We start from the raw sequence: 225,725 nt of genomic DNA on the forward strand, positions 1-225,725 counted from the left end.
TCCTTGGACCCGTCATATCCCTCCACCTGGGGAACTTTGAATTTGGGCAGTAGAGGGACGGCCATGACCTCCACATTGTACGGTAAGTCTGTGCTGATGAGTAGCTGATCAATGGAAGACAATGCGCCCATCCACTTGGCCATTTCGGCATACTTGTCCCCAAGCTCCCGGAGCTCGAGGTGCATCTGGAGCCTTTCTCCTCTACAGCGTTGGCCTTTGGGGCGCGTTGTGACTCCGCGTGTTCATTGTGGCTGGGTTTGCTCCTTCTGCCAATTCTTCATTGCAGCACTACATTTTTCTGTCAAAAACCTCCCACTTCTTCCATTAATTTCTTGATCATGTCTCCCATCTCAGTGAACCTCGCCTCCATGGTCCCAGGTTGGTCTTCTTCTCTTCACGTGGTCTGGGAACGTGTCATTGTCAGCATATGAAGGACACGCTTCTATATGAAATATCTCACAGACAGCACCACTGTTGATGTCATGTTTCGCAGATTGAGCAACTCTGCGATGGTCGATTCGTTCCTGCGGGAATGGAGGAAAGAGGGCTCACGGTGGTGAGAAACATCTCCTATACCTAAGTCAGTTTGGGTTTCAGTCTATAATTTGAGAGAGATCAGGCGAGAGTGCTTAGAGAGTTTTCTGCCCCGGCGAGGGGGGTATATATATACCTGGTAGGGGTGGTCTCCTGGTAAGCCGATCGTGGTGATGTCACTCCGTACTCAGGTCGTGCCATCTTCTAATGTTTCGCCACGCAACAGGTCATCCATTTTTTATCATGGCAATCACTGATAGCCTAGGGTTCACGTCTTGGCGTGTCCATCTCCGACATTCATTAAATGCAGTGTGATCTCAACCTGGCACTCCCACCTTCCAGGTTTGTCAAGTCGTCGGTGTTCAGAGACTAGGGTTGTCCCTGATCCTACATATATGGGTTGTCGGCCCGTAGTGGTGTCAGGCTTCTGACTTAGGGTCCACGTCCCACACGTGCTACTTTGCTGCTTCTTTCTGGGCTTCCTGGGCCGACCTCGCTTTTCCTGGTCCGGCACATCATATCCTTTAGTACTGCTTTCCTTCTACCGGGCTACCCTTAAACCCATCGATGCCTTGGAGACCGGGTCCCTTATGGTTTGGCCTAACACTGGGAATTACCTTCTTCACAGAAGTTGTTTTTGTAAATCAATTAGACCATTTCCTCCACTTTTTTCTCTAACATTGGCAATAAAACTAAAGTTACTAACTTCAAATTGACTAGAAATTTTGACATAAACAGTATGTGCAAGATTGGCCTTCCCAATACCACCCATCCCCTAGATACCTAGAAAGCAAACATCATCCGGCCTATTATTTAAATATAAATTCATCAATTTCTCTAAACGAGAGTGTATCCCAACAAGCTTCTTGGAAATAGTCAAGAATGTAGAATTTAATTTAGCAAGTATCTCTCCTATGATATTTTCAATAACTGTTGGCTCATCCCTGCAAAATTAAGACGATTGAAAAATATATTTATTGAAGATCAACAGAGAGAGAGAAATGATATTTCATAAGTGTACAAACTTCGTGCATTCCTTTTAACTAAAAGTGAATAAATATGAGACCTATATAAAAAGAATTAATATGGTGGATCCTACTCTTTTTCGAAATGAGTGTGCGGCACTTGCACAACCCATAACTATATCTAGTATTGTTAAAAAAATATTATAAAGTTTTAGGCTATGTTTGGGTAGTAGAGTATTACTATTTAATATTTTATCATTATTTTTCACTACTTTTTATTACTATTCATTACTATTTAATATTTTATCATTATTTTTTCAACACTTTTATACTATTATTTACAGATCATCTGAAATCACCTCACTACCCAAACATAGCCTTAAACTCTGACTTATTACTCGGTTTTCTCTACATAATTTCTACATCAACAATTCTTTTTGTGACTGCTTATTTCCATTTATTTCATATGTTATACGATATTTATTTTGACTCATGAGTGTAAGTGGTGTACGACCTCACATTATTCGAGAGGAAGAAGTTCTTATTTTTTTTTATAATAATTTTAATAGAGTTTTAATTATAATTGATTAGTCTTTTTAAAGCATACGCCTAGATGTAGTTCGGTCTTTCCCTTGTGACGTTACATGTTATATGTGTTTGAGATATCTGGACAATAGAATTAACTTGGAGAGAAAAATAGTCTTTAAGGACAAAATATGGCTAGCTCAAGCAATGTGCATTGGAGTAGTGTTTCAGTTCAAAGCTCTTTGACAAAAATTATGATTTATAAAGCAAAAAGATGAAGAATTGGTAAAATTCTAAAAATTTTGATACTACTCAGAAGGGGGAAATTCCCCTCGAACCCACGAGTTGGGCCTATGCAAAATACCGGGGCCCGTTCCGGGCCAAGCCCCAAAACTCTCTCTGATTTCGATGATGCTCTAGCCCTTACTGTACACATGAAAAGACTAACTTAGGTATTGAAGGTTTCCCGAACCACCCCGACCCCATTTTCTCTGTTGTCTTCACTGGTGAAGACCCCGACTCAAGTTGCTAGGACCTTGTCCAAGCATACGAAACATGACATTAACAATGGCGCCATTTGTGAGATCTTTCCTATAAGTCTAACGTGTCCTTTGTACGCCAACGACAACCCATTCTTAGACAACTCGAGGACTCGAAGCTTTATCGGAAGACATGGAAGCCAGTTTTGCATAAATGAAGCAGTTGATAAACACCCTGACCACACAAGTGATGAGGAGATGGCCAAGAAGGTGTGAGACTCATCCTCGGTAGATCAGATGCTCACAGCACGAATCTACCTTACACAATAGAATTGATGGTCATGCCACTACCACCAAAGTTTAGGGTTCCTCAAATAGATCTGTATGACGGAACCAATGATCCTTTGAAGCATCTAGACACCTTTAAGGCTCATATGACTCTACACAGATTCTCCAAAGAGATTGCATGCAAGGCCTTCCCGTTGACCCTGAAAGATGCAGTGCGAGAGTGGTTCGCGTCTCTGGCACCAAACTCAATCTACAGCTTTGAAGACCTAGATCACCTCTTTATCACACAGTTTATGGCCATCATAAGGAGAAGACGTCCATTGGCTTACCTCTTGACCATTAATCAACAAGAGGACGAGAGCTTGAAGGCCCACTTGGCCAGATTCAACAAGAAGCGCATGACTACCGATGATCAAGATAAGAAGATCACTCTTGTCGCCCTCCTAGAAGGCGTATCGCCCCAGAACTCATTTATGGTTGAGTTGACCAGGAAGACTCCCACCACCGCTCTACCTTCATCAAGTGTCCAAATTTCAAGGATGAGTCCAGTCTAATGTACTGTTTGACTCCATCACATAGCACTATACAACTCTTTTTATTATAAAATAAATATAACATAATATAATAAGCTACGTTAGAGTCTAAATTTTATTGCATAAGATTTGTATGTATACTTAACATTTTTCTTATTCTTATATATATAAGTAATGCTACAATTACAAAAATATTTTATAAAAATAAATTAATAAATTTATTCAGAGTTATATTAGATTTATATTTTAATAATAATAATTTTATAATTTTATATATCACATCAAATCATTATCTTAGTTTAATTTTATGAATTTGCTTGGCCGCTAAAACATATAAATATAAATATATATATATATATATATATATATATATATATATAATATATACCACCCGTGTTCTTATCTCGCGTCTAACGCAGTCTCTCTCTTTGCCCCTAGGGTTTCTCTCATCTCTGTCTCTCGGTTGCAATGGCCGACGAAGCTCAGTACTCGTCCGGCAGTGACACAACCACCAACAAGCGCAAGTACGAGGACCCAACGGTGCCATCTACTGGTGCTCGCCGGCCCACTGGCTTCTCCGCCCCGATCGTGCCTCAGTCACCCGACTCGGGCCACGCTCCACCGGCCTCGTACAACAGCGTACCGCCGCCCGTAGACGGGTTAACTCTTGCCAAGCAGCGTGCTCAGGAGGTCGCTGCTAGGCTCTTTAACAACTCTGGTGCCGCCGCTGGCGCTGGTGCTCTTGACGCCAAGCGCCCTAAGATTGAGAATGGCGCTTCTGGCTTCGATTCCAACGATTCTGGATTTAGCTCCGCTCCCTCTGGTCTAGTTCATTTCTTTGTCTGTATCAACTTTGTTGCTTGTTTCTAGGCTTTTGGTGTTGTGCTTTCTGGGACGTCTTTTTGCAGCTTTTTAGCGTTTGACTTGGTTTTGGTGGTAGATGGATTGATTTTATTTTTTAGCTCTAATTTAGATTATTTTTTGGTTTAGTTATGATATTATATCAACATATTCTATGGGTTTTGTTTGCATGATGTGCAAGTATTTGATCTAATGCAAGACTCTACTGGCTATCATTTTACAGATGTGAAACCTCATACTCTGCACTCGGCTCCTTCAGCACCCATTCCATATGGCTTCCAGGGTTTGAGCTCGAGCAAAAAGATCGATATTCCGAATGGTAGAGTTGGTGTTATTATTGGGAAAGGAGGAGAGACAATCAAATATCTTCAGCTTCAGTCTGGAGCAAAGATCCAAGTCACTCGAGATCTGGATGCGGACCCCAATTCTCTGACTAGGATGGTGGAGCTCATGGGTACTCAAGAACAGATTATAAAGGCTGAGCAGCTGATAAACGAAGTTCTTGGAGAGGTGGTACTAAATTTACCCCGTCTGTTTTTTTGTGCATTTATTTCTTTAAATGCTAAACAGCTGCATGCCTACCCCAAATTTTGCATGGCCCCCTTTATGGTGGTATGTGGGAGTGCTTTTTCAGATCTCATTTCCAATGTTCTTGTAAGTGTTTACTATCTCTCCCTCTGCCAAATGTTTGGGCCAGGCTGAAGCAGGCGGTTCTGGCGTAGTTTCTCGAAGATTTACTGGACAAACGGGCTCTGATACATTTGTGATGAAAGTTCCAAATAACAAGGTAATGAGGAAGATTTTTATTTGTCAGCGTACTTTATCGGTTTCATTAAGGATGGTAAGCGATTCGTTCCTTGTTTCAGGTTGGTTTAGTAATTGGTAAAGGAGGAGAAACAATTAAAAATATGCAAGCCAGGACTGGAGCTCGTATTCAGGTTTGTGTCCAAATTTTATGTACTACCTATACTTGATCTTATTTTATTTGTGGATTCGATGTTTTCTGATTGTATTCCTAATTTATTCCAGGTGATACCTTTGCATCTTCCCCCTGGTGATCCATCGACAGAAAGGACACTACAGATTGATGGGACCAATGAACAAATTGAGTCTGCTAAACAGTTGGTCAATGAAGTCATTAGTGAGGTATGTTGGTTAATGTTAGATTGCATATTTGACCACGGCTAGAGACTGTTTACTTCTTATATGGTTAGTAAAAGTTTTCTTCGGACATTAAATTATTTTTATGAGAAAACGAAATCTATTGCAGCAATTTTCGCAGGTGTAATAATTGTATGGATCTTATGTAGCTTCTTGAAGAAAAAAAAAGGAATTTTGCCTTCTTGATTGTGTAATTGGATGTATTATTATTTTTTAAAAAAATTTGTTACTTTGGTTTGATAATTATTACTGTGTTGCTTGGATGAGAGTACACTGTTTAGTAATTTGTTTCTGCAGCAACAATTTCAGGCCCTTGGAATCATTTTTTTGCAATTTCTTTTATAAGTTTTTTTTATTGCAACCTTTTATTATCGATTACTTTGAAGTTGGGATCTTCATATGTTGTACTGTTACTGCAAATGTTTTTAGACGGTGAGACGTTTTCTGTTTATTTTGATATAGTGCGGGACATAACTCCCTTCGGCTCTTCATTTTTCATATTTTTCATATCCTCTCTTTGTGCATGCACACATATGTAATGTGCAACCCCTCGATCATATTCTTGAGAATCTTATGGTCAAGTTTCAGCTGCACTCTTCTCTCTGTTAATAGCTTCTCCATTTTTTAGCATTCCTATCATTTCCTGAAAATATCATTTGTAGATGTTCCTTCTCTAACATATAATCTCTGACTTTTGGATGGGTCCTGCATTTTTATTGTCTGATAGTTCTGGAATTCTTGCGAAAGCTACTTGTGTTTATGTTGAAGAAAGGATTGTGATGTTATTTGTTATTAGCTATGTAGTACTCTATCAATTAATCTCCATTTGTTATACCAAAATACTGTTTATGTTCCTCCCTCTCACTCTTTTTTTTTTTTTTATCAAAGAAAGAAATTGGTGATTTTTACATTTTTTCTTCTCGTCCTATTTGTTAATCTAACTCCATCTATTGTGCTGGATATCATCAAGACTTCTGGATTCCCTTTTGGTGGGCATATGGTTAATTTCGAAAGGATTGGATATGTTTATTTTTTATCAATTGCCATTCTTTACTTTATTGGACTTTAAATCCAAAATGTTGCTGGTGCTGCTGTTCTTGTTGGCATGCATGGAGACCTCAATTGTGTTAAAATTATCTGGAAGATGAGTGAGCATCTGCAATACTAACTTCTTGACATATTTCTTCAATTTCGTAGCGTTTCTAGTTTTTTATTTAGGACCTATGTAGCACAATAATTTGCAATGGTCAATATGCAGATGGATCTTATAGATCGATTTCTGAACTTATATAGACTATGAACTTGCAGCGTGTTTTTTCTTGTCTACCAGCTAAATTTATCATATGCTGTAGTTAGATTTTTATGTAAGTGTTGATTTTGTTGGATGGTGGATATATGTGTTTGAGGGATAGATTGAGGTTATAACGGTGAGCTGATTTCAACAAATCAATATACGGGTGCCTGGCTGAAGAAATACATCCTCAGAATGCCCTTTGAACTGCTAGTCTATTATAAGTTCTTATAATTGTCATTTCTAAGTGATGTGCAGATGTATTGGATAATTGGTTTCTGCCTAAGGCAGGCCTTTCGGCCATGCTTTTATGTTTAGGTTATTAAGGTCTCTTAAGAGTGCTTGTTATCGTCATATAGTGCTATGAAGATTTACTGGATATTTAGTTTCTGAGGCAGGCCTTTCGTTCATACTTTTTATTTAGGTTATTAAGGTATCATGAAAATTCCTTAATTCCATTGATTTATATTGGTCCAAGTCTACAATCCTTCTGAGCTCTATGTCCAAGTGAACAATGATTGGGATTATAGCTTGTTCAACCGTCAAATGTGCTTATTGATTCTGTACCTATGACTGATTTTATTATTGGGAACTATTGTAGGGTTAGTGTCTGTTGGACCAGTGGTGACACCAACATGGAATTCTTTGTGTTGGTGTTCCCCCAGCATCACTCTGGTATGGTTCTAAATCCTAATTTCTGATATTAGTAATATATTGTGGAGAGAAGCTGTGAGTCTCTGTTGATGGAAACACAGGGCCATTGGACTGGATTATTTGTCATTGGATGAGGAACCTTAAGGATTATTGCCATTAGTGTCTATTATGAGAAAGTTCCTTCTAATGTTGTTCTTGGTGCATTGCTCGGTGGTTACAACAATTAGAATATCCAGTTCACCTTATTGTAATGCTATATAGAAGTTTTATTTATTCTGTCCTATGTTTACTTCTCATGTCTTTGTCTTGTTTATCTAGTACTCCTCTCAATATAAAACTGAACTGAGATCTTACATAATCCTGATTTTGGTCACTAGTTTGAATAAAAAGTAATCTTTAACATTGTTCATGAGATATTTTGTTCTCTCATATTGTTGGACACTTTGCTTAGGTGTTGCTCTTGTATATCTGCCATGTACTTGGGCTATGCCTATTTATATCTTCAATAAATCCTTGTTTTACTGATTAAAAAAAAATTGTTCTTTCTAATATAGACTATGCCAGTACCTACCAAAATATATGTAATGCATATAGACTCAGTAAAAGCTTTTTTCGTTTTCTACTTCCTCAAATATTGTAAAAAATCATAGCCACTTTTACAAAATTAAAAGTTGAAATCCCACCACTTTCACAAGCACAAAAAGCACATCTTAATAATTTTGTACTTCCTAAACATCTTCTTAAAGAACACCACTCGTACAAAAACACAAAATGCACCTAAAAACTTTTTCTCAGTTTTTTATGAGCAAGCATGCTCATGGTATATTTTAGAGTGTTTCTAGTTTAAAGTGACAGGTGTCGAATGTGTGTCTACCAAAACCTGGCAATTTCTTTTAAGGAGATATCATTTACTTGATCAATGTCTACTTGGCTCAAAATGTTGATATTCTAGGTTACCTTTATTCTTATTCTGATGCTTGTGTTTAGCAATTACAATGCTTTAATGGATTGTATGGAAAGATGCTTTCTGGTTTGCACTTCAGCATAAACTTGTTTCCTCTTCATAGCGATAGGGCTTGTATGTCTCTGTTTGTTTTATGTAAAAGTTTGTATAGTATTGTGGTCCTTTTGGTACCCTTTCACTTCAATAGGGAGAGGTTGGGCTTCTGCTGGAGTAACTCAATATCTCCTCAACCAGTACGGTATGTAGGCATTTATCCCCCCTTTCTAGTATTCTCTGAAATATGATAATGTTTGTGTGGTAAAATTTGCTATAGAGGCTGTTCTGTGTAGGATTTTTGGATATTTTCCCCATTTTATGTTTATTTGAATATATATGTGTGTGTGCATCCTGTGGGTTTATGTATTGGTAGATGTTCCTAGCATTGCAAAAGAGTTTACCATCATTATCTGCGGAAACAATTTTGTGCAGAATCGTGCCAGAAATCCAGCAATGTCTGGTGGATATTCTCAACAAGGTTACCAAGCACGACCTCCTACGGCTTGGGCACACCTGGGGCACCTCCCATGCAACAATCAGGTTATGGCTATGTGCAGCCTGGAGCATATCCGGGCCCATCTCCCCAGTATAACATGTCTCAGCCTTCTTATCCAGGCTACCCTCCCCAACCTGCATCTGGTGGATACCCCTCCAATTGGGACCAGTCAGCTGTCGCATCATCTCAGCAGACCTCTCAGGGTAGTGGTTATGATTATTACAGTCAACAGCCGGCTTCACAGCAACCGCAAACCCCTGGTGGTCCTGCAGCTCCAGCTGATAATTCTGGTTACAATTACACTCAGCCACAGCCTCCGAGTTATAATCAACAGGGACAAGGTTATCCTCAGGATGGCTATGGTGGGTATCATGCACCACAACAATCTGGATATGGTCAGCCACCACCATATGATCAACAGCAAGGTTATCCTTCTGCATCTGGCTACGGGAATGTGACCAACCCAACACAAGATGGGCACACTCCCTCTTATGGGTCCCAAGGGGAATCAGCTCAGGCTCCACCTGTCCAGCCTGCTTCCGTAGGGCAGCAAGCATACACTAGTGCTCAACTGCCTAGCCCAAGTGCTGCAAGTTATCCACCTCAAGGAACAACTCAGCAAGGTTATGGAATGCCCCCAACTTCCCAAACTGGCTATGGAAATCAAGCTCCGGCTCAGTCTGGATATGGGCCTGGCTATGGACCACCTCAGTCTCAGAAACCTCTTGCCAATCCCCCAGTTTATGGACAGGCTAGTCAGTCACCAAGCACTCCTGGAGGCTATGGCCAGCCTGCCCCAGTGCAGCAAGGATATCCCCATTCTCAAGCACCACCGTCTAGTTATGCCCAACTAGAGACTGGTCTGCAACGCCCACCATCCAATTATGGTGCTGCAGCTGGTCAGCCAGGTTATGGACCTCCAACTTATGGTGCGCCGCCTGTCAGTCAGCCAGGTTATGGACAGGCACCACCACCGTACAACTATGGTACTGCCTACTCACAGCCCCCAGTCTATTCTGCTGATGGTAATACAGGTGGGAACAATCGGGGGACTTATGATGCAACACCTGCTGCTCAGACTTCTCAGCAGAGTGTATCCGCCAAGACATCACCCCAGAGCTGATGATATCTGGTGAGTTGGGGTCATTTTGATGCTTTGATGAATGGTTTTTATATTCCTGTGGTTAGGTCTAGTTAGGTTTGTATCGCCGAAGCGATTGATCTAAGGTAAGGAATTTGTATTCCTGTGGTTTCTTTTCCTGTGCTTTGATGTCGACTGGTTCTTTAATATTATAACTCTGCTAGTATAATAATCTTTCAGCTTTTATTTCTGGTCATATACTTCTCAATGCCGTTTTCCGAAGTACATCCAGCTTTTGTTTTTGGTACTGCCATTCTGAATGTTGAGGTTTACTTGGTTTGGTCGTAATTGGTGCTAGTTACACGAGGCAGTGTAGCCTAAATTAGGGTTGTAGAACCAAATCCGGATATCTGGCCATTACCGGATCTGTATTTGGGTTTTAAATTATCCGCCCTGAGAAGCCCGAAAAAAATTCGGGCAATAACCTGATGTAAACCCGGATATCCAGATTTATTACTTTTTTTTTTTTTTTGCTTTTTTATCTTTTTACAAAAGTAGATTTTTCAAACTTTTAAAAAAGTTTTAATAGTATTCTTTTTTAAAAATTCAGATATCATGTTTAATACCCAAATTTTAAAAAAAAATTACTGTGAACACTTTTTAAAAGTTTGTTTTTTAAAAAATCTTTTTAACAATTCAAAAGGCCTTTTTTATAGGCCTTTATGTTTTTTTATTTTCTTTTTATACAAAATAAATAATAATACATCAACACACACAAGACATGCATACTACATATTACATTGTTGTTTACATCATAATGCAAAATATCAATTTGCAAAGAACAAAATAAATAATAATACATTACAATAATATCAAGATGTAACCCTCAATGTTCTGCCTCTAATATAAACTTATTTAAAGTGACTGTTTCAGTTTACTTAGTATGATAGTGCTGTCAGTGGACTTCGGTGAAACCAATACCGAGCCCTGTTCTCATGATCTATGTTTTAAAATAAAATATTTTTAATCATATTAATATGACCACATTTCAAATATGATCTTTAAACTAAAAGCTACATATTTACGATAATAAGTAATATTAGCGTTTTGATTTAATTTACTCCAAAAAATAAAACATTAGTGTTTGATTTTCCTTTTATTCATTTTTTAAAGTTCCAAACAATCATATAGGGCTTTAGTGAGTCTCGATGGTGTCGGGGGTTTTAATGAATTTAGCTTTAAAGATGTGTTAACGAAAGTCTCTTACGTTCACAAAAAAATTATGGGACAACGTAAATTTTGCACTAAATTTATGTTGCGCCGTGAATTTTTATTTAAACATTTCTCTTGGTTTTAGATGTTGAGATGAAATTACTTGGTTTGGATAGTAAAATGAAATTAGATGATTTGTTAATAGTAGTGAAATAATTTATGAATAATAATAAATGATTCGAGTTAATATGTTTTATGAAGTTTTGAGAGATGAGAGATAAAATGTTTAATAAAAATATTATAATATTATAATATTATTTTTATTTTGAGATTTGAAAAAATTATTTTTATTATTATTATTTTTTTAAAACAAGACGCGATTACGGATAATTAGTTATATAACTAGATCTTTAATCGGATTTATACCGGAGCTGGGTTCATCTTATCCTGCCGGGTTCAATCCGGGCGGATAACCATCCGAATTCACCCAAATTTTTGGATTTCGGATCAAATTGGAAAATAAATCCAGCTCAGTTGCACACTCCTAACCTAAATGGGGCTCGTCTCAATTTCTTACCCAAACACCTAATACAAGAACAATTATGGGAGAGATACATACAACCTACGGATTTAAATACTGTGATTGATTTCTCCATTTGTAATATTTTTATAACGTGGAGATTGATGAATGCGCACTCCATTTGTAATACAACCTTTGCCTTTTGGTTGAAACAGATAAGATGATAAATCTCTATACAAAGTTGGAACATATGGGAATCTGAGTTTCAATTGGAGCTCTGGCGCCATTAATTAGCCCATGGATCTATGAATCCTCAGTAATGTTTCGTTTTGTTAAAATAAAGTCCTCGCCATCTCAAGATTCTCATCATTTGATTGAGTTCGGTGTTATTTCACAATCCAGATTTATCTTTTTAGTTGAAAAAAGGGTTTTTACAAAATTAAATTTATAAATAGATTTAATTAAATTTTTTAAGTTATTTTTATTTAATGTATTATATAAAATTAAGTTAATTTATAAATTTACTTTAATAAAATCAGCAGCGGTCAAAATTGAGACTTCTCCTTATCAAATAGGCTGGCCATTCAGCAAGTTTATTTTTTATTAAATAAATACTATCCATTTCCCACTCAGACATAATTAAATAATTATTATTTACAATGTAAAAGTCGTTTGATCTAGTTAAATAGATTTATTTTATTGGGAATTAATTGATATGATCTGTTACCATATAAAGTTGATGAATTTTACTTTTCTAAATTCTAAATTAGGTAAAAATAAATAAATATTATTGAATTGCCATTATAATCATATCAATAAGTTATATGCTTTATCAATTAAGTTATAAAGAAGACTCATGCCTAGTTTGTTTTCATAATTAAAATTAAAATTAAAATTAAAAATTAAATAAAATATTATTAAAATATATTTTTTTAATATTATTTTTATTTTAAAATTTGAAAAAGTTGAATTGTTTATTTTATTTTGTATAGAAATTTATAATGATTAAATGAGATGAGTTGAGAAAAATTATAAAAACAAATGAGGCTTAAGATAGACGTGGCAGAATTTTAGTGGTAACCAGGGAAGCAATGGATGAACTTCACCGGAGAGAACCAACCCAACCCAAGCTTCTGCTCTCAGCGAGTGAAGCATAAAACCCTTCTCTCCATCTCTCTCTCTCTCTCTCTCTGTGTGAAGACCAAGAAAGTTGTAAGGTACATAAGCTTATATATACGATCTGAAAACTTTTGATTAAAACGTTCTTTCTTGCTTCGTTAGTTGATTTTTCTTTGTTTTTTGCTGCCGTTTTTCTGAAATCTAGGATTCTTGAAGCTTGAATCACACACACACACACACACACACACACACACACAACGCCGATTCATATATAGGGTTGCATTGGAGTCCATGATGTCGCAAAATCAATTTTGATTTCATTCACTATAATATATTGTTATACCCAAACACCTAACGGGTTATTGGTATGAATTCTGGATTCCTGTCCATTTCCTGCTGGGTGATATTTCTTAGTTCGATTTCATTATCGGAACGGCTTGTAGTGACTGCAATTTTTTTCCTTTTATTTTTCATCCCGTAATTGTTATAGGGATATCAAGAAAAAAGCACGTAGTGATATCGTGATTACAGAGTGTAGAAGCACTTTTTATTTGAACGACCATATAAAAAATGTAAAATTGGATGCCTCATTCGTAATACAATTTATTCTGTTTGATGAATCAGCTAGGTCCACCTTTGCGGTTCAGGGGGTTCTTATTGTAATTGTTTGAAAACCAAATATACTTCTGTATGCCTACATAGAAAATAATCATTTTTTGGAAATTGTTATATTTATTACAAAATCAACCAGTGAATTTTGGGTCAAGGGAGGACATGCCATTTGAGCCAGAGCTGATTTGCTTATTTCTTGGGATAATATTCTCTTGTAAGGCTTCTTACCATTTTTAAAGTAGCAAGGCTTTGTACATTATCATCATTATGGTCCCCTGAACTTATGGTAAAGACTTGGGGAATTTCCTTTCAGTATTAGCTTCAAAAAAGCTGACGCACTGAAGAAATAAGTGAATTGTGAATACATTTTTGATTGATGAGAGAATAAATTCTTGGCCATTATGTTGGGAGATATATTCTGACGGATGCCTAAATGTATTGTTTTGCATAGTAGTTTTTAGCTTGGAGAGTTGATGGCGTCCAAGCTGGTTCAATTGCAATCCAAGGCTGCTCAGGCTTCACAGTTTGTGGCCAAGCATGGATGTGCCTACTACAGGCAGTTATTGGAGCAAAACAAGCAGTACATTCAAGAGCCGCCCACCGTCGAGAAATGCAATCTTTTGTCAAAACAATTGTTCTATACTCGCCTTGCCAGGTCAGCCACGATTTGCAATTCATTCTAGCTTTCCCTAACGATTTTATGTGTCAATTTGGTTCTTGAAGCATGAATTCTCAGGTCCATTTTATCAATGAATTGGTTCCATTTGTTATTTAGTAATGGTGTGGCTTGGGATATCATACTTTGATACTTTCAACATGGACTTTCTTGTGAAAATTCATAATGTTATGTGTGTAATATGTAGCTCATCCATTTATAATGTTTTATAATATCTGCGACTGGTTTGGAATATTTATGCAAGATTGACTGGTTTCCTGCCTGAACTTGATTCCCTTGCTCTAGAATTTAATCAATCCAAATGTGCAGATTCTTGTTGGTTCTTATGTATATGGAATTTGCTTACCTTGTTAAAACCAACAATTTCTCTTATAGTCTGATCAAAACATATTCTAAATATGTCATATGGGCGTGTCCTTCCAATCCCAATCAAGCTGTAATGACGGTTTGGCCCATTGGAAAAAAAATATTTTTTATATACTTCCATGGTATCTCAGTGGGCATATTTAATTTTAGACAGTCATTGTCTGATCTTCATTGCGCATTGTGCATATATTTGTCTTTGTTGATATATAAGAAATTTCCCTAGGAGTAATTGAGTCCACAAGTTAAGAGTGGCGATAATATCCACCCAATTTTCTTTTTTCGTTTTCCCTTTGGTTGATTTATGAGGAAAGCTTGTTTCAACTTATCAAAAAAAAAATTATGAGTAAAGCTTGTTTCACTTAGTGTGGAGTGAAACTATCGCTGGGTCATGTTAGTTTTAAAAGCATGGAGCACGGTTGGACCCCATTATATCCGTTGATACTTAATAAGATAAATAGGTTCCTTGACAAAATGCATCTGCCGAAGGCTGGCTTGAATATTTTCTAGTGAGTACAACTTAGCCACTGTGACTTTCAAGCTTCATCAATTGCCACGAACTAGGGCTTTAAACAAAATATGATACTTCTTGTGCATTTTCATGCCCTTTTGAGACCCTAAAACATAAGTTCCCACCCTTTCCCCCTCCCCCAGTGGGATATCAGGTCAGCTAAGGTGAGAAAACACCAAGTGACTATTCCCTTTCTTGTTGATGGATGAGAATTGTCTGGTCAGAAAGTAAATATGGGGTGCTACAAATGTCCCTTGCAGGGCCGGACCAAAACTTGTGTGGTTGTTTTAAGCGTGATATGATGTATTACTGCATTGAGGAGAATAACAGTAAAGAAGAAAGTAATGGCTAATGAGACCTATTCTTTAAATCAGCAGTCATCTTTAGCAGGTGGACGTAGAGCATGAAACTGTATATGTGAAAGCCGTTATTCTGTTGCATTGTTCTTTCCACTGATGTGGCTGTTATTGTGTTTTTTTCTTTGTAAATTAGAAAAAAGAAAAACAAAATATGTGTTTGCAAATATATTTTGAATTATCTTAGATAGAAATCATTATTCTTCTCTTCTTAGTTTGGAATGCATAGATGACTATCATTAACTGATAGTCTGAATGTGATGTGTAGTCATCTTGATCACTCCGACTCTCTTCGATGATGGTTTATCGCTACTAACGTATAGTGACAAGACTTCTCTTATCCTCTAAAATGGTTGATTGCATCACCTATAAAACTATAACTTTTATAACAATTTCCAGTTGTATTCACTTTGACAATCCTAAATTTTGCTGCTTCCGACATATTGTTAAGTACTTTGGAATTTTGGTACTTCTTCCCTGTTGAAGCAGGACTACATTTTATTAGTATTTGTTATACACTGTTGTTAAAGTCTGTGTTTTCGTATTTGCAAATTTTGTATGATATTGCTTCATATGAGTTGTGTTCAGATAAAATTTGCTTCCATGTTGAGATACTGTGGACGGTGCATGCCATACATTTCTAAGGTGGTTCCAGTTATATAAAAATAAAATTGGTTTATTCAGTAAAATAGATTTAATTAACTTGTTTGTGATACAGTACTCGTGGGCGCCAGGAAGCATTCTGGAAGGAGCTTGATTATGTCAAGCATCTATGGAAGAACAGGCAGGAACTAAAAGTTGAGGATGCTGGCATTGCTGCCTTGTTTGGGCTAGAATGCTTTGCCTGGTACTGTGCTGGTGAGATCGTAGGTCGAGGATTTACATTCACGGGCTACTATGTTTAAATGCTGCATCAGGAAGACTGCTTTTGAAGTTGATTTGATTGAGCTACTCATCGTTTAATTTTATGTTTGAATTGCTATCAAGGGACAATAACATACATATATGTTAAAATATTATCCTCTGGGATTTATGGCAATTGTGTAGACGAACAAAGTCATTAGCATCAATAATCTCTTCCAATATCATGTTTTCGTCTATCCATTCTGTTTTTCCTTCCAATGAACCCTATTATAAGCTACATCATGGATAATGTTCTTCTACCCTTCTGCTATATGATCTTTTAAAGAGAATTTATTCTGTGGATTGATTCAGTAACGCGTTGGGGAAGTGTCAGGTTGTGTGTGGACACTTTTCTTCAATCAAATGCACATTTTTTTCCTATCAGGTAAATTTTGACTGAGGAATCATGGTTAGTTCTAGTTGTATATAAGATCTAAGATATTTTTGGAAAATGTTATTCTAAGACTTGTACACTACATACCATCCACGTGGCATAATTTGATTTGTAATATTCAAAATTTAAAATTTATCTTTCAAATAAAATTATGTCTGGTGTGGAGTGTAGAGATTTTAGAATAGAGTTGATCTTTTTGGATTTGGTGTTACTAGTTTTCCTCATTCATATCAAGTGATGTCTACGGTTTCTAAAGAGTTGACATAATCATGAAACTGGACATGCTCCAATTTATGGAAATAATGAGCTCGGCTATATCCTATTTTTTTTCCAAAACTTGGCGGAACAAGCACATTGTTTTTTTTTATTTTTTACAAACTTTTAGATATCCAGAAAGTGAAAAATCTTTTTGCTTCAAAGAAAGTCTTATATCTATAATTACGCACCGGAGCCTGTCTTAGCGATTGTATGGAAACTTAGATGAGATGAGATCTTTTCATCTCAAAGCTTCTCTTTATTTTCTTTTCAAAAATAAACTTAAATATAAAATATTTTTCAATTTCAAATTTGATTTTTTCATCTAATCATTACAATTTTTTCAAAGTTCCAAACAAAACAAAAAAAATAATACAATTTTTTTCAAATTCAAAACAAAAATTATACTCAAAACAATTTTTTAATTTTATAAATCATCTTAACTCGAATCATTTTACTACTATTCACAAACTATTTTACTACTATCCACATAATTCTCGTATCATCTTATTACCCAAACATTCACGTGGTGAGGTTTGAAGTGAAGTGCCTCATTGAAAGTCATCCATGGCTGAATGAACTGTTCCAACCAATGGCATTTTGTGGGACAGAAGCAAGTGGCAGATTGCAATGCCCTGCTATATCATCCACCAAAATATGCAGTAATAAATTATAAGTTGACGTGGAGAGGTCAAAAACAGCCAGCAAGAATATTGATGCCTTGATGCTGTGCTCTACAATCAAATGATAACAATGACAGAGCACGGGGGGATAAATCCATCCTTTCCACGAATAAGAATCACTGATCATAACGATTGCTTCCTTACAAAATTTTCAGTTCAAAAAATTGTCTTCTTTGTATAGATTTGTTGAAAAAGCAAAAAAGAGAAAGAGAATGTCTCCATATAATCCACATACAAATTCTGTTACCTTGTTTCAACCTTACTCTCTGTTAAGTGCAGCATCTTCAAAATATAAAGGTAACGAGGCTTTTGATCTTACTTCAAAAGAGGTGATTCCTAAATGCCTGTACCATTTTTGGAGACAGCAACAAGAAAACTGCCAAGATGGAACCAAAGAACATTTTGATAATATATTGCATTGGGTCATGATCAACAACTCTGGAGGCGCTCCTTGAGGTTGAGATGGCTGTTGCTGATGGTAGAGCTTCTATTACAGCATCTGCAAGATCCATGATGAAAGTAGAGGTGCATCCAAGGGCAGGGACGCGGCCCCAGTTCTCAATCCCAGATTCAAGCGCCAAGTGCTTGTACTCCATATCAATCTCTTCAAGAGTCTCTATGTGTTCACTCACAAAGCTGGAATATAAACAGACATTAAAAAAAAGTTAAATTTTTCTGTAGCCTGAAGATTAACATATTTATCAGAGGTAGGAATGAAAGAAATGCACCAACAAGGGTAAATATTCAAAGACAATCTAGAATTCCTGGTCAAAATCAATTCCCAAACAGGCTAAATGGTAATTATCTTCCAGAATCCAAATAACATCTATTATAAAACTAAATGCACTTTTTATTCCATAAACTAGTAAAATAAAAGACATCAGATATTGTGAAAAAGTAACATTTTCAAGTATAGCAAGCAATATGATTCTACTTCAACATGAAGGATATACCTCACTGGAACAGCTAGGAGACTCTTCACACCTTTCTGGCCAAGCTCAACAAGAACTTCATCGGTGTATGGCTTCAGCCATTGAATAGGGCCAACTCGGCTCTGTTTGAAAGCACAAGAGGGGGGAGGAAAAGAATTAGAGAAAAGGAAAAGGCAAGGATATAAGAAATTAAAGATAGGATAGCCTTGATCTAGTAACGAGCAAAAAAGGATCTTGTAGCTAGCTTGGAGGTAAGTAACACAAGATTGTGTCAAGAACCAAGTAAAGAACCTCAAAGCTAAAACATAAGATGACCAACCTGATAACAAAGAGTATGTTCATTGTTAATTCCTCTGGCTTTCAACTCCTGCATGATTAAGTAGATGCACTCCTCCATTTGATCCTTGTATGGATCTCCGGCATCCTCAACATAGCTGACTGGTACTCCATGAGCACTGAAGAGTATCATAACCTAAAATACCACAAAGCAATAAGTAACAGTTCCCGCAATGGAAGAATTCACCATTTGACAAGGACAAAAAAGTTTCCAGACACATTAAAATAGTAGTGTCAAATCAGTTGGTTGTGAGAACTAAACCCACCTCCTCAGGCTTCAAAAAACTCTTAAACTCCTTCTCAATCAAGTCAGCCATTGACTTAATGTAACCTTCTCGTTGATACCAAGAATTTATGATAGAAACAGGCAACTCTGATAGATATGCATCTTCTCTGATATAGGACTCACAGTCAGACTTCAAACAGATTTATAAAGGGGGATAAAAATCTAATTACCCGCTTATAGATGCAGGTCACAAACAGACAAGATTATCACCTGAATATTCTCTGGAGTACACCAATGCTTGACCCAGTTGTGGATATGGAGAACTGGGGATACAGAGGCAGCACAACAAGCCTGGTTATTTTGTCCTTTTTAATCTGCCAACGACAATAAGATAAAGTTCAACCTTTTGACCCAACCAATTGGAGGATATATGGGATGCACAATTGATAAACTTTAACAATGTTAAAGATATCTTCATTATTTTAGTTATCATTTTTACTTATTAAGCTTCTCTTTCTCTCTCTCTCTCAATATCACTAAGATAGTAGACTGCATGAACTTCCCAGTGTCTTAACATCACCCAAAAGTAAAAGTTTTGAACTATAGAAATAAAACTCACTTGCTGAATTGCTTCCTCGGTGAATGGGTACCAATACCGCATTCCAACATAGACATTTACAGGCATGTTCTTGGCTTCCAATGCCCTTTTAAGTGCATGTGCCTGCAACAAGTATAACAAACCATAAATAAACCTACTCAAATTAGATGTATGCAAACCTAAAAGTATTATCAACGTTCAACAAGAATAACACATGCATTTGAACAAGACATGCATTCTACCTGCTCATCAGTTATTTTACGCAAGGGAGAGCCACCACCTATAGCAGCATAGCCTTCCTTGCTTTTGGGAGCCCGAAACACAGATATTAGCTTAGCCAATGGTTGCCGGAGAAATTGAAATAACCTTGGGAGACGAATGATATCCTAATTCGAAGCAAGAAAACTATTGTTAGGGCCCAAAATACCACAACCTTTGAAGCTGGCACAATTAGGCAAGCATAAGCAATTAACGTACTGGATCAGCAAATAGATTGAACAAGAATGGTTGAACATCATCAAGAGTCTCTGGTCCTCCTAGATTCAGAAGTAGCACCCCAATCTTCTCTTCCATGGCATGCGAATCAGAATCTATCTGAGCTCCACCGTACGTGCTCACACCCGCAGAGCAAAATGTTTGCCCCACTGTATTTCTCTTATCAATTGGGCCACAGTGATGTGATCTGCCAACCAGGCTACTTCCTTTATCACTTGAGCTAGAAGATGAAACGACAATTTCTTTAGAGGAAGATTTATTATGATCACGTAATCCCTCGGATAAATGGCACGAGACAGACTTGAGAGATCTGGTATAAGAGCACGACCTGCCAACAAATAATAACCTTTATAAATATCTTAGCTTTAAGGAAATGAACAGCTGAAAAGTTGAGATTGCCGCACTACTGAAAAACGAGCAGGTTCATTTTTCATAAAAAATGTTCAGCTCAACTTCATTATTACAAAAATCAAACTAAAGAGTTTGCTCTTGCATCATTTCAGTTTTCAAAAAAGTTTGGTCTTATATTTCTTCACCTGAGAAAATCATAACACCAAGAGCCCATTGATGTTTGAGAAGAAAGCATATCCCAAAAATGGTGGTATTGTTACGATGATAGTGGTATTTAGCTGATTGTACTTCTTTCTATTCTTTTTCCGCTCTTGCAAATGCTAATACTAACGACTTTCTTTCTCATTCTAACAATGCTAATCTCTAAGGGGCAATTTCCTCCAACGTTTCCAAAAGTAGCTCAGTAATCTTGATATTTCAACAGTACACAGATTAACCCGTTAACCATCCATCTAACAAACCAAGGTAAAATAACAAAATGAGACGAAAGAAGTTTCTTATGGATTCCATTAGAACCAGTGGAAGGTTTTCCTCAATGGTGTCCAAATATTAGCATCAAATCAGCAGCCATTTCCATGTCATACTATAATCAAAACAAAAAAATCAAGTTTTGTGCTCGATCCCGAACCGTCCGATTTCAGGAGGGCGTGAATGTCTATAACACAATTTTCGAAACAGACAGAACTTAAATAAGAATCGATCGTATAAAGCTTACGTTGGAACTCTATGACTCGATTTGCAGAGATTCGAGCCGAAGAGCTTCGTACGGGGAAGAACACCGGCGCATGACGTCGCGGACATGGCGTCGTAATTGCAAAAAGGTACTCTCCTTAAAAAAGAACAAGAAGAACCCCTAGAAACCCGAAACGCTTCGAATCCTCGAGGAAAGAAAATCAAGGAACTCGTTATGAGAAGAAGAAGAAAAAGAAGAAGAGTGCTCAACTTTTCTAGGGCTGGTTGAAGCAGGAAGAATAAATGCGAATTGAAAAAGTCAAAAGCGGAGAGTGAAGAATCATCAAGAGCCTCCACCGACTCTCCCTGCAGACCGTGTTTTGGGACGAGCTCGCTCTCTCTGTGATGGAGTCGGTAAACGTACGCGTGACGCTTAGGTCTTTCGTGGAAGTTGGGCTCTACCCCTTAGGTTGGCTACATGAATAAGTCATACATATTTAATTGGAAAAACCTATTCTTCCGTAGCTACCTCTGCTCCCTGGACGACTTTTTTTTTTTTTTTAGTGATTAAAAAAATATTTTTTAATAATATTATGATTTTTTTTAAAATATTTAAAAGTATTAAAAAAATATACGTGAAAAAAAAAAACTACTATAACTACCCTTCCCGCTCGGCTGTAGAGCCACCCTAGTTAACTATTAGGTAGACTAAGGGTATGTTTGGAACTTAAAATTATTTTAACTCATCTCAATTTATCATTATAATTTTTTTAAATCTTAAAATAATAATAATAATAAAAATAATATTCTAATAATATTTTATCAATTCAACTTAACTTAGTTCAACATCTAAACGTAGTCTAAGTTCATGAAAGAAATTTTATAAAATTAAAAAAAAAATTTAATTTAAAATTAGCATAATTTAATATGACTTATTCTTCTATTTACAAGGTAGTGTAGTGGACATATCATCTATACTGCTTAAATAATAATATTTCTTTTATAAGTGATTTTATTTTTAAATTTATCTTACAAATCAAATCATGCCAAACCAATTATGTGAAAAGTGTATCCTCTACATAGGTTTGTAAATAAAAACTTTTCATATATCATTTCAAATCTACGTTACAATCCAACGTACTATGCTAGGCCATATTAACTTATGAACTTATTTTTATAAAATCTCTTAGTAAACCAAGTATTCCTCTATTTAATAAATATTAAAGCTTATTTTGTTTTTCTATTTATGATTTTTTTTTTCGAAATAAATATAATTATGAATTTTATACATTTTCCATGGGATCGTGACTAATATTAATTACTTGATTATTATCAAACTACAACACTAAAAAAGTATATTGTATTCACAAATTAATAAAAAAATAAAATTATAGCCGATATCATAAATGATTTTATCACAGAATATATGATTTATTTAAAATTTTAGATAGTTTAATTTGGAGTTTATATAATTACTTTATCAACATTACTCATATACAAATATCAATATCAAAATTCATATTTTTGAATATTTTAAATTATGTCTTTCTTTCTTATCTTTCTAAATAGGGAAATACTCTAATTACAAACAAATTATATAAAAATACTCTAACAAATTGATATGGCTTGATATAGTTCGTCAGATTGTAAAATTAATTTTCTTGTAAAATAGATTTAATAAATCAGATAAAATCATATCAATTTATAAGATTATTTTATATAATACTTTTGTAGATGTAGAAATAAAATTTTTAAAAACAAAATTGCATTCATATTATTTTACAAGGTACAACAACATCCACGTCTATAAAGTTATAAACTCATAATCAAGAATCACAACTTCTCTAACAAGCCTACCAGCTACACAACTGACATTGGAGGGATTGCGCATAGCCAAGTGTATAAGAGCGGGCTAACAACCCCACAACTGTCTTTCTTTACCTACTACATTTTCTTCCATTTTCTCAGTTGTACACGTTTCACATTTCATTTTCACCAAACAAGTGGGGGCGTGGGGATTGGGTTCTGTTCCCATAGTGCTAAGGAAAATGCTAATATGTCTTGAGTTTACCATCATTTTTTATTGCTCATATATTTATTATATTTTTACTTAATAATTAAGAAAATGTTTTTAGTGTATTAGTATATTTAAATATATTAAAAAGATATATAAAAAAAATAAAAATAAAATAGCAACTTTGTACTAGTGGGCACACCCAAGAGTCAAAGCTGGACGGCACTAGTGCTGTACAAAAAACTTGCCAACCGATCGGGACCGACTCAGACTGGCCGCCGGAGCTTAGAACTGGCCGAAACCAACAAGGAACCGGTCGGCCATCGATGGTAAATTAACAAAACCGGCGTCGGTAGGTTCGATCCCGATTTAAACCAGCCAAAACCTGATAAACTGGTCGACGTCAGTAGCTTTTTTTTTAATATATATATATCATTATTAAACGACGTCGTTTCACTTAAATAAGTAAAACGGCGTCATTCTGCTTCTTTAGTTTAGAAAAAAATAAAGAGAACAGCGTCATTTGACATAAGCCAAACGACGTCATTTCTACTAGGGCTTATTCAAATCCTCTCCCATCTTCTTCTCTTCTCATTCGAGCCCTCAACACTACTTCACAAACACTCCAGCGTCCACGACTCCACGCCGTCCAGGCTCCGAGCTCTCCAGCTTCAACCTTCCGCAGCTCTCCAACGGCAGCAATGTAGCCTCCACTGCTCCACGTTCTTCCGGCAAACGGCGCAGCCTCCACCACTCCACGTTTATTTAGGTATGATTTTGAAATTTGAATACTCTGATTCTGAGATTGTGTTTTAATTTTAGTGATGACTGTCGACTAATGAGTCTAATTTTATTGTAATTTATTTTTTGATAAGTGGTTGTGCCGTTGTGGTATTTGGGTCTAGGGTTAGGGATTGGGATTTCTAGTTTGGGATGGTGAATCGGTGATGAACATTGAACACCATGTTGATGAGAATTTGGACTAGTGATTTTGTACAATTAGGTTTTTAATTTGATAAATGTTCATAAGACTCAAACACAAGTTTTTTGATTTTGATAAATTTTGATAATTTGTACAATTAGGTTTTTAATTTATAAGACTCAGTAACTCAATAGAGGGGATACAAATCTAATTAATAGAAATTTCAAATTATTAACTTGTGTTGATTGACAATTTTGTTATAAATTTATTTTGATTCTTAAATTAATTTGTGAGGTTTATGAGCGATCTAAAATATAGATTAGAATCTTAGATTTGTGATGTTTGCCACGTTGCAAACTAACTGCTGTGTAATTGACAATTGTGTTGATTTTTTTGTTCTTTCTTTATTTTACATGTTAGATGGATTCTTCTCAAGTCCAATTGATCTTGATTCAAACTCCCAAATACCAAAACCCCAGGCCTCAAGTGCCCCTAATAGCAGTAATTGTCCACTTCTTAAGAAACGGAAGGGAAATGATCCGTCAATTGTTTGGGACCATTTTACAAAAGTTGAGGGTTGTTCTATAGATAATCCTAAGGCCAAGTGTAATTATTGTAGCAAGATATACGTTTGCCACTCGAAGAGGAACAAAACTTCAACCACACAAAATCATCTACCTTTATGTCCCAAAAATCCTCATAAACATGGGCCTTTGAATAAATACCAAATAACATTGGCAGGTAAGGCATCCTCGGAGGCGTTTGGAGAGAGTGATAGTTCGTTAAGAAATCTTGTAACCCACAAATATAGTGAGGAGGCTGTGAGGTTGGCACTTGCGGAGATGATAATCCTCGATAAATTACCATTTAGAATTGTTGAAAGACAAAGATTTAAGAAGATGGTTTGATTGCTTGAATCTAGATTTAAAGTGTCATGTCGAGTGACGATTGCAAGAGATTGTATGAAACTATTGCATGTGAAAATGTCAAACTTAAAAAGTTCTTTAAATATAGGGGAATGGGGATTTCATTAACTACCGATACGTGGACATCGGTACAAAATTTTAATTATATGTGCGTAACTGCCCATTTCATTGATAGTGATTGAAAATTACAAAAAAAATCATTAATTTTTGTTTAATCCCTAATCATCGAGGGGATACTATTGGAATATATGTTGAATTGTGCCTCCTTCGTTGGGGTATTGATAAGATATTTATTGTTGCTATTGATAATGCTAGCTCAAATGATACTGCAATTTCATATTTGAGGTATTTTTTTACAGAGAATATGTTGGGGGAAAGTATATGCACATAAGATGTTGTGCTCATATTCTGAACCTTGCCATGAATGAGGGTCTTAAGGAGTGTGATGATGCCATTACAATGGTTAGAAATGCGATTAGATATATGCGCTCCTCCCCTGTAAGATTAGACAAGTTTAAGAGATGTGCAGAAAATGAGAAAATTGATTGTAAAAAAATGTTGTGTCTTGATGTGCAAACCCGATGAAATTCAACTTACATAATGTTGGAGGCTGCTGAGAAATTTGAGAAGGCTTTTAGGCGGATGGAGAGTGAGGACTACAATTTTCTCTCTTACTTTAAGGATGAAAACATTAAGCCTCCTAGAGCTGACGAGTGGGAGTTGGTGCGAATTTTTGTGAAATTTTTGAAGATGTTTTATTATGTCACTTGTTGATTTTCTGGGTCTTTACATATCACGGCAAATACAAGGTTTTTGGAGATTTGTATGCTCCAAAAAGAGTTAGTTAGGCTGAGTGAGAGTGAGAATACTTGTTTGATGAGCATGACCATAAGCATGAGAATAAAATTTTATAAGTATTGAGGTTCATTGGATAGGATGAATTTGTTGTTGTTGATTGCAGTTGTCCTTGATCCACGTAGTAAATTGAGACTTCTTACTTTCCACTTGAAAAAAAATTTATGATGAGAATTGGGTTGAAGATTTGTTGTCAAGGGTGAGACATTTATTATCAGACATGTATGCTAAGTACAATGCTACGTTCGGTTCTATCTCGACTAGCAGAGAACATGTTCCCCCTCCGGCATCTGCACTTCCAAATGATGCTGAAGACAATCATGAGTCACAATTTTTGTATGAGTGGTTGCTAGCATCGACTGCCTCTGGATCTACAGCTACCAAAACAGAGATAGACTGGTATTTATCAGATGGTTGTGAGGCATTCAACCAATCTTTTGACTTGTAGAATTGGTGGAAAGTGAATGAGCCTAACTATCATATACTTGCAAAGATTGCACGAGACGTGTTAGTCATGTCTATTTCCACGATTGCATTAGAGTCAGCATTTAGTACGAGAGGTCGTGTACTTGATCCTTTTCAGAGTTCCTTGGCTCCGAGAACTGTTAACGAACTTATTTGTACTCAGAATTGGTAGTGACATCCGTCAACGCCAATTGATATTCGAGACTCCATGGATAATGTTTAGAGCTTTGTAGTAAAATCTAGTAATGTGTTTTTCTCATTCAATTTTCATATTCATTATTTTTATAATTTAATTTATTTATTTTTCATTATCTTAATTTATTAATATTGATTATTTGATATTTTTCTATATAGAGTTAGGAGTATCATTCATCACAACTATTGATGACTGAAGAGTCGAAGACTGCATTGGGAATCTATTTGGAATCTTGAAGAATGAAGATTTATGAAATTTTATCCAAGAAGAGTTGTTATTTGTTACTTACTTGCTTAAGATAATTTGGTTTTGTTTGTAATGTGTATTAACATCTAGTGGAGTTTTTATTTATTTATTTTTATTTATCTAGTAATTAGTATATAAGATAATAAGATTATAAACTTTATACTATAAAGCAAATTTAGTATAAAAGAATAAAACAATAATAAACACTAAGAACTAAGAAGCCAAGGCCTAAGAAGCCAAAACGGTGTCGTTTAGTATAAAACAAGACCTAAACGGCGCCGTTTAAGTCCAGGAGGGGGAGAATTTTGAAACTGAGTTGCATGAAACGGCGTCGTTTCACGCAACTCAGTTTTTTTTTTTTAATAAACCATTTGTTGAAACGGCGCCGTTTCAACATCAGTTTTGGATCTTTGGTCCCCCCTCACTTCCCCAGTTCGCCCCCCTCTCTCCCGAAAAGCGATTTTGTGAAGTGGGAAACCCTAGCCCCTCTCCGTTGCATCCCCCCCTCCTCTAGCCCATCGGAAGCCTCCCTTCGTCGCGTATCTTGGTACTCTCTCTCTCTCTCTCTCTCTCTCTCTCTCTCTAGTTTTTATTTTCAATTTTGATAATGTAAATGTAATGTGTTGCTTGAGTGTTGATTTTGGTTTTTATCGCCAATTGTCAGTGACTCAGTTTGTGGTTAGTGGTTACTAACCTACTCGTTTCTGATGTATTTTGGAATTGTGATGTGGCCCAGTGTATTTTGGTTGTATAGTTACGGAGAAAAACAGAGACTTTTTGATTTTGATGGAGATTTGTTGATTTTTTGTTTGAACATGGTAATTGACGTTGAACATGGAGATTTCTTAATTTTTTGTTTGAACATGGTAGTGCACGTGTTATTGTGAATGTGAGTGTGTGTGTGTGCATGCTTTTACATGCACCAAACTAATATTGTTTTCAACCAACAATACTTTTAAAAGTAATGTCTAGCATTATGGTTGGTTGAATATGGTTTTATGACTTGTTTTATGGTTGATATTGTGACTTTGTTGGAGTGGGGTTTGTGACTTTGTTGCATGGTTACTGTTTTTGTTGGTTGAAGACTTGAACTAGTTGTATTTTATTCGAAGCACAATGGAAGTTTGCAATTTTCAATGTGTCATTCATTCCATCTACGAATTTATTAATTAATTTTATAACTATGGGATCCTTTAAATTAATCTAGCTAGGATTCGTGTCCAAATGTTTAAATTAGATAAGCAATTATATATTGTAAATGATTCTATAGTTTATGGTGTAGTACTATACTCACGAATAATCCAAAAACTTAAAATTCGAGAGTCGGACTAATTTGGAAAAAAAAAAACATCCTTTCTTGGTGGAAAAAGTCTTGTAAATATATATATATATATATACACATATATATAATAATAATGTAATATACTTATTTTCTTTTACAAGGCTTTAACACTATATTTTAATATTTATTTTCTAATTCTTTTGTCCATTTGTCTTGTTTGTCCTGACTCCTTTTTATATATGGAGTCTTCTACAAATGATGTGAAAGAGTCAATACCAAACATGCCTCCACCCCCACCCTCACCCCCATCCAATGTAAGTGATCAATCAGTTGGTGGGTCACAAAGAGATAGAGTTAGGTCTTTTGTTTGGAATCACTTTACAAAAATTTCAAAAGGTAATCCAAGTAAACCTAGGGCTGCATGTAATTATTGTAGTGCTTCGTATGCATGTGATACGAAGACCAATGGTACGAAAAACATGAAGTATCACATTGAGTACCAATATAAGAAATGTCCATTTAAGAAGACGGATAAATTTCAGACGACTCTAGGTTTGAAGGTGGAGGGAGGAAGTGGTAGTGGTAGTGGGGGACTTGTGCCTATTGCATTTAGTGTTGAGGCTTGCCGACAAGCCTTAGCAGATATGATTATTCTTGATGAGTTGCCCTTTAGGCATGCTGAAGAGAAGGGTTTCATGAAGTTTATGCTTGTGATTTGCCCTAAGTGGGTAGAGATTTCATCCCGTATGACAATTGCCAAGAATTGCTTTAATTTATTTTTAAAAGAAAAATAAAAGTTGAGAAATGCTCTTCGAGGGCAGCGTGTTTCTCTCACCACGGATACATGGACATCCGTGCAAAACCTAAACTATATGTGTCTCACAGCACATTTTATTGATGATGACTGGAAGTTACACAAGAGGATTCTTTCCTTTTGTTTGGTTGAAAATCACAAGGGTGATACCCTTGGTAAGGGCATAGAGATGTGTTTGCATGATTGGGGGCGACCAAAACTACTTGCACTCATACTTGATAATGCAAGTTCTAATAATGAGGTTGTTTCTTATTTGAAAAAAAAAAACAAAGTATAGGAGAGAGATGATCTTGGAACATAAATTCTTACATGTTCGATGTTGTGCCCACATTTTGAACTTAATCGTTCGTGAGGGGTTAAAAGAATATGATGAGTCTATTACGAAGGTGGGGGTGTTGTGAAGTACGTTAAATCCTCCTCTCAAAGGTGGATTACATTTCATAAATTTGTGGGGTTGGAAGATATTCAATCTAAAAGTCAAGTTTGCCTAGATGTACCGACTAGGTGGAACTCCACCTATCTTATGTTGGAGAGGGTTTCAAAATTTAAAAGAGCTTTTGATCGGTTGGAGGAAGAAGATCCATGCTTCCTTAGTAGTAGTAGAGATGATGATGACGACGATGTCGATGATGAAAATGTAGACCATGTAGTGAATATGAGAAAGTCAAAGAAGTTAGGGCCTCCCAATGCATCCGATTGGGCGAAAGTATAGTTGTTTGTGAGGTTTTTTGCATTATTTCATGATACAACTTTAAAATTCTCGGGAGGTGAATATGTAAGTTGTAATGTTTTTTTCCCAGAATTGGTTATTATTAAAGATGCCATTAACATTGAGTATGAAGAACGAAACCTCGTGGTGGGATTAATGGTCACAAATATGAAGAGAAAGTTTGACAAGTATTAAGAGAACTTGGAAAATCAGAATATGTTGCTCTATGTTGGTGTTCTTCTTGATCCTCGCTACAAGATGCGATATCTTGATTTTGGGTTGAGAAAAATGTATGCACATGATCATGCAAAAGAAATTGATTTCAGTTGGAAGGTGAAAATTGCATTTATCCGCATATATGAGACATACATGGAAAATGAAGAAGGGCATTCTTCTCAGCGCACAAGTTCCTAACATGAATATGTAGTTCCTTCAGCTGACAAGGTGGCTAGTAGAAAGGCAAAAATGATGACTGAATTTAAGCAACAGTTGTAGTCAGAAGATAGTTTGGAAAGTAAGTCAGAGGTTGATAAATATCTAGCTGAAAGATGTGAGGATAAAGATGATAGTTTTGACCTTCTAATTTGGTGGAATGTGAATTCAGTTAGATATCGTGTACTTTCAAAGGTCACGCGATGTTCTTGCAATACCGGTATCTATTGTGGCCTCTGAATCTACATTTAGCACTGCGGGTCGTGTACTTGACCGTTTCCAAAGTAGTTTAAATCCAATGAGTGTTGAGGGTCTCATATGTGCACAAAACTGGCTTCGTTCTTCATTTACTCCAATAAGCCTTAGGACTTTAACGAATGAAGTGGAGGAATTTGAGAAGCAGTTGGATATGGGTATGTAATAAAATTATCTTTGATATCTTTTGTGGTTTATTTTGTTTTATCTTCTATGTTATGTAACTATATTTAATTTGTTTTGTTTTAAATTTTTATGGATAGAACTTGTTGGAGATTCGAACTTTGCTGATTCTGTGGAGGGGTCAAATCCAATGCCTACTGGCCCTACACCCAATGATGATTAAAGACTAAAGAGGTGAGAAGATTATTGGTAAGCTAGGCTCTGAAATTATGTCCTGATCTTCATTTGGTCCCTACGTGATACTTTTTTTTTCTTTTTTTGTCACAGCCCTACTTGATATACTGTAGTGTCTTAATTTCAGACAGAAATATGGGCTAGTCCTGAGTTGAAGATTACTAGAAATTTTCATTGATGCGAACTTTCAACTTTGTTATAATATTTTAGTCTTTCAAAGCTCTGTAAATTACCCGTTATTTGTTAAGTACTTAAGTTGTTAAGTTTTGGATTATAATTTGTAATTTGTAATAACTTTTGTATTATTTTTTTTTTTGGTTTTTTTTTTTTTTTTGTTTTTTATATAGATTAGTTTTTTTTTTATCATTGTATTTTCCAAGATCAAGTTTTTTTAGTAGTTTTAGCTAAAAAATGTACAAAATTTGAAATGGGCCGAAAATAATTGAAATTGGGCAAAAAATCAGATTTAAATGGGTTGAAAGACCCATCTTAGGCATGTCCAGACCGACTGGACCGGACCGGACCGAAATGGACCGGACCGAATCAGTCCTATATGTGACTCGGTCTGGTCCAAGGTGGAGAATTCTTAGACCGAATAGGTCCGGTCCGGTCCACAATATCACCCAAGACCGGACCGGACCGGACCGGACCGAGATCACCCCTACTATAAAGTATAAGTATTATATATGTAGCAGTTATTAGTTGCTAATAGTATATACATGACATTAAAATTAAAAAGAAATTGAATATATAAAATTAATTTTAAAAATTCTGCAAAAAAAGTTCAAAATGTAGATGATCTTGAATAATAAATTGAGCCCCAAAAAATGTTGAATTTGGTTTTAAAATGGCCCAAACCGACCTAAAAAGTGTGCCCCAAACCGTTAAACAGACCATGAACTGGCCGGTAACTGAACCGGCCAGTTTTCCCCTCCTTACACGGTCGGTTTCAACAGATTTGTCCCACCAAATAATCCTATCGGTCGGTTTCGGTATTTGTTCAAAACCGAACCGATAGGCCGGTTTTTCACTCCTAGACGGCATGTTTGCACAACTCTTGAACTAAAGGCCCAGACCAGTCGCATTTAACAGCCTTTTCGGCTTGGTAGTGGGCTGGATTCATTTACATATGACTAACAACATTACTTGAGCTCCTGTCTGTCCGTTTTAGTAATTCCGCTCTCCTTGCACTAGGGTTTCTGAGAACCACTATAAATCAGTGCATTTTAGCCTCCGCACTTCCGCAGCAGGCATCTGTTCTGCATCCCTCGCTCGAGGATACGCTCGAGAATACCCTCTCCTCTTTCTTGTTCTCGTGCTTCAAACGCCTTGCGGGCAATATGATCGTCTTAATACTCTGCTGGAACGGTTCAGAACAATTGCAATGTTTAGTAGATATTGGCTAACACTCGTAGCAAAACAGGTGCTTGAAAATCTTTTCCTCAAATCTGTCGAATATGTTCTTGAGCCACTTTTCTGTGTTGTGTTAATGTCTTGGATTTGCAAAAATGTTGTTTGGTTTGGTTTCCTTGTTATGTGGCTGACCATTTTTAAGATGACGGAAGGTTTGTTTAATTGATGTATTATGAGATCTGATCATGGTAAAGATGATGTGCGATGAGAGATGAATGAGATTTTAAGGCGGGCTCCATTTTTCGAGTCAACAGCGGGGACCCATTGGTGGTGACCTGTCTGCCGCTTGGAGCCCAAATGAACTTTACCGGAGGAAGATCCTTGAAACTCATCGTTGTTTCATGACACAATACTCTGGTCACATTATATAAAACATCAGCGTGTGTACATATATATATGTTTCAGTTTTTGCTAGCTTTGTTTCGTTTACTCGAGTTGGCTGTTTTTGGGTTCACAAGGGTCAGTTATTTGGTCTTTGTTTAGTTTTGTAGCTAATGGCACTCAGTCAGACACGGGTGTTTGTTAGTCAATCTCATAACAATCCACCTTTTGCATGGTGCCTAGAAAGAGCTACTTGTCACGATGGTAGGGAGCCATTACTTTGTGGTTTCCTGCAAATTTAAAGCAGCTAAATTGTTAACAATGTCATGGTCTAGATTCCTAGATGAGTTCGATACGTTTTCGTTGGGTTTGTTGCCAAACCCATATCATTTTTCAAAACTCATCTGAACGAATTTTAAGAACGGCCTTTCAATTTTGTAAAGATTAATTAACACGCTTCTTTAATTGTAGGGAAAAAAAGAGCTTTACAAATTTCATCTATTTCCTTAGTAGTATCTATTAAGCATAAATTAGATCTTAGGTGCTTTATACTTGACATTATTGGTTTATAATTTGACCTTCACCTTGAATTTGTTGTTGTAAGATGGTGTCTGTTTTGCAGTACTCTGTATGGATGTTTTCCCTATTACAGATTTGTTGAGCTTGCTTTTTGTCTTTGATTGCAGGTTGCACGTTACTGCAGCCTGACTGGAGATCTTGAGGCCAGGCGTTCTGCCCTCACATGCTGCTTACCTCTTTGAGGCAGGAAAATGGGAAAAATCTGAGATTTGTGTCAGTTCTAAAGTGCAAAATACTGGGGTCTATTTTGCATCGTCCATTAACATCTTTCTGAGCAAAGGGGAAGAAGATGTAATGACTATGACTGTGATGACAAAATCTAAGACATTAATGGGGGGAAAGGAATGGACCGGGAAAGGGGGGAAGCGGTCCATTCCTTTCCCATCCTCGAAGGCTCTAAAGAATCTCATAGAGCGATTGGAGAAAAGAGAGGACGGACAGTTGGGACAAAGTGAAGGTGGATGCAGAGGTCCTGGGGGTTTCATTAAGAAAAAACAAAAAAAAAAAAAAAATAGAGGAGAGACTTTGCTAAGTTGGAAGGTAAAATTGTAAAACCTGTAAAAGTTTAAGCCTCGATCAATTTGAAGATATGATGATCAGATTAAGGTTCCATCACTTCCATGGTCAAGCAGTCATCTTTTCCTCTCTGGATTCTCCAGTGCTCGTTTCTTCAATAATAGGATCTCCGAACCCATTTATATAGGGCTGTTCTCCGACCTGACCTGTAAGTGGCCATTTCCGACCCGACCCGAAAGCGATCTATTCCATTTAGCCGTTAACCGAATACCCAATCTGAGAAATACTTATGGAAAACGGATATTCTGACCTGACCCGTTTTATTACTATTATTATTATTATTATTATTTAATATATTTATTTATGTTTTTTAGTTTACAGCAATCAAAGCAGGAACAAATATGATGTACATTTTGCAAAATTCCCAATAGAACTTCCCTTGCTGAGAAGCCTCGAAAGCCTTATATACAATTCGTCTAGAGTCAATTTTGTATCAAACCATGGGCCATCTTGCTCGAGAACATCAAGAACCCTCCTGGCATCAATCTTGACATTATCAAAGAAAACCCATTGGTGCTCAGTTTCATCCACATTAGTTCTCGGTTTTTCTTTCAAAATATGAAATCTGAATATCTCTATGCTCTTTTCAACGGTACCTCCATTATTCGAAACCCATTATCAACCTTACCACCATCAAAGCTGCTATCGCATAACTCTCAAGAAATGACTAAATAGATAAATATCCATTATCTTTGGAACTCTACAGTACCCAACAAACTGAAGAAGCTTACCAAAAGATCGAGAAATCTTAGTATATACAGATCCAAAAGGTTTGTACAATCAAATTTCGAGATATCAATTAAAAACGAAAAGGCCCAGATGCATAAAATGGGTTGAGCCGAACAAGAAATGCTCATTGAGCAAGGACCTCACTTGTGAATTATAGACTAGAGTCCGATTGGTGAAAAGGATTGGAGCTAGTGAAAGAAACAAAGATTTACCTACGATTAAGTTGGTTGGTAGGGCGATATCAGCCTTTATGAGCTAGTCCTGTGAGGTTCGGTTGCTGTGAAAGAGGAAGAGGAGGCCGCTATTGGGGAGAGAGAGCAGCTACCCTCCATGCGAGGGTAAATGGGAAGACCATTACGTGAATTGATCTGAATTCAACACTGGCTTTGAGGGATTGGGAGAGAGTGAGATCTGCGAGGATCGAGAGAGTGTGTCCCTTCGGATGCTGTTTTTGGCTAAAAACGGGTATTGGGTATTACCCGGTTAAAAAGCAAACGAGTATCGGTTATAACCGGTTCCCTTTTTACACCTCAAAACTGGTAGGGTTTGCGGTCCGGATCGGTCATGCCCTTTTTTTTAACAGCCCTACATTTATATATCAGTGAGATAACATTAAAAAAAAAGGAGCAATTTAAAAAATGGTATTTAATGCCTCAATAGAAGATTGAAATTACATGGTCTATATTTTAAAATGATTAATTAATAATACAATTGGAGTCTCATTAGAACCTTATAAAGAATAAAAAATTTTTCTTCTCAAGTAATGTTGAATCTTATACACCATTTATCTTTATCTTATCATACGAGGTATCACAATAATGCGATTTCTCTTTAAGGATGATCATTTACTTAATTGAATTTATTCAAATATAGAAATGCATTATGTTATTATGCAAGTACAGTAATGCATTATGTTTTCATTTTCAACTCACTTTGCAAACGTTGTAAATTTATTGAATAATTTTTTTTAGAAAAAAAAATAAAGGTCGATGAGTAATATTTTACTTGCATATTTTACAGTTTAGATTCATGGTCACTTTTTTCACTTTTTTGCTGAATGTTTATATTCATGTTAACATTATTAGGATACAATCCTCAAGTAAAAACACCTTGCAAATTGTGTTATAAATTATAAAAAAAGTTCTTAAGCTTTTTTTTTTTTCCCAAGCAAGCTTGCATATGTTAATAAAGAGCAATATAGACATCTAAGGAGGGTCTTTTCCGCTATCAATATACAAAATAGTACTAGGAATAACTTCTAACGGAATGTTACCAAACAAAGAGTTTGTAGTTGCCCATTGCGCAACTGAATGCGCTAATCGATTTTGGGATCGATCTATTTTGTTAAAGCTCCATCCAACGGGAAGTTTCAAAGAGTTTGCAATGTCGACCGTGATTGATGCTATTTGCCAGATCTGCTCCTCATTGTAGATGGAAGAAATCACCAACTGAGAGTCTCCAGCTAAAGAGATGGATGGATAGTTGAGATGTTCCACCATTCTGAGAGCCAATTTTGCCGCTAGTGCTTCTGCAACCACTGGGGTTGTGGTGACATTTTTTTCCGTCTAGATTTCAATGACTTCCCCCTTGGAGTTTCTGCTCACTGCTGAAGCCAAAGAGAAGGAGTTTCTAACTGCTGCAACAAAGGATATACAGAATTGGTTTGTGAGAGGTTTCCCATTCTTTTGCCACTTTAGTGTTGATCTTTTCTTTCCAAGCCTGTAGATTTACTTGATAAGAGAGATTAAGCTGTTGAGATAAGTTGTGGAGAGAGAGATCCTTGTGATTGTGGACTTGTTCATTTCGGAGCCGCCAGATGAAGTCTAGAATGAGACCTGCAAAAACTTTGAAAGGGTGTTCTTCCTGGGTGTTAAGACCGAGCTTTTGCTTAGGGTATAGGATGAATTGAAACCAATCTTTCATTGAGTTTATGGAGAGGGTAGCGAGATTTAAAGGCCATCTACTTTGAATCCAAAGTATTCTTGTTATAGGGCATTCAATGAAAAGGTGAATGAGGGTCTCTTCTTTTTCATCACAAAGTGGACAGTTTATGGAGGGAATGGTTGTGATAAATCTTTTAATGCGCTCTCTTGTTGGTAGAATATCCCAAAGTATCTTCCATAGGAGGAGCTTATGTCGGTCATGGATTTTTAGATTTCATATTTTCCTCCATGGGATTTCCCATTTTGAGAATTTAATTGAGAATTTCCCATTTTGAGTTTTGGTCCAAATGGGGCAATCCGGAATTTGTGAGGAGCTTGGTAATGGAATTTTTAAAGTCTCATTTATGCTTTCTTGTTGGAAGAGAGAAGTTAACATTGGGATATTCCAAGATCTATCATTTTGGATAATAAGGTTTGAGACCTTAAGGGTAGTCGAGAGATAAGCTGTATGGGTTAGAGGGAATGGCTTGAAATTTCCCAGTGTTGGGATCCATGGGTCTAGCCAAGCTCTTACAGATAAACCATTTGCAATTTTGAAACATGTACCTTTTTTCAGCAATGATCTAGTTTGTAGGATGCCTTTCCAGAGACTCAAGCCAGTCACCTTTTTGGTTGCCAGTTCAAAGCGCTAGCTTTAAGATATTTCTTGGTTAATAGTTTGTGCCAGATGCCATTATTTGGTTGGCTCATTTCCCATCCTGTCTTCGATAGCAAAGCTACATTCATGTTTCCCATTAGTCGCAATCCCAGTCCTCCATCTTTTTTTGGTTGGCAAATGGTTTTCCATGATTTTAGGCAGAGCTTGTGCTTTTGGTCTTTTGATTTTCCCCACCAAAAATTTTTGAAACTAGCATCTAGTTGCTTGCAGATTGATTTTGGAAGCATGTGCGTTGCCATTTGATAGGTGGGGATGGCACTTGCTACGATTCTGATGAGCATAGTTCTACCAGCTTGAGAGAGCATTTTTTATTTCCAACCATCCAGCCTTTTATTTATCTTCTCTAGCATTTCTTTGTAGTCCTCTTTCCTAGATCGACCAAAAGTTGTTAGCATTCCCAAGTATTTTATTTTTGAGGTTGACTCTTTGTATGGCATATTCTCTGAGATTTTCCTTCTTGTTGCTTGACTGGTATTTTGGGTAATGAAGATAGACGATTTGCTTTGATTTATTCGTTGGCCTGACCATGCTTGATATTTCTCTAACGAATGATTGACCGCTTGAATTGATTTTTCCTTTGATTTCGCAAAGATAATTAAATCATCTGCAAAAAGGAGGTGAGAAATTCGGGGACTATCCCTATTGATTTTGATGCCTTCTAGTCTTTGCAGAATAAACAGGAAAGGTGAGATAGGGTTACCTTGCCGGAGTTCCCTTTGTGCTCTGAAGAAGCCTTTTGGAGAGCCATTGATGAGAATAGAGTAAGAGGCCGTCGAGATGCATTCCTTTATGAGATTTATCCAGATGGAGTTGAAACCCAAAACTCTCATGACAACAAATAAGAAGTTCCATTCGATGAAATCAAAAGTTTTTTTTCATGTTTAGCTTTAAAGCCATCTGACCCTTTTTTCCTTTGTGGTGCTTTAGATGATGAAACATCTCATGAGCAATTATGGAATTTTCCTTAATGTTACGACTAGGAACAAAGGTTGTTTGGAAAGGGGAGATTATAGCTGGAAGGGGTTTTTTCAGCTTGTTTGCAAGGATTTTTGTGATGACTTTATAAATGACATTGGTCAGGCTTATGGGTCGGAAGTGTTGAGGGCCTACTGGGCTTACTATTTTTGGAATGAGCGCTATATGGGTATGGTTTATTTGTTTTAGGAGTTTCCCACTTCTAAAAAAATTTTGAACTGTCACGATCACATCCCTTTTGATAATATGCCAGTAATGTTTGTAAAAAAGAGCTGTCATCCCATATGGAGCTGGAGCTTTATGGTTTGGGATTTGTTTGAGTGCTCCATAAATCTTAGTTTCCGAAGGCATAGCTATTAGGGATTGGTTTTCATCCTCTGAGATCTGTCTTTCAAATAGGTTATCGAGGTGCTCCGGAAAAGTAGGATTTGTGGAGGTATAAATGGATTTAAAGTAATATATGAAAGTAGATTCAATAACATCCTGATCCATTGTCCAGTTACCTGGGCTCAGTTTGATTGAGTCAATTCCGTTTCTTCTTCGACAGATTGTCATTGACAAATGGTAAAACTTTGTGTTCAGATCTGTTGTGGTGAGCCAGTTGATTCTTGACTTTTGTCTCCAGAGAGTTTCCTCATTTTTTAGTTGTTCTTGAAGCTTGGAATAAAGGAATTTCTCTCGCTGTAAGCTCCAAGGATTTGATGGGTTGCTTTGTAGACTACTGAGCTCCTCCTCAAGGTTCTGGATATTGGTCTGAATCTTCCCAAAGTGGGTTTTATTCCAGTGTTTGAGAGCTTTTTTGTTTCCTTGATTTTACTGCATAGAATAAAGGCTGGATTCCCATGGACTTGATGACGCCATGCTTCTTGAATTATAACATTGCTGAGTGGTTCTCGGATCTAGAATTCCTCGAATTTAAAAGGAGAAAAATTCTTCTTTATCTTCATAGTATTGAGCATGAGAGGATTATGATCCGAAGTTGAGGAAACAATGTGTTGGATAGTGGCGTCTGGGAAGAGAAGTCGCCATTTTGCATTTGCTATACCACGATCCAGCCGTTCTCTTATCATCGCTCTTCCAATCCGATTATTTGTCCATGTGAAAGTGGGTCCCGAGAAACCAATGTCGATAAGCCCATGAGAGTTCATTAAGCATTTTAGGCCGCCTATGGAGGAGGAGGATACTGATCTACCGCCATGCTTGTCTTGTTGGTTTAATAAGTCGTTGAAATCGCCTATACAGAGCCAGGGACCAGTAAAGGAGTTGTGAGTTGAGTCCATATGAGTTCAGAAATTTGCTTTTTGTTGCCATTGTGCTGGGGCATAGACAAAAGTTACTAGCCAAGGATTATTTGGAGGATCAGAATAAACCAAAATAGAAATAGCATTATCATTAGTATGGACCGGTTCAATATCCACACCTGGTCGCCATAATAACAAATGACCTCCTTTCTTTCCCGAGGTGGGGACATATACAAAATGGTGGAAACCTAGTCTATTTACAATAATAGGGGTGTTATCATTAGACACCAAGGTTTCCGACAAAAAGATAATATCCGGGTTAAACTTATTTATAAAAGCCCTTAAACTTCTGATTGCTTTGGGGCGGGCTAAACCCCTGCAATTCCATACCAAAGACTTCATGGAATGCTCGGAGGCATGGTAGAGCCCGCCTCGTCAGCTTTCTTGGTTTTTCCAGACAAATATGCCTTTGGTGCAGTTCTGCTATATGGTTTGGATCTTACAGCTTCCTTTGTTTTTTTAGCTTTCCCTGAAGACTTTGATTTAATAGATAGTAACATAATTGCCGCTTCTTTCTCCTCATCTCCAATGACTTTCAAAGAGTTCCCTAACTGTGAATTTTCTACCTCAGAAGTTTTCTGCACTTTTGATCTTGATGAGTTAGCTTCCTAGATAGTTAGAGGAGCCGATCTTTTCAGAGGAGATTCCAACTCAGAAGGTGGAGGGAGTGTGATGGAGCCTCCTAAAGTATAGTGAGAAAGGTCGTGGTCTAGGGAACCATCCTGAGCAGAAGTGTTATTATTTACCGTAAGACGTGTGGTAGGCCCTGACTTCTTTGGAGCAGACTTGTCGTATGGGACGACTTGTGGTGCACTCAGCTTAACCGGGAGATAAGTTATTGAAGGCACAAATTTTAAATCCTTTGGTTTAGTACCCAGCGGGCTTTGAGCATTAAAAGGTTGGCCGAATTTCCAAATACTGCTTCTGATCATAACTTCCGAGTGAGTGCCCGACTGATGTTTACTTGGGCTTTGAGTGCTTGTAGATTTTACGTGAGCTTCAGGCCCAGTTGCGACAAGGAGTGCCTGCTGTACCTTCTGTGAGTCAAAAGTATTAGCCAACGAAGGATCCGATCTATTAGTTTGCACAAGAAGATCGGCACTTGTCTTAAGCCAACGAGAAACCCAATCTTCAGTTACTGGGAGAGTGAATCTCTTTGATTCCAGTTCGTCCATGTGGTGATGTTGTGGATCGATTGATTGAGAGGCTTGAGAATCCTGAGTGATTGATGGGGAGATATTCGGAGGAGGGAAATTAACTCTCGGATTAAATGTGGATTTTCTAGTTGGTGGAGGGCCATTAATTTCTATGAAGGTTTTACTGTATTCTATAGTAGAAGGGTTCATCCCCACCATCCAAACCGTGGGTTTGGTACTCACTGAGTCGCCGCTACCATGGGCTGAAAGAATCGGTGGAGATGCCGATAATGGGTCTGCTTTCCTCTGCCTGTCCGATTCTATAAAGGTGAGGGTTTCATTTCTTGGATTTCTTGAACTTCTTGAACCACTGCTTGCATCTGATTGTATCGGTGGGATTGGGCTTGAAAAAAGTTCATATGGCGAGTTCACCCTGATCGGTTGATTCTGGGAATTGAAAATTTTTGGATTTTCTTGATGAAGAAACCAATTAGTTTCCAACTCTCCTCTAACATAATCATTTCCTCTTACGGAGAGACTTTCCTCTTCTATAATTGCTTTTCCTTTCCCATATGATTTTTCCATTTGAGGTTCTACCCTTTTTTCATTCGGAGGGTACATTGGTAGAAAGAGTGCAGACGAACCGAAGCCCCTGCTTTCCATCATTTCCGTGTCTGAGTAAGTGGTTTCTTGGCCTCTCCCTTCTTTTGGAAAATAATCCATAGAGAGTCTAGGGACTCTTGCTTGAGCACTGCGTGTAGGATTAACCGTCATAAAAATAGGAGATTTCGCACGTAGCCAAGGCCCAAAAGGCATCTGTTCTGGGGTGGAATTTAGAAAATTACAGAAAGTTTGGGAGTGATCGATCCTACCACAAGCATAGCAGAAGTCAGATAGGCGCTCGTATTTAAACGAGACCCAAGTGTTGAAATTGTAATCCCTTGGTTCCCAGAGTCCTTGTTTCAGAGGCTTCGTAATGTCAATGTATACTTTAATTCTAACAAATTTCTTACAAGCTAAACCAAATAGGGGATCCACATCCACTCCTAGATAAGTTCCAAGGGCATTCCCTATTTTAGAAACATTTTCCTCCGTTATATGATTTCTGGTGAGTCCATGGATTTGAAAATGGAAAGGTGATGTATTGAGCCGAATTTATTTCCATGCAGATTCTGCAGGACTGTTTTTGAGAATGAGGAGATGCCCTTTGAAGTTCCAAGGGATTTGATCCAGAATTCTCTTTTTGTCCCTAGCATTTTGGAATGTAAATAGAAAAAGATTTGCCTCAAGATCTTCAATGTGGAACTTACTGAGAAAGCTCCAAGTAGCTCTGAAAGAGGCATGTAGGGAAATTCTGTTCAGAGGGCGAGTAGCAACAATTCTTCCTATGAGTGGTAACTCAGGATCACCATTGGATGGTTCTGGAGTGAGATTTAAACCTTCCCAGGCGAGGGCCTCAGTTTTATGTATTAGCTGCTCCATATCCATTGTTGAGATTTGTGAGAAGTTTGTGAGAGGAGAGTTTGAGTTTTATGGAAGTCTTAGCATCTACCAAGAGATGCAGAGTGTTTTGCACTTACGAAAAGCAGAGAGAATTCTAGGAAAGCACAGAGAACTCTAAGAGAGAGCGGGATCCGAACTAATTCAATAATAATAAAAAAAAAATCTTAAGCTATTAAGATAAGAAAAATGATAGAGACACTACTCTTTTTATAATTACATTTTAAATAGAAATATTTTATAAAATTATATTACTAAAGATTTAAGTTTTGCATTTTAACTGTTTACAATGGATAAAAAAAATGTATAGGTACTACAATTTTAACAGTTGGATCTTAATAGATAGAGATGTTGGTTGTGTTAAGCAGGTGATTCTCCTGTTTTTTTAGAATAGGGATCTAATCCTATTGAGGAAAATATAGAGGAAAATCTTGTACCGTTCTTGAATACGCATATTTTTTTTTTTTGGGCAGTTAACATGTGTTTAATGTTGCAAACCTAAAATTTTTTTTTAAACAGTACATTATGTTAGAACAATCATATGAGAAATATCTGGTTTAAAATTTTACTAAGTGTCGTTTGAATTGTGAGTTGAGATAAGATGAGTTGAGAGAAAAGTTGAAAGTTGAATAAAATATTATTAGAATATTATTTTTTTAATATTATTATTTTTTTAATATTTGAAAAAATTGAATTGTTTATTATATTTTGTGTGAAAATTTAAAAAAATTATAAAATAAATTGAGATAAGATAAAATATTTTTATCCAAATGGGATTTAAAACAATTGGCACTCACTTTGTTGAATGGGAAGCGTGGTTCACTTCAACTATCCCCGCACTTTGTTGTCCTCCCTAGGGCTGTGCAAAAAAGGTCTTGGGCCCGATCAGTCCGTCAAAACCGACTTGGTCCACTCGAATAAAAACGGGTTCATCGAATCAAAGTTTAATAATGGGTTTTAAACTATCAACCCGTTGAACCCGTCGAAACCGTAAGTCCTCTCTTCTCCTCAGTCTTCTCTTCTCTTCTCCTCAGTCCTCACAGTCTTCTCTTCTGAAACCCATCGAAACTGAAAATTCTTCAGTCATCTCTTCTGAAACCCATCGAAACCAAAAGGCGAACGGAGAACGGCGAACGGCGAAAAGTCTTCTCCCCACTACGGAAACCCTAGTCATCGTTGCCGTTCTATGTCGCCGTCGCCATCACCGTTCTTCGACTTCGAGCTTCCAGGCCTCCGTTCCACTGCCTTGTTTCAAAGTTATCTCTCTGTCTCTCAGCTCTCTCTCTGTTTCGGTTCTCTCTCTTTTTTTTTAGTCACTCAAGTAGAACAGAAAAGATTTAGAGTTCTATTGGTATTTTTGGTTCAATTAGTCTTCAAGTTTCTGAATTTTGTGGGTTTTTTTCTGAATCTGTTGTGATTTTAGTTGTTTGGCTCATGAGGAAACGAAGAAAAAAATGAATGTTGACGTTGAGTAAATAAAATGAAGTGGGTTCCTGTTGTGGTTTTAATTGTTTGGCCAATGAGAAAACGAAGGAAAAAATTAATTCTGACATTGAGTAAAGAAAAATTCTATTGCTGAGTATGAACTCTTTTGCTGTGCAAGACATATACATGTTGCTGAGTAAAGAAAATACTGTTGTGTTGAAAATAATGTTAGATCTTTAAAGGATCCTTTTCCTGTATTTAGTCCAGATTTAAAGGATCTTCTGGTTTATTTGTTTCTGTTCATCTGGTTTATAGGTCAGGTCAGACCTGAACAATATAGGTCAGGTCAGACCAGTTTGTCATGCAAAGTGATGTTTCTTTTATAAAAGTATCACCTTTTAACAGATGGTTGTACAAAAATTCTAAAAAATATATATATAATTGTATCAATTTCAATATCATATTTGGCGATACTGCTTACTGCGGGCTTTGTGGATCACAGACCTTAATTCAGGGTAGGTAATAGTGAAGATTGCCGTCACAAGGAATTACCCAGGTCTCCAATGGGTTCCAATATCATTCTAGCAGATTGCAAACAGTTCGATTGACTGGATCCCCATCCAAGATGTTAAAGAGGACCTTAGATACCCAACGGTTTAGGTAGGAAGGGAAAATTTATGACGTTGAAAGGAACCACTGCGGTGGGGGACAGTAAAAAAAAAAAAAAAAAAAAGGGTGGCGCTGATATAAAGAAGTAATCAGCAAGTTCCATTCATAGTACAAGAAAATGCAAGAGTTAGGGTAAAGAGAATGCCAAGTGTGGAAAAATGCACAGACCATAGAGACTCGAAATCTTTAGAAGCAATATGAAAATGAAATTAATGTTAAAAAGAGAGAAGAAGGTGAGAAAAGGCAGCAAAACTGAAAATGAAAACAAAAATTACAAGACTACAGGAAAATTTTCAAGCTTCACTGGACCAAAAGAAGTAACATCAGCCAAAACATTTTTCATGTAGGCTCAAAAACAACAAGAACAATCAAAAGGACAAAGCGGGGTACCTCCAGCATCTGCCTTACTGATATTCAACTCCTCCTCTGTGTAGATAGCAAGTCCATCATTTGTCTTCTTTCTAGGTCGAGAAGGTGGATCCATAAACCCACCGTCAGCAGACATTTTAACCTTATTCTTTTTCTTTATCTTAGAATTTCCCGTTGCCTCTTCATTTGGCTTTCCGGACTTCTCAGGTTCAGATTTCTTCCTCTTTTTTCCGGCAAATATTTCATCAATCTCACTAGGAGCCTTTTTCTTCATCTTAGTTGAAGAGGGTTTTTCTTCTTCCACAACATTATTTTGCGGCACTTGAGTAGCTTTCTTCAAAGAACTCTTTTTTGGCATTTCAAGGAACTAAATTGTAGACCTAGCAAGAATTAAAACATTAAGAGGACTTATAAAAAAAAATTAAAACATTAAGAGGTAAATGTTTGCACTGTTCAGTTTATGAAAATAGTTAGTAGAGGGAGAATTTTTGAATTCCATTCCAATGGACGTTCCAGTTTTAGGTACTAGAACAGAATATTTCGGTACCAGTGTGTACTGCCATACTGCTTTGACCTTACGCTATTAAGACATATCTATATATATACACAAAGTTTATACTTAATAATCTATCAAATTCATTGTGGCTCCCCTATATGGACCATAATCTCAACTTAATAATCTAGAACAGAATATTTCGGTACCAGTGTCTCCCCTATATGGACCATCAACACACTTTGGCTCTCTTCGCCACACAACGGATAACAATCGTAAGTGTGACTTCATAACAAGCGATGCCTAGTTCCTCAACTAGCTTGTGCATGGCCAAGCATCCTCTAGTCTCCACCGACAGAGAGACAACAACGACGACCTAAAAGGGTTACCGTCTTGCCCGAGCCCGTTGTTGTCTGGCGACAACCCAAGGGATGTCACTCTGTTTTATGCGCTCCCAAGTAACAAAAAGAGCTCCACCGAGATTAGGGTCGTGAAATGTGCACACCCACAAAAAGCCCTTGATTACAAAAATCCAACAATTTTACAGATTTCAATTTCCATGCATAAGTCCCAATTCAATAGTAAGAAATTCAGCAAACAGTTATAGATATGAAACAAGCCAATGATAAACATTCAACAAATAATTACATGACAAAAACCGTGCACGTGGAGAAATTGTCCAGCAAGCATTCACGAGCTGTAATTTAGTGCAAGGGAGGGGATTTACAGCACACATTCACAAGTTGTAAGCCCGTGCAATAGTGGGAAATTCCAACTCCCCATTGCGACTAAATGACAGTGTGATTGAGGGAAAATTCCCCTCCTTTTGACATAACAACAATGGCATTTAATATATACAAAACACCACAACACTCAAACAACAAAATAAACACTTCACACGACATGTCACAAAATTACATTGCTCATCCCGATACTTCACACGGCCACATCACAACTACACAAATGTCCCATCACTTCACACAGCACACAACCACATCACAAACTACACAATAATCCCATCACTTCACACGGCACACGGCCACATCACAAACTGCACAACATTCCATCACTTTACATGACACACGGCCACATCACAAACTGCACAATAATCCCACCACTTCACACGGCACACAGCACATGGCCGCATTGTTTGTGATGCACAATAATCTGATCACTTCACACATCACACGTCACACACAACACAAATTCACAATTCCATCAACAATCATTTTCAAGGTTAGTCCGAGAGTCACTTACCTCCGTGCGGTGGTTGATTGGATTGGAGAGCAAAATGCCGCTGTCAAGGGATGATCGAGCTGCTCTGTGACAACCAAAAACGAAGTTAGATTTAAGTTGAAATGATGAGGGACACACGGAGGAAAGACCGAACAGAGAGAGAGAGAGAGAGAGAAAGAGAGCGAAAATGAGAGGAACAGAGAGAGTGAGGCAAGGAGACGTCGGGACAGGGGGCTGCGCGCAGGAGGAGAGAACGGAGAGAGAAACAGAGGGCGGTGGAGACAGAGAGGGGTAAAAGGAAGAGAATGTGAGAGGGGGAGAGAGAGAGAGACACCGACGGGAGAAGAGAGAGGGGCTTACCTGCGGCGAATGGTGGCCGGAAAGACAAGGAGCAGCGTGGCGCGGTGGAGCAGAGAGCAACAAGAAGGCAGAGGGCGACAAGGGAGAGGAGGGAAATCAGAGGGAGAGTGAGACGAGATATGAGACTTACTGTGCGATGGTGTGCAACGGCGTGCTCGTGGTGCAGGGCTTGGCCGATCGCAGTGAGGCTGCGATACGGCGGGGAGGTGTGAGTGAGAGAAAGAGAGAGCGAGACAATGACAGAGAGAAAAAGAGACGGAGGAGAGAACTTACCGGTAGCTTCGTGCGATGTCGTGAGCGGCGGTGGCTCAAGGCTTGCGCTGCGGCGGTTAGCGGCAGACGGTAACACAAACAGAGGGAGAGAAGAGAGCCGTTCCCGCGGGGGGGGGGGGGAGATGGTCGCGGGATATGGCGGCCCGTGTGACTGTTGTACTGAAACCCTAGTCTGAAGAGGGGAGGCCTTTGATGGTCGTAGTTTGTCGGGCGTCGTGTGAAGTTTACGTGTTGAAGTCTTTTCTTTTGTTTTTTTAAGTTGTGGGTAATTAAGTCATTTTGCTTGTTATAATTGTTAGGGTTTGACTGAATCTCATTTGGGTTTCATTGATACAGAAATAGTTTCATTTTATCTCATCTCATTATTATAATTTTTTTAAATTCTCACACAAAATATCATAAAAAATTTAATTTTTTCAAATCTCAAAACAATAATAATATTATAAAATAATATTCTAATAATATTTTATTCAACTTTCATTTAAAATTATCTCATATCATCTCATCTCACTATCCAAACGAGACCTTAGTGGGACGATGGTTATTTGGTTCAATTATTTGTTGGGTAGTGTCTAGTATGGTAGTGGGCTATTTGTTAACATGCATGCGTGGGTTGTTTATGTATCTATTTAAATTCCTGCAAGATGATTAATGAAGTACATTAGTTGTTTATACACATTTCTAAATCATTTTCTCTAAATTACAACAGTCTTAACAGTGGTATCAGAGCCGCATTCCTACGACATGGCAAAAGGCACTCGACAGTAAGGGTGGGTAGCAGGGCCCCAGACCCTATTGCCCCTCCCTGTTCGCCTCGCCCCTGCCTAGGCGGGGCGGGTGGCCTTGCCCGCATATGAGGCATCCAAATCCGCCCTACCCGCATCTGGGGCATCCAACGAAGGCGGGGGATGAAGTGGTTCAGTTCCGCTACGATTTTCCCCCGCTCCATATATTATATATTATTAATAATATATATAATTATATAAAAAAAAAATCCCATGTCACAAAGCGACGCCATTTTCAGACGATTTTTTTAAATCACCCTAGACTAAAACGACGTCGTTTTGTCTAGGGTGTAAAGAGGCCCCACCCCCCAGGCGCCCCCGTTCCCCGCGACTCCCCCCTCCTTGGGCCCCTGCTTCCCTAACTCTTCTCACTTCTCTCTCTCTACACGTCGCAGCCGTCCGTCAGTCGTAAGCTTATGTAGTCACCGTCCATCTGCATCTCTGTCACCAAAGGTAAGTCAACGAATCCAAAGCTTTAATTTTTTTTTTTTTTAAGTTATGGAGATTGGAGGAATGTTGAGATTAAATAGAGGAGTTGGAGGATGGGATTGTGTCTTTGTGAACAGTGTGTTGTGGAGATTTGATTGTGCATTATCTACTCAAGCATGACTCAGCTCAGTGGCGTGTTAATTTTGTTAGAAATACGGAGGTGGATCTCTTTACATTGTTTTTTTACTAGCTGTATTCAAGTATTGTGATACATATCAGTGAAGATAAATGGTTTATGCCCATCTAAAGAAACAAGGCCCCCCTAGAGTGAATTTCTTCATCTAGACACTGGCCTTAAATATGTTAACCTGGATAACTTCAGGAAGTGGTAGGTCTCAGCAATAAATAGGTGTTGCATGTGTACAGAGAGAGAGGAAGAAAATGATCACCTAATTGGAACACGAGGTTGCCTACACTTTATAAAACATGGTCTATGGCTTGTCTATAGGATAGATTGGGTTATGTTCAATGGTGAATATTCAAACATACTACAAAAAACAATTTAGTAACCATTAGTGTGCACTCTGCTGTGTTTTATGGTACATTTGGAGGGAAATAAATGAGCATGGCTTTGAGGATATTGAAAATTCAGAAATGGAGCTTAAGTATTCTTTTCTTATAATAAAACTAAGTTTCTTCAAGCCACCTCCCATATTTTCCTTTGTTGTTTCTCTATGTGGATGGATGTACATTTCATATGCATGTACGTTTGTGTCAATCAATTGAAGGAAGAATATATCTACGTTTTTTTATTAAGCATATATTTACTTCTTCTATAAATAAAGCATAAATCTAATTACATATACTAGTGTCAAGAGCAACCTGGAATAACAAAATCAGAATAATAATAACAAGAATAGTAATAGTAACAATAATAAGAGTAACAATATAAATATAGTTATAGAGTTTAGTTTAAACAATAAATCCAAAGATCACTCATTACAAAAACACACATTGGGGATAACAATAAGATTGCTGCCGAGATCCAAATGCGAAAAGAGGATTTGACTATTGTTGTGGTTGCATTAAACATATTCTAAAAGATAGTAATCAAACACGGTAGTTGGGGTTTCTCTCTCTTTTCTACTTTTTTTTTTTTAAATAGACATGTGCATTGAATTGCTTTTTTTTTTTTTTAATGTGAATTCTTGGTGTTTATGTTTTCATTTAAAATTTTTTGCTTGTTTTGGGGAATGTCTACTCTGTCAAATTTTAGTGATAGCTCTCTTAACCCTACCCCAACACCTAACCCTACACCTGAGACTAACCCACGGACCCTAGTCCTAACCCTACGGAGACGGAATCTTGCCCTGCCCCCAAGCTCACACAAATCAAAAAACATGTTTCCATAGTTTGTTCTCACTTTACCAAATTAGAGGGTGGTGACCTTAATAACCCCCAAGTAAAGTGTAACCATTGTGGTAAACTCTATGGATGTCACTATAAGAAATATGGTACATCATAGTTAAAGGTCCACTTAGAAGAATAATGTAAGAAGAGTCTAATATTGAGATCCTTACAAGAGAAGAGTCAATCTAGACTAGAGATTGGACTAAAAAAAATGTCAGATGAGAGTAGTGGGGGTTTAACGTTGAAGGGGTATACAAAATAGGATCCTGATGAGTGTAGAAAAAAGTTAGCTCATGAGGTTATCATGGACGAGCTACCTTTTCAGTTTGTGGAGAGGAGAAGGTTCCAAAAATATCTCGTTGCTTGGAACCTAGATTTAATCTTCTTTCAAACCACACAGTGGCAAAAGATAGTTCAAAAACATTACAAAAAAGAGAATGATTTGTTGAGGGACCAATTGGCGAGTCAAGTAGTTTGTCTCACTACTGATACTTGGACATCAGTCCAAAATTATAATTACATGTTTTTTACTATGAATTTCATTAATTGTGATTGGACACTACACAAACAGATTGTAAAGTTTTATCAAATTTTCGATCACAAGGGCAAGACGGTTGGGAAGGCCTTGGAGGCCACAATAAAGGAGTGAGGGTTGGCACGGGTTTTGATGGTTACAGTTAATAATACCTCGTCTAATGATGTCGCCTTAGGATATCTTATGATCTATCTTAGAGAGGCAAATAAGACAATCTTGGGTGGTGATTGTTTGCATGTTAGATGTACTGCACATATTTTGAATTTAATTGTGACTGATGGCTTGAAAGATGTTGATGACTCAGTTGCACAAGTCAAAATGGCTGTGAGATTTGTGAGATCTTCTCCTACTAGATTGGAGAAATTCAAGATTATTACTAGGAATGCGGGCATAACATCCAAGAATGGACTTTGTACTGATGTTCCTACAAGATGGAACTCAACCTTCTTGATGTTGGAGGTGGCCCAAGAATATAAGACAGTTTTTGAATTATTGGGTGATGAAGACATTCAATATGTCAAATATTTTGATGAGCACGAGGGATTATGAAAGGCTATTGATGATTATTGGGAGGTGGTTACTATTTTTATAGATTTTTTTAGGTTTTTCTACGAGGTCACATTGAGACTATTTGGTTCTTTGTACCCTACATCCAATAATTTCTGTCAACAAATATGTAAGGTAAAAGAAGAATTAGATAAAATATGTATGAGTGACCATATTAGGATGCGAGAGATGACTTTGATGATGAGGGCAAATATGACAAGTATTTGGAAGGATTTGAGTAGGCTAAATATTTTGTTATATATGGTTATTGCTCTTGACCCCCAGATAAAGATTGATGGCATGATATATAGCTTGGGACTTGCGCACGAGGCCGCATGGGTTAAACTTATTAGGACAATGGCTAGAGAAACCATCGGTAAATTGTTTGATAAGTTTACTGTGATCAGGGGTGGTAATGCACCTACACCTACACCTACACCTACCCCCCCCCCCAAGGCTCCTTTAGAAGCCGGGGTGGAAAAAAAACGTAGATTGGTGTAGGGTGAGAGCCTCTCATAGAACCCCCTACTAGTCCGCCAATCTACAGAGGTGAAGTCGAAGGTAGACCGATATTTAGCTAGGGATCTTCTCCCATATACGACAGAATTTGATATATTAGTATGGTGGAAGACGAATGCCGTGAAATATCTCGTCTTTGGAGAGATTGCCTGCAGTATTTTGGCCATATCTATTAGCATTATTGCCTTAGAGTCAGCCTTTAGTATCGGATGACGCATATTGGATCCAGTCCAGAGTTATTTGTCTGCTACAATTGTAGAGGCATTGATTTGCACGCAGAATTAGATCAAAGGGACGGAAATTCATGCTCCAGATATTCTTGACTTTAAGGAGGTCGACGAGGAGGATGATGGTGATCAGCTTGGATCTGGTAATCGTTGATTTCATTTCATTATTTTGATTTATTTTATTTATATTCATTTCATCAGTATTAATTTCAAATTTAATTATTGTAGCAATACATGAGACGACGTCTACCTCCGCTGCAGTATGACTTCACCATATTGGACTCCGACCCACCATTGCCATTTGCCATAAGTTTGTACAATTTGTATTGTCCCTTAATTATTTTTTGTATTTGTATAATTTTTGGTATCTAATTGTTTTTATAATCTTACTGTCAAATGTGCAGCTCAAGCCTCAATCCTAATCCCAATGACCCAAGCCCAAGGACCAAAATTCAAATGATATATTCTCAATGTCTCATCTTGGTTAGTCAGCTTTTAGTTTCTTATTTTTTCATTTCTATTAGTTTTTTGTAATTTTAATTTTTGTTTCTTGTTTATGATTCTAATTTATCTTCCTTTTATAATTAAATTGTTAATATTCCAGATTTTATGATCTCACGACTCCCAGCAGGAAGCACTAAAATCTAATTACGTCTTTTCACCCTTGGCCACCCGCCCCAAATGTCAAACAGCTCACTTAGTAGTTAATAGTTAGTTCAGTTGTATTTAATGATTCAATAATTTGTAATGTTGATACCATGTCCCTTTTATGTTTGTAATTTTGTAATTGTTTTCTCTTAATTTGTATTACTGTAATAAGTTAGTTATTATTATTAATTTATTAGATAGGAGTAGTACTTCATAGTTTATTTTATCTTAATTTGTATATTATTTTTATTATTGTAAATTTATTTTTATTTTTATTTATTATTTATATATATATTGTTAATTTCTGGGCCCAAAATGGCCCAGAATCTGGTTCTAGGTCGTTTTGGGACCATTTGGGCCATTTCTGTTATTCATGGGCTATTTTGAGCCTAGAAACAACTTCTTGGTCATATTGGGCTTATAAACAACTTCTGGACCGATGGCCCTTTTTTTTTAGGGGGGGTGTCCGCCGCCCACACCGGCATCTCCCCGAGTGCGGGGGCGGGAGGTGAAATTCTCACCCCTGACCCATGCGGGGCAGAGGGCGGGGGGTGGGCTACCCCGCACCCTATGGTACGAATAGCACTCCTACTCGGCAGGCCCAGTTATTTGAAGTAGTGGCGTCGTTGAAGGGGGAGAATTTGCACCTGCAAGAAGAACAAGAAAGGAAGAAGAACATGTTAGAAGCAATATTGCAGCAAATTAATAACTTGACATCTAGTTATGAGCAATTAGTAGTGACAGCTAGAAATCAAAAGTTGGGTGAAGGGCCTTTAAATTTGAATGCTAAGGTTAGTAATAATTCTTTGTTTAAGAGAAATGGGGGATACATGCCAGATCACTTAGGTTGGATTTTTCCAAGTTTGATGGGTCAGAACCTATGGAATGGGTTCTTAAGGCCCAGCAATTCTTCGCCTATTATCACATACCTAATGACCAAAGGATACAGATAGCCTTCTTTCACATGGAGGGCAATACTCTCTCTTGGTACTGTTGGCTTATGGATTCAAGCCCAATTCACACTTGGGAGTTTGTAACAATCCTAAAGCTTAGATTTGGGCCCTCAACATATAAGGATCCAGTTGGAGCATTTACTAAACTAAGGCAAACCACTGCTGTGGAGGATTATCAATCACAATTTGAGGCTTTGTCTAATAAAATTAATGGGTTGACAGAAGAATTTCGAATCAGTACCTTCTTAAATGGGCTTCAAGATAATCTTAGAATTATTGTTACTATATTTAAACCCACATCACTGTCTGCAGCATTTGGGTTAGCAAGATTACAGGAGGAAGAGGTGTCTCGGAGGACTCAAGGGTTTTTACCCAAAAACCAACCCCAAAACCCCACTCTCAAATTGCTAGCTCCAAACCCCATACTGAGACTTTCAAACCCACCAAATAGACAAGAATCGAGAAACACACAACTTAATCTACCCAAAAAACCTACCCTAATCATTAGAAGAACTTCCTCCACTTAAATGAAAGAGAAAAGGGAGAGAGGGTTATGTTACTACTGTGATGAGAAGTTCCATCCGGGACATAGGTGTGACAGGCCCAAAATTTTTCTGTTAGAAGGAATGTGGATTCAGGAAGAGGAAGAATCTGAAGAAGTTGATGGAACCTTAGCTGTAATGCAAACAGATGAACCCATAGGAGAAGAAATGGGAGAATTATTGGGAATTTCATTACATGCTATAGCAGGATCGTTGGCACCTAAAACTATAAGGCTACTAGGGGAAATAAATAATCAAAAGGTGTTGATATTGATTGATACAAGTAGTACCCATAGTTTCATTGATCCATATGTGGCAAAGAAAGCTAAACTGCCAATGGGAGATAACCAGTTGACAGTTAAAGTAGCAGATGGAGCTACTCTTTCTTGCCTTGGTTATTGTAAGGCAGTCCCATTCATCTTACAAGATCTTCATTTTCTAGCTAATCTTTATGTGCTAACACTTGGTGGTTGTGATGTGGTATTAGGAGTGGATTGGCTAAGTAATTTGGGTTCTATCTTGTGGAATTTTTCTGACTTGACCATGCAATTTTTTCTTAGTGATGTCAAGGTTAAGTTGTAGGGACTACAGTTACCTACCAGGTGTCTAGAGGAAAAGGATCATATCAACCAACTCAAAAGAGGTTTGGCTAAGGGCTTATGGGTTCAAATTATGGATGGAACCAACTCAAATTCAAAGATTGATATGTTACTAGCTGTGAAGCAAGTGCTGGAGAAATTTCATGGGATTTTTGTTGAACCCATGGAATTACCCCCTTGAAGTTTTGATAACAAAATACAGCTGCAGGAAGGGGCCAAACCTACTTGTGTAAGGCCCTACATGTATCCTTATTACCAAAAAGAGGAGATAGAAATGTTGGTGGCTGAAATGTTGCATAGTGGTATTATTAGAACTAGTCAAAGTTCTTATTCATCACCGATGTTGCTAGTAAGGAAGACAGATGAGAGCTGGAGAATGTGCGTAGATTATCGTGCTCTTAACAAAGACACTATTAAAGATAAGTACCCGATCTCTAATATTGATGAATTGCTTGATGAGGTAGGTGGAGTAGTAATTTTTTCCAAACTTGATTTACATTCGGGATACTACCAAATCAGGATGAATCCTGATGATATCCCTAAGAGTACCTTTAGGACTCATGAGAGTCACTACGAGTTTTTGGTAATGCCTTTTGGATTTACCAACGCTCCCTCAACCTTTCAAGGGTTGATGAATGAGGTTTTCAGACCATATTTAAGGAAATTTGTGCTGATTTTCTTTGATGATATCCTAGTGCTATACATACAAAATTCATTTTGTTAGTCCTATTTTGAAATTAAAACTGAAATTTCATAATTTTTAACATATCAATAGCTGACACGTGGAAAAAAAAAGTTTTTCTTAAGTACAGTTAGTATTTTTCTTAGTTTTTTTAAAGTTATAATAGAGAATTCTGCTACATACAGTCACTTTCGCGTATTGTTTGTGCATTTCACACATGTAATTGGCCAAAACATTTATTTTATATTAAAAAAAGTAATGCAATCAATCACATTAGTAGAATGCGCAAGAAGTACGTAAAAGTGACTACACATAAAATTTTTGTATAATAAATCTCACTTATATATTAATATATTAATAGATTGGCTTATGTACAACAAAACTCAAATTGAAGAAAAGCAAAAGGGGAAATATGAATATCGACTTAAGACGACGTTGTCTAATTTTTTAATAAGAAACGCCTTTCGACCAATGAATATTGCTTCCATCCCCTTCGTCCATTCTCTTCCCCTCGTTTCCCCTCTCTATCTCTAACGTCTCTCTTGCCGGTGGCCCAAACAGCCATTCGTCGGCTCATCTGCTGCCGTTTCTATTCTCCAGAGCCTCTGATAAACTCACTTTTTTGAGTTCTGTTATGAACCTCGTATGGAACCCTAGTTATGCGGATGCCTGTCTATGGGCTTACGTGGGCTGGGTCGTGTTATGCGCCTTTGTGGCCATTTGATATTTGTTATTCATTTGCTTAAGTCCCAGTTTAGATTGGAAACTCATCTCATCTCATCATTACAATTTTTTCAAATTTCCACACAAAATATAATAAACAATTCAACTTTTTCAAATGCCAAAACAATAATAATATTAAAAAATAATATTCTAATAATATTTTATTTAAGTCATCTAAAATCATGTTAACTCATCTCTGAATTCGAACGGGATAGTCTTTTACGATAGGTAGTTAAGTATGTAATGGGCTTAGTGGGTTCTGCCACGGGCTCAACCATTTCCGTCGGTTAAGTTGCAGTTAGTATCGTGGGTCCATCAGTGTAGTGGCCAGTTATTCAATTGACCGAGTTTATTTCCCCCGTTTATAAATATGTAATTCATCTGTTAATGAAACTATGAGTGTTTCCACAATTGATTGAGTATTGGAGGTGAGGCACCTCGAAAGGCCTTCACAGCTTACTAAATTTCTCAAACACACAGACCATAACAAGTTCTTATGTAAGCACCGATTGTCTCCGACTTTTGTTGAGTGTATCACTATTGGATCATGTATGGTTGCTTCTTATTTGTCCTCTTTATTTGAACTTTGGTTTTGGTTTGTCATCTTTGAATCGGCGTTTATGTCTTGACTACGAGCCTTCTCAGTTTTTTTTTTTTTCCTTAATTCTGAATAAATCTGTTTGTTTGAACTTTGGTTTCATTTTGTCATCAATTACACGAATTGAGTACAGATCAATCTTCATCCTCATACCCTTTACTTTCCTTCCAATTCCCAACGCATTCTTCTCTTGGCTGCTTATATAGCGATCAAATTATACCCATTCCCACGTGTGATTTGCTCGCGAAGCTCCACATATAGCTTCTTTTGAAGTTTGGCCTGGGATGGTATGTAGCTGCTTCATCTCGCAGTGCTCCAGCTCCTCCAGAAGCCGAGGTTATACAAGTATGATTGGGACAATTTAAAAAACTCACGTATTTTGGTGTCTCTTATCTTATTCATCATTATCATCTCTCAGTCTTTCCCGTCCCAGAATCCGGCCTCTGGTAAATTATCTCTTCCATTTCGTCATCTTCTTCTTTCCTTCTCGATTTTTGTCATTCACATTTTTTTCCTATTGAGTTCTACATTATCACAACATCAATTCCCCCAGACCCAACCACCGTTGCGGAGGAAATTTATTGCTAATTACCCTATCCACTTGCCTGTGTTACCAGCGGCTCTCTTTGTACCTCTTCTCCTTACATTATCATCTTGTCTATTCTGGTTTGTTTCTTCGTAATTTCAAATTTTACATGTTGACGATAATTTATTCAACTTTTTGTGTACTTCATTTCTCTATGGGTTTTTGCTTCGGATTTTTTTTTTTTTTTTATAACTGTGGGTGTCCAGGCCAGCTTGCGGTCAACTCGACTAATCCCATGAGGCCCTAAAGTTAACGACCAGGTAAGCCTCCAGTGGCCCTAAGGGGACTTGAACTGGTGACCATTGGGGAGCAAACCCAAGGCCAGACCAGCTGAGCTACCCCTCAGGGTTAACTGCTTCTCGAAGAAACAGTAAGATATGAGCATATCGAGACATGAGCAGCAATGAAATCTCACGATGATGCACACGATGATGCTTTTCCCCCCTTTGGAAGTGATAAGGAAGATGTTAATGGGCCACCACAAATGCTTAGCAGAGGAGGCGATGGGGACGCCGTTGGACTCCCAGTGGGTTACTAGAAAGGGGGTGCCCTTACCCCTGAACTGCAAGTTTTTAGAATTTATAGGTGGTCCTCGTCCTTGGGCAGCATAAGCCACAGTTGTCGTTCCTGAACTGCCATGAGAGTGCTCCAGAATAGCTTGAGTACTAAGACGTTGTTCTTCGCGAAGTAACTCACCAAAGCAAATATCAAGAGAGGGAACAGGAGATCTGTTCAGTAGAGAGGAGCAAACAGATTCATATTTCATGCGTAGTTTCATAAGAAACTGATCACGCTGGCTAGTCTCGTGAAGAGTCTGAATAGTCGAAAGCGCGACAACGGGAACTCTGTAACCAAATCAATATACTCATGCCAAAGAGTCAGAAATGTCGAGTAGTAGTCTTGGATGGAAAGACTACCATGTTGAAACATGGCAATCACATGTTCTAACTGAAAGCGAGGAGCATCATTAGCTTGATGATAAACCTTCTTCAAGTAATTTCACATGGATTGAGTGGAGCGATGAGCCCGCAAGTTGGTAACAATATGTGGCTCCACCGATCCAAGAAGCTAAGACATTATCCGAGCGTCAAGTACAGCCCATGAAGGAGAAGTCCCGAGATCCTTGGATTTGTTAGTAGTGGATGTTTGAGCGACATCCATGCCATCCATATGACCCCAAAGATCTTTTCCCTTGAGGAAAAGTTCAAACTGAAAGGTCCAAGTAGAGTAATTTGTGCCCGTAAACTTGACGAATACATGTGCAAAGTCCATCTCAACAGGGACCAAAAAATACAATGAAAGTTTCGGAAGTCATGAACCACGGTTCAACAAAGAAGCCGAGAGGCACAAAACTCACAGACCAAGCCCCCCAAAAAAAAAAAAAAAAAAAAAAACACCCACGGGGTTGCTGCGACATCAGAGCACCCAGAAGAAGCCAAAAAAATCCCACAAGTCTCTGCTGCGACGTCAGAGACACTAGACCCGAGAAAACCAGACGTGCCGAACCCGAAAGTCTGAGAAAGTGCCAAAAAATGAGATTTTTCACGTCGGGTTCACCAAGAAACAGCACAGACCTCACCGAAACACATGAGAGACTTGTGTTTAAGAATGCTCAAACCAGAAGGTGGCGAAACTACTCAAACTAGAAACAGAGGGTGCCGAAACTGCTCAAACCAGAAATAGAAGGTGTCGACAACACCAACCCAGAAGGAGAAGACCGAAAACAAGGAAGCTTTCACGTCGGCACCGAGAACAGCACACGCCGAAACACGAAACCGAGAAAACAAAAAAAATTTAAGCGAGAGGAGAACCTTAGCAACCAGCTCTTGATACCATGTCAAAATATTGTGTGAATGGCCGAATACCGTGGCCTTGAGGATTCTGTATATTATACAATCTGTACAAAGCAATTCTATACATGGAAATAAATCATTATGCGCCTAATTCTAGCCCTATACATGGAAGTTACAATCTGTCAAATATTAACTAGAGAAATAAGGAAAGAATAATGGGCAGCATCTACATTTTTTGGGAATAGGCATTCCTGACCCCAATTTGTCTTGCTCTCGTGTAAAAGAATCCTAAGTATTCCCCTATTCTGCTATATTGCAAATTTGTTCTCTAATTTCGACCTCATTACCCAACGATTTATTGTTCATGTGTTCTCATGTTATCTTTAGTTTTAGAGGCATTATGTTTAACAATGTTGCTTCCATATTGTGTAATTTTAGCAAACTTTTGTTTTGTTTGCATCTTTCTTGTCTGAAAGTTACAAGCAATTTATAAATTGCTATCATCAAACAAGTTGATTATGATGAATTATTGAATTACATCTTCTCTCTAGTTCCTGACTTGTAACTAGGTTTCTGCATTTTTATACTTCCTATGTACTTGGGCTATGCCTATTTACTTGTCTTAATAAAACTTTCTTATCTATAAAAAAAAAAAAAAAAATTATTGAATTACATTATGATTCAAGCCTCTTCCACCTTTATTTAATAGATGTGGTCAATAATCTGTCTCAAAAAGTTTCTTCAAGTATATGTACAAGTTACTTATAAAAAAAAAATAATTCTTCAAGCATGATCCACTTTTGATAATCTCTACCCATGCTCTTTTGAATAGGTAAAAATTGTACATATTTGTGAGGTAACGCTAACAAAACGATTGATGGAATTTGAGAATACAGATTCAGGGAGCTTAACGGTAAGTCTCACTCCTATTAGAACATGATGCATCACGCTTTATTGAACACATTTTAAAAATTATTTTATTTGTTACTTTCTTTAGTGATTACTTTTGAGACATGCTATAGCGTGTCATGATATGCAAAGTTCTAAGAAGATTTTGTCAATTCTAACCTCAAGTTAGTGTGTATTTGTAAATCTTAATGGGTTTCAATGGCTTTTATTCTGCTTACCAGAAATGGCTGGAGGAGGAGGAAGTTTGAGCATTGCCTTTATTTGGCCTTTTCTATCTCTTCAATTTCTAGTAAGCAGAATAAAAGCCATTAAGATTCAACCTTCAAGACTAAATAAATCTTTTAAATTCTAAGCCTGACCCTTCACATTTTCTCTAACCTTCAGCCCCTGAAACCTTTCAAGAAATGTCATAGAAGCTCTCTGGTGCTGCTTTCCTACATCAAAACATTGGCCTTTCATTTTTTTTTATCGATAAACAAAATTTTTATTGATCATGTAATAGACTAAATTCTGAGGATATGGGACATATACAAAAGCGTCGCCTATGCGTACTAGTTTAGCGATGCAAGGAAGTCATGAAAAGACATGCCATTAACATTGGCCTGTCATTGACCATAACAGAGAATTATTAGTTACATTTTTTAACATGTGAACTTAATTCAGAGAAGTTTGTCTCTACCAGTCGTAAATGTTGCGTACTTGTTACAGTTGCCGGAGCGTATTCTTGATGATAATGCACCATTGTTCGGCTTGTTAGTTTTTCCAAGAAGTTGGGTCTAACCAACATCATTGTTTAGATAAAATGTTGTGCTTGCAGGAACTTGATTCTGTTATAGTAAGAGGTTGAAGGTTTTATTTGTATATTGCTTTCTAATAGGTTGAGGAGTTGATTAAGAATGCTTCAGAGGTTAAGGCATGCGGGCTATCAGAGGATAGGTCTCTCAAGTCTGGGGAAGTGCTGTGTGAACATAAAAATAGTGGGAAACCTCATTTTGCTCATGGACTTTGCAGAAGTTGTTACCAAGACGTAACTCCTCTCTCTTTTTTCATCTGTCCATGCTCTTCATCAAGCTTTGCTTCTTCATGTTCATGCTTGTTTGTTGATGTAGTTTGTTGAACTTTCTGGGGGACTGCATGGTGGGTCAGAACCTCCTGCATTTCAGCGGGCTGAAAGGGAGAGAATAGCCATGGAATCTGCTAATAACCGGGGGGACGAATCGAATGTTTTCTTAAAGCCTTCACTAGGGTCAGAAAACATTGAACAGGTAACTGAAATGGTTGGTCCTATCTTGCCATTTCTAACTTCTTTATTGTTTGTATTTGTTTTTTTATGTTTATGTTAACAAGTTCGAAGTAAATAGGTAATTTATGTATTAGAAAGAAATGGAGGGTGAAGGCTCATGTCTTCTATTCCCATCTAGACTGAAAATGAACAATTTGGAGTCTTAGTTTGGATCTATTCCATGTCTGTCTTCTAGCATATTACTGATTCTCAGAATTTATCAACATGTATGCCTAATTCCAATTAATTATTAATAACTTAATTTTTGCTTCTTTTATCCGATTTATTATTTTCTAGCTTGAAAGAAGCCAAAAGGCAACCAAGAATGAACGATTGGATCTGAGAGAGAATGATAGTAATTGTAAGTGTTACATGAAAATACTTTTAACTTCTGTTAAAAGTAGATCTAGTCCTGTACTTTTGTACAACAACACATCTGCATGCAATTTATATTGAGTAATATTCAATCTTAGCTGCTGCCATTGGAGATCAGATTGAAATAGATGGTGTTTCTGATGCATGCCAGAAATCCATGGATACAAGTTTGGTCAGTGATGATGAATCAGATGGCCTTTCTGATATTGATGATGTTGAGGTATGTAGCTTATTGCATTTACCATATAGATTTGTACCTCATTGTAGATTATGTTTGTCTCATGAGTGGCGTGCACATGCCGCACAAAGATTTTCAACTAGGTGCAGGAGTGGAACAATATATGCCCTTTATGTACTTTCAGTTGTTGTCATATGAGTATCTTTATGAGGAAGCTTTGGGTCGACAATATCATCACAAAGGGGTGCAACCCAAGAACACAAGGTGATACAAGAGGAGTACCTATATAGAGTGGTGAAAGAAAACATGACATAAAATCTAATAAGAATTACAACGAGAATTATTATGAATTCTGAATTTTATAGCTATAAATTATGTATATACTATTAAATATAAGAATGTCCAAGATATGGTATAAATACAAAAACTCATCCCATCAATAATAATATCACTTGTCAGGAATTTTAATTTTTTTGAGTTTGAACCTTAAGGGATTAACTCTCAAGGTTTGAAAATCCTTTAGATGAGCACCAGTAAAAAAAAAAAAAAAAAATCTTTTGATGAGTAACCAAAGTCGTCGTGTCAGTTAGATGTTACATTTTCTTTGTCCCAAACAATTATGCATAGTAATATTTATTAACACAATTATGCAGAGTAATATTTACTTATGTTAGGAATGTGTTAATGTATGTATTGCTAGGTGAGTGGCTATCTCAACAATGAGGAGGAGATGCATTTCAAGAAGATTATCTGGGAGGAAATGAACAAAGAGTATCTTCAGGTTAAAGATTCATTGCCACTTTGAATATGCTTTTTTATGAAAACAAAGCATAAATATTCTGATGCTATATGTTGATCTTTCTTGATAATAAAATTTACTTTAGTCTCTATGGTTTCCAGGAACAAGCAGCAGCCGCTGCTGCTAAGATGGAAAGTCAGGCCAGCTTTCAGAACTCTTCTGATGAATTGCGAGCCGCACATGAACTAGCTGCAGCAGCTGCGGCAGCTGTTGCAAAGTCAAGAAAGGTGCTCTTTTACATGTCATATGTTGCACCAAATTTTCGATTCATAGAACTCCTCAATTTTGATTGCCCATATCAGTGAAAAGACATCTTGAAGTGTGGTTGATTTTGTTAGAATGTGAATTTCATACATTATGTGACTGAAGTTATGGTGAAGTTTTCATTTCAAACACAATGTTTGAGATCAAATAATGTCTGTTACAAGTTTTGGCTAATTTGTAGCCAATATTCTGGACTAAATACTTGTCAAGTTTAGATAGGGCACTACCTTGTGTTGATCCTGCAGGCAGGGCCCTGGCATATGTGATCCGCTGATTCTAAACACTGCACTTTTTTTTCCAACTAAAAAATGAAAAGGAAAAGGCTTGACCCTGTGCAGTTTCTCTTGACAGTTGCTTATACCGTTGTTAAGATTCCTTCAAATATCTGCTTGTCAGTTAAACACAAAATGAATGTTTCTGCCTAAATAGTCTTTTAGCATGATGTAATCTCCTATCAACTGCCGGCACTTCATTTGTGTATCCTCTCTATTTATTTATGATTGTGTTGAAGTAATAGTTTTGCTTGTCTTGTAATTCTTATTACAAATTCTTTATCTTCTAATGATACCTTGACATGTTTGGTTTCCTATAAATTAGGAGCGGAAACGAAAACAAGATGTGAATGCCAATCCTGCTCAAACTGCTGCAGAAGCAGCTCATCAAATGCTGATCAAGAAGGTAAGCCATGTAGAGATCATTGCTGGAAGCAACTGAGTACTCAATATGTAAAATAGCTATGGAGCCTGTGGTATTTTGATCACATGGTAATCAACTCAACCGAATTAATCAGAGTTCTATCTTTACTGGTTCATCTATGTCTATTGTTTCCACTTAGCTTGGTTTGGCGCTAGGGGTAAAAAAATTTCCAGTCCAGACCAGAAAAATCGACCAGACCGGACCAAATTTTTTTTTGGTCGGTTTCGGTCCTTTGTCTGTGACTATGAGGAATTCGGTTTTCGGTCCAGTCCCGGGGTGTGGATTTTTTGGACCAGACCGGACCGAAACCAACCGAATTAGATTGTTATAAATTTTTTAAATATTTTATATATATAATATTTTATTTTATATAGTATTTGTATAAGTTAATTATGTAATTTTCATCTAATCTACTATCATTGACCGTATAAAATGTTAAAATAATATATGTTATCAATTAACTAATATATCATATGATAAATCATATTATTATTAAAGTAATTAGGTAATTTTTTAAGATACCTAAGTTGTAAGTAAGCATAAATAATCTTTGGATAATTAAATTATTTCATATTCATTAACCACATATTAAATGTTAGAATTTTAATATTGGCTATTGTAAATACTAAAGTACTAAGTTAATAACTATTAACATCATAGATATAATTATAATTAATTATTTTTTTAATGAGTTAGTTACATAACCCACATTAAAGAGTTCACTTAAATTTAATTTTATTAATTTAATTAATTTTTTGTATTAATTAATTTTTTTGAAAAAGAAAAGAGGAAAAAAAATGTACCTAACTCGTATAGACCGCATTGGACCGACCGGACCGATAGCTAACAGTTTGGTCCGGTCCTTAGGGGTAATCAGTCCTGTCCCGTCCGGTCTAGAAAAATCATGGACCGGACCGATTACACCCCCTATTTGGCACAGTATTTTCTTCTTTAATATTCATTTCAGTGGTGGTCTTGTTTTCGGACATAAACTCCTTTATGGTTATTACTTTAGTTGGTTATTTTTTTTTAATTGCTCGTGGTAATGCCTCTGTTCTGATTGCACACATTGTTCATGTTAATAGAGACTCAGTTCGAAAATCAACTACGATGTATTGGAGACACTCTTTGCGGAAAAGGTATGCTTATTTTCTTTTGTTTTTATGGTTAAAGTCTAAATTGTGATGGGATATATATATATATATATATATATCTAATATAGTATATCCTCATGCACACATAATTCCTTCTTGAACCTGGCTGTAGCAATAAAACAAGCTTTGAGAGGGTATGATATACATTACCACTTCTTACTCTTACAATTCATGTATTTTATCCACCAGTTCACAATAACTGAATAATCCAAAAACAAAATCTGAATATCAGTCGTCGGTAGAGTTACAAACAAATCACAAATATATATTTTGTAGTTGTCGTGTGTGCATGCAGGTGCATGGATACATTCCATTCTTAATGGTATTCTTCTTAAGTTTATAACATAGGAAAACTGTAAGAGCACAAGGATTTCTCTCCATTTTAATTTTTTACAAACAAAAGATACAGTTTGCAAGAGAGAACCAATCCCAGCTACTGGAATCATAAGGCCCCATTTGGATACAGAAACGGTTTCATCTCATTTCATCATTACAACTTTCTCAAATTCTCACACAAGATATAATAAACAATTCAACTTTTTCGAATCTCAAAACAATAATAATATTATAAAATAATATTCTAATAATATTTTATTCAACTTTCAACTTTCATCTAAAACCATCTCATCTCATCTCACTATCCAAATGGGACCTAAGTGTTGGGTGCGAGGACAACCTAACGAAGTCCTCATTGGGATGCTGTTTCCATTTCATAGGGAAGGGGGATCATTTAAGATTTGAATTTGAAGATTTTTTGTTTCATTCTTAAATTTTCCCACTGTTTGTACTATTATATCTTTATTGATTTCTGGCAGCCATCTTCTGATTCGAATAAAAAACTCAAAGCATCAAATGATGATGGCTATGCCAAAGGGCAAAGTAATGGTGAGAAAGAGCATGACGGGGATATCACAGACAATTATGATGAACTGGGACAAGGGTATGAAAACTTGGAACAGGAAGATGTCAACGGAACATATGGCAATGAATTGCATGCGGACTTTGAAAATGAAGAGGATGTTTATGGTTATAACTATGATAATGGTGAAGAGGAATATTGATGCAATCCGATCAGATGCAACTCTCCGAAGGCTGATTCGATTTCACTGAAGCTTCGAAATGACAAAATCAGTGGGTATGGAGATAGGAAGGAAACACAAATTGAATTAAAGCTTCTTCTATTTTTCCCCTTCTAAGGCATGTGCCACTATGTTGAGGGTATTTTAGTAAAATCATATATACACAATATATCTGTTACTGTATATGTTGCCAAAGTTGGATACATAATTAAGCTCCTCAAATGTGTATGTTTAGATTATCCCAAGGATCGAATAAGAGCTGAATGACCTGTCACCCCAAAGTAATATTATCAGCAGTGTAAACTGAGACAAAAAAGAGTTTTAAAACAGAAATCAAGTTACAAGGTGGGATTGTTGTTCTGTACCATTATAGAGTTATAACGCTTCCTTCATTTTCTTTCAAATAGGTCTAGACAGTAAACGTCAAATGTCAAAAAGGATGATTGTGCCTTCTTAATATCAGTTGCTTTTAGGTGGATTGGCCGCTCATAGTCCTAAAAGTGGTATGATAGTAAAAAAGAAAGTGCTTATAATTTTTATTTACGTGTTGACGTGTCAACCATTAATATGTTGAAGATTGTAAAATTTGATAAAATTTGAATTTAAAAAGAAAACTGATAAAATGGACATTGCACGTAAAATTATAAGTACATGTAACACTACTCTAATCAAAAGTTACCAATTTCTAGAGCATCTTGGTGAGGGAGAGATTGCAGAAATATGTTCACAATACTTCTTAACGTGACCATTTTAAAAACCGGCATGCGGTGCGCAATTTCAAATGATATAAACGGCTCAAGTGTCTTTCTTAACATCAATTTTGTTCTAAGATGGACTGTACAGCTCAAAGTTCGAACACATTTGTAATATTTGGAATTTCATATCTACAAAGCAAGTAATATAAATTGAATGTTCCCTGGAATAAAATTTGAGTTTTATTAAACTGGATTCGACATAATTGAATAAGAGTCTAGTTTGTGACTCAATTGTTCCTCAACTGGTGCAGGTCCCTTAACTGCAGGAGTAATTGACATGTAAGTGATCTGAGTTTTCTAAGCAATCAATTAAAACTTAAACTCCAAATTATATATATATATATATATAAAATATTCGGTAATATATTTAAATATATATACTTTCCTGAAAATGATTGGAATATAAATCATCCAAGGGATCGAGATCAGATGCATTGTGGGGCCAACTCATTAGGTGAAGTATTGCTTTTAAAGAGGCTTTGTTACATATAAAACTTGAAGTACAGCCTTTAATCAAATACTGATTTGAGGCATTATATAAAGAGTATTAACATAATCAGGAAAGCTCAACTAGAAGGATTAATGAGTGCACTCCGAGAAGGATTAATGATATGCATATAAAAGAGTTTTCTAAATGTTAAGGTAGAATCAGACTCTATGATTGTGGTACGATGGATGCAAGGGCAAGGGTGCTGTCCATGGTTTCACGGGGAGTTGTGGGATAAGATCACAGAGGTTAAAAGAAATCTGATTACTTCATGCCACCATGTATTCCGCGAGATGAACCAAGTTGCAGACCATTTGGCCAAGTTGGGAGCTACAAGGGAGAGAAATATTTATAGTTGTTGGTCGGATATCCCACAGAAAGCGCAAGGGATAATAAAACTAGATAAAATAGGCGTACCATATCTTCGTTGTAAAAGATCAATGAGTGGATAGTAAGTTTTTATATTTTTGATCGAGATGTAACCCTTAAGTGATATTTATTACCATAGTTTTCCTCCGCCACAAGTGAGGTAGTTTTATATATATTAAAAAAAAATTAGCTTTAAAAAAAAGTTTGGAAAATAAAAAAAAGAAAGCTTCAACTATCTTTCAACAACACACATTGCCCTTTCACGTAAGGCTAAAGTTTTTCTACTACTAAAAGGAATTAATTTACTAATTATAAAAAAGAATTAATTGACTAGTTCTTTTTTCCCCTTATAGAATGCTGTCTTTATCAACTTATATCAAACTTTTGATTATCCCCTTATTTTCCCATGTTTTTTTATTCTAGAATCATGCTTCCATCATGACAACAAGCACACTTGCTTTGGCTCTGATTCTTTGCGTTATTATTTCCGTTGATGTGGAACATTTTAAGTGGCTTCATATGCCAACCATTTAAATGGAAACCATTTGGAATGTGTCATATCAAATGAGTGTAATTCGAAATAACAAAATTTAAGATGAAGAGCAACATTTATATATATAAATATATATATGTATGTATGTATGTATGTATATATGTATTTATGTATATGTTCTTATGCAGGCAAATTTGAGAAAGTCAACTAAGACAAATGATACGATGATTGTCCATATGATGAGCCTTATCGGCTTAAAAGAGATCTACCGGCATTACGCATCAAAGGTCAGTCCCTATCCAATTGTAGATGCAAGCACACAATAATGTAGGATGATTATAATAATACTATGACTCTGAATATAAAAACTAAGCGGTCACTGTGTATTGTTTTTAGAGTTTGACCATCTGCATCTTTTCATGAATTTGTCCAAACTTCTGTAGCTGATTCCAACTGCCATAGTTCTCAAAAAACACAGAGAGAGAGAGAGAGAGATTCTAATTGGTATGGATCCAATCCCTCTTTCCTGTAATGTGGAAAGAGAGATTCTATAGTTCTCAATGGTCAGCTGCTATCTTTTTCATCTATTGGTAGAGGTGATCCATTTTTTATTTGTAGCTGAAGCCACAAGTGGGTATAGTCTCACAAAATCATGCTATCTTTTGCTCGAAAATTGAACCTCCCTATTAAACTAGTGTCAAGGTGAGGCATGGCAACATTTAATTGGTTGGTCATATGTTTATGTTTTCTCATAGCAAGGGAAAAAAAAAAAAGACGCTTTTACTCTTTCATGGCATGTCCACCCCCACCTTTACAATGGGTAATTTTGTAAAACTAGAAATTCTAATAAATAAAAAATCCTAGTATTTTTTATGAAATGCACTATCATATTGGTTGATTGTAAAATAGGATGTACAACTGATATCACTATTCATACTGAGGAGGAACCAGCCAATTAAAAATACACCTGACATCACATGCCCCTTCAAGTGAATCTTGGGGCAAGCTAAAATAATACCCAACATTAAAAAAAAAAGTGAGTTATTGGACCCCAAAAGCATGCTTTCAGACTCCTGGGAGCCACTTCTACAGTTCTAATTCTTTCTATATGTATTTTGCTATAACATGCGGGTCCTTAAACTCATGATTAAGGAAACTGCATCATTAATATTGGACTATAAAAGTAAGTGCAAAACAGAACAAAATCATTTTTAGTTGCAATGGGAATCTGCAGATCAGTTGAATCTCGGGAGATTCATGATGCTGAGGATTGCAATGAAAATGTGATATTCTTCCAAGGAAATAAAGTTTCTAATGAAGCTCTGGTCCTTTGTTCTCTTTACTCTAAGCAAGGGAGCAAAGGACTAAACCAAGATTCTGCCATTCTTCACCAGGTTTGTTAATAGTTCACTCTCAAATTGTATCTATGATCCTTTAACTTTACAGGTTGTTATTAGATTAGAATCAAGCTGGTTTTCATTCCCATGAGAAAAGTTTCACTTCTCAATTTAGTATCTTCTACTGAATTTATTAGTTAAAAGATCCTTTATTGAAACTGCATGTGTTTTTCTGTGGTAAGGGCTATGGAGTGGAAGACGGAGCTTTATGTGGAGTTTTTGATGGGCATGGGAAGAATGGTCATGTAGTGAGCAAGCTAGTATGTAACCACCTGCCTTCACTCTTATTAACCCAAAAGAGCTCTCTCTCAAAGATTAATGCAGCAGTAGCAGATGATGATAGTTTGCAAAATCATATGGAGGGAATAGATGATGAATCAATACCAAGCAAGAGTTTCCATATATGGAAAAAGGCTTGTATTAGTGCCTTCAAGGTCATGGACAAGGAGATAAAGCTGCAAGAGAATTTGGACTGCTCTTGTAGTGGAACCACTGCAGTAGTTGCTATAAGACAGGTAACAAGACCAAAGAATTCTTCCATTTTGTTTCTGAATCTATTTGGAGAAGTTAACTGAATCTTTCTTTTGATTTTCTTTTCTTTTTTGTATGAATGGAAAACTAAGCAGGGTGAAGATCTTGTCATAGCTAATCTTGGGGATTCAAGGGCAATCTTAGGAATGATGACCGAGAATGGAGTCACGGCCTTTCAGTTAACCACAGACTTAAAGCCAGGCATACCTTGTAAGACCTCATTTCCTTCTCTACTGCATTGAGAAACTGAGGAAAAAAATCCATATGCAAGTCTAGTTATTGAGACACCCAACACATCATTGATGTGGAAGGCGCATTAGATAGCATATAAATATACTGGTGTTTTTTAAATCAACTTGCATGGATTCTAAAACAAATAGTGTGTTTACAAACCGGTTTGTGAGTAGCAGAGTTCTCATGAAATTATAGAACCATGGGGTTCTATTTTTCCAGGGTACTTTTCACCAAGGCTGTTATATATATATTATTTTTATTCACCTTGTCTCTACCGAGTTCCATACTTTCAGATAAATTGCCACATTAGTGATAGATCAATTTCCAATTGACATAGGTGAAGCAGAAAGAATAAAGAACTGCCATGGCCGGGTGGCCGCACTGAAACAAGAACCACACATCCAACGAGTGTGGCTACCCCATGAAGACACTCCGGGCCTAGCCATGTCACGAGCCTTTGGAGACTTCGTACTCAAAGACCATGGCATCATTGTCATCCCTAATGTCTACTATCACCGCCTAACTTCTAATGACCAATTCATTATCCTTGCAACTGATGGGGTAAGGGGTTATTTGAATGTAGAACAACCAGTTTTTACATGTTCAAGTGTTCATTCTCCTTTCAGTGAACTTCTAGGATCAAGAACCCCTAGAATAACATGTTTTTTTCCCTTTTAATGTATTGAAAATGTTGGTCTGAGATGTTCTCAGTAATGACTAAGTTGCAGCCATTGTGTGGGCTGCAGAGAGTGAATAGGCAGCAGCAAGAGTTGTGGTGGAGGCAGCTACCACTGCATGGAGGAAGAAGTACCATACTGCAAAAGTAAATGACTGCAATGTGGTTTGCTTGCCTCTTTTTGCAAAAGAAGTAACACTTGTGCCAGTGGACAAACCATAAAAACCTTTCATCCTCTGTAATGGCCCTTCCTGTATCTGCAATGACCTTTTGGCAAAATTTTGAGTTATTTTAATATTGACAGTGTACTTTTTCAAGATTTCGAAGCCGCCAATATGTGCAATCACTTGTTAAGAAAACAATATGTATTGAAAAGAAATACCCATAACAATTGCTTTCGACAATAAAACTGTTGGTGCATCATCCGCTTATCGGTTAAGCACCAAAAAGTTATTGAATAATGCAAAATTTTTTTTATAAGTAAGAAATTTTATTGATTGAATGAAACTAGGCACAGCCCATGTACACAAGAAGTATACAAAAGAGACACCTAATTATATTCTAGAAAGCTGAAAAGAAAGCAAGAACTCATGGACATTCCCTTCCTTTAATACAATAGCAACAAACCATTGAATTAAAGAAAATACAAAAAAGTTCCATAATTCCCCCACAGTTCTCTCCTTGATGTTGAAACACCTCTCATTGTGTTCCATCCATATACACCACAATAAGCACAAAGGAACCATCCTCCACGACGCTGCTAGTTGGGAGCAATGATGATGCCTATTCCAACATGCTAAAAGATCCACCACACTCTTGGGCATGACCCACCCAGCTTGACTGAAAATACCCACCCATAATTCCCTTGCCACTTCACAATGCAAAAAAAGATGCTCAATCGATTCGCCATTGTTTTTACACATGTAACACCACTCCATCACAATCACACCATGTTTCCTTAAATTATCAGCCATCAAAATCTTTCCTAAAGCTACAGCCCAAGTAAAAAATGCAACTTTCGGGGGTACGGGGACTCTCCAAAAACCCTTCCAAGGGAACCAAATGGGTTGATGTGCTGCCAGGACTTTGTAGAAAGATTTAACTGAGAATTTTCTGCTCCCCAAGTGTTTCCACAACATTCTATCTCTCACATTTCCTCCTATCTTCTTGGAATAAAGAAAGCTGTAAAAACCTGCTATTTCATCCACTTCCCAATCCTGCGCGTTTCTAAATAAGATCATATTACAATGTACATTACCAGTGGCTCAACATATTACACTGAAATAGCGACCTACTGATTTGCCGCCAATTTGAAAACACCTGGAAAAAAAGAAAATAAGGCTCTCTCACCACACCATACATCAAACCAAAAGCTGATTCTTGTACCTCTCCCACCTTAAAATTAGTGTGTTTTACAAACATCTTCCACCCCTTTCTAATAAATTTCCAGAGGCTTACCCCATAAGTACCCCTACCCTCCTTGGAACACCAACCCTCCCGATCACAACGATACTTCCGACCAATAACCAATCTCCACAATGAGTCCCCTTCCAATTGGAATCTCCACAGCCACTTCCTAAGGAAAGCTTTATTAAAAAAGAACAAATTGCGCACCCTCAAGCCCAACTCCTTTGGACAGCACACTTTTTGCCAACTCACTAGGTGAAATCTATGCTCTTCACCCGTGCCACCCCACAAGAAGCCCTGAACAGTTTTTCAATCCAATTGGCCACTTCCACCGATAAAGGGAATAATGAGAGAAAGTATGTAGGAACATTGGAGAGTGTACTTTTGATGAGAGTTAGTCTCCCCCCTTTTGATAAGTAGAGCCGTTTCCACCCCGCCAATATTTTTTCTACATTTTTTATCACACCATCCCAAATATTTTTTACTTTGAAAGAGACTCTCAAAGGAAGTCCGAGGTATTTCATAGGAAGAGATACCACTTTATACCCCCAACAACTCTGTTAGATGGTTGATATTTTCCACCTCCCCTACCAGGACCAATTTCGACTTTTCCAAATTCACCTTGAGCCCCGAAACAACTTCAAAACACAAAAGAACAACCCTTAAAGCTTAAAGCTGTCCACTGTCAGCATCACAAAAAATTAAGGTGTTATCCGCATACAATAAGTGGGAAATGGAAAACGCACCAATGTTAGTATTATCCACTGAAAAATCAGCAATAAAATCTCCCCTTACCGCCGCCTCCACCATGCGACTCAGAGCCTTCATCACTAAAACAAAGAGAAAATGAGATAACGAATCCTCTTGTCTCAATCCCCTCGAACTCTAAAAAAATCCACAAGGTTGGCCATTAACTAAAACAAAACACCAAACGGATGATACACAATGTTTCACCCAACCACACCACCTATCACCGAAGCCACACCTCCTCAGCATATAAATCAGAAAATCCCAGCACACATAATCATAGGCCTTTTCCATATCCAACTTGCGAAAAACTCCCGGAATACCATCTCTCAACTGGCTGTCCAAGCACTCATTCGCTACCAAAACTGAATCCAAAATTTGTCGGCCATGTACAAAGGCATTTTGAGGCTTGGAAATGATTTTTTCCATCACCAAACTCATTCGATTAGTTAATACCTTCGAAATGATTTTATAGATCTCACCTATCAAACTAATAGGGTGGAAATCTTTCAGCTCAATGGCACCCGCTATCTTCGAAATGAGTGCAATAAAAGTAGCATTGAGGGACTTCTCAAACTTGTGACAACAATGAAACTCATGGAAGATCCTCATCACATCATCCTTCATTATGCCCCAACACTCTTGAAAAAAAGCCATAGAGAAACCGTCCAGCCTTAGGGCTTTATCTTTGCACATACCTCTCACCACCTGCTACACTTCGGACTCCTCAAATGGTCTCTCCAACAAACTCGCTGCACTAACATCCAGCTGTTCAAAGAGTAACCCATCCAGTTTAGGCTGCCACACCTCCTTCTCTTTGAGAAGATCTTCATAATAATTCTCTATGTGGTCTTGAATATCCGCTGGAGATTGATGCACCGTATTGCCAAATTGGATCACATCAATCACATTATTACGCCTGTGGGAGTATGCCATCTTGTGAAAGAACTTAATACATTTGTCACCCTCCTTCAACCGCGTCATCCTAGATTTCTGACGCCAAGAGATTTCTTCCAGCAACAAAACTCTTTCTATTTCGGACGCCACCTCAATTTTTCTCAACAAAGACTCCTCACTAACCTCCCCCGCTTCTAGAGAATTCAACTCGTTCCACAGAAGACTCTTTTACTCATCGGTATGTCTAAAAGTCTCAATATTCCACTTCTTTAAATCCAGCTTGAGAGCTTTAAGTTTACCTGCCACAATAAAACTAGGGGTGCCATGGAAAGAGTAGGAGGCCTACCAATTCCTCACCTTCTCCTCAAAACCGACTGTATGGAGCCATATATTTTCAAATTTGAAATATAGCATTCCCCCATGAATACCGCCACAGTCTAGCAAAATGGAAAAATGATCCAAACATACCCGAGGCAAGCGCTTTTGGCTTAGGTCCGGACAATGTGTCTCCCAAGAAGAAGAGACAAGAAACCTGTCCAATCTTGACCCCCTCTACTATTCGACCAAGTGTAAAACCCCTTACCAGGGGAATATCAATCAAATTGAGATAAAAAAATCAGCTCTGAGAAATCTTCCATTGCCCGTGACAAAGAAGTAGTTCCCGCCCTCTCACAAGGAAAACGTACCACATTAAAATCCCCGCACACAACCCAAGGTAATTCCCAAATATAATACACTCCCGCCAGCTACTCCCATAGCAATCGTCTATTTCTATCCCTATTAGGCCCGTACACTCTCGCAAGAGCCCACCTCCACCCATCCACAATATTCTTGAAAGAGATGACCACTAAATAATTCTCAATGCAATCCTCTACTAATTCCACCACTCTCATATCTCACATCAACAATACTCCTCCAGAAGCACCCAATGATACTAAGAAACTCCATCCCACAAAAGAACAACCCCATAAATGCCAGATAATATTTCTGTCAACATGACTCAACTTCGTCTCTTGGAGGCATACAATATCAACTTTCCAACTACGAATGAGGGAACGAATGCGAATTCGCTTATTAGCATCGTTAACCCCCTAACATTCCAAGATAAGATTTTAGGCTTCATAAGAAAAATTGTTCCCCCTCTCCTTCAATCTTTCCCTCCCCACATTGCCCTCCTTATTATCATAATTAATAGAGCACAACAATCTTTTCAACTCTTTATCTTTTTGAGCAGCAGACTTTACTGCCGTTAAACAACCATTTTCAATAGCAACTAAAAGAGCATTAAATTGCTCTTCATAACCTACACAAGAAATCCTCACAGACTCCTGCAGCTCTGCCACCTTTTTCAGCACCCAATCCACTAAGTCAGGAGCTAGATAAGATGGGATAGCACATAGCGCGGTAGGACTGCCCACCTCATTCAGATGCCTAGAAGAGCAACCCACCTGCAACTCACCCAACAATACCTCACGACTGCTTTTCTCACTGCAACCATCATCCTCGAGCTGCTCCGTCGACAAAGGTAGTTTCCCCATCCTTGGGACAAGCTCCCCAGATGAGAACTTCAGTGGAAGCCTGCTGATCTCCCCATCAGAAAATTTCCACCCCAATGCAGACTGCTCTAAACTCCCCTTCCTCGAAATTCTCAACTTCCTCCCTGCGATGAGTCATTACCGACCCACCAGGGTGGTCGACGACGACCGGCAACCCTTTCTGTGCCTAGACTAGGTCGGCCTGACCACCTATGGGCGGTGTGGGGAGGGGACAACACCCCTGAGCCAAAATTTCGGGCGAGGGCCAAAATTTCTTTTTCCAAACCTTCTTTGGGCCTGGGCCTTGGCCTAGCCCATCTACACCAGCCTGCCCAACCTACAGAGGCCCCAGTAAGCTTTGGCCCAAGCCTAAGCCCACGTGCTACATCTTTCTGCTTACGCACTGTTTCAGCCATCTGATATTATTAGCAACAGCCCCACTTGCTTTTCCATTTCAACCAACATGAGAATGGTGTTTTCCTCATTCAAACCCACCATAGCCTTGCCACCCTCCTCACGACTTTGTGCAATCACCGAAATGGAAGAACCTCTTGTTCTTAGCAGGCCTGCCCTATCTGCTGGTTTCATTGCTCGAGGCATCTTGAGAGCCGTACGATCATGTGGAAGACTTGAGCGACGTCGTCGAAGGTGGAGGCAACCATGAAATCACTCCACCTTTGCCTTTATCTTTCTCACCTAAAACAGAGGATGAAGCAAGAGCTCTTTCAAATTCTCTCCAAAATTCCTCCATCCTTCGCCCTACCTCCCTACCGGTACCACTATCAGATCGTGCCTCTTCTCGGGTCCAAACTCCAATAAGGAGAAGAACCTACCATAATAGTTGAGATATCTCTGCATCAGTACTTGATTCCCCCTTCTGCAAGTTCTAAGAAACTCAAAGGATCCTCCAAAGGCTATACATTCCTTCACCTTTACAACCAACCATACAAAAACTTTTTTATCAAGGGAGATATACTTCACAATCTGACAGCTGATCTACGTGATTCTCCACCACCTTTCATTTTTCCTTCTAAATTCAAACAACTTAAAATCAATAATAACATTTCTATATGATCCCATTGCAACCAACAACCACTCCAAAAATAGAAAACAAAGCACTAGAAACCACGATACTCTAAATGTCATTAATGCCAACAGCGATGTAGCACCATTGTCATGGTTTTTCACATATGCATGGAGAAATTAGTGTTTATGAGAGAGAATTATCAACAATTAGGCGGCCTGGTTTTCTTTAGGGGGGGGAGATTTGAGATTCTTTTTCCAATTTCTAATTCAACAAACTTACCATGCAACTTTCACAAGATTTGACATTTAAAAAGATAACAAATGCTAATGTAAGTAACGAATACATTAAGAGCTAATGATTAGGAAATGAATTCTTAAATTGAGATTCTATTACACATTTTGTAAAAAAAAAAAATTCAAAACGCATCAATTCTCTGGCGACCTCCGTTAAACGGGAAAATTAATTGTTGCCTCCAAGGAACACGGCCCATCCCCACCCAAATGCATTGAACATTTTGTTCCAACAATCAAGCTGTTGCATCATCCTTGGTATCTTGTCCTAGAAGGTTGTCATCATATGAGACAGGTATCCTTAACCTATCATGAACAGGTACTCGTTTAATTCCAGTATTCAACTGCTCTTGTTGATTCTGCACATTAGATGTGAGCTGCGAACCATCGGACAAACTGACTGCATTCCCATTCATAAATGCATTGGCAGTTCCTTCTGAACCACCCTCTTTCTTTTGCTTTGTTCCTTGCCTAATATTTGGTTGTTTGAATTGTTTCTGCACAACAATAAGGTAACATTAGCTAGCACTTTCTATTCTCTAAAATTATCATGAATGATGCAACAATACCGATAATTTTAGGTCCGCAACAATGCAATGCTGCAGTGCAAGGAAAAGATTCTTTACCACACTAGTCAGTAAACATTATAATAAATATTTAAATAATGAGATGTAGACAACCATCACCAAAAGTGAAGGAGAGCTAGAAAGAGAGAATGCACCAAAGTGGCAACTAAAAGCATGATTGAATGGGAAAGGCACTTCAATTTAAATTTTCAGATTGACTAACATTATATTGTTCGAGGTTCTCACTTTTTTTATTATGCCTATTGGAATTGAGGAATTTGCTTACTTCAAGAAACAATCTCCCATCCCTCCATATGATAGCAGGGATTATCAGTAAGTCTTTCCAAGGTCCATTTACTTAATTAAACACAGCCTAGAGATAGACGCAAACATGAACATGATACCTATGTGCAGGTAAATAGGAAAGGGAAAAGATACAGTTAAGCTAAAGCATGGCAATTCATGTTACATAAAAATAAAAATAAATGAACTATAGTTGCAAACCTCAAACTCCTTTGCCTTATTCATTATCACTTTATAGGCTTTTGGTTCTCGTGCTTTAATGATGCGCCATAATATGCCACCACCAGTTCGAGAGCGGCTGCCATCTGCAGTCATCTGACCTCCACAAATTTGAATTGCATCCACCTGAAACTCTCACAATAATTACAGATATCCCAACAGCAGAAAGTACCTACTGAGGGGAAGTAAAAGGGAACTGAAACAATATTAAGAATCAAAAGGCACTCTTTCCAGGTATTAAATACGTCTCCCCTATGAGCAATCAGAATTTCAACTCCTGAACGCATAGAAAACACATACAATATTAAAGATTTAGTGAAAAAGATACTTCAATTGAGATATGTACTCTTCCTACAATGTAAACAAAGCCAAAGAAAATTTCCTGTCAGTTGTCCCCACGTAGAGCTCAACCATGGTTGCCCAAATAGGCCATGTGCAACTAGGCAATTATTCTAAAAGGCGCACATGTTCACCTAAGCTTAGGCAACAGCCTAAGCAGAGAGCAAGGTATAATGTGCATAATGTGTATTATACTCCTATTTAATTTATATGCACTGCTAACCTTGAAAAAAGCACACAAGCCCCTGAATCTATAGGTTCTTAAATAACTTTTTGTCTAAGTTAATGGTCTGTTTTAGACCTCAAGTCTTCTAACAGCATAGTAGAAGAAAACCCACTCAACTGGTCCCATAAATTACCAGCAGAAAGCCCACTAGCGGAGAAAATATTTTAAAAAGAAAAGGCCATAGAATAGGGTACTTAAAAGTCCAAAATAAAAAAACCTTTGGCTACACTTACAAAATTTCTTATTTATGCCTAATTTTTTTCCGGATCTAAAATAGCAAACATGATTGACACATTTTGAGATTAAAAAAAAAAGATTGGAGTGTGTTAAGTAGTAATAGGTGATGCATGTTTTCAACTCTAATGTAATTGCTTTTTACATGCATACTGACTGATAAAACTAGAAGAAACATACAAATGATATCAACATACACAAATAGCAAATCACGAGGTAGTTTAGCCAGAGGACATCATAGCTCAGAGCACATGATTGAAAGGAGCAAAATGGCTTCTGTAAGAGAAATCTGCAAGGGTAGGTAAACAATACTGAGCGTCAGAAACTAAGAAAGGACATATGGCCCTAAATAGAGTGGATTAGCATTTTTAGCCCTAGGCCGGTCCAAATTCCAGCACAACCAAAATTCTCACCTTTCCTCATATGAGCACGTACATTATGTTCAATGACTCCAAACCATAGGATCACTTTTCCTCTTAATATTACAATTTAAAGGGAGATTGAAAGAAGAGGTAGATAGTTCAAGAAGCACATTGAACTTTAGGGTATACATAAAGTAACTCTAAGTCCACAGCCCATTCACCCAATAACAATCACTTGGTCCAAAATACTGAGGCCACAAGCCCAGTGGTATTCAAAGAGGTAGAGTAGAAGGATATAAAAAACCAAATAAATATTTTAGAAGGTTACTGATTAAAAAAAAACAATTAACCACAGCAAAGGCATATAAGTAGTGCAAATAATCTGAAAGGTGACTCATATTTCAAATTTGCTGAAGATAAAGAAAGCAGCAGAAAATAATTATATAGTGAATGGGAAAATTATTACTTCCAGGGTTATATTATATAACATAGCTTCTCTCCATGAGTAGTTAACATTTAAGACAAATGTTTTCTTTACTCAGAACCAACTTTGCTGGTTAGCTAATTGATCTAGCATGCATTTCCTATGAATCCAACACAAGATTAAACAAAAGGGTATAATACCTCCTTGACGAGATCACTGAGTGCAGAAATTCCCAGACAACCAACAGCCGCATATACCATATATGATTTCTTCTCTTTCAGAAACCTACATGTATCTAACACAAACCTAAAAAGAAGAGAAACTAGAAAATTTCAGTACAAAAGCATGAGTGCCTAAATTCTTATAGTTGCAATGGAAAAAGAATTAGATGACTATTTGTCAAAAAATAAAAAATAATTAGACAACTGATGAATTTGTCACCTGATGTTTGAAGTTCATTGCCTAAAATGAAACCTAGGGTAACAAATTGAAACTGAGATAGAATAAATATGATGTTTTCTTCCATGATATGAGAGAAAAGAAAACGAATTGCAGATCTATTGGCACTTAACACTTGACAACATTGACCAAATTAAACAGAGGTACCCAAGATTATTTGGTCATCACGTACTTATTAAAGACAACACACTAAACAAGTGATCTGAATAAGTTGAAACAACAGTATAATTATTCACATTATCAATACAGAAAGAATTATGCATTGAACCAAGAAGCCATGTCCAATAAGTAATAAATTGTAGAAAGGAGCCTTGTCAAAACAGAGCACAAGCATGTTTCTTCCCAGTTCTGCAGAAAGTTACCTGTTTATATCTGTAACATTCGACCCTGTGCCACCCTTCTTTTTCTTATTCTTCTTCTTACTTGCCCTGCGCTTGTGGTTTTTATTTTGAGATCCTTGACTTACTAAATTCACATCTCCACCACTATCTAGTACCTTCTCATTTTGGGAATTAGGCTCCAGCAATTCTCCTTCTTCCACATCATGCATCTCAACATCGTCGATGTCTTCTAGGTTATCCTCTTCGTAGATGGCTTCCAATATGTTGTCTCCTGCCTCCATCAGACTAGGGTTTTTGCGAAACTGAAGAGTGAAGTGTGAGGGTGAGGTCAAGCTCTATAAAACTTTCCAAAGTCAAAACGGCACCGTTTTCCTTGAGTATGGATAGAGGTGTAACCAGTCCGGTCCAGTCCAGTTTTAGACAAAATTTAGGACCGAACCGGTATGTACCGGTTTTGCATTTTCAAAAACCGATTATACACCGGTTACCCCCCTAAACCAGTACTTCACACGGCACACGACCACATCACAAACTACACAATAATCCCATCACTACACACGGCACACAGCCACATCACAAACTGCACAATAATCCCACCACTTCACACGGCACACGACCGCATTGTTTGTGATGCACAATAATCCGATCACTTCACACATCACATGTCACACACAACACAAATTCACAATTCCATCAACAACCATTTTCAAGGTTAGTCGGAGAGTCACTTACCTCCGTGCGGTGGTTGATAGGATTGGAGAGCAAAATGCCACTGTCAAGGGATGATCGAGGTGCTCTGTGACAACGAAAAACGAAGTTAGATCCAAGTTGAAATGACGAGGGACACACGGAGGAAAGACCGAACAGAGAGATAGAGAGAAAATGAGAGGAACAGAGAGAGTGAGGCAAGGAGGCGTCGGGACAGGGGGCTGCGCGCAGGAGGAGAGAACGGAGAGAGAGACAGAGAGGGGTAAAAGGAAGAGAATGTGAGAGGGGGAGAGAGAGAGAGAGACACCGACGGGAAAAGAGAGAGGGGCTTACCTGCGGCAAATGGTGGCCGGAAAGACAAGGAGCAGCGTGGCGCGGTGGAGCAGAGAGCAACAAGAAGGCAGAGGGCGACAAGGGAGAGGAGGGAAATCAGAGGGAGAGTGAGACCGAGATATGAGACTTACTGTGCGACAGCGTGCTCGTGGTGCAGGGCTTGGCCGACCGCAGCACCCAGTGAGGCTGCGATACAGCGGGGAGGTGTGAGTGAGAGAAAGAGAGAGCGAGACAATGACAGAGAGAAAAAGAGACGGAGGAGAGGACTTACCGGTAGACGGTAACAAACAGAGGGAGAGAAGAGAGCCGTTCCGCCGGGGGGTGGGGGGGGGGGGGGGGGTGGGGCTGTTCTACGCAACGCTGTCGGGGGCTGGACGAACGTCGCGGGATATGGCGGCCCGTGCGACTGATATGTACTGAAACCCTAGTCTGGAGGGGAGGCCTTTGATGGTCGTAGTTTGTCGGGCATCGTGTGAAGTTTACGTGTTCAAGTCTTTTGTTTTTAAGTTGTGGGTATTTAAGTCATTTTGCTTGTTATAATTGTTAGGATTTGACTGAATCTCATTTGGGTACGATTGGATATAGAAATGGTTTCATTTTATCTCATCTCATCATTATAATTTTTTTAAATTCTCATACAAAATATAATAAATAATTCAACTCTTTCAAATACCAAAATAATAATAATATTAAAAAATAATATTCTAATAATATTTTATTCAACTTTCATCTAAAACTATCTTATTTCATCTCACTATACAAACGAGACTTTAGTGGGCCGGTGGTTATTTGGTTCAGTTATCTGTTGGGTAATGTCTAGTATGGTAGTGGGCTATTTGTTAACATGCGTGCATGGGTTGTTTATGTATCTATTTAAATTCCTGCAAGATTATTAATGAAGTACATCAGTTGTTTATACAAATTTATAAATTATTTTTCCTAAATTACAACAATCTTAACAGTGGTATTAGAGTCGCATTCCTACGACATAGCAGAAGGCACTCGGCAGTAGGGGTGGGTAGTGGGGCCCCACACCCTGCTGCCCCTCCCAGTTCGCCCGCCCCCACCTAGGTGGGGCGAGTGGCCTTGCTCGCATATGAGGCGTCCAGCGAAGGCTGGGGACAAAGGGGTCCTGCCTCGCTCTGGTTTCTCCCACCCCGCATATTATATATTATTAATAATATATATAATTATAAAAAAAAAAAAAAAAAAAACTCCCAAAACGATGTCGTTGTTGTGACATGGGTTTTTCTAAAACTACTCCAGACTAAAACGATGTGGTTTTGTCTAGGGTGTTAAGAGCCCCGGCCCCCATGCCCGGCGACTTCCCCCTCCATTGGACCCTTGCTTCTCTCTCTCTCTCTCTCTCTCTCCATCCGTCCATCGTACGCTTATGTCGTCACCATCCATCTGCATCTCCATCGTCGAAGTTAAGTCAACGAATCCGAAGCTTTAATTTTTTTTTTTTTTAAAGTTATGGAGATTTGAGGAAGGTTGAGATTAAATGGAAGAGTTGGAGGATGTGATTGTGTCTTTGTGAACTGTGTGCTATGGAGATTTGATTGTGCATGTGTTTTGAATCTTTGATGTTGTGATTTTGTGTTTCGGATTGGAACCCTAAAGGGTTCAGATCATTATCTACTCATGCATGCCTCTACTCAGTGGCATGTTAATTTTGCTAGAAATACCAATGACTGGAAGGTGGATCTCTTTACAATGTTCTTTGACTGGTTGTATTCAAGTATTGTATTGTGATACGTATCAGTGAAGATAAATGGGAGTGAATTTCTTCATCTAGACACTAGCCTTAAATATGTTAACCTGGATAACTTAAGGAAGTGGGAGGTCTTAGCAATAAATAGGTGTTGCATGTGTAAGAAGATAAATAATAATAATAAAAAAAAAGGATCACCTAATTGGGACACGAGGTTGCCTACACTTTATAAAACATGGTCTATGGCTTGTCTATAGGATAGAATGGGTTATGCCTCCTTCAATGCTGAATATTCAAACATACTAGAAAAAACAATTTAGTAACCATCAGTGTGCACTCTGCTATGTTTTATGGTACATTTGGAGGGAAATAAATGAGCATGGCTTTGAGGATATTGAAAATTCAAAAATGGAGCTTAGTATTTATTTCTTATAATAAAACTAAGTTTCCTCAAGCTACCTCCCATATTTTCCTTTGTTGTTTCTCTGTGTGGATGGATGTACATTTCATATGCATGTACGTTTGTGTCAATCGATTGAAGGAAGAATATATCTACGTTTTTTTATCAAGCATATATCTACTTCTTCTATAAATAAAGCATAAATCTAATTACATACACTAGTGTCAAGAGCAACCTGGAATAACAAAATCAGAATAATAATAACAAGAATAGTAATAGTAACAATAATAAGAGTAACAATATAAATATAGTTATAGAGTTTAGTTTAAACAATAAATCCAAAAATCACTCATTACAAAAACACACATTGGGGATAACAATAAGATTGCTATCGAGATCCAAATATGAAAAAAGGATTTGACTATTGTTGTGGTTGCATTAAACATATTCTAAAAGATAGTAATCAAACACGGTAGTTGGGGGTTCTCTCTCTTTTCTACGTTCCTTTTTAAATAGACATGTGCATTGAATTGCTTTTTTTTTTTCTTTTTTAATGTGAATTCTTTGTGTTTATATTTTCATTTAAGATTTTTTGCTTGTTTTGGGGAATGTCTTCTCCGTCAGATTTTAGTGATAGCTTTCATACCCCTACCCCAACACCTAACTCTACACCTGGACTAACTCCACGAACCCTAGTCCTAACCCTACGGAGACGGAACCTTGCCCTGCCCCCAAGCCCACACAAACCAAGAAACTTGTTTCCATATTTTGTTCTTACTTTACCAAATTAGAGGGTAGTGACCCCAATAACCCCTAAGCAAAGTGTAACCACTGTGGTAAACTCTATGGATGTCACTATAGGAAACATAATACATGATACATCACAATTAAAGGTCCCCTTAGAAGAACAATGCAAGAAGAGTCCAATATTGAGATCCTTACAAGAGAAGAGTTAATCTAGACTGGAGATTGGAATAAAAAATATGTCAGATGTGAGTAGTGGAGGTTTAACGTTGAAGGGGTATACAAAATATGATCTCGATAAATGGAGAAAAAAGTTAGATCGTATGGTTATCATGAACAAGTTACCTTTTTAGTTTGTGGAGAGGAGAAGATTCCAAGAATATTCTCATTGCTTGGAACTTAGATTTAATCTTCCTTCAAACTACATAATGGCAAATGATATTTAAAAAATATTACAAGAAAGAGAAGGATTTGTTGAGGGACCAATTGGCGAGTCAAGTAGTTTGCCTCACTACTGATATTTGGATATTAGTCCAAAATTATAATTACATGTCTTTGACTGTGAATTTCATTAATTGTGATTGGACACTACACAAAAATATTGTGAAGTTTTGTCAAATTTTCGATCACAAGAGCGAGACGGTTGGAAAGGCCTTGGATGCCGCAATAAAGGAGTGAGGGTTGGCACGGGTTTTGGTGGTTATAGTTGATAATGTCTCGTCTAACGATGTCACCATGTGATATCTTAATACTTATCTTAGAGAGACAAATAAGACAATCTTAGGTGGTGATTGTTTGCATGTTAGATGTGCTGCACATATTTTGAATTTAATTGTGACTGATGACTTGAAAGATGTTGATGACTCGGTTGGACGAGTCAAAATGGCTGTGAGATTTGTGAGATATTCTCCTGCTAGATTGGAGAAATTCATAGTTGCTACAAGGAATGCGGGCATAACATCCAAGAAGAGACTTTGTACTAATTTCTTACAAGATGAAACTCAACCTTCTTGATGTTGAAGGCGATCCAAGAATATAAGGCAGCTTTTGAATTATTGGTTGATAAAGACATTCAATATGTCAAATATTTTGATAAGCACGGGGATTAGGAAAGCCTATTGATGATGATTGGGAGGTGGTTGCTATTTTTGTAGATTTTTTTAGGCTTTTATGAGGTCACATTAAGACTATTTGGTTTTTTGTATCCTACATCCAATGATTTTGTCAACAAATATGTAAGGTGAAAGAAAAATTGGATAAAATATGTATGAGTGACAATATTAGGATGCGAGAGATGAATTTGATGATGAGGGTCAAATATGACAAGTATTTGGGGGGATTTGAGTAGGCTAAATATTTTGTTATATATGGTTGTTACTTTTGACCCCCAAATCAAGATTGATGGCATGATATATAGTTTTGGACTTGCGCACGGGGCCGCATGGGTTGAACTTATTGGGACAATGGTTAGAGAAACCCTCAGTAAATTGTTTGATGAATTTATTGTGATCAGGGATAGTAATGCACCTACACCTACACCTCCCCCCCTCCTGAAGCCGGGGCGGGAAAAAAGGGTAGGTTGGCATGGGGTGAGAGCCTCTCATAGAATCCCCTACTAGTTCGTCAATCTACAGAGGTAAAGTTGGAAGTAGACTGATATTTGGTAGGAGATCTTCTCCCATATACGGCAGAATTTAATATTTTAGAATGGCGGAAGATCAATGCCGTGAAATATACTGTCCTTTGAGAGATAACTCGCAGTATTTTGGCCATCTCTATTAGCATTGTTGCCTCAGAGTCGGCCTTTAGTATCGGAGGGCGCATATTGGATCCAATCCAAAGTTCTTTGTCTGCTACCACTGTGGAGGTATTGATTTGCACGCAGAATTGGATCAAAACGACGAAAATTCACGTTCCAAATGTTCTTAACTTTAAGGAGGCCGACGAGGAGGAGGGTGCTGATCAGCTTGGATGTGGTAATCGTTGATTTCATTTCATTATTTTGATTTATTTTATTTATATTCATTTCATCGGTATTAATTTCAAATTTAATTGTTGTAGCAATACATAAGACGACGTCTACCTTCACTGCAGTATGACTTCACCATATTGGACTCCGACCCACCGTTGCCATTTGCCATAAGTTTGTACAATTTGTTTTGTCCCTTAATTATTTTTTGTATTTATATAATTTTTGGTATCTAATTATTTTTATAATCTTATTGTCATATGCACAGCTCAAGCGTCAATCCTAATCCCAATGACCCAAGCCCAAGGACCAAAATTCAAATGATATATTCTCAATATCTATCTTGATCCACATCTCATATTGGTTAGTCAGATTTTAATTTCTGATTTTTTTCATTTCTATTGGTTTTTTGTAATTTTAATTTCAATTTCTTGTTTATAATTATAATTTATCTTCCTTATCTCACGACTCCCAGCAGACAGTACTAAATTCTAATTACGTTTTTCCATCTTTGGCCACCCGCCCCAAATGTCAAACAGCTCACTTAGTAATTACTAGTTAGTTCAGTTGTATTTAGTGATTCAATAATTTGTAATGTTAATACAATGTCTCTTTTATGTTTGTAATTTTGTAATTGTTTTCTCTTAATTTATATTATTGTAATAGGTTAGTTATTATTATTAATTTATTAGGTAGGAGTAGTACTTCATAGTTCATTTTCTCTTAATTTGTATATCATTTCTATTATTGTAAATTCATTTTTATTTGTTATATATATATATATATATTGTTAATTTATGGGCCCAAAATGGTTCTAGGCCGTTTTGGGACCATTTGGGTCATTTCTGTTGTTCCTAGGCTATTTTGAGCCTAGAAACAGCTTCTAGGTCATATTGGGTCCAAAAATAACTTCTGGACCAATGGCCCATTTGGGGGGCACCGGGGAGGAGGGTGTCCGCCCCCGCACACCAAGGGTGGGTGTGGGGGTGAAAATCTCACCCCCGGCCTATGTGGGGTAGGGGCGGGGAGGTGCTACCCCACATCGTATGGTGCGGATAGCACCCCTACTCGGCAGGCCCAGTTATCTGAAGTAGTGGCATCGTTGAAGGGGAGAATTTGCACCTGCGGGAAGAACAAGAAAGGCAAAAGAACATGTTAGGAGCAATGTTGCAGCAAATTAATAACTTGGCATCTAGTTATGAGCAGTTAGCAGTGATAGATAGAAATCACCAATCGAGTGAAGGATCCTTAAATTTGAATGCTAAGGTTAGTAATAATCTTTTATTTGAGGGAAATGGGGGGATACATGCCAAATCACTTAGGTTGGATTTTCCCAAGTTTGATGGGTCAGAACCTATGGAGTGGGTTCTAAGGCCCAACAATTCTTCGCCTATTATCACACACCTGATGACCAAAGGCTACAGATAGCCTTCTTACACATAGAGGGCAAGGCCCTCTATTGGTACTATTGGTTTATGGATTCAAGCCCAATTCACACTTGGGGATGAGTTTGTAACAATCCTAAAGGATAGATTGGGGCCCTCAGCATATGAGGATCCAGTTGAAGCATTTACTAAACTAAGGCAAACCACTACTATGGAGGATTATCAATCACAGTTTGAGGCTTTGTCTAATAAAATTAGTGGGTTGACAGAAGAACTTTGAATCAATACCTCCTTAAGTGGGCTTCAAGATGATCTTAGAATTATTGTTACTATGTTTAAACCCACAACACTGTCTGCAACATTTGGGTTAGCAACATTACAAAATGAAGAGGTGTCTCGGAGGACTCAAGGGTTTTTACCCAAAAACCAGCCCCAAAACACTACTACACATAACCCCACTCTCAAATTGCTAGCTCCAAACCCCATACTGAGACTTCCAGCCCCACCAAATAGACAAGAATCGAGAAACATACAACTTAATCCACCTAGAAAACCTACCCTATCCATTAGAGGAATTTCATTCACTCAAATGCAAGAGAAAAGGGAGAGAGGGTTATGTTACTACTGTGATAAGAAGTTTCACTCGGGACATTGGTGTAACAGGCCCAAAATTTTTTTGTTAGAAGAAATGTGGATTGAGGAAGAGGAAGAATCTGAGAAGGTTGATGGAACCTTAGCTGTAATGCAGATAGATGAGCCCACAGGAGAAGAAAAGGGAGAATTATTGGGGATTTCATTACATGTTATAGCAGTATCATTGGCACCTAAAACTATGAGGCTACTAGGGGAAATAAATAATCAAAATGTGTTGATATTGATTGATACAGGTAGTACCCATAGTTTCATTGATCCATATGTGGCAAAGAAGGCTAAACTGCCAATGGGAGATAGCCAGTTGACAGTTAAAGTAGTAGATGTAGCTATTCTTTCTTATCTTGGTTATTGTAAGGCAGTCCCATTCATCTTACAAGATATTCATTTTCTAGCTAATCTTTATATGCTAACACTTGGTGGTTGTGAGGTGGTATTAGGAGTCGATTGTCTAAGTAGTTTGGGCTCTATCTTGTGGAATGTTTCTGACTTGACCATGCAATTTCTTCTTGGTGATGTCAAGGTTAAGTTGTAGGGACTACAGTTACCTACCAAGAGTCTAGAGGAAGAGGATCATATCAACCAACTCAAAAGAGGTTCGGCTAAGGCTTATGGGTTCAAGTTTTGGATGGAACCAAGTTGGATTCAAAGATTGCTATGTTACTAGCTGTGAAGCAAGTGCTGGAGAAATTTCATGGGATTTTTGTTGAACCCATGAAATTACCCCCTTAAAGTTTTGATCACAAAATACAACTGTAGGAAGTGGCCAAACTTACTTGTGTAAGGCCTTACAGGTACCCTTATTACCAAAAAGAGGAGATAGAAATATTGGTGGCTGAAATGTTGCATAGTGGTATTATTAGAACTAGTCAAAGTCCTTACTCATCACTGATGTTGTAAGTAAGGAAGGCGGATGAGAGCTGGAGAATGTGCGTAAATTATCGTGCTCTTAACAAAGACACTATTAAAGATAAGTACCCAATCTTTAATATTGATGAATTACTTGATGAGTTAGGTGGAGTAGTAATTTTTTCCAAACTTGATTTATGTTCGGGATACTACCAAATCAGGATGAATCCTGATGATATCCCTAAGAGTGCCTTTAGGACTCATGAGGGTCACTACGAGTTTCTGATAATGCCTTTTGGATTTACAATAAGTCTTTACGGGAGCATTTACAACATCTTACTATGGTACTGGAAAATTTACAATCCCAAAAATTATTTGCAAAATAATCAAAGTATATTTTGGCAGCAACGAGGTGGAGTATTTGGGGGATCTAATTTCCATAAGAGTAAGAGTCGATCCTCAGAAAATCACAGAAATGCAAAACTGGCTAGGTCCAAGGAATCTCAAGGCCTTAAAAGGCTTTCTAGGCCTCAAGGGATATTATAGAAAGTTTTTCAAAGGATATGGAGCTATCGCAACCCCTCTTACATCTCTCTTGAAGAAAAACTCTTGCTTGGGATGACAATGCACAAGTAGCTTTTAACAAACTTAAGGAAACTGGGATGTATCCTCCTATTTTAAGGTTACCTAATTTTACTAAAACATTTATTATGGAGTGTGATGCATCAAGAGAAGCTCTAGGAGTTGTTCTAATGCAGGAGGGGTAGCCAATTGCATATCTCAGTCAAGCACTCAAAAGGAAAAAATTTGAACTTGTCCATTTATGAGAAATAATTACTAGCTCTAGTGATGGCTATAAGGAAGTGGAGACACTATCTGTTGGGGCAAACTTTCAAGGTTCGCACTAACCAACAAGACTTGAAATATTTACTTGAGCAGAAAGTGGAAACCCAGCTCAGCAAAAGTGGGTGTCAAAGCTCTTAGGGTACAACTTCTCAATGGAGTTTAGATGAGCCAGAAGGGAAGGGGAAATACAAAGATGAAGCACGGGGAGATGAGCTAGAAGGGAGATGAACCTGGTTCACACTTAGGGTGTGGGGTGTGGGGTTTGACACAGTGGCTGATGAGAAAATTTATTTATAGATATATAGAGAGAGACTCAAAGACTGTTTATCTGGACTGAATTTTGTTTCCGGCCCGGTCCAGAATTTGCAATCGAATCGGGTTTAAAACTCGGGTACCGAATTTATAAAAAAAAAATGCCATTGAATCGACGTCGCCAAAACGACGTTGTTTTTCCTTCATAATAAGCCCTGTAGCCCCGAAAGTTCTCTCTCTCTCTCTCTCTCTCTCTCTCTCTCTCTCTCTCTTCGAAACCTTAGCCACTGCAGTATCGCCAGACAACCGATGTTGCTCTCTCGCCAGACGTTTATCACCACCTTCGACAAAAACTGCCGCTAGCCTTTTGGATCTGTTTTCTTCTCTCTCTATTGAATCTGTTTTGTTCTATCTATTGATTTAGGTCTGTATTGATGAGAATGTTTGAATGAAATAATCTTTGAGGAGTATTTTTATGGATCAGATTTAGATTTGTGAATCCCTAGCCTGGCTTTCGAATCATTTTGCTAGTTTTTGAATCCTTTTGTTGGTTGTAGGGTCATGGTACTGTCTCTTTCCACTGTCTCCTTTCAACTTGTACTATAAGCTTTTAAGTTTAAAGCCAACTTTTTAGCTTTTACAGAGATAGGCTCTTTTCCTTTGCTCCATTGTCTATTCTCTTCTATTAATTTATATACCTTCTGCTTTGTTACTCAGTGCTTTATGCTTTCTTTTCTGATAGTGACATTTATGGCTTTTTTGGGGTTTCTTGTTGCCATTGCATTGTTCTTTTGTACTAAAGAAATCTATTAGCTAGTTGCGCTAATAGATTTTGGATAAAGCTATTATTTTTATTAGATTTTTTAGATTTTTTTCCATTTTCTTTAAATGAAAATGACCTTTTATTAATGTTTGTCAAATATGGTTGGAAAAAAAATTAAAAAAAAAAATTATGATACAACTTTGTGCCGGAAAAAAAAAAAAAAAAAGAAGTATTAGCTAAGACAACTATTCTCTTTAAGGGTTACTTGTAAGAAACTTTAAAATGTACAATTACATGCCATGTGTTTGGTATTTCAAAAGTATCATATATATGACAGTCCTTGTAATATATCCAATTTTAGATGGATTGCTTTGCTTTGCTATACTATTTGTTTTGAGATCGCCACTTTTGATATGTTTCTCAAATGTTTTGGCTTTGTCCAGAATGATCAGGTTTCACCTTTATATATAAAGCTTATATTATGGTTCATAATCACAACTTTTAACTATGATGAAAAACCGAGTAGGATATAATGATGACCTAAAGAGTTAAGATATTAAGTGCGAGTTGACAGAGAAAAGGGACCTAAAAGAAAAAATATGATTAGTTTGATAAAAAAAAAATGATTAGTGTGAAGAGGTAAAATACACCAGGCCCAAAATAGTTTCTAAGGTTTAGCCCATAAAGAGGGCTATCACTAGAAGACAAAATATGAGAGAATGAGAGGGGACAAGAAGGGACTAAGGGGTGAGGGTGTCAGAAGAGAGGGAGTGTCAGGAGAAAGTAGGAAAGGAAGAGAGGGTTAGATACGCAAAGCAGACATCCCTCACTACTACCGAGCTGCATGCATGAAGAGGGTCAGATAAAAGGGACAGAGAGCCAACGGTTTCAGAGTCTTCTTTTCGGTTCTTCTTCGACTTCTTCTTCAACCTGAGAGCTCCATAGAGAACTTCTTCTCCAGAAAATAGATCTACAACTTCCATTATATAGTGAAAAATGAGAGGTTATGAGAGACTGTAAACAAGCTTATTATAATGAAATCGCCCCTCCCCAAACCTCTGTGGACGTAGGCCTAGTGCCGAACCACGTAAATATATGTATTCATCTCTTCTTATTTTCTCTGCACTTAAATACTGTTCATTGCCATGAATGTACGCACTGACACTGTACAGCCGCACTGGACCATCGCCGGGGGACTCTGTACCTCATCGATGAGACCCAGTTCGAAATACCTAAGTTGCTGGAATCTGGCTCAAAGGTGTGCAAAACATGACGTTAACAATTAGTATTCATGTTTCAAGATTGTGGAATCATAACAAGGTTTGTTTAATATTGAAATGTATGTGTGTTTTTGAAGTGAACTAATTAGGAGATAGTATATAAAGAAAATCTCTTTGGTTTTGTTAGTTAGAGTAAGGGGGAATTATATGCATATATAGCTGTAAAAATTGAGTACTAGTTGAGATAACAAGGCCACTTCATCACCTAGTTTTTTTTAAAAATTAGATCAGGATGTAACATCTCACCCACCACTCAGCGGCCAGCTTCTCCAACACTGCAACCACATACACAGTTAGGCCTCTCTCTTTCTCTCTCTCTCTCTCATTGTTGAGGAGCGGTTATAAGTTGGGTTTTGTGAGCATAAATTGAAGGAGAAAATCTATTTATAAGTTTTATTTTTTATAAACTTAACACGATTGATTGGAAGCTTTTCACATCAATTATGCTAATATAGTGATTGGTGTTTTAATTTTTGAGCAATGCTATACGTACAAAATTCCTTTTGTTAGTCCTATTTTGAAATTAAAATTGAAATTTCATAATTTTTAACATATCAATAGCTGACACGCGAAAAAAAAAAATTTCTTAAGTACAATTAGTATTTTTCTTAGTTTTTTAAAGTTATAATTGAGAATTCTGTTATATACAGTCAATTTTGAGTATTTTTTGCGCATTTCACTCACGTGATTGGCCAAACCATTTATTTTATATTAAAAAAATCACGTAGCCAATCACATTAGTAGAGTGCGCAAAAATTACACAAAAGTGACTATACATAAAAATTTTTAATAATATTTTTCACTTATATAATGATGTATTAATAGATCGGCTTATGTACAACAAAACTCAAATTGAAGAAAAGCAAAAAGGGAAATATGAATATCGATTTAAAACGACGTTATCTAATGTTTTAATAAGAAATGCCTCTTGGCCAATGAATATTGCTTCCATCCCCTTTGTCCATTCTCTTCTCCTCGTTTTCTCTCTGTCTCTAACCTCTCTCGTGCCGGTGGCCCAAACCGCCATTCGTCAACGGATCTGCCGCCGTTTCTATTCTCCGGAGCCTCCGATAAACTCACTTTTTTGAATTTTGTTATGAACCCCGTATGGAACCCTAGTTATGCATATCCCTGTCTGTAGGCTAGGTCGTGTTATGGGCCTTTGTGGCCATTTGATATTTGTTATTCATTTGCTCAAGTTTGTTAGTGGCAGTAGGTAGTCAAGTATGTAATGGGCTTAGTGGCACGGGCTCCAACCATTTCTGTTTGTTAAGTTGCAGTTAGTGTCGTGACTCCATTAGTGTAGTGGCCAGTTAGGACAGTTATTCAATTGACCAAGTTTATTTTCCTTGTTTATAAATATGTAATTCATCTGTCAATGAAACTATGAGTATTTCCACAATTGATTGAGTATTAGAGGTGAGGCCCCTCGAAGAGCCTTTACAGTTTACTAAATTTTTCAAACACAGACCCTAACAAGCTCTTATGTATTATCTCCAACTTTTGTTGAGGGTATGATTTGGTTGTATTGGATCGTGTATGTTTGCTTGTTATTTGTCCTCTTTATTTGAACTTTGGTTTTGTTTCAGGGTAATGTTAGGGATCCCGCCGTTACCTTTTTTTTTTTTATTTAAGGTTTTTTATGTAGTGATTTATAATATTTTATTTTTTTAAAATATTTAAAAATATTAAAAAAATGGTGTAAAAAAATAAAAAAAAATTAAATATTTTTTTCACATAATTTTTTTAACACTTTTTAATTTTTTTTTTACATTTATAATATTATTAAATAACATTTTTTAATCATTATGTGAAAAAAACACTATAAAATAAAAAAGTAATACTAGAGAAAAGTCATTGTAGCAGTGCACACTTTGCACTCACTGTATGACTACTTCTAGTTGATTGTTCCTAATACTCACTTAAGAAAATGTGTGGTCTAGATAATGTCACATTATGTGTACAAAATAAATGCTCTCAATAGTAACTTCTATCTATATTTATTTAAAAATAAAATAAAATTTTGGAACGGGACAAATGAACGGGATCCCGCTATCATTTTCCTTTGTTTTATCATCTTTGAATCGGCATTTATGTCCTGACTACGAGCTTTCTCAGTTTTTTTTTTTCCTTAATTCTGAATAAATCTATTTGTTAGAACTATGGTTTCATTTTGTCATCAATTACACGAATTGAGTACAGATCAATCTTCATCCTCAAACCCTTTACTTTCCTTCTAATTCCCTACTCATTCTCTCTTGGCTGCTTATATAGCGATCAAATTATAACCATTCCCACGTGTGATTTGGTCGCGAAGCTCCACATATAGCTTCTTTTGAAGTTTGGCCTGGGATGGTATGTAGCTGCTTCATCTCGCAGTGCTCCAGCTCTTCAAGAAGCCGAGGTTATACAAGTATGATTGGGACAATTTAAAAAAACTCACGTATTTTGGTGTCTCTTATCTTGTTCATCATTATCATCTCTCAGTCTCTCCCGTCCCAGAATCCGGCCTCTGGTAAATTATCTCTTCCATTTCTTCACCTTCTTCTTTCCTTCTCGATTTTTGTCATTCACATTTTTTTCCTATTGAGTTCGACATTATCACATCATCAATTCCCCCAGACCCAACCAGCGGCTCTCTTTGTACCTCTTCTCCTTGCATTATCTGCTTGTCTATTCTGGTTTGTTTCTTCGTAATTTCAAATTTTACATGATGACGATAATTTATTCAACTTTTTGTGTACTTCATTTCTCTATGGGTTTTTGCTTCTGATTTATTGAGATAATGAATTCTTTAGTTTTGAAATTCTAGGCGGTTAGAGCTACCCTAGGTTATGCCTGCTATAGTGGTTGACCTTTTGGCCAGTTGGACAAATGTAGGCGGTATTCCACAAATTACAGTTATGTGGAAGATGGCACCTACTTGTATTCTGTGGTGTGTATGGCAAGAGCGACGTTTGAACAAGGAGCACTCATTAGGGGAGCTTAGATTATTTTTTGTTAGAACTTTGTTTTTATGGGCCAAAGCTGTTGAATGGCCTTGATTTTCATATTTTTTTGTTTCCATTTCTTCCTCCTAGATGGGTGTTACCTCTTATAGACCATCTTGTGTATTTGGGCTATGTTTATTCTTATTATTACAATCATTTACTTATAAAAAAAAAAAAGTTCCTAAATTCTAAAGTGAAAATCTGTCATCGCCTTTGATGCTTCTATATATTCTTATCACTCATTTTTTGTGTTTTTTTGACGTCTGAACTCTTATTTTCAATCAGATTGGCTACAGTTGGTACTTAGTACTTGCATGAATTATGGTGTTTATTACTAGCTGTGCTAGGCACAAGCCTACTGTACATTACGACAATGGCTGTGTGTAAGTAATTTTTCTCACTATTCTCCACTTTCCTTATTCATTGCTTTAATTTTAATGTGCTTTTGTTACATTACGACAATGGCTGTGTTTACTTATAAAAAAAAAATTACGACAATGGCTGTGTGTGTTATTGCTACATGCGTCTTTTTTTTTCCCTCCCTAGATGTTGTGAGGTCTGTGGAAAAGTTCTCCATCAAGATGTGTTCACCGAAGAACCTACTTTTGTCAAGGGTGCAGGAGGAGAGGTATGCCACTGTTTTCTTGTTAATGTTCTTATTCAAACTCAATTAGTTGATGAGATGAGGTGTCACATTTCAAGGAGTTAGCAATATAGATACATAGTTTGTATAGAGTCTGATATTGTTTCTATATTTTTTTTTTTTTTATATTTTTGTGCGCTTGCTTTTGGGAAGGTTTTGTTTGCTAGGATAATTTATATTTTTTTATGAGTAGCTGCACAGTTTAGTTCATATTATTTCAGCACTACCATAGCATTTTGGAAATATCACCTATTGGCATATATTTGGACCAACTAATTGAGTTGCTGGTGCTTTAAAATCATGGGTAATTTGTTGCATAAATTTAATATTTGGGAATAGTAAGGTGGATGGACCCTGAATAAGGCTCTTCTGCACCAGATTCTCTCATGTAACATTTTTTTTAATAAAATGTTGAGAGCTTTGAATTTTCACTGATTGGGATAGCCATGTTTTGTTTGAGTTGAACCCTTCATAATCAACATGATTTTGTAGTTTCTTCATGGACCTAACCTCATTGGAGCATGGATTTGGGACATTTTGGGCTGTTTTTGTTAGAAAACAGTTGATGCTCATTTTCCATTGTCACGTATATTTGCATTTAACATTTTTAATTATATTTCTATTGTTTCAATTTTGTCTAACCTCCTTTCCGATGAACTATTAAGTTCTCATATTGATTTTGTGTGCTGAAAATGTGCATAAATTACAATACCATCAAATTATAGAGGAATTGATTTCCCTATCGAAAAAAAAGAGGAATTGCTTTCAATAAATTTATTATCTATTCATTTATATATATGTTTTTATATTCATTTTTATATATATTTAAAACTAGACATGAGTAACTCGAGGAATCGTAATGTATATTCTGCTTGACTTTTGATTTTTATACCATATTTGTTTGTTTATAATAGTGTATTTAATAGAGCAATTGTTGTGAAGGGAATTGCTCTAGCAATTGCTCTCATCACCATGTGATGGCATGATTGAGAGGATTGGCTAGTTGGAAGATGATGTCTTTATCTAAAGGTGGCATGATCACCTTGGTTAAAAGTACTCTTTCCAATTTACCTACATAGTTCTTGTCACTGTCTCCCCTCCCCACAAGGGTGGCTAATCATGTAGAGAAGCTTCAACGAGACTTTTTATGGAATGGGGTGGATGAAGAGTACAAATTTCACTTAGTAGATAGGATATGGCACGCTCTCCAGTTTTTTAGGGAAGGCTGGGGATTTGAAATTTGCTTGTGTTTAACTGTGCTTAGGGCTATAAAGAATTCGGTCCGGGCTGGCAAAACCGACCGGACTGGATCGGACCAAATTCTGGACTGGTTGGTCTCGGTCCCAAAATATGTGGACCAATGAAATTCGGTCCAATCCCAGGGTCTACAAATTTTGGACCAAACCGGACCAATGACCGAACCCCAATATATATTTTTTAAAAATTTAATATATTATTTTTATATAGTAAGTATATAAGTTAATGATGTAATTTTCATCTGATTTATTATCATTGACCATATAAAATATAAAATAATATGATACGGTTTGGATAGTGAGATGAGATGAGATGGTTTTAAATGAAAATTAAAAGTTGAATAAAATATTGTTAAAAGATTATTTTTTAATGTTATTATTGTTTTAGGATTTGAAAAAATTAAATTGTTTATTATATTTTGTGTGAGAATTTGAAAAATTTGTAATGATGACATGAGATGAGGTAAAACACTTTCACTATCCAAACATGACCTATTTGCTATCAATTAATAATAAATCATAAATCATGTAATAATTTATGTCATTATATGTAAATGGTTAATACATCATACATACTATACTATTTACACTTAATTAAAATAGTTACATAATTTTTTTTAAATACCTAAGTTGTAAGCAAGTATAAATAATCTATGTACAATGAAATTATTTGATATTCATTAACATTGGCTTGAGCAAGATGTCGAGTATGGCTTGAGCGAACACTAGGGTTTGTGTTTGCTATGTCACGTGAGACTTGAGCGAACTCACGGGTTGAGATTTGCTTGAGCCCACTGTCGAGCGTGTCAAAACATTGAGAAACCAAGAAAAACCGAGAGCTTTTTTTTGGAAAACTTGTCTGCTATGTAGCAGCTTCTTCTCATTGAGTAGGCCAAAAATGCCATTCTTTACAAGGTAAGAACTATACATGGTAATAACTAACGTATAGCTCCTAACTATTAGCATCTATACATCGTAAGAATAACTATTGAGTATATACGGTAAGAATAACTATAAGCATCTATACATGGTCAGAATAATATCAAATAACTACATTAACAGAGCGCACCTCGAGCAAACTCACGGGTTGAGTTTTGCTCGAGCTCTAGTTCGAGTGATAATCGAGGGAACTCACTATTGCTCAAATTTTCAACTCCAAAACCAGTCTCCACCCCAACAATTAATAATTATACATACTAAAGAGTAAAATCTAAGTTAGTAAGTAGTAACTATCAACATCATAAATATAATTATAGTAAAATATTTTTTTAATGATTTAGTTACATAATCCACATTAATAATTCACTTAATTTTAATTTAGTAATTTAAATAATTTTTTTTATTAATTTATTTGAAAAAAAAAGATGAAAAAATAATAAAATAATTAGGTCGGACGAACGGACCCGATAGCTACAGTCCAGTCCGGTCCTTAAGGATGTTCAGTCCGGTCAAAATATGGTGGATTGTGTGGTAGTAGACTCAAAATATGGCACGCTTGAGGTTAATGGTGCTTCAATGAAGTCTATTCCGCATGGCCATGAGATGACATTACCTTAAAAAAAATGAAGTTGGGAAAGGTTGGAGGACAAAGGCACCTCCTAAAGTAGTTTATTTCACCTGGACAACTTGCCACCATGAATAACTTAAGGAAATTCATACCATTGTAGTTGATTGGTGTTGAATGTGAAAAAAGAATAGAAAAATTGTTGATCACCTTTAACTTCATTGTGAAGTTGCCAGAGCCATGTGGAATGACTTCTTTAATTAAGTTGGCATAGCGTGGGTTATGCCAAGAAGGCTTGAGAATTAACCTTTCAACATCTGAATTAGTGCCAGTGGGGGCTGTCCATTAAGTGGAGAATTTAGCTTCACTCTTGGGTTGCAAGGTATCATCTCTGCCTCTTAAGTATATTGGCTTACCATTGGGTGCTTCCTTTAAATTTGAAAGGATTTGGAATGGTGTGGTCGAAATGGTGGAGCGTAGATTGGCTTCTTGGAAAAGGTTATATTTGTCGAAAGGTGGTAGGTTGACTTTGATTAAAAGCACTCTTTCAAACTTACCCACCTACTTTTTGTCCTTGTTCCCGCTTCCCACAAAGGTAGCTAACCACATTGAGAAGTTACAAAGGGATTTCTTGTGGAGTGGATTGGGGGAAGAGTTCAAATTTCATCTGGTTAATTGGTCAAATTTTCGTACTCCAATATCTGGGGGAGGATTGGGGATTTTCCACTTGATAAAATTCAATCAAACCCTATTGGGTAAATGGTTGTGGAGGTACCAACACGAAAGGGGGCCCTATGGAAGTCTGTTATAGATTCCTAGTTTGAAGAGGCTTGGGGAGAATGGTGCTCGAATGAGGTATGAGGCACACATGGGGTGGGATTGTGGAAATATATTAGGAGACATTGGGAAACCTTTCGAGGATGTGGAAATATATTAGGAGACATTGGGAAACCTTTCGAGGACAAGAACATATTGTGCTGGGTGATGGTTCTCGTGTTAGATTTTGGTATGACAAATGGTGTGGTAACCATAGCCTTAAAGACAACTTCCCTGCTATCTTTGAGCTCGCAAGAGAAAAGGATGCAGCATTTGCCGACCTTTTGGTCTTTTCCAATGGCTCCCCTCAATGGAATATTGATTTCATCAGGGCAGCCCAAGATTGGGAGTTGGAGACTATTACAGAGTTCTTTACGGCATTGTATTCAGTAAGTATGCCAGGGGCACTGACGATAAGATGCACTGGAGTCATTCCAAGAAAGGTAATTTCACTGTTAGATCATTTTACCAAGTTTTAACGAGTCCTGGAATGACCATGTTCCCCGTGGAAGAGTATATGGTAGACGAAAACTCCTTCAAAAGCGACTTTTTTTGTTTGGACAAGATCCTAACTACTGATAATCTGAGGAAATGCCGGGTAATTGTGTTGGATTGGTGTTGTATGTGTAAGAAGCATGAGGAATCAATAGATCATTTGCTTTTACACTGTGAGGTGGCCAGGATCATGTGGGATATTTTTTTACAAGAATTGGATTGTCATGGGTCATGCCTCTTAGATTGGTGGATTTCCTCGCAAGTTAGAGAGGCCTTCACGGTAACTCACAGGTGGTGGCCATTTGGCAAATGATTCCTATTTGTATGTGTTGGTGTATTTGGAGGGAGAGAAATGCTAGAAGCTTTGAAGATCGCGAGAGAACAACGGATGAGCTAAAAATTTTCTTTTTGAAGTCATTGTTCTTATGGGCGGGGGCCATAGTTTGTAACGTACTAAGTGTCCATGGCCTTCTACTTTCGATTGTAACCTCTAGTTAGGTGCTTCTCATGTATACTACTTGCGTACCTAGACTTTGCCTATTTCTATGAATAAAATTTATTGATTACCTATCAAAAAAAGCTTGGGTTATGCCTAGAAGGATAGTATACCATCTTGCACATTAGAGACGATTATACTGCAGTACAAAAATTGCAGCAGCTTGAAAGGTGGCCCCTTTCTGATTACTGGCGCATTTGGAGGGAAATAAGTGATAGAAATTTTGAAGACCTCAGGTGGACAATGGACAAACTATCATTTTCTTCTTCAAAACTATCTTTCTTTGGGCAATTGCCTTAGATTTTAATGGACTAAGCTTCTGTGATTTCCTTGTATCATCTCCTACTTCTAATTAGGTGGCTCTCTTGTCTATGTCTCTTGTGCATTTGCGTTCTGTGAATATCAAGAAAATCTTTTATTGCTCATATATAATAATCTCAAAACATGAGCAGAATTATATCTTTTAGTGAAATATAGATTACTTGTGCGTTGGAGTAATAAAGTTTCTTATTAATTATAAAAATAAAAAAGAGTTGCATTATTTTTTAAATGCTTATGATCAGTTGAAAGTATGTTATACTTGCATTTTGCTTTTTATTCCATATTTATTTTTTTGTCCTGGAAATCTTTATCTACAGAGTCGAGTGGCAGGTTCTTATGTAAAATCCATTCAAAGTGGTTATTCAGAATCATTTAGGAGGACCATAGATAAAGGTATCGTATTATGACTTGTAAATGTTTACTTCTACATCTTTCTTGTTTTAGTTTATCATATTGTGAGCTTCAGTTTCAATTTCAGAGTGTAACATCGTTGTAAAAGAAATATTGTTGTGTGCATAAACTTACAGTGTGTTTTGTAAAATATCCTAGATAAAATTCAAAGCTTGAGGCAACTGAGTTTGGACTAGTAAGCCATGTGTGACCGTAGTATCAAGCTATTTTCTGGAAGTAAATACTATAGTATTCATAACCTTTGCACTTCTGGTTTATGATTTTTTTTTTGTGTAAAAAATACATTTTTCACTCTCAAACTCTGGGAATTTGGCTCTCGAAGTTTTATCTAAGCAATGTTTAGATTATACTTGCAATGGCCCATGTTTAGTATATGAGAGTGGTAAATAGACATTACTTGGGAAAGATAAGTTCTTGCCCTAATGATTTCAAGGAGCTCCAATCGTAATCTTGATTAGTACTTTTGGAGAATAGGCCCATATGTGGTTTGGTTTTTCCTTGGATTGTTACAATACTTTGCTCAAAGTTTCAATTAAGACGCATGCTAATATTCTTTTGGTATACATCAACTTAAGTTTAGTGGATATAATGATTTCTATAGAGAGAGAGCCTTTGAGGAAATATTGTCTGGGTTTACCATGCATGATATTCCTAGGGATTTTTGTAATATGGTGACGCATGTGTTATATGCATATAAATCTCATTTATTTTGATATTTCAGTTACTGTCCAGGAAGGCCTATATTTTCTGGCTCACGAGATAGTTCATCTCTAATCAAACATATATATTTTTTTTATTATATGGCAGGGAGAGATGAGATAGATCGTATGGTTGCAGCCTTTAATATAAGTGGTGGTGACTCTATAATTAATCCCGCCTGTTCATTTTATCAGGTATATAACGTTTTTGGTTGCTATGGTATCCTCAATGGAATATTATTTGTCAAACATTTAATTTGGGTGTAACTTTTTGCAGATAGCAGTTGAACGGAATTTTACTAGGGGGCGTAGAACAGAGCAAGTTGCTGCTGCCTGCCTTTATATTGCATGTCGGTAAGCAACTCTTATGTGGGATTCCTTAAATTGTGAAATTATAGTTAGGCCATGCAAAACTAGTTCTACATTATTTTGTATTTATATATTTAAAATTAGAGGGCCCCGACATTATAGTCATGAAAGACTCAAAGGGTCTTATACAACAATGTGGAAAGAGGACTGACACATGCCCATTGAAAGACTCTACTGAGACAAAGGTGGGCTGTCAAGAATCTTGAAACATTTAATTGACATTTAAGAACTTGGAGTTGAAGGAATGAATTAATAAATGGACTATTGAATGTAAATAATCCTACGAAACAAAGTATACTGCTTGAGTTCTATTTATCTGGTCAATGAGGGTTTTTTACTTTTACTTTTGGATGAGAGGCCCTAAGGGCAGAAGGGAGAGGGGAAAGGAGGAGATTCAAAGCAGTGACCTCTATTTTATGAGCTGAATCGTTTGAAGGATTCAATGTATACTTTTGAATTTACCTATCAATTGTTTCATAGCTTTTATTTGTTTTGGATGACAGTAGTTGGTGTTTTGATTTGCTTGTAAAAATGATTGTATCATGTGTTAGATTTCATGAATGGGACTCAGTAAATAAGGCTATCTTTTTATGTTTTTTGCAGTGTAGCTAGAGATCCAAAGCCATTTCTTCTTATTGATTTTTCAGAGTTTCTAGGGATAAATGTGTAAGAGAGAACCTACTTTAGTATCAACTTTTTGATTTTCTATGTGCAGTCAATATTAAGATTAAATAGTTTATTGATTATACAATATTGAATTCATGTCATTTGACTTGCATTATTTACCTCAGCTTTTGTTTTTTCAAAACAATTCGGCAGTTATGTGCTAGGCGCTGTATTTTTGCAGCTTTGCCAACTTCTAAGCCTTGGAGAGCATCCTACTATTGTAAAACCTGTTGATCCTTCACTTTATATTCCTCGGTTTGCAGAAAGTAAGAATCTACTATTCCCTGTTGATAGTCACATTCCAAGAAATTGTATTTCCAGCTCTTGTTTCCTTTATATTTATTTTTCCCCTCTTCTCTGATTGGGAAATTTTCCAGTGTTTGTGGCCTACGTCCTTTTAACTTGCTTAATTTTTTGGCATTAGATTAGTAGACCAAGTGTGGTTCTAGAGAATATAGGATAAAAAAGAGGAACTGCAGAGTCTTTGACTCTTGGTCCAGTAAAAAATGAGGATATAGTATACTTGGTAACTTCAATCCCGTATTTGATTATTTTATGCTTTAAAAACTACTTCCTGAAGAAAGCCTGTTGCACCTTTTGGGTTCATCTGTTTTTTGCTTTTATCCTTGGAATAAACTCAATCCTTAAAATTTATAGTTCTGTATGTCAAAAGATCCTGAGAATGTAGAAGCAGTGTAAGACTACGTGTTCCCGTAATGAGCTAAGATAAAGAAGAAAATAATTGAGGACAAAAAAGAAGAGAGAAATATTTATAATGGGTACATCTGAAAACTTTGGAAGAAGACATTACTTTTGTTTATTAGGCGATAGACATGGCATGTTAGAAAGGAGTTTTATGATACGACACATTATAGTTCATTAGATATACTATTAGGGATTAGAGCTAGCAGATTCATTGAAAGCGGTATGACCCATTATATTTGTTTCAAATGTAAACAAAACCTATTTGCCAACTATTTTGAAGAAGCAATTTTTCTTTTTTGTAGAACTATTGAAGGAAAGGAACATGAAGGTCTGTGGAACTGCATTACACATTATAGCAAGCATGAAAAGAGATTGGATTCAGGTAAAAGCACTCATATATGGCAGCTGATTTTTTCTATGTTTGATGACCGCGAAACTTACTTGGATCTTATATCATTCACAGACAGGCAGAAAACCTAGTGGGCTGTGTGGTGCAGCATTATATATATCTGCCCTTTCACATGGATACAGATTTTCAAAGTCTGACATTGTAAGTCCAGCTTACCGCATAGATGTTTGCAATCCACTTCAGTATATTTTGGGTAAAGTTTCTAGTGGAAATTTCTGTTGTGTGCAAATTGATGCATTGTACGTTAGGCATCTAGGATTGCTTACATAAAAAGTTGATGCATTGATCCATTAGTTAGTGGACCTTTTACTCTAAACTTTTTCCAATACCAAGCAGATTGTTGAGAAGAAAAAAGTATATAGGGAGTGAATGAAAGAATGATTTCTTGGAAATTCCAACATAAATCTGAAATCATGTTCTACAATCCTAGAAGCCTAAAAGAGTCCAAATCAATGCATAGATGTTTTAGATCTAAATCGTGGGAGTTTGATCCTTTTGTAGCCGACAGTTATGTTTTGTAGGGTCTTAATATGGGTATTTTTTACCTGCATAATATTTCATGGTATTCGTGGTTATATTTTATTTTATTTTTTCTTGTTGAATGGGAAATTGTTTAAGATGAGTATGTTGGAATTCAGGAATGGAGTCATATGTTTAAATGTGAGATGATTCCTATTAAAGAAAAGATGAGGGGGGCGTCGCTTAAACAGGGTTTGGACATGTGTAAAGGATAATAATTAACATGCCAGTAAGAATGATTTAATTCAAGTTAGAATGCAAAGATGGAATGGGTAGGCCTAAAATGACATTGGTAGATGTAGAAATATATGATTCTAGAGTCTAGAGAAGTGATAGTGGGTTTAGAAGAGACTAGCGGGATGGAAGAGAATGTACTTATCGAAAGGTGGCAAGATTACCTTGATCAAGAGTACACTTTCTAACCTACCAACTTATTTTTTTATCACTTTTCCTATACCTGCAAGTGTGGCATGCATAATTGAGAAACTCCAACGTGACTTCTCGTGGGGCGGTTTAGGGGAGGAGTTCAAATTCCATCTAGTGAAGTGGGAAACGGTATGTCGTCCTATCTCCAATAATGATTTGGGTATTAGAAATATGAGGACTTTTAATCGAGCGCTACTCAGAAAATGGTTGTAGAGATATAATAAGGAACCAGAAGCCTTGTGGAAGTTGGTGATTAAGCGCAAATATGGAGGTCTTAGGGGGGGATGGAGTACTAAAGAAGTTAGAGGAGCCTATGGTGGAGTGGGGTTGTGGAAACACATTAGAAGAGGATGGGGGGGGGGGGGGGTCTTTACTCGACATACTCGATTCCAGTTGGGTGAGGGCTCTAGGATTAAATTCTGGAAAGATATATGGTGTGGTGATATTGCCCTACAAGATTTATTTCCTTCACTATTCCAAATTGCTAGTGCTAAAGACGTTTCAGTGGCGGATGTCATGGGGTTATTGGGTGGGTAGATCCATTGGAATATCAGTTTTAGTAGGGCAGCACAAGATTGGGAGATGAGAGCAATTTTGCTGACTTTTACAGCCTTTTGTACTCCGTGAAACCGAGCAATCAACAAGAAGATGGGTTGTGGTGATCAACCTCTGGGAAAGGTGTATTTTCGGTTCACTCTTTTATATAAGGCTCTCACTCAAGAGCCCAACATTCAGTTTCCTTGGAGAAGGCTTTAGAGACATAAGGCGCCCCCCAAAGCTGCATTCTTCGTGTGGACAACATCTTTGGGCAAGATCCTCACAATTGATAACTTGAGGAAAATGAGGGTTATCATAGCAGATTGGTGTTGCATGTGTAGGGGAGGGGGCGAGTTGGTGGACCATCTCCTACTACATTGTGAGATAGCAAGGGTTTTGTGGTATGAGGTGTTCGGTAGAGTAGAGCTGGCTTGGGTTATGCCGGAGACTGTGGTGGCAGTGCTGGACAAATATAGGAGGCATGCAGCAGATTAAAGCGGTTTAGAAGATGATCCCTATATGCATCATGTGGTGTTTGAGGCAGGAGCGCAATGCGCAGACATTTGAAGACAATGAGAGATCGCTAGAGGAACTTATAGCTTTATTTTACAGCACTCTATGTACTTGGGCCATTGCTGTTGATTTCAACGACATGGACCTACATGACTTTCTTGTCTCTCTCGCTCCTTAATTAGGGCATATAGTTGTTCATGTGTTTGTATCGGGCTATGCCTAATTCTTTGATCAATAAAATATGTTTACTTACAAAAAAAAAAAAAAAAGTGATAAAGGGAGGATAAGAGATTTAATAATTAATAAGATAACGTTGCACAAAAGGCTACATGTAGGCGATTCCACTGGTGGTTTAGAAAAGGATAAGTAAAGCTAATTTAACTAGAATCAAAGGTTACTTGAGTCGAGTTGAGGGTCTTATAAAATTTTAATTCTTTTATAATCTATGGTTGGCGTTTTATTAGCCAAAAGAGAAAGGATGTGAGGGCCATGGGTACATGAGGGTGAGGCAGCCGTTTTTTGCTTTGTGCTTTTCATCTTACTGAGATTTTATTATTGTTAATAATCATTACTTGTAATAATTATGATGAGGATGATAATAATGTAGGAATAAAAATAAAATGGCATTCTCATTATCATTGTTATTGTCATTTTATGTGTGAGCCAAAGGTTGAATCATGTAAAGTTGTTCTCAGTGTTATGTGTAATCATTTTGCATTTTTCAAAATCTAGTCTCTAGATTTCTAGCTTGGGTCTTTTTCCATATGCCCACTCCCCATTGATTTGTCTAACACATTTCCTATATAGTAATCTGCTTATCGTTTGCTTGAGGACATTCACTGTTTCCTAAACTTCTTTTAGGTACTTATAACAATATTTTTCTCTCATTTAGGTGTGTATACTTAAGGAAGCACTATGCAGTGAAGGAATGTTGAAGGAGAACTAAAAAAAGTTGTGATAGAGATTATTGTGTATGTTGTATATTTGGGAGTGAAAACGTCTTAAATGATGACAAACATATCTGACACACCAAAAATGAGACTTGAAAACTCTCTCTCTCTCTCGGTATGACCTTTCATCTTCCATTCCTAGCGCTTCTCACTAGGGATAGTCCTTAATATTTCTTTGCTTCCCTGATTCGTGTTCCCCCTGTCTTTTTTCTTCTTTTAGTTTTATCTTTAGTTTGTTGAAGATGGTTCTTAGTTTTTGGATTGAAGCTAAGAGGTTTGTGTTTAGTAGGAAAGGTGGTAACTTTTTCTATATTATTGAGTGGAGTAGGAAGATGTCTAAGTCCCTTAATGTTAGTGGAGGAATGGTTATTTGGATGGCAAAGGTGGTGGAGGACTGTCTGAGGTTATCGGGCAATAAAGTTTCTTTTCAGACAAAAGGGGAAGGTAATGGAGTTTTTATGGTCCAAAAGTGTCAAAACGCATTTGACAGATTTATGAAGCTGCTTGAGTTTGGCACTGGTATGGGGAATGGAATCATAGTGATTCCAGAAGGGAGGATAGGGGGTGGTTGGGTAGGTTTTGTGAAATTAATGAGAGAGATGGTTAATTTTAGGAACTTAGTTTCAGTTTTTGAAAACAGAGTTGTTCTTATGAATGGTGGTGGTGAACGGGATTCCAGAAATAAGAAGGTGATTTCTGATTCATCTTCGAAAGGTGTTAACCATCATCGTGAAGTTTCTTACCTGTCGATCTTAACGAATCCAAGGCAAGAGGGTTCTGGTCCTCAACAGATTTATGGCATTGGTAAATTTAGGAAGGATGAATTGGTGTTGGATGGTGTCAAAAGGAATGATGTTTTGTGGCGGAAGTAGATGGATGGATGGAAGGAAGAATGGTTGGCCTGCTAAGGTGTTGCAGAAAGTTGGAGAAGTCGAAGGGTCTCTGTGGCACGTAAGGGCGGTGTTACTGCTGGAAGGAGAGGTTGGAGTCATTGTTGAAGAAGGTAGATGAAGGGTTGGGTTTGTAGCTAAATTTAGTGGATAAGGAAGAAGGAAAAAGGATGGGGGAGCTGCGGAGTGGGCCTGAGGGTCTTAAAGTTAGGACAGCAGACGGGCCGGATTGAGGCCTAGCAAACAGGCCTCGTCTCTAAAGGGCAAAGCCCTTACTCGAAATACAAGGCTCCAAAAGCCCAAGGGGAATGGAGGCCCAACCCAAGGGCTCGGTGACTCCGACAGGCACTTCGACGTCACAAACAGGGTTGATGGCGGAAGGCGAGTCTTCGAGAGGCTCTTCGATAGGGGATTATCCTACGATGACTCTTCATTTACTTAGATCTGAGAATCGGAACCCTGAGGAGGCCCAATTCTTCATCTGATTGGGTGATGAGGAAAGTGGATGAAATCAAGGATTGTATGGGAATCTCTTCTGTCAAATTTGAGGAACAATTTAGAGCACTTCTAATAGCTATAGAGGCTGGTCAACCTTCATTGGCTAGATCCGCTCTAAAGAAGGATTCATTGGCTAGATCTGCTCTAAAGAAGGAGAGGGAATTGAAGAGGTTATCGTGTTCCGTTAATTATAATACAAAGGGAGGAAGTGCCTTTAGAGATAAAGGCAAGGAGAGGATTGTTCATAGTCATCAATGAAACCAGCAATCATCTCTTGGAATGTGAGGGGGCTAAACGACTATAGAAAACGTCTTCGGGTAAAGAATATGATTCGAAAGTGGAGTGCTGATGTTATTTGTTTCCAAGAAACCAAGCTGAAGTTAGTTAATCAAACAATTGTGAACAGTTTATGGAGCTGTCAATGTGTGGGATGGGTTGAATTAGTTTCGAAAGGGGCTTCAGGTGGTATCATTGTTATGTGGGATAGGAGGTTAATGGAGTTGGTATATCATTATGTGGGAGAGTTTATGGTTGCTTGCCGTTTCAAAAGTGTGGATGATGGATTTGATGGGCTTTTGCGGGGATTTATGGTCCTAACGTGGATAATAGTAGGACTATTTTATGGGATGAAATGGCAGGTGTTTGCTGCTGTTGGGATGTTCCTTGGTATTTTGGAGGGGATTTCAACATTACACAGTTCCCTAGCAAGCGAGTGGGGATAATTATTTCTCGCATGCCATGAATGCCTTGTCAGATCTGATTTTTGAGCTTGGTTTGATCGATCTAATGATGGTTGGTGGGGATTTTACGTGGTCCAATGGAAGGGCATGGTCTAGGCTGGACAGATTTCTGGTTTCAGCTTCTTGGGAGGTTCGTTTTCCTGATTTGAGGCAGAAAAGGTTACCGAGAATGTGTTCAGACCATTATCCTATTATGCTGGAGAATGGGGGCACTTTTAGAGGGCTAATGTATTTTAAATTTGAAAATATGTGGTTGGAGGCTGAGGGTTTTGTGGATAGGGTGAGGTCGTGGTGGTCTTCATACTCTTTTTCTGGTACTCCAAGCTTTGTACTGGATGGTAAACTTAAAGCATTAAAAACAGATTTGAAGTGGAATGTCAAGGAGTTTGGGAACACAGAAAATAAAAGGAAACTTTTGTTGCAGCAGTTGCAGAGTTTGGAGGAAAGGGAGCTGCTAGGGAAATATCCGGAGAGGAATTGGACAGAAAAAAAGTGGTGGTGGATGAATTAGAGAAAGGTGACAAGTGCACGAAAGTTTTTCACCGTATGGCAAACTTTCTTCGAAGAAATAATGCTTTTGAGGTTCTTCATGTTGTTGAAAACATCATTTCATATTAAGAGGTAATTAAAGATGACATTGTCAATTTCTATGAGAAGTTGTTTAGCGAAGGATACTCGTGGCGACCAAAGCTTGATGGACTATTTTTTTACTCTATTGATCAGGCAAGTTCAGAATGGTTATAGAGGGCTTTTGAAGAGGATGAACTTCTTGATATGGTTAGAGGAATGGCAAGGGATAAGGCTCCGAGTCCGAATGGTTTCTCAATGGTTTTCCTTCAATCTTGTTGGGATATAGTGCGGGATGATATTATAAAGGTTTTTCTTGAATTTTATACGTTTATGAAATTTGAGAAAAGTTTTAATGCTACATTTATTGCACTTTCACAAAAAGGTAGGGGCTGTGGAGATGCGGGATTTTCGGCCTATTAGTTTGGTGAATGGGGTATACAAGATAATCTCTAAGATGTTAGCTAGTCGCATGAGTGTGGTGTTGGGGAATATTATATTGAAATCTCAAAATGCCTTTGTAAAAGGGAGACGAATTCTTGACTCGGTTTTAGTTGCTAACAAGTATGTGGACAGCAGAACTAAATCTAATGAATCTGGAATTCTGATTAAATTGGACATGGAAAAAGCATATGACGATGTTAGTTGGGATTTTCTCTTGTATTTGCTTGGGAGATATGGTTTTGGAGAGAAATGGTGTATGTGGATCAAACATTGTATTTTGACGTCGAGATTTTCCATTTTGGTGAATGGCACCCCGGTTGGGTTTTTTAATAGTTAACGTGATTTGAGACGAGGAGATCCGCTATCTCCTTTTCTTTTTGTCCTTGTCATGGATGCGTTGAGTAGAATGTTGGAAGCTGCGGTAGAAGGAAGGTACTTGTCAGGTTTTGAGGTGGGAAATGAGGAACGGAATAGCATAAATTAGCTCATCTTCTTTTTGTCGATGACACTTTGATTTTCAGTGAGTCCAACCAAGAACATATTCAAACTTTGAGAGCCTTCTTGTTATGTTTTGAAGCTGTCTCAGGTCTCGAGATTAACCTAAACAAGTATGAAATTGTACCTGAGTGCCATAGGCAATATTTCAGATTTGGCTAATATTTTGAAGTGTAAGATTTCTTCACTACCTCTGAAGTATCTTGGTCTTCCCTTGGGTGCTTCAAATATGTTTTGATATGGGATGGGGTGATTGAGAAGATTGAGAGAAGGTTGGCTGGCTGGAAAAAGTTATATTTGTTTAAAGGGGAAAGAATTATTTTGATAAAGAGTACGTTGACTAATCTTTCTACGTATTTTCTTTCACTTTTCCCTTTCCTGGCTGGGGTTGCTAGAAGAATTCAGAAAATTTATTGCAGTTTCTTATGGGGAGGAATAGGAGAGGAAAAGAAGTTTCATTTGGCTAGTTAGAACAAGGTTTGTCAACCGGTTTCTTGTGGAGGATTGGGGGTGAGAAATTTGAGGTTGTTTAATAAAGCACTCATTGGAAAATGGCTTTGGAGATATCATGAAGAGAGAGAGAGAGGCTTTATGGAAGAATGATGTTGTTGTTAAATATGGGAGTGGGTGGGGGATTGGTGTTCTAATGAAATTAGAGAAGCGTATGGGTTGAGTTTATGGAAGTTTATTAGGAAAGGTTGGGGGAGTGTGAAAACATGTTGTACGGAGGTTGAATACTCATTTGGTAAAAACAATTCTCCGTACAGCCAAAATTAGACGATGGAAAACAACCATTTTTCTCTCCAATGAGGTTGGGTGGTCTATGATGGCAAGTTTACGACTGAGTTTTGAGGTGTTGGTGTGATTAGGATGGGATTCTCTAAAGATTTAGTGATAGAATCGAAAGTTTTTTCACTTGAGAAAGATGGAGGTTTCTTCCTTATCACAGAGAGAAGCTGGAAGGTGATGACTAAGTTGACACTAGGGTTCTCTATGGTGCAATGGTTGGCCAAGGCATTGGAAGATTGCTGAAGGGAGAAAATAAGGATTTTTACACCACGGTCAGGGAAGGCAACTGCAACTTCATAGTGCAACAGTGCACCAATGTTTTCAGGCTGTTACATGGCGGTGGTGGCAAGCGAAACTTTATCTTCATACCTAAAGAAAAGGGTAGTGGATGGAGAAGGATAGGGGAGGCCTTGGGAGTTTACAAAGGGAGAAGCACCTATAGAAGACCATCGGCGCTGGTGATTCAGCCGCAAAAACACTCATACAAGGAGGCGTTGATGCTGTTGCAAGAAAGGGCAACAGACATGGTGCTAGCAAAGTTCCTTGTACCACATAGTGGTAGGGTGGTGGTGGCAAGCCTGTTGTCGGCATGGCATTGGAGGATGTACATAGTACGTTGATGGACGTGAAGGCACAGTTGGCAGGCGTTTAGTTTTAAGTAGATTGGCTAATACGGTGCATAGAGGATAAAGGAGAATCAGGGGTGGGCCTGGAAAGACATGGGCTTAGTGTGGGCCTAGGAGAGGAGAAAGCTGGTTTATTGAAACGTTAGATGGGCAGCGAAAAAGGGCTTAGGCTCAGAAGTCGTTGGACCCAGCAAGGCTTCAGTAGCCAGTGTGGTGGGATAGAGCAGCTCATGTGGGCCTAGCAAGGTGGGTCAATCGTCTGGGCCTTGGCCCGTGGGGCACAACGCAAGAAAGGAAAAACTTGGGGCCCAGCCTGTGTAGAGAATCTGAAAGGGGGGTGACCCACGACCCCTATCGACAAGAGGCTTGCATCCTCGCCGGAAGAGTTGGCAGGAGCCCAGCAACCAGCCAAAGAACTAGGGGTGGGCAAAATTTTCGAACTCTGAACTTCGTCTGAGTTCCGACAAGGCTTCGACTCCAATGGAGCCGGAATTTGCGGAATTCGGAGTCGGAGTTACTCTGATTCCAATAGTCGGAGTCGGAGCCCACATGGGCTCTAAACTCCGACTCTTTTGTAAATATCGGGTTTTTTTTGTTCCAATCTCGAGCAAACATCACACATATTGTTCGCTCGAGCCCATTTTCTACTCCGATTGGAGCTCCAACTTCGAGCTCCGAACTCCGACTCCAATCGAAGTCAGAGTTGGAGGGGGCTTTGACCTCCGACCCCGGTCGGAGTCGGAGCTCGGAGGTCAGAGTTGGAGCCCACCCCTACGAGGAACCCTTGACGGAGGCCCAAAGGGTACCGGCAACAGTCAAGGAGCTGACGACAGTAGTTCTTGAAAGAGAGCTGGAATTTTCTCTACCACCTTGTGTCGGGACTCTGGCATATTGTGGCCAGACGCTGCCAACGAACAGCAAGGAAGCTCTTTCCCTTTCGGCGGAGGCTCTACAGTAGCTTGAGTAGCATATCGAGACATGAGCAGCAAGGAAATCTCACGATGATGCACACAATGATGCTTTTCCCCTCTTTGGAAATGATGAGGAAGATGTTAATGGGCGGCCACAAATGCTTAGCAGAGGAGGCGATGGGGACGCCATTGGACCCGTAATGGGTTACTAGAGAGGGGGTGCCCTTACCCCTGAACTGCATGTTACCAAACGAGTCTAGTGTGTCTGATTGGGTTCTACTTAAGGTGAAGGAAATTCAACATCGTGTGGGGATGGAGTGTGAGGGATTTGAGAAACAGTTTATGGCTTTACTTACTGCCATAGAGGTGGGTCACACTCAACTTGAGAAATCTAGGTCTAAGAAATAGAGGGAGCTAAAAAGACTTACGTGGTCATTGAATTATGAGGGCAGCTCAAGCCAAGATAGATCCAAAGGTAAGGGGATAGTATCTTCTATATGAAGCCCAAAATTGTGTCTTGGAATGTCCGCTGGCTTAACGAGGCCAACAAGCATCTTCATATCAGAAATTTGCTTTGTGAATGGAAGGCGGACATAGTATGCTTACAAGAAACCAAGTTGCGTGTGAGGAAGCGCAGGGTGATTATACTAGATTGGTGCTGCATGTGTAAGAAATCCGGCGAGACTGTAGATCATCTCTTACTACATTGCGAGGTTGCTAGAGCACTGTGGAATGAAGTGTTCGGCCAAGTAGAGTTTAGCTTGGGCATTATACAATGGTTGAGTTTTTGGCCAGCTGGACACATACAGAAGGTATTCTACAAATCAAAGTCATGTGGAAGATGGTACCTATCTGTATTATGTGGTGCCTGTGGCAGGAGCGAAACGACCGGACGTTTGAAGATAAGGAGCGTTCACTAGCAGAACTAAGATCTTTATTTTTTAGAATTGTATTCCTATGGGCCATAGCTGTAGACTTTAATGGCCTTGATTTTCATGGCTTTCTTGTTTCTATTGCTACGACCTAGATAGGTCTTACCTCTTGAATACCATCTCGTGTACTTGGGCTATGTCTATCATTATTATACAATCGTTTACTTATAAAAAAAAAAAAAAGGTTGAGGATATTAAATTTAAAGTGGGGGAAGGGAAGATGATTCTCTTTTGGCATGACATTTGGTGTGAGGAATCAACTCTTAAAATCAGATTTTCCATCTCTTTACAGGATTGCAAGGGATAATGTTGCAGATTATCTTCGATGTACGGATAATAATATTCTATGGAATGTTGACTTTATTAGAGATGCAAATGACTGGGAAGTGAATGTTGCTTTAGACTTTTTGGGAAGAATTTATAATTCAAAAGTGATGCAAGGAAGAGAGGACAGGCTACTGTGGGACCAAGCTGGAAATTTCAGGTTTTCAGTTAGTTCTTTTTGTAAGGTGCTTAATTGTCATTCTAGCTGTGTATTCCCCTGGAAAAGCATTTGGAGGGTGAAGGTACCTGCTAAGGTGGTGTTCTTCAGTTGGGTGGTTGCTCTGGGGAAAGTATTGACCACGGATGACCTTAGAAAACATGGTTTGTGTATTGCTGATTGGTGTGTCATGTGCAAGAAAGATGGTGAATCTGTAAATTATCTTTTTTTACATTGTGAGGTGTCAAAGTCTTTGTGGAATGAGGTTATTGGTCGGACAGGTTTATTTTGGGTGATGCCTAAGGAGGTTATGGATCTTCTTGCATATTGGTGTGGCTTTGAGGCAAGGAAATGTGTAACTGGCAGATGGAGAGTGATTCCTTTGTATTTAATGTCGTGTCTATGGCTGTAAAGGAATGAGAGATGTTTTGAAGACAGAGCATTCTTTTGAAGATCTTCAGAATTTTTTCTTTTCTACTTTGAGTTTGTGGGCTAAGATCTTTGTAAGGAATGATGATAATGTACTGAATCTGTTTCTGTTTTAGTTTTCCTGCTTTCTAGAGTGTAGTAGGTATTTCCTTTGTATACATCCTGTGTACTTGGGCTGTGCCTATTCTTGGTAATAAAATTTCTTATTAATAATAAAAAAATGAGATTTTATTTATTTATTTCACAAACATGGCCTAAATCTTCCGTGTGCAAGGACGTACAATAAGTCAACTAAGATTCAACCTTGTCCCTACATCTACATTTTTTGGGGATAGGCATTTCTGACCCCAATTTGTCGTGCTCTCGTGTCAAAGAATTCTAAGTATTCCCCGATGCTGTTATATTGCAAATTTGTTCTCTAACTTTGGCCACATTACCCAACGATTTATTGTTCACGTGTTCTCATGTTATCTTTAGTTTTAGAGGCATTATGTTTAACAATGTTGCTTCCATATTTTGTAATTTTAGCAAACTGTTGTTTTGTTTGCATCTTTCTTGTCTGAAAGTTACAAGCAATTTATAAATTGCTATCATCAAACAAGTTGATTATGATGGATTATTGAATTACATCATCTCTCTAGTTCCTGACTTGTAACTAGGTTTCTGCATTTTTACTTCCTATGTACTTGGGCTATGCATATTTACTTGTCTTAATAAAACTTTCTTATCTATCAAAAAAAATTTATTGAATTACATCATGATTCAAGCCTCTTCCACCTTTCTTTAATAGATGTGGTCAATAATCTGTCTCAAAAAGTTTCTTCAAGTATATGTGCAAGTTACTTATAAAAAAAAAATTCTTCAAGCATGATCCACTTTTGATTATCTCTACCCATGCTCTTTTGAATAGGTAAAAATTGTACATATTTGTGAGGTAACGCTAACAAAACGATTGATGGAATTTGAGAATACAGATTCAGGGAGCTTAACGGTAAGTCTCACTCCTATTAGAACATGATGCACCACGCTTTATTGAACACATTTTAAAAATTTTGATATTTGTTACTTTCTTTAGTGATTACTTTTGAGGCATGCTATAACGTCTCATGATATGAAAAGTTCTAAGAAGATTTTGTCAATTCTAACTTCAAGTTAGTGTGTATTTGTCAATCTTAATGGGTTTCAATGGCTTTTATTCTGCTTACCAGAAATGGCTGGAGGAGGAGGAAGTTTGGGCATTGCCTTTATTTGGCCTTTTCTATCTCTTCAATTTCTAGTAAGCAGAATAAAAGCCATTAAGATTCAACCTTCAAGACTAAATAAATCTTTTAAATTCTAAGCCTGACCCTTCACATTTTCTCTAACCTTCAGCCCCTGAAACCTTTCAAGAAACGTCATAGAAGCTCTCTGGTGCTGCTTTCCTACATCAAAACATTGGCCTTTCATTAAACAAAATTTTTATTGATCATGTGATAGACTAAAGCCTTAGTATATGGGACATATACAAGAGCATTGCCTATGCGTGCTAGTTTAGCGATGCAAGGAAGTCATGAAAAGACATGCCAGTAACATTGGCCTTTCATTGACCATAACAGCGAATTATTAGTTACATTTTTTAACATGTAAACTTAATTCATAGAAGTTTGTCTCTACCAGTCGTAAATGTTGCGTACTTGTTACAGTTGCCGGAGTGTATTCTTGATGATAATGCACCATTGTTCAGCTTGTTAGTTTTTACAAGAAGTTTGGTTTAACCAACATCATTGTTTAGATAAAATGTTGTGCTTGCAGGAACTTGATTCTGTTATAGTAAGAGGTTGAAGGTTTTATTTGTATATTGCTTTCTAATAGGTTGAGGAGTTGATTAAGAATGCTTCAGAGGTTAAGGCATGCGAGCTATCAGAGGATAGGTCTCTCAAGTCTGGGGAAGTGCTGTGTGAACATAAAAATAGTGGGAAACATCATTTTGCTCATGGACTTTGCAGAAGTTGTTACGAAGACGTAACTCCTCTATCTTTTTTCATCTGTCCATGCTCTTCATCAAGCTTTGCTTCTTCATGTTCATGCTTGTTTGTTGATGTAGTTTGTTGAACTTTCTGGGGGACTGCATGGTGGGTCAGAACCTCCTGCATTTCAGCGGGCTGAAAGGGAGAGAATAGCCATGGAATCTGCTAATAACCAGGGGGACAAATCGAATGTTTTCTTAAAGCCTTCGCTAGGGTCAGAAAACATTGAACAGGTAACTGAAATGGTTGGTCCTATCTTGCCATTTCTAACTTCTTTATTGTTTGTATTTGTTTTTTTATGTTTATGTTAATAAGTTTGAAGTAAATAGGTAATTTATGTATTAGAGAGAAATGGAGGGTGAAGGCTCATGTCTTCTATTCCCATCTAGACTGAAAATAAACAATTTGGAGTATTAGTTTGGATCTATTCCATGTCTGTCTTCTAGCATATTACTGATTCTCAGAAGTTATCAACATGTATGCCTAAATTCCAATTTATTATTAATAACTTAATTTTTGCTTCTTTTATCTGATTTATTTTCTAGCTTGAAAGAAGCCAAAGGGCAACCAAGAATGAACGATTGGATCTGAAAGAGAATGATAGTAATTGTAAGTGTTACATGAAAATACTTTTAACAGAAGTTAAAAGTAGATCCTAGTCCTGTACTTTTGTACAACAACACATCTGCAAGCAATTTATATTGAGTAATATTCAATCTCAGCTGCTGCCATTGGAGATCAGATTGAAATAGATGGTGTTTCTGATGCATGCCAGAAATCCATGGGTACAAGTTTGGTCAGTGATGATGAATCAGATGGCCTTTCTGATATTGATGATGTTGAGGTATGTAGCTTATTGCATTTACCATATAGATTTGTACCTCATTGTAGATTATGTTTGTCTCATGAGTGGTGTGCACATGCCGCACAAAGATTTTCAACTAGGTGCAGGAGTGGAACAATATATGCCCTTTATGTACTTTCAGTTGTTGTCATATGAGTATCTTTATGAGGAAGCTTTGGGTCGACAATATCATCACAAAGGGGTGCAACCCAAGAACACAAGGTGATACAAGAGGAGCACCTATACAGAGTGGTGAAAGAAAACATGACATAAAATCTAATAAGAACCACGACTAGAAGTATTATGAATTCTGAATTTTATAGCTAAAAAATATGTATATACTATTAAATATAAGAATGTCCAAGATATGGTATAAATACAAAAACTCATCCCATCAATAATAATATCCCTTGTCAGGAATTCTATTTTTTTGTGAGTTCGAATCTTAAGGGATTAATTCTCATGGTTTGAAAATCCTTTAGATGAGCACCATTAAAAAAAGAAAAAAAAAAAAAAATCTTTTGATGAGCAACCAAAGTCATTGTGTCAGTTAGATGTTACATTTTCTTTGTCCCAAAAAATTATGCGTAGTAATATTTATAAACACAATTATGCATAGTAATATTTACTTATGTTAGGAATGTGTTAATGTATGTATTGCTAGGTGAGTGGCTATCTCAACAATGAGGAGGAGATGCGTTTCAAGAAGATTATCTGGGAGGAAATGAACAAAGAGTATCTTCAGGTTAAAGATTCATTGCCACTTTGAATATGCTTTTTTATGAAAACAAAGCATAAATATTCTGACACTATATGTTGATCTTTCTTGATAATAAAATTTACTGTAGTCTCTATGGTTTCCAGGAACAAGCAGCAGCTGCTGCTGCTAAGATGGAAAGTCAGGCCAGCTTTCAGAACTCTTCTGATGAATTGCGAGCCGCACATGAACTAGCTGCAGCAGCTGCGGCAGCTGTTGCAAAGTCAAGAAAGGTGCTCTTTTATATGTCATATGTTGCACCACATTTTCGATTCATAGAACTCCTCAATTTTGATTGCCCATATCAGTGAAAAGACATCTTGAAGTGTGGTTGATTTTGTTAGAACGTGAATTTCATGCATTATGTGACTGAAGTTATGGTGAAGTTTTCATATCAAACACAATGTTTGAGATCAAATAATGTCTGTTACAAGTTTTGGCTAATTTGTAGCCAATATTCTGGACTAAATACTTGTCAAGTTTAGATAGGGCACTACCTTGTGTTGATCCTGCAGGCAGGGCCCTGGCATATGTGATCCGCTGATTCTAAACACTGCACTTTTTTTTCCAACTAAAAAATGAAAAGGAAAAGGCTTGACCCTGTGCAGTTTCTCTTGACAGTTGCTTATACTGTTGTTAAGATTCCTTCAAATATCTGCTTGTCAGTTAAACACAAAATGAATGTTTCTGCCTAAATAGTCTTTTAGCATGATGTACTCTCCTATCAACTGCCGGCATTTCATTTGTGTATCCTCTCTATTTATTTATGATTGTGTTGAAGTAATAGTTTTGCTTGTCTTGTAATTCTTATTGCAAATTCTTTATCTTCTAATGATACCTTGACATGTTTGGTTTCCTATAAATTAGGAGCGGAAACGAAAACAAGATGTGAATGCCAATCCTGCTCAAACTGCTGCAGAAGCAGCTCATCAAATGCTGATCAAGAAGGTAAGTCTTGTAGTACTCAATATGTAAAATGGCTATGGAGCCTGTGGTATTTTGATCACATGGTAATCAACTCAACCAAATTAATCAGAGTTCTATCTTTACTGGTTCATCTATGTCTATTGTTTCCACTTAGCTTGGTTTGGCGCTAGGGGTAAAAAAATTTCCGGTCTCGGTCTGGTCTACCAAATTTTTTTTTGGTCGGTTTCGGTCCTTTGTCTATGAGGAATTCGGTTTTCGGTCCGGTCCGGTCCAATGTGGATTTTTTGGACCGGACCGGACCGAAACCAACCAAATTAGATTGTTATAAATTTTTTAAATATTTTATATATATAATATTTTATTTTATATAATAGTTGTATAAGTTAATTATGTAATTTTCATCTAATCTACTATCATTGACCATATAAAATGTTAAAATAATATATGTTATCAATTAACTAATATATCATATGATAATATATGTTATTATATGTACATACATACTCTATTATTATTAAAGTAATTAGGTAATTTTTTAAGATACCTAAGTTGTAAGTAAGCATAAATAATCTATGGACAATTAAATTATTTCATATTCATTAACCACATATTAAATGTTAGAATTTTAATATTGGCCATTGTAAATACTGAAGTACTAAGTGAGTAACTATTAACATCATAGATATAATTATAATTAATTATTTTTTTTAATGAGTTAGTTACATAACCCACATTAAAGAGTTCACTTAATTTTAATTTTACTAATTTAATTAATTTTTTGTATTAACTAATTTTCCTGAAAAAGAAAAGAGGAAAAAAAATGTACCTAACTCATATGGACCGCATTGGACCGACCGGACCGATAGCTAACAGTTTGGTCCGGTCCTTAGGGGTAATCGGTCTGGTCGGGAAAAATCATGGACCGGACCGATTACACCCCTATTTGGCGCCGTATTTTCTTCTTTAATATTCATTTCAGTGGTGGTCTTGTTTTCAGACATAAACACCGTTATGTTTATTACTTTAGTTTTTTTTTTTTTTTTAATTGCCCGTGGTAATGCCTCTGTTCTGACTGCACACATTGTTCATGTTAATAGAGACTCAGTTCGAAAATCAACTACGATGTATTGGAGACACTCTTTGCAGAAAAGGTATGCTTATTTTCTTTTGTTTTTATGGTTAAAGTCTAAATTATGATGGGATATATATATATATATATATATCTAATATAGTATATCCTCATGCACACATAATTCCTTCTTGAACCTGGCTGTAGCAATAAAACAAGCTTTGAGAGGGTATGATATACATTACCACTTCTTACTCTTACAATTCATGTATTTTATCCACCAGTTCACATTCCATTCATAATGGTATTCTTCTTAAGTTTATAACATAGGAAAACTGTAAGAGCTCAAGGATTTCTCTCCATTTTAATTTTTTATAAACAAAAGATACAGTTTGCAAGAGCAGAACCAATCCCAGCTGCCGGAATCATAAGTGTTGGGTGCGAGGACAATCTAACAAAGCCCTCGTTGAGATGCTGTTTCCATTTCATAGGGAGGGGGGGATCATTTCAGATTTGAATTTGAAGATTTTTTGTCTTTCTTAAATTTTATCACTGTTTGTACTTATTATATCTTTATTGATTTCTTGCAGCCATCGTCTGATTCGAATAAAAAACTCAAAGCATCAAATGATGATGGCCATGCCGAAGGGCAAAGTAATGGTGAGAAGGAGCATGACGGGGATATGACAGACAATTATGATGAACTGGGACAAGGGTATGAAAACTTGGAACAAGAAGATGTCAACGGAATGTATGGCAATGAATTGCTTGCGGACTTTGAAAATGAAGAGGATGTTTATGGTTATAACTACAATAATGGTGAAGAGGAATATTGATGCAATCCGATCAGATGCAACTCTCCGAAGGCTGATTTGATTTCAGTGAAGCTTCGAAATAACAAAATCAGTGGATATGGAGATAGGAAGGAAACATAAATTGAATTAAAGCTTCTTCAATTTTTCCCCTTCTAAGGCTTGTGCCATTATGTTGAGGGTATTTTAGTAAAATTATATATACATAATATATCTGTTACTGTGTATGTGTGTGTATATATATATATATATTGCCAAAGTTGGATACATAATTAAGCTCCTCAAATGTGTATGTTTAGATTATCCCATCTCAACAGTTTTTCCATCAATTACCACAAGTTTAAGCACTTCAAACTGAAATGACATATCCATCCTGCTTGTAATAATTCCAAAAGGATCGAATAAGAACTGAATGACTTGTCACCCCCAAAGTAATATATTATCAGCAGTGTAAACTGAGACGAAAAAGAGTTTTAAAACAGAAATCAAGCTACAAGGTGGGATTGTTGTTCTGTACCGTTATAGATTTATAACGCTTCCTTCAATTTCTTTCAAATAGGTCTAGAGAGTACAATGTCAAATGTCAAAAAGGATGATTGTGCCTTCTTAATACCAGTTGCTTTTAGGTGGATTGGCCGTTCATAGTCCTAAAAGTGGTATGATAGCGAAAAAGAAAATGCTTATAATTTTTACCCTCGTAACTATACGTCTTGACGTGTTAGCCATAAATATATTGAAATTTGTGAAATTTGAAATTAAAAAAAAAAAAAAAAATTGATAAAATGGGTATTGTATATAAAATTGTAAGTACAAGTAATATTACTCTGGTCAAAAGTCACATATTCGTAGAGTATCTTCGTGAGGGAGAGATTATAGGAATATGTTCACAATACCGCTTAAAAAAAAAAAAAAAACCTAATAAAATGAATATTATATATAAAATTGTACGTACATGTAATATTATTCTAATCAAAAGTCATTAATTCCTAGAATATCTTCATAAGGGAGAGATTGTAGGAATATGTTCACAATACTGCTTAACATGCGCAATGTCAAATGATATAAATGTCTAAGTGTGTCTTTCTAAACATCAGTTTTGTTTTAAGATGGACTGTGCAGCTCAAAGTTCGAGCACATTTGGAATTTGATATCTACAAAGCAAGTAATATAAATTGAATGTTCCATGAAATAAAATTTGAGTTTTATTAAATTGGATTCGACATTAAAAAAAAAAAAAAAAAAAAAAGGGTGAAACCTCCATAAGACTTGATTACCCCTCACTTTTTACACAGGAAAATCTTCCAACAAATAATTAAAACTATTCCCCCTCAATTGGATTCGACATAATTGAATAAGAGCCTTGTTAACTGGTGCTGGTCCCTTTACTGCAGCAGTAGTGGTTTTTTTTTTTTTTTTTGTTAAAAAAAAAGGAGGTCAGCACCTTCATACTTTATTAAAAAATCCTCGCTAAGGCGGAGGAATCACTATAATTACAATCATAAAAAATACCAAACTCCCAAAAATTCCTAACGCCTAACATAAAGTACGTACATATAAGCCCCTTAAGTGAACTGAGTTTTTTAAGCAATCAATTAAAACTTCAACTCCAAATTAGTGTATATATATATATATATTCAGTAATATATTTATATATATATATATATATATATATTGTTGAAAATGATTGGGATATTAAATCATCCAATGGATCGAGAGATGCATTGTGGGGCCAACTCATTAGGTGAAGTATTGCCTTTAAAGAGGCTTCGTTACATATAAAACTTAAAGTGCAGCCTTTAATCAAATACTGATCTGAGGCATTATATAAAGGGAATTAACACAATCAGGAAAGCTCAACTAGAAGGATTAATGATATGCATATAAAAGAGTTTTCCAAATGTTGAGGTAGAATCAGACTCTATGATTGTGGTACGATGGATGCAAGGGCAAGGGTGCTGTCAATGGTTTCATAGGGAGTTGTGGGATAAGATCACAAAGGTTAAAAGAAATCTGACTATTTCATGCCACCATGTGTTCCACGAGGTGAACCAGGTTGCAGACCATTTGGCCAAGTTGGGAGCTACGTACAGTGGAGACAAAGATTTATAGTTGTTGGTCGAATATCCCACGGAAAGCGTGAGGTCTTCGTTGTAAATTATCAGTGAGTGGGTAGTAAGTTTTTATATTTTTGGCCGAGATGTAACCCTTAAGTGATATTTGTTGTCACGGTTTTCCTCCGCTACAAGTGAGGTAGTTTTATATATATTAAAAAAAATTAGCTTTAAAAAAAAGTTTGGAAAAAAAAATGGAAAGCTTCAATTATCTTTCAACAACACACATTGCCCTTTCACGTAAGGCTAAAGTTTTTCTACTACTAAAATGAATTAATTTACTAATTATAATAAAGAAAAAAGAATTAATTGACTAGTTCTTTTTTCCCCTTATAGAATGCTTTCTTTATCAACTTGCATCAAACTTTTGATTATCCCCTTATTTTTCCATGTTTTTTTATTCTAGAATCATGCTTCAATCATGACAATAAGCACACTTGCTTTGGCTCTGATTCTTTGCGTTATTATTTCCGTTGATGTGGAACATTTTAAGTGGCTTCATATGTCAACCACTTAAATGGAAACCATTTGGAATGTGTCATATCAACGAGTGTAATTCAAAATAACAAAATTTAAGATGAAGAGCAATATATATATATATATATATATGAAAGTCAACTAAGACAAATGATAAGATGATTTGTCCATGTGATGAGCCTTAAACACTTAAAAGAGATCTACCGGCGTGATGCATCAAAGGTCGGTCCCTATCCAATTGTAGATGCAAGCACACAATAATGTAAGATGATAATAATACTACTAACTGTATTTAGTTGTAAGACTCAGTTAAGCTCAGTCTAATTTTAAACTAAGTCTAACATCTAAACATTCACTCTCAAATTACTAAACTCATTTCAATTCAAAATCTCTTTACACGTGGGATCCACAAACAATATTTTTTAACTTAATACATTTTTATACGTGGGACTCATAACCTTTTTAAACTTTCCATAAAAAGTATTGAACTCATCTTAACATCCAAACACACTTTAAACTCAGTTTAGGTGGGCTCCACATAACTCCATCTACTACTTAATTCACTATTATTTATAAAGAACTGAGTTCAACATCTAAATACAGTCTAAGACTCTGAATATAAAAACTAATCGATCACTGTATATTGTTTTTAGAGTTTGACCATCTGCATCTTTTCATGAATTTGTCCAAACTTCTGTAGCTGATTCCAGCTGCCATAGGGCTTAACACGCAGAGAGAGAGACAGAGAGACAGAGAGATCCTAATTGGCATGGATCCAATCCCTCTTTCCTGTAATGTGGATGGAACTGGTCAATGGTCAGCTGCTATCTTTTTCATCTATTGGTAGAGGTGATCCATTTTTTATTTGTAGCTGGAGCCACAAGTGGGTATAGTCTCACATAATCATGCTTTATCTTTTGCTCGAAATTTGAACCTCCCTATTAAACTAGTGTCAAGGTGAGGCATGGCAACATTTAATTGGTTGGTCATATGTTTATGTTTCCTCATAGCAAGGAAAAAAATAAAAAGACGCTTTTACTCTTCCATGGCATGTCCACCCCCACCTTTACAATGGGTAATTTTGTAAAACTTGAAATTCTAATAAAAAAAATCCTAGCATTTTTTTATGAAATGCACTATCATATTGGTTGATTGTAAAATGGGATGTACAACTGATACCACTATTCATACTTTTTAGGTTGCACCTCACATCTGAGGAGGAACCAACCAATAAAAAATACACCTGACATCACATGCCCCTTCAAGTGAATCTTGGGGCAAGCTAAAATAATACCCAACATTAAAAAAAGTGAGTTATTGGACCCCAAAAGCATGCTTTCAGACCCCTGGGAGCCACTTCTACAGTTCTAATTCTTTCTATATGTATTTTGCTATAACATGCGCACTTTGGGGTCCTTAAACTCATCATTAAGGAAACTGCATCATTAATATTGGACTATAAAAGTAAGTGCAAAACAGAACAAAATCATTTTTAGTTGCAATGGGAATCTGCGGATCAGTTGAATCTCGGGAGATTCATGATGCTGAGGATTGCAATGAAAATGTGATATTCTTGCAAGGAAATAAAGTTTCTAATGGAGCTCTGGACTTTTGTTCTCTTTACTCTAAGCAAGGGAGCAAAGGACTAAACCAAGATGCTGCCATTCTTCACCAGGTTTGTTAATGGTTCACTCTCAAATTGTATCTATGATCCTTTAACTTTACAGGTTGTTATTAGATTAGAATCAAGCTGGTTTTCATTCCCATGAGAAAAGTTTCACTTCTCAATTTAGTATCTTCTACTGAATTTATAAGTTAAAAGATCCTTCGTTGAAATTGCATGTGTTTTTTCTGTGGTAAGGGCTATGGAGTGGAAGACGGAGCTTTATGTGGAGTTTTTGATGGGCATGGGAAGAATGGTCATGTAGTGAGCAAGCTAGTCTGTAACCACCTGCCTTCACTCTTATTAACCCAAAAGAGCTCTCTCTCAAGGATTAATGCAGCAGTAGCAGATGATGATAGTTTGCAAAATATGGTGGGAATAGATGATGAATCGATGCCAAGCAAGAGTTGCCATATATGGAAAGAGGCTTGTATCAGTGCCTTCAAGGTCATGGACAAGGAGATAAAGCTGCAAGAGAATTTGGACTGCTCTTGTAGTGGAACCACTGCAGTAGTTGCTATAAGACAGGTAACAAGACCAAAGAATTCTTCCATTTTGTTTCTGAATCTATTTGGAGAAGTTAACTGAATCTTTCTTTTGATTTTCTTTTCTTTTTTGTATGAATGGAAAACTAAGCAGGGTGAAGATCTTATTATAGCTAATCTTGGGGATTCAAGGGCAATCTTAGGAACGATGACAAAGAATGAAGTCACGGCCGTTCAGTTAACCACAGACTTAAAGCCAGGCTTACCTTGTAAGACCTCATTTCCTTCTCTACTGCAGTGAGAAACTGAGGAAAAAAAAATCTATATGCAAGTCTAGTTATTGAGACACCCAACACATCATTGATGTGGAAGGCACATTAGCTAGCATATAAATATATTGGTGTTTTTTAAATTAACTTGAATGGATTCTAAAACAAATAGTGTGTTTACAAACCGGTTTGTGAGTAGCAGAGTCCTCATGAAATTATAGAACCATGGGTTGCTATTTTTCCAGGGTACTTTTCACACCAAGGCTGTTGTATATATTATTTTTATTCACCTTGTCTATGCCGAGTTCCCTACTTTCAGATAAATTGCCACATTAGTGATTGATCAATTTCCAATTGACATAGGTGAAGCAGAAAGAATAAAGAACTGCAATGGCCGGGTGGCCGCACTGAAACAAGAACCACATATCCAACGAGTGTGGCTGCCCCACGAAGACACTCCGGGCCTAGCCATGTCACGAGCCTTTGGAGACTTCGTACTCAAAGACCATGGCATCATTGCCATCCCTAATGTCTACTATCACCGCCTAACTTCTAATGACCAATTCATTATCCTTGCAACTGATGGGGTAAGGGGTCATTTGAATGTAGAACAACTAGTTTTTACATGTTCAAGTGTTCATTCTCCTCTTCATTGAACTTCTAGGATCAAGAACCCCTAGAATAACATGTTTTTTTCCCTTTTAATGTAGGTCTGGGATGTTCTCAGTAATGACCAAGTTGCAGCCATTGTGTGGGCTGCAAAGAGTGAACAGGCAGCAGCAAGAGTTGTGGTGGAGGCAGCTACCACTGCATGGAGGAAGAAGTACCCTACTGCAAAAGTAGATGACTGCAGTGTGGTTTGCCTCTTTTTGCAAAAGAAGTAACACTTGTGTCAATGGACAAACCATAAAAACTTTTCACCCTCTGTAATGGCCCTTCCTGTATCTGCAATGACCTTTTGGCTAAATTTTGAGTTATTTTAACATTGACAATGTACTTTTTCAAGATTTCAAAGCCGCCAATATGTGCAATCACTTGTTAAGAAAACAATATTTGTTGAAAAGAAATACCCATAACAACTGCTTTCGACAATAAAGCTGTTGGTGCATCATCCGCTTATCGGTTAAGCACCAAAAAGTTATTAAATAATGCAAGAATTTTTTTATAAGTAAGAAACTTTATTGATTGAATGAAACTAGGCACAACCCATGTATACAGGAAGTATACAAAAGAGACACCTAATTATATTCTAGAAAGCTGAAAAGAAAGCAAGAACTCATGGGCATTCCCTCCCTTTAATACAATAGCAGCAAACCATTGAACTAAAGAAAATACAAAAAAGTTCCACAATTCCCCCACAGTTCTCTCCTTGATGTTGAAACACCTCTCATTGCGTTCCATCCATATACACTACAATAAGCACAAAGGAACCATCCTCCACGTCGCTGTTAGTTGGGAGCAATGATGATACCTATTCCAACATGCTAAAAGATCCACCACACTCTTGGGCATGACCCAAGACAACCCAGCTTGACTGAAAATACCCGCCCATAATTCCATTGCCACTTCACAATGCAAAAAAAGATCTCAATCAATTCGCCATTGTTTTTACACATGTAACACCACTCCATCATGATCACACCACGTTTCCTTAAATTATCAGCCATCAAAATCTTTCCTAAAATTGCAGTCCAAGTAAAAAATACAACTTTAGGGGGTACGTGGACTCTCCAAATACCCTTCCAATGGAACCAAATGGGCTGATGTGCTGCCAGGACTTTGTAGAAAGATTTAACTGAGAATTTTCTGCTCCCCAAGTGTTTCCACAGCATTCTATCTCTCACATTTTCTCCTATCTTCTTGGAATAAAGAAAGCTGTAAAAACCTGCTATTTCATCCACTTCCCAATCCTACGCGTTTCTAGATAAGATCATATTACAATGTACATTACCAGTGGCTCAACATATTACATCTGAAACAACGACCTGCTGATTCGTCGCCAATTTGAAAACACCTGGAAAAACAAAAAATAAGACTCTCTCACCACACCATACATCAAACCAAAAACTGATTCTTGTACATCTCCCACCTTAAAATTAGTGTGTTTTACAAACATCTTCCACCCCTTTCTAATAAATTTCCAGAGGCTCACCCCATAAGTACCCCTACCCTCCTTGGAACACCAACTCCTCGATCACAACGATACTTCCGATCAATAACCAAGCTCCACAGTGAATTCCTTTCCAAATGGAATCTCCACAGCCACTTTCCAATGAGAGTTTTATTAAAAAAGAACAAATTGCGCAACCCCAAGCCCAACTCCTTTGGACAACACACTTTTTGCCAACTCACTAGGTGAAATTTATGTTCTTCACCCGTGCCACCCCACAAGAAGGCCCTATACAATTTTTCAATCAAATTGGCCACTTCCACCAATAAAGGGAATAATGAGAGAAAGTATGTAGGAACATTGGAGAGTGTACTTTTGATGAGAGTTAGTCTCCCCCCTTTTGATAAGTAGAGCCGTTTCCACCCCGCCAATATTTTTTCTACCTTTTTTACCACACCACCCCAAATATTTTTTACTTTGAAAGAGACTCCCAAAGGAAGTCCGAGGTATTTCATAGGAAGAGATGCCACTTTATACCCCAACAACTCTGTTAGATGGTTGATATTTTCCACCTCCCCTACCAGGACCAATTTCGACTTTTCCAAATTCACCTTGAGCCCTGAAACAACTTCAAAACACAAAAGAACAACCCTTAAAGCTTGAAGCTGTCCACTGTCAGCATCACAAAAAATTAAGGTGTTATCCGCATACAATAAGTGGGAAATGGAAAACGCACCAGTGTTAGTATTATCCACTGAAAAATCAGCAATAAAACCTCCCTTACTGTCGCCTCCACCATGCAACTCAGAGCCTCCATCACTAAAACAAAGAGAAAATGAGATAACGGATCCCCTTGTCTCAATCCCCTCGAACTCTAAAAAAATCCACAAGGTTGGCCATTAACTAAAACAAAACACCAAACGGATGATACACAATGTTTCACCCAACCACACCACCTATCACCAAAGCCACACCTCCTCAGCATATAAATCAGAAAATCCCAGTACACATGATCATAGGCCTTTTCCATATCCAACTTGCAAAGAACTCCTGGAATACCATCCCTCAACTAGCTGTCCAAGCACTCATTCGCTACCAAAACTGAATCCAAAATTTGTCGGCCACATACAAAGGCATTTTAAGGCTTGGAAATGATTTTGTCCATTACCAAACTCATTCCATTAGTTAATACCTTCGAAATGATTTTATAGATCTCGCCTACCAAACTAATAGGGTGGAAATCTTTCAGCTCAATGGCACCCGCAATCTTCGGAATGAGTGCAATAAAAGTAGCATTGAGGGACTTCTCAAACTTGTGACAACAATGAAACTCATGAAAGATCCTCATCACATCATCCTTCACTATGCTCCAACACTCTTGAAAAAAAGTCATAGAGAAACTGTCCAACCTTAGGGCTTTATCTTTACACATACCTCTCACCACCTGCTACACTTCGTACTCCTCAAATGGTCTCTCCAACAAACTCGCTGCACTACCATCCAGCTGTTCAAAAAGTAACTCATCCAGTTTAGGTTGCCACACCTTCGTCTCTTCGAGAAGATCTTCATAATAATTCTCTATGTGGTCTTGAATATCCGCTAGAGTTTGATGCACCGTATTGTCAAATTGAATCACCTCAATCACATTATTACGCCTGTGGGAGTTTGTCATCTTCTGAAAGAACTTAATACATTTGCCACCCTCCTTCAACCACGTCATCCTAGATTTTTGATGCCAAGAGATTTCTTGTAGCAACAAAACTTACTATTTCGGACGCCACCTCAATTTTTCTCAACAAAGACTCCTCACTAACCTCCCCTGCTTCTAGAGAATTCAACTCGTTCCACAGAAGATTCTTTTGCTCATCGGTATGTCTAAAAGTCTCAATATTCCACTTCTTTAAATCTAGCTTGAGAGCTTTAAGTTTACATGCCACAATAAAACTAGGGGTGCCATGGAAAGAGTAGGAGGCCCACCAATTCCTCACCTTCTCATCAAAACCGACCTTATGGAGCCACATATTTTCAAATTTGAAATATAGCATTCCCCCATGAATACCGCCACAGTCTAGCAAAATGGAAAAATGATCCGAACATACCCAAGGCAAGCGCTTTTGGCTTAGGTCCGGATAATGTGTCTCCCAAGAAGAAGAGACTAGAAACCTATCCAATCTTGACCCCCTCTAACATTTGACTAAGTGTAAAACCCCCTACCAGAGGAATATCAATCAAATTGAGGTAAAAAATCAGCTCTGAGAAATCTTCTATTGCCCGTGACAAAGAAGTAGTTCCCGTCCTCTCACAAGGAAAATGTACCACATTAAAATCCACGCACACAACCCAAGGTAATTCCCAAATATAATACACTCCCGCCAGCTCCTCCCATAGTAATCGTCTATCTCTATCCCTATTAGGCCCGTACACTCTCGCAAGAGCCCACCTCCACCCATCCACAATATTCTTGAAAGAGATGGCCACTAAATAATTCTCAATACAATCCTCTACTAATTCCACCACTCACATATCCCACATCAACAATACCCCTCCAGAAGCACCCAATGATGCTAAGATACTTCATCCCACAAAAGAACAACCCCATAAATGCCGGATAATATTTCTGTCAACATGACTCAACTTCGTCTCTTGGAAGTATACAATATCAACTTTCCAACTATGAATGAGGGAACGAATGCGAAGTCACTTATTAGCATCGTTAACCCCCTAACATTCCAAGATAAGATTTTAGGCTTTATAAGAAAAACTGCCCCCCCCCCCCTCCCCTCCCCTCCCCTTCAATCTTTCCCTCCCCACATTGCCCTCCTTATTATCATAATTAATATAGCACAACAATCTTTTCAACTCTCTATCTTTTTTAGCAGCAGACTTTACTTCCGTTAAACGACCATTTTCAATAGCAACTAAAAGAGCATTGAATTGCTCTTCATAGCCTACACAAGAAATCCCTACATACTCCTGCAGCTCCGCCACCTTTTTCAGCACCTAATCCACTAAGTCAGGAGCTAGACAAGATGGGATAGCACATCACCTCATTCAGATGCCTAGAAGAGCAACCCACCTGCGACTCACCCAGCTGTACCTCACGACTGCTTTTCTCACTGCAATCGTCATCCTCAGGTTGCTCCCTCGACAAAAGCAGTTCCCCCATCCTTGAGACAAGCTCCTCCAACAAGAACTTCAGTAGAAGCCTGTTGATCTCCCCATCAGAAAATTCCCCCCCAACGCAGACTGCTCTAAACTCCCCTTCCTCGAAATTCTTGACTTCCTCCCAGCGATGGGTCATTACCGACCCACCAGGGTAGTCGACGGCAACCGGCAACCCTTTCTATGCCGGGACTGGGTCCGCCTGACCACCATCGGCGACGTGGGGAGGAGACAGCACCCCTGAGCTGATATTTCTGGCGAGGGCCCAAATTTCTTTTTCCAAACTTTCTTTGGGCCTGGGCCTTGGCCTAGCCCATCTACACCAGTCTGCCCAACCTGCAGAGGCCCCAGTAAGCTTTGGCCCAAGCCTAAGCCCACATGCGCTAGCTCTTTCCGCTTACGCACCATTTCAACCATCTGATATTATCAGACAACAACCCCACTTGCTTTTCCATTTCAACCAACACGAGAATGATGTTTTCCTCATTCAGACCCACCGTAGCCCTGCCACCTTCCTCACGAATTTGTGCAATCACCAAAATGGAAGAACCTCCTGTTCTTAGCAAGCCTGCCCTATCTGCTGGTTTCACTGCTCGAGGCATCTCGTATGACCATGTGGAAAACTTGAGCGACGTCGTCGAAGGTGGAGACAGCCATGAAATCACTCCACCTTTGCCTCTGTCTTTCTCACCCGAAACAAAGGATGAGGCAAGAGCTCCTTCAAATTCTCTCCAAAATTCCTCCATCCTTCGCCCTACCTCCCTGCCGATACCACTATCAGATCGTGCCTTTTCTCGTGTCCAAACTCCAATAAAGAGAAGAATCTGCCATGATAGTTGAGATGTCTCTGCACCACAAGTACTTGATTCCCATTTCTACGAGTTCTAAGAAACTCAAAGGATCCTCCAAAGGCTATACATTCCTTCACCTTTGCAACCAACCATACAAAAGCTTTTTGATAAATGGAGATATACTTCACAACCCGACGGCTACTCTACGTGATTCTCCGCCACCTTTCATTTTTTCTCTTAAATTCAAACAACTTAAAAGCAATAATAACGTTTCTACATGACCCCATCGCAACCAACCACCACTCCAAAAGAAAACAAAGCACTAGAAACCACGATACTCTAAATGCCATTAACGCCAACAGAGACATAGCACCATCATCGTGGTTTTTCACGTGTACGGAGAGATAAGTGTTTAGGGGAGAGATTATCAACAATTAGGCGGCCTGGATTTTTTTTTTTTTGGGGGGGGGGGGGGAGGGATTTGAGGTTCTTTTTCCAATTTCTAATTCAAGAAGCTTACCATGACATTTAAAAGGTAACAAATGCTAATGTAAGTAACGAATACATTAAGAGCTAATGATTAGGAAATGAATTCTTAAATTGAGATTCTATTACACATTTTGTAAAAAGAAAATTCAAAACGCAACAATACTCTGGCGACCTCCGTCAAACGGGAAAATTAATTGTTGCCTCCAAGGAACACGGCCCATCCCCACCCAAATGCATTGAACATTTTGTTCCAACAATCAAGCTGCTGCATCATCCTTGGTATCTTGTCCTAAAAGGTCATCATCATATGAGACAGGTATCCTTAACCTATCATGAACAGGTACTCGTTTAATTCCAGTATTCAACTGCTCTTGTTGATTCTGCACATTGGATATGAGTTGTGAACCATCGGACAAACTGACTGCATTCCTATTCATAAATGCATTGACAGTTCCTTATGAACCACCGTCTTTCTTTTGCTTTGTTCCTTGCCTAATATTTGGTTGTTTGAATTGTTTCTGCACAACAATAAGGCAACATTAGCTAGCACTTTCTATTCTCTAAAATTATCATGAATGATGCAACGATACTGATAATTTCAGCTTCGCAACAATGCAATGCTGCCAGTGCAAGGAAAAGATTCTTTACCACACTAGTCAATAAACATTATAATAAATATATAAATAATGATATGTAGACAACCATCACCAAAAGTGAGGGAGAGCTAGAAAGAAAGAATGCACCAAAGTGGCAACTAAAAGCATGATTGAATGGGAAAGGCACTTCAATTTAAATTTTCAGATTGACTAACATTATATTGTTCGAGGTTCTCACTTTTTTTATTATGCCTATTGGAATTGAGGAATTTGCTTACTTCAAGAAACAATCTCCCATCCCTCCATATGATAGCAGGGATTATCAGTAAGTCATTCCAATGTCCATTTACTTAATTAAACACAGCCTTGAGATAGACACAAACATGAACATGATGCCTATGTGCAGGTAACTAGGAAAGGGAAAAGATACAGTTAAGCTAAAGCAAGGCAATTCATGTTACATAAAAATAAAAATAAATGAACTGTAGTTGCACACCTCAAACTCCTTTGCCTTATTCATTATCACTTTATAGGCTTTTGGTTCTCGTGCTTTAATGATGCGCCATAATATGCCACCACCAGTTCAAGAGCGGCTGCCATCTGCAGTCATCTGACCTCCAGAAGTTTGAATCGCATCCACCTGAAACTCTCACAATAATTACAGATATCCCAACAGCAGAAGGTACCTACTGGGGGGAAAGTAAAAGAGAACTTAAACAATATTAAGAATCAAAAGACACTCTTTCCAGGTATTAAATACGTCTCCCCTATGAGCAATCAGAATTTCAACTCCTGAACGCATAGAAAACACATACAATATTAAAGATTTAGTGAAAGAATATACTTCAATTGAGATATGTACTCTTCCTACAATGTAAACAAACCCAAAGAAATTAGCAACAGAAAATTTCTTGTCAGTTGTCCCTGCGTAGAGCTCAACCATGGTTGCCCAAATAGGCCTTGTGCAACTAGGCAATTGTTCTAAAAGGCGCACATGTTCACCTAAGCTTAGGCAACAGCCTAAGCAGAGAGCAAGGTATAATGTGCATAATGTGTATTATACTCCTATTTAAATTTATACGCACTGCTAACCTTGAAAAAAGCACACATGCCCCTGAATCTATAGGTTCTTAAATAACTTTTTGTCTAAGTTAATGGTCTGTTTTAGACCTCAAGTCTTCTAACAGCATAGTAGAAGATTCAATGGACAATCGGGAATATTATTTCCTTAGGGGGTGGGGGCAGAAAACCCACTCAAATGGTCCCATAAATTACCAGCGGAAAGCCCGCTAGCGGAGAAAATATTTTAAAAAGAAAAGGCCATAGAATAGGGTACTTAAAAATCCAAAATAAAAAAACCTTTGGCTACACTTGCAAAATTTCTGATTTATGCCTAATTTTTTTCCGGATCTAAAATAGCAAACATGATCGACACATTTTGAGAATAAAAAAGAAGATTGGAGTGTGTTAAGTAGTAATAGATGATGCTTGTTTTCAACTCTAATGTAATTGCTTTTTACATGCATACTGACTGATAAAACTAGAAGAAACATGCAAATGATATCAACATACACAAATAGCAAATCACGAGGTAGTTTAGCCAGAGGACATCATAGCTCAGAGCACATGATTGAAAGGAGCAAAACGGCTTCTGTAAGAGAAATCTGTAAGGGTAGGTAAACAATACTGAGCGTCAGAAACTAAGAAAGGACATATGGCCCTAAATAGAGTGGATTAGCATTTTCAGCCCAAGGCCGGTCCAAATTCCAGCACAACCAAAATTCTCACATTTCCTCATATGAGCACGTACATTATGTTCAATGACTCCAAACCATAGGATCACTTTTCCCCTTAATATTACAATTTAAAGGGAGATTGAAAGAAGAGGTAGATAGTTCAAGAAGCACATTGAACTTTAGGGTATACATAAAGTAACTCTAAGTCCACAGCCCATTCACCCAATAACAATCACTTGGTCCAAAATACTAAGGCCACAAGCCCAGTGGTATTCAAAGAGGTAGAGTAGAAGGATATAAAAAACCAAATAAATATTTTAGAAGGTTACTGATTAAAAAAAAAACAATTAACCACAGCAAAGGCATATAAGTTGTGCAAATAATCTGAAAGGTGACTCATATTTCAAATTTGCTGAAGATAAAAAATGCAGCAGAAAATAATTATATAGTGGATGGGAAAATTATTACTTCAGGGTTATATTATATAACATAGCTTCTCTCCATGAGTAGTTAACATTTAAGACATATGTTTTCTTTACTCAGAACCAACTTTGCTGGTTAGCTAATTGATCTAGCATGCATTTCCTATGAATCCAACACTAGATTGAACATAAGGGCATAATACCTCCTTGACGAGATCACTTAGTGCAGAAATTCCCAGACAACCAACAGCCGCATATACCATATATGATTTCTTCTCTTTCAGAAACCTACATGTATCTAACACAAACCTGAAAAGAAGAGAAACTAGGAAATTTCAGTACAAAAGCATGAGTGCCTAAATTCTTATAATTGCAATGTAAAAAGAATTAGAGGACTACTTGTCAAAAAATAAAAAATAATTAGACAACTGATGAATTTGTCACCTGATGTTTGAAGTTCATTGCCTAAAATGAAACCTCGGGTAACAAATTGAAACTGAGATAGAATAAATATGATGCTTTCTTCCATGATATGAGAGAAATGAAAACGAATTGCAGATCTATTGGCACTTAACACTTGACAACATTGACCAAATTAAACAAAGGTGCCCAAGATTATTTGGTCATCACGTACTTGATTAAAGACAACACACTAAACAAGTGATCTGAATAAGTTGAAACAGTAGTATAATTATTCACATTATCAATACAGAAAGAATTATGCATTGAACCAAGAAGCCATGTCCAATAAGTAATAAATTGTAGAAAGGAGCCTCGTCAATACAGAGCACAAGCATGTTTCTTCCCAGTTCTGCAAAAAGTTACCTGTTTATATCTGTAACATTCGGCCCTGTGCCACCCTTCTTTTTCTTATTCTTCTTCTTACTTGCCATGCGCTTCGGCCCTGTGCCACCCTTCTTTTTCTTATTCTTCTTCTTACTTGCCATGCGTTTGTGGTTTTTATTTTGAGATCCTTGACTTACTAAATTCACATCTCCACCACTGCCTAGTACCTTCTCATTTTGGGGATTAGGCTCCTTCTTCCACATCAAGCATCTCAACATCGTCGATGTCTTCTAGGTTATCCTCTTCGTAGATGGCTTCCAATATGTTGTCTCCTCCCTCCATCAGACTAGGGTGTTTGAGAAACTGAAGAGTGAAGTGTGAGGATGAGGTCAAGCGCTTAAAAACTTGCCAAAGTCAAAACGGCACCATTTTGCTTGAGTGTGGGTAGGGGTGTAACCGGTTCAGTTTTAGATAAAATTTAGGACCGAATCGGTATGTACCGATTTTGCATTTTCATAAACCGATTACGCACCGGTTACCCCCCTAAACCAATACTTCCGATTTTACCGATTCGGTCCGGTTTTCTGATTTTAATCATCTACCATAAAAAAAATTCTGCCATAAAAAAACTGCTCCCATGTAAAAAATCTGCTACCATAAAAAATGTGCTATAACAAAAAAACTGATATAAAAATATAAAATCTTATATTTAAGAAAAAAAAAACTGTAACAACAAAATAAACCCTAAATCAGAAACTCATTAAAGTTTTTACAATATGCAGTTATGCACAAATTGATACCAATTCACAAAAAATACACAAAAAAAAAAAAAAAGGATCAACCAAAAATGACTTTTTTTATAAGTATTCAATGGACACCAAATAAATTGATATAAAGGAATCTCAAGTACATGAATTGCAACGACAAGCTAAAAGGGCAAAGTACCCTGCCTCTCGTTACATAGCACAAGAGAAAAAGCTTCTGGGTTCCTTATATCAATACACAGAATAAACATTAATAGAGAAAGAAAAATCATCACCGCAATAATAGAAAATTCAAATAGAGAATACACACAATGCAAGAAACATTGTAATGATTCAAGAAAACACAGAACACACAAGAAACCAAACCAGTAGAATCACTGATTGACATCCATGCAACCCAACAAAATTTATCAGGTTCAAATCTACTAACAGATATATATGAACAAACAAACAAAATTACCCACAAAAACAAAAAGGAAAGAAATCAAGCTATTTTCAGCTGGATGGGGAACTATACATGTTCATCCTCGATGGGGAGCTATACAACATATATAAACCCTAAATCCTAAAATATAAAACATAAAATTATACTTTCCACAATTATAAAATACAGATTAAGCTTGATGGGGAGCTATACAAAAAAAAACTATAAAATATAAACTCTAATAAGATTTTGAAATCTGTAAAAAACCCTAAATCTCAAATCTGTAAATTCGATAAAAACCCTAAATGAAATGAATCAATTAGCAATGAATTGAAACATTATAATGATTCATGAAGTAAATGTAAGATTTTGAAAATTAAAAAGCATATATATGTTCACATACCGATTAGCTCGCCGAGAGAGGGGAAAACAATATCTGTGATTCTGTAGCCTCGGGAACAACTGGAAGTGGAGGAGAACAGAACGGACCAATAGTGTCGACGGCCAGGGGCTGTTGACGGCGTGAGAGAGGGGCTGAGCGTGAGAGATGGCTGCGGGGACTCGGGGACTCGAGAGGCAGAGCAAAGATGGTCGACCCGCGCCGGGGGGGGGGGGGGGTTGGTTTAATGTAACCGTAATATATATAGCCCATTAAACGACACCGTTGGGCCTTTTGAAAAAAGATCATTGATTATTTTTCAAAATTTTCAAACTTATCATGCATAAGTGAGAAATGACAATTAATCATCTTTCAAATTTTCAAAATTTAAATTTTTAATTAATACATACACATGTGAAAGATGACAATCAACCATCTTATAAAAATTTCAATTTCAAACTTTTAATTTTTAAATATATTATGCACATGTGGAAAATGCAAATTGATGATTTATGAGAAAATATTTAGTTTGTGAGCCTTAATCCAATTTCAAATTTTCAACAGATATACAAAATTATTCTAAGAGCTTTGTTTGTAACCTTGTTCCATTTCTTGCTCATACTTAATTTGTTGATGTACTTGATTCCATTATGTAGACAACTTGAACTTGAAGCTCTTTTATACTTGAATACATTTGTTATCATTAAAATTCATATGTAGATATATAATTATATGAAGCTTGTAACATTGGGTTCAACAACATGAAAGTATTTATCTACTACATGTGAAGTCTCAAGCTTTTTACAATTTTTTAGGTACTTCTCATGGGAAGAAAATGCGATTAGGTAGAAATATAAAAATCATCGGATTTGATTGAAGTAGTGAATGCCATGAAATGTATTATGAGTTAGGCCATAACCCTAACATGTTTTTCCAACTTCTTGAAAAAATATAGTATAACTCTTAAAAATAATGGTGTAGTACTTATATCGTCTTTTTAGTAAGGTAGTCTTAATGACTTATTTTTTGAGTTGTTGACTGATTTAAGGCATATACATGTATATATAGTAAAACTAAAATAAGATTTTATAACCCAAATGAAAAAAAGTTAAATCCTATAATAGTTATTGGGTATTTTATCATTATTGATTATTCAGGAAGATTTAAATAATATAGATTACATTGTTTCTAATCATGATCTTAGTATTGAGGAAATTGAAATATAAAATTCCTTAAGGTTGGCAAAATCAGTAGGAGGATAGAAATTAGAGATGTGATTGTCGAGGAACTACATAGTTGTATTTTTGAAAAGACATGTAGTTCATTTTTCTAGTCATCTCAATGATAACACTCATAATAGAAACACCGTTGATGAATTGGTCATGGAGATATCAAAACATGTAACCTTATGTGATTTTCTTAATTTGCTATTTGGTTAGACTAAGTGATGTACTTTCAAAATTTGACAAATGAAAATTTATTTATATTTTCACAAGTTGTAGAAAAAATAGATTCTATAAAAGATCAATGTGTTAATGAGTGATTGAAATTTATGAATCAACGTAATGTCTATAATTTCATCAAATTGTTTAAAATGTGCAAAATAGCGAATATAAATAGGTCTTGGAGACAAAACCCAGCGTTTAAGGCAATGTTTAAAGATATAGAGTTAGACCTATAATCATGAATTTCACTCATAAATGAGCATTGATTACACAGAGATTTCTAATCAACCTGAAATGACTAATTCAGGATCAATATAACGTTAGTAGCTCATTATAATATAGAGTTATATCAAATAGATGTGAAAACTATTATAGAGAGAATGTTTGGATTATGAGGGCTACAAGAAACAATCAAAAGGATACTTAGAAAATGTAAGTTTTAAAAATTGTATTTAGTTTGATAATACTAATATTATTTTTTAATTTAAGAAAAATATTTTTTGTTAATGTATATACTCGAAGGTCAGTGGGAGTGTATTTATATTTATGATAATGCATGTATATGATGTTTTGGCTAATAAAAATCGTGGATTGTAGTATAACATTAAAGTTATATCTCTAAAAAAATTTAAAAATAAAATTTATGAGTGAGACATTGTTCATGATTGAGATTGAATTTTAATACTACGACGGTGATTGTTAAGATTATCTTAGTAAAGTTGCATAGTATTTTGAAATATTATGCATTAAGAGTTGTTGGTCAATAGATGCATAAAAAATAAAATGTGACATACTCAATATTTAAAATGTCCTAAAATTAATTAGGTTGTTAAAGAAATTTTATATATGTTGGTTAAAATAAATTTAATGAGTGCACTAATATGTATAATGCCGAATATTAGTTTTTCAGTTGATATCCTTGATTATTGTCAAAATAACTCAAAGATATTTGACTCAAAAGTTGTGAAAAGAGTGCTATGTTATTTGTAAAAAATTAAAGACTTAGTGTTACATTTAGAAGAATTGATACTCTTAAGGTAACTAGATATTCAGACTCTATTTTTGTGAGATTGCTCAGATATTTCTATATAGTTATAGTTATGTATTTTCCTATTTATGATAGTTATTTTATAAAAAAGTATGAAGCAAATCTCTTACTGTTTCATGTACAATAGAAGTTGAGTTTATAGCATGCTTTGCGACCACATTGTATATAGTATATGACTGAAAAAAATTATCTTGAGACTTGTAATTGTTGACTTTATAGCCATCTTGTTAAGAATGTATTGTAAAAATTCTTCATATTATTTTCTTCGAATAATGTGTTTAACAAAATTTTAAATACCAAAGTATTAAAGAGAAAGTAAAAAAACAAATAATGTTCATATAATATATCAATATTGCGTTCATGATTGCAGTTTAATGAACATGTTGAAAATGTGGGTTTTATGCTTATATCAATGATATGAATATATTAAAGAGATTATTGAAATGCTGAGTATTTTCTTATTGAATATTCAGATTCTACATTAAACTGTAAGAATTAGGTATATTTTCTAATTGTTGTTATTTATTTTCACCGATCATAGAAAATCAAATATCCCAATATTATTGTTTTATGTTAAAATATTTAACAAAATCTACTAATTTTATACCATATTGGTGTTATTATTTACAGATTGCATCACATATTATCACCTCAAAGTTATACGTAGAAGTTGTTTTGCATAAGAGAGTTTGATCGGGGGATTGTTTGATGGGCTTGCGACGTGGGCCTAGCCGATGGGCCGGGTTGTTACATAAAAAGTCAATGTAGATTACCCGGAAAGCAACGTCAACCCAAAAAAAAAAAAACTAAGAGAGGCAAATGGACAAGCAAATACAAAATAGGTGTGTGGATAAAAAGTTCTTGCATGGCAACATCACTTGTCAATGTCATTTAATAAACATTAATACTACTCATCATTTTAATTTTTATTATATTTTTATCATTTTATGATGTGTTATTAAATAATTAAAAATTATTTATTATATTTCACTTATAAATCTATTATCTAATATCATATCATTAGATGATAGGAAGATAATTAAAGTTAGGAGTTATTAGATAATTATAAATTATTTATTATATTTTATTTATAAATCTATCATCTAATATCATATGATAGAAAGATAATAAAAATTAGATGACTAATAGATTTTTTCTTTAATAAATGCATTGTTGTTTTCATGTACAAATTTTCGTTGTTGTCCTTAATTAATTAGCTAAAGTTAATGCAACCACCTGCCAATGAAACATGAAAATCACCCGCTCTCTGTTTAAAGCCGCTTCACTAGTCAGAAATCCACAGCTCGATGCCATGAATCGCATATCCTCCATCGTCGTCCTCCTCCTCCTCCTCCTCCTTGGCCTCTACCGTTCGGCTGCGGCCAGGAGGTACCCAACTGAAGACCATCTCCGATTGCCCTCAGAAGCCTCTAGATTCTTCGACAGAGTCAGCGGTGTTGTTGATGATGATGATGACGACACATCGGGGACCAGATGGGCAGTACTGATTGCCGGCTCTAGTGGCTACTGGAATTACAGGCATCAGGTTAATTTACTTTCCATTATTTAATTATTTCTCTTTCTTGATTGGTGTATGTTTCTTGACTTGTATTTCGTAAGTATCTAACTTGTTGCCTTTTCTTAATTTTATTTTCGGTTGTCTATGAATTATGTCTTGAGATTTTATTGCTCTTGTTTCTTATTATTGGTTTGGGATTTAAAAACCTTCAATTTGGTTTCCGAAAAAGTGAGGTTAACCGGAGATTGATTTTTAACTCACTTTGTACTGTTCTTATTGTGTTTAAAAGCACTAAAATTAACCTTCTAGTTACTATAACGCCTTTTTTATTTTCTCCGATTTCAAATTGTTGGAATTTCTTTACTATTTTCAGTTTTGCGCTTTATTTTGTATCCACTAGTTGTACATATTATGCTATGGTCTAGAGTGGTAAAATTCCATGGGAATTCCAGTTATTTGTCTCACCGTGGATGATATCCCAATTAAATCTTATTACCTTGTAATTGGGCTATGGAGTAATAATATTGGTGAATGAACGAAGATAATACTGGATGGAGAAAGAGAATTCATTTTGGGACAAAACAAGAAAATCATGTGCTTTGCAGCATATATAGTTCTGTTGACTAGTTTAACGAGTTACTATTGCTTGAGTGAAGTATTTTGTTATTGGTTTTTGTTGCAGTGTATGTCTTGGACATATTCATGTTTTATTTAGAGCTTAGCAAGAAATAATAATATATCTTGTTTATAATTTGATCTTATTGTTTTATTGAGTTTGCTAATGGGCACTTTTTTTTTTTTTTCTCATTTTTCTTCCCAGGCTGATATTTGTCATGCATACCAGATCTTAAGGAAAGATGGGTTGAAAGATGAGAACATTATTGTTTTCATGTATGATGACATTGCTTTAAATGAAGAGAATCCAAAGCCTGGAGTTATCATTAACAGCCCTAACGGCTCTGATGTGTACAAAGGAGTGCCAAAGGTTGGGTTTCTTTTCTTAAGGCCTTAAAATACTGGTGATTCTGTAAGTCGTAATTATCCCCCTCATGTGGATTTTGTTATGTTAGGATTATACTGGGGAAGATGTTACTGTTGGCAACTTTTTCGCTGTTATCCTTGGAAATGGAACTGCTCTTACTGGGGGCAGTGGGAAGGTTGTTGATAGTGGTCCCAATGATCATATCTTCATATACTATAGTGATCATGGGGGTCCTGGTGTGCTTGGTTAGTATCCCTCTAACATTGTGTTTCTTCTAGTATTATGTACCTTGCTTTTGTTTGCATTCATCAGATGACTTACTTTTGTGTTACTTTCCTTTTGCTGGTTCCATGACTTCATCGGTATTAGTTTATAAAAGCTGTTCAGAATTCTAATTTTGAAAGACTTGACCAATTAATGAATTTAATACTCTCTTATCCATATTATAATTTTTTTAGGGATGCCTACTTATCCTAATCTCTATGCTGACGATCTGATAAAAGTCTTGAAGAAGAAGCATGCTTCTGGGACCTATAAAAGTTTGGTATGTAATTGATTCAACTATGATTTCCTTGATGCATGCTATGTTTCGGTGGGAACTTAAATTTTAGGTTGACTGTGTAAAATTATAGGTATTTTATCTAGAAGCTTGTGAGTCCGGAAGCATTTTTGAGGGTCTTCTTCCAGAAGGTTTGAACATCTATGCAACTACAGCATCAAATGCAGAAGAGAGTAGTTGGGGAACTTATTGCCCTGGAGAGGATCCCAGTCCTCCCCCTGAATATGAAACTTGTTTGGGTGATTTGTATAGCGTTGCTTGGATGGAAGACAGGTATGCTCAGCATTCCTCATAGTATAAGGGAAACAAAGCAGCTTGATAATTTCAGGCTCTTGTCAGTTATACCATGATTAGTTTCCATTAGATACATGTGCAATTATCTTTGCATTGGTGTCAATTTACTTGGCTAAGCAGATTTTGTACGTGCACAACCACCCAAAAATGAGAATTTCATAAAATATAAAATTTGCATGGTAATTGAATGTTTGCTGAAATCTGTAGCCTCTCTTCTTCATTGATCTATATGTATCACAAGATGCAGCTTTCCTCTCTAGTTATTTTGATTTTTTTATCTGATCGCTGTTGTTGTGCTCTTATTACAAAGAATAATATTTTAGTTGCATAAAAATGTTTTTGTTCACGATATAATTTCTTTTGCAAGTCTTAACAGTTTGAGTTTGTGACCAGTGACATTAGCAATCTGCGGACTGAAACCTTGCAGCAGCAGTATGAACTGGTAAGAACCAATTGCATTGGTATAGACTGTTACTGGGGCTAGGAGAAGGGGGAAGAGAGATTGAGAGAAACCACTGTCACTTCCCCTAATAATTTTCTCAGAGTTGAAGTTTATTACCATTTAAATATTTTATTCTAATTTGAGTCTTGGTGGGCCTGAATTTCTTCCATGTGAACAATGGGTGTAAATACAAGAACAAAAAATATGCGTTTCAAGGGTCTGTTGTATTGAAAGTGTCTAGTTGCTGTCCTTGCTCTTATCAAGTGCTGATAGCATTTATTGGGTTCATTATTCTGGCATTCACAGGTTAAAAGTAGGACTGCAAATGGAAATTCTGCATATGGCTCTCATGTCATGCAATATGGTGATACAAATCTTAACAATGACCACCTTTACCTGTATATTGGTACAAATCCTACAAATGTTAACCTTACTAATGTAAATGAGAATTACATGAGGCCATCTACAAAAGCTATCAACCAACGAGATGCTGATCTCGTCCATTTTTGGGATAAGGTTTGTTTTCCAACTCCTATGCCTTTTGAAATTTATCTGTTGTTTTACCCTCAACTCCTACTAATGCAAGTGGCTTTTTGAACATGGGTCATCAGATGTAACCTTTGTAGTTTCTATCTTGATGTCAAATTATCATGCTTTCATTGGAAATATAAAGAGCTCTCCATTATATAGTGGTAACGCGTCAACATTTTTTGTTTGGAAGCTTTCATTCTTTAATGGGTAGCTCTTTGGCAGTTCCGCAAGGCTCCAGAAGGCTCTCCTAGGAAAGTTGAAGCCCAAAAGCAGTTTGTTGAAGCAATGTTGCATAGAATGCATATAGATGACAGTGTGAAACTTACCGGGAAGTTCCTATTTGGAATTGAGAAAGGTCCAGTGGTTCTCAATATTGTTCGACCTGCTGGACAGCCACTTGTTGATGACTGGGGTTGCCTTAAGACACTGGTAATATTACCAATTTCCAGCCTCTTGTTCAGTTCTGTAAACAGTCTTATTTTGTTCCATTTATTCTAACAAAAAATAACCCAGATCACTAACCTCTCATCTTGCTAAAAGGTGGTACTCGACAATCCCACATTTTTTTTCTTTAAATTTCGTCTAGATACTTCTGCTATATGTATGGATTAAATGTGCATCCTGAACAATTACCTGTGTAGGTGAGGACTTTCGAGACACATTGCGGATCCCTCTCACAGTACGGGATGAAACACATGAGAGCCTTTGCAAACATTTGTAATGCCGGGATTCAAAAGGAGCAGATGGATGAAGCATCAGCTCAAGCTTGTATCAGCATCCCTTCTTGGTCTTGGAGCTCTCTGCACAAGGGATTCAGTGCATGATTAAAGTTTAATGCACTGTCTTCGAAAGACCAGAGCTTGAAATGTGTTGATACATATACATATTTATAATCCTGCTGTATTTTGATAATAGTTCCTACGATTGCTTCAGTGTAAATAGAATCAAGCAAGCTCCTATAAAATAGACTGCTCTGTACTAAAGGACATGTTTAAAAATGTAAATAATATGAAAGTGCTTGTACTACTTTTCTGAACCTACTCCCCAACCAGAGCAGCAATTGTAAGAGAAGCAGGGGCCAAAGCCAACAAAAAAGTGTAGAAATCTCTTGGCAAAGCCACAGTAACTGCTACAATATAGAAAGAAAAATTCTATTCTTGAACAAGTGTGTATAGAGCACATCTAGTTATATTCTTATAGAACATAATTTGATTTGAAACATAAATTTTAAAATTTGAATCTTATATATTAAATTTTACCATTTAAATGATGTGGACGATATATCTATACGCCAGTTTGACTCGTAGGGGTGTAAATTTTAATTGAAAAATCGGTCCGGGCTGGCCCGAACAAGAGTCCGGTCCGAAACCAATTTCTAAAATGCCAAAACCAGCCGGAACGGGACTTGGTTCTATGATTTTTAGGACCGGACTGGTTCACTATAATATATATTATTTTTTTATATTATATATAATTTTAATATATAATATATAATAATATAAATTATAATTATATATAATACTATTTTTTTCTGACTCTCTTCTAGCTTCTTGAATTCCGGTTAAGTTCTTCTTGTTGTTCTAATTATTACTCACTGCTTATTTTTCCTTAATCATCACAACCTATTGAGATTGCATATAAAATGTTGACAAGAGTTAATAAACATGTATGAAGCTATCAATTCTAGATGTCATACTCTATATTTCTGGTTTATCTCATTAGACAGTGAATAATGATACTCATTGTACTATTTTTTAAGTTTCATTATTTCCGTACTATATTTACTTCAATTTGCTTGGTTTTGTTTTAGAACATCTGAGATATGCCATTCTATTCACCATCATTTTTTTAAATAAAAGAATTATTCTTATCAAAGTTGCATGAAGATACTTACAGTTTTTTTATAGCATATTTTTTTTACATAGCAGATTTTTGTAAATAGTAATAGATTTTTAATAAAAAATTTACATTTTATTAAAACTAGAAAATCGGATCGGAAACCGGTATAATCGGAAGTACCGGTTTAGGAGGGTAACCTGTGTGCAATCGATTTTAAAAAATATAAATTGGTGCATACCAATTCAAATTTTGTCTAAAATTAGACCGGACTCGACCGATTACACTTCTAGATTTGAAAATAGAATGACTCATATAAAAAAAAATATACTAAAATTTTCGGATCAATGCTCTGTTCTCTGGAATAGTTAGTTCAGCGGGTGAAGTAAAGACAACCTTGTGTATTTCACAACGGGTGAAGTAAAAACAAACCGATTATTGTCACACAAGCCAACTCTTATGTATATGTTTTTTTTTTTTTTTTTTCCCTTTTTTCAAAATATTAACAACCTACGGAAAAAAGGAAAGGAATAAGGGTGATATTTGGATTGGATCGTTTGTATAGAAAAATCTATCTCATTTCAGAGTATTAGCATTGGTCTATGTATATACATATATAAAATCACTTCTTTTATATATCTATTTTGTCATTCAAGCAAAATTTTTACATTGACTTATGCATATTTGAGACAAAATGATAATAAAATATTTATTATCATTAATTTTTTGCAAAAATCAATTTTTTTATATATATTTTACAATTAGCATCTACTACATAAATTTGACATTAATAATACAAATGTAATAATAAAAAATATAATTTCTTTATATATTATATTAAAAATATAATAAAATGAAAAAAATATATATAATATATTATAATAATAGAATGAATGTACAAGTGAAAGTTTATTGTGTTGTTAAAAGAGTGAGAAAATAAAAGGATTGTGAGAGAGAGAGTGGGAGGAGAGAGAAATAATTATTAAAATATAATTTGTATGGTGAATAGTGTAGCTAAATATTTAGATATGCATAAGTCAATGTGAAGGATTTTAGAGCCATATTATGCAAATATGACTTTACATATTCATATGCATAGACCAATACTAATGCTCTTATCTCATCTCATCATTATAATTTTTTTAAATTTCTACATAAAATAGTATAAACAACTCAATTTTTTTTAAATTTTAAAATAATAATAATTTTTAAAAATATTATTTTAATAATATTTTATTTAACTCATTTAAAATCATATTTTTTCATCTCATTTCACAGCAAGTATTCTAGAGGCACGAAGGGATATACTAAGGGCCAAGATTCAAACAATTTGGTCAACTCCATACTCACTAGACCTTATGGTTTATTCCTATTTTATCAAAGAAAAAAGAAAGAAAGAAAGAAAATTGATAATTATGGTTTATTTACGATATTGGAAAACTGTCTCATAACCAACCATGGTTAGAATCTAAGTTCAAGAAAACACCATGGTTAGAACCACTGACCGTAGTTACCACCTATAGTTCCTTCCACGCCCGATCCGCGTCATTCATACCCGTCCACGACAAAGTACTAAATAAAAATAAACAAATTAACAAAAAAAAAAAAAAAAAAAAACAGACGACGTTAAAGGTTCTGTTAGTTAGATTGACGGCGTGATACTTGATTTTAGGGCCAACGAAAGCCATTAAAACGCCGTAACGGGATTTTACAAGAGACGGGGTTGACGGTTTAAGATAGGAGCTAGGAGAGCCCTACGATCGTCAATGGAGGGTCAGGATAGCTCACCCTTGGACGGTTCAGGTGTTGCGGAGAGTGGGAGAAGGGGATATATAAACTGGGTTTTGAAAGGGGGAGAGAGCATTTCGTTTTATCAGAAGAAGAAGAAGGAAGAAGCTCTCTGAAGTTTTGCTCTTTTCTCTCTGATTTTCGCTACGGATTTTCTTTTTCTTTCTGTCGTATTTTTAGATGCCAAAGAAGGTAATTCGGGAGAGAATTCATGAGAACTCTACTGAAAGTCTGAAGGAAGGTCGAGGATCTGAAGCTTGTGAAGAGGGAGGAAGAAGGAGGTTTGTAATTGAGCACAGGGTGGAATTTTATAGAGGTTTCGTGTAATTATTCTTCTGAGAATAACTCTCTTTTTTGGTGCAGATAACATTTGAAGAGCTTTGGACGGGGTTCCTTAGAAGGAATTCTAAGTGGATTCTGTTCTTATTTGCGTGGCTGATTGCGAAGATCGGGTTCGTTTCGTTGAAGATTACAGAGAGACGGTCGAGAATTTCGAGTTCAGAGGTCTCCACTTCGACGCAGACTTTGATTTCTTCTTGTTTTCATGGGATTTATCATCTGAGACGTTCTTTGTTTGTGTTCAATTTCTGTTTTGCAGAAACATTTCGGATAGATTTGAGTGGTTTTTAGAAGAAATCTGGAACCTTTCTATGAAACAATAAGGATAATCTCTCTTTTTAGAGAGATTGGATTCTTGCACGGGAGTCCAAGGTTTGGGCTCTGAAATGTCACCGTTTTGTTGAATCCCGGTCATAGATTTGCATTTTTGTTAGTTTGAAGACTCGAGAGGAAGGCCCGTTTTCTGTGAATTCCCTGGGTGACAGTGGCAGAATCTGTGTGGTGCAGGTGAGAAATCATCATCTAATGAGAAGATCGAGGATTTCTGTGTGGCGGTTTTCAAGTTCAGCTTAGGAAATTTGATGTTGGTTCTTGAGGGGCTTTTATACGGCGAATCGGATTTGAATGCCTTTACCGAAGCATTGATTTCTTTGGTTCTTTGTATTCAGCGTGTCCAACTCTGGATTTTTTTTTTGGGAAAAAAATTCCGATTTTGGACTTTTATCTTTTGAATCAGTGTTGATAATTCTCCGGTAATGGCCATTTCCATGGCTTTCCTCTCTATCTTTCTCAACTCTTCTGTGTGTGTGTGTGTGTGTCTCTCTCTCTCTCTCTCTCTCTGCGACTATCGGATTGCGTTTGGGTCCTTTTCTCTCTGAAAAAATCCCGAATTGAAGACTTTTCCTCCCATCTATGGCCTTTTGCAGAAATTTCAGTTCTCCCAACCACTTGGCCTTATATGGGATTTATTTGGTCTTTTGTTGTTTCCTCCATATTTTTTTTTGTGTTGGTCTACCCTCGAATTTTCTGCAATGGAAAGGAAAAGCCTTGTGTCAAAATTCCTCTATTTATCTGTGAAGCTTTTGCTAGGATCTCTCTTTTGACGGCGTCTGAATTGCGAACGCCATTTCTGACCCGATGACCCTCTTTTTGGCTTCCGAAAAACCTGAGAAAAATAAAGGAGAGTATAATTCTTGTTCATCTTAATATCCGGAAAATCCAACACTAGCCACTTCGTTGATTCTTCTGCAACCGATTTGAGGTTTCTAATCTTTCTCAAGACTTTCCCGCATTTTCATAGTGACCGAAAAGAGCTTCAATTGAAAATCTCGCACTTGCTCTGTTTTTCGTAATCTCCCATTTCCTCATCACCCATTTCATATCTATGCAATCCCCCATCTCACCCCAAGGGCAAGGTTTCCACCATTTTTTTCACAAATCCTGGACCGTCCGATGCGCATCTTCCACAATCTTCGCTCTTCCCTCGTTTTTTGTTTATTATTTATGGAGGTTGCTGGGTAGCCATTTCCAAATCCAATTTCTTCTTCTTTAATTGAACGTTACCCTTTTTTCATACATAGATTAAGCTCAATAATTACTAATTATCTTCTATGGAATGGGACAGCTTTGTACGTTAACAGAAGGAGATGGATAAGGAGACTCTGTCTCTGAGGAGCAATCTTACTAATAATGCGAACGCAATCCATACAAACGGTCGAGAGACAACCGGAACGGACGGAACCTCGTTGCTGAGACCAGCCGGCTCCGAGACCATCACACAAACAACGTCGTCGGAATTCGTGTTGCAGTGGGGGAACCGGAAGCGGCTCAGGTGCATGAAGGTCCAGGTCAAGGACAACGACCCGACCGCCCCGGCTCAAAGGACCACGGTTCGGGTGGACCGGCGGGTCGTGAGGGCCGATAAGGACTCGTTGAGTCAGCCCGGCGGTGGTAATCATGGTAATGGGTATTTGAATCTGCGTCAGCGACACCCTTCCCCTCAGCCGCCGCCGCCGCCGCCACCATCGCAGCGAATTCTCAGGTACTTTATACAACTCTCTCTCACTCTTGACTTTTCAATGCATGAACACGCATATAATTCTGTGATGTTTCCTGCGCGTGTGGTACACGCTACGCCCAGTCGCCCTGATCTGCCTCGTCGGTGGGATGGGTGCTGGGCACTTTCATTGGTTGTCGAGCATACTTGTTGAAATCTAGATAAGTGACTCGTGGGCGTGCTTTTCAAACCTTTTCTGTAACACTGTCGAAATTCTGTTCGGATCGAATTGGAGGACCCGAAGAAAAGCATCGCCGCCGGATCTGTTGCATAGAGTTAGGAAACTGGTAAAAAAATGAATGATAAATACTAATCCCAATCATCGACAGTGTTGTTTTAAGAGACTTTGAATCATAATGTCATAGAGAATCGAGAATTATGTGCGACATTTTTATGTGTCTCTTCCCTTTATAGATTTTAGAGTTTAGACAGAAACTTTAATAGGACTGACTTTCTTTTATGGAATGATATAATTCCCTAGGATGGGCTCAATCATAAAGGACACGCCAACTTGGACGGACTGTTTAGTGGTGACACAATTTAGGTCTCTAACGTGTGATTTCAGCTACGAACGTCTTGGGGGTTAGTTTGGATGGACTAGTTTTTTAACCTCAATGATACATTTTGGGCTGGATAATATCCAATAAGGCTCGTTTAGTCATTTTAACCCGCTTTTGTTATTGGGATTTCCTACCTAGATATTGGCTAATGAATTCTTTTATTGTCGGTGCAGAAAAAGTAAGATTTAATTTTTAAAATTTAAAATTTTAAAATAAAATTATAATTTACTAATTGAGATAGCAAATATGAAAATTAAAGAAATATTAAGCAAATATTTAATTCATCTCTTTACCTTATAGCTTATTGTGTGAACCTTATCATCTATAGAAAATCAGATAAGGTTGAGCTTTTGGAATCTTCAGCTGCCTTTATTTTTCCTCTTTATGATTTTTTTTTCTTCTTTGAGTGTGACTCTGGTTTTATCACAATTGACATCTTTATCAATTACTTTCTTGCTTGTACTTGATTTTGCCTAGTGTTATTATGGTCAAAGACTCGAATAGTGTGACTCTGTTGCTTCTCTTGCGTGGAAGTGATTCTGTTCTATCCTGTCTTCTCCTTTAGGTCCTTTAATTGTAATTGAGACTTTCTAGTTTCTAGCATTTAATGCTGTTTGACTTGAAGATCAAATTTGGGAGATTTGTTTTAATAAATAAACACATCATTTACGTCTAGTTTAGTTTGTTTTCGTGAGATTAAAGATAAAAATTAAATAAAATATTATTAGAATATATTTATTTAATATTATTTTTATTTTAGTATTAAAAAAATTAAATTATTTATTTTATTATATGTAAAAATTTAAAAAAATTATAATGATTAGATGAGATAAAATAAAATAAATTTAAAAAAAATTGTAAAATAAACTACATGTTATTGTAAAATTATATCAGTCAAAAAAATGATTGAGGGTGTGTTTGGTTAAGATTATTTCATATTATTTTATTATTTATTTATTATTATTCACATATCTTATGACCTCAACATAATCTGAAGATGAACAATTATTAACAATTATTTTTCGTGTTTTTCTTTCTGGCATTCGTTACTAATTAGAGATAGTAGAAGTATTTTAAGCAGTCTTTAGGTTTCCATTCAGGCACTTACACGTAGGACAGCCTTAGCCTTCTATTGTTTTCTTACCCGCACCTGATCACATCTCCGCTGCATCTGATCCACTATGCCCAACATCGCCTCATGACCTGGACTCGTTGGAAACGTGTAACGGTCAGTTCCGATTCCACGCGTCCTTCTAAAATCTCATTTTTCCATCATCTAACCCATTTCTAGCCGTCAGATGACATACGATTAAGAATACCGGTCCACCTCCATTCCGCATCAGTGTCCACTTTTCAATAACACCACCAAAAAGTTCACTCTCAAATCCAACGGCTCAAAACCTACGGGAAAACCAGGCGTGCCCATCTTATCTTAACCACTCCCTTTCTTAACACCCGACGCGATTATGCCTGCTTCCCTTTGCTTGCCCGCACCAATCTAGATCGTCCGAAGGTCAATTTCGTAATTGTTGTTGGTTCTTTGTGTTGCTAATAGGAACTCGGAGGCATCGGGTGCGATGAGAGGACAGAGCAACGGAGTCGCGAGGGGAATTGCGTCGCCCGACAGGGGTGGTGCCCACGATAAGAGAGGGAATCAGGCCAATAACCATAGCATCAACCTTCACCACCACCACCATCACAACAATCACAATGAGAATAACAAGTCTGCGGCGTCGTCGGAGACTGCGCACGACAGCAAGAAGGGCGGCGGATCGTCGTCCGGGAGCGGCGAGGCGATACCCCCGGTGTGGCCACCGAAATTCGTCATTGCTTTGACTAACAAGGAGAAAGAGGAAGATTTCATGGCCATTAAGGGGTCCAAACTGCCTCAAAGACCCAAGAAGCGAGCAAAATTCATCCAGCGCACCCTCAATGTAAGCTTCAATTTTCTCCTCTCTCTCTTTTTTTTATTAAATTATTATTAAAAACATATATATTTTTTATCACACCGAGAAAAAGTCAAGATTCTACGCTTGGAGCACAAGGCAAAAGGTTCCGTCGACTGCAAGGCCATTTTCCTTTTTTAACGCGTCTTTTGGTAGTATAGGAAGCGGTTTTTGAGGAGTTTGTTTTGATGTTTTATTCAGGAAGATAAGTCCATTTTTTTTTAGTCTTGGATCTGGTTTGCTTAATATTCTTTGCTCTCGGAAAAGCAGAGAAAGTTTGTGAGGTGACAAGATCCTCGCATGAAAAACTGGGATGCGAACACGTGTCTCTTAGTCCCATGATGCGTACCCAATAGTGATACCGAAAGTTTAGATCATCTGAGTCAAGACAAATTAGGTTTACAAAAAAAAATATATATATATATATATATATAAAAGAATTATTTTTTCGTCTTATTGTAAATTTTGCACACTTTTTTATTTTATATATTTAATAGTTTCGTAAAAAATTACTTTTTAATAAAAAAACTTCATATTTTTAAGTAAAGAGTATGCTAGACTTGTCCTAAGACTATAGTTAGTGTTTTTTAATTTAAAAATTAGAGTATTGAAGTTCAAGAAATCTTGCACGATAAATATTAGTCAAGTTGATATTAATTTATATGATTATTTAATAATTATTTTGTAAGTAATAAGAAAATTATTAAATATTTGAAGCTATAGATATAAAATGTTATGTTCGGTGAGATGGAAACCTACACGTGTCAGTAAATTCTGATAACACCCGGTCATCACTGGCCCAACAGTGGAATAGAGGACCGGGATAGAGGGCGCATAGCGGGCCAGGTGTACGGTTACGATATAATTGAATTTTAGATTACAGTTGGTGGAAATTGTTTTGTCATTTTGATTGAGTGTGGCCGACATTAAAAGACATCGACCAAGGAGCCAGTGGGGCCCTTTCTAGTCCATTTTCGTAGAGAAACCCTTTTATCTTTGAGGATATATTTGGTATTGTACAGACCCTTTAATTATGTGCAGTTCAGTGGTTGCAGAATTGTTTTCCAAGTTGGACCACACTAGCTAGCTAGTGGACATGTGGAAGAGGCGCATGATTGCCTCTTTATTCACGTTATCTCTGTTTATTATTATATTCTTTCACCTCTGTTCAATTTAGTGTACAGGAAGAGCTGTCTTTGTTTGTTTTGTTAGGCTAAAAAATTAAAAATGACAAGCAAATAATTAGACGGTGGATTGTATTTACAATCATTCTCATATTATTTTATTTAATTATTATAATTTTTTTAATTTTTACATAAAATAAAATAAATAATTTAATTTTTTTAAATTTTAAAATAAAAATAATATTAAAAAATATTTTATCTCATTTTATTTTATTTCATCTATTTTCATTTCATTTGTAAAAACAAATAAAGCTAAGGTGCTCATAAAATTAAAAAGAAAAGGGTAATGAAATATTAAAAATAAAATACTTTGTATCAAAGTTCCATGTCAATTGGTAATCACTTCCTTAATCATTAAGAAAAAAATAAAATAAAATGCATGAGATTCAAATTGGTGGGACAAAATCATAGGGCTAAATAGTCTCATTGTATTTTATTAGTCGAAGATCTAAATTTTTTAGGTTGTATTCTATTATTCGCAGTGTTGGTAAATAGAGCGTTTGGCTGGGATTTCTACTCTCATGTATCTTGCATTTTTTTTTTATGAAATGCATGCATTAAAAAAAAATAGAGGGTTTAGTTCCTACTTGATGTAAATCTTAATGGCATTTTGTTAGTTAGGACGTGCATGAAAAGAATTCATTCATGATGGGTTCGGAAATAGTCTGACCTCAACTCCATCCATCACAAACATTAGTACTTTTCAAAATAGCAAAAATCCCCAACTCTCTATAATGAAATAAAAGCTGAGAATTTGGAAGTCAATCCCGTAGCTGAAGCGTGAGGAATAAGTTTTATTTATTTATTTATTTATGGTTTCTCTATAAAAGGGTGCAAGATATCTTTCATGGCATCTCATTCTGTTTTGTTTGGTGCAATTTGCTTCTCAGTTGGTTAGCCCAGGAGCATGGTTGTGCGATCTGACTCTGGAACGATACGAGGTCAGGGAGAAGAAGATATCTAAGAAGGTACCATTTTTATTTATTCAACCTTATTTTGCTTTTCTACGTAAACTCATTTAATTATTTAATAAAAATAATATTAAAAAATATATATTCTAATAATATTTTATTTAAATTTCAATTTTTATTTCAACTTATCTTATCACATTTGTGAAAGCGTTCGAGGCCTTAGTTTCATTCTTTTCATAGAGGGAGTTTACAAAGTAGACTCATGTGCAAACCAAATTTGAATTTATTCACTTGCTATTCAATCTGTACAGAAATTAAATTTGAATGACAAAAGATCAAGATTTTTAGAAAGAAACATCATCTAAAAGGGTTGGCTTTATTTGGCGCAGAGACCAAGAGGGTTAAAGGCGATGGGCAACATGGATTCTGACTCTGAGTAGAAGATAAATTCTCCTTTGGGAAATGAGCATTGTTGTAGTAGAGGATTGTGCGAGGAAGATAGTGTTTTAATATGATGAGAAATATGTAAGAAAAGAAAAATGTAAGAACTGTGTGAATCATCTTCACCTTTCACTTGTTGAAGGAATGAAAAGAATTTAATTATTTATTCCTTTTATTTAATTATCTTTTTGCTAATTATTTTTCTTTCATAAGGGGGGGATTGTTTTTTCTTGTTTTGGTTGGGTTGCAAATGATAAAAGTTGGAACGCAGCTCACATTATCAAGCCTAGGCCTTTGCCTTCAATTTTGTCTAAGATAAGATAAAGTGAATTTTAGAATATTCTCAAGTATTTTATGATATTTAAAAAGCTTGATATAATAATAAATATTGTATGGTTTATTATATGTATCTATTAGTTAAGTTTTTCGAGAATATAGATATAGTTATCTCATCTTATTATTGTACTTAAATTTCTTGTCAAGGTCTGTGCACTCTTCGGATTAGTTTGTTTGTTGTTCCGGACATCCGGTCCCAATATTTAAAAAAAAAAAAAATTATCTCATCTTATTGCAAGATCCTCTTGAATTTTTTTATTAAATTAAATGGTCTTAATGCAAAAGGAAAGACACAATATTAAATGCTCTTAAGAAGCTTACTTTATTTGAAAATCTTGTACATAAAGTATAAAATGAATAATTTTGCTGTGGGTGGCCTTTTTTTTTCACATTCTTTATGGTCCACGTGAAACTTTTTATTTTTCTACTTTTATCACACATCAAACTTAATAGAAAGGGAGCCGCTATAGCCACCGAATAAATTTCTACCGACTGTAAAACTTTTTAAAAAATATATAAAAAAAATCACAAAAAATATAAATATATAAGAATGATACAGACATAAATTAATTATACAAAATAAATTAATAAATTAATATAATTTCATAGAATCTGTTAGATTTATTTTATAATAAAAATAATTTTACAATCTGATGTGTCATATTAAATCATATTAATTTATAGATTTATTTTTATATAATATTTTGAGATTACAATTTTTTTTAATAGAAATTGGTCTCTACTTAGATGTTATTATTTTACTATTTTTTACACCTTAGGCTCGAGTAGGACCCAGACGAACAATTTCTCATAGATATTAAGAATAGACGACCAAGGTCTTGAAATATAAAATAGTCTTGAAATATAAAATAAGTACAACTTTGAATCTCTTGATTTTCAAACTTTATGCCCTTTAATTACTTTTTTGTTTGGTCCCATACCCCGAGAAAGTTTGCAAGCCGCGTTTCTTTCCCAAAACTCAAAAGCTTGCCCAATAAATTCGTAAAAAAAATCGAGTTATGATATTTTTACGTATTTTTAATATATTTTATTGATATAATTAATTAAAATAATTATTTTTTATTAAAAAAAATTATACAACTAATCATATTAATAGTGTATACAAAATTTACAAAAATAAATACACATAAAATTTTTTAAAATAATTGTTAAAGTAAAAATTAGAGTGCCACATCAAAAGCTTGCCCAAATTTTTTTTTTTTTTTTTCGTGGTCATATCAGTTGCCTAACTGAATCTTCATCACGACTTTTTAGTGAGTGGGATACCAATACCTTCAAATCCTAACGCAGGTCAAGGAGCAAATCAAAAGCAACCGCCCAAAATAGTCCATATGATTTTTCAAAAATTGAATCAATCTTATAATTGTAATATCATAGAATTATCATAAATATAATTTTTATTTAATAAAATATGTTGAATCTAATCATTACACTCTTATATTCCGCTCGCTTAAGTATTAAGTATCTTTTCTAAATCCTTAACATTCTCACCTTTGGACAGAGGAAGCACGATTCAAGTAGCACGCAATGAAAAGTTTAGATGATGAGTTGAGATGATATAAAATTTAAAAGTTTAATAAAATATTATTAGAATATAATTTTTTAATATTATTTTTATTTTGATATTTGAAAAAATTGAATTGTTTATTATATTTTATTTAAAAATTTAGAAAAATTATAATGAATAGATAAGTTTTTTTTTTAATTTTTATAATAACGGATCTCATTCCATTTATTAAAGGAGGACATACAAAGTTAACTTAAACAACAAGCCAATTACAAACGTTAGTAATTTTCCAGTACCCTTTCGTGATTGACATGGTTTAGTCCAGAAGGTAAATCTCTAAAAATCGAAGTCTAAGAGATAGCACAACTCTGTCCATGACAGAATTTGCAGTAACTAAGTAACAAAACTCTATACCCGACTAATCGGAGTATGGAGAAACCAACCCCATCATCACCACCTAAACGGATGGGGGACAATACCCTCGACTAATCGGAGTATGGAGAAACCAACCCCATCATCACCACCTAAACGGATGGGGGACAACACCCTCCGGACCTAAGTCCGAAGGCACAACGTTTTTGAGTTTTTATTTTCTTGAAAATAAAGACAGGACATACAATAAATTACATTGTAAAAACACTGTAAAAAGGGAAAAACAATGCACAAAAGGCTATAGGAGGGAAAACCGACGATCGATCTTGAGAGATCTAGAGTCGCCGGTTCGGGAGCAGCTGCGTGTTGCAGCGGCAGAGAGCTCCTTGGTGGCGCGTGAGGGCCACACTCCGACGAGCTCTGAATTTTTCGTCCCGTGCATGCGGGCTACACTCCACTCTGGTTGGAGACGCATTTGGTGGTCATGTAGATCAGCGGCTAGGCAACCTCTTGGTGGGACGCGTGTTGGCTATTGGGTGTTGAAAAGTCACGATCGGCAATTCTCCCTTTATTTGGCCTTAAGCTCCCACCCCTCGAGTCGATTCTGAAGTTTGGAGGAGTTTAGAGAGAAGGGAGAGGGTTTAGAGAGAGAACCTCTTTGTTGATCAACCTTTTAATATGTAATGATTAGATAAGTTGAGATTAACTTTAAATCCAAACAATCCCTAATTGGAAATTGGGTTTGATGTCATTATGCAATGACCTAATGAAAGCTCAAATGGCATACTAACTTATACTCCAAAATGAATTAATAATATTCCCAATTGAAGTTTTTTAAAATTATTATAAACTTTAAAAATTTGTGACATTGGATATGAAATCTCATTCACCATCTTTTTATACTCAATTTGGCATCATATCTCAATAAAACACCTCACAAGGCATAAGTCAAGAGCTCGAAATCCCACTTACGAAGTAATTACGTTGGGATCAATCACAAGATTAAGGTATCATTTGGTTATGCAGTTTAGATGAGATAATTTATTTTGTTAAAAATTAAATAAAATATTGTTATAATATAATTTTTAATATAATTTTTGTTTTGACATTTGAAAAAATTGAATATTTATTATATTTTGTGTAGAAGTTTAAAAAAATTGTAATAATTACATGAGATAAGATAGATAGAGATAATTTAGTTTTGAGTAACCAACTAGCCTAAATAAAGTTTTCTTGAAAAAATAAAGAGAAGGAAGAATCACACACTAACATATGGACCAATTTAAATCAATCATCAAAAGTCTTCCCTAAATAATTCTTGAAGATGACTAATGTACCAACTCTTAACAGCGTAACCAATTATTGAAGAAAATACCTTCAAAAAAAAGATTATTGAAGAAAATAACTTAGGTTCTACTCAATGATTCCAATCTCCAAAAGAATCGCAGTCCAACCACGTGAAAGTGCCCCCAACGCGTTATTCTCCTGTACCCACCACCAATCTTGAGGTATTTCTTTTCTGACGGTCAGAAAGAGGCTCAATCGGATCTCCATGTCTCTAAAATGCTCAACGATTTAAAGCCTCAAGGTAATTAATTGCTTGAAATATATTATTAATAATTACTTTTTGACATTAAAGTATTCCACTTTCTTTCCCCCTCTGGCCCTCTGTAAAGAGACAAACTCGTATGACTTTCCAGTGGAAAACCATGTGACTGTTTCAACGTGTCTAGCAAGTAAGCAGCATGGGATTTGCTTCGCTTGCCAACAATGTTAGTGCGCACGCATTTAGCATTGTAGCACCATTCTCGTGCTTTTTTTCTCTGGAATATATTTTAAGATAAGAAGAGAAAAAGAAAAAGATACAAATGCATGTTCGCATTCAAGATCAAGATTCATGGAGATAGAAAGGCAGATCTGTATAAGAAAAATCAATTATTTACTGACAAGAATAATAATAATAATAATAATAATAATAATAATAGTCATAATTTCTCAAACCACAACAAAACCCATAACGCATTATATATGTATCGTTTACTGCATTACTCGTCAAAAAACTCACCACTACGAACCATTCTCATCCCTAAAAAAGTAGAACAACAAACTCTAAAGCATAAAATCCCAATCCACCCTTATACGCTCCATCCATCCACGCCGTGAAACAATCCACAAAGAGAATGACGTGCCTCGAGAGAGAGAGAGACTCTTAGACCCTGCGCGCAGATCCGAAGACAAGAGCCACGACGGAGCAGAGTAAAGCCCACCCCAAGGACGGGGAGGTGGAGAGGGCAGCGGAGGTGGGGCTTGGCGCTGGGGCTTCAGCTGTTTGGGCTTGAGCGGTACCGACCAATGCGAGAATAACGGCCATGAGAGTCATCAACAACGAAGCCTTGGAGATAGCCGCCATTGGTTAGAATACCTCTCTTCCTCTGGATCTTTGAATGAATGAAAGAGAGAGTCCGATGAAGAAGGGTTTGTTGCAGTTGTGTGTGAGAAAGAATAATTGTGGAGAGTATTTATATAGGAATAGAAACGTAGGAGGTTAGGGCAACGAGCCACAGGCTGGCGATTAGGGCCGTGACAGCTGTATTTCTTGTGGCCCCCCGTTCTTTCGAATTTTCCAAGCCGTGAACATGTTTTTAAACTTTGAACAAACGGCGCCGTATCTGCCAACAGGATGCGGGTGGGAGTAGGGAGCCCCTGACGCGCATGTTTTAATACTCGCGTACGAACGAACACGTTTCCAGAGCGCGTTGTATTAACGGGAACAGGGCTGGTGTGGTGCTTTCGTGGAAGGTGGGGTTGTTAAGAAAAGGAGGAGAAAAACGGCTACACAGCGCATGGTAGGGGTTTCCGTTGGCTGGAAAGAAAAAAGGTGGGGACCACGAAGACCAGCCTGTAATGCGGAAGGTAGCGAGTCAGAAAGGGACAAGTGGATGGTGGGAATGGAGAGGTTTTTTTAAATTGAGAGAAAAAGATACGACAGGTGTGCGTGTGGGATTCGGAGCTGGTTATTGAGGGTTCCTGATTCTTTCGCTTGGCTTCTCTTCTCTCTATGTGGTATTGGTTATGGCAGACAGCTGGCATCTGTATAATGGGGTCCATTTTATTTCAGTCTATAGGAAAGATAAATGAAATTACCATAATGGACTTGTCGTGAATGATGGTCTCTCTTCTGGATATTAGGGTCCACAATATTTGAACTAGATATTTACGAGTCAATTAAATAAGTATTAGGCCGGTTTGAATTAAAAATTGATTTTAATTTATTTCATCTTTTTTTTATTATAATTTTTTTAAATTACTACACAAAATATAATAAAAGATTTAATTTTTTTAAATTTTAAAATAATAATAATATTAAAAAATAATATTCTAATAATATTTTATTCAACTCATTAAAAAATATCGTATCTCATCTTTCAATCCAAACAGAGCTCAATATATTTATTTTGAAAAAAATAGATAAATGTAAGATTCATACAAAAATAATAATTTTTTAATAATAGATATTATTTTTTTTAAAATGTGATAATTATAAAAAAATTTTATAAAAATAATTCTACAAATTAATATGAGTCTATATAATATGTTACTTTTATTTTAAAATAAAAATAAATTTATAATCTCACGTATCGCTTCAAATCATAACAAATCTATTCAAAACGTGCGAGACATACAATTAAAGATGGTATCTAGTCTTACTTTTTTGAGTTTATATATATATATATATATATATATATATTAACAAAAATGAAAGGAAAGAACAAGTCAGCTTAGTCCACACGGCTTGTAGTACAAAAATTTCTTGTCCTAAAATTTATTGCCTGAATGATATTGGGCTGCCCTAAGAAGGTATGCTGTGGCTGTCATTGAAGTGACTGACCAGCAAATATCTCTCAATCAATGCGCTGGGGAGTCACCAGGACTGCCAATAATGATGTGGTGGAACAATTTTACACATATGTCAAATGTGCCATTCATTTTGTTTTACGAAGTACAAAAGTTCATAATGTATATGAGCATTCATTGCAGAGCTTGAGTCCCTCCACCCAAAACAGTGCTGTCTTTCAATTTATCTTCGTTTAGATCATCAATTCATCTTAACTCATTTTAATTCATTGTTATAATTTTTTCAAATTTTAATATAAAATATAATAAATAATTTAACTTTTTCAAATCTCAAAATAATAATACTATTAAAAAATAATATTCTAATAATATTTTATCATCTCAACTCAACTCATTTTAATATCCAAACACAACTAATTAATACTTTGTTTGAGATGAGTTTGTTTTGTATAAAAAAAAAAAAAAAAAAAAAAAAAAGAGTTTGATTATGTTTCATTTATCTACTTGTTGGTACTAATTAAATCTATAACATTTATAATAATAATACATACAGTTGTAAAGTATGCAAGCGTTATACAGTCATTTTAAAAAAGAGTAAGATCTACTATTAATAAATTAATTAATTTTTCTTGTGAGTCCTGTATTTATCCACTTTTTTCAAATTGATTGCATGATATTTGTACACTCACGACTATAACTATCATTTCTCTAACATTTATTTGTTATTTGTTTTATTTGCTTTCTAAAATTTTAACTTTAATGCATTTGGCAATACTATGATCGAGATTAGTACATGTTACTTGGGGTCTAAATACGGATTTTTGCTTTTAAATTCAGTGATGGATATTTTGTCATATTTACAACTTTTCTGTTTTAGTAATTTTACAATCTGTTGCAAATTAGAGAAAGATGATGTAAAACCTTCGACTGAGAAGAGAATTTTTATTCTGTATTCAATGTGTTCTGAAGTTACAATAGAACTCTGTTTTTATACATGTAAAAGACTAAAGGCTATAAAGGTAAAATCAAGGTAACCGAAATAAAGTAACTAACTGGTAAAAACAGAAAATCAGTTAGACTTAATTGAAAATACTCCAATTAAATCTCTAATAATCCCCCTCAAGATGATGTGTATATGCACATTCATCTTAGACAAAAGAGAAAAGAAAGAACTAGATCCCAATGGTTTTGTTAGAATATTGGAACCTGATGGGCTGAAGACACATGTAGAGTTGGAATAATTCAAGCTTGTATTTTCTCCCTTATGATGTGACGATCCAATTTAATGTGCTTTGTTCTTTCATGAAATACAGAATTGGCAGCAATATGTAATGCAACTTGTTTAACACAGTACACAGTAATGAAGACTTGGAATGTGGTTGATGAAAGTCTGAAAGTAGAGAAAGAATCCATGTGATTTCACACACTCCACATGCCATGGACATGTACTCAACTTCAACAGATGACCTGGATACAGTTTTCTGCTTCTTTGATTTTCAAGACACAAGTGAATCTCTAATAAACACATAGAAACTAGAAACTTGTCTTCTTATGTCAGGGCAGCTAGCTCAATCTGAGTCCGCAAATTCCTTTATATGAATGGAAGAGGATGCTAAAAAAATTCCTTATCCGAGAGCCTTTTTGATGTACTTCAAAAATCTCAAAGTAGCTTGCATGTGTGGTACTCTAGGTTGATCAAGAAACCAACTTAGATGATGCACATAAAAGTGATGTCTGGTCATGTGTTTGTAAGATACAATAATCTGCCAATAAGTCTTCTGTAACTTGTGCTATCTTCAAGTAATTCCCCATCTTCCTTGTTGAGTTTACAGTGAGTATCCATCGAAAAGTTTACTAATTTAGAACCAAGTAAACTAGCACCATCTAATATTTCTAAAGCATATTTTCTTTGACATATAGAAATGCCTCTTTTTGTTCTAGCAATCTACATATCCAAGAAATACTTGACAGGTTCAAGATCCTTCAATTTAAATTGATCATTGAGAGCAGTTTTAATTGATTCCACAGTTGCCATGTCACTACTAGCTAAAAGTATATCATCTACATATACTAATAAAGCAACAAATACAGTTCCTTCTTGCCTTGTGAATAAGGAATAATCTGACTTGGACTGTTGAAAAACAAGTTGAAGTAAAGCTGTTGTAAATTTTGAACTCCATTATTTAGAGGCCTGTTTTAGGCCATAGAGTGACTTCTGCAATTTACGCACTCGAGTGTCCCCCTTTCGAAAATACCCTGGTGGTAACTACATGTAAACATCCTCATCTAAGTCTCCATATAGAAATGCATTGTTGACATCAAGATGAATAAGATGATAACCATGTACTGCAGCTAGTGACAAATGACACCCTATTGTCACCATTTTAGCAACAGGAGAAAATGTTTAAAAAAAATGAAGACTCTCCTTTTGATTATACCCTTTTGTTACTAGCCTTACCTTGTATCTCTTAATCGAACCATCAACATTATATTTGATTTTATAAACCCACTTACAACCTATAGGGACTTTATTGGGTGGAAATTCAATAAGTTTCCAGGTGTGATTTGATTCTAGAGCAGTTAGTTCAAGACGCATAGCTTCTCTCCAATGAGGATGATGAACAACTTGATGGCAAAATTCAAGTTCTATATGAGATGGATACACTGAAGACATGATGAGAGGATGAAAATTTTGAGTAAGATACAAAATCATAAATGTTTAAGGAGTACTTGATTGCTTACAAAAGATACCTTCAGGAGATGTGTTATAGGTAGAGATGTTGGAGATATGTTACAAAACATACCATTGGAGATGTTGGTGTTTGCATTTTGTTGTGGCGTTTCCACACAAGATTTTTTTATGAATAATACCTTTTGAAGAAAAAATCTAGCATGTTAAATTTTAGACTATTATCAGTTCTTAAATATTGAATTTTTGTTTGGAATTGTGTAAAACTAAAATGTAAAAGGAGATGAATATGTTCCTCACATTTGATTTAGACCATCAAATACACCCATGTTGATCAAGAATGATCATCAACTATAGTAAGGAAATATCTAAATTCATCATGAGTAGTAGGGGTGATACCCGCCCCCTACGGGGCGGGGCCACCCCTCCCCCGCCCCCCGCCCCCGCATATGCGGGGGTGGGGAATTTCTCCCCGGACCCCGCCCTCGCATGGCGGGGGCGGGGTCCCCCGTCCGTTGGGCCGGGGTGCGGGGTGGACCCCCACCCGTCCGCACCCCCTGCCCCATACTGGGCCTTCGGCCCAGTACATTTTTCTGGGCCCTAATTGGCCCAGAATCGGTTTTTAGGCCACTTTGGGACCAAAATTCGTTTTTGGGCCATTTGAGCCCATTATTTAGATTAAAAAGTATATATATTTAAAAACAGAAAAAAAAAATATATATATAAGGGATATATAGAATCATACATTGAACTATTACGTTATTAACTAATTAAGTAGTAATTATCACTAAGGCAGTAAGGCACTATGCTAAAATATTTTGTTCACAATTATACAAATTAAGAGAACTAATAAACTATTACACTATTACAAACTCCTCTAAAAGAAATAAATATTACAAATTATACAATTAACTATTGTAGCAACATTACAATTAATGTTAAATGAATAAAATCATAATTTTTCAATTAATTTGATTTTGGGGTGGAGCCGTAGCGGTGAGTTCAATGAGTGGTGAGTTATGTCGATTGCTGTGAGACTGAAAATCAAGATCATAAAAGTCAATAAGTTATAAAACCTGAAATATTAATAAGTTAAAAATAAAACAAATTAGAATTAAAAAGTTATAAAGATGAAACAAAATTTTAAATGCAAAAAAAAATTATGGAAGAAATTGTGCAAACCATGACAATGGTGGGTCCAATACAAAGTCATACTGCATCGGAGGTAGCCGTAGACGTCGTCTCATGTATCACTATAAGTATTAAATTTGAAATCAAATTAATGAATACCAATTAAATGAAAATAAATAAATTAAAATAAGAAATTATAAAATGAAATTAAAATAAATACCAGATCCAAACTGATCATCACTATCCTCCTCGACGTCGGCCTTCTCATACTCAAGAACATCCGGAACATGAATTGGAGTTCCCTTGATCCAATTCTGCGTGCAAATCAAAGCCTCCACAGTGGCAGGAGCTAATGAACTCCGAAATGAATCTAATACACGTCCTCCCGTGCTAAAGGTTGACTCTGAGGCTACTGTGCTAACAGGGATGGCCAAAAGTGTGCGGGCTATCTCTCCAAGGATGGGATACTTCACGGCATTCACCTTCCACCAACTTAGATGTCCCAATGCAACATCGTTAGATGAGGCATTATCGACTGTGACTGTAACCACTCGGGTCAACCCCCACTCCTTTATTGCGGCCTCCAAGGCCTTTCCAATTGTCTCACCCTTATGATCGGTGATTTTACAAAATTTTATAATTTTCTTTTGCAATGTCCAATGACAATCAATAAAATGCACAGTCAAAGACATATAATTAAAATTTTGGATCGATGTCCAAGTGTCAGTGGTGAGACAAACAAATTGATCCGCCAATTGACCCCTCAACTTCTCCTTTTCAATGTAATAATGTTTTTTTACATCCTTTGCCACCGTGTGGCGAGAAGGAATGTTAAACCTTGGTTCCAAGTAGCGAGAATACGCTTGGAACCCTTTCCCATCAACAATTTGAAAAGGTAGCTCGTCCATTATGACCATACGAGCTAGGTGTCTTCTACACTCATCGGGATCATACTTAGTATACCCCTTCAAAGTTGCACCCCCACTAGTCTCATCCGCCATTTTTTTAAGTCCAATTTCTAGCCTAGATTGGCTTTTGTCTTGTAATGATCTTAATATTGGACTTTTTTTGCATTGCTCTTCTAAGTGCACCTTTAATTGTGAGGTGCCATGTTTCCTATAGTGACATCTATAAATTTTTCCACAATAGTTACACTTGGCTTGGGGGTTACTTGAGTCACCACCCTCTAGTTTGGTGAAATGACTCCAAACTATTGAAGCAGGTTTCTTGTTGGGCTTGGGGGCGGGGCAATGTGCCGTAGGGCTAGGGGTAGGGGTTTGACTAGGAGGGGTAGGTGTAGGTGTAGGGGTAGGGGTAGGGGTGCCCTCGGCCTGGAAAGGAGAGCTCGCACTAGAATCTGCTGGCATATCCATAACTCAAGCAAACAACAAATCTGAAATTATAGAAAACATAGCAAATATATAATGAACATAAAAAAATTAGAATAAAAAATTAGACCATATAATTCATCAAACAATTGTAAAAAATTTAAAGTCATAAATTTTAGGCATTAAAAAGACACATTAATTATTCAAGTTATAAAAAGACTTATAGTGGTTTTAGTTATTTATATATATATATATATATATATATATATATTTATAACTTGAAAGACTATAAGGCATAAGCATAGCAACTATATAAATTATAATGAACATAAAAAAAAAAAAGTAGAATAAAAAAAAGTACCACTTGACATTCATAATTTCATATATATATATATATATATATATTTCATCTTAATTCATTATATTGAATTTCGAAATACCCTAGTGCATTCTTTTTTCTTTTTTTTGTTCAATTTGGTAGGGAACATCAAATTCTGTTTTTAAACCCCTAAATTAATTTTTTAAACCCCTAATGCATAGCAATTTTAAAGATTAAACCCCTAAATTAATTTAGGGGTTTCAAAGATTAAAACCCCTAAATTAATTTAGGGTTTCGGATTGGGCTCTTTAGGGTATTTCGAAACCCTAAATTAATTTAGGGGTTTCAAAGATTAAAACCCCTAAATTAATTTAGGGTTTCGGATTGGGCTATTTAGGGAATTTCGAAACCCTAAATTAATTTAGGGGTTTTAATCTTTGAAACCCCTAAATTAATTTAGGGGTTTCAAAGATTAAAACCCCTAAATTAATTTAGGGTTTCGGATTGGGCTATTTAGGGAATTTCGAAACCCTAAATTAATTTAGGGGTTTCAAAGATTAAAACCCCTAAATTAATTTAGGGGTTTCAAAGATTAAAATCCCTAAATTAATTTAGGGTTTCGGATTGGAGCCCTAGACACAATAATATTGAAATTCAGTGATTTACACACATTATATAATGCAAAAAAAAAAAAAAAAAAAATCACAGCACACAATTCACGGGTCACATTCAAAATTTCAAAGATCAAACCACATGCACAATCTAAACTCCACAGCACACAATTCACAAAATCCCATCCTCCATCTCCGATAAACCCCATCCTTCCTCCAATCTCCATTAAATATGTAAATAAAAAAAAAAATTGATTTAAAAATTTGGGTTTCTTACGGCTTACCTTCGGAGATGAAGAGAGAGGAACCGGATGGACCGGGCGGCGGCTCACGGCTGCGAGAAGTAACTCAGAGAGAGAGAGAGGCGAGAGCGAGGCTGCGCCGCTGCGAGCGAGAGTGAGAGGTGAGAACTGAGATGCGAAGTAGGGGGGCTGCGTAAGGGACCAAGGGTTTCGGTTTTAATTTTAAACCCAGGCATGAAACGACGTCGTTTCATACCTGGGTTTTTTTTTTTTTTTTTTTTAAATATATGTAAATAACGTATAATATATAATATAATTATATATAATTATAATTATATATATAATAATATCCGCGGGGCGGGGCGGGTTATATCCGGGGCGGGGCCCCGCTGCCCACCCCTAATGAGTAGGAATTGAGAAAGGGCCCCATATCACAATGCAGTAAATGGAAAGGAGAGGTAGCATTATAAGTAGGAAATGAAAATCTTTTTTGTTTTGCTAAGGGATATACATAAAAATGGTTCATATGTACATCTTTATTTAGAAAAGTAACATCTGAAATTGACTTAGAAAGAACTAGTAACCTAGCTAAAGATGGATGGCTAAGTCTACAATGCCAAATATGAAATTTTGAGTCTATCATCGAGTTGATGTTTGGCAAGCTAGAAAAATTGTCAACAACATTAGTTTATGGTTGTTGCCGTAGATATAGACCAGCAATTCTTCTACCATTCCCAATCATCCTCCATGGGGTAAGGCACTGAATGTAGCAGTCATTAGAAATGAAAATAAAACAACAAACTAATTAGAGGTTAATTTTATGGGTGTCAAATTGTGTTAACGGGTGGTGTTCATGTCGTGTCAATGCATGTATATTATACTATATGGGTCAACTTGAACATGACCCGTTAAACTTATTGTGTCAAAATCTCAAACTCTAACACGACCCATTAACATAACAGATTGATAGGATATGACCCGTTTTGATCTGTTAGTGAATACTATGAAATAGATTAACACAACCCAAGCTGACCCGTTTCAACCCGTTTACGTAAATGGGTTGAACAAACCCAGACTTAATCCATTTGACCTGATTAAGTTTAGCATAATTTTATATAAATGTTAAAATTACAATATCTATAAAAATATAAAACTAACTGCAAGTCCAAAATTACAATCCAAACAATAAAAATATTGAAATTAAAATCCCAACAATTTTACTTTTAGGTATAAGAGTATAATTGTAACTTTAACTTTCTTAACTGACCATAATGGATTGACTCGTTATCAACCCATTAAGCAATCGTGTCTTAACGGGTCAACCCGTTTTGATTGGAATCCGTTAAGACTAAATCCAAACCCGCTATTTTCGTGTCGTATTCGTATTGGTCTAACAGGTCGTGTTACGTATTGCCACCCCTAGTTAATTTGCTAACAAAAATATGATTGTATGAGAAAGATGGCACATACAACACATCTCTTAGAATTAAGTGATAAGATATTTGAACACTTTCAAGATGCGTGATTGGAACACTTTCACCATTTGGAAGTTTTATAGACGAATTTAGTTTCTGAGTAATGCTTGTGAAAAAATCAATAGAATGTATTATATGGTTTGTGGCACCTGTATCCATGATCCAAGTGTTTTGAATTGAATTATTTGGCATGCTATCACTAGAAGCAAGGTTAGAAAGACATATATGTGATGAATATATACCTGGTAAAGAAGATAACAGGTTTGGAATGGAAGAGACAGTTGCTACTTGATGATTACCATTGGATAATTGTTTACTGTGGATTAAAGCAAGTAATTGATGACATTCTTCTTGAGAGAGAGACAGTGAATTTTTGGAATTAAAAGGAGTACTCGCAGGTTGAGCCATGACTTGATTGGTTGCGGAGAATTTTCCTTTTTGTTACCTATAGTTTGGAGGGTATCCATGGATCTTGTAACATTTATCAACCGTAAGGTTGGTCATGGCATAATGAGTACACATCAATTTTCTTTTCTTCCTTGCTGCCTCCCAAAATTCTGTCTTGGATTCTCTTTTCTTTTTTTTACTCAAGAATGCTGCAGTTTCAACTATAGAAGTACGTACAGATCCAACTTCTTGTTGCTTTTCTTCTTGAATTACTAGAGAAAATACTTTGGTAATCAGTGGCAGTGGATCCATGAGCAAAATCTGTCCTCTAATATGGGAAAATTTTTCATTCAACCCTATAAGAAATTGAATAACGTGCTGTCTATGTTGATATTCCAAAAAAATCTTTATAGCACCACCACTACAAGATTTCAATGCTCCACACGTATAAGTAGGAATTTGATTGTAGTTAAGAAGTTCATCCCATAAGCATTTAAATTTTCTATAGTAAACACTTACTGACAACTGATCTTGTGACAGTGAAGCAAGATCCTTTTGCAATTGGAAAATTCATGGCCCATTTCCTTGAGAAAACTGATTCTTTAACTTTTCTCATATTTCTTTTGCAGTTGTTGCCTATACAATCGTCCCTGCAATGTCCTTCGATACTAAATTCAAGATCCAAGATAGTATCAAGTTTGTTACACCTTTCCCATGCTTCATACAAAGGATCAGAATCAACTGGTTGATTTATGACTCCATTGATAAACCCTAGATTGTTCTTGGCCTTCAAAGCAATTTGCATAGACCTACACCATGTGTTGTAATTATCCCCCGTGAGGATTTGAGAAACCAACATAAACTAGTCGAATCTCTATTCTGTAAATGATAAGGATTCGTTGATCAATCATCACCATGCATTTGAACAGAATTTGAGTTTGGCATCGCAACAGCCATCACAGCGAAGAAAGAGACAGAACCCCCCTAGAGTTTCCACTCTGATACCATGTTGCAAATTAGAGAAAGATGATGTAAAACCTTAAACTAAGAAGAGAATTTTTATTTTGTATTCAGTATGTTCTGAAGTTAAAAGAGGACTTTGTTTTTATACGTGTAAAAGTCTAAAGACTATAAAGGTAAAATCAAGGTAACCGAAGTAAAGTAACTAACTAGTAAAAACAGAAAACCAGTTAGACTTAACTGATAATACTTCAATTAAATCTTTAATACAATCTGACTTTGGAAATTTATTTTTGTAAAATCAGGTAGATTTCTTTTTGATTCATTGTTTGAAGTTCAATGGTAAACAATCTGTATCATTTTAAAACATCTAAAAGATCACGATTCGTCTGGAATAACTATGAATTCAAGACTTTGTGGGTTCGAAAATGACTTTTGACTGAGATGACAAAATGAGTACACTTTTCATTTCTCTTCTTTGGGAAGTCGGGCTCCGCTTGAGTGCAGAATTAGAACACCACATTTGTTTGGACTGCTGAAAGAACTTGGACTTGAAGCTATGTACAGTAGAGACTAGAAGATCTCTGGTAATATCAAAACACACAAAAACAAAGTATAACCATACAAAAATGTATATATTGTGCTAAATGCTAGTCTTTGTACATCTAAAATTGTTCTACACTGTGGCATTGCTAAAGAGCTCAATGGATGAAGGAGAAAAAGAAAACATATCATTACAAATAAAGTTCAAATTTATGATACTATTCAACATGTATGACACAGAATTTATTCTTGCAGTCTCTGTTGGAGAACGTTTTCGGATCTAATCCATTATTCACTTCAAGATTAGGCATTCCTTGTGGATTTTGTTGTCAGAAGGCCAAAAGCTTTGGTAATAATTGTAATAGAGGTTGCAAGGTACTTGGAGCAAATTTTCTTGCAAATAGGAAACAAATTGAAGAGGTTCCATGATTGTATGTGCAGTTGTGACCTTCTAAAATTCTCTTGAAGAACTCCTTTGTGATATCCGATCGTCCAAATGTAGCTGGGTGAGCACCACCCCTCGACCAATCCACCCAAGTGATGCTTCTATTTGCTAATAGATTCCCTGCTCGGATGGTTAGCATGGTGGGGAAATAATGCTCATCTACGTAACATGCTGGTCTGCAAAATTGTTCGAATTTGGGGTAAAATATGGTATCTTCCACAATATTGATGGCAAGATTCCGGTTAACTTCGAACCATTGAGATCCTTTACGCCACTGGTTAATATGTACCTCAGGTGCCATGTTCAGATTATACCGCCCTCTCCCAAATGGCCCATGATCATCAAACGCACCCATGTAGCTATATCTGGATTTCATTACATAGCGGTAGATGACACTGAAATTATAGACAGGAATGCATGATTCAGACAGGAGAATGAACCATTCGTTGGAGATATCAAGCAAAGCATTAGCAAGGAGTCTTCTCTCAGCATCACACATACTCATCCTTCCCCACTCAGAGACCTGCAGATGAAAAATAACAAACTCATTAACTCCTAATTCCAATGAAGGAATGAGCTGGACAAAAATGTTTGATGACCACTTAAGACGAAGATAAGCATTCAAGAGCCTGTTGGAAATTGTTGAGACCAATAAAGTAAATAATAGTAGAATTAAGCCTCCAACTTATGGTGTTGGAACTGGTGCTCTCCATTGAAGTGGGACGTCAAATTGCTACCTGCCTACCCCATTCAATAATGACAGTACGGTTACCATTCACTTGCTACACCATTGCCCTTGCAGCCAGTTGCCTCTAAGCAGTATCTAACTGCTGCTTGATATAGGGATTTGTCAATTGTTAAAGTGCTTCCCATAGCAGCTTACAAGGACAAGCAGCATCTATAGCTGAACACGACCATCAAACTACCACTCCTTAACTATGTCGTGGACTGTCTACTGCAGCACGGGCACAGCATAGCATTCATTCATAGGTACCCTACAAAGCAAGCTCAATAATATTTGTGTTGGCACGCCGCATGCGTGTGATCACAACATAACTTGTTTTCCTTAACAATGGAAAATTTCATAACCATTAGTCAACGTCATATACATCCAGCTCACATATACAAAGCTACATTCTAATATAATCCTAGAAGAGGTGTGATCTTGTTTTGTTCTTCAGAAGCAAACACGACTCAGGTAATGCAAGTATCGAAACTTGCAGAAAAGCTATAAACCCATATTCCTACACCCTCATATGGCTAAACTTCATTCTTTCTCAGAGCAGAGCGCTATATATTATTGAGAAAACAAACCAGGACATATAATTTCACCTGAAAATTGGGATCATAAGGATTTCTAGGAAAGATTGGTAAAAACATCAAGCCTTCTTAGCAGTTAGCTCAAATTGCATGGAGAGACACTCAATACAGTGACTTGGAAAGGCCTCAATCCAGTAGCCAGCAATAACAATTAGAGTGAAGTTCTAACAATACCCAATAAAAAATTGCGATACTCCTGCTATCCCACATCTACAATCCATTTCCCAAATGTAAAATCACTACCCTCAGTGGTATGCAATTGAATTAATGGAGCTCTAAGAAAGTCTTATCTAAAAATGAGATCTTACAATGATGTTCTTCTAGCATGTGTTTAAGACCCAGTGAAGGCTTAGGGCATGTTTGAACACTACGAGAATTCTCAAAACTTCTCATAATCTCATTCTCACACATCACTCAAACAAAACACTTTTCAACTTCAAACTTTCAAATTTTTAACTTTTTCATCTAAACAATTATTCAAACACAAAAATCAATACAACTTTTACAAACTTCAAAATAAAAATTATATTAAAAAATTATATTCAAACAACTTTTTAATATTTTTATTCAACCTTTTTTTTCTCCTTTCCCAAACCTAATAAAACATTTCCACTCAACAAATTCACTACTATTTACAAAATTCTGAGATACTACAAGTGTTCAAACTTGCCCTTAGTCTTTTCTGTGTAACGTGTTCTATAAGGTAGGATCCACTTGGGCCTGGTCCTTGTCTCAATCAGTTTTATGATAAGGATGTGATACTAATAAATTCCATTGACGTAGAATAGATTGAGCTAATGGATCTTCCTAGTGGCTCTTCTCCATGGAATGTTGCTCTATACATAACTGAGATTGGGACTATCTCTATTTGTGAGAATTAGAATAAATAGAGCACAGTAGCAGAGCTCATGGATCTATCTAGTGGCTCTCCTCAATGGAATGCTATCTTCCTTAGAGCTGCCCAAGATTGGGAAATTGACACATTTACATATTTCTTCAACCTTGTATAATTGTAGACTGAATGAAGGAGCTAATTAGATCTTGTGGTCTCTGTCCACAAAGGGGAGATTCACTGTACAGTCATACTAGAAGTCCTTTATGACACATTCTACAAGTCCATTCCCATGGAAGAACCTATGGAAGACTAAGGCCCCCATAAAAGCTTCTTTCTTTGTATGGACAGCTTCATTAGGGAATATTCTCACTTTAAGCAGCCTAAGGAAACACCGAATCATTATGTTGGATTGGTGTTATATGTGTAAGAAATGCAGGGAGTCCTATTATTGCTTTGTGATGTAGCCATGAGCTTGTGGAATGATATCTTTGCTAGAGTGGGGCTCCATTGGGCGACACCACGAAGGGTAGGTGATTTCCTGGCCAGCTAGCAAGGCATCCGTGGTAACTCTTTTTAGGTTTGTGGAGCTTGATTTATTCTTGTGATGACCCGATTAGATGACCGACCTGACAAGGATTCGTCATGTCTTTTCTTTTGATGGAGTTTCAATGAGGCTTGGGCTGATGGAAGATTTTTTGACCCAGTTTGTGACTAGAGAAATGCCAGACAAAAATTTTGTTTGACGTTCGTGCAACAAGTCGCTCGAGCGAAGCTCAGATGGAGAGTTCGCTTGACGTTCATGCGACAGGTCGCTCGAGCAAAGCTCAAACAAAGAGTTCGCTAGGCGTTCGCTCCACAAGTCGCTGAAGCGAACATCAAACAAAGAATTCGCTCGACACCTTGCTCGAGCGAATAATGCGATAATTGAAAAATTAGGGTTTCCTCTGTGTAACCTTATATATATGTTTATTATTGAACAATATGACTGGTTCTGAGTATTGTAATTTTGCCCCATAGTGTACTTTGACATTCTTCAAGAGAATAAAATCCTCTGCAGCTCCGTGGATGTAGGCACGTTGCTGAACCATGTAAATCTTTGTGTCGTGTGATTGATTTCTTATTCCGCTTTACTTTTCTATCATATTTTTTTTCACAACAACTCTCAAATAGCAACTATGTGGAAGATGGTTTCGAACTGTTTATGGTGGTGCATATGTATGGAGAGGAATGGTCAGAGTTTTGAGGATCGTGAATGAACAATGGACGGATTTAGAACATTTTTTCTTAATACTTTATTTGATTGGTCAATTGTAATAGACTTTAATGGCATGAACGTACATCATTTCCTTGTATTTTTCAATACTCATGCATAGTTGTTGCTCTTGGATATGTCCCATGTACTAGGCTATATATATTTAATAAAGCTATTATTTACTAATTAAAAAAAACAGTGTCTGGTTTCCTTGAAGCATTTAACAATGGAGCTCCTTTATACGGAATCTTTCAGCAACAATCATAGCTCTTTATGATAATGTGATGGGAAACTGATACTTGGGGTAAGTCAACATTCGCTCTAATTCTCACAAATACAGATATTCCCTATCTCAGTTCTGTACAGAGCAACTTACTAGGACCTCAATCTTTGATCAAATGCCTAATCCATCATACTTTTCTATCAATTCATTTATCCAATCATGCGTTCTTAGGCTGTTTTTTTAAATGGAAACTGCTTTGCAGAAAAGTTTCCGTATTTTTCAGCGTTTGGTAGGGTCAGAAAATGCTGATTAATGGAAAATGGACTACATGGTCAACAAGAAATAAAGCTTCTAAAGCAGAAAATGGCTAAACCCTTCTTAAGGAGACGTGAGCCCTTTTTAGACCCAAGATAGAAGAACTATCATGAGAAGAAAATCTAGATAAATGTGGAGTCGAATATGGAATAAATTGGAGAAAAAAATTTAATGGACATAAATTATGGTCCTAATACAAAGATGGAGGAGGGATTAGGATCGTCTAGAACTCCTGCGGGCCAAGGATTGTGTGGGTCCTACAGCTTTTATTGCTTGTGTGGATCTCCCAAGGCAACACTAACTCAAAAAATGTTGAAGGACGGACCCATGCTTTGTGTCTATCTCTCTCCAACTCTAGGTTCTAGAGTTCAATCAGGAACAAAATAATGATTTTTGGGGACATGACAAATTGTTGAGAGAATATTATGTTTGTATAGGGTAGATTTTTATGGACAGCAGTGGTGAGATGCAAATGATTTCCTGGTCAGCCAAACAACCGGAGATCTTTACCAAATAATGAAAACAGAGTGGTTCACTTTGAAAATAGTTTCAAATGTTTTTTTTTTTTTTTCGGTTTTCCTCATTTTACCCCGAAACAAACACAGCCTAAATCTTATTATCATGTTTTGTCAGCATCTCTTTTGAAATTAATTCGGGTCCAGTTTGTAATAAGATTTTTTTTAATTCTTCCTTTTCCTTTTTACCTTTTTCTTTCAATTACGCGTTATATTCAAGAGTCATTTTTGCATCAACTTTGGGTCTATACAAGCAAGTCTTACAGAGACAATTAAAAAATTTGCTGAAAATCTCTAAACCAGAATCCTATATTCAGCCACCGCTTCAGTGAAGAAATTGATGATAGATCAAACCAAAAATGGTGCAGCCAAACAAAATCATTCTATAAAAAAATTAAATGGAAACAAATATGCAAGAATCTGGTACCGAATGCAGAATTTAACTACGTAACCTCGTAAAAAGGAAGTTTAACATAAATACTGATACCTGGCTAGGGATCTGTCTCCTATAAAAAACTGATGAAGGTGGGAAATTGGCCTGGAAAGATGGCAGCGAGTGAACATATATTGAGTAAAATCCTTCATGGCCCTTCAAAAACCTCTCCCATATAGGTGCTAGTGGCAATGGCCCCTTGGTCAAGAACATGAATGCAATCTTACGAACTCTTTGGAAAGGATACTTCTTTATCCGAGGCACAAGAGAGGCCCTCCATAACAGTTCCTTATCAGTCATGTTATGCATTAAATTCGATGGTGGCGTAATCCATTGCTCCAAACTTCTCGGTTCCTCATAGCACGGCCGGAACGTGGACTTAGCCGTTGTTACCACACTATTAATTCCAAAGTACCGAATTGTGTGTATACTAATGATAGAAACGGCAATACACAGAACCAGAAACAGCACAAGTACCCGTATTGGCCTTAGCGTTGAGGGTTTAGATTGGTTTGTCCTGTTTATAGGCGTGGGTTCCTCGCCTTCCTCTAACGGCACAACCCGCGACTGCATAGTGATACCAAAAGTACACTACAACTCAACTTCTGAGTCTTCTGTTTTCTCTAAAACCGAATCGAAAACAGCCTTTTGGGTCAAACAAGCTTCAAAAGCTCCAAAATTTAGGATAATTACCAACTTTTCCAGTAAAACTGGAAATCCCAAGTCCTAAATTGCATTTTAGATTATAAAACTCAACAGCACTCTGAGTTTTACAACAGGGGTCTTCAACAAAGAGCCGTTCTCGGCAGCAGAGACTGTTGCAGATCTAGAGCTGATACTACAGAACCCAGAACCGATTTTTAAACCTTTAAATTAATTCAAAACCAAGCATACAAATATCATGGGTATTTAATGAATACATATTCTCTTGAGGTAAGGGACAGTGTCGAATCCAACAAGGGGTTAGCGTAACGTACCAAGTGGCAGTTGATGTACCATGAACTGCAGATCACGACAGTTAACCGAGCGCTGTAAATTGTGTTATGCAAAACTAAAACTGTCACAAAGACCCTGATCGTATGTGAGAAGAAGATAACAAAGTCCGGTAATGGCTCTGCCTCTGCTGCTACAGAAATATAGGGGGCGAGAGAGAGAGAGAGAGAGAGAGAACCCAAAAGTGCGGTGAGTGTAACGAGAGGAAGATATAGAGAGAGAAGGGCGTGGGTTTTGTTTTCCTTTTATTGTCTTTGGTTGCCATGTTCGGTCCGGCAACCGCGATGCCTTTGTTTTTGTTTTGTTGTCAGTTTGCTTTCCTTTTGGTTTTGTTATTTCCTTTTTTTATTCAGTAATTCCTCTAATAAAAAACTGCCACGGCACCTCTCCATAAATTCTTCAAATTCGAGAAGCAGTGAACATGGCCATACAAAATACAAATTAAAAAGTCAATCACATCGGGATATTAATCCCTTCAGAAATAATTAATTTTTGAAATCCGGAATATTCTATAATTAAAACTCATTTTTTCACTTCATCTCCAAGCAATCTTTAATTATTTAACAGTAAAAAACAAATCTAATTTATTTTTTTAATTTTTAAAAAACTAAAAATACTTTATTAAAATTGTAAGAATTATAAAATAACTGTGCATGTGTGATATAAGAAAAGTGTTACAGTTATAAAAAAAATAATATAAAAATAAATCAATAAACTAACGTGTTATAATGTAGTATGTTAGATCTTTTTTAAAATAAAAATAATTTTACAATTTAATGTATTAATAAAATTAAGTCAATTAATAAATTTATTTTTATAAAATTTATTTGTAACTAAAATATTTATTTTTTTCCATTATTTGAATGGTATAATTCAATAGTAGATTTGAAGACCAAAAAAAAAAAAAAAAATGTATAAGATTAGTGATAAGTACACGAAAAAAAACACATAAAAAGCAAGAAAAATCACTAATCATGCCTTGTTGATCGCGGTTGTTTAGACACATTGATGTTCAACCACCCTACACTCAAGTATCTCTGTTTTGTACAAACTCTTTAGGGGGAGGACACTCTTCCCCATCCTACTAAATATTTATCATTCCTCCCTCTTCCTTTAAAGATGTAGGCATAACTATTACACATTTTTTACATAACTCATCGATAATATATAACTATTTTTTTTATAATTTATTTGATTTTAATAAGTTGAGATTCAAAAAACAATAATTTTATATTAAGTAATATATAATAATTATGTAATGAATTGTTCTATTTTTAAATAAGTGTACAAAACATACCATTTGCATCATTTAAATGTTAGGATTCAATTTTTTTTGTAAAATTTAAAATTTATTTTTTAAATCAAATTATATCTATAAATATTAATTTTACTAAATATATACAGAATCAAGAATATAATTTTTATTATTTTCCTATTTTTCAATCTACTACGTTTTCCTCACAAATCCTTTTCCCTCTTCTCCTCACTCTATGCTACTTGGTTCGTACTTTCACCTTTCCCATAGCAAACCCAAGAGAGCCTAGGGTCCAATATTCACTACATTATTGGACAGTAAAAATATTTCATCTTATCTCATTTTATCTTATAATTACAATTTTTTAAATCTTCAAACAAAATATAATAAATAATTCAATATTTTTAAATCTTAAAACAATAATAATAATAATAAATAATATTTTATTCAACTTTTATATAAAATCATTACATCTCATCTCACTATCCAAACCGTATCTAATTGAGAAAAAAAATTCAAGCCATAAAAATTAATATATATATTTAAACTCATTTTATAAAATAATAAAATTTTCAACCAAAAAAAGGAAAAGAATAATTGAAAGGGAAAAAACGATGTCATATACACTGATACACACATTGTAAACCTCAATAAGTTTATTGAGAATATGATAAAACAAGAAGAAAGGACGATCTTTTGCATCATCGATCATATATATATATATATATATATTGGAATCATCGTTGGCTTTTATTGATGAGATGATAAAACGACGAGACCCTCAAGATCGATCTTTTTTTTTTATCATCAACCTTAACAAGAAACACAAGAAAAAATGTGAACCATGAATGCGAATGCTTCCTTCTATCTTGTCATCCAACAAACAGCGGCGCTTGGGCTATTGCTAGCAATTTCATAGGGCATAAATTTAGTTACCAAACCCATATTTGTTTTTCATATTTTTTAATATGCATTTATAAGTGTATGGTGGCATCGATGTTAAAGTTCACAAAAGTAAACTCACAAATTGAAATAATTTGATGTGATACGTTAAATGATAAAACTTTTTTTTATTGTAAAATAAATTTAACATATTTTTTAATATGCATTTATAAGTGTATGGTAGCATCGATGTTAAAGTTCACAAAAGTAAACTCACAAATCGAAATGATTTGATGTGATACGTTAAATGATAAAACTTTTTTTTATTGTAAAATAGATTTAATGTATTATATGAAATTATGTCAGTTTGAATTAACTTTTATAAAATCTCTTTATGACTGTAATATTTTTTCTCGACCATATGCCGGATAATTATCTCATGAGGTGTTTTGATCATTTCATTTGTCGACCCAAGTATTTTTGGAAACACGAGGAATTAAAAACTCCCACATGTTTTGCATAGATGCTCTCCTTTTCACCACCCTCCAAAATTGAAGACAAAACAAAAAACAAAACTGACTAGTGCAGCTCATCCATGGGAACACTAATATGCATGCATACATCATATTCCACAACCATATCTTACTTGTCTATTGTGGAAAAGGTTCTGCATTTTCTTCCCACACTCACATTAAAATACTTTCATATTCTACCATTCTCCGTAGAACCCACAACTCCCCCACCTTTACATGGCTTGTCGCCAATGTGCGTAGAATCAATAGTACATATTGTTAGAAATATTAGATCATAATATACAGTAAAAGAGATATTACCTCGTCGGAAATATCTTGAATCTAGTACAGTTATTTCAAAGATTTTCCATTGCCTTTGGTCATCCGAAATCTTCATGTATCGTTAGTAGAGTGTGCTACGTGGTAAAACCAAAACAACACCACATATTCCATAACCTAAATACCGGGACTAGAGAGAACCATATTTGAGAGAGAATTTTTCACTTAGTTGTTACACATTTCATCCAAAAGGGGAAGGGGCTACAACCAACCAATTTTACAGTGCTACTTCATACAATATACCCAATTTTTTTTTTTTTAATAACCGTCCGCCATTTAAATTAAACACGTAAAAAGAGTTGCAAAAGAAGTTGTATATGTTGTATTAGTCATTATGAATACTACATGCCATTATAACATCAGTATGATTGTTGCAAAGGATAATGCTTACATGAGCACAAGCTGAACACATTTACACGCTATGTCCAAATTAGCCCCTTTGGAGCAGTCGTGAAATCCTGCTGGTAGAAACCCTTTCCCAGGAGGGCTGGAGTTACGAGGGTTAGCGTGATCTTAACAGATCTAGGTCATCCTCAACCATTCAGGCATTTTCTATGTTATGCAAAGAAATCCATTACTCCTGTTGCCTATATGTCACCATCAATCTATCACATGCATGCTAGCCGCAAAACATAATTATCAACATAATCAGTTGATAGCTCTGGTCAGAACTTTTATGAACAAATCCAAGTCAAACATGTCACATTCAGCCAATTTCAGTGATAAACCGATCCATAGATTATATAAAGTATCTGAATGCTTTCTACCTCATCCAGAGAAAAAGTGTTATTCATATATACGAAGACATAATGCTGATAAGAGAGTACTGCTCTCTACCTCACCACATCAAAAGTAGAACGAAGGTTGGATATCATAACTGGGCACTCTCCCTTCTCATCATATTCTGCATATTCCCCTCCTGACAAATCAATGCTGTGAAATTTAGTTCCTGCAATCTACAAAAATGAATAGCGCTGTAAATTGACATCAAGCAACAACAAGATGCGTACTTTCAAATGGAGGGTACATAGGAATATATAAAAGATTGTATACAGGTAGTAAATTGTGCAAGGGGAGTGCACTCCAGCAACAGCTGAAATCATTTAGCTGCATTTGGATGTTAAAATGAGTTGAGTTGAATTGAGTTTATATGATAAAATATTGTTAGAATATTATTTTTTAATATTATTATTATTTTGAGATTTAAAAAAGTTGAATTGTTTATTATATTTTGCGTTGAAATTTGAAAAAGTTGTAATGATGAGTTGAGATGAGTTGAGTTTGGTATGGTTTCCAAACGTACCCGTTATACTGACATAACCATTCAATTTTAGTGCAGAATCAAATATGCAAAGATCTGACACATTACAGGGTTATACAACAACAGGACATGATCATCCAAACTTGGAAGACATTAAATTGTCAGCCACTGGTAATCATATCAGGAAGTAACATTTCCAAGAGAAATGTATGTCTAGGAGCAGCATGATAGGATATACAGTAACTTTAGCTTAAAATAGCGAAAATCTACATTATTCAACACATTCATTACATAAGACCATCAAACATAGATGTGACTTTCTCAGAGAAAAGTTTTCTGCATTTGAGAAAACTCACCATGGTCCATTGGAATCATAGAGAAAAAATGTATTGCATACAATGAAGAATATCTATAAATTCATGAAGTGACTCATGCAACAGAATTTATGTTTTCTTACCCATCAGTGACTTACTGATAAATAATCAGATCTTTCTTAAAATATCTGGAATGCTTATGAACAATGAAGGATACCAAGACTTTGAAACCATGTATGCAACTTCATAAGGAATCTCTGTGTAGAATATTTTTAAAAAACAAAAAAAAGAACCCAAAGACATTAACTCAAAACCTTAATAAAAAAAAATCTAGATTCAAGAAGTCAACTCGTACACACATGAACTGATATGAAGTGGAACACATTTATGAAGCCATTTGTGAAAATGTACCAGAAGTATAGGTTCCCATTCTTATGCAAGAAAAAATGCAAATGCAACAACAATACTGTAACTCCAAATCAAATGTGACATTACAATGGAATATGAAATATGGTAAGAAATGGGAATGATATGCTCAGCATAATAATAGATAGGGGACAAGACAAGAGAACAAGAAGAAGCAATTAGCCCTTAAATGGCAACTCCAAATCAAATGCAAGGGAATATTCACCCATTCACATGGTCTCTTCCAAGTTCAATAGGAAAGCAAATAACAGTCTTGTGTACACCAAAATATTCTCAATTTGTCGTGTTCAATAAGAAAAGAATGGAAAAAATGGAGGTTGAAAGGGGGTGGGGAGAGGGACAAACTTACCGATTCAGCTTTCCAGTCACCGCTGAATACATATCCAATAGGCTCATAACCCCTGCAGTCAAACAACATCAAGGGGGTATGCTTCCCAGATTCACTTACTTCTTGAGTCAGTGGTTTACCTCGGCCTGGGATCATTGTTACAGTACCATCCCTTCCACAAAACTTGCACTACAGAAAAAAGAAAAAGTAACAAAGTAAAATATCCGACTACCAGATGACAATCACTCAAAAGAATAAATAATAAGGAAGAGAGAGACAATCACAAATTGAAGCTACACAATAAAAGTAATATATAGCCACCAGACTAGATCCAACCGTTCATCTTTCATGACACAAGCACAAGTCTGATAGTATCAAGTTGGTTTAATTTCTGTTATCTCATATACGAAGTTGATTCCACCAAGTCAAAAAGAGTAAACACGAGGCCGCTAAGGAATACAGTCTCCAAAAGTTCAATGAACCGAATGAATCTCGTCTTTCACAATAATAGTTGAGTGGTTATAAATGGAATCAATTTGGTTCCCTCTCCAATGCTTCATAATATCAACAAACATACCAACCAACAAAATTTGTTGTGGAAAAAAAATATATAGAAAATAAATACTTTTTTGGGTATGAAGAAAAGAAAATTAACATTATCGATCTCTTTTTTTTTTTTTTTTGATAAGTAACATTATCGATCCTTAAGACACAACAAAATCTAAAGCATTCCACTCAACAGAGTTCGTGATAGTTTCAGAATTTAAAACTAAAGAACTGATAAAGAATGAGAAATTTTCAGAATTTTAGACCTAGAAATTTCATTTTCTTTCCCTTCATTATCAACAACCAATTGAGAGAAAATATGCCAAGAATCTCAATACACTCATTCAACAATATAACCCACCAATGCATTAGAAGAGTGAACAATAAATTGAGAAAGAGAAATTACCTTCTGAATGAGATTAGTGGTTGCTTTACCAGCTGGGAGAGCAACGGTCTCACTCAAGGTCACACTAGTTTCTTTCTGGCTTACCTCTCCACACCTCCCACATTTCAACTACAAAAGTTAAAAAATATTTTTTTTATAAGTAAGACACAAAAGTTAAAAAATATATATATATAAAAAAAAAAAAAAAAAAAAAAAAAAAAAAAAAAAAAAAAAAAACTCTACAATAAGTTCAAAATGATATAGCGATAACAAGAACCAAAAGCTTACTCATAAACAGAACAAAGAACAGCTCCAAATAAAAATAAGCTAATAAAAAAGCATCACAAACGCTACAAGAACACATGCTTATATACCCACACATGCACAAAAATATTAAACAAAATGTTATCTCACACATAAATGACACGATTTGAAGAATAACAATCTATTAGTAACAACACTGAGTGAGAAATACAGTAAAAGAAAACTCTTAAATTATAACCATAATCAACCATTATTATTTTTTGATAAGTAAATCATAACCATAATCAACCATTATACCCACAAATGCACAAAAATAACACATAAATGAACACGATTTGAAGAATAAAAATCTATTAGTAACAAAACTGAGAGAAATATAGTAAAAGAAAACTCTTAAATCATAACAATAATCAACCATCGGCATAAATATCATCAGCATCATCAATAACAAAAATCAAGAACCAGAAATAAACCATGTAATCGAAACCCCTATAATATAAACATTTGCATACACAAAACGATGCAAGAGGCAATGCTAAGTGCTCCTAAAACAGTAAAAACTAAAATCCATCAGAAATAAAAACAAAAATAAAATAAAATAAAATGAAAATGATAGGTGTACCAATGCCAATCGATTTCTACGCAGAAAGCAAAAGAGGAAGATTCAGCAAAAATGATTTTGGATATGAAGCAAGAAACGTAAAATCTGAAGAAAAAAATCGAGACCTTAAAGAGGTAGGAAAAGTTGGGGTCGTCGCAGCCACCTTGGGGCTCAAGGTTGGTGAGGTTCTCGAGCTCCGCAGCTATCATCAGGAGGTAGTTCACCATTTTTGGGCTTCAAATATTCCAAGCTCTCTGCTGGGTACTGACGGATGACTTTCGGCTTTGGCATCGGAGAATATATACATCCCCAAGCAAAAATGCACAGAATTCTATCAAAATCACGAAATCGTCATCGTTTTCGACTTATCAAATCTCATTAAGCTGTTAACTTTTTGCGGCGGTCTTCGAGCTATTGAGTCGGAAATGGTCGACGTGGGAAACCACTTTGGTAACATTCCACGTCAATGAAATTTGTGTGTCCTTCTCAATCTCATATCTCTGTCCTGAATTGATGACTTCAGGAAGATTCTCATAGATATATAAGATGGTAAAATAAAATAGAAAAATATGGATAAATTAAAAAAAGCTATATGAATATATATGTTGAACCATATAAAGGGCATAGTTTTTGTTTCGTTATTTATTTGAAATAATTTTTTTCTTCTAATTTTACATAATATTTTAACATAGAAATATAAGCAAAGTTCAATTTTAATAACATTATATTATATTGATACTAACCTTTCAGAGAACTTTAAAAAAAAAAAAAAAAACAACAACACAGCACCATTTCTATGACGACTGAGATTCATTCATGTGCTCTTGTAAGATCCCTATTGCATGAAATTCGAAGATGTAAATGGAAATCTGATGATTGGAAAGGTAATCATGCAAACTTCGATGATACCTGTCCCTCCATATCACCAATAAATTTGAATGTCTAAACTGTAATCCAAACTACATATAGTATTTGGTTTTAGAATGACTAAGTACTGCCTGTGAAAGCTTCATAAAATGTACCTTCTTGGATACCAGGACATTAAGCTACTTTGAAAGATACTTTCATAAATTTTCCATTAGAAGAGTTTCAAGGATCAATGTTTTTCTGAAGTTAGTGTCAAATTGAAGAAGTTTCTTGTGGGGATAGATAAAAAAAAAAAAAAATGGGAAAAAGGTTCTGTTCTCATGGTTTAAAGTTGAAAGACATGGTCAAGTTTTTCAGGGTGTTACTAATCTGTTATGGGGTTGTGAATGGTAAGACAATCTCTAGGCAGAAGGTTTTGGAAATTGAAAGGAGAATAAATCGCATCAGTAGGCATGTAGTAAAAAGTATACAGGTGCTTTTGTTCTTGTTAACTCTCCTTCCTTTTCTTTGTCTTCCCATGTTGGAATGATTTGTCAACTTCATGGCCAGAAAGTAATATGAGTAGAATACCAGAGGTTAAAAGGCTTGAGAAAATTTGATACAACTTTTCAAAAGGGGGGTTTGAAAAATATTGTTTGAAAAAAATATACCATTTGAAAGCTCATCACCAGCATTCCAAAATGGACTTATTGGTTTTAACTTTTGCTTCAATTTTTTGTGGAATCTGGAAAGTATGCTTAATTATACTGGTGTATATAGAGTGCAGATGGAGATACTATTGATTGCATAGACATCTATAAGCATATGGTTACATATACTTGGGAGCAAAAGGAGATATCAAAGTTTGGAACCCCTACGTTGAGTCGGATGATGAGTACAGTACTTCTGAAGTTCGTCTTCTCAGTGGCCCTAACAATGATTTTGAGAGCATTGAAGCTGGATGGGCGGTAATTAGCATAACCACTCTAGAGTTACTTGAGCATCTTAGGGTTCCTTGAGTTGCTACACTACTGCTAATATAGTTGTATTTACTTGTGTATCATGATGAATCCTCAAGTTTTTAGCCTTTTCAACTCAGTGTATATCTTTAATATGTAACCATTTGTTACTCCAGTTAAATCCAAGCATATGCGGGGACAGATAGAGTCGTTTATTTGCATATTGGATGGTAAATTACAGCAATCATATGTTAAAATACCATAAATCTCTAAATCAGATGTAATGATGAGTGTTTTTGTTCAGAGTTCTTGAGTTTGAATATGGACTCCACATTTAATGATTTTGTAGCAGTTTCTTTGGAGACAGACACGTAAAAAGTATGATAGTTCTGTTCTTTTAGGCTGATGCTTCAAAGACAACAGGTTGCTTTGATCTCACTTGTCCTGGTTTTGTTCAAACCAGCCATATAATTGCTCTTGGAGCAGCAATTCATCCAATCTCATTGCCTGATGAACTTCCATATCAAATAACCATTTACATCTTTAAGGTGAGGAAATGAGCTTTCACTACTTCTACCTTTTTTTTCTTTTTGAGTAATGTTATTCATCATTCTTTTAACCATCTTGCTATTTACTATCTTACCTTATGATTTTAGGATCCAAACATGGGTAATTGGTGGCTGCAGAATGGAGATAGAATCAACATTGGATATTGGCCACCTGAATTATTCAGAGCTTTGAGCTCCCAAGCAGTAGCTGTGGAGTGGGGAGGTGAAGTATACAGCTCCAAACTGGGTCATGCTCCCCACACTGCAACAGCAATGGGTAATGGAAACTTCCCAGACCCTAATTGGGGCAATTCAGGTTGGATAAAAAGAATGCGAATTCATGACAATTCTGCTGCCTTGAAGTTCCCAGATTATGTGAGTGATTATGTTGAAGATCCTGAGTTTTATTATGGAGGGCCTGGAAAAAATTTTATATGCCCATAATTAAGGACATATTTTGCTCCACCATTTATTTGATATTTTTATTTTCATTGTCATCTTTTTGTTTTGATCAATTTGGATTTATCAATTTTATCCTGCTTGATTGAGGGAAAAATATAAGTACATATCGATAAACTACAAAAATTTAAAAAAAAAAAAAAAAAAAAAAAAAAACACTTCATGACATGTTAACTATACGAGAAATTCTATACGGAAGCCACCACACACCTTTATCTAATTAATATTTGATCTTTCACGTTTATCGTTTTATCTTAATGCTTAAATATGTGTTCATTTAAATAAAATGATAAAAATAATAGATTACATATTGATTAGATGAAGATGTGTAGTGTAAGGCTTCTTTGTAGTATTTCTCTAACTATATATTTATTGAAATTATAAACTCATAAACTCATCAAGTCTTAATTTGAAACCCCATAAATGATATTGACTGTTGAAGACAGTTTCCAAATAAAAAATGATAAACACAATACTTTTCACAATCATGTTTTAAAATTAGGGGGTAATATTGTAAAATACCATATAAAAGTAAAACCACTTTACAAAAATACTCTCATTTTACATCATGTATTGTGAAAAATATTGTGTGTATCATTACTCGACCAAAAAATAATACAAAAATAAAAAAAATATAATTACTACACTCTCATGATATTTATAATTATATTGTATTCATGCGGCATTATTTATATCTAATAATTGAAAAATAATGCTACATCAGCGCAAGGATTTCAGTTGAAAAATGAATAGCTAAAATCTTAATAAATCCTAGAGTAGACATAAATGGAAAAAAAAAAAAAAAAAACTCTAACTCCAGAAACCATTTTGGTGAACAAAAACCGTAGGGTGTCGATTCGTATTCGTGAGTCGTGTTCATAGGTCGTATTTGTATCGTGTCAAGTTATGAGTATTAGATTATATGAGTCTCCTAAATCCAATCCATTTAATTAAACAGGTTAGATCCTAAAAATTCAAACCCAATCCGTTTAATTAATGGATGACATGACACGGCTCGCTTAACCCGTTTAATAATTAACTAATTTTATTGGGTTACCTTGGACACGAATCTATTTCAACCCATTTAGCCTGCTCTAACCCGCTTCATATAAATGAGTTGAACTTATCCGTATATTTATTTTTTAACTCAATTAATTTAATTTCATATATAATACAAAAATAACTATATAAATAGTTTACAATTACAATTGGTTCCTGGTAAAATATTTTATTATCAATATCCAAATCAATAATATATAATAAAAAAACAAATATTTTTATAAAATAAAATTACATATTAACAAAAAAGTTTATAGTCTAAAAAATTACGTAATCAAATACTAATATTAATATCACATATTCTCAACAATAAAAAATAATACATTTAAGACTAATCATTTATAAAATATAAAATAGAATTTATTCATGTTATATGGGTTTAACATGCTTATTTATCGTATCTTGTCAGGTCAAGTCGTTTTGACACAAATCTATTTATATCAAATTTAAACCCGTTTATTTTGTATCGTGCCATATTCGTATCTGGTTCACAAGTCAATGCGAATATTAAAATGTATTGGCCAATAAAGAAAGACTTTTCTGTCTCAAGAATAAAAAAATTAAAAAAATTTATTTACAAAATGAATTCGTACATCATTTTTTGTTTGGTTTCAATTAGTATAGTTTAATTTTGCAGCTCATATTTTTGTTTTTCTATGGAAACAGAAGTAAGATTACTCAGGAGAACCAATTATTGAAACTCAGTTTTAATGACTAATCAACTCAATTAAACATATTATGTTTTTGTGTAATTAATGAGCCACCTCCGATCCTTCATGTTAATTGATTGCTGAGCCAGGCTCGTAATTATATCTGTTTTGGTGACATCTCTCTTTCCAGAATTGTTCCTTCTAATTAATTGTGTATATCCAATAATCTACAAATAATGGCAAGAGTTTAACTATCCTGACCTTCTATATATCTCCATCTCTCAAGCTTAAACGCCACTCTCATTACATTCTGTTTGTTTGTTTGTGAGAGAGAGAGAGAGAGACAGAGAGAGAATGGGGAAAAGAAAGATAGTGATTTTGTTGTTTTCAATGGCTTTGCTTGTCTTCAGTTGTGTAGTTGATGTGAAAGCTGAAGCTACAAAAACTTTATCAGAAGTTAATAGGAAACTGAAGCTTCTCAATAAGCCAGCAGTCAAGAGCATTAAGGTATGTGTGTTCTTTTCCTTCATCATTCATTGTGTTACCTATTTCCATGCCAAGTTTGTTCTCAATCCAATTATATATACCTCTCACTACAACATAAATACTGTTTTTGTCCCAAAAAACATCAGTTTTGTAGCAAGTAACTCTGTATGGTGTAACTTGTTTCATGTAACTCTGCGATTTTATGTTGTAATTTGTTCTTTGTAACTTTGAGGCTTTATGTTGTACCTTGTTATGATTAATGATATCGCCCGTTGAACCATATAAAGGGTATAGTTTTTGTTTCATTATTTATTTGAGATCATTTTTTTCTTCTAATTTTACATAATATTTTAACATAGAAAAATATAAGCAAAGTTCAATTTTAATAACATTATATTGATACTAACCTTTTCAGAGACCCTTTTTTAAATAAAAAAAAAACAACACAGCACCAATTCTATGACGACTGAGATTCATTCATGTGTTCTTGTAAGATCCATATTGCATTTTGAAATTTGAAGATGTAAATGAAAATCTGATGATTGGAAAGGTGAATCATGCAAACTTTGATGATATTGTCCCTACTCCCTCCATATCACCAATACATTTGAACGTCTAAACTGTAATCCAAACTACATATGGTATTTGGTTTTAGAATGACTAAGTACTGCCTGCACTGACAGCTTCATAAAATGTTCCTTGTTGGATGCCGGGACATTAAGCTACTTTGAAAGATACTTTCATAAATTTTCCATTAGAAGAGTTTCAAGGATCAATGTTTTTTTGAAGTTAGTGTCAAATTGAAGAAGTTTCTTGTGGGGATAGATAAAAAAAAATGGGAAAAAGGTTCTGTTCTCATAGTTTGAAGTTCAAAGACATGGTCAAGTTTTTCAGGGTGTTGTGAATGGTAAGACAGTCTCTAGGCAGAAAGTTTTGGAAGTTGAAAGGAAAATAAATCGCATCAACAGGCATGCAGTAACAAGTATACATGTACTTTTGTTCTTGTTAACTCTTCCTTCCTTTTCTTTTTCTTCCCTTGTTGGAATGATTTGTTAAGCTCTTGGCCAGAGGTTAAAAGGCTTGAGAAAAATTGATACAGCTTTTGAAAAGGGGGGTTTGAAAAATATTGTTTGAAAAAATACTATTTGAAAGCTCATCACCAGCATTCCAAAATGGACTTATTGGTTTAACTTTTGCTTCAATTTTTGGCGGAATCTGGAAAGTATGCTTAATTATACTGGTGTATAGAGTGCAGATGGAGATACTATTGATTGCATAGACATCTATAAGCAGCCAGCCCTTGAGCATCCTGCTTTAAGGAATCACACCATTCAGGTCCCCCTATTACCTTTCTTGGGTGTGTGCTCATGTGTGTATATACATATCATTTTCTACACTGCTAGCATGACAAGATTTAATTTGTAAAAGAAATTAAAAATTAAATTATCCTGCAAATCAAATCCTTTCATATTAACAGTGTAGGTGTGTGTCCTCTTTCCAGATATACAAGTAAAAAAACTCTTTTGTAAGATTAGGTAGCATTGCTTGGACTCACATCATTGGCTCTTCTTGTAGATGACACCTAGCTATGATCCAAGCGAGACCAAAACAATGTCAAAATGGGATCATGAAGTCTCTTCCGTGACTGTTACATCACAACTATGGCAGAAAAGTGGAAGCTGTCCCAAGGGAACAATCCCCATTAGAAGGATTCGAAGAAGTGATCTACTTAAAGCTGGCAATTCAGTTGAGAACTATGGAAGGAAGAAACCAAGCTTTCTACATCAAGTTGCTCAGCTAAATGGCAGTCAGAACTCAAACCTTCTACAAATGAATCACTCGGTACTGAGCCTCACTCTCAATTTTGAGAATTACAGTTTCTTTCTGTTCCCCACAAACATTTTTTTATTCTAAAATACTTGTTGGGAATAAGTGTAGCTGGGACTAACACGAAGTATAGTAGCGGAACTAAACGAAAGAAATAGATGACAATCACACAGAAAGAACACCAAGAATTAAGTGGTTCGACTCAAAACGAGCCTACGTCCACTGGTGGGGTCGGTATCGAAGATTTCACTATCAACAAAGATGGAGTACAAATCAATACAACAAAACTTCACAAGGAAGTTATCTCTCAAACTCTCTCTAGACTTCTCTCTCAAGAAAACACTAAACAAGAGCAAAATGTGAATTCTGAAGTCCTTAATCACAAATGAGAGAGGCGCCGTTTGATATTTATAGCAAAAAGTGAGAATTCACTTTTGTGAACATTGGCTCGAGCGAACGTCGAGCGAGTGTCGAGCGAACGTAGATATTCTGTACTTCGCTCAAGCAAACAGTTGTGCGAGAGTCGAGCGAAGCTCTCTGCCTGAACTCGCTCGAGCTGTGTGTCGAGCGAGGGTCGAGCGAAGCTCTCTGACTTGGATATTGCTCGAGCTGAATGTCGAGCAATACTTGAGCGAAGTTCTCTGTCTGAATTCGCTCGAGCTGAACGTCGAGCGAATGTTGAGCGAAGCTCTCTGTTTGACTTCGCTCGAGCTGAGTGAACCTCCGCTCGAGCGAACGTACGACACTTGCACTGTTCAATCAGAATTCAAGCCACCTCATAACAAATCTCCACCTTGGCTTGAACTCTGCCAAAACACCAAAAAACCTCCGACCACAAAACCAATCCCACCACCACCAAATCCCTTACGGGAATAACAAAATGCGAACACCAATCAAGTCCAAACAAAGTTTGAACTTGTATACTGCAACTGGCTTAGTCATCATATCTGCTGGATTCTCTGTAGTAGCAATCTTCAGAATCTGTATAGCACCCTTTATAACAATCTCTCTGAGAAAATGGTACCTGACATCAATGTGCTTCGTTCTTTCATGATACATTTGATTTTTGGTCAAATGTATTGCACTCTGACTGTCACAGAATACTGAGATCCTATCTTGTTGTAAACCCAAGTCATTGACCAAGCCTTTCAACCAAATGGCCTCCTTAACAGCCTCTGCTGCTGCCATGTACTCTGCTTCGGTAGTTGATAAAGCAACAGTGGATTGCAGTGTTGCTTTCCAACTAATAGCTTACCCACACAGAGTGAAAACATAACCTGTCAATGATCTTCTTTTATCTAAGTCTCCAGCATAATCTGAATCAACAAAACCAGTAACTTTGGGACTGAGATCGACATCTCTATCAAATATTAACCCAAAGTTCAGGGTTCCCCTCAAATACCTGAGTATCCATTTCACAGCCTGCCAATGAGTCTTACCTGGGTTAGCCATATACCTGCTAACTACGCTCACTGCCTGTGAAATGTCTGGGCGGGTGCAAACCATTGCATACATGATGCTGCCAACTGCATTTGAATAAGGAACACTAGCCATGGACTGTTCCTCTTCATCTGTCTGAGGAGATAGGCAAGCTGAAAGCTTAAAGTGCGTAGCAAGTGGTGTATTTACTGGTTTGGAATCAAACATCCCAAATCTCTGAAGCACTTTCTCAATATACTTTCCCTGGGACAAGTACAACTTTCCAGCTTTCCTATCTCTGAAGATTTCCATTCCCAAAATCTTCTTTGCAGCACCTAAGTCTTTCATTTCAAACTCATTTCTGAGTTGGGTCTTTAACAAACCTATGTCAAATATGCTTCTGGCAGCAATAAGCATATCATCAACATATAATAGCAAATAAATGAAAGACTTATCAGATAATTCCTTATGATAAACACAACTATCATAGTTACTTCTCAAATAACCATGATCAATCATAAAGGAATCAAACCGCTTATACCATTGCCTTGGCGACTGCTTCAAACCATATAAAGACTTCTTCAATCTGCACACATGATCTTCCTTGTTTTCAACAATGAATCCCTCTGGCTGATGCATGTAAATGGTCTCTTCAAGTTCACCATGTAGGAACGCTGTTTTAACATCAAGTTGCTGTAGCTCTAAGTCATACAATGCTACTAAAGCTAGTAGCAATCTGATCGAACTGTGTTTCACCACTGGAGAGAAGACTTCAGTGAAGTCAATGCCTTCTCTCTGACTGAAGCCCTTAGCAACTAAGCGTGCCTTGTACCTTGCATCTGTATCACCCTGGATTCCCTCTTTTCTTTTGAAAACCCATTTGCAGCCAACAGTCTTTACCTTCTTTGGCAACAGAACCAAATTCCATGTTTGGTTTTTGTGAAGAGACTCAATCTCTTCAGTCATAGCTGCGCACCACTGTGCAGATTCTACGCTCTTGACAGCTTCTGAATAACTGGAAGGTTCCTGACCAACAAAATTCTCTGCCGTAGTAAGAGCATACATAACCATATCTGCATGAGCATATCTCTGAGGTGGTCTAATCTGCCTCCTCTGTCTACCAGTCGCTATACTGTAGTCTTGCTCACCTTGTGCACCGCTACTTGAATCAGAATCATGCTCATCTTCAATCGCATGATCTTGGGCACTGTTGGGCAGCCCTTGTGATGCTTCCACCTGAAACTCCACCTGCTTTCTAACATCCTGTTCTTGTCCTGTAGACTCAGAATTCTCCTTCCTCGGTCTAAGCATGGATTTTTCATCAAAAGTGACATCCCTACTGATTACAAACTTGGGTGATCTAGGATCAGTACACCACAACCTGAATCCCTTCACCCCACTGGCATACCCAATGAATATGCCCTTCTTTGCCCTTGGCTCAAGTTTTCCATCATTAACATGAAAATATGCAGGACATCCAAAAATTTTCAAATTTGAATAATCAGCAGGAGTATCAGACCATACCTCATTTGGAGTCTTCAAACCAATCACTGTGGCTGGAGAGCGATTGACCAAGTAACAGGCCGTGTTGATTGCTTCAGCCCAGAAATCCTTAGCCAAGCCTGCATTAGAAAGCATGCTGCGAGCTCTCTCCAAGAGGGTCCTGTTCATCCGTTCAGCTACCCCATTTTGCTGTAGAGTATGTCTAACTGTACGATGTCTGGCAATACCCTCATTTTTGCAAAATTCATCAAACTCACCTCCGCAGAACTCCATACCGTTGTCAGTGCGAAGTCGCTTGATTTTCTTGCCCGTCTGATTTTCAATCAAAGCTTTCCACTGTTTGAAGTTGACAAACACATCACTTTTCTGCTTCAAAAAGTAGACCCAAACCTTCCGAGAGAAATCATCAATGAACGTAAGCAAATATTGAGCTCCACCTTTTGACGGGACAGAAGATGGGCCCCAAAGATCAGAATGAATGTAGTCCACAGAACTTTTGGTTCTGTGAACCCCTGTAGAGAACTGAACTTTGCACTGTTTGCCAAACACACAATGCTCACAGAAATCCAGTTTCCCTATCTTCTGATCACATAACAAACCCTGCTTACTCAGAATTGACATTCCCTTTTCACTCATATGACCCAACCGCATATGCCACAAACGAGTGACATCTGAATCTGGATCATCAGAAACTGACACTGCAGCTGCACCTGTCACGGTAGAGCCCTGAAGGAAATAAAGACCATTTGTCTTATCTCCTTTCATCACAACCATAGAGCCCTTACTGACTCTGATAGCTCCACCTTCACCAGTGTACTTGTAGTCCAGAGAATCAAGAGTACCCAAAGAAATAAGATTCTTTTTCAAATCTGGAATATGTCGAACATTAGACAAAGTCCGGACAATTCCATCAAACATCTTGATTCTGACTGAACCAATTCCAGCAATTTTACAACCCATATCATTCCCTAACAAAACAGAACCTCCGTTGACCGATTCATAGTTAGTGAACCAGTCCCTCTTGGGACACATATGGAAAGTGCAAGCTGAGTCCAAAACCCACTTGTCACTAAAGCGACTATTGGAGTCGCTTATTGCTAGAACAAGATCTAGGTCGTTAGACCTATCATCAGCAACACTAACGGCATTAGATGAACTAGTGCCGTCCTCTTTGTTTTTCAATTTTGGACACTCGTTCTTGTAGTGACCAAACTTATGGCAGTAATGACATTTGACGTTTTTCTTACTGAACGTTGTTTGTGAACTGCCCCTGGATTTCCCCTTATTCTTCTCTGAACCCCTGTCATTCGATCTACCCCTGCTTGAGGACCCCTTAACAAACAAACCACTAGCTTGTTCATTAGTGTTCTTCACACTCAATTTATTCCTCAACTCCTTAGAATTCAAAGCAGACTTTACATCTACCAAGGAAATTGTATTTCTACCATACAACATGGAATTCACAAAGTTCTCAAAAGATGTGGGTAATGAACATAAAATAATTAACGCTTGATCTTCTTCTTCAAGCTTAATATCTATGTTCCTCATATCCATAATGAGTTTATTAAACTCATCTAGGTGTTCAGAAATAAGAGTACCTTCCTTCATTTTTAGAGTGTATAACCGTTGTTTCAAATACAACCGGTTAGTGAGAGATCTCTTCATGTACAGATTCTCAAGTGCAGACCAGAGACCAATTGCTGTTTCCTCATCAGCAACCTCTCTTAAAACTCCATCAGATAGTGACAAAAGAATAGTACTGTGTACCTTTTCTTCTTCTTCTTTCGAAGGAGCCGGAGAATCTTCAGATACTGACGCTTCTAATACTTTTGACAAGCCCTGTTGTCGCAGTAAAGCCTTCATCTTGATGCGCCATAGACTGAAACTGTTCTGACCGTCAAATTTCTCCACTTCGAACTTAGCCATAGCCATCCCTCCAGATCCTGAGCAAAGCTCTGATACCAGTTTGTTGGGAATAAGTGTAGCTGGGACTAACACGAAGTATAGTAGCGGAACTAAACGAAAGAAATAGATGACAATCACACAGAAAGAACACCAAGAATTAAGTGGTTCGACTCAAAACGAGCCTACGTCCACTGGTGGGGTCGGTATCGAAGATTTCACTATCAACAAAGATGGAGTACAAATCAATACAACAAAACTTCACAAGGAAGTTATCTCTCAAACTCTCTCTAGACTTCTCTCTCAAGAAAACACTAAACAAGAGCAAAATGTGAATTCTGAAGTCCTTAATCACAAATGAGAGAGGCGCCGTTTGATATTTATAGCAAAAAGTGAGAATTCACTTTTGTGAACATTGGCTCGAGCGAACGTCGAGCGAGTGTCGAGCGAACGTAGATATTCTGTACTTCGCTCAAGCAAACAGTTGTGCGAGAGTCGAGCGAAGCTCTCTGCCTGAACTCGCTCGAGCTGTGTGTCGAGCGAGGGTCGAGCGAAGCTCTCTGACTTGGATATTGCTCGAGCTGAATGTCGAGCAATACTTGAGCGAAGTTCTCTGTCTGAATTCGCTCGAGCTGAACGTCGAGCGAATGTTGAGCGAAGCTCTCTGTTTGACTTCGCTCGAGCTGAGTGAACCTCCGCTCGAGCGAACGTACGACACTTGCACTGTTCAATCAGAATTCAAGCCACCTCATAACAAATCTCCACCTTGGCTTGAACTCTGCCAAAACACCAAAAAACCTCCGACCACAAAACCAATCCCACCACCACCAAATCCCTTACGGGAATAACAAAATGCGAACACCAATCAAGTCCAAACAAAGTTTGAACTTGTATACTGCAACTGGCTTAGTCATCATATCTGCTGGATTCTCTGTAGTAGCAATCTTCAGAATCTGTATAGCACCCTTTATAACAATCTCTCTGAGAAAATGGTACCTGACATCAATGTGCTTCGTTCTTTCATGATACATTTGATTTTTGGTCAAATGTATTGCACTCTGACTGTCACAGAATACTGAGATCCTATCTTGTTGTAAACCCAAGTCATTGACCAAGCCTTTCAACCAAATGGCCTCCTTAACAGCCTCTGCTGCTGCCATGTACTCTGCTTCGGTAGTTGATAAAGCAACAGTGGATTGCAGTGTTGCTTTCCAACTAATAGCTTACCCACACAGAGTGAAAACATAACCTGTCAATGATCTTCTTTTATCTAAGTCTCCAGCATAATCTGAATCAACAAAACCAGTAACTTTGGGACTGAGATCGACATCTCTATCAAATATTAACCCAAAGTTCAGGGTTCCCCTCAAATACCTGAGTATCCATTTCACAGCCTGCCAATGAGTCTTACCTGGGTTAGCCATATACCTGCTAACTACGCTCACTGCCTGTGAAATGTCTGGGCGGGTGCAAACCATTGCATACATGATGCTGCCAACTGCATTTGAATAAGGAACACTAGCCATGGACTGTTCCTCTTCATCTGTCTGAGGAGATAGGCAAGCTGAAAGCTTAAAGTGCGTAGCAAGTGGTGTATTTACTGGTTTGGAATCAAACATCCCAAATCTCTGAAGCACTTTCTCAATATACTTTCCCTGGGACAAGTACAACTTTCCAGCTTTCCTATCTCTGAAGATTTCCATTCCCAAAATCTTCTTTGCAGCACCTAAGTCTTTCATTTCAAACTCATTTCTGAGTTGGGTCTTTAACAAACCTATGTCAAATATGCTTCTGGCAGCAATAAGCATATCATCAACATATAATAGCAAATAAATGAAAGACTTATCAGATAATTCCTTATGATAAACACAACTATCATAGTTACTTCTCAAATAACCATGATCAATCATAAAGGAATCAAACCGCTTATACCATTGCCTTGGCGACTGCTTCAAACCATATAAAGACTTCTTCAATCTGCACACATGATCTTCCTTGTTTTCAACAATGAATCCCTCTGGCTGATGCATGTAAATGGTCTCTTCAAGTTCACCATGTAGGAACGCTGTTTTAACATCAAGTTGCTGTAGCTCTAAGTCATACAATGCTACTAAAGCTAGTAGCAATCTGATCGAACTGTGTTTCACCACTGGAGAGAAGACTTCAGTGAAGTCAATGCCTTCTCTCTGACTGAAGCCCTTAGCAACTAAGCGTGCCTTGTACCTTGCATCTGTATCACCCTGGATTCCCTCTTTTCTTTTGAAAACCCATTTGCAGCCAACAGTCTTTACCTTCTTTGGCAACAGAACCAAATTCCATGTTTGGTTTTTGTGAAGAGACTCAATCTCTTCAGTCATAGCTGCGCACCACTGTGCAGATTCTACGCTCTTGACAGCTTCTGAATAACTGGAAGGTTCCTGACCAACAAAATTCTCTGCCGTAGTAAGAGCATACATAACCATATCTGCATGAGCATATCTCTGAGGTGGTCTAATCTGCCTCCTCTGTCTACCAGTCGCTATACTGTAGTCTTGCTCACCTTGTGCGCCGCTACTTGAATCAGAATCATGCTCATCTTCAATCGCATGATCTTGGGCACTGTTGGGCAGCCCTTGTGATGCTTCCACCTGAAACTCCACCTGCTTTCTAACATCCTGTTCTTGTCCTGTAGACTCAGAATTCTCCTTCCTCGGTCTAAGCATGGATTTTTCATCAAAAGTGACATCCCTACTGATTACAAACTTGGGTGATCTAGGATCAGTACACCACAACCTGAATCCCTTCACCCCACTGGCATACCCAATGAATATGCCCTTCTTTGCCCTTGGCTCAAGTTTTCCATCATTAACATGAAAATATGCAGGACATCCAAAAATTTTCAAATTTGAATAATCAGCAGGAGTATCAGACCATACCTCATTTGGAGTCTTCAAACCAATCACTGTGGCTGGAGAGCGATTGACCAAGTAACAGGCCGTGTTGATTGCTTCAGCCCAGAAATCCTTAGCCAAGCCTGCATTAGAAAGCATGCTGCGAGCTCTCTCCAAGAGGGTCCTGTTCATCCGTTCAGCTACCCCATTTTGCTGTAGAGTATGTCTAACTGTACGATGTCTGGCAATACCCTCATTTTTGCAAAATTCATCAAACTCACCTCCGCAGAACTCCATACCGTTGTCAGTGCGAAGTCGCTTGATTTTCTTGCCCGTCTGATTTTCAATCAAAGCTTTCCACTGTTTGAAGTTGACAAACACATCACTTTTCTGCTTCAAAAAGTAGACCCAAACCTTCCGAGAGAAATCATCAATGAACGTAAGCAAATATTGAGCTCCACCTTTTGACGGGACAGAAGATGGGCCCCAAAGATCAGAATGAATGTAGTCCACAGAACTTTTGGTTCTGTGAACCCCTGTAGAGAACTGAACTTTGCACTGTTTGCCAAACACACAATGCTCACAGAAATCCAGTTTCCCTATCTTCTGATCACATAACAAACCCTGCTTACTCAGAATTGACATTCCCTTTTCACTCATATGACCCAACCGCATATGCCACAAACGAGTGACATCTGAATCTGGATCATCAGAAACTGACACTGCAGCTGCACCTGTCACGGTAGAGCCCTGAAGGAAATAAAGACCATTTGTCTTATCTCCTTTCATCACAACCATAGAGCCCTTACTGACTCTGATAGCTCCACCTTCACCAGTGTACTTGTAGTCCAGAGAATCAAGAGTACCCAAAGAAATAAGATTCTTTTTCAAATCTGGAATATGTCGAACATTAGACAAAGTCCGGACAATTCCATCAAACATCTTGATTCTGACTGAACCAATTCCAGCAATTTTACAACCCATATCATTCCCTAACAAAACAGAACCTCCGTTGACCGATTCATAGTTAGTGAACCAGTCCCTCTTGGGACACATATGGAAAGTGCAAGCTGAGTCCAAAACCCACTTGTCACTAAAGCGACTATTGGAGTCGCTTATTGCTAGAACAAGATCTAGGTCGTTAGACCTATCATCAGCAACACTAACGGCATTAGATGAACTAGTGCCGTCCTCTTTGTTTTTCAATTTTGGACACTCGTTCTTGTAGTGACCAAACTTATGGCAGTAATGACATTTGACGTTTTTCTTACTGAACGTTGTTTGTGAACTGCCCCTGGATTTCCCCTTATTCTTCTCTGAACCCCTGTCATTCGATCTACCCCTGCTTGAGGACCCCTTAACAAACAAACCACTAGCTTGTTCATTAGTGTTCTTCACACTCAATTTATTCCTCAACTCCTTAGAATTCAAAGCAGACTTTACATCTACCAAGGAAATTGTATTTCTACCATACAACATGGAATTCACAAAGTTCTCAAAAGATGTGGGTAATGAACATAAAATAATTAACGCTTGATCTTCTTCTTCAAGCTTAATATCTATGTTCCTCATATCCATAATGAGTTTATTAAACTCATCTAGGTGTTCAGAAATAAGAGTACCTTCCTTCATTTTTAGAGTGTATAACCGTTGTTTCAAATACAACCGGTTAGTGAGAGATCTCTTCATGTACAGATTCTCAAGTGCAGACCAGAGACCAATTGCTGTTTCCTCATCAGCAACCTCTCTTAAAACTCCATCAGATAGTGACAAAAGAATAGTACTGTGTACCTTTTCTTCTTCTTCTTTCGAAGGAGCCGGAGAATCTTCAGATACTGACGCTTCTAATACTTTTGACAAGCCCTGTTGTCGCAGTAAAGCCTTCATCTTGATGCGCCATAGACTGAAACTGTTCTGACCGTCAAATTTCTCCACTTCGAACTTAGCCATAGCCATCCCTCCAGATCCTGAGCAAAGCTCTGATACCAGTTTGTTGGGAATAAGTGTAGCTGGGACTAACACGAAGTATAGTAGCGGAACTAAACGAAAGAAATAGATGACAATCACACTGAAAGAACACCAAGAATTAAGTGGTTCGACTCAAAACGAGCCTACGTCCACTGGTGGGGTCGGTATCGAAGATTTCACTATCAACAAAGATGGAGTACAAATCAATACAACAAAACTTCACAAGGAAGTTATCTCTCAAACTCTCTCTAGACTTCTCTCTCAAGAAAACACTAAACAAGAGCAAAATGTGAATTCTGAAGTCCTTAATCACAAATGAGAGAGGCGCCGTTTGATATTTATAGCAAAAAGTGAGAATTCACTTTTGTGAACATTGGCTCGAGCGAACGTCGAGCGAGTGTCGAGCGAACGTAGATATTCTGTACTTCGCTCAAGCAAACAGTTGTGCGAGAGTCGAGCGAAGCTCTCTGCCTGAACTCGCTCGAGCTGTGTGTCGAGCGAGGGTCGAGCGAAGCTCTCTGACTTGGATATTGCTCGAGCTGAATGTCGAGCAATACTTGAGCGAAGTTCTCTGTCTGAATTCGCTCGAGCTGAACGTCGAGCGAATGTTGAGCGAAGCTCTCTGTTTGACTTCGCTCGAGCTGAGTGAACCTCCGCTCGAGCGAACGTACGACACTTGCACTGTTCAATCAGAATTCAAGCCACCTCATAACAATACTTCTGCAATATTGCTCTTTCGATAGTCTGACTCAGGGTTATGTGAATCAGAAGGCAATATTGGTGACATATGGTTACAGATACTTGGGAGCAAAAGGAGATATCAAAGTTTGGAACCCCTACGTTGAGTCGGATGATGAGTACAGTACTTCTGAAGTTCGTCTTCTCAATGGCCCTAACAATGATTTTGAGAGCATTGAAGCTGGATGGGCGGTAATTAGCATAACCACTCTAGAGTTACTTGAGCATCTTAGGGTTCCTTGAGTTGCTGCACTACTACTAATATAGTTGTATTTACTTGTGTATCATGATGAATCCTCAAGTATTTTAGCCTTTTCAACTCAGTGTATATCTTTAATATGTAACCATTTGTTACTCTTCAGGTAAATCCAAGCATATACGGGGATAGACAGAGTCGTTTATTTGCATATTGGACGGTAAATTACAGCAACCATATGTTAAAATACCATAAAGCTCTAAATCAGATGTAATGATGAGTGTTTTTGTTTAGAGTTCTTGAGTTTGAATATGGACTCCACATTTAGTGATTTTGTAGTAGTTTCTTTGGAGACAGACACGTAAAAAATATGATAATTCTGTTCTTTTAGGCTGATGGTTCGAAGACAACAGGTTGCTTTGATCTTACTTGTCCTGGTTTTGTTCAAACCAGCCATATAATTGCTCTTGGAGCAGCAATTCATCCAATCTCATTGCCTGATGAACTTCCATATCAAATAACCATTTACATCTTTAAGGTGAGGAAATGAGCTTCACTACTTCTACCTTTTTTTTTTTTTTTTTTTTTTCTTTTCGAGTAATGTTATTCACCATTCGTTTAACCATCTTGCTATTTACTATCTTACCTTCTGACTTTAGGATCCGAAAACGGGTAATTGGTGGCTGCAGAATGGAGATAGAATCAACATTGGATATTGGCCACCTGAATTATTCAGAGCTTTGAGCTCCCAAGCAGTAGCTGTGGAGTGGGGAGGTGAAGTATACAGCTCCAAACTGGGTCATGCTCCCCACACTGCAACAGCAATGGGTAATGGAAACTTCCCAGACCCTAATTGGGGCAATTCAGGTTGGATAAAAAGAATGCGAATTCATGACAATTCTGCTGCCTTGAAGTTCCCAGATTGGGTTGAAACTTACGCGGATGAGTTCAACTGTTACGATGCTTATTATGTGAGTGATTATGTTGAAGATCCTGAGTTTTATTATGGAGGGCCTGGAAAAAATTTTATATGCCAATAATTAAGGACTTATAATGTCTGCTAGGATGGTAATTTGATGAAAAGTTATTTTTGGAGATTGTTATATTTTTGTTGAAAAATTCTAAACGTAAACCTCACACTCCTGCACATCACTTAAAAACATATGATTTTATCCTCATATTTTATGAAATGTGAAATATGAAGATAAAAAAATAAAATTACATATTTTTAAGTAGTGTGCAGAGTGAGACTTCTATGTAGCATGACTCATTTTTGTTAAATAAATGTACCAAACTTAACTACCAGTTATAATCCCTTTTTATAGTTGGAATGTAATAGATAGGAGGGAATGGAAAAAGATACTTTGGCATTAAGTTCTTGTCAAACTCGAGCTCTTCAATAAGATACATGAGATAGACATGTGAAGTGAGACTTATTTCAATAGTACATGTTCGAAAAAATTCACACTGTTAATAATAAATGTTGTAGAGTTTACTTCATTGGATAGTACAAACTTTAGGAGAAATGAGATGAAGGAGAGTGAGGATTAATGAAAACTTGACCAAAACCTGCATAATATCCTTTATATTTTGTTAAAAATTCTAAACTACTCCCTTTTTAGTTTCACTGTTAATTTTTTTTTTTTCATTTTCTATCTCTCTTCACTCTTTGATTAATCTAGTTTTGCTCCACCACGTACTTGATATTTTTATTTTCATTCTCATCTTTTTGTTTTGATCAATTTATCCTGCTTGATTAAGTAAATATCGATAAACTACAAAAATTAAAAAAAAAAACACTTAATGACTTGTTAACTATACGAGAAATTCTACACGGAAGCCACCACACACTTCCACTTAATCAATATTTAATTTTTCATGTTTGTCGTTTTATCTTAATGGTTAAATATTTGTGCGCTTAAATAGAACGATAAAAATAACAAATTACATGTTGATTAGATGGAGGTGTGTGGTGTAAGATTTTCTTGACATAGCATTTCTCTAACTATATATTTATTAAAGTTATAAACTCATCAAGACTTAATTAGAAACCCCAAAAATGATATTGACTGCTAAAGACAGTTTCCAAATATGGCTGAGGAGTTTAAAATGTTGATTAGTATCATGATACCAAGGATTAAATATTTTAGAGTTTAGTTTTAATCGAATTATTGTGCTTACACTGAGAGATGGTTCTATAATATTTATTGTTAGTTATTTGAGTTTTTTTGGATAATATTAAATATTCAATAAATGTATAAAACTGCAATTTATTTATCTAATAAATCCCTTACATTCTAAACTCTAGCAGCTAAAGGAAGTATGCATTAGTCCTATTGAGATTGTAGAGTTGGACTAACTAATATGGCTTAAAGGTATCTCTTTAGTTCCCCGTCTCGAGTATTCAGACTTAACCTTTTTCAGTTGAAAAATGAACAGCCAAAATCTTAATAACTAAATCCTAGAGTTGACATAAATTATAAAAAAAAAAACTCTATAATCCAACCCATTTTGGTGAAAAAAAATAAAACATTTACGTAGAGGTATCAATTCGTGTTTGTGAGTCGTATTCGTGTCATGACAAGTCATGAATATTAGACTATATAAGTTTACTCAAACCTAACTCATTTAATTAAATAGGGTGTTCGGCCCTAAAAACTCAAATCCAACCTGTTTAATTAACGGGTGACTCGACATGACCCATTTAACCGATTTAGTAATTAACTAATTTTATTGGGTTAACCCAAACATGAACCCGTTTCAATGACCCGTATATTTTTTTTTTAACTCAATTAATATAATTTCATATATAATACAATAATAACTATATATAAATAATTTACAATGCTTCAAAAAAAAAAAATACAATTAGAATTGGATTCATGGTAAAATATTTTATTATCAATATCCAAACCATTAATATATAAAAAAAACTAATATTTTTATAAAATAAAATTACATATTAACAAAACAAGTTTATAGTTTGAGATATTACATAGTCAAATACGAATATTAATATCACATATTCCCAACAAAAAAAAAAAAGACATTTAAGACAAAACATTTATAAAATTTAAAAATAAAATTTATTGATGTTATACTGATTTTGCTAGTTGACCCATAATTAACATGCTTATTTATCGTATCTTGTCAGGTTAAGTCGTTTGCCGCATTCGTATCTGGTTTACGGATCGACGCGAATATTAAAATGTATTGGCTAAAGACTTTTTTGTCTCAAGAATGAAAACAATTGAAATAAATTATTTACAAAATGAATTCGTACAGCATTTTTTTGTTTGGTTTCAATTAGTATAGTTTAATTTTACAGCTTTGAAGGAGATACGCAGCTGGCAATAGGAGCCATAAACAATAGAGAAACCTCTACTTAATGGCACATTGACCCCATCATTGAAGATATCAAGCACATCTTTGCCCTCTCAAAGGTTTTGAAATTTTGCCAAAATTCATCGATCTGCAAATTGATGTGCGCACTCTGTAGCATAATAGGCAGCAACCAACCTTGTTTTTAATTGTATATCTACTAACCTTTTATCTAGATGTCTGTTGTGTTTCTTGATAGTAGAAAAGATCCACCCCAAATTTTGTAATACTTTACTTATTTATAATATACGCAATCTTGTTTAGAAAAAAAAAAGTTTAATTTTGCGGCTCATATTTTTGTTTTTGAATAGTACTGCTTATTATCCTAACTTCTATCATCTTTTCATCATTTTATGATATGGCATTAGGTGATTGAAAATTATTTATTGTATTTTACTTGTAAACTTATTATTTAATATCATATCATGAGATGATGGAAGGATAATAGAAGATGAGATGATGAATAAATTTTTTCTTTTGTTTTTATATGAAAACATATGTAAGATTAGTCAGATGAATCAATTATTGACACTAAGTTTTAATGACTAGTCAACTCAATTAAACATATTATGTTTTTGTGTAATTAATGATTCTTTTCAGAATTGTTCATTCTAATTAATTGTGTATAATCTACAAATAATGGCAAGAGTTTAACTATCCTGACCTTCTATATATCTCCATCTCTCAAGGCTTAAACGCCACTCTCATTACATTCTGTTGTTTGTTTGTGTGTGATAGAGAGAGAGAGAGAGAGAGAGAGAGAGAGAGAATGGGGAAAAGAAAGAAAGTGATTTTGTTGTTTTCAATGGCTTTGCTTGTCTTGAGTTGTAAAGTTGATGCGAAAGCTGAAGCTACAACAACTTTATCAGAAGTTAATAGGAAACTGAAGCTTCTCAATAAACCTGCACTCAAGAGCATTAAGGTATGTGTGTTCTACCAATGCTTTTGTCATGATCCAAAGATTTCTACCAGTGCTTTAATGGTTATTGCAGACTGAAGATGGAGAGATTATCGACTGCGTGGATATCTACAAACAACCTGCTTTTGATCATCCTGCATTAAGGAACCACACTATTCAGGTGCATTTGCTTTCATGATCATAACCCTTTTGTCTCTTTTACTCAAATCTTAGTTGAATTATCCGAGTAATTATCAAATAGTTCCGGAATATATGGATATGTGATTCCATAAGAATACACTGTCATTGAGTCTCGTAACAAATGTTCCATGTCAAATGCAGATGAGACCCAGCTTTACTATCCAAGATGAGACTTCAAGCACAAAAGTTGACTCCCCTCCGGCTCCGGCGCTGTCTCAGACGTGGCAAAAGAGTGGAAGTTGTCCAGAGGGAACCGTTCCCATTCGCAGAATACGAAAGGAAGACTTGTTGAGGGCTGCTTCCCTTGAGCACTTCGGAAGGGATGGCCCTCGGACTTCTTGGGCAGTGAACGCAGCAGCAACAAATGGCCAAAGTAGGCATTTTGTTCATCTTAATGGCTCCAAAATCCCAATTTTTCCCATGCCCGATCATTCGGTAATTTTCACATGCTGCCAACGAATTAAATGTTTATACCTAATTTGTCTTGAAAATATAATCAAATACATGATATACATGCTCATTTATTAATTTATTCAAACTCTCAACCAATAAATTTGAACTGTCATACATATATATATATATGGATCCTTTTAGCTTGATCCAGTGCTGATTTGTTTGGCGATATTGTTTCTTGAACCAGACTGCATTTCTGGTCACAAAGGGATACAATTACGTTGGAGCTAGAGGGGGAATAAATGCTTGGAGTCCAAGAGTTGAATCTGCCGATGAGTATACTACTGGCCAAATTTGGATTAAGAACGGACCCCCCGGCATCAATTTTGAAAGTGTAGAAGCAGGCTGGATGGTTTGTGCACTCACCCAAGCAAATCAATTGACCTCTCAAATTGACTAAGGGAAATGATATTTATAATTTTAAGATATACGAGTTTTGTGTATTTTTTATGAAAAAAGTGGGTGCATTTGAAGATTACATGAAAAAATTAATTTTTTAATAATAAATTTTATTTTTTTTCAAAAAAAATGTATAAAATTTATATATTTTAAGATTATATTTAACATTACTCGATGAATCTGTTTAACATTCTGTGCACTACTTTTTTTTTTTTTTTTTTTTTCAGGTCAACCCGAAATTATTTGGTGGTGCAGAGCCTCGGCTTTTTGCACGTTGGACTGTGAGTATACTTTCTTCTTGGAACAAATGGTAATTAGCTACGAATTTATGAGAATTTATTGGTTTCTTCTTGTTTTGTCCATTTTTTGTCAGTTGGATGGGTACGAAAAGACAGGTTGCATTAACCTCGTTTGCCCTGGGTTCGTACAAACTAGCGAAACCATCTTATTAGGAGGAATTCTTCAACCTTTGTCACAGAAAAATGGACCGCAGTATCAGATCAACCTCATGATGGACCATGTAAAAATTCTCTCCCTCTCTTTTTCATGATGATCAGAGTTATCTATACAAATGCTTTGCATCTAAACCCTTGATTTTGCATATGACATAAAATTGATGATAATTTTGATGCTAAGAACGTGACTACAACGACGATAATTTCGTTGCAAATAGTGGATATTTTTATTTATTTTTTTATTTTTTTCTTAATATGTGTATAGTGTAAGGCTGTTGAATAGAATTTTTCTTGCACCGGCCTATGTGTTTTTTGTTTTAGGATCCAAGTACCGGAAATTGGTGGCTACACACTAGTCAGGATATAATAGGGTATTGGCCGGGACCTATCCTGTCTTATTTGAAAAAAAGTGCAACCACAATTGAATGGGGAGGAGATGTTTATAGCAAGAAGGTGAACGGAAACAGCCCCACACTGCAACAGCCATGGGGAGTGGGGATTTTGCAGCCGGGCGCATGGGATCAGCAGCTTATGTTGGGCAGTACATGATTGTGGATAGTTACCTAAGGTTGAAGAACCCTGAATGGGTAGATGTTTTCGCCGAGGAACCCAACTGCTACACCGCCACCAACTTCCCGGAGACTCCTAAATCAGAGGCTGTTTTTTACTATGGAGGGCCTGGTCGGAACCCTCATTGTCCATGAGGTCGAGCAACCATGCTGGAAAAGGTTATGGTTGGATGTGCATATATGCATGGCTAGGCTTGTTTTAGCAGTTTGAATATGTATTAGTAATGTTCTATCTCAATGAAACTTAAAATTATAAAACCAGTTCCGTTAATATATATGGTGCAAAAATCTGCCATTGATACTTTTGCTAATGATACTTTTGCATAACTCATAAATAAAGTATTGTTTTTTGAAACTATCATGCATCGCCATTAACCGAGCCTTTGTGAGATGAGAGTTCATATTTTTACCTGTTGAGCCTGTTAGCTTAGGTTACGTTTGGGTACCAAGAGTATCTCAAGTACTCTCACTACTATTCTTTACTTTATTATTACTTTTTACCTATTTTTTTACGATTCATTACTTTTTACCTACTATTCATTATTCTATTATTACTTTTTCATTATTTTTTCACTACTATTTACAAACATTCTCAATGCTTCTCAGATATTCTCACTACCTAAACGTAGCCTTAGCCAGCTCATAACATGTTAACCTTTGGCTGCGGCCACTACCTTGTTGAACGAACACTTTGTGGTGAGGAGGTTTTTTTCCCATCTAACATATGAGAGCTAGCAAGTAAGGGGATGAAAACCATGGATTATGTGCACCAAGTTTGCGCAGAAATTATAAAGGTTAAAGACATCATGGGGCTAAAGAAGGAATGATAATTCTATTTAAAGATAGAACTCTTTCATTAAATGTGATGGGGATGTGTATTTGGATCTATACTCGAATTTTTAAAACTGAGCAAATACTCGTCCGGGTAAAACCTGGACGGGTATCCTGTTTTAGAATCGAATATCTGGATTGCAAATGGTATCTGGTTTTAACTCTATTTTTTAACTCTAGTTTTTGTACATACAAAATGACGTCATTTTGAAATAAAAATTCAATTTTTTTTTAAAAAAATACCTGATTACATATAACCATTTAAATAATCAAATCCATAACTAGATTCGAACGATAACCGTCCGAATTCACCTAGATTTTCGAGTTTTAGACTAGACTGAAAAAAATCCAACTGGATGTACACTAAAAGGCGTGCACAATGTCTTGATATCCATGATTTATTGTAAAAATATTATTTTAATTTTAAGACTTAAAAGAAGAAGTAAACATATAATTTAAGCATCTAAGCTAATTATTTGGTGAACCGTATAAATTATAGATTTTTTTTTATATGCCTAATTTCTTTGTAATCCTAAAATTTGGATAAAACATTTAAAAAATCTATAAAGTGTAACGTTGTTTGTAACCTAATCGAGCTCATGCTTAAAAAAAAAAAAAAAAAAAAAAGGCTCAAATATTAGCTCCACGGGCCTCATCATTCAACTTCAGGGGGTTGCCAGCATTGCCTCATCCGAATAAGCCTGATGGCCTCTTGAAGCATGTCACTTTTTTTGGAATAATGCCAGAGGTATCGCTGGTAGCTCACATTTTTTTAATTATTTTTTTATATAAAATTTTTTAACAATTTTAAATATTTTAAAAAAATAAAAAATTTATAATATTATTAAAAAATAATTCTTTAATTATGAAGTAAAATAAAAAATTATATAAAATAAATTTTTTTATTTTATTTCGTGATTAAGGAAATATTTTTAATATTTTTTTTTTTTTTACTTTATGATTAAAGAAGTATTTTTTTAATAATGTTCTAAATTTATTTTATTTTTTTAAATATTTAAAAATATTAAATTTTTTTTTTTTTATAAAAATAACTAAAAAAAACATATAAAAAAACGCATATTAGAATCAACTGTGACTCTAGTAGCACTTATTTATTTATTTTTTTTTTGGGTGGCTTCCAAGTGAATCCAGCTGTACTTGGAAACAAAAGTACACTGGTTTTTACCCCAGATTGCAAAGTATTTCCTGCAAAGGTCCAAAACCTTCAAGTAAAGACAAAGTGATAGAGAATAAAAAACTTGTTAAACAAATAGTATATTATTTGTAAAGCAGAAAAGAACAAACCATGTGACCAAATTTAATTTATGTGGGCCAACAATAAAAACTATTTTTATACCTTTTATCTCCTTTTCACTCTAAATTTTTTAATAAATGGATAATATTTGTGTTGAAATTGAAAGTGCAAGATGTTAAACTCTTAGCTCATAATACAACCTCACAGAAAAATTATTATTTTAAAATTTTGAGTTAAATACATATATTTTAAATAATAATTCTATTTAAAAGTTTTTTTACAGTACACACTATTTACGTGACATAATTTAATTTAAAAAATAAATTTTAAAAAATAAATTTTATAAATCAAATTATATCATATGAATAATGTGGGATATAAAAATATTTACATAGCATTATTCTAAAACTAAAATAAATATGATCAACAATTAAAATTAAAATAAAAATTAAGATAATTATATAAGAAAAAAATAATTTGTATAGATGTAGAACGTGTGTCCTGTACATGCTCTTTGAAAAAGTAATATTCTGGCTTGTTTTGCTTTTAAGATTAAGGTTTCGTTTGGAAACATAATTTATCTCAACTCATCTCAATTTATCATTATAATTTTTTTAAATTTTAACACAAAATATAATAAATAATTCAACTTTTTCAAATCTCAAAACAATAATAATAATAATAAATAATATTCTAATAATATTTTATCAACTCAATTTACTTCAACATCCAAACACACCTTAAAACTTAAAATTTTGAAAATTTTGAAAGTTTTGAAAACCTCTCATTTCATTATTACAACGTTTTTAAATTCTTACACAAAATAAAATAAATAATTCAACTTTTTCAAATCTCAAAATAAAAGTAATATTAAAAAATATATTTTAATAATATTTTATTCACTTTTTAATTTTAATTTCAATTCAGCTCATCTCATTTATTTTAACATTATTTTATTTTATTTTTAACTTTTATCATCTCAGATTCTCACTCACTGTGAAATCTCCTTTAATCTCATTTTCCTATTCCGTGCAGGATTTTGTGCTCTAGTCCGTGCATATAGCACCACTAGCAAAGCTGCAAAAGCCAGGTCATTCTATAATGAGCTTCCAGCTCTGTCCAAAGAGGGCCCCACAACTCCGCACTTTTCCCTTTTCCCTTGTAAGATTACGATCTATCTTCACCGGAAATCCCTAAACACAAGCCCACCACATCCTTCTCTCTCTCTCTCTCTCTCTCTCTCAACCCCACCTCATCCTTCTGTCCTCAAATCTCTCTCTTTCTCTCTTCTTCACTTGTAATCCTATACTTGTTCCTTAATTCACGCTTTATTGCTCTTTCCCCCATCAATTTCAGGTCCAAAATCAAAAGCAACTTTTTCTCTGAACCCTGACTTCTCTCGTAAATCCCTCAGCTTCCGGAAAAGATTATTCCGGAATCGCTTCATGTTCTGAAGAAAGATTTGCACTTTGTTCTTCTGGAAACGTCGGTTCACTCCGGGCTTTTCAATTTTCTGCAAGTGCGTTTTGATCTAAGAGGTCTGATTGGATTCTGGGTTTCCGAGAAGTCGGTCAATTTCCGAGAAAGTAAAGGTTGGTGGTTTCTGGACTTAATTAATATTGGATTTTGGAATTAGAGCTGCAGAACATAAAAGACTTGGTTTTTTTATTTTTTATTTTGGGGGATTTGTTGAATTATAGAGACGGAGAGAGGATGAAAAGAGGGAGAGATGACGAGAAGATCATGGGGCCTATGTTCCCAAGGCTTCATGTCAATGATACGGAGAAAGGAGGGCCAAGAGCACCTCCAAGGAATAAAATGGCTCTCTATGAACAGCTAAGTATTCCCTCTCAGCGGTTCAATCCCGGGGTCTTGCCTCTTAACCACACAAATAATACTAGCAGCCCGGTATACCTAGCATCGTCAAGCCAGGTAATTGTTAGAACCAAAAACTTGTATCTTTGCTTCGTTACCTACGGTTTCATGTAGAGTAGTACTTGCTAATTTCTAAACTCTCTGACATATGCCTCGGTTTTTAGTTAATAGGCTGGAGATAGATTGTGAAGTCTTTATGTATTAGTTGATGGCTCAATCGTAAATATATGGTAGAATGATAGTGGACTGTAAAATCAAAGTGTATGATTAATTAGGCAGAGTCGTTATTCATTGAATAGCTTATGATTTAGGTTTTTCATGTGCTTGGATTGTTCGGGGAATGTTAGGGGGGAGCAGATTGTTTAACATGCTTATAAATAGTTCCTGTTTTCTTCTCCACTCGAATGGGAAATTGCCTTAGCATTAGGGAGTATTTATAGTTGTATTTGGATGCTATTCTAAGTTCTTGCTCTTTCATTTTTTTAACACATAGCATACTTGCATCTTTGAAGGGAGCAGCATATTTGCATCTACCAACTCTAGGGTACTACCATTGGTTCTCATATTTCTGCAACTGATTACTAGGAGCAATATTGTTTTTCAGGGAAATGGCCTTGAAAGAAATTACAACTTTCCACTTCATGTACCTCCATCAATACCAACACATCAGGGTGAGAAATTGCCTGCTCACCAGTCTGAAGGATCAGGTTTGAATAACTCATTGGCACAACTTGAGCAGAGAAAGAAGGTAGGAGATGAAGATGATTTTATTGTTCCTATATTTGTTCAATCAGGGAATGGGCAATCGCATAGTAAAACTCTGAACAGTAAGGATAGGGAAAAAAATGCTTCCTTCAGCCCTACCTATTATGGTTGTTCCACAAAACACCAAAATGCTTGTGATAAGAATCCCAAGTTGATTACCTCCCCATGTATAAATTTGGGACAAGAAGTAAGATGTGAGAGTGAAGGGGACCCAAGATTGAGTGTTTCAAGTCATTCTGTACTATCTGCAACAGATCTGTCAACCAGAGAAAAGTTTGAAGGGCTTGTGAAGGAAACTAAGGCAGCTCCAGATCAAGAGTATCGAGATTTCCCTGTGACTAACATAAGCAGTTCATATGATATTGATGCTTCTTTACAACAAGAGTTCAGAATCAGGTCACAGCTGGTTGACACTGGATTTGCTGATTCTGTAAGGGATGAAGACGAAGGAAAAGTTCCCCACCCAAGGAGCATCACTTACTTGGGGGAGGCGAATAGCAGTCCCAATGAGCCTAATAATGGTAGTGAATATTGTAGAGACAGGACAAATGTGTCACTACAAGTGGAAAATGTAGACAAAAGTGATGATGTTTCGGAGACCTCAATGGTAGATTCGATATCAGGCTTTGATATCTCTCCAGATGATGTTGTGGGGATAATAGGTCAGAAACATTTCTGGAAAGCGAGAAAAGCTATTGTCAAGTAAGTGTGAATTCTTATTGATATCTACCCAAATGTGTTGTCTCCTGGTGGTCTTAAATCCAAGGATACCATTTGAAACTTTCCTTTCCTGTTTGTTGTTAAAGTTAAAATATACAGAATGATCATATGATTAATATAATTTCTTGTAGATTATCTATTAAAACGTGATTAACTTTTTTTTTTCTCTCAATACTACTGAGTTTAACTTTAACTAAGCGTAATTTTTTTAAAATCTTGTTTACTGATAAAAAAAACTCTTTCCATATATCCATATATACCAATCACATTCTGATTAAAGAATTTGTAGTCAGCTCTGTTCTTGGGCTGGGAAAGTTGTGATTGTAGATGATGACGGAATAGATATTAGGAACTTCTGTTGGCCTCTTCTATGTATATGTTTGTTATGTAAATTAAGGAATATCTTACTCTTACTTTTTATTGGAGAAGCGAAGTGATCATCCTTCTGGAAAATCTGAAGTGTTATATTGGAAGCTGCTGACATTTAATATTTTAGGAGTTTCTTATCTGTCCTTTCCCCTCAACTTAAATCTGCAAAAGATTTTTGAGTGCAGTATCAGAAACTAAATAGGAGTATAGGTGTATCTATTTAAACTGTAGAGTTGCAATTATGGCTTTGAAGGAGTGAGAGCTCAGTGTGCTGTTCCAAGATCCCAACTAAAGTGGCATTTTTTGTGTACAAATGCCCTCGATAACATTTTAACAGTGCTGGATCATATTACAGCAGGGAGATGTGCGATCTTAATAGAGTTACTTTGCACAAGGCGACCCCCGAGACAGTGGATCATCTGATTATTTATTGTCCATTTGCGTCTGCATTTTCGGATATATACCTGTCTCGGGTTATTATTGCTTAAAATCCTACTGAACACTGGGGAACTATTCCTATGATGGCAATCGAGGGCATGGAGCAAAAGGAGGAGCAAGTGATGGGCATGATCCTTGGAGCTGTTGTTGGGTGAATTTTGGATAATGTTGAAGTTGTAAGATTGTTAGTAGACATGGCGACAGGCGAATTTCTCATATGTAGTATTTTGGTGTTCTGCATTTCTGGGGTTTCCATTCATATTCTTTTTATCTGCACTCTGAGCATACATTCTTAGATGTTCTGTGCATACAAAGAAAAATAAACTGTACATGTGTACATGCAAATTGTTGAGCTTCACCTTGCTCATCTTGTTTGGTTTCATTGCACTGAGGATTGAATCTGATCAAAAGATTGTATCTGAGTGACTAATAAGTGATTTAGACATTTTTGTTGTAATAGCTTTGATGCTTATTTCTTCGGAAGAAAGAATTGTAAATCATGTACCTTGTTTGAATTGCAAATTGGTTATGCTAGAATCTGCATCTTTCATATAGCTTCCTATTTTCTTTGTTTGCACTAATCTTTTATATAGCTTCCTATTTACTTTAGTCAGTAGCACACAGATACTTTGTGTTCAGAGAACCTTGCCTCTCTTTCTGCTTTTTTGTTCTTTCTTTTTCAGCAAATGGTGCTGGTTGTGATACTTATAAAATAAATGGCGCAGGTTGTGATATAGTCATGTGTGGCATATGGATTAAAGTAAGGCATTCCTCTAAAATAAATACACACTAAGCTTTGTGTTTTGAGTGAGGATATGTGAGGGACTTCTTAAACTACAATTCAACCCACTAACCACTTAGGCCTCGTTTGGTTACACAGATCAGATGAAATGAGATGAAAGTTGAAGTTGAATAAAATATTGTTAGAATATAATTTTATAATATTGTTTTTGTTTTGGGATTTGAAAAAGTTGAATTGTTTATTGTATTTTGTATGGAAGTTTGGAAAAGTTGTAATGGTTAGATGAGATGAGGTGAGTTGAGATGGTTTGTGTAATCAAACAAGGCCTTAGTCTCTAAATGCACCTCCATTTGTGTGGGTTGCTTTGGTCTATGTGATGGTCCTTAAGTTGATGCTATCTGCTGCTTCATTCTGCTCTATTGTCTGGCTTATTTTCTTGTATTACCCTTGGTTGGTTATATGTTTATGGAGGCTTCATTTGATGAACATTCTGCGAGTTACTTCTTGATACACTCCTGTTACTCTCCACAGTCAGCAAAGAGTGTTTGCAGTGCAAGTATTTGAGTTGCATAGACTGATAAAGGTAAGGTGGTCTTTGACTCTGTTGGGTAGCTTTTTATGATCTTAAAACGTTTGATTATATATATCATTCGCATGAGAAGAATGCAGCTTAATTATTTATATTCAAACAGGTCCAACAACTGATTGCTGGATCACCGCATATTTTGCTTGAAAATGGTGCTTTTCTTGGCAAACCTTTGTTGAAGGATTCTCCTTCAAAGAAACTTCCATCCAAGTATGTTGTAAGACCGCCATCATACATTTCAAAGTGCAAAGACGATTCGGAGAAGGAAAACCATAAAATGGAACGTTCTGCAGAAAATGCAGTTGGGAAGACACCTGTTTCTTCTGCTAAAAATGGCAATCAGCCTTCAAATTGTGGGCCTTATCTTGGAAACTCGCATCCAGCTCCTGTGGCTACTGATAATAAGATGGGTTCATGGTCCTTCCATCAGTCACCTGGGAATCAATGGTTAATCCCTGTAGTCTCTCCATCTGAAGGACTCATATACAAGCCATATCCTGGGCCTGGGTTTATGGGAAATGCTTGTGGGGGATATGGACCTTTCAGCCCGGCTCCCTTGACGGGAAACTTTATGAATTCAGCATATGGGGTTTCAACTCATCCTTATCATCAAGGAATTGGTAATCTTCCCAATACTTCTCCACTTGGTCATACTTACTTCCCTACATATGGCATGTCAGTCATGCACCCGGCCATGTCAGGTTCAGGTGTTGACCAAGTTAACCAATATGCTGGACCTGGCTTACATGGTCAGACTCAGATCTCTGTTGGCGGAGCCAACTCTAACATGCAGCATCAGAGCTCATGTAACATGCCAAATAAAAAAAATGGAGCTAGTCCACAAGTTGGTAAGTTTCAGGCTGCAAAAGACGGTGAATTGCAAGGAAGCACAGCAAGTAGTCCATGCGAGAGACCGCAAGGTGTTGGGACAGGTTACACTTCCAAGGGGGGTGATGCACTTCCACTTTTTCCTATGGCTCCAGTAGTCCCAGAGGCAGCTCCTCAGCTTCATGAGATTGACCAAACAACGCGAGTGATCAAAGTTGTGCCACATAACCCTAGAACTGCTACTGAGTCAGCAGCTCGAATTTTCCAATCCATTCAAGAAGAGAGAAAGCAGTATGACTCAGCGTAGCTCATTTTTGCTAATCACCTGCGAGTTAATGGTCTTGGGCTCATCTTAAGCTGGTGTGGTGCTTGGTCATTTCCTCTCTAGTTTTTTGTTATGTTATTTGTAATGGGCTTCTCTATATTTCAGTGTTGTGACCTAGTTTTTTTTCCTCTTTTTTTTTTTTTTTTTTTTTTTTTTTTTTTTTTTTTTGTCAAGTAGAGTGACCTGTTATACAGTTCATATGTTGATAAGTTTCTGGAGAATCAATACCTTTTGAATATTTGTTGTCTTTCTCAATTTTTTTTGGTTGGACTGTGTACTTTTGTGTAGGGGTGGCATTTCTTAGTGTAGAAGATTAGTTTTTACTTCTCACCTTTGAAACCGCACCGTTCGCTTCATTTTCTTTTTAATGTTCAACTACCCTTTAATTGTGTTTTATATATATACAACTCAAGTGTGATTATTGTACTGTTTTTGCCTTTAAATGTTATTTATCTCAAGAAAAAAGAAACTAATTATGCCTTAGTATAGGGATATGGTTTCATCTCCATCTCATCTAATCATTACAATTTTTTTAAATTTTCAAACAAAATATAATAAACATTTCAATTTTTTCAAATCTCAAAACAAAAATAATATTAAAAAATTATATTCTAACAATATTTTATTCAACTTTTAACTTTAATGTCATTTCAACTCAATTCACTATCTAAATCTCACACCATTTAAAGAAGTCACTTCGTTAACTTTTAAGTAAAATAAAAAATTAAAAAAAAATTAAATACAAAAAGAATAATAAATAGATAATAATAATCATATCATTTTCTTTTAAAGAACTCTTTCGTGACTCTCACCGTTACCACCAGCTCATCATCTTACCTTATCATATCTGTCATGCATTGTCCTTAACCCGTGCAAGAAGATTAATTCACATCAGCACTCTTCGACCATCCCCTTTTCCTAGGTGATTGAGAGATTCGCTCGATCCTAGTCCTTTCACGGGATATCTTGCTCAGCCAACTATAGAAGGACTCTTGTATTTATTTCTAATTTTAATCATACCATTACATTTGGTGAGAACAAAATAAAAATAAAAAATAAAAAATAAAAAAGAAAGATGATTTATGGCAGCCAATGAAATAGATCTAAAGTGGATGGAAAGAAACAAGAAGATCCATGAGCAAATCACCCCAATTAGTGCAATCCAACCAGCAACCAACATTTAAAAAGAAGAAGAAGAAGAAGGGTTTAGTGGAATGCACTTGAGAGCTTGCAAATCCACAAAGCAACGTACACAGATTATTCACTCAAGCACTCACCCAGCAAAAGTAACCTTAAAAAAGCTCAATTTTGATACTTCCAAGTTCAATCTGTGGGGGCCATTATCTCCAAGTTGAGTGTTCAAAGAAGTTAAAAGGATCAGTTCTCCTTGACTAGTCCTTGACATACTTGGTCATCATCGAAGAAGGTAGTTCGGAAAAGAAACGAAAACAATTGAAAGATAAGAGTTTTCTTTTCGAGCAAGAGAATCGCTAAATGATTATTTCCTTTCATCATGTGATAGACTAGTAAACTGTAAGAATATCATCTCGTTCGTTTTCACTATCAATTGATTAGTCGAGAAAGATCATATATAGTTCTTCGATATATTTAGAATTTGATTAACCCTAATAGCTTATTAAGGCAATCCGGATTCTTTAAGCAGATTAACCTTAACTCAAATAAGTATCAACCCAATAAATGTAAAGTTAATTAAATAACTATATATATGTCATGCAAACGGACGTGTTTGGATGTTGAATTGATTTGAGTTCTTTATGAATAGTAGTGAGTTGAGATGATGTAGAAAGTTTTGTGAGGTCCACCTAAGATGAGTTTAGATGTGTTTGGATGTTAAGATGAGTTTAAATATATTTATGGGAAGTTGAAAAATATTGTGAGTCTCGCGTGTAAAGAGGTCTTGAGTTAAAAAAAATTGTGAATCTCACGTGTAAAGAGATTTTGAGCTGAGATGAGTTTAATGATTTAAAATTTAAATATTTAAATATTAGACTTAACTTAAAATTAAACTAAACTGAATTATTTCAATTCAATCCAAATTCCAAGAGCATGAGTCGACCCTTAAAAGAAAATAGTCACTTCACTCAAGTACAATGACCCAAAAACTCCCTTCAACTTTGAATTCCATCGCAATTTGTCGTACACAACATGTCTCATTGGTCGCTCCAACTGTTACCTTAGAAAATATTCCCTTAATTAAACACTTCTTCTCTTCCTTTTGATTGATATTGACAATGGGAAGGATCTTCCCTCCAACGATGGGAAGCATCCAACGATCCTCTAAACACTAAAGACTATCTTATGTGATCTTATAATTGTAAGATATCGTTATATTTTTCTCTAAAAAGAAATTGGAGAATACATAGTTCTAAAAAACTAAAATGACCGTGAGACACAATATTATGTAAAAATAAATCCCAAAAGGGCAAAGAAAGGAATAAAATATACTATATATAATCGAGATCAAAGATAGATATTTTGGTTTAAAAAAGATATCATAAAACTAAATTCATAAATAGACATGAGTACTTCATATTATACGTTAAATTATAAATTTACTAGTAGATCTAACGTAGCATATAAAGTTACGTCAATTTATGAGTTTATTTTTATAAAATCTCTTTATAACTGTAGTACATCTCAACGAAAAATCAATCTCTTGAAGTTTCCTTTTCATTGGCATTAGTCTCAAACACCTCTTCATAGGCTAGACGAAGTTTTCTCTTCACTGACTCAAGTTTCAACTCCAAAATGCATGCCTTGTTCTGATAATCATCCTCGAAGTTGAGTTCTGAAATCTCATCATCTGTATTGTTATCAGAGCTGAATTCCTTCCAACAGATATGGTCTGGCTTGAGAACTTGTTTGAGCCTCTTCATCTGTTTACCAGTCTCGTAGTGAGACAATGGGTTTTGCCTTCTCTTTTTGTTCTTCTTCTTCTTCTTCTTCTTCTTGTGTCATGGCTTAAGAGTTAGTAGAAGCTGCTATCAAGCAACCATGAAGGAGTTGGATGAGTGTAGAGGAATGACGGTTTTGTTAGTTGGGATGTAATTGTTGTCGTTTACTTTGGTAGAAAAGCTGTAAGTCGTGTAATGTTAGAACAACGTTGTGTGTGTTAGTAGAAGGGTGTTATTGTATTAGTGGGACAGTGTCGTTTTAATTGGGAATAATTGTAGAAGATCATACAATGTCATTTGTACATAAGGGATGTATAAGACAGATGACATCTAGAGGGAAAGCAACAAAGATTTGATATTCATCCTCAATTTCCCTCCCTCTCTCTCTATATATATCTTTCTCTCTTTACTTCTTGGAAATTGACTATCTCAAATTAGTCATTGAAAGGGTCCATTACATTTTAGTATCCAGAGCCATGGCGGAAGGGACTAGATATTTTGCTCAGATTACAAATTCTTTGAAAAATTTGAGGCAACAACAGGAAAGACAGTAGAAACAACTAGAAGATACCATTGCGGTGTTGGTGCAACAACAAGAAGTTGCTCGTGTAGACAAGGAGAATTAAGATAAGAAGTTTAATGAATTGCTACAACAAATTTCTAGAATTTCAAAAAATGGGTCAATGGATAATGATGCAGTTGGTGATATAAATGAAGGGGTGGGCAAAATTCATTGCAGAGACAATTATAACAGAAGTTTTATGAAGGGAATTAAACTTGAATTTCTAAGATTTGCTGGCAAGAATCCTACTTGTTGGGTTTATAGAGCAAATCAATATTTTTTACATCACCAAGTACCTCCAGGTCAAAGAATCTTTCTTGCTTCATTTCACATGGACGACGAGGCTCTCATTTGGTTCCAGGATGCTAGTGAGGCGGGGGTCTTTCATACATGGGAAGATTTTGTGCAGGGTGTCCAAGTTAGATGTGGATCATCTCCCTATGATGATCCAATGGAAGCCCTCACGAGGTTGAAGCAGGTCAGTACAGTAACAAATTACAAGGCTGAGTTTGAATTACTCTCTAATAGATTTAGAGGTATTTCTGAGAAAAATAAACTCAGTTATTTTCTGAGTGGGTTGAGAGACAAAATTCGTCTACCTGTTAGGATGATGAATCCTACAAACTTGAATGATGTGTTTGGATTAGCTAAGATCCAAGAGTAGTATCTGTGCAGTATGTGTGCAGTACAAAAAAATCATGGAGGAATGGATCTATTGAATTCAATCAATAAGGATCGGGGATGAATGGGAACAAACCTGGTCAAATGGGTTCTATTTTGGGAGTTCCAAAACCTCAATCAGTTATTAAAATGCCTTATCAGAAAGTCAGTGAGGCAAAAATGTTGGAGATGAGAAAAAATGGCTTGTGCTATTTCTGTAATGAGAAGTGACATCAAGGGCATAAATGTGTGAGACCAAAATTGTATTTGATGGAAGGTATGGAGGCATCTGAGGGTGTTGCTGGGGAGGAAGACCAAGAACAAGAGTTACAGGTTCTTGAAGAAAGTCAAGAAGAATCTATGCAGATTGCATCCATATACTTACATGCTATGGTAGGCTCACCAAGTCCTAAGACTATGAGGATAGTGGGGCAGTTGAAGGATAAGAAGGTAATGATATTAATAGATACTGGAAGTACCCACAATTTTGTGGATACTTAAGTAGCTACTAAATGCAACATGTTGATTACAAAAGCCAATGCAATGAAGGTGAAGGTGGCAAATGGAGAGGTGCTGTCAACAGAGGGAAGATGCAACTTAGTGTTAGTACAGATGCAAGGTACTACATTTGTCATTGACTTTTTCACACTTGCTTTGGGGGCTGTGATGTAGTATTGGGGGTTCAATGGTTGCTATCGTTGGGCCTTATTCTGTGGGACTTTGGGGAGTTAAGAATGGAGTTGACCTACAAGGGTAGGCACAACTTGAAGGGTATCTCAGCTACTGGGGGTAAATTGATTGATGATAAGGAATTTTTCAAAGTTTTTGCTATGGAACACAAAGGGTTGTTATTACAGCTAATTTTTGGTGAGCAAAAATGACCTATTTCTATTGATTTTGAAGAAAAATCTAGGTTGTTAAAATAGTATAGTGGAGTTATTGAGGAACCTAAGGGTTTGCCTCCAAAAAGAACTCATGACCATCATATTCCTATAAAACAGGAAACTATGCCAGTGAGTTTAAGGCCCTATATATACCCTTTTTATAAAAAAAGTGAAATAGAGAAGATTGTAAAAGAATTACTAGAACTGGGGTTATAAGGCCAATTCAGTCTCCATTTTCTTCTCCTGTTTTATTAGTGAGGAAGGCTGATGGCACATGGAGGATGTGCATAGATTATAGGGTATTGAATGAAGCTACTGTGAATGATAAATACCCTATACATGTGGTGGATGAGCTTTATGGCTCTACTATGTTTTCTAAGTTGAACCTCAGGTCTAGATACCACTAGATTCGAATGAAGGAAGAAGATATTCATAAGACAACATTTAGAATACATAATGGCCATTATGAGTTCCTTGTGATGCCATTTGGACTCACTAATGCACCCTCTACATTTTAAGACTTTATGAATGATGTATTTAAGCTTTTCCTATGACACTATTTTATTGTGTTATTTGATGACATCCTTGTTTATAGCAAGGATTTTCAATCCCATTTGATTCATCTGCAAACTGTTTTGGAAACTTTGGGCAAACATCAGCTTTTTTTGCAAAGAAGTCGAAGTGTAGGTTTGCAAGTTCTAAGATTGAATACTTGGGTCACTTGATCAGTAAAGATGGGATGAGATGCGATCCTAAGAAATTGGAGTCTATGATAAGCTGGCCAGTTCCTAAGAATATTAAGTCTTTGAGAGGAATCTTAGGACTAACATTTTATTATAGAAAATTCATTAAGAATTATGGACAGTTAGTTGCACCCTTAACTGTTTTGTTGAAGAATTGTTTTTATTTTTTTATTTTTTTTTATTTTTATTTTATGGAGTGAGTCAGCAACTGAAGCATTTAATCAACTTAAGTTGGCAATCACCACATCACCAGTGTTGGCCTTACCTAACTTTTCAAAAGTCTTTGTAATCGAATGTGATGCATGTGGGACTGGTATATGAGCTATTTTAATGCAGGATCACAGACCTTTGGCCTTTCTCAGTTAGGCTTTGAATGGTAGAAATTTGCAGCTCTCAACCTATGAGAAGGAACCATTGGCATTAGTCTTGACAGTGAAGAAATGGAGACTTTACTTACTTGGTAGGTCATTTGTGGTAAGGACTAATCATCACAGTCTCAAGTACCTACTGGAACAGAAAGTTGGTACTATTGCCCAACATAAACGGGTGTCGTAATTACTTTGATATGAATTTTCTATTGAATATAAGAAGGGGGTAGAAAACAAGGTGGCGGATGCCTTGTCTATAAGAGATTCTGATGATGGTAAAGAATCTGGTGCTATAGCAACCATATCCTTTCCCATTCCCACTTGGCTTGAAGAACTTAAGGCCGCATATTCTGAAGATCCAGTGACTCAATAGCTATTGAACCAACTTCAGGAGGGTTCAACTCCTAGTCCTTCTTTCACTCTGAGTCATGGAGTGTTGTTCAAGAAAGGTGTTCAAGAAAGGTAGAATTTATATTCCCAATTGTTCTGGATTAAAGTTGAGAATATTGAACTTTGTACATTCTAGCCCTATGGCTGGTCATTCTGGGTTGTATAAATCTTTATAGAGGGCAAGAACAGATTTTTATTGGCCTAGGTTGAAGGCTGAGATGAAGAGATTTATTCGGGAATGTGAGGTTTGTCAGCAGAACAAGGTTGAAAACATCCATCCTCCAGGTTTATTGTTATTGCAGCCCTTGCCCATTCCACAAACCATTTGGACTGACATTTCAATAGATTTTGTGGAAGGGTTACCATTGTCAAAAGGATATTATGTGATCATGGTTGTTGTGGACATACTATCTAAGTATGCTCATTTCATAGCATTGAAGCATATTTTTATAGCATTTCAGGTAGCTTCCTTGTTCCTCAATAATGTTTTCAAGCTTCATGGTATGCTAAGAAGTATTGTTTCTGATCGAGGGGCTACATTCACTAGTAATTTTTGGAGAGAATTGTTTAAACTACAGGGTGTTAACTTGTCTTATTCTTTTGCCTACCACCCCCAAATTGATGGCCAAATTGAAGCTACTAATAAGTGCTTAGAATAATTCCTGAGATGTTTTTTCTGGTGACAAATCAAGGTTTTGGTTTGTTTGGCTGGCTTTAGCTGAATGGTGGTATAACACCACCTTTCACTCATCTACAAAGCTAACACCTTATGAAGTAGTTTATGGGGTTCCTCCAACTAAGCTCCAGGCATACATTCCAGGGGTTACGGCTAATCGGGCTGTGGATGGGTTTTTAAAGACAAGGGAATAGATTATTTCTACACTAAACACCAACTTGGTTGCTGCACAAGAGAGGATGAAGCTGTAATATGATAAGCACAAGACAGAAAGGGAGTTTGTAGTGGGTGATTGGGTATATTTAAGGCTTCAGCCTTTTAGGCAACAATCTCTGGCAATAAGACACAATATGAAGTTAGGTCCGAGGTTTTTTGGGCCATATCAAGTACTCAGCAGAATTGGCAAGGTAGCATACAAGTTGGATCTTCCACCACAAGCTTAACTTCACCCAGTTTTCCATGTATCATCTTTAAAGAAAAAACTTGGCCAGCATGTTTCCCCACTATCAACTTTACCTCCAGTTGATATACATGGATAATTGATACCAGAACCAGAAGAGATTTTACAACGTCGTAGTAGAAGAGTGAATAACATACCCTTTATTGAAGTCCTTGTTAAATGGCAAGGGGCAGAGGTTGAAGATGCCACATGGGAACCTTATTGGAGAATTCGTCAGAAGTTTCCACACCTTGTGGGCAAGGTGTTTTAAAAGGGGGAGGGTATGTCATAGCTTAAGAGTTAGTAGAAGGTGTTGTTAAGCAGCCGTGAAGGAATTGGATGAGTTATAGAGGAATGCCGATTTTATTAGTTGGGATGTAATTGTTATCGTTTATTTAGGTAGAAAAGCTGTAAGTCATGTAGTGTTAGAACGACATCGTGTGCGTTAGTAGAAGGGTGTTATTTTATTAGTGGGATGGTGTCGTTTTAATTGTGAATAATTGTAGAAGATCATTCGATGTCGTTTGTACATAAGGGATGTATAAAACAGATGAAATCTGGAGGGAAAGCAACAGAAATTTGATATTTGATATTCATCCTCTCTCTCTCTCTCTCTCCACTTCTTCTTGGAGGTTGACTATCTCGAATTAGTCATTGAAGGGTTCCATTACATCTTGGTTCTGTTATTATCTGCAATATCATCAAAGAAATAGGATAGGTTGAAGGTCATGGCAATGGCAAGCATCTCTTCATCGAGAGGAGGCTATGGAAGCCCACAATTTTCTTCCTGATCAAGATCTTTGGAGCCGATCATATTCCTAGACCAAAACACAGAGGTGGCTGGCTACTTGGCTGCAGTCCTACAAGATTTCGAATATAGGGTACAAGAGAGAAGACAGTTGCGTTCAGAGACTGTTTGTACAAGACGTACGGAGATAAGTATTTATAGGATTGACGTCTTTGGTGGTCTTATCGTCGAGAGTGGAACTTGGACTGAACTCAGTTCAGTCTAATTTTAACATGAATTTAACATCCAAACATCCAAATCTCAAATCACTAAACTCATTTCAACTCAAAACATTTTTACACGTGGGACCCACAACATTTTTCAACTTAACATCTCTTTACATGCGGGACTCATAACCTTTTTTGACTTCCCATAAATACATCTAAACTTATATTAACATCCAAACACATCCAAACTCATCTTATGTATGCCTCACAAAACTCACTTCATCATCTCAACCCACTACTATTCCTAAAAAACTCAAATAATCTCAACTCAGATCAACATCCAAACGGGACCTAAGGTTAGATAAGTCATAGAAGGTTAAGTGCACATTTAAAAAAAAAAAAATTGAAATGTTTTGCGTACTTTTTTAAAAAGTAAATAAATATGAGAATTATATGAAAAAAATTAATTTTATAATAATAAATTTTATCTTTTTTAAATTAGTGTATAACGCTTGCACAACTTATGATTATATTTAGTATTATTCAATTTTGTTAAAATAAATAATGCTAAATATAAATATAAATAATATAATTTTTGACAAAGTGAAATATTTTTAGTAAATTCTTTTACATAAATTTAATTTTTTTTAAATTCTCATAAAACCTGTTCGACATAAACTTATACAAATCATTTTTTAATTATAAAAGAAGACGTTGATTTGGAATATAGATTATGTTTTCTCGTGATAATAAACTCTAATTCTATAAAACTTGCATGCAATTAAAGTTTCGATTTTAGTTTATCTTTTTGGGAATTGCTGTTAATTCAAAGTAAGTTATTTATAGAAGTATAACTGTATAACATTGTTATCAC

The 225,725-nt window shown here is 36.4% G+C and overlaps 19 protein-coding genes, 1 long non-coding RNA gene and 1 pseudogene across 28 annotated transcripts; 14 read left to right on the plus strand and 7 right to left on the minus strand.

Annotated features, from left to right (window-relative positions):
- Positions 1-3,719: 3,719 nt before the first annotated feature.
- LOC121243369 (far upstream element-binding protein 2-like) lies at positions 3,720-10,124 on the plus strand. Its single transcript, XM_041141483.1, is given in 7 exon segments — positions 3,720-4,147; positions 4,409-4,695; positions 4,883-4,972; positions 5,052-5,123; positions 5,215-5,331; positions 8,724-8,799; positions 8,802-10,124. Coding segments are annotated over 7 exon segments (2,106 nt in total). The 5' UTR covers positions 3,720-3,792; the 3' UTR covers positions 9,911-10,124.
- Positions 10,125-12,662: 2,538 nt separating this feature from the next.
- Positions 12,663-16,325, plus strand: LOC121243370. 2 transcript variants are annotated; one of them, XM_041141484.1, is made up of 3 exons: positions 12,663-12,817; positions 13,786-13,986; positions 15,956-16,325. In XM_041141484.1, exons 2-3 carry the CDS (start codon positions 13,805-13,807, stop codon positions 16,140-16,142), a joined length of 369 nt encoding a protein of 122 aa, XP_040997418.1. In that variant the 5' UTR covers positions 12,663-12,817; positions 13,786-13,804; the 3' UTR covers positions 16,143-16,325. The 2 variants fall into 2 exon arrangements, with proteins under 2 accessions (XP_040997418.1, XP_040997419.1); XM_041141485.1 differs by having other exon boundaries at positions 12,678-12,817; positions 13,783-13,986.
- Positions 16,326-17,572: 1,247 nt separating this feature from the next.
- Positions 17,573-21,554, minus strand: LOC121243372 (ferrochelatase-2, chloroplastic-like). Its single transcript, XM_041141486.1, has 9 exons — positions 21,126-21,554; positions 20,042-20,387; positions 19,807-19,950; positions 19,586-19,687; positions 19,237-19,340; positions 19,007-19,133; positions 18,724-18,876; positions 18,426-18,526; positions 17,573-18,108 (listed from the first exon to the last, which is right to left on the minus strand). The coding sequence occupies exons 1-9, from the start codon at positions 21,209-21,211 to the stop codon at positions 17,793-17,795; spliced, it is 1,479 nt and encodes a 492-aa protein (XP_040997420.1). The 5' UTR covers positions 21,212-21,554; the 3' UTR covers positions 17,573-17,792.
- Positions 21,555-39,233: 17,679 nt separating this feature from the next.
- LOC121243373 lies at positions 39,234-40,934 on the minus strand. The gene is made up of 2 exons (XM_041141487.1): positions 40,834-40,934; positions 39,234-40,801 (listed from the first exon to the last, which is right to left on the minus strand). Exon 2 carries the CDS (start codon positions 40,769-40,771, stop codon positions 39,659-39,661), a length of 1,113 nt encoding a protein of 370 aa, XP_040997421.1. The 5' UTR covers positions 40,772-40,801; positions 40,834-40,934; the 3' UTR covers positions 39,234-39,658.
- LOC121243374 lies at positions 40,373-41,475 on the plus strand. The gene is made up of 2 exons (XR_005936120.1): positions 40,373-40,514; positions 41,356-41,475. It is a non-coding gene; the product is annotated as an uncharacterized LOC121243374 (long non-coding RNA).
- Positions 41,476-44,051: 2,576 nt separating this feature from the next.
- LOC121243381 (uncharacterized protein C6G9.01c) lies at positions 44,052-44,554 on the minus strand. Its single transcript, XM_041141499.1, has one exon. The coding sequence runs from the start codon at positions 44,505-44,507 to the stop codon at positions 44,130-44,132; it is 378 nt and encodes a 125-aa protein (XP_040997433.1). The 5' UTR covers positions 44,508-44,554; the 3' UTR covers positions 44,052-44,129.
- A 10,989-nt stretch (positions 44,555-55,543) lies between these two features.
- LOC121243375 (transcription factor IIIB 60 kDa subunit-like) lies at positions 55,544-120,278 on the plus strand. 6 transcript variants are annotated; one of them, XM_041141490.1, is made up of 21 exons: positions 55,567-55,640; positions 92,547-92,571; positions 94,310-94,407; positions 94,571-94,652; positions 99,873-99,948; positions 100,774-100,859; positions 100,942-101,018; positions 101,637-101,699; positions 101,853-101,965; positions 102,707-102,786; positions 102,868-102,954; positions 114,471-114,551; positions 115,412-115,561; positions 115,644-115,799; positions 116,112-116,174; positions 116,285-116,410; positions 117,075-117,155; positions 117,275-117,400; positions 118,035-118,115; positions 119,192-119,245; positions 119,754-120,278. In XM_041141490.1, the coding sequence occupies exons 3-21, from the start codon at positions 94,346-94,348 to the stop codon at positions 119,997-119,999; spliced, it is 1,890 nt and encodes a 629-aa protein (XP_040997424.1). In that variant the 5' UTR covers positions 55,567-55,640; positions 92,547-92,571; positions 94,310-94,345; the 3' UTR covers positions 120,000-120,278. The 6 variants fall into 6 exon arrangements, with proteins under 6 accessions (XP_040997423.1, XP_040997424.1, XP_040997422.1 ...); XM_041141489.1 differs by lacking the exon at positions 92,547-92,571 and having other exon boundaries at positions 55,544-55,607; XM_041141488.1 differs by lacking the exons at positions 55,567-55,640; positions 92,547-92,571 and adding an exon at positions 92,460-92,521.
- LOC121243377 (transcription factor IIIB 60 kDa subunit-like) lies at positions 58,852-65,061 on the plus strand. 2 transcript variants are annotated; one of them, XM_041141494.1, is made up of 10 exons: positions 58,852-58,999; positions 59,873-60,022; positions 60,105-60,260; positions 60,575-60,638; positions 60,751-60,872; positions 61,531-61,611; positions 61,731-61,856; positions 62,491-62,571; positions 63,675-63,728; positions 64,559-65,061. In XM_041141494.1, the coding sequence occupies exons 1-10, from the start codon at positions 58,964-58,966 to the stop codon at positions 64,802-64,804; spliced, it is 1,116 nt and encodes a 371-aa protein (XP_040997428.1). In that variant the 5' UTR covers positions 58,852-58,963; the 3' UTR covers positions 64,805-65,061. The 2 variants fall into 2 exon arrangements, with proteins under 2 accessions (XP_040997428.1, XP_040997429.1); XM_041141495.1 differs by having other exon boundaries at positions 60,575-60,634; positions 60,750-60,872.
- Positions 68,147-69,888, plus strand: LOC121243378 (probable protein phosphatase 2C 72). The gene is made up of 4 exons (XM_041141496.1): positions 68,147-68,320; positions 68,506-68,838; positions 68,950-69,064; positions 69,426-69,888. Exons 1-4 carry the CDS (start codon positions 68,147-68,149, stop codon positions 69,764-69,766), a joined length of 963 nt encoding a protein of 320 aa, XP_040997430.1. The 3' UTR covers positions 69,767-69,888.
- On the minus strand, positions 75,653-79,661 carry LOC121243379. Its single transcript, XM_041141497.1, has 4 exons — positions 79,162-79,661; positions 78,541-78,646; positions 76,738-76,881; positions 75,653-76,164 (listed from the first exon to the last, which is right to left on the minus strand). The coding sequence occupies exons 1-4, from the start codon at positions 79,419-79,421 to the stop codon at positions 75,904-75,906; spliced, it is 771 nt and encodes a 256-aa protein (XP_040997431.1). The 5' UTR covers positions 79,422-79,661; the 3' UTR covers positions 75,653-75,903.
- Positions 105,399-106,633, plus strand: LOC121243380. Its single transcript, XM_041141498.1, has 2 exons — positions 105,399-106,032; positions 106,162-106,633. The coding sequence occupies exons 1-2, from the start codon at positions 106,001-106,003 to the stop codon at positions 106,628-106,630; spliced, it is 501 nt and encodes a 166-aa protein (XP_040997432.1). The 5' UTR covers positions 105,399-106,000; the 3' UTR covers positions 106,631-106,633.
- Positions 120,279-123,785: 3,507 nt separating the features above from the next.
- On the plus strand, positions 123,786-125,992 carry LOC121243383 (probable protein phosphatase 2C 72). The gene is made up of 5 exons (XM_041141500.1): positions 123,786-124,238; positions 124,425-124,754; positions 124,866-124,980; positions 125,344-125,567; positions 125,691-125,992. Exons 1-5 carry the CDS (start codon positions 124,065-124,067, stop codon positions 125,862-125,864), a joined length of 1,017 nt encoding a protein of 338 aa, XP_040997434.1. The 5' UTR covers positions 123,786-124,064; the 3' UTR covers positions 125,865-125,992.
- A 5,594-nt stretch (positions 125,993-131,586) lies between these two features.
- LOC121243384 lies at positions 131,587-135,629 on the minus strand (annotated as a pseudogene).
- A 4,697-nt stretch (positions 135,630-140,326) lies between these two features.
- On the plus strand, positions 140,327-144,485 carry LOC121243385 (vacuolar-processing enzyme-like). The gene is made up of 9 exons (XM_041141501.1): positions 140,327-140,678; positions 141,472-141,636; positions 141,722-141,878; positions 142,092-142,177; positions 142,266-142,465; positions 142,880-142,928; positions 143,235-143,444; positions 143,682-143,888; positions 144,101-144,485. The coding sequence occupies exons 1-9, from the start codon at positions 140,382-140,384 to the stop codon at positions 144,281-144,283; spliced, it is 1,554 nt and encodes a 517-aa protein (XP_040997435.1). The 5' UTR covers positions 140,327-140,381; the 3' UTR covers positions 144,284-144,485.
- A 2,671-nt stretch (positions 144,486-147,156) lies between these two features.
- On the plus strand, positions 147,157-154,695 carry LOC121243386 (la-related protein Larp4B-like). 2 transcript variants are annotated; one of them, XM_041141503.1, is made up of 7 exons: positions 147,157-147,364; positions 147,447-147,587; positions 147,682-148,174; positions 149,047-149,463; positions 151,594-151,972; positions 154,059-154,136; positions 154,469-154,695. In XM_041141503.1, exons 4-7 carry the CDS (start codon positions 149,069-149,071, stop codon positions 154,517-154,519), a joined length of 903 nt encoding a protein of 300 aa, XP_040997437.1. In that variant the 5' UTR covers positions 147,157-147,364; positions 147,447-147,587; positions 147,682-148,174; positions 149,047-149,068; the 3' UTR covers positions 154,520-154,695. The 2 variants fall into 2 exon arrangements, with proteins under 2 accessions (XP_040997437.1, XP_040997436.1); XM_041141502.1 differs by having other exon boundaries at positions 147,682-147,929.
- A 15,674-nt stretch (positions 154,696-170,369) lies between these two features.
- On the minus strand, positions 170,370-176,940 carry LOC121243391 (glycosyltransferase BC10-like). The gene is made up of 3 exons (XM_041141507.1): positions 176,612-176,940; positions 175,689-176,472; positions 170,370-171,264 (listed from the first exon to the last, which is right to left on the minus strand). Exons 2-3 carry the CDS (start codon positions 176,205-176,207, stop codon positions 170,626-170,628), a joined length of 1,158 nt encoding a protein of 385 aa, XP_040997441.1. The 5' UTR covers positions 176,208-176,472; positions 176,612-176,940; the 3' UTR covers positions 170,370-170,625.
- Positions 176,941-180,291: 3,351 nt separating this feature from the next.
- LOC121243394 (CXXC motif containing zinc binding protein) lies at positions 180,292-184,194 on the minus strand. Its single transcript, XM_041141513.1, has 4 exons — positions 183,866-184,194; positions 182,897-183,004; positions 181,966-182,133; positions 180,292-180,571 (listed from the first exon to the last, which is right to left on the minus strand). Exons 1-4 carry the CDS (start codon positions 183,965-183,967, stop codon positions 180,449-180,451), a joined length of 501 nt encoding a protein of 166 aa, XP_040997447.1. The 5' UTR covers positions 183,968-184,194; the 3' UTR covers positions 180,292-180,448.
- Positions 184,195-184,536: 342 nt separating this feature from the next.
- Positions 184,537-186,537, plus strand: LOC121242140. The gene is made up of 4 exons (XM_041140045.1): positions 184,537-184,624; positions 185,409-185,554; positions 185,947-186,093; positions 186,202-186,537. Exons 1-4 carry the CDS (start codon positions 184,537-184,539, stop codon positions 186,535-186,537), a joined length of 717 nt encoding a protein of 238 aa, XP_040995979.1.
- A 2,028-nt stretch (positions 186,538-188,565) lies between these two features.
- LOC121243390 lies at positions 188,566-202,273 on the plus strand. The gene is made up of 7 exons (XM_041141506.1): positions 188,566-188,768; positions 189,996-190,082; positions 190,323-190,589; positions 201,005-201,166; positions 201,337-201,390; positions 201,562-201,708; positions 201,830-202,273. The coding sequence occupies exons 1-7, from the start codon at positions 188,616-188,618 to the stop codon at positions 202,208-202,210; spliced, it is 1,251 nt and encodes a 416-aa protein (XP_040997440.1). The 5' UTR covers positions 188,566-188,615; the 3' UTR covers positions 202,211-202,273.
- Positions 202,274-205,294: 3,021 nt separating this feature from the next.
- Positions 205,295-207,807, plus strand: LOC121243392. The gene is made up of 7 exons (XM_041141508.1): positions 205,295-205,473; positions 205,544-205,630; positions 205,792-206,085; positions 206,291-206,455; positions 206,730-206,783; positions 206,876-207,022; positions 207,279-207,807. Exons 1-7 carry the CDS (start codon positions 205,321-205,323, stop codon positions 207,504-207,506), a joined length of 1,128 nt encoding a protein of 375 aa, XP_040997442.1. The 5' UTR covers positions 205,295-205,320; the 3' UTR covers positions 207,507-207,807.
- Positions 207,808-210,796: 2,989 nt separating this feature from the next.
- On the plus strand, positions 210,797-216,515 carry LOC121243387 (protein EARLY FLOWERING 3-like). Its single transcript, XM_041141504.1, has 5 exons — positions 210,797-211,204; positions 211,313-211,544; positions 212,092-212,954; positions 215,053-215,104; positions 215,214-216,515. The coding sequence occupies exons 2-5, from the start codon at positions 211,326-211,328 to the stop codon at positions 216,240-216,242; spliced, it is 2,163 nt and encodes a 720-aa protein (XP_040997438.1). The 5' UTR covers positions 210,797-211,204; positions 211,313-211,325; the 3' UTR covers positions 216,243-216,515.
- The last annotated feature ends 9,210 nt before the right edge of the window (positions 216,516-225,725 follow it).

Source organism: Juglans microcarpa x Juglans regia, chromosome 8D (genome assembly GCF_004785595.1).
Source record: "Juglans microcarpa x Juglans regia isolate MS1-56 chromosome 8D, Jm3101_v1.0, whole genome shotgun sequence".
NCBI lineage: Eukaryota > Viridiplantae > Streptophyta > Magnoliopsida > Fagales > Juglandaceae > Juglans > Juglans microcarpa x Juglans regia.

What these genes read in the sequence shown, in the direction of transcription:
- LOC121243370 (XM_041141484.1), top strand. Translation starts at nt 13,805, where the DNA reads ATGGCGTCCAAGCTGGTTCAATTGCAATCCAAGGCTGCTCAGGCTTCA. An exon ending in TTCTATACTCGCCTTGCCAG is followed by an intron (nt 13,987 to 15,955) that starts GTCAGCCACGAT and finishes TTTGTGATACAG; the next exon opens with TACTCGTGGGCGCCAGGAAG.
- LOC121243372 (XM_041141486.1), bottom strand. Translation starts at nt 21,211, where the DNA reads ATGTCCGCGACGTCATGCGCCGGTGTTCTTCCCCGTACGAAGCTCTTC. An exon ending in TCGAGTCATAGAGTTCCAAC is followed by an intron (nt 20,388 to 21,125) that starts GTAAGCTTTATA and finishes ATTTGTTGGCAG; the next exon opens with GTCGTGCTCTTATACCAGAT. An exon ending in CTCCTAGCTGTTCCAGTGAG is followed by an intron (nt 18,109 to 18,425) that starts GTATATCCTTCA and finishes TTTATATTCCAG; the next exon opens with CTTTGTGAGTGAACACATAG.
- LOC121243373 (XM_041141487.1), bottom strand. Translation starts at nt 40,771, where the DNA reads ATGGAAAAATCATATGGGAAAGGAAAAGCAATTATAGAAGAGGAAAGT.
- LOC121243381 (XM_041141499.1), bottom strand. Translation starts at nt 44,507, where the DNA reads ATGCCAAAAAAGAGTTCTTTGAAGAAAGCTACTCAAGTGCCGCAAAAT.
- LOC121243377 (XM_041141494.1), top strand. Translation starts at nt 58,964, where the DNA reads ATGGAATTTGAGAATACAGATTCAGGGAGCTTAACG. An exon ending in TGAACAAAGAGTATCTTCAG is followed by an intron (nt 61,612 to 61,730) that starts GTTAAAGATTCA and finishes TATGGTTTCCAG; the next exon opens with GAACAAGCAGCAGCCGCTGC. An exon ending in AGACACTCTTTGCGGAAAAG is followed by an intron (nt 63,729 to 64,558) that starts GTATGCTTATTT and finishes GATTTCTGGCAG; the next exon opens with CCATCTTCTGATTCGAATAA.
- LOC121243378 (XM_041141496.1), top strand. Translation starts at nt 68,147, where the DNA reads ATGGGAATCTGCAGATCAGTTGAATCTCGGGAGATTCATGATGCTGAG. An exon ending in CAGTAGTTGCTATAAGACAG is followed by an intron (nt 68,839 to 68,949) that starts GTAACAAGACCA and finishes AAAACTAAGCAG; the next exon opens with GGTGAAGATCTTGTCATAGC. An exon ending in CTTAAAGCCAGGCATACCTT is followed by an intron (nt 69,065 to 69,425) that starts GTAAGACCTCAT and finishes CAATTGACATAG; the next exon opens with GTGAAGCAGAAAGAATAAAG.
- LOC121243379 (XM_041141497.1), bottom strand. Translation starts at nt 79,421, where the DNA reads ATGGAGGCAGGAGACAACATATTGGAAGCCATCTACGAAGAGGATAAC. An exon ending in TCAGTGATCTCGTCAAGGAG is followed by an intron (nt 76,882 to 78,540) that starts GTATTATACCCT and finishes TGAGAGTTTCAG; the next exon opens with GTGGATGCAATTCAAATTTG. An exon ending in ATAAGGCAAAGGAGTTTGAG is followed by an intron (nt 76,165 to 76,737) that starts GTTTGCAACTAT and finishes ATTGTTGTGCAG; the next exon opens with AAACAATTCAAACAACCAAA.
- LOC121243375 (XM_041141489.1), top strand. Translation starts at nt 94,346, where the DNA reads ATGGTGTTTATTACTAGCTGTGCTAGGCACAAGCCTACTGTACATTAC. An exon ending in CATTACGACAATGGCTGTGT is followed by an intron (nt 94,408 to 94,570) that starts GTAAGTAATTTT and finishes TTCCCTCCCTAG; the next exon opens with ATGTTGTGAGGTCTGTGGAA. An exon ending in CTGATATTGATGATGTTGAG is followed by an intron (nt 116,411 to 117,074) that starts GTATGTAGCTTA and finishes ATGTATTGCTAG; the next exon opens with GTGAGTGGCTATCTCAACAA.
- LOC121243380 (XM_041141498.1), top strand. Translation starts at nt 106,001, where the DNA reads ATGGTTCTTAGTTTTTGGATTGAAGCTAAGAG. An exon ending in TTTTGGATTGAAGCTAAGAG is followed by an intron (nt 106,033 to 106,161) that starts GTTTGTGTTTAG and finishes GGACTGTCTGAG; the next exon opens with GTTATCGGGCAATAAAGTTT.
- LOC121243383 (XM_041141500.1), top strand. Translation starts at nt 124,065, where the DNA reads ATGGGAATCTGCGGATCAGTTGAATCTCGGGAGATTCATGATGCTGAG. An exon ending in CAGTAGTTGCTATAAGACAG is followed by an intron (nt 124,755 to 124,865) that starts GTAACAAGACCA and finishes AAAACTAAGCAG; the next exon opens with GGTGAAGATCTTATTATAGC. An exon ending in CTTAAAGCCAGGCTTACCTT is followed by an intron (nt 124,981 to 125,343) that starts GTAAGACCTCAT and finishes CAATTGACATAG; the next exon opens with GTGAAGCAGAAAGAATAAAG.
- LOC121243385 (XM_041141501.1), top strand. Translation starts at nt 140,382, where the DNA reads ATGAAAATCACCCGCTCTCTGTTTAAAGCCGCTTCACTAGTCAGAAAT. An exon ending in ACTGGAATTACAGGCATCAG is followed by an intron (nt 140,679 to 141,471) that starts GTTAATTTACTT and finishes TTTTCTTCCCAG; the next exon opens with GCTGATATTTGTCATGCATA. An exon ending in TGTACAAAGGAGTGCCAAAG is followed by an intron (nt 141,637 to 141,721) that starts GTTGGGTTTCTT and finishes TTGTTATGTTAG; the next exon opens with GATTATACTGGGGAAGATGT.
- LOC121243386 (XM_041141503.1), top strand. Translation starts at nt 149,069, where the DNA reads ATGGATAAGGAGACTCTGTCTCTGAGGAGCAATCTTACTAATAATGCG. An exon ending in CCATCGCAGCGAATTCTCAG is followed by an intron (nt 149,464 to 151,593) that starts GTACTTTATACA and finishes TGTTGCTAATAG; the next exon opens with GAACTCGGAGGCATCGGGTG. An exon ending in AGAAGAAGATATCTAAGAAG is followed by an intron (nt 154,137 to 154,468) that starts GTACCATTTTTA and finishes TATTTGGCGCAG; the next exon opens with AGACCAAGAGGGTTAAAGGC.
- LOC121243391 (XM_041141507.1), bottom strand. Translation starts at nt 176,207, where the DNA reads ATGCAGTCGCGGGTTGTGCCGTTAGAGGAAGGCGAGGAACCCACGCCT. An exon ending in GGAGACAGATCCCTAGCCAG is followed by an intron (nt 171,265 to 175,688) that starts GTATCAGTATTT and finishes TTTCATCTGCAG; the next exon opens with GTCTCTGAGTGGGGAAGGAT.
- LOC121243394 (XM_041141513.1), bottom strand. Translation starts at nt 183,967, where the DNA reads ATGGTGAACTACCTCCTGATGATAGCTGCGGAGCTCGAGAACCTCACC. An exon ending in ACTTTTCCTACCTCTTTAAG is followed by an intron (nt 183,005 to 183,865) that starts GTCTCGATTTTT and finishes TAACTTTTGTAG; the next exon opens with TTGAAATGTGGGAGGTGTGG. An exon ending in GTGACTGGAAAGCTGAATCG is followed by an intron (nt 180,572 to 181,965) that starts GTAAGTTTGTCC and finishes TCATTTTTGTAG; the next exon opens with ATTGCAGGAACTAAATTTCA.
- LOC121242140 (XM_041140045.1), top strand. Translation starts at nt 184,537, where the DNA reads ATGACGACTGAGATTCATTCATGTGCTCTTGTAAGATCCCTATTGCAT. An exon ending in GAAATCTGATGATTGGAAAG is followed by an intron (nt 184,625 to 185,408) that starts GTAATCATGCAA and finishes GACATCTATAAG; the next exon opens with CATATGGTTACATATACTTG. An exon ending in GCATTGAAGCTGGATGGGCG is followed by an intron (nt 185,555 to 185,946) that starts GTAATTAGCATA and finishes CTGTTCTTTTAG; the next exon opens with GCTGATGCTTCAAAGACAAC.
- LOC121243390 (XM_041141506.1), top strand. Translation starts at nt 188,616, where the DNA reads ATGGGGAAAAGAAAGATAGTGATTTTGTTGTTTTCAATGGCTTTGCTT. An exon ending in TAAGGAATCACACCATTCAG is followed by an intron (nt 190,083 to 190,322) that starts GTCCCCCTATTA and finishes CTCTTCTTGTAG; the next exon opens with ATGACACCTAGCTATGATCC. An exon ending in TAACCATTTACATCTTTAAG is followed by an intron (nt 201,709 to 201,829) that starts GTGAGGAAATGA and finishes TTCTGACTTTAG; the next exon opens with GATCCGAAAACGGGTAATTG.
- LOC121243392 (XM_041141508.1), top strand. Translation starts at nt 205,321, where the DNA reads ATGGGGAAAAGAAAGAAAGTGATTTTGTTGTTTTCAATGGCTTTGCTT. An exon ending in TAAGGAACCACACTATTCAG is followed by an intron (nt 205,631 to 205,791) that starts GTGCATTTGCTT and finishes TGTCAAATGCAG; the next exon opens with ATGAGACCCAGCTTTACTAT. An exon ending in TCAACCTCATGATGGACCAT is followed by an intron (nt 207,023 to 207,278) that starts GTAAAAATTCTC and finishes TTTTTGTTTTAG; the next exon opens with GATCCAAGTACCGGAAATTG.
- LOC121243387 (XM_041141504.1), top strand. Translation starts at nt 211,326, where the DNA reads ATGAAAAGAGGGAGAGATGACGAGAAGATCATGGGGCCTATGTTCCCA. An exon ending in GCGAGAAAAGCTATTGTCAA is followed by an intron (nt 212,955 to 215,052) that starts GTAAGTGTGAAT and finishes TACTCTCCACAG; the next exon opens with TCAGCAAAGAGTGTTTGCAG. An exon ending in AGTTGCATAGACTGATAAAG is followed by an intron (nt 215,105 to 215,213) that starts GTAAGGTGGTCT and finishes ATATTCAAACAG; the next exon opens with GTCCAACAACTGATTGCTGG.